Source organism: Nymphaea colorata, chromosome 11 (assembly GCF_008831285.2).
Source record: "Nymphaea colorata isolate Beijing-Zhang1983 chromosome 11, ASM883128v2, whole genome shotgun sequence".
In the NCBI taxonomy this organism is placed as follows: Eukaryota; Viridiplantae; Streptophyta; class Magnoliopsida; order Nymphaeales; family Nymphaeaceae; genus Nymphaea; species Nymphaea colorata.
The window spans coordinates 15,001,753-15,254,985 of record NC_045148.1 but is presented as its reverse complement, the minus strand read 5'-3'; the positions used below and the strand labels follow the sequence as shown (position 1 = coordinate 15,254,985).

Genomic DNA, 253,233 nt, shown 5'->3' with positions numbered 1-253,233 from the left:
TAGCTTGCGATCTAGTTTCAACCATCTTGTTGGCTTTCAAGTATTCACCTTATGACATAAGAAAATAGAGTTATTGGATGGAAATCATGACAAAATGAAGGTTCATATTGCATTACAAGTTTTAAAAGTTACATCCATAGACACTAATAAAATGACAACGACAGAAGGAATACAAAGTTGACAACATAAAACTTTATTTTAGGGAAGGATGGATGGTGGTCGGTTGGCATCCCACCACTCAGCATATTTCTTCTTCACCACTGGGCCTATGAACCAAGTGTATGATATTTGTGTCTTCCATTCTTGTCGAGCTACTGCAAACAATGCCGTCCATTGAGGAAGAACTAAGGTCAAATTCAGGAATAGCTCCAATTGGTGCATGCACAGAGACCATCTTCTGCCTTTGAGAGAACTGTCTCATACATCTATCAGCACAATAATCAACTATGAAGTAAGGGCCCAAGAGTGTGGTACGCCCATGATGATGGTGAGTGTATCGAGGTAGGCTCTGCCGACGATCACAATAATCCCAAATGATCTCTCCTTCATTCAATTGCTCGATCAAACGACGGTATTGCTCCAAGGTTGTTAATGATCCATCAGTGTTTCTGAATAGACTGGCTTGGGGTCCCGCATGCTTGAGGAACCACAATTGTAAAGCATATGTGCATCCTTCTATGAAGTCGATATCTCCAATGGTAAAGCGAGTGAGTCCTCGGTAAAGGAAGGCTAAAGCTGTCATTGCTACTGACAAGTGTCGGGTCCCTTATGCCCCCATACTCGAAAAAGTTGGGCAATACGGACATCTAAAAGGTCACTTCCATTGGTAAAAAGGGTCACTCCTACTGTGCAGAGCATCATACAATGTTTAATTCTCCCTATGGTTTTCGAGGTAGGGTAGAAGGTTCAACATAGGTTCCAAATTCTTCATACAAATTTTTCATGTTGATGCTTTGATTTTCATGGTTTTCTACTAAAGGCCAAGTTTTCCGTCCAGTAAAGTGAGCAATGAGGTCATTTGCATTGACCTTGGTTGGGTTCATAAGGAATTGTTTTTCCAATAGATCATTTGGGTCACAAGTTGGGGTAGGGAGGTCTAGTATTTCGGCAAATTCATCTAGTAATATTGTCATTTCTCCCCATGGAAACCAAAAAGAGGAGGTCCTTGGGTTCCAACGCTCGGCGATTGCATGTACCAAATTTCCATCAACTGACTGCATTCCTCCAGCTGCCACTGTCTCTAGCCCACATTCTTCAAAGTAAGAAGGAAACATCCGAGAGAAGGTGGGATGCCAAGTCCGATACCATTCGGGAGCCAAAGGTTGAGACTCAAGAGAAATGTAGGTGGACCGTTTGGGACCTTCCCCAAAGAGGATGTGATCATAAGGGAATGTGACACCACGTTGGAAAGAATACATCTTGAATGATGACTCTAAAAGATAAAGATGGAATTAATGGAAAACATTGACTATGTTGACAAAGACAATATGAGGTAGATGTGCGGAATGAGGTTGCAAATCATCACATAAGGTTTCACGCACATAAACATCTATCATGATTTTTTTTTTTTTTTTTTTTTTTTTTAGAAAATTGGGTATAGGAACCTAATTGAGATAATTTTATATCACGATAATCCGATATCAAGTTATGCTTATATACCTTACCCAAATGGCTTACTTAGTAGCATAGATTCTTCCTTAGGCAACTAAAGGTATAGCTCATCAACTTCTTCTTGATCACTCGTCGATATACCATAAATTACCACTCATGGTACTACGAGGGGGCGTTCCCGCCCAAGGTGTGGTCTAGTTGTAAGGCTTAGTCTTGTGCTACCGCCAAAGACCAAGCCCGGCAACATGATGACCGGGACAAATAGGTATGAGGAATTTTGAAATATAAGAAATCATATAAAATGAGTTGTCTCTAATGCAATGTTGCCTAAGTTTGAAGATTAAAATAGAAGAGCAAACATGGTTTTCAAACAACTCCTAAATTGAGAAGGGTGGTATGTGATCATAGATATGTGTGAACATGATTGATCCTTCTCAATTAGTTTATATGCAAGAAAACAATCACAATCACAATCACCAAACAATACAATGAAATGCCAATGGGGTCGAGGCCAAAAGAGGGGACATGCTTTATCATTGGCAATGTATGAGATGTTCAAATTATTGAAAATGATCAATTATAATCATAGCCAAACGATAACGGGTCCCATCACGGTCGCCATCTGTTTGCATCCCAAAATTTTCATTGGTTTTGGAGTGCTCCAGAAAAATAAGGTTTTTGTTTGAAAGAGAAAGAAAGGGACTCGCCCGTCGGTACGAGGATCGACCGTTCCTGGTGCCTTTACCGGGGGTAATCAACCCAAGGACTATGTTTATCATTGATGCATTTCGTTTTAACTAAACATCTTTTCGATTCTATATGCGGTGTAGAAATTTGAAAGTTTGGAGTTTCAAACTTTGAAAGGTTCTTGAAGAATTGCTTGAAAATGTGAAATGTTTTGAGGAAAATGAAACTAGTAATATCATTGAAAAACTTGTGAAAACATTTGAAATCACTTTAGTGTTCTCTTAAGACTTTAAGTAGTGAGATTTTGCTCTAATTCGGTTACCACCTAGCTAAGCTCCATCCCTTCTTGCTTAAGTTCTTTAGAGAGGGCTGTGATCATAAGTGAATAAAGTGGGTGAGAATGCATGAATGCATTTACCCTATATGATTGAAAAAAAAAGTAAAACATTTCCTACCACAACATTCATCTAATATCATTCCTACCAAACATACATCTAAGATTTCGTTGTTATAATTATATATATAAGAGGAAAGTTTTTGAAAATGGATAGAGATTGTAGACCATCAAACATGATTCCAATATGGGTCATTACTTGATTTGTGGTCTTATTGAAGTTGGTAAATAGAAAGTTCATGAGATGAGATGTTAAGAGAATACAATAGATAAAACCCTTATGAAGAAAGAGAGAGATATAGAGAAAAACATGCATACTTGTGTACATATCATCACATAAAGAGAAAAAGATGTATTGATTCGAAGAGAAAGAGAGATTTTAGAGGAAAGAAAAATATCATACGCATATATGGTATGAGAAATGTTATAAGAGAAGATTTTTGTCTGAAAAGAGAATAAATATTGAAGAGAGGAGATGGAAACATATACATACGTATTCATGCAATATGAAATTTATAAAATAGAAGTGAAGCATAGAGAGAGAAAGATGGGGTCATCATGTTGATAAATGTATATAACATGTGTATACATCCATACCTTCACAAGATTAAAAAAAAATCAAGGAACAACTTAAAATTACCAACTTCAAATTTAATGTGGGCCGGAGGGAGCTTGGACTCATGCAAGAGTCTAAGCTAAGTCCTAAGGCCATATTAGAAGGTTCTTTTTGAAATGTTTTGGGAAAATATGATTTATATAAGTAATAGAATGTTATATTTAGTTTGTTGTAAGGGATATATTTCTTCCATCGTTGGGTATGAAGAAAACAAGCAACTAACGAAGCACTCGTTAGGTTCCTAATGTGATGATTAAGAAAGAATCTAGCGCAAATGTCATGAAAATGCATATTAATGTACATTTTCGTGAGGGTTTATCCGGGTTGGACAAGTCCAACCTCAAAATTAATATGAAAATAAAGATTCCCAAACCACACTCTCATTCCCGCCATACATTCACATGTAAGTAAAGAACCAAGCAATCATGCGTGATAATTTATAGATACATTCAAGGAATGAAAAAGAAGAGAATGATGGAAAAGCAAGTCAATTAGGAGGAAGACATGATGTAACTATGAATGATATACCACTTCTCTTCTCATGTTCCGGTGCACTTGAGTATAGCCTCTTGATCTAAATAGATTGAGAGCTATCTCTTTTGGCCATGGAGAAATGAGGAAGAGAGGAAAATAAGAGGAAACAAAAAAAAAACAACAAGAATGTATTCATGAAAAGAAGAACATGATTAAAATGAAGATCATCTCATCTTTCCATGCTCCCGGTGCACTTTGAGTATAGCCTCTTGTCTCTAAAAGAGATTGAGAGCTACCTTTTTTAGCTGTGGGGAGATGAGATAAGAAAAATATAGAAAGAGATAAATGTATATTTAATAAAAGAGAAACATGATTCATATAAACGAAAGATCTTCTCATCTTTTCACACTCCCAATGCACTTGAGCATAGCCTCTTGTTCTACAAAGAGATGAGGGCTATCTCTTTGGTCATGGAAAGAGGAAGAAGAAAGAAAAAAAAAAAGAAAATAACAAGGACAAGACTATTGAAGAAATGAAATAACAATAACAAAAAATATATTCATTAAGGAAAAAATAACAACAACAAGAATATATTATTGAAGAGAAGAAGAGCAATAAGATATTAATATAGAGAAAGAACAAGAACAACAAGAATACTTGAAAGAACATGATTAATCATAAAATAAATATCACCTCATCTTTCATGCTCCCGTGCATTTGAGCATAGCGTCTTGTCTCTAAAAAGAGGTTGAGTGCTATCTCCTTTGGCCATGGGAGATGAAGATGAGAAGAAAATGAAAACAACAACATTATGTTTAAGAGAAAGAAATAACATAATAATAAGAACATTAATGAAAGAAAGAAGAAAGAAATGAGAGAGATGAAGATTACATACCTCTAATAGGAAATGACTTAAGGAAGATGAACACCTTCACTGAAGATCCCCTTTTGAATGAAGCTCCAAAAGTGCTTGCTCTAAGTTGGAGAAGAAATGAAAAGAGGAAGAGGGAGAGAGAGAGAGAGCTCAAGAGAAACTCTAAGTCTTCAAGTGAGAATACACTAGAGTTTCTCCCAATGACCAATCTTGCCCAAGAGGGGGATATGGGGGTATTTATAGAGGATTTTGGAGCCAAAACCCAAAATTGAATTTTTTTTTACCTAAAAAGACTAAAATCACCCTCCAAAAGAGATTTTTGGCCAAAAGGAAGGGCAAATGAGTCTTGTCCACCCAAAAGACTAAATCACCCTCTAAAAGAAGGTTTTTTGGTCAAAAGGAGGGCAATCGGTCTTGTTTACCAAAAGACTAAAATACCTTCTAAAGAAGGTTTTTTGTCAAAAGGAGGGCAATCGGTCTTGTTTAAAAAAAGACTAAAATCACCCTCTAAAGAAGGTTTTTTGGTCAAAAGGAGGGCAATCGGTCTTGTTAAAAAAGACTAAAATCCCTCTAAAAGAAGGTTTTTGGTCAAAAGAAGGGGCAAATCGGTCTTGTTTGAAAAAGACTAAATCACCCTCTAAAGGAGGTTTATGGTCAAAAGGAGGGCAAATCGGTCTTAAATGATTGATTTGGATCTGAACTTGGGTTTTGGATCTAAAAGTAGTATTTTGGATTTAATTTGGATCTGAGAGTTCTATTTGGATTAATTTGGATCTGAGAGTAGTATTTGGAAATCTTGTGCCTAAATTTGAATTTCGCACTTGGATAAAACATCATAGTCCTTTAGAAAAATTTGGGGTGATTACAGATGCCCTCTTTGTTAATAAGCCGTGTTAGCCGTGCTTAGTGACAAAGATAAACGCCACAAATTTTTCAAGCAAGATATTTTCATAGAGATGTTTCAGGCTTTACCCCTTACTTGAATGGTTGTTTGAGCTTAAATTGCAGGTTTAACCCCTTACCTGCATGGGTTTGCCGATTTCAAATTCAGGATTACCCCCTGAATGGGTTGCCTTGACTTGCATCACAAGTTGAACCCTTTAACTGTGTGGGTTGCTTGGCTTGTAGCACAGGTTTAACCCCTTGCCTGCATGGTTGCTTTGGCTAGCATTGCAGGTTTAACCCCTTGCCTGCATGGTTGCCCTCATATTGCGGGTTTAACCCTTTACCTGCACGGGTTGCTCTCAAGCTCTGAGCGATAAAAATAAAAATGCCCCAGTGTAATTGTCATGTTTTACAACTGGGAAGAATCTAGATTGAATAGTCGATGTGAAACACAAATGATTGACATTGATTGGAAAATGAATACAAGAGAACTAGGCATAAAATTTCTTGAGGTGAAGGGCATTAACAGGATCGACAAATTCCACCCCATCAGCATCAATTAGTCGGTATGAATTGTGGGGCAAAACTTCCTTAATGACATATGGGCCTTCCCAATTTGGTGCCCACTTGCCTCGTGGTCGTCCTCTCAGGTACACTGAAGATCGTAGGACCGAGTCATTCACTTTGAACTGTCTCTCGATAACTGACTTGGCAAATTGTCTGGCTACCCTTTGGCGATAAGCTTCAGCATGTTCAGCCGCTTTTAGCCTCTTTTCGTCTAGCAAATCGAGTTGCATTAGCCTTTTTGTTGATATTGAGTAAGAGGGAGCTCTATGAGAGAAGCGAACTTCAAAGCAGGTTTCACACATGTAATGGTAGAACCACTTCTGTTCCATAGACTAGCTCTGCTGGAGTGGCATTTGTTGGAGTTCTCATAGTGGTGCGATATGCCCATAGAGCGTTGTGCATCTTTTCATGTCAATCTCTTCCTGTTTCTACTGTCCGTTCCAAGATGCGGATCAGGATCTTGTTGGTAGCCTCTGCTTGTCCATTGCCTTGGGGTAATAAGGAGCTGAAAAATGGTGCGTGATGTGGTATTTGCTGCACAACAGTCTCATCTTTTCATTCTGAAATGAGTTCCATTGTCTGATACTATATCATGAGGGACTCCAAATCTGCAAAGAAGATTTTTGTGAATGAAGGACACTACATGACGTCCTTCCACCGTTCTAAGTGTGACGACTTCTACCCACTTGGTAAAATAATCTGTTACAGCAAGAAAATACTTATGGCCGTTAGAAGCTGCAGGGGATATCGGTCCGACTACGTCAAAGGCCCACATTGAAAACGGCCAAGGAGATGTCACAGAATGCAAGTGAGATGCTGGGGCATGAATTACTGGAGCATGCAGTTGACATTCTTTACATCTTTGACAAATTGGTGACAATCTTTTTGCATGGTAGGCCAATAATACCCTGCTCGAATTATTTGTTTGGTGAGGGTTTGGTAACCAACATGGCCTCCACAATCTCCTCGATGTGATTCTTCGATTACTTTCTTTGCCTCATCTTCATCAAGGCACCGAGAGTATTCAGTGCTAAATCCACGTCTGTATAATACCCCTGCTAGGATAAAGTACCTTGCTGACATACGTTGTATTGCTTTTTGTTCATTTTTAGACATTTCAGTCGGGAATTCTCCGCTTTCATATACCTTTTGATGTCATGGTACCAAGGCGTATCCCCCCTTGGATATGATGAACATGCGCCATCGTTTCAAAAGCAGGGTGTTCTAATCTTCCAATCTCAAAAGAGCGGATTGCTTCATTGGTTCGAAAAGTGATGGTTGATCCTAAGCTCGCGAGGCCATCCGCAATAGGGTTACCTTCTCTCTTTACGTGAGCCAATTGTACTTCTTCGAATTGACAGATTAAGGAGGTAGCAATTTCTTGATATGGCACCAACTTTTCATCTTTGACTTGCCATTCTCCATTCACTTGGTTTATAATAAGCTGAGAGTCGCCGAAGGCATGCACTCTTTTCACTTGAAAACTCAATAAAGAACGAAGTCCTTGTATGAGGGCTTCATATTCAGCCATGTTATGGGTACATGAAAATCAAGTTTCAAAGAGTACGGGATCATTTCGCATTCTGGAGTGATGAGTAAGATGCCTATGTCTGCTCCCATCACATTTCTGGACCCGTCAAAGTACATCTTCCATGTCGAAACCGTTTCCAATCTTAGTACATGTTCATCTGGAAACTCATCATTTGTTCTGATTTCTTCGTACTGAGGGAAGTCTGCTAACTGATCCGCAATTGTTTGTCCTTTGATTGACTTTTGAGACACATATTCAAGATCATATTGCATCAACAGAACTTGCCATTTTGCGATACGCCCATTAAGGAATGGTTGTTCCAAGATGTACTTGAGAGGATTTAGTTTGGAGAGTATCTTGACCTCACAAGCCAATAAGTAATGTCTCAACTTCTGACACATCCAAACCAATGCCAGACAAGTTTTCTCTATTGGAGAGTACTTCTTTTCGTACTGAACAAAAGTCTTGCTAACGTAATAGATTGCATATTCGATGCGACTTCCTTCCTCATATTGTGCCAAAAAGCCGCCATATGCTGACTCATTCACTGTGATGTAAAGCTGCAGTGGTCTTCCCAACGTTGGTGGTTTTAGAATTGGTGGATTTAGAAGGTATTTCTTGATCCTTTCGAATGACTGTTGGCATTCAAAACCCCATTCAAACTTGACACCTTTCCTCAGTAGCTGGTTGAATGGCTCGCATCTCATGGCCAGATTGGAAATGAATCGTCTGATGGATTGGATTCGTCCTTGCAAGCTTCGCAACTCCTTGATATTGGTAGGTGGTGGCATATCGATTATTGCCTTGGCTTTTGTAAGATCCATTTCAATTCCCTTCTTACTGACCATGAAACCCAACAGTTTGCCTGACTCAACCCCAAACACACATTTTTGAGGATTCAGGCGAAGCTTGTACTGTAAAAGCCTCTCGAATACTTGGGCAAGAGTTTCAATGTGATCTTCTCTTGTCTTGGATTTGATCAATATGTCATCGATATATGCATCCATGATTTTATGCATCTGGTCATGGAAGATGGCGGCCATGGCTCTTTGATAGGTTGCTCCAGCATTCTTCAACCCAAATGGCATTACCGTGTAACAAAAAGTACCCCATGGTGTAGTGAAAGCGGTCTTAGGTTGATCTTTGACTGCTAATTTGATTTGATTATATCCCGAATGTCCATCCATGAAAGAAAACATTGCATGGCCTGCAGTACTGTCTACCAATAGATCAATGTTTGGAAGAGGATAATCATCCTTCGGTGTGGCTTTGTTCAAGTCTCGAAAGTCGATGCACAACCTAACTTTGCCATTTTTCTTGGGGACCACCACGATGTTCGCCAACCATTCGGGGTAATCGATGGCACGAATGAATTTTGCCTTTAGCAAGTCCTCTAGTCCTTCTTTTACAGGGCCTTCTAGTCGAGGGTCAAGCTTGCGCAATTTTTGCTTAATCGGCTTGCAATTAGGATTTAAGGGCAAACGATGTTCAACCAATTGGGGGTCTAAGCCTGGCATATCTTCATAAGTCCAAGCAAAAGCTTCTTGGTTACTTATAAGAAAGTCCACCAATCTTTTCTTCTCATTCGCTGACAAACTGGTGCCAATTTGAAGAATTTTAGGATCTTCACTGGTTCCAATATTAATTTCTTCAATTGGATCATTCACCAAAGATGAGGGATGCTCTTGTTTCTGAATCTGAGTGAATTCTGGTAATTCTGACTCGGGTATTGCCATAGGTTCCATTTCACCGGCTGCTTGTTTGATAAATGCTTTCTGGGGGACTTTCGTGGAAAAAGAATAAACTGAGACATATTGAGTTCCGACATCCTGTAAAGAGGATGAAGGAAAGAGTTGGACGAAATTGACAACAAAAAATTACTTGCATTTGCATATATATAAAAAAAAAGTTCTTAGTTCATAGAATGGGTTCTCTCATGAGACGAGACAAAAATATGTTCAAAATTACAAAATTCATGGGAGGATTTTGAAACAAAAGTGAATACTATCAGCCCCCAAGATCTTCTTCAAATTCCTTCATGATATCCCAGTCCTCTCATGTTCATCTAAAAAGATATGCTAATTGGTTGCAAGATGCCATCTTCATTTTTCCCAAGGCCAGTGAATGGACGGTAGCCACCTCTCAGAAGCAACTGAAAACCCTTGGGGTTTTTCGTGAAATGAACATACAATAGGTGTTCTTGGTAACTTGCACAATTGCTTGAAATAGCATAAGCATTCCCGGATGGTTCATCTATCTCCATGTTCTGCATCCATTCTTCCAAAGGTCTGTCCTTTGTTGTTCTTAAGCTCGGTACATCTACCGGATCAATTGGCCTAGGGAGCATAGGTTGCATCAACCTCTTGACCGGATCCTCAGCACGGACAGTGATGACTGATGGACCAAAATTCCATTTTAGGCATTGATGAAGAGTGGATGGGATCGCTCATACTTGATGGATCCAAGGTCGTCCCAAAAACAGGTTGTATGATGGTGGTACGTCTACCACATGAAATACAATGCAATGGCTAGTATTTTCAATGATCACATTCATGTCGAGGGTACCTTTGCTGTTCATGCCTCGGCCATCGTATCCGTAGATCTTGGTATTATCAGAACGATATTCGTTTTCACGAAACCCCAATGTTTTAGCCATGAGATCAGGACAAATATTCAAACCACTTCCTCCATCAATCAAAACATGTGGCACCGTCATCCCATTGACCTGAACAACGATGTAAAGAGCATCTTCATGGAAATATCCCCATTTTGAGAGGTCTTTTTCTGAGAAGGTAATTGACTGATTTTTAGAAGCTTGAATCGAGTCTCCCTCATCCATACGCTCTTCCAAGGGGAGAACGTCCAAATAGCATGGATCTTCATCTGAGGAGTCATTTGATGATTCGTCGCCTTGTAAGATAAAAGTCTTTGGAATCATAGGAAGTTTCTTGGGCAAACTTTCTATTCTGCCTTTCATCATAGCAATGAAATCTAGAGGTTCCTTACCTTGGTCTACCACCATGATTTTGTGTGAGCTGCTCCCAATATAAGGTCGAATGTGCTCTTGTGGATGGTACGGAAGTGGAGTGACTGTAGTGATCATGGCTACTACCGCCTTTCCGTGGTCAGGGAATGGATTCCTTAGTATTTCAGGGGTACTATCATCACAAATCTTGAGATCTTTGTTGATGAAGTCTTGAATAATATTTTTGAGAACAAAACAATCCTCAGTGTCATGACCAGGGGTACGATGAAACTTGCACAGTTTTTCTTTATTTCCTCCCATCATTTTCGGAGGCTCTGACACTTTTGGCAAGACGATAGTTCCTTTGGCGAGAAGGTATTCCAGGATCTTCTCCCGAGACTGGCTCAGAGGAGTGAATTTTCGGTCGTAGCTCCAACCTGGGTGTTTGTTCTTCCTTTCATCGTCGCCTTTGAGAAACTGTGTGTTCTTCTTGAAACTGACTCCCTTGTCATGCTTGTAGTTATTATCATGGTCCTTTCTAATGCCAGCATTGGCTATAAATTGTGCAGGCAGTTGTGTCATTCCTCCTTTCTTTCCATCTTCTTTGTACTTAGGAGCAATAATTCTATCAAAATCTCCTTCATCAATCCCTTCTTCTATCGAGTTTGCTTGTTCAATTAACTCAGCAAAGGTTTTGATCGGGGCATTGCGGATGAGACTTTTCAAGGGTTGGGCAAGATTTTTCTTAATGAGTGATAAGGCTTGTGTCTCAGAAATAGGCTCCTTCATCTTATTGCATTGCATTCTCCATTTTTGGATGAATTCTCGAGCCTTTTCTCCCTGTTTCTGACGAAGACTGCAAATGGTACTAAGGGTTGGAGCCATGGGAGCATTTTGTTCAAATCTTTCAACAAACATGTTAATCAACTTGTCAAACTCCTTCAGCTCGATTGGATTGATATTTTCTTTATACCATTGTGCGGCAATGCCTTCAAGACTTCTTGGAAAATATCGGAACAAAGCTCTGTTATTTGTCCGAATTTTGTAGCAATCATTGAAAAAGGTTGAAAGATGAACGTGTGGACAGGTGGTTCCATCATATCTGATGAATTCTCTGGGCAAGCCTTTCACGTCTTCGTCTCCTTCAATGCCAAGGTAGTAGTCCTCACATGAGTATGAACGTTTCCCCTTCCCCCTAAGCTCAAGATTGTTCATTCTTTTCTCCATTTCGTAGAATCTGCGCTTAGTCGGACTTTCATCATCACTTGATTCGACCAATTTTGGCTTGGTCTTTTTCTTTTTGCCCTTGATCTCCTTTACTTTTTCTTCAGAACTCTCACTGTCTGAGCTGCTGCTAGTGATGTATTTCTTTGTCTTTTTTACTTTCTTGGTAGGTTTTCTCTTCCTTTTGGGTTTCTCTTCCGAACTTTCAGTGGTGATAGGACTGGGTGAGCTGTTTTCTATCATAACATCTTTTCCCTTTTTATTTTTCTTTGTTGTCTTTTTCTTTTTGAGAGAAGACAGTTCGGGTTTTTCTTCCTTACTAGTTGTCGAATCTGAACTCAAATGGCCTTCATCCTCAACAAAAGACTTGTTTTTCTTCTTTCTTTTCTGCTTGGCAGTCTTTTCATTATCCGTCTCTGGAGTAACCATCAAAGCCTTTTGCTCTTCTTGCTCCTTCATAAATCGCTCCATGAACAAACGGAACATATAGTAAGCTTCTGGCTCGATTGCTGGGAGGCCAAGTGTTTCTGGACGCAGTTCAGAGGATAAAGCCTCGTTTTGAGGAGTCTGCTTAGCTTGCGATCTAGTTTCAACCATCTTGTTGGCTTTCAAGTATTCACCTTATGACATAAGAAAATAGAGTTATTGGATGGAAATCATGACAAAATGAAGGTTCATATTGCATTACAAGTTTTAAAAGTTACATCCATAGACACTAATAAAATGACAACGACAGAAGGAATACAAAGTTGACAACATAAAACTTTTAGGGAAGGATGGATGGTGGTCGGTTGGCATCCCACCACTCAGCATATTTCTTCTTCACCACTGGGCCTATGAACCAAGTGTATGATATTTGTGTCTTCCATTCTTGTTGAGCTACTGCAAACAATGCCGTCCATTGAGAAGAACTAAGGTCAAATTCAGGAATAGCTCCAATTGGTGCATGCACAGAGACCATCTTCTGCCTTTGAGAGAACTGTCTCATACATCTATCAGCACAATAATCAACTATGAAGTAAGGGCCCAAGAGTGTGGTACGCCCATGATGATGGTGAGTGTATCGAGGTAGGCTCTGCCGACGATCACAATAATCCCAAATGATCTCTCCTTCATTCAATTGCTCGATCAAACGACGGTATTGCTCCAAGGTTGTTAATGATCCATCAGTGTTTCTGAATAGACTGGCTTGGGGTCCCGCATGCTTGAGGAACCACAATTGTAAAGCATATGTGCATCCTTCTATGAAGTCGATATCTCCAATGGTAAAGCGAGTGAGTCCTCGGTAAAGGAAGGCTAAAGCTGTCATTGCTACTGACAAGTGTCGGGTCCCTTTATGCCCCCATACTCGAAAAAGTTGGGCAATACGGACATCTAAAAGGTCACTTCCATTGGTAAAAAGGGTCACTCCTACTGTGCAGAGTATCATACAATGTTTAATTCTCCCTATGGCTTTTCGAGGTAGGGTAGAAGGTTCAACATAGGTTCCAAATTCTTCATACAAATTTTTCATGTTGATGCTTTGATTTTCATGGTTTTCTACTAAATGCCAAGTTTTCCGTCCAGTAAAGTGAGCAATGAGGTCATTTGCATTGACCTTGGTTGGGTTCATAAGGAATTGTTTTTCCAATAGATCATTTGGGTCACAAGTTGGGGTAGGGAGGTCTAGTATTTCGGCAAATTCATATAGTAATATTGTCATTTCTCCCCATGGAAATCAAAAAGAGGAGGTCCTTGGGTTCCAACGCTCGGCGATTGCATGTACCAAATTTCCATCAACTGACTGCATTCCTCCAGCTGCCACTGTCTCTAGCCCACATTCTTCAAAGTAAGAAGGAAACATCCGAGAGAAGGTGGGATGCCAAGTCCGATACCATTCGGAAGCCAAAGGTTGAGACTCAAGAGAAATGTAGGTGGACCGTTTGGGACCTTCCCCAAAGAGGATGTGATCATAAGGGAATGTGACACCACGTTGGAAAGAATACATCTTGAATGATGACTCTAAAAGATAAAGATGGAATTAATGGAAAACATTGACTATGTTGACAAAGACAATATGAGGTAGATGTGCGGAATGAGGTTGCAAATCATCACATAAGGTTTCACGCACATAAACATCTATCATGATTTTTTTTTTTTTTTTTTTTTTTTTTAGAAAATTGGGTATAGGAACCTAATTGAGATAATTTTATATCACGATAATCCGATATCAAGTTATGCTTATATACCTTACCCAAATGGCTTAGTACGAGCATAGATTCTTCCTTAGGCAACTAAAGGTATAGCTCATCAACTTCTTCTTGATCACTCGTTGATATACCATAAATTACCACTCATGGTACTAACGAGGGGGCATTCCCGCCCAAGGTGTGGTCTAGTTGTAAGGCTTAGTCTTGTGCTACCGCCAAAGACCAAGCCCGGCAACATGATGACCGGGACAAATAGGTATGAGGAATTTTGAAATATAAGAAATCATATAAAATGAGTTGTCTCTAATGCAATGTTGCCAAAGTTTGAAGATTAAAATAGAAGAGCAAACATGGTTTTCAAACAACTCCTAAATTGAGAAGGGTGGTATGTGATCATAGATATGTGTGAACATGATTGATCCTTCTCAATTAGTCTTATATGCAAGAAAACAATCACAATCACAATCACCAAACAATACAATGAAATGCCAATGGGGTCGAGGCCAAAAGAGGGGACATGCTTTATCATTGGCAATGTATGAGATGTTCAAATTATTGAAAATGTATCAATTATAATCATAGCCAAACGATAACGGGTCCCATCACGGTCGCCATCTGTTTGCATCCCAAAATTTTCATTGGTTTTGGAGTGCTCCAGAAAAATAAGGTTTTTGTTTTGAAAGAGGAAAGAAAGGGACTCGCCCGTCGGTACGAGGATCGACCGTTCCTGGTGCCTTTACCGGGGGTAATCAACCCAAGGACTATGTTTATCATTGATGCATTTCGTTTTAACTAAAACATCTTTTCGATTCTATATGCGGTGTAGAAAATATTGAAAGTTTGGAGTTTCAAACTTTTGAAAGGGTTCTTGAAGAATTGCTTGAAAATGTGAAATGTTTTGAGGAAAAAGTGAAACTAGTAAATATCATTTGAAAAACTTGTGAAAACATTTTGAAATCACTTTAGTGTTCTCTTAAGACTTTAAGTAGGTTTGAGATTTTGCTCTAATTCGGTTACCACCTACCTAGAGCTCCATCCCTTCTTGCTTAAGTTCCTTTAGAGAGGTGCTCGTGATCATAAGTGAAATAAAGTGGGTGAGAATGCATGAATGCATTTACCCTATATGATTGAAAAAAAAAAGTAAAACATTCCTACCACAACATTCATCTAATATCATTCCTACCACAACATACATCTAAGATTTCGTTGTTATAATTATTATATATAAGAAGGAAAAGTTTTTGAAAATGGATAGAGATTGTAGACCATCAAACATGATTCCAATATTGGGTCATTACTTGATTTGTGGTCTTATTGAAGTTGGTAAATAGAAAGTTCATGAGATGAAAATGTTAAGAAGAATACAATAGATAAAACACTCTTATGAAAGGAAAGAGAGAGATATAGAGAAAAACATGCATACTTGTGTACATATCATCACATATAAAGAGAAAAAGATGTATTGATTCGAAGAGAAAGAGAGATTTTAGAGGAAAAGAAAAATATCATACGCATATATGGGTATGAGAAATGTTATAAGAGAAGATTTTTGTCTTGAAAAGATGAATAAATATTTGAAAGAGAGGAGATGGAACACATATACATACGTATTCATGCACATATGAAAATTTATAAAATAGAAAGTGAAAGCATAGAGAGAGAAAGATGGGGGTCATCATGTTGGCATAAATGTATATAACATGTGTATACATCCATACCTTCACAAGATTAAAAAAAAAAATCAAGGAACAACTTAAAATTACCAACTTCAAATTTAATGTGGGCCGGAGGGGAGCTTGGACTCATGCAAGAGTCTAAGCTAAGTCCCTAAGGCCATATTAGAAGGTTCTTTTTGAAAATGTTTTGGAAAATATGATTTATATAAGTATAGAATGTTATTATTTAGTTTGTTGTAAGGGATATATTTCTTCCATCGTTGGGTATGAAAGAAAACAAGCAACATAACGAAGCACTCGTTAGGGTTCCTAATGTGATGATTAAGAAAGAATCTAGCGCAAAATGTCATGAAAATGCATATTAACATGTACATTTTCGTGAGGGTTTATCCCGGGTTGGACAAGTCCCAACCTCAAAAATTAATATGAAAATAAAGATTTCCCAAACCACACTCTCATTCCCGCCATACATTCACATGTAAGTAAAGAACCAAGCAATCATGCGTGCATAATTTATAGATAACATTCAAGGAATGAAAGAAAGAAAGAGAATGATGAAAAAAGCAAAGTTCAATTAGGAGAGAAGACATGATGTAACTATGAATTGATATACCACTTCATCTTCTCATGTTCCCGGTGCACTTGAGTATAGCCTCTTGAATCTAAAATAAAGATTGAGAGCTATCTCTTTTGGCCATGGAGAAATGAGGAAGAGAGGAAAATAAGAGGAAACAAAAAAAAAACAACAAGAATGTATTCATGAAAAGAAAGAACATGATTAAAATGAAAGATCATCTCATCTTTCCATGCTCCCGGTGCACTTTGAGTATAGCCTCTTGTCTCTAAAAAGAGATTGAGAGCTACCTTTTTTAGCTGTGGGGAGATGAAGATAAGAAGAAAATATAGAAAGAGATACAATGTTATATTTAATAAAAGAGAAAACATGATTCAATAATAAAACGAAAGATCTTCTCATCTTTTCACACTCCCAATGCACTTGAGCATAGCCTCTTGTCTCTACAAAGAGATTGAGGGCTATCTCCTTTGGTCATGGAAAGAGGAAGAAGAAAGAAAAAAAAAAAAAGAAAATAACAAGGACAAGACTATTGAAGAAATGAAATAACAATAACAACAAAAATATATTCATTAAGGAAAAAAATAACAACAACAAGAATATATTATTGAAGAGAAGAAAGAGCAATAAGATATTAATATAGAGAAAGAACAAGAACAACAAGAATACTTGAAAGAACATGATTTAATCATAAAATAAGATATCACCTCATCTTCTCATGCTCCCGGTGCATTTGAGCATAGCGTCTTGTCTCTAAAAAGAGGTTGAGTGCTATCTCCTTTGGCCATGGGGAGATGAAGATGAGAAGAAAAAATGAAAACAACAACAACATTATGTTTAAGAGAAAGAAATAACATAATAATAAGAACATTAATGAAAAGAAAGAAGAAAGAAATGAGAGAGATGAAGATTACATACCTCTAATAGGAAATGACTTAAGGAAGATGAACACCTTCACTTGAAGATCCCCTTTTGAATGAAGCTCCAAAAGTGCTTGCTCTAAGTTGGAGAAAGAAATGAAAAGAGGAAGAGGGAGAGAGAGAGAGAGCTCAAGAGAAACTCTAAGTCTTCAAGTGAGAATACACTAGAGTTTCTCCCAATGACCAATCTTGCCCAAGAGGGGGGATATGGGGGTATTTATAGAGGATTTTGGAGCCAAAACCCAAAATTTGAATTTTTTTTTACCTAAAAAGACTAAAATCACCCTCCAAAAAGAGATTTTTTGGCCAAAAGGAAGGGCAAATGAGTCTTGTCCACCCAAAAAGACTAAAATCACCCTCTAAAAGAAGGTTTTTTGGTCAAAAGGAGGGGCAAATCGGTCTTGTTTACCAAAAAGACTAAAATCACCTTCTAAAAGAAGGTTTTTTTGTCAAAAGGAGGGGCAAATCGGTCTTGTTTAAAAAAAAGACTAAAATCACCCTCTAAAAGAAGGTTTTTTGGTCAAAAGGAGGGGCAAATCGGTCTTGTTTAAAAAAAGACTAAAATCACCCTCTAAAAGAAGGTTTTTTGGTCAAAAGAAGGGGCAAATCGGTCTTGTTTGAAAAAGACTAAAATCACCCTCTAAAGGAGGTTTTATGGTCAAAAGGAGGGGCAAATCGGTCTTAAATGATTGATTTGGATCTGAACTTGGGTTTTGGATCTAAAAGTAGTATTTTGGATTTAATTTGGATCTGAGAGTTCTATTTTGGATTTAATTTGGATCTGAGAGTAGTATTTTGGAAATCTTGTGCCTAAATTTGAATTTCGCACTTGGATAAAACATCATAGTCCTTTAGAAAAATTTGGGGTGATTACAGATGCCCCTCTTTGTTAATAAGCCGGTGTTAGCCGTGCTTAGTGACAAAGATAAACGCCACAAATTTTTCAAGCAAGATATTTTCATAGAGATGTTTCAGGCTTTACCCCTTACTTGAATGGGTTGTTTGAGCTTAAATTGCAGGTTTAACCCCTTACCTGCATGGGTTTGCCGATTTCAAATTCAGGATTAACCCCCCTGAATGGGTTGCCTTGACTTGCATCACAAGTTGAACCCTTTAACTGTGTGGGTTGCTTTGGCTTGTAGCACAGGTTTAACCCCTTTGCCTGCATGGGTTGCTTTGGCTAGCATTGCAGGTTTAACCCCTTGCCTGCATGGGTTGCCCTCATATTGCGGGTTTAACCCTTTACCTGCACGGGTTGCTCTCAAGCTCTGAGCGATAAAAATAAAAATGCCCCAGTGTAATTGTCATGTTTTACAACTGGGAAGAATCTAGATTGAATAGTCGATGTGGAAACACAAATGATTGACATTGATTGGAAAATGAATACAAGAGAACTAGGCATAAAATTTCTTGAGGTGAAGGGCATTAACAGGATCGACAAATTCCACCCCATCAGCATCAATTAGTCGGTATGAATTGTGGGGCAAAACTTCCTTAATGACATATGGGCCTTCCCAATTTGGTGCCCACTTGCCTCGTGGTCGTCCTCTCAGGTACACTGAAGATCGTAGGACCGAGTCATTCACTTTGAACTGTCTCTCGATAACTGACTTGGCAAATTGTCTGGCTACCCTTTGGCGATAAGCTTCAGCATGTTCAGCCGCTTTTAGCCTCTTTTCGTCTAGCAAATCGAGTTGCATTAGCCTTTTTTGTTGATATTGAGTAAGAGGGAGCTCTATGAGAGAAGCGAACTTCAAAGCAGGTTTCAACACATGTAATGGTAGAACCACTTCTGTTCCATAGACTAGCTCTGCTGGAGTGGCATTTGTTGGAGTTCTCATAGTGGTGCGATATGCCCATAGAGCGTTGTGCATCTTTTCATGTCAATCTCTTCCTGTTTCTACTGTCCGTTCCAAGATGCGGATCAGGATCTTGTTGGTAGCCTCTGCTTGTCCATTGCCTTGGGGGTAATAAGGAGCTGAAAAATGGTGCGTGATGTGGTATTTGCTGCACAACAGTCTCATCTTTTCATTCTTGAAATGAGTTCCATTGTCTGATACTATATCATGAGGGACTCCAAATCTGCAAAGAAGATTTTTGTGAATGAAGGACACTACATGACGTCCTTCCACCGTTCTAAGTGTGACGACTTCTACCCACTTGGTAAAATAATCTGTTACAGCAAGAAAATACTTATGGCCGTTAGAAGCTGCAGGGGATATCGGTCCGACTACGTCAAAGGCCCACATTGAAAACGGCCAAGGAGATGTCACAGAATGCAAGTGAGATGCTGGGGCATGAATTACTGGAGCATGCAGTTGACATTCTTTACATCTTTTGACAAATTGGTGACAATCTTTTTGCATGGTAGGCCAATAATACCCTGCTCGAATTATTTGTTTGGTGAGGGTTTGGTAACCAACATGGCCTCCACAATCTCCTCGATGTGATTCTTCGATTACTTTCTTTGCCTCATCTTCATCAAGGCACCGAGAGTATTCAGTGCTAAATCCACGTCTGTATAATACCCCTGCTAGGATAAAGTACCTTGCTGACATACGTTGTATTGCTTTTTGTTCATTTTTAGACATTTCAGTCGGGAATTCTCCGCTTTCAATATACCTTTTGATGTCATGGTACCAAGGCGTATCCCCCCTTGGATATGATGAACATGCGCCATCGTTTCAAAAGCAGGGTGTTCTAATCTTCCAATCTCAAAAGAGCGGATTGCTTCATTGGTTCGAAAAGTGATGGTTGATCCTAAGCTCGCGAGGCCATCCGCAATAGGGTTACCTTCTCTCTTTACGTGAGCCAATTGTACTTCTTCGAATTGACAGATTAAGGAGGTAGCAATTTCTCATCTTCTCATCTTCTCATGCTCCCGGTGCATTTGAGCATAGCCTCTTGTCTCTAAAAAGAGGTTGAGTGCTATCTCCTTTGGCCATGGGGAGATGAAGATGAGAAGAGAAAATGAAAACAACAACAACATTATGTTTAAGAGAAAGAAATAACATAATAATAAGAACATTAATGAAAAGAAAGAAGAAAGAAATGAGAGAGATGAAGATTACATACCTCTAATAGGAAATGACTTAAGGAAGATGAACACCTTCACTTGAAGATCCCCTTTTGAATGAAGCTCCAAAAGTGCTTGCTCTAAGTTGGAGAAAGAAATGAAAAGAGGAAGAGGGAGAGAGAGAGAGAGCTCAAGAGAAACTCTAAGTCTTCAAGTGAGAATACACTAGAGTTTCTCCCAATGACCAATCTTGCCCAAGAGGGGGGATATGGGGGTATTTATAGAGGATTTTGGAGCCAAAACCCGAAATTTGAATTTTTTTGACCTAAAAAGACTAAAATCACCCTCCAAAAAGAGATTTTTTGGCCAAAAGGAAGGGCAAATGAGTCTTGTCCACCCAAAAAAGACTAAAATCACCCTCTAAAAGAAGGTTTTTTGGTCAAAAGGAGGGGCAAATCGGTCTTGTTTACCAAAAAGACTAAAATCACCTTCTAAAAGAAGGTTTTTTTGTCAAAAGGAGGGGCAAATCGGTCTTGTTTAAAAAAAAGACTAAAATCACCCTCTAAAAGAAGGTTTTTTGGTCAAAAGGAGGGGCAAATCGGTCTTGTTTAAAAAAAGACTAAAATCACCCTCTAAAAGAAGGTTTTTTGGTCAAAAGAAGGAGCAAATCGGTCTTGTTTGAAAAAGACTAAAATCACCCTCTAAAGGAGGTTTTATGGTCAAAAGGAGGGGCAAATCGGTCTTAAATGATTGATTTGGATCTGAACTTGGGTTTTGGATCTAAAAGTAGTATTTTGGATTTAATTTGGATCTGAGAGTTCTATTTTGGATTTAATTTGGATCTGAGAGTAGTATTTTGGAAATCTTGTGCCTAAATTTGAATTTCGCACTTGGATAAAACATCATAGTCCTTTAGAAAAATTTGGGGTGATTACAGAATTCATGAATAAAGATGAACCCTGGATGTTAAAATTTCCGTCCTAAAGTTTTATGTCAACCTTTTTACCGAACCAAATGCACTTACGTTGATAATTTATACATTTTAGTCTTAGTGTTCCCCTGTGTTTAGGAGTCTGTACAGTCCTTTGTTTTGTTTTGCATTGTGCTTCCTTTGCTTATGTTGAGTCATTTGCTTATGCATGTTTACTTGTAAGGGAGTACAGTCTCACCGGTCTAAGTGTCAAGTATTGGGATTTTTTATTTTGGGTGGTCGGCATGGGAATCCTGTAAGAGGCCTCGGCTGTGCTATATAAGTAAAGTCGAGATCATTCTCCTTGCTTATCTTTCTCGTGATGTACTAATTTTCCAAGCGAATACATTGCGAGATTTCTTTATTCACAAGCATTCTTTATACACTCGTTTTCTCAAACCACCTTTGCGTCCCGTTCAGCGGTTTGAAGGCTTGCGGCAATCAGGTTCTTGCCGCGCCACACGGGCCGAAGTTATCAGCCCATGACAACTGGTATCAGAGCCAGGTTCGTCTCAATCTGGGGAAGCGTTGGATAGTCAATGTAGAACTACACGCAGACGAACGTTGATTGAAAGAGACTTCCGACGATTGTGATCGAAGAGGAAGAAGCTCTGGCGACTCAATACAATCTGCGAACTGCCAAAGGCAATGGGGTAGCCCATTCTGACGAGATTGGTACATCCCAGTGTCAGGAAGACCTGACCGAGATGGTGAACAAGCTGGCTACCGACGTAACTACTCATGAAAAAGCGTTGAGTAATGCAGCTGAGTCCTTCGGAGAAATGAAGGACGAGATGAAGGTACTGCGGGAACAAGTGGCCGACCTAGTGGCCATGAATCGGGCACTGACTGACACAGTGACCGCGTTACAGGCTGAAGTCAAGAAACTTCAGGTAAAGAACCGCACACTACAGCGACAGATCTCTGTAGGTGGAGGTGACGATCGGCCAGCGAGGGTCGACGTTCAGAGACCAGTTAAATACAACGAAACTCGGGATAGTCGAGTGATCGACAACTTTTTACTCCAAGTATAGTATTACCTGGACTTGCAAGGCGTTATGGGGGACAACCTTCAAGTCAAGACTACAACTATGTTGCTAGAGGGCGATGTTGCGGCATGGTGGAGAAAGAAAAGGCTCGACATTCAGAAGGGGATCTGCACAATAGACACTTTCGATGATTTTCAGCAAGAGTTAAGAACTTACTTCATGCCTCCGAATGCGACACGCCATGCCTATCGAATGGTTGGTGAACTGAACATACCGGATCCTTGTGAGATTACGTGAGGACCTATCAGATGCTGATGTTAGATGTGTCTGATATGCAAGAACAAGATAAATTGAACTGGTTTATTTTGGGACTTCAGTCGTGAGTACAATCTGAAGTGGAAAGAAGTAATCCAGAGACCTTGATGGATGCTTATGTGGTAGCAGAACGTTTGGTTGATACTCAGCGCAAGAGCTACACTAACACCTTCAAGCCGTTGAAGAAGTCTGACCATGGAGGAAAGAAAGAGGATCGAAGGGAACGGAAAGATGAACCATCAACTCAATGCCAAGTCGAAAGAAGAACTTTCTTTTGCAAAAACGACAACTCTCATAATAGAATGTTGAAATGTTGGTTTTGCGATGGTAATCACTTAGGGAGGCAATATCCAAAGCGTGTAAACATGGACAATCAAGCAAGCTCTTTAAGGCAATCTGCTAATGCGGCACAAGGTGAAGAAGGGGAAGGACCAAAGATGGGCACACTTCAACTTCAGAACACCATAAAAAGGGAGGAAAAAGTGAAGGTGACTCGCTACCTTCTAACGAGCTCATGTACTTGGAAATCCTGGTAAATAGAAGGCCTACCCTGGCTATGGTAGACACGGGAGCCACGCATAACTTTGTCTCAATTGAGGAGGCAATGAGACTAAGCCTAACCCTTGAGAGGGGAGAGTTACGCATGAAGGCAGTGAACTCAGAGGCCAAACCCATCCACGGAGTGGCCCGTGATGCGGTTGTAAAGATTGAGAGTTGGCCAGGAAGAGTCAACTTCTCAGTGGTCCTGATGGATGATTTTCGGATGATCCTAGGCATTGAGCTCCTCAGTACAACGAAAATGGTTCCAATGCCGCACCTACGCAGTATCAGTATCATGGACGAGAAGTCCCCTTGTATGGTTCTAGTAACATCGATAAAGAGGGATAAGGGCAAAGCCGCAATGATATCTGCCCTTCAGTTGAAGAAAGGCCTCAAGCACGGCAAAGAGACGTACTTGGTGGCAATCAGGGAAGTGACTAATGACTCCCCTGGTTTGGTCCCAGAGGCGCTTGCGCCTGTCTTAGCGGAATTCGCATGAACAATGCCTACAAAGCTCCCTAGATGGCTGCCACCTCGACATGAGGTGGATCATGCCATCGAACTCCTTCCTAGTGCCAAACCCCCAGCAATGGCACCATATCGAATGGCCCCTGCAAAATCAAAAGAACTTCGGCGACAGTTGGACGAGATGCTAGCTGGAGGTATAATCAGACCCTCCAAAGCTCCTTTTGGTGCACCAGTGTTATTCCAAGCGAAGCATGACGGCTCCAAAAGGCTATGTGTAGATTTTCGGGCGTTGAACAAGGTAACGGTGAAGAACAAGTACCCCTTACCTTTGATTGCAGATCTGTTTGATCAACTGGGCGAAGCTCAAGTGTTTTTCAAGTTAGACCTCAAATCAGGATATTGGCAAGTTCGGATTGTTGACGGCGACGAGCCAAAGACCACTTGCGTCACTCGCTACGATGCCTTTGAATTCTTGGTAATGCCGTTCGGGTTGACGAATGCCACAGCCACTTTTTCGACTCTAATGAACAAGATATTCTATATGTACTTAGATAAGTTCGTGGTAGTCTATCTTGATGACATTGTAGTGTACAACAGCTCCATGAGGGACCATGTGGAACACTTGCGGACAGTGTTCAATGTATTGGAGGAAAACGAACTCTATGTGAAGCGCGAGAAGTGCCTATTCGGCCAACCGGAAATCAGTTTTCTCGGTCACATTGTGGGAAAAGGTCAGCTGCGAATGGACATAGAAAAGGTAAGGGCAATTCAAGAATGGAAACCGCCAACCAATGTACCAGAACTACGTTCTTTTCTCGGTTTGGCAAATTACTATCGACGATTCATTGAGGGGTATTCTTTGATAACTGCGCCTCTCACTGATTTGCTAAAGAAAAACCGAACTTGGGCTTGGGAAGAGCTCGAAGAAGACGCCTTTGAGAAGTACAAGAGGGCCCTGACGCAGGAGCCTGTGCTCAGGTTGCCCAACCACGCAAGGAAATTTGAAGTCCACACGGATGCATCAGATTTTGCCATTGGCAGAGTTTTGATGCAGGAAGGTCATCCAGTCGTCTATGAGAGTCGGAAGCTGAAAGACGCGGAGCGACAGTACTCCGTGCACGAAAGGGAAATGACGGCCATTATTCATTGTCTTCGCACATGGAGGCATTACTTATTGGAGTCCCAGTTTGTGGTAAAGACTGATAATGTAGCCACAAGCTACTTCCAAACTCAAAAGAAGTTGAGTCCGAAGCAGGCTCGATGGCAGGAATTCCGTGCAGAATTCGATTTCGCCTTAGAGTACAAGGCAGGGAAGACAAACGTCGTAGCCGATGCACTGAGTCGAAAGGCGGAGTTGGCAGCTACCCAGACAGCATCATCCGAAACGCAACTCGATGGTGCTCTTCTCGGGTGGATTTGAGAAGGCATGAAGCAGGATCTAGTGGCCAAGCACTTGGTCGAAACAACGGAGGCGGAAAAGATGCGACGATTCTGGCTACAAGATGGACTTTTGATGGCAAAAGGCGGACGAGTGTTCGTGCCTAGATGGGGCAATATCCGAAGAGAGTTGCTGAAGGAGTGTCATGACTCGTTGTGGGTTGGTCATCCTGGCCAGGAGCGGACACTGGCACTGCTCGAACGTGGCTACTACTTGCCACAGATGTGCGACGACGTTGAAGCCTATGTGAAAACATGTTTGATCTGTCAGCAAGACAAGGGAACAAACCAGAAGCCTGCCGGTCTCCTGGAGCCTCTTCCTATTCCAGAACGTCCGTGGGAATGCCTCTCCATGGACTTCATCATCAGCTTGCCCAAAGTTGATGGCTTCAGCTTCATCCTTATAGTTGTGGATAGATTTTCAAAGTATGCCACCTTCATCCCAGACTCTACTGCGGAGAAGACGGCAGAGTTGTTCATAAAGCATATAGTCAAGCATTGGGGCGTGCCGAAAAGCATTGTCAGTGATCGGGACGCTCGCTTCACAGGAAAATTTTGGTGCGAAGTATTTCGTTTGTTGGGTTCGGATTTATTATTCTCAACAAGTTTTCACCCTCAAACGGACGGCCAAACTGAACGAATCAACGAATTGTTGGAACAATACCTTTGACACTATGTCAGTGCGAATCAAAAGGATTGGGTGAAATTATTGGATGTAGCTCAATTTTGCTACAATTTGTAGAAGAGCGAGTCTTCTGGACATAGTCCATTCGATAGCCACTGGACAACAGCCGTTGATGCCACATACCCTTGCAGCCCAAGAAAAGGGAAGACTCACTTTTGCCTACCAGTTTGTTCGCGATTGGCAGGAACAGATGGAAATGGCTAAGGCGTTCTTACACAAGGCCGCAAAAAAGATGAAAAAGTTTGCAGATCGGAATCGAAGGCCAATGGAATTCCGAGTGGGTGATCAAGTCCTCGTGAAGCTCTATCCTGATCGCATGGACATTTTCCATGGTCGACACAGGTCATTGATCCGCAAGTATGAGGGACCCTTCACAGTGCTGAAGAGAATCGGAAAGCTAGCCTACAAGCTAGACTTGCAGCCAGACTTTAAGGTGCATTCAGTGTTCCATGTTTGTAACCTGAAGCCCTTCTATGTCGATGAGGAAGACCCCGAGAGAAGCGTTCCAGAGCGAGACTCGATCCTGCAGTGAGCCCCGTCGACCAAGCGAGCGGCGGACCGTCAGATGGAGGAGATTTTTCGGCACAAGACAAACTATTTGGGGGAGCCGAAAAAGTACCAAGTGAAGTGGATAGGCGAACACAACCCCACCTGAGAGTATGCATTCCGCATGAAGCAGCGCTACCCGCTGGAAGTCAAGGCCTATCATGAAACTGCTGGCGCCGAGGACGGCACATGACTTGAAGGGGGAGTCTGTTCTCCTATGTCTGGGAGTTTGTACAGTCCTTTGCTTTATTTTGCATTGTGCTTCCTTTGCTTATGTTGAATCATTTGCTTATGCATGTTTACTTGTAAGGGAGTACCCTCCCACCGGTCTAAGTGTCAAGTATTGGGATTTCTTGTTTTGGGTGGTCGGCATGAGAATCCTGTAAGAGGCCTCGGCCATCCTATATAAGTAAAGTCGAGATCATTCTCCTTGCTTATCTTTCTCGTGATGTACTAATTTTTCAGGCGAATACATTGCGAGATTTCTTTATTCATAAGCATTCTTTGTACACTCGTTTTCTCAAACCACCTTTGCGCCCCATTCAACGGTTTGAAGTCTTGTGGCAATCAGGTTCTTGTCGCGCCGCACGGGCCAAAGTTGTCAGCCCCTGACACTTAGCACCTCCATTTATTTTACATTATGTATTACGTACGCCTAGTTCATGTGCTTAGATATTTCGATAGGATTTTTCACGTGGTTGGTTTGGGATCCATGCAAAACCAGACATCCGGAAAAGGTGAACAATGGGTAAAACATCGCCAGCATTGCGGAAACTGGAAATTGAAACAAATCATTAGATTCAGCTGAATCGCTCATGAATTAGGCAAAAATAAATGCTATCGTGTTCACTTTTTTAAAAAATGGGAAAACACAAAAAAATAAATAAAAATAAGGAAACTTTCAAAAACATTTCAAATTAATAGAAAATAAATAGTATATAATACACGGCATTTTTCCACCCCTGATGGATCGAATCAATTTGCCACTCACTTCGTTCACATCTTCATTTCTATATCTCTGGATATTACAGAGAGGGGGAGAGAGAAGGAGAGATAGTTGAAATGATTGATAACTTAATATTGAACTGAATATTGACCTATACAAGCAATAAAGTTAACATTTCAACTAATTATTACTGTGTATAAGCGCTAAAACGCAAGTAGTAAGAGTAGTATAATGACTCCTATGTACAGAGAAAGAAAGCCTGTATGCAGAATTCTCCATGAGCTCCAAAGCTGTTCCCTCGGTAATAATGGCATCAAAACCTTACCCACTATTATTAGGCGTAGTGTAGTGGCTCGGCCATTGATCTGTAACAGATTTGGGTGAGGTAGGCTTCAGCAATGCACCAGTTTCTTTCTCTGGTGACAATGCCACCTTGTCTGATTCACACTCACCCGACTGGATCTGCCTCAATGTTTCAGCAACTTCGTCCATTGTTGGCCTTATTTCCCTCTCTTGTACCAAACACCTGAATGCCAGCTCCGCAACAGCTCTTACAGTTCGATTTACCCACTCATCAGTCTCAAACTCAAGTGAAGAATCAACAAATTCATGCAATTCATGATTGTTGATCTTATTAACGGCCAAATTGGCAAGATTTATCTCATGCCTGTGCCGTCTGATATCAACAGCAGGCAACGAAGAGATTAGTTCTGCAAGTACTACACCAAAGCTGTAAACATCACTTTTTTCTGTTAACTGGTAGCACTTGTGATAGTCAGGATCAACATAGCCCGGTGTCCCCTGAGGAGCAGTTGAGACATGCGTCACGTCAAGTGGGAACAAGCGTGACAGGCCAAAGTCGGCCACTTTAACATGGAAATCTCTGTCAAGTAGTATGTTGTTGGTCTTAACATCCCTGTGAATGATTGGTGGTTCAAGCCCGTGCAAATGGGCTAATGCCCCTGCAGTTTCAACAGCTATGTTCAATCTCACCTTCCATGTCAGATGCCCTCCACTAGAACGCATGCCATGAATATGGTCTCCAACTGTCCCATTGTTCACATACTCATATACCAAAAGCAGCTCTCTGCTATGGCGCGAAGTGCATCCATAGAGGCAAACAAGATTTGGGTGGCTGATGCCAGAGAGGATGGCAATTTCATTCATGAATTGCTCAACGCGCTTGTAGTTGTTCTCATAAAGTTTTTTCACAGCCACTTTACGACCATCATGGAGGTTTCCAAGATAGACTGCACCAAATCCTCCATCACCAAGCTCATTTGAGGGACTGAAATTGTGGGTGGCTTCTTCCAGCTCCTTGTATGTGAAGATGGTGACACGGCCAGCACACCTTTGGTGGAAGCTTCTGCTTTCCATATCAATTGTGCTTGAGGTTTTGGAGGACGAAAAGGATCGAGTTAAGAATCCCTTGGAAGAAGGTGTTCGTTTCTTACCAAGACAGCGCCAGACGAAGAAACCTATGATTGCCAGCAGAAAACTGCTAGAAGCTGAAACCACGCCTGTGCACATAAAAAAGAAGGTTAATACTCATGGCAGAAAAAAAAAACAGAAGAATTCCGTTTTTCTGTAGCGACTTTTGCAATGCATAGGGCTTTGGAGAGACCCAGCAAATCAGACTCTTTTGTGGTGGTCCATGGATGCCAAAATGCCATGGTCATGCTACCATGTCAATGTTTTAGAGTTAGCAGATTAACTCCAAGCAGGCCTGGGCTTGTATTTGAGCCTTTGAGGGGCCATTTTGATGTAGAGTAAACAGGACACACATTGTAACAAATACATGCTGCAGGTGCTTACCTATAATTATTTTGCTCTTGCTCCTATTTCCTGGATTTGGAAAAAATAAAGTATTAAGACATTGCACAACTCATTATATAGATAATCAACTGTAACAAGTATCAAAAGTAAACATCTACAAACGATAACAAACTGCTAGGAATGGAAGCAAGCATCTCGCTGCAAACCCATTTGTCAAATGCACAACAATTCAAAGTATCGTCATGTTATTGGTGAATATTGCATATTAAAGAAACAAACAAATTTTGCAGGCCTGCAGCGTAGCAAACTAGCAATGACTGATCCCCTTCTTTATGCCCCCAAAAATCCGGAAGGCTTAGCTGTAGAATGCTCACACGTACTAAAAGAGTTTACAAAGGAAAAAAAGCATTCAATCTAAATGTATAAAATGGTCCTTTTACCAGGCATTATACACCGAATACCCCAAGATTTTTCGAGATGCAAAACTCATGGGTGATGGTTCATGAAGGTAAAGATGGTCTCAACAACGTCATGCAGGATTTGTCATCAACATGTGAAACATTAAGAAACCTCAAACCAAGCAGGGTCCAAAGAGCAGTGTTAAATTTTCTCTACAGAGTAGGTCAAGTAAATTAACAAAAATAGAGGACATGTGCCAGGAGAAGATATCATGCACAAGTGAACACCTGGTACTCTCTCTCTCTCTAGAGCAGTTATGTAGAACGAAGTTAATTTTTTTTTAGACTTTCTCAGGGCTGGGAAAACAGCTTTCTAGGACAGGCTGGGTTGACCATGAAAGCACTTACATATGATCCTGTTCCATTACGGTGACAATGCTAATCTATACGAATACACCTACAAATGGGCAGAACCACCTAATAATCAGTCAGTACAGGTATCCTTCCAAATAGAAAGCAAAATTTTATTGTGCCCCACTGGTGTAATGTGTGTGATCAAGGTGGAAGCTATGATGGTAACAGAACTCGAGAAGCAGAAGTATATCAGGCTACCAGCTGATTTTGAAGGTGATCCGTCAGAACAATTTTTTTGGTGCACTAATCCATCTTTGCAGTAACAAGCAGGGGCATCATCCTCTCCAAATACACACTGGCCCCCACTGGTATTACACTTGAGGCAATCAAACCTCCAGCGAAGAAAAAATCCACCACTCAATATGGCAGAAAGGTTTGCAGACACGGACTCCTCAACACCAGCAGGGATTTCATACATAGGACAATTGATGCGATGGACATCAAGAGGCAGCTTTATCTGTTCCTGTGGACTGTAATAATAATACAGCAAAGAGCCATCAGCACAGTCTTTTCTCTTCCATGAGGACGGAGGTCGCAGAAGCCAATCATTAGCAGCATTGCACTTGAAGAAGGTAAGGTTGACACCAGAGAGCCGGAAACCACTAGTAAGGAGTCTTCCAGAGAAGGTGAAGTTTTGAGGTGATGAGCAAAGTTTTGTCTCATACGAATCAGGGTAGCGAACTTCCATGCTACGATCAAGGTATGTAATTCTTTTAACAATGAAATCGCTGTCGAATAGACGAATCTTAGTGACGTTCCCGTTGCATGATATGAGGTTGACACAGCAAGAAGAATTGAGAGAACTGAAGGGGAAGAGAATTGGAGTTGAGTTGCTGCAGTTGAAAGGAGAACTACAGAAATTCGTACTGCTGAGATTGGACACGACTGTAGCAGCCAGGAAAAGATTAATCACAAGAGCAGGGAAAAGAAAGAAACGAAAGACGCGCAAAGACATGGCTTGTCTCCTCCGGTAGCCACGAGAAGAAAGATTGAAAGATTTAAGAAGAGTCTCTTCACATCATTACTCGGCAGGTATGACCAAAGAAACGAGACGGCAGGGGAAGTCGGTCAATTCTGTCGTTGAACGTTCGTGGGGGCCCTTGGAGGAAGGAGGGCCATTTGAGTCACGGCGACTTGAGAGGGAGGGACATTTCGAATTATGTGTAACAAATACAGGAAACGGTGTTCGAAGACGCAGAAGATTTGTCGGGGGGCCAATTTGATACAATCTTTTGTCCTGTCATGCACCTTTTCAAAGTGGGAAGCCTTCCCTTTTCACATTGTTGGAGAACCATGTGACCGGTGTTACTCAATTTTATAAAATCTCAATTTTCTAAAATATTTGTGGACGCACATAAACCCCACTTTGAATTTGTAATATTGACATAAAAATTTTCATGAAAATTATTTGAGACAATTAATGATTTCTACTTTTTCTCTAATCACATCCGTTGTCAGAAACCTAGAAAAAAAGAAAGAAAAAGATTAGAAGCTTGACCCGCAATGGCCCCACTCAGAAAAAGATTAGAAGCTTGACCCGCAATGGCCCCACTCACCTATCAAGACTAAACGAGTTCAGACCCGAATATTGCATTGTCTTGGCCGAAAGGTTGAAATGGGGAGTGGTAGATTCCCCTGTGACTTCACCTTAGAAAACTTATGGATTAACCACCAGTAGTCTCGGCTTCCTCTTCTTTTCTTTCTCTCCTTTTTTGCGTACCAAAAGGGAAAATTGACTAAACCTTTTGGGTTCATACGAACACGAGCCTTGAAGAAGACTCAAGCACAGGCTCCTGCTATTTAATAGAAACAATCCTCGCCTCATCAACATCACTCCACTTCCAAAACCACAGCAACACAGACGCACCGTCTCTACTACAGACCCCAGGGGTTCGTGCTAATGGGTCGCCTCGGACCATACTTAGATAGTAAGCCGCATATTTACGATTTTGTTGATAGGCACCTCAATTTTTCTGACTGTCAAAAAGAGGCTTCACGTCCAACTATGTTTGCATTTCGAACACATAGAAGATTGGTTTCAGAAAGCTCAATTTTTCCTTTTCACCTGTACATAAAAGAATCGTTTTCTTCCCTCCACCAGCATCCTCAACTAGAGTTAAAATAATTTTTTTTTAAGCAACAACGAAGATAGAACTTTGGCCTAAAATCGTAAGGAAAAGTAAAACCGGCAACAAAAACGAAGGGCAAACGTGAAATTACAATCGGACACCTGTGGGTTCTACAGAATATTTAATATCTAAGTATGTTGATGCTACATATAAGAAATCCTACCTAACACTAGTACTAACTAATTATATAAATGTTAACCTAACCAGTGTTGGCTCCTCACCAGCTTCATACACTATTCTGCCTGCTTCATGCACTATTCTGCCTTGTATTTATTTATTTATTTACTTATTTATCAAAAGCTGCAATATTAGTTAATTTAACCTCATTTATAAATGATCACTCTACCTTCATTAATATATTTTGTGTATTCACTTGCATCTGTGCAATATTATTCCTGAAGTTTTAAAGAACTTCACTAAACAGTATTCACATCAAATGCTTTGCACGCAACATTTCCTCACACAGACCAAGAAACCACACACAAGCCTGCGTGTGCAAAGAACCTTTGAAGAGCAGACCACTTGAAATATCAGATCACCAAGAGGCCCATCCACAGCTTGTGTTACAATTTTATGGATGACTACCACTTTACCTTCCAGATTCAGCCCAACTCGAAGCAGGTAACCCTTAAATAAAAAGTCAAGTAGTACTGTAGTAGATACAAACAGCAGTGTATTTTATTATTAGCAATACCAAACCCCAAGGTAATCAAATCAAGAACCCCATGACTGAGATAAGATGTGCATCGGGAGATGATCACTTTAAACTACTAAGTTTGAAACCATAAGGTGCTCAAAACAGACTCACGTAAGGTGAGGACTGAGGGCGAAGAGAGCTTTAAATGAAAGGCTTCTAATAGCTCCACTGATCTAGTGAAGTTCAATTGTCTTGTAAACCCTGCCAAGTGGATAGGACATCACGAATTTAAAACCCGTCTGGCATGTATTCTACGAAATCGACAAATTTATAGATTTCTTTCTAGTCTCTGGCTATAGAAATGCCAACTTTTGAAGAGCAGGTGGCGGCATGGCGCCCGTTGGAGAAGCTGAAACAAGGAGTAAGGAAAAAGTTAAAGCAGTGAGGTAGGTTGTGGCTGTCAACTCACGTAGTAAGTGATGGTCCTTACGATCGTCAATTTCTTGGCAGGGCAAAGCTATAAATGCACAACCTTTGGGTCTGAGTGGTAAAACACCACAAATTTTAATACTGCTCTCAAGTCTGGGTTCCCTTCAGAGTCGTCCAAGATCAAAGATAAAACACATACAAAACTTTCAAGTGCAAATATGTAATTTTCCTTAATCCACATGACTGCGTTGACATACTTGGACACTAAGAACAAGGAAGAATTTACATCTACAGAAAATCTAGAAGCTGAGCATATCAAGGATAGAGGTTGGCATCTCCTCATAACTTATCCATGAATTTGTTCAACTAGTTGGTATAGATCAAGAAATGGTCAAGCTGGAAACAAGAGATAAGCGTGGACAAGTCAATGAAACCTTCATGATGGGGCAATAATATATTGCTAAAGAGAGCATAATTTTCATACATAATAAATAAGTAGTTGGGGACGTAGGTGAGAAACTATTTTCTAAAAAAATGACATGAGCTAGCGACCTAGTCCTAGCGGCGATGAGTTTGGTGACTCACCCTCAATAATCGCACAGCTACAAGAGACTGCGTTATTCACCACCGAGCCGGTGGGCCGAGCAGAAACTTCCACACCTTCCTTTACCCACCTTCTAATCAGTCGCTTGTGACTTGTGAGCGTCGATGTGGAGGGGGGTGCGGGGCCCATGCTATAGTTGGATATCCAACGTGGGCCGTCGATCGCAGTCACCCATGGTGAGTTCAATCTCATGTAAGCGGGACCTCCGCATTACGTTGCCCATGAAGGTAGGTTCGACGACTAAGCCGGCTCGTGATGAGTGCGAGATTCAGCCACAAAATGTAAAGTTGATTACGCTTCTGTCTTCTAGAACTGCGACGACGAGGAACGCCTTACCTTTTATCGGAAAAGCTTCTGATGGGAATTGGCCACACCGGGCATTGGATTCAAAAACCACCCTCATACTTCGAATTAAGTAACTTGATGTATCACCCAAAGCGCACAGAAACATGTATCAAGAAGAAATGTTTCTTTTTTTTTTTTTTTTGTAAAAATGAGTGCAAACATGAGGTTAAGCCACAACACGAGGTGGCCGATACTCGCGGGAGATGGGCCGCACTCAAGAGTTTGATGAAACAATGCATGTTGTCTCACGTTTTCCAAAGAAAATTTTCCCTAGCCAGAGGGAGAGAGAGAGAGAGAGACTCACCAGAGAGAGACTCAGGCGATGAGGACGGGGATGGGGCATCGGGCTGGTTGCAATTGACAGAATGTGCATCCTGTCTGCAGAAGCAAAGGAAGTGGTCGCCGGTGGTGTTGTATCCACAGCGCCCACCTGAGGCGGTGCAGCCGAGGCAGTCGCCCATACTATTGACCGTCCAAACCACGTCGAACCCCTCGGTCAAGGACGTCCACATGGTCCGGGCGTCGCGAGAAGAAGATGATATCAAGACGGGGAAGCTCAGCGTCGTTCGGCAGCTGGTCCACGAAGCTAAGGTGAAAGAGTCGTCAGAGAAGGCGTAGGAGTAGGAGGTAGCGCCAGGGTCAGAACACCCAGAGACTAGGTTAGAAGTGAAATTGTAGCTCGAGGTATCACCGCCGATATAATTGGGCACTCCACTATCAATAGGCTTGGTAGAGCATCTGAAGAAGAAGATCCCCATTGTATAATTCGTAGCGAAGCTGAGAATGGATTCACCATTGGAATTGGTGATATCGGAAACAGTGATATTCTTGGAGGGAAGCGGGCACTGGTTGTTGACAACTGGCAGGCTGCGGTCGATGGCCAGCTTGATGGTCTGAGTCGTGTAGTTGATGCTCTTGACAATTAACTTGAGACCCGTGGGCGTAATCAGGGAGAGAAGGGCATCGGCCTTGTCCCCTTGGCAGGTGAGTTTCAGACCAGGGACACTACAACTTGTCCCGGGTGTGGAGGCGGAAAGGGAGAAGGGATAGTGGACGGCGATGCCATTGCAGGACGCCGGGGCGCAGTCCCCGTATTCTGGGATGTCTGCTGCTGTAAAGGATGGGTTGAAGCAGAACAACAAGAAGGAGCAGAAGAAGAAAGCCCTCATCTGACTAGAGAGAAATGGCTCAATATCTCGACCACGAGACATCTCTCACCCAGAGAGAGGGAGAGATTACAGGGAAGGACGAAGCATGAAAGGAGTTGGAGGAGAAAGATGGCAACCGCAGCAAAGCAAATAGACAGAAAAGGAAAACACAAAAAAAGAAACTGAGAAGGTCGGCAGGCGAAGTTTACGGGCATACATGTATCTCTGCTGCCTTGTCAATAGCCCCAATAAAGGACGAAAAGAAGGTCATTGACTACGACTTTTACTAAAATACCCACGCCGCCAACAAAACGGCAGATCACCTAAAATGCAGGTCAGGCAGGAAAGAAAATGAGAGGAGCCATGGTGGGCAAATGGACATGATGAACTGGTTGAACTTGTCGCCCTGAGACAAAAAGGACCACCTAAACATCACCAGCTGGCAACCTAATCCAGAATCTCAACCAAGCCGGACCCAGACAAAGATGTGACATTTAAACGATTGCCAACTTCGGATATCGGACAAAAGAATCCCTGATCCAGTTACCCTAAGAAACGAGAGGAAAGCATAGCGATGGACCATGCGTACCCAGACCAGGAATTGGAGTTCACTCACTTGCTCGACCCAGGCCCGAGACAGCCTTGCTCTCCGCGAATGGGAACGAACCAAAAATTTGTCCAAGGCAGAAAGCTCGAAGGCCATTTCTGTAAATGAAAGCGGAAGCACGCGGTTCCGTGAAGTAGTTGGTAGGGCCATCGCCGCCGCGGTGTTTGACTCTCTCCCCGCTTGGGGCCCAAGGAACGCGCCCGCCTCGACGGGGTTTAAACCAAAACTGTTGGGGCACAATCGGCAACAAGAGAAATCTAATTCCAAGCTTCCTCCTCTTGATCAGGGGATCGATGTCCAGAAACGGTCTCAAAAATGAAGAAAAGGACGATTTTGCCCCGACACATCGTCAACGAGGGAACCAGTTCAAGCCAAGCTGAGAGGCTGGAACGTGGGGAGAGATGAGAAACCAGACAGGAGGAGAGATCTTGTCGTGGGGGCCGGCCGGTGTTCTCTGTCCCTGTAGGCGCAGCCGATTCGGCGGGATTTCCCCACGTCCGGACAGTAGCGCATTACTGCGCTACTGCGGAGTGTCCAACTTGAGTAGATTTCTCTCAACGAGACAGACCAGCTAAGCTAAGTGGGCTACAATCAGATTACGTTTACAGAGAAGCAGTCCAAGAATCGAACAGCTGTCGGCAAAACAGAAAAGAGGAACATGACTTGGCTGGTCAAGGTGGCTTTACCACCAGTGACCATGAAAGAAGGATCAAACCAGAGTGATGCTAATATACTTCCATAATGGAGAGAGAGAGAGAGGTTCACATTCAGGTGTGTCATTTGGAGATGATTACCAGGACAGCAATTTAGTCTGGTAGAAAAGGAGAGCAGAAAGAAAGCAAGCGAGAACGGAAAATGCAAATGCATCAAGAACTTCGAAAAAAAATCCCAACCTATCTAGAAGAGATAGAAGCGCTTGAAGTGCTAACCTAATATCCGGTATTTTCACTCGGAAGATATTAGACCCATGTGCAACCAAAAACTAAAGTTGCTGCTAGGTTACAATCTAAAGTCGTTCTCATAACATGTCAATTTCTCCGTGTAAGCAAGTTATTCATTTGTCCACCTGATTTTGTATATCCAAGGCATGAGGATCTGGACATCCAAGCATAAGGTATCGAACCAATGAGCAGATGCTACGATTCATTCAGAAAAACTGCCAGAAAATGGTAGCAGATGGCTGAAATCATGCCTTGCCTATCTAGTTTAAGGTTTTTTCATATGTAATATTCCATCTCACGATACTTTAATCCCAGATTGTTAGGTGCAGACTGCTGACTCTTCGGTATGTGACGCAACCACCTCAACCATCACAGTTTCTTGGCAATTAACAGGTATTGGTAGATCTGTTAGGATAGTAAAGCTGATTCAGATCCGTTGGCAGGATGCCACTAAAGAAGAATTGATTTCTAACTGTTCTGTGATCCTGCACATAAATCTTTTCTCTCCCTCTCTCTCTGTGCTGACTTTTCAGTGTGTGATGCAACCACCTTCAAATTCATGGTTTCTTGGGGTACTGCAACTGATTCAGAACCTTCGGCAGGTTGTCACTGAAGAAGAATTGATTTTTAACTACCCTATGTTCTTTGACATGAGCCATTTCTCTCCCTCTCCCACCCATGATTGAAGCAACAGTCGATGAGATGACACGTTAGGTGCTTGAAAAGAACCATGACAGCCATATGAACAGAACAGATGTCTCTGGTACCAAACTCGTGAACACAGCACTAACAACAAAGTCTCCCGTTTCAAAACAAAGAGTTATTAACCTGTACAGCACAGTACTAAACTTGGGCACCAAAGTTAAATAAATCAATGCAGATTGAAAACATGGATAGGAAAGGGTCGAAATTTCTCGCGTTCCAACTGCAACCGGAAAATGGCTTGCACGTGGCTTAACTTTTCTCAAGCATACTCATGGTTTGTCAGATAAAATGCATCAGAGAAGCACTGCATCCCTGAAGCTTGTCAACCACTAGTTTTGGGCTATGTTTGATAAGATTAACGGCCAAACAAAACCAGGAGATTGTGAAAGCGTTCATAATATGATAGATTTTGGAGGTTAAGGTACACAGGAAGGTTTGGCACCTAGGTGGCAAATCTTTTAGGATCTAATAGAAACCCCTATGACCTCTGCAAACAGATCCTCATGCGCCTGTAAAACATTCCCCCGCACCCCACCTCCCTTTCCAACCCCCACACCCCCCCCCCCCCAAAAAAAAAAAACAACCCCAAACAAAACAAATTCCCAACCCCAAACAAAACAAATTCCCCATCCAGTTAAAGTCACAGTGTATGATGCATAATTTTCTTATGGCTCGTATGTTTCCAAACTTCACAATAATTAGGTAGAAACTAAAGATTTCACATTCAAATAAACACCTAAACTAGATAGCAGTTCCATGTTACATGTGTGGAACAGGGAAGTCAATAATTAATAAACCAGCTAGAAGTAATAGGCAATTGGCATGTATAACATTAGCAATGAGTCGAAATTAGAATCAAAAGCACTAACGTCATTCATGTTGATGAAAAGGTCGGCATGTAGGAAAATTATCCCTCGCTAAAATAGCTCATAACATTCCCCTTATGTTTAACTTCTTTCATATATGTCTCCTCGACATTTTCCGAAGAAAACCAGTTTTTCAACGGTTCACGTGTTCTCGAAAATGAGATCTTTAAAACTTGTCCACGACATCCCAAATGCTTCCCGTGTCACAGGACGACCCTACCGCGATATTTCAATTTGATTAAAGGTATCATTTTCAGAATATCGTGTATATTGAAGATGTAATGTCTAATATTCACATACAGGAAAGCTACTCTGTCATTCCAGTGCTGAAATTCGTGACCCCATTGTGTTTGGCGTCGAAACAAAGAACGGAAAAAAGAAGGGAGGCCATGGGGGATAGGAATGAAATTCCGAATTCGCAGGGAATTGGCGTCCCACCAACATCCCCAATTCCAACCTCCAGACAAGAGAAAAGACCAATCAAACACGCGTCGAGTTTCAAAGGAACTATCGATTCTCGCCAACAAGGCGCGGGGGTGAAAGGAAAGCAAACAAATGAAGGAAACAAGAGGAAAAGATAAATGACGAAGAAGATCAGAAAGAAATAAACGCTTACGGTCTTTGCAGTTTTTATCGTGTAGCCCATCGTTGCAGAAGCAAACGAACTGCCCTGTGGTCGTCTTGCGCCCACAGCAACCTTGGGTTGCTTCACAGCCGGAGCAGAGCGCCGCCTGGCTCCAGTCCAGCATGAATCCACTCTTGACGGTCATCGGGAAACCGCCGTTGTCCGGGATACTAACAACGCCCGCGAAGGGAACCAGCACGGACCTGTTGCAGACCGGCAACCACTGGGCACTCACTGAGGCCTTATCTGGAGGAAGGACGTAGGACCTGTAATATTGGTTACTCAAGCAATTAATCATAGGAAGGGTGTACTCCGACGACGTTGGCGGGGGGTAGCCGTTGGAGGAAGGGGACTGGTTTTTGGTGCAATTGATGAGGAAAAAATAGTGCGTGTTAACCGGATCCCATTTGAGGGTGGAGTTGGGATCGAGGGAAACGTTGTGGCCAGGCGCCGGACAGAGGTTAAAACCGATCTCCGTGTCGACCAGGGACAGCTTCTTGGAGTTGTAGTCGATGCTCTTCACCAGGTAGACATCGCTCGGGAGGGTGAGGATGGGGTTGCCAGTGCTGCAGTTGATGCCGAATCCTTCGTATCCGCAGATCGATTGGGAAGAGGAGGGTGCCGTCGACTCGAGGTAGAAAGGGTACTTCACGATGAGGCTGCCGCATCTTGTCTGCGGGCAGTAGTCGGACAAATTTTTGGCCGATATGGCGGCGATGAAGAAGAAGAAGAAGAAGGGAAGCAACAAGAAGAGGAGAAGGTGGCGGTGGTGGAGAGGCATGGTCGACGACAATCGCTTTTCCCTTGTGAGAGAAAGGCGTCTGTTGGAGTTGGAGGACGTCAATAAATGGAGGATTTGGGAAGGAGAGGCGATGCTTTAGGTGGGGGGAAAAGGCAAGAGACAGGGCTGGATTGGTGTGCGCGCGCGCGAGAGAGAGAGGAGCGTTGAACCGGCCGATGACTTCAATTCTTCAAGCAGCGTTCGTTCGGAAGCTTCCCTCGCCCTTTCAACCCAACTTGCCGCCCTTCTTTGGCGTTAAAATACCGTGCGGCCGTTCAAATTGGGTCGGAAGCAATTGGTCAAAAAGGTGTTTTTTCTTTTTTGGTTCACTTCGATGCAAATCGGATTCCTTTCAGAATAGAGAAAAAATATAAAGAAATGGGAACGAAATACACGACAGTCGGAATAAGGGATGGGAAGTCTTAATTCCAAGCACAGAGTCGATGAACAAAGTTGCACCTTTTAGCCATGGTAAGACGCAATAAGACCCTGAGAGGAGAGAAAGGTTCATACGAACTAGTTTAATGGGTTTGAGATTTGAATATCGCCCTTATTTTTTAGTATATTATTTTTTTTTAAGATTTAAATGATGACAAGTATGACAAAAGAATGTACTGTAAGTATATGAAAGCACTAAAATAAATTATAACATTAAAATAATAAAAATGTGGCGTTAAGGTAAGTAAGGCGATTTTTCTTAATAAAGACTTAAGAGCACACGCTATCCCACCCTGCCACAAATGAAAAGGTAGTAGAAAGAGAGCACGATCGGACAAATGAGTTGAGAAAAAAAAAAAAAAAAGTGTCACATCCTCACCCTCGAATCTATCCGTCTCCCAAATCCGCTACTTTTTCCCGACCCCATCTGCATTATTTCCTGTCGGAACTGGAAGCCGCCGAAATCGGCAGCTGGCTTCCACCGGAGAAAGTTTAATAACAGCTATGTTTTCTTGCACTTCTTTCTTTCCGATCCCCTTCCCGTTTGCTATTTATTTGGTTGACAAAATATTTAAAACGGCTATGTGTACCATCGTTATTGTAAGCAATCTTACCTCTCAGTGCATCATTTAACGATCAAGTAATAAATAAAGGACTCGCCATTGATCTGCTTTGCTAATCTGCCACTACTGTATGTTATGTATTTGTATTTGTATTTTGTTATTAGATGAATGGAGAAATAGCTGCAAGCTTGCAGCGAAATGTTAAAATATTATTCGTGTGACCAAACACAGCTGAACATATTACTTATCAGCAATTTGCGAAGTCTACAGAATCTAAATTTTTGCAGCAGAAGCAACATTCTTTAATTCATCGCTGGTACAAGGCAGGAATTCCTTGCTGCCCTGGAACTGATCAATTAAATTAATTTACATCGATGGCTTTGGTTTGATTGAACTTGCCTCGATCAAGTTCCATTTAGTTTTAGTTTGACATTGGTTGTTGGTTGATCTAGTTTGAATGATTTCAAGCCGGAGCTTGATTGGTGTACGCTCAACCGCCATTGTTCCCGGCCAGGTTCGATCAAGAAGCTCCATTTCCTTAACGCTCTGAACCCAGGGAGCGTTTGGATGACACTTTCGTCTAACCCAGTTTCGAGAAAGCTTGGTTTTATGAAAACTAAATTTTTCACTGAGTGTTAAAAACCTTGTTTTTTGGTCTGAGCGACGCGCCTGAAGTTAGTTTCCGAATAAATCTATGGGGAGCAGGTTTTTGCTCTCTTTCACAAAACCAGTTTTTGTGAAAGCTAGGTTTTCCTCAAACCCATTTTTTATGACAGTCAAATACTCTAAAATTAGGGTTTTAAAGTGTCATCCAAACACCTCCTTACATTGTTTTCTGGATACCGTGGGTTTGAGAATTTACCCTTTAAAAGTCAAATTTCTAGTGTATTTTCGAATTTCTAGTGTATTTTCGAGATTCTGGACTATACGAATGTGATCCACATGGTTTAAAACATGAAAATTTGTAATAAGTTTTTTACTGCATGTACTGCAAATTAATTGATTTTATTAGTTCTGAAGCGTGATATTTAACAATCTAAACAAAGTTATATATATATATATATATATATATATATATATATATATATATATATATATATATATATATATATATAGAGAGAGAGAGAGAGAGAGAGAGAAATTTTGCAACTTCATTGCACCCAATCCAATCCCAGCATTTCGTCCATTTCCAATTCTGCAGCTAGTGATGATTTGATTGTTGACTCCTAGCCGGAGCCTTCGATGGTTTAACCCTTAAGGGATACTGCTTGATATCTGCAAGAAAGATTTCTTTGTGTACCACTGTAGTTGCATGAATCCATAAAAACTAACAACAATCCTTTTTTTTTTCCTTTTGTCTTAACTTTAAAACTGTTGCAGATCAAGTAAAATCATTTTGAATAATTCTCAACGAGAGATGAACAAATCTCACCTAAGAAAACAGTTATTTAGGCCATCAATGGGGACCAAGTTCACATCTCTCTCTCTCTCTCAGTGGACTAGGAATTTCAAATTTGAATCAGCCACTGAATCATAGCTCCATTGCGGAAACTGGCCCCCGTCAGCAATAATAATTCCATTGTAAAGCAAAGCCTGAACTTTCTTCTTCAAAGGGAATCCAGTAGACTTCTCGAGTTTTATCTTCAAGGGCCGCGTCCGACTGACGCAAGTGCATATCTCACACAATCACATTGTGGGCTAAGTCGCCATCAGTTCTCAGACGTATCTGCTGCTCCGCTGCAGTATCTTGCAACTGTGTGTGTCCTCCATTAAACCACCATGATTCCGCGTCTTCCAGCTTTCACACAGCCTGCAGTAGTAGCTGATATAGGAACACCGACTTGGTCAATTTAGAAACTCGAGGTCAAGACAATCCGCCATCTCATGATTCCAGGTTCATCGTCTATAACCATTCGTCCCCATTATTTAATTCCCACCTTACTCTCATCAGCCGTTGACTTGAATAAAATAATGTTAGTGTATGGAACTTGATTGGACACTCATATGCAATACCGCAGATCCTTATGTTGAGAGGAGGGCCGCAGTTTGTCTAAGTCTTTTTCTTTGAGAGTGTATGTGAGTAAATAGTGAAAGATCTGTGAGATCGTGGACGTAGGAAATTATTGTTTCGAACCACATAAATCTTTGTCTTCTTTCTTGTTGTTTTTAACCCCCTTTCGAAAATGAGAGAAAAGAATTTATATTGTTCCTAGCAAATAATGCCTCAAATGTGATCTAATTCCCCACAACCACCACCCTGGGAGAAAAAGAGACGGAGTAGCTGGTGAAGATAGCCAATAAAATAATCGGTCAAGTTCAGGTGTCGTAAGGATATCATCTCAAGCGTTCGGTTGCTATGCCAATATTATATGTGCTTCAAAGCAATTAATGCCAGTTAGAAAATGTTTAAGTTGAAGATTGGCGACTCTTAACTCTGTTGCGTACGGAAACTGGAGAAATATGGCATCCAGACGTGTGCATTTTACAGTAATTTTTTTTATAGGGTGTGTTTGATAGCCAAGAACTGAGATTCGAACCTGATTTAAGATCTCTTTTATCTTTAACCCATAGTGAATTTGACTTTGAAAAAAATGATTTGAGATACTCAGTTTATGGTCAAAACATTAAATTTAGGAGTCATTTGATAGCCTCTGATTTTAGTTCCTTAGGATTCAAGAACCATGGATTTAAGATCGAACTCTTCTCCTCCGATCTTTAAATCCTACTTTTTTTTTTCAATGCAAAGAAGTAAAATAAAGATTTTAAGTATGAATCTTAGATCTGATTTAAGATCCTTTGTTTGATGGACCAAAGAATTTTTTAACATATTAGTGAAAGCATGTCATGTCAATGCCACATCGGATCCATGGATGTCAAATATGAGGTAATCATAAACACCTGCTTAAGGTCAGATGGATGGGAGTCCAACATTAAATCTGTGGATCTGAGATTTTTAATGATCATAAATTATTTGGGATCTCAAATCCAAGACTATCAAACGCACCCATAAAGAAGGAGGTAGACATTGGACCAGATGGCATGAGATCAAGGCAAGTGAAGATGATAATCATGCTCAAGGATGGTGGTTGACATAAAAGGCCACCGAAAGCTATGTCAAGATAAGAGAAGAGATGAAGATGGAAACCAAAAACCATGTTACCCAAGCTATGAACATGGAAAGTAGTTGTCATTGAAGTATCAAAACAGCATTATATAATAAAACGTAACAACATAGATGAAGTTTCTGCTTGCTGCAAACCAGCAAAAGCATTTAAAATTCAATTGGTGGGACAATATTGCTTATTCTTTACACTAATTTGGGTATGAATAGATTCTTTTTCAATTTATGACACTTGAAACTCTAGATAGAAGTCGACATAATAGTTAATTGCCAAATTCCAAGGTTGGTGTCACCCTCTTGTAGCGAATAAGCTGATGACAACGTTGCAATATGTTGATGGCGACTTTTATGTGATATGAAAGCTGCACCATCCTAGTGAGAACAAGGGCCTCGACCCCCTTGACTTCAGGGTCCAAGGCTATGTTGGTGCTTGAATTAGGACCCTTTGCACATCAACTAGTGTTTCACTTCCACCCTTCCTCTCTAGCTCCCTACTGGGCTATTGGTTAGGGATGTCAAAGGAATGAGATATAATTTAAACCATATTTGTTTTTATCGATATTCATATATTCAGATTTGAATATATTTTTTGCATTTAAATCTGAATTTAAATCCAAAATTTGAATCAAATATGGCCGATTTTCAAAATGTAAGAGCACCGGATATTAAGACATTTAGTGAAAACTAAATTCAATCTATTTTTCAATCTAATATTAATTTTTTTTTCATATCCAATTTTTTCGGTACGTGCCATGGGATCCAAATCTGGCGACATCCCTTGGGGGACCAACAAATTTCTCGGCAACAAGCAGGAGGGTCCTAGCAGTAGCACGCTTCCTGGGGGGAAGGCACATCCAATCCCGACAGAGACCGGGGAACCTGAAGCCATAGCCCCGGTCTCCATGGATGCATCCTCATCAGAAGATGCGGCAGCATTACCAAGTGTTAAATTATGTCGTGCCAGCATTTTGAAATATTTCAATTCAGCTCTATTAATTTGATATGCAGTCTTACCAACAATTGATTCGCCTCGGTTTATCTCACAAACTGTGTCGTTGCCCAAGTGAAAAGATGCAGAAGGAGGTATCGGGATGTATCATTATGCTGTTACACCGCAAAAGCAGGTATCTCGATTATGGTTTTAACAATTCTCCATCGCCTGACGCCGGAAAAGATTCTGATTGCAATGATCAGGACAGCAACGAAATCCATGTGTAATACATGAAATCCTAACAATTCCAAGCAAAAAATTATCAGGAAATCGGTTTCAAACTTATTTCTGTGGAGGCCGACTAGAAGTGCCATGTCATGATGTTTAAATGTTTTCATGAGATCGATTTCCCATCTTTGACTAATTTCTATAATCATTTTTATTTTATTTTTTCTGTTTTATTTTTTTTCCCATTCATTACTATAAATAAAAGTTTCATTTTCAAGTAGGGAGGTCGATAGATCATATTGGGATTGGATATCCAAACTGCTTTTTCTGAGTTAAACATCGAACCAGTAAGGAAATCGGATATGATCCAATTTTAGGAAATAACATCCAATCATATTCAACTTTGATTTTAATTAAACGTTCAAACGGTTGGGCAACGAGCAGATGTATGTTCGCTAACCATTTGCATATATTTTATTAATAAAAATATTATTACTAATGAATTAATAAATTAGTTTAATATTTGTGCAGACGTGGCCTACATGTCCCTTCTTATCACTCCTCGTATCTTCTTATTACTAACGCATAACCCCTCCCCTTAAACTCGTATATGTCTTTATTTTTAGAGAAAGAAAGCTGCGAACTAGGAGGTGGCAATGACATATTTGACATGTTCTCACGTTGTAGTAGAGAGGTGTTTTGCTAAATTTATTGAATAAAAATTTCTACACTTTCTTCAAATACAACTCGATTTCGCCACTTCTAAATATGGTAACAAGCGAAACAAATGAAAGTAGACCAAAGAATCATATTGTTAACCAAAAAGTGATGTCTAGAGATATTATTCTTCTGTCAAAACTCCAAAGTAGTTGTATTAAACTTCAACAATTTAGTCTTATAAAGATAGCCAGCCCATATAACTTGAGAAGAATTGCAATATTAGATGATATGCAGAGTATTTTTTTTGCAATAGTCAAAATATTTCGCTCTACACAAGCAAACCTAATAAGAAGACGATTATGAAATAATAACCAAATAAAGAAAAAACATTTAGTTTCCATAACTTGAGGGAGAATATTTAGTTTCCACAGTAAACAATTTGGAAGCAGCAAAAACAAAGAAGTGGCAGTTGCCACCAGTTAAGCTTGCCAAAAATTCCTATCTTGCTCATGTTATTGAAGTTGCACAAATGAAAGTTCAACCATGATGGTTTTAAAATATATATTTTTAAAATTTTTTATTAAAAAAATAAGTCATGGCCCCTGCCTCCGCCCTTGGCATAATAATGTATAACTTGCTTCAAGAGACAATTATTTTCCAAATATCTACCTTTTTTGCTAATTCCTGCTTCATTTTCTTCACAATCATCCACACTGCTCCGCGTTGTCACTAGTTCACAATCATCTGCGAAGCCAGCCCACACCAGCCTTACAAATTTTATGCTTTTTCATGGCGCCGGTCTGCACTGTGACCCGCAACAATCAATGCCTCATAGCACCGGCACCGCCTTCGGCATTTCTATCTAACGATCCCTCCCGCTGCTTTCATTGAATTGTATCTCTTGGACTTCGACGTGTTCTAAGACGATGATTCTGGGAAAGAAATCGAAAGAAGGTTTGATGACGATCTTCTCTAAAAATTTTGATGAGCGTGCAAGGAAAAGAATTTCAATTGGAATTTGACAGTTTTTCTGAAAGTTTTCTGGACCGTGTTCGGGCAATTTTGAAATTTTATGAAGTACTACCATTCTCTGAAAATTTCTGAAACTTGCGGGCCTATGTAAAATTATTTACGAGGGAGTGTCGTTCTGGAGCTTTGATTTTGCTTTCGTTTCTCTCTTCCCTCGTGCCTTCGAGGGTTCACTGTTCCCAACCGGGTTCCAACCTGCTCCGGCGACCCGCGACTCGTCGGCGCAAATCTTGAGGACGGCGGTGTCTCTGGAGCTTCAGTGGAGAAAACCCAAAAAGCGCAAGATAAGGTGGTTGTCTGGTTTTCTTTCTTGTGATTTTGGGTGTTGTGGTTTTTCCGACATTGGGTTTGCGTTGGGCTTTCTTGCGATCTTCTGAGCTCGGATAAACCCTGTTGCCGCTGCTGTCTTTCCGGGCTCTCCGTCTTTTGCACGTTTTTATTTACTTTCTATCTGTTTCGTATACGTGTATTTGCTTTGTGGGATATTGAGGCGAATCTTGTGAATCGCCGTGATGAAGGATAAAGTGAAGCTCGATAAAAAAGGGTATCGCAAATATTTTTGTTTCAATTTCTTTAGAGGTTGTAAATCACTTTGCTTGGTATAGTTTGTGAACAGTAGTATTTATTTGAAAACTATGAACAATAAAGAGAATATCATAGCTTGTTGCTTTCCAGATGAAATGGCGCCCACTTCTTTGTTAGTGTTTCATGTCAATGGCTCAATGCCCTCATGACCAATACTTCTTATGACTATGTGTTACGCCCGTAGCTTTTAGAAAAGTTTGTAAAGGATGGGTCGATTTTATAAAACTGTGAGGAAGAGGGCTTTTGAGCCCTACCGCATCAATCTCTCCCTTTTAAGTTCGTGAGGACCGTGGGGGAGTAAAAGAGAACGTGAAAGAGAGTGCGAGGGAGAGAACAACGGATAGAGAAAGAGTGAAAGAGGGAATGCGAGAGAGAGAGAGAGAGAGAGAGAGAGAGATGGAGAGGTGGAAAGAGGAAATGAGGGAGAAGGGAAGAGACGCGAAGGAAGGGAGCTGACGAGAGAGAGATTGAGAAGAGGGGAAACTCCGGCAGGGAGGTAAGGTTCAGCCCAAATTTTTAGTTTTCCGCTTCACCTCTGATTTTCATCCTAGATTGGTGTTTGGATGACTATTTTGTCGATTTATGGTGAAGAATCTTAGCTTTAAGTAGTCCTAGTGTGAGTTTTTTTGTAGCAATGGCAGTTCTTGATCCAAAAGAGGGTTAAATGAGACGTACAACTTGGGATTTTGAAAGTTTTCTCTTGAATTCGAGTTTGGATTTATTTGGAAGAGGTTAGAACGGGGTATGAGTAAGGAAGTATGTTGTAAAGTTATTTAGAGATTTTGCATAAGTAGTCTATGCTTAACTGATTAGTTTATGCACAGTAGAGCTGTGTTATAAGAAAGCGTTGATGTTGCAAGCTAGAACATAGACATGTTTAAATGTGCTAAATCGTGTATACTATAGCTAATGTCTTGTCGAAAATAAGATGTTTATGAACGAGACTGTTGACAACAATTCAGCTTGTTAGTAATTTGCTCAGATCATTTTTTGCCTATTATGACTATGCCTAGATTAAGAAAGGGTATCTGGAGCTTTTATATGAGCAGCTTATGCTTTTTGTAATCTTGTGCATGATTGATATACTCTTAGATAGAACTGATGTTGCAAGATAGATCCTAGTTATGTTTAATATGCCAAATTATATTATACAACAGTTATCTCTTGTTGAGGCTGAAAGCATTGATGGTTCAGATAGATTACAATAATTCAGTTCAACACTGAGTTTCTATACTAGCATTGACGACAAGAAGAAAGATCTATATGAATTAATAATAAAAATTTCAAGCAAGTCTCAATCGTGACTGGTCGCGAGGGCTGCCTAAGGGCGATGGCCAAATACGAATAACCCATAAAGGTGGAGCCCGCAAGGGGTGATGAGGATCCTCTAAGCATTCCCTGATTAGTTAATTTGTTGCCAACTCTGGAAATCCATAAAAGAAAAGAATCCTTAGAAGATTGATTACAGAATGGTCGTTAGTCGCAAGATTCCACGAGGGAGCGAGCCTTTCAAGAGTGAAATCTCATTGTGAAGAGTGAGTCTTCCTTTGAATTGAGGTGATAGAGCGAACATTGGGAGAAATATGTGCAAGAAATGCAGATTTACAAGAAAGAAGCTCAAGAATAAGCTGAAATCAACTATAGTTGTATAAAAAAGAAAGTAATAAAAGAAAAAAAAAATCAACAAGAAACAAAGAGGAACAAAGTTTAGTCTAACATAGAAGTTAAAGAAATCGAATTGTGATGGTTTTGTTTAGTCTGCTCTTATTTATGTTTGATTATATGCAAATCTTGATTGAATTATGTGAATTAAGCTGTTGATCTACTCATTGAGTCATTAGGACTCATTATTTAAGTACTTCCCCTTTCAGTTGAACGAGATAGAACTCTTGAGCCAGGCGGCTAAGTAACAGGTAATTGGTTGAGCCATCCAAGTTGCCATTGTTGATAGTACAATGTAGATTTGTCTTTTGTTAATTATGTATTTGCATGGCATGTAGAAAAGCGCGGATGTATTCTCTATGTATTTTTGGTCAAAAAATGAGAAAATAGGCATTGCATTTGAGCTTTCAGTTCACGTTGCAACTTTAAAATTGAATTTTGTCTTAATGACTGTTAAATTTTGAATTCTGTGTGGTAATTACGTCTTTCTCCTCATTCCATAGGGCAGGGGTGACACTATTTCTTAGACACTGTTTGTTTTCGTTAAAAAAAAGATTGACATTTGCCCCTTTACCCGTCTAGTGACCCTCCCTTTCCCCTTTCCCTGTCTTTCAACCCCCATTTACCTGCCTTTGTCTCTCTCTCTCTGCGTCTTTCTATAGAGGGCCACCAGCCAACAATAGCTGGCCAGGTCAACATGACATTTTTTTACAATTTGGTACCCACTATCAGTCGCATGTGAATATGTGCAGTCATTTATGAGCATCTTTGCATGTTCCATTGAATATTAGTGAACATCCTAAATCAAGGTGCTGCAGGTACCCTCTCCTCAAGTTTTCTCAAGCTGTTAGCAATGGCTAAAAGCCTAAAACAATGTAAATGAACAGATATCTACCTTTTTGTGGAAAATCTTCCACCTCCATTATGGTTAAACACAAATCAGTCAAATAACGACCTCCTATTTCAACATTTAGGTACAAATTTTCTTGCTGTTGGTTTAGATCTAGGCTTTAGAAACACGAATCTTGGATGCTCTCATAATCTTATAATGACTTAAAATTAATTGTTGATTCCTTCTTTTGGCCTTTTTGCCCAAAACGTACTTGGAAGTAAAGCACATGTGCTTCAATACCTTTTCTCTTCAGTGTCTAGAGCTTCCTTGACCTTATCTATTTTCAAAGGGAGACCCAACAGACTACAACCACAACTGACTATAATGCCTTCTCGAATGGCATTCCTTGTCTTTTCTCTTTTTGTGCTCTTATGTAATTCATGTTCTGGAGTGCCTTTCGTAGTTGGTCACACATTTATACATCATTTTCATCTTTTTTCTGCTTCTTATCACAGGGCTTGCACATTGGGTGTCTCTGGTATTTAAGTTGGCATTTAATACATGGCTTCTTTCTAAAGAGATAGTTGATTTAAAGAGGGACAAGAGTGTGTAAATTGATCAGATGTAACACTGTCTGGGCTGAGAGTGTAAAGAAAACTGAACAAGTGACCATTCTTCACCAGAGACCTTCCAGCACATTAAGGGATGCCAGCCATGGCTGCTGCAGAGGTACAGAAGACACTAGTTGAAGCCCTTACTGCACTCTACCGTAGCCCTGATTCCAGTGTTCGCAACCAAGCTAATCATTGGCTGCAGGAGTTCCAACATAGCGTACTTGCGTGGGAGGTAGACTTTCTGCTCCATCTCTCTGTTTGCGCTTGTGTCATTTTTTGGCGGATTTCAGTTTCTAAAAATATTTTTTTCTAAATGGAGAACAGTAGACAAGATGGCTGTGATTGAGGATGAACACCATTGGGAACATAGGTAGCCCCTTGGCCCCCTTCGGGTTTGGGTGGGGGGGGGGGGGGGGAGGGGAGGGGGGCGCAGGGGTGGTTCCCAGGGGCATGCTGGCGCTTGATGGGCCTTTCAGACTGCTACTGTATATTGGTGCTAGGCCCATCAAGCACTTCTGATGGTGGCTCCATGTTGGATAGAATGTATGGAGCCTTTTGAGCAACCCTGTGGGAAGCAAAAATGCTGTTAAATTTTTTTCTCCTCCCTTTGGAAATTCCTTTGTTATTAACTATATGCACAGATTAAGCTTTTCTGAAAGTTACTTTTTTGAAAATAACTAATTTGGCTGAAGAAAAGCATAATTTGTTTAATTGTGGTTCCAATTTCAGGTCTCTGATAGTTTACTTCATGATGCAAATAGCAATCTAGAAACTCTCCTTTTCTGTTCTCAGACTTTGAAAACAAAGGTAAATGAGTGCCTCAAGGAAAAGAGTTCGTGCTTTATTTTGTTCTTGTCTTTATTTTTTGAACCTATATTAAGCTTCAGTGTAATCATTGTTGTTTGTTCTTTAAGGCAAAAAAATCTTTTCCATGTTGGCAGATCCAACGTGACTTTGAGGAGCTCCCTGCTGCTGCATTTTGTCCTTTACGAGACTCCTTATATGTACGTACTACAATCAAAGTGGTTACTACATGCTTGGAAGGACATAATTGCCACTGTTCATGTCAATTTACTTGCCTGGAGAGTAAAATGTATCAAATGCATGGTTCTTTAAAGTTTGACAATATGGTTCCTTATTTGCTTTATTTTTTGCATCATGGCTTGTCTCTTGGTTCTCTCTTAATTTGACAGACAATAGCGTTTGATTTTCAAACTAAGGATGTAACCGTAAACAACTGCCTTTAACATGTGTCTGTGTCTGTATCTTGACATGGTCACATTTATGTCTAACAATCAAATTTGTCTTCGTCCAGTCTGGTTTATGCCATGTGGGACCCCAATAATGGTGAAAAGATCAAAGAGAACGTGCTGCTTTAGGACATTTTTTACTTTACTTTTCTCAGGTGCTCCTTATAAAATGTGGAAAGGTCCTTACTTGAGTGGTTGCATTTCCTCCTGTGTGCATGTGACAGGAAAATTGGATCCCCTTCCCATCCTGTCATGCATATTTGTATAAGAATATTTGTTAAAGGCTTTTGTTGGCAGGCTGCTTTTAAGAGATCAGGTTGAAATGTTTCTATTGCAGAAAGCCGAAAACTAGCAGTGGTAGTATTCTGAAATAGTTTTTAGGTAGAAAGTAAGAAAATGAAAGGCATGTTTTTTTCTTTAACCGTGTGTTAGGGAACACATAAAGAATCTAAAGTTGATAAATGACAGTTAGACCACAAGCATGGTTATTGGACTGTTAATTGACAACTGGGCTTGGAAGATCATACTAGTCCAGGCAAAAGTGTGCATTCCATCATGTGTATAGTCCTGCTGACGTCCTATGGATCCACATTGGTAGGAGATATTTGGGTATCATCTTATGATATTCTTACCCTATCATTCAGGATCTTATCTGATTGAGCCAAATGGAGGCCATGTTGTTCAGTCCAAGAACAGAGGACTGTGGTAGCTCCAGGATTATGATGACCCTGCTGTGAGTTTACCACAACTGATAGCTACCAGGATGGAAGGTACATGTAAAATACAGCGAAAGATCCCAGACACAGGTTACATGATGTAACTCATATATAATAAGGTCCCTAGACTTTTGAGGAAATTTTACCTTTCCCTCCTGGGTGAACTGATTCTTGTAATTTATTCTTAAAACTGTCTGTTGCCAATGGTGGATTTTTGTTCTCACTGGCCCTCAGCCGCATGGGTACATCTGACCGTTGCAAAGGAGAAGAAATAACGACGATTATTCTCGACAGGGTCTGTCTAAACTCTAAACTGAGCTATTCCAGATATTGGCTGCAAGTTTGTGTTCACTACCAGATGCCTTTGATCTGCCATCGTCTAGCCATGGATTACGAAAATGAACAAGTGCTTTCCACTAGGATTGAGTCTATTGCACTCCCATGTGGACTTTGTCTGGGATATGTTTTGTTCTTAGAGGAGAAAAATTTGCCTTCATTTCACATACATGTTACTGGATGAGACTGAATAGATGAGGCATCCATGTGTTCGGTGCTGTCCTTAAAGATGCCTATGTTTCCATCCATATTCCAATATGCAGTTTTACCTAGATGAGGGTTAGTGGTTGCCCTACCTTAGGTTTTAAAACCAAGAAAAGCAATTTATCCTTTTGAGCAGGAAAAACCGTTGCCACTTTTTCAATCGTATGCATCCTTTTTGAAATATGACCTTGCTTTGAGATTTTTTTGGGATGTTTGTCACTCTCATGTCAATAAGAGTTATTCGTTGAGCTTTTTACAATCTGAACTTGACATTGATACAGAGGAGACTGAAGGGCATTCTAGAAATAGGCAGACAAGTTGTAAACCCTGTCATCAGGTCTTCATGATGGAACATCTGAAAACAATACTTAACTGAATTTCATAAACTAAAGTGCTGATCATGTTTGAGTAATTGAGTAGCTTTGGCATGAAATCAACTAGTCTGTGAAAGATTCTCTTTGTTTGTAAAAGAAACAGAATGGGCTTTAAGAAAAACGTCAATCGATGTACATGGTAATTGCTGTAGTACATGTGGTGCGTAGCAATATACTAAAGGCAAGAGACAGCATTACCACAGTCACAACTCACAAGGTATGCATGATGTGTACATACTACAATAGCCATCTATTTCTTGCATATTTTGAAAATTCTGCAATTTCTTGTGTCCAAAATGGGACCCTGAAATCGAAATGCTGTAATGCTTTCAATACATCCGTAGTTATGATAATGAAGCATAATTTTTAATTAGATACCTTTTTAAGCACAGAAAGGGCAGAACTCATGAGATAGAAAAAATAAAGTATCTAAAGTTCCAAAGTTAAGTGATTTGGATTATACCATTAATAAATATTATGTTGTTATTTTTTCCTACAATTTACAGCCAAAATTTTGGGTATGTACCTGCAAGTGGTGATGAAAATTAGTTTGCTATTAATGTCAATGACAGATTAGTAGCTAGTTAATAATCTTCTTCAAGATTTAGGCAGTTGAGACTTTTTGAAGTTTTCAATTCTTCGTTGTAAAGTTTTCCCTGGTATGTTCACATCCTAGCCGAAACAGATAAATCAATGGGATGCTTACGTATATTCTCATCCTTATTCTCCATCTTTTGTCCTGCTGCTCGTGGTGGAATAGTTTTTTTTTTTTCATTATGCTCTATCTTTTCTTCCCCTAATCTGAAATGAAACCATTTTCGAAAATTGCCTTACGTGTGGTATCACCAAAACTTGTTCTGGTGGCTATTGAACACATATAGAAGAAACACAATATGGAGGTATGCTCTCAAAGGTGACTCTTCAACTACAATGCCTCTTTCCAATGCCTTACATTCACTGTAATGATTATATTTACATGCAGAAGAAATAGGACTACACCAGATAAGATGAAGAGAAAAGGCAGTGTCAAATTGACATTCCAGTGAGGACCTTGTTGTGAGCAATTATGCCATGCTTCTCAAGCCACTCACAAGTGCTTGTTTAAGGTTGTACAAGGGTTTCTCCCCTCAAGGCACAGAATACAAAGACTGAGCCTTTATATCCATGACAGTTCCTAATGTAAATTCGAATGATCCACAAATTGTTCTTGAGATATGTTTATTACCAGCCTAGCCTCATATAACTCTAATAGTAATGAATGTGTACATTATAGGTAATAATCTGGGTTCTGGGTTCGATATATCTTGGTTATTGTGAGTTCCACATAAGTGCCCACGTCTTGGGAGATTTACTAAATCTTCCTCAACTTTGATCACATTCAATCGATATTGTCGCTGCCATGATGCTGGATCAGTCTTCTATATCCTAAAACAGACCAGGAAAGATTTGTCTGATTAGATGAACACTAATGTACTTCTTGATATGGCTTCTTGCTGACAGGGTATTAGATTGTTGTTGGCATAGTAGAGCTGCTGTTGCTGGAATCGGACTATTTTACCACCTGTCTCAATTATTTTTGAAAGCGACTGCATCTGAGTTCTATAACATGATAATCTTATCAATAGTCTAGCATATGAATGTATAGTTTTGTTTAGTTTGTCTTTACTGATTTCTGATGCTTATGCAGGCTTTACTTAAGCATCTCTCAAGTGGCCCTTCAAAAGTACGAACACAGGTAAATTCTTGTAGCAGTTTCTTCTATGCAATAAACAGGAACTGACCTATTTGAACTAGTAATACTGTAATATAGTGCAACTGTATTTTCCTCGACAGATTTGTATTGCATTAGCATCTTTGGCAGTTCATGTTCCGATGGAAGACTGGGGTGGTGGTGGAATTCTTAACTGGTTAAAACAGGAGATGAATTCCAGTCCAGATTACATGCCTAGTTTCTTGGAGTTACTTGCTATTTTACCACAGGTATGACTCACTGAACTATGCAGAATCCAACGATAAGCTCACTCTCGTTTTTTATTGTTTTTTTTTCTCATTAAAATCTATATCACATGATTACAGCTGTGGTTTCAACAATCATGTGTTTTATGAATGTATAAGTAGGTAGAAGCTTATATAAATCTAAAAGATGCCTATACATTAGCATTTATTGAAGTGTGTGGTAATCGAATTAGAATGTGAAGTATATTATCAAGCAATACAAATAGCTGCACTGATTGGTGAACTCATACTTGAGTAGACTTGTGCACAGTATTCTATTTGCCCCATTCAGGTTACATGAAACTGTAGGTGATCTGGTCAGCCTTCCTAATGCTGGATGTAGGTCTAAATATGAGACAGATCCTGTGGATTACTAAGAATGACATTCCAAGCTCAATTTCATCGTACCAGATTGTGGTCTACCTTCAGCATGCAGTCATGGTTACAAGAATATGGAGAAATATGTGCTACTGACCGATGTCATCTATTGAAAGTAATTGTTTGTGAGGTTTATAGATGCACTCTATGTTACACAGTTGTGGCGTGTGGCTGCGAGTCCAGGTCTGATAATTTTCAAAAATTTTAGGTGGGGGTGTGGCGAGGGGTGTGTGTTTGTGTGTGTGTGTGTGTCTCTCTCTCTCTCTCTCTATATATATATATATATATATATATAGGAAAACTGAACCGTGATGCCAGCTTCCCCATGACATTTGGGAACATCAAACCTAGGCCATCCATCAAAATTGATGGACGGCTTGTTAGAAATATTTTTTTGAATTTTCCTTTTTTTTTCCCCATCGTGCACAACAGTGGAGGAAGTGGGGAGGGGGAGGGTTCCTCCTCCCCCTTTCGTCCATCGTGAGGGACAAAAAAGGGGGGATTCATCTCGCCTGTCGCTTGACGGCGGTGCTGGTGCGGTTGGCTGGCTTCCCCCAGTGTTGCCCAGAGGGGGGAGAGAGAGAGAGAGAGAGAGAGAGAGAGAGAGAGAGAGAGAGAGTGGGCTGTCCGATTTTAGATTGGACGGCCCACATTCGATGTCCCTGGATGTCTATGTTGTCACGGCGCCTAGCGCCTATGCAGGCCTAGGCAAGAAAGATAGGCAAGAAAGATGACCATTATTTTATTTTATTTTTTTAGTTCTGTTAATATGTCAAGTTATTTTGATTAACCATTATTAATATTTGAAATATGGAGAGTACTAATATAACAAGCATAATCAACTTAAACAATCAAAATTTAATTGTTTTCAACTTTTCTTCATTGAATATGCAAAATCAGTAGACGAAGTTTAACATTACTCATTAAATGTAATCTAATACAAGAAAAAAAAAACTAGATCTAATCTCTAGTAGAAGGAATGTAAATCCACAAGAAGACTGTAATCCATTTGTACTAAAGAGAGACATAACCATCCGAATGTATAACAGACCAAGTGACTAATACTATATACATATAACAACATAATCAACGTAACAATACATAAGAATACGTAATCAATACGACATAAAGTACATAGCGATATATACTCAATTGAGAAACTTTAATTGAAAGGGAATGTGACTTTTCATTTTCCCATGGACTAGCCGTGTTGGAGCCTAAGCCAGCCTAGGCGCCAACATATATAAATGTGACTATAATAGTCACTAAAGAAGAATATGATAGAAAAAGGCACTAAGGCCACTTGAAATATATCAATCTTATTGAATGAATGTCAAATGGCTGTGTAAAACAGCATACTTTGTACAAGAGGCAGCCCAAGAATATATATAACCAATTAGAGTGAAGGAGAGAAGGAAGAGAGGGTTGTTCTAGCCGTTGGAGGTTCCAACGGCTCATAAAGGAGCCGTTGGAACTCCCAACGGCTAGAACAAAGGGGAAACAAAAAGAAAAAGAAAAGGAAAAATAAAAGAAAAGAAAAAGAAAAGAAAAGAAAAGAAAAAGAAAAGGAAAATAAAAGAAAAGAAAAGAAAAATAAAAGAAATAATAAAATACATAAAAATGAAAATAAAATGTAAAAAATGTAAAACCTAATCTAGCTATGATATCAACAAGATATCTTATTTCCTAACAACATATACCCCGTCGCCTAAGTCAACATATACCCGTCGCCTAAGTGGTGGACTTAGGCGACGGGTGTGGACTCACGCTTAGTCCAAGCCTAGGCGAGGCTTAGGCGAGGCCTTAACAACATAGCTGTATGTACCAATGTTATCCGTATCGTACGATACGGACGCGTATTGTACGATACGGACGCGTATCGTACGATACGTATCGTCTGTATCAACAAAAACGATACGACACGCCTACAATACACGATACGGAGGTGTATCGTAGACGTATCGCCCGTATCGTACGATACGGTCGATACACCCCCGTATCGTACGATACGGGGGAAAAATGGCAAAAGGGTCCGATGGCCCCTTTTTTTCATTTTATTTCAAAAGATATGCTCCTCTCTCTCTCTCTTCTTGTTTCTAAACATTGCAAGAGACGTGGGAGGAAGAGATTTTCCTCATTTGCTTTAAGTTTTGCCCGTGAGATAGCTTTCTTTCTCGTAGAGGGCACAGTGGAAAGCTTGGAGAAAGAGGGCTTTTTGGATCATGAAAGATGATAACTATGTCTATATGTTTTGACTTCTGAACTTATGAATTGTGATGTAATCGAATACTCTTCGGCTGCTTAGTATGTTATTTTGATTTTTGAATGTCTGATTTCTTATTTTGGAATGTGTTGTTCATATTCATACTTCATAGTTCATACTTCATATACATGAATGATAAATGTTCCTTTAAATACATTTTTCTTGATTTTTTCTTGTTTTTTCGAATTTATTTAAAATTTTTCTGATTTTTTTCTATTTTTTTATAATTTTTTAATATTTTTTACAAATTAAAAATTAATTTTACGATACGTTACGATACGGCGTATAGGTCGGCCCGACCGATACGCGATACGATACGCCAGTGATAACATTGGTATGTACAATTAAAAGTTAGAATCAGGATTCAAGGACTACACACACACATACACAGACACATATATGTAATGTATATAATCTGTTAAAGAGATAAGATTTGTTTGTGCAACTTTCTTCTTTGACTTCCACTATTGTAAAAAAAGTTTTATATGAAGGCCATTTTAGTCCATGATCTTAAAGGGTATTAGCCCTTTTTAAAAAAGTTGAAATGAGTGTGTCATCCTTTTAGAAGGATGACACTGTCTGTGTCATCTATCCTTTATGATGTTCATGAAGGACAACCTATGTAGTCCTTTTAAGCGGATGATGGTGGAGGTTGTCTTTTATGGAAAGACAGAGAGAGTGTGTCCTCATCTTTCTTTTAGGGGCCGTTTGATGGCCTGTAAATATATTTCTGGAAATATATTTCCGGAAATATAGGAAATGGAAAAATGGAATGGGAAAAAGTTTTCCGATTCCAATTTTGGTGTGTGTGTGATGATTTGGAAATATGTTTCCAGAAATATATTTCTATGTTTGATGAAAAAGAAATATATTTCTAGATTTTCATAAAATTAATTCTTGGTTTGATAATAAGGAAATATTTTTTTAGATTTAGAAGAGAGGAACATGAAACCACGTACACAAGGAAGAGGAACCAAGTTCAACATGATCTAACAAGAAAAACTATACAAGCACGCTGATTAAGAAATATACATGAAAGCTGTTTCCGCTAAGAAATATATAGAGCACGCTGATTAAGAAATATACAAGAAAAACCAAGTTCAACATGATATAATGCATAAGATCATTCAACATTACCCATGAAAGCTATTTCCGCTAAGACAAGTTGCAAAATCGATTCACAGCAACAAGCCTAAAAATTTTATCAACACTAATCCAACAACCAATCATTATCATTAACAACTTTATCAACACTAATCTGACCATCAATTCCACTGTTTATAGGCAGCCAGAAAGCAAGCACATAACCCAAAACAGGGCAAAGAAAAGGAAAAGTGGAGAGAAACAAACCTGCTCCGGAGACGTTGGGGGGAACATATCATTCACTAGCGTATGCAAAGAACAATATGACCTTGAATCAACGCAATTATCAATGGCCACTTCACCCTGCTCAAATTCAACATGAGAAGATCATTTAGAATTAAACAAAAATAGAAACATATTAGCAGCTGGCAAATCAGGGATCTAACCTTGGGATTTATAATAAATATTTTTCCTTTTGGTATACCAATCTTCCTGTAGCTGAGCTCATCAGTGTCTCTGTTCCCAAATCCAGCATAAAATGGGTTGTAGTCAGAAGGAAATAGAGCTCTTATTTCCTGCCAAAAAAGTGAAGCAAAATGGATTACCACACAGAAAATCTGAAAATAGTTAGATCGTACACAATCAGGAAATTGTGTGAGTTTTACAGGAAATCTTAAGACAGTTCCCAAACAAGACACAACCACAATCTTAAAGAAACAATCAAGGAACTAAGCTTGCAATCGTGGAACCCAACAATCAGGGAAGTTATCTGGATGTCATACAGGAATGCATTTGTCGCCTTGCAGAAAATGGGCTCTGTGCCCTTCCTGAGCAAATGGCTTGGTGAAGTTCCATAAGTACTCATCAAACTAAAACCTCAAGAGAAGGTGCATCTCTGATCTGACATTAGTTGGCAAGGCCTCCATCAGAAAAGAAATCACTGAATATGCCCCTGAATGGAGTGCAGATCCGGTAGCCCAGTGTTGTAGCACTCTGAGATCCTCTGCCTTCAAGCCGACCCAGATTGCTCAATCTAACATTAGACCTAGCCTATGTGGCATGTGGCAGGCACGAAATGCCACTAAACCTAAAAAACATTATACTCAGCTTGAACATGACTGGATCCTCAAATAATGATCAACAAATGATAGTAAAACGGACCAAATTATGTATTTAAACAGAAATGAAGCACAAAATTAAGAGTAGGCTAGTCCTGGATGACTGAACATCGGATTTTTTATGCAATGACCCTAAATCCAGCTTCTACAATTCTACAAAATAAGCATACAGTGCCAGACTTGTAGGCTAGTCCTTTTACTGCTGTAGAGCAGATAATGTTAAGAGATGAGACAGTTCTTCGTCCATGCTTGTGAATAAACATGACATCAGTTTCCTGTAACCCACCGTTCACTGTAATTGCCTGGACATCCAAAACTTTGGTTGAAGCAAAAAGGGGGAAATAAAACAAAAGGTATAATCTCTGCACTAAAACAAAGTACAACTATCCTTTCTTTGTTTAGTTTGAAAAAGATCCTCAGATTGAGTGAGAACAATGGTTAAGAAAGCAACTTCTTTGTTTTAAAGCATTAGAAAGCAACCCCCTTTTTCTTCTCCATACCAAAATCTGACGACCCTCAAGGTTCATCCACTGAACATCAAACCGATCTAAGAACCAAATGGAAACATCACTGGTCATATGAAAAACAGAAATGAAACAGCAGCTAATTTGGTCATTCATTAGAAATCTGGGCTGGCCAGAGAGTGAGAGCGCAGCCTGCATTTGCCGGAGAGGGAGAAAGGGGCACCCGAGACAGAGTTCCCCTCCCGTTTGCTGCTGCCTCTGACTGCCGCGCTATGTGTCCATGTCATTCACACGCAGTAGAAAAGGGCGACAGAAGTGAGAGTGAGAGGGAGAGGGGAACAAGAGAGAGAATGAGAGAGAGAGAGAGACACTACCATGCGAGAAAGAGAGGAACGGGAGGCTCGCGGCTGCACTACTCGGGTGGAGTGGAGGGAGCGGCTGTGAGACGACGCGGCTGTGGGACGACGAGAAAGAAGAGGGGCTGCGGCACAGGAAGGAAGACGCGAAAAGGGAGCGCTCGCGTTCAACGGTCAAAAATTTATTTCCGGAAAAAATTTTCCGTCTCTTCAGGTGGAAAATTTTTTCCGGAAAAAATTTTCGGGAATCAAGCTCAACGGTCGAATAAATATTTCTCCGTTTGATTAAGTGGAAAAAATTTAAATTTTTGAATTTTATTTCTCGATGAACAGTGTATTTCCTGTTCATCAAACGCCCCCTTACGGAATTGTGAGAGAAAGAGGGGAAAACATTTATTTTAGGGAGGACTGTGGCGGAGGGTTTCAGAATGTTGGGGCTGTGATTGCTGCTCCTATCCTCAGTTGTGCATTACCATCAGTGCCCACATTGTGCCATTGCTGCTCACATCGCTGGTCGCCGGAAGCAGAGAGACGATTAAGACACCAGTGATGAAGTTGAAGCAATTCTTTTTTCCCTTTCTTTGAAGTGGCAGTATAGTTGCTATGGACAGAATCTATTGGGTGTTGTCAGCGACTCAGCTGCACCCTACTTGGACAGAGGGCAGATATCCTTGTGTAGCAGTAATCACATTGCATCGACGCGTCTGTGGTACCTGTTTTGGCGCGTCTGTGTGACATAGAATGCACTTTATGTGTTTAATTTATCTGGAAAATCAACATTTGAAATTGATTCCTTTCAAGGTAATTTTTTTTATCACAAACTTTAGATATTAGAGTTGTTGACTTTCAAACCTCTTGGTAAGCCATAAGCCCGCTTCTGCATCAATAATCACCATGAAGTGTCTGTTTCTCACTAAAAGAACTATGTTGGTCATGTTTCGTGGGATTTTTTCTGTGCGGCATTCAACACAATGTTGGAAAATAGTGGGATCCTGGCTACTGGTTCATAGAGTACCACTAGTAGGGCTTATATTTCCCGTGGAGATGTAAGCATGTGATATGAAATGATACTATTGACAAGGAAAAGCTCTTAACTGTTTCAGCAGGATGGAAGTGCATCCAATGAGAGTTTGGTTCAGTTCCATAGGGTGTGTTGGCTATCTGACCTTTCTTTTCTGCAACTTGAGCCATGTCATTTTTGTGTGACCAGGAAGCTTTTAGCTACAAGGTTGCAGCTCGCCCAGAGAGACGACGCCAATTTCAAAATGAGCTTGTGATGTCCATTGGTGTTGCCCTTGATCTTTTGACATATTGTCTGAATGCTACCAAGTTTCAGGAGCAGGTATATGATCCTCGAAACTTTGTTTTGGCAGAAAAAAATGTATAGAATGGCATTTTGTTTGTTATACTGCCATTCTTAGATATTTGTGTTTGCTTGAATGTGTTTCTATGTCTTCTTCTGCTCTTTAACTTCTGCCAATTTGTTTGTGCATGCACACATGTCTGTGTGGGGTTGTGTGTGTATGTTTGGTGCCTATATAAAGTACCAACGACGTCATGTTTTTTCAGCATACTTTTGCTCTTGTCAATATACTGAATATTGAGCTTGCTTTGACTTTCCCATGCTTAGGAAAGCGGCATGTGCCTTGTCATCACTGTTTCTTCAAAGTTGCTGGCATTCTGCTTATGGATATTGAATTGGCACTATACTATAGTCTATTAATATATAAGTAGTAGCTGCCTTCGAAAAATTTGGATGTATAGGATCTCTCTTTTTTTCATTAGTTTATTGACTTTATTTTAATATGCATCATAGTTTCTTCTTGTGGTTTAGATGTTTATTTCTGAAGACTATTAATGTTTACATGTTTGGATGGCAGGTCCTAGAAGCATTTGCTTCTTGGTTAAGATTGAACCATGGGTAGGTTCTCTGGACTCAAATTCTTCCTCCTGCTTGATTTCTTTGTCTCTCTAAATATTTGTCATGCTTGCGTATTTGTTTGTACTATCAAAGTTGGTAACTTGTTTCTAGTGACTGATATGTCTGCTATGGTTTATCCTTTTCATGCCTGTAGGTTTTTCATTAGTTTCTATTTTTCCTCCCTGCTGCATTTGACTTTACTACATGCAAGACTTCACTACTCATCACTATTGTCACACCTCCGTCCTTATGCATTTTGTTCAAAACTTTTTTGTGTATTCATGTTTTAATGCATCCTTAATTTGACTTTTCTGGCATGTATCGCTTGTGTTTGCATGTATGTTGTCTTAAATTTCAAATCACACAGCATTTTTGTCATACAAATTTCTTGGGAACCACTTTGGAATTGGTTTCTGTTCAAGTGGTGCAAAACTGAGCTAGAGGCATTTTGTTTTTCTATCAGAATCTCAGCCGCTACTCTTGCTTCACACCCGCTTGTTGTTGCTGCTTTATCTAGTCTGAGGTTCAACTCCTTGCCTGATGCTGCTGTAAATGGTACGCTCTATCATCTCATGATTTGTGGACAGTACATGTGCATTACTGTTACAATTTTATGGATTACTCATTTACATGTTCCTTATTGCAGTAATTTGTGAACTGATACGCTACACAGTATCTGAGAGTCCTGGTGGTCTGTCTGCTCAAATGCCTTTGATTCAAGTACTTGTGCCTCATGTAATGGGTTTGAGAGACCAATTTAAAGATCCATCTAAGGTATTTAGTTGGAAAAGCTATTTCGATATTTCTTCTGTTTTTGTTAGTACGGATTCCAAATTAAAATGTGATGCCGCCTTCTGTCCTTGGGACTTTATTTCACGTTTGTGTAACAGTTCTCTCATTGACTAGATGGAGTTGTTCCCTTTGATGGCTCCATGGCTTTTCTAATTTTCTGACTGAAATGGTTATGTTTGTGAAGGTTCTCGATTGTGATGAAGCAAACCTAGAAGTTGCCATGATTATTTTTTACATAGGCACTTTTCACACACTTTAATAGCTGTAAGATGAATAACACCTTGATTTATGTATAAAAGCATAATTTCAATTTTAACGGAAGGAAGAATGCCAAACGGTCGATTGATTTGTTTATGTGATTGTCTATTTAGGATTTTATGGGCCTATGGCACTTTTCAAAGAAAATGCTGCACTGATTGGAAGGTCTTTCTTGTACACCAGGGACAAAAATTGGACAGATAGGTGGATATATTATTGTCATCACTCATCACTAATAATATCATAATATGGGCCCTTTCTTGTCTTCAATTATGTCTCAAACCCCAGGTGAGTTGCTTATTGTATCTCCTCCAAGGGTGTAGGTATATGAGCCTTATTAGTGAGAAAATAGTATTTTGCCTCTCCATTCTCTAAGAGCAAGCTAATTGTGAAAAAATAAAGTTCCTGTAAGGGCATGTTGGTTAGCTCCAATATGTAGAACAAAAATAAATATTAGAATTAAAAAAATCTCATTTTTAGGTCTTTTGTTTTCGGAAACCTAGAAGCACAGGCTTCTCTATCTGTCTTCTCATTTCTTCTCTCCACCCCACCCAAAAAAAAAAAAAAAAAAAGAAGAAGGAAAATTCCCTGTTACCTTCTGCTTCCATCCTTTCCTATGATAATGTGGAAGCCCTCAGCTCAGTGGTCTGCCACGATCTTTTCCAAACCCAGAAGCTCTGCCTCAGTTGCTTCTTCCCAAACCTTGAGCTCTCCCAGACCCACCTCTTCACCCACACCTTTCTTGATTTATGAGGTACCCTTGTCTTCATTGGTGTGGCGAGGTCTGGCTTCATCCTTCTCCCAGACCCTTGTCTCCCTCAGCTTCTGCTCTGGTTTCTCTGCTAGTGACACCCTTCATTCAGTTGATGGCTAGTATGGAGGGATTCAATTTGGTGGTCCTTTCCTTGCGATGAATGAGACAAAAAGGCTTTTTGGAAGGAAGCTGGGAGTCTCTTAGTGAAGGTGAAAAAATATATTAATAATTTGAAGACTGCTAACTAGTCCTTATGATGTTGGCAGAGTTTTCACTTTTGGTATAGGTTTTTCTCATTTGGACTCCTGTGCAGAGTTGGATATTGACATGTAGTTGGTCTGGTTTGAGCAATCTGAGTTACAAGGGCAAGCAACTTTGGGAAACATATCTCTAAATGGATTTTCCAGCTACTTTAAGAAAATTCACATGGTCTAAAATATGCACATGGACCTTTTCCTGAAAGCCATGTCATTTGTGTTCTCCAAAAATCATGGATTGAATAACATTGAACTGCTCAATGGATCGAGGAATGGAGCCCAGACATGCCTTTTGCAGTTTGCTAGACTCATTTCCAAGCCCTACTGAACTGTACCAAAAAATCTTGCATTAGTTGTATGTTGTAAATGGCAAAATTTCCTGAGATACCCAAGTCTACATTGCAAAGTTGGGGAACCGAATTAATGAATCATTCATCTTACTGAATAAGGCTTTTGGCAGCTTTGACGTTTTTTGGCAGCTTTGAAGTTTTGATGTTTTGATGTTTTTTTTTGAGTTATGATAGTGATTGTCTTCAGTCTAAAACAAATGTAAGACAATCCCATGCAAAAAGGCTTGATTAAGATGATTAAGATTTGCCATATTCTGCCAAGTACGTTGAATCTGATATAATCTCCAATGCTGAATCTGGACCTTGTTGAGATAGACATAGTGTACTCCTGCGTTTAGGCTGATTAAAAGACTAGGTCTTGTCAACACTCAACAGATGCACATACAATCAGATCAATGATAAGGCCTTACTGGCTGGCTCTCACTTGGGGAGCTGAGTTCTAACTTCTAATGTGTAAGTTTGACTGTTGCATTCTTTTTTGAGCCGCTCTGTAAACTTGTTGACTTTGTTCAATTTTACTTTGTAATTTGTAAAGTCCAACAAGTTGTGCTATGGTTGTTATGTTCTACTCTTTGAATTCTTTTGGCATTCCCTTGCTCAATTTAGTATGTGCAGTACATTAAGTTAGCATGGCTACGGGTGCAGTTGCCTTATTTGCAGGTTATCTAACCATTTCTGAAAAAAGAAAAAATAGTTTTGCTGCAATGTGATTCATGATTCAGTTGACCCGCGTCAGCTGATGACTTTAGGACTTCGTTTGGTGGTTTATATTGCTTCTGTTTCTTGATGTTCTGTACTCTTTACCTTGTAGTTTTGAATTTTATAATACATGCTGGATTTAAAGAGTGTTAGTGTTAAAAAATTGTATTGACATGTTACTGTCTAGCAAGAATCCAAAGGTTTATATTTTATAATATTTCATGTACTGTTGGAAGGACGAGGATGATGTGAAGGCCATGGCTCGTTTGTTTTCTGACATGGGGGATTCTTATGTGGACATGATTGCAACTGGTATTCCAGGAATTATCTTTTAAATAATTTCTGTTTTCTTAAGTGAACAGTGTCACGTTTCCTGAAAGTTGGATTTCCTTTTTATTCAGGATCTGATGAATCAATGATGATAGTACAAGCATTACTTGAAGTCGCTGCCCATCCAGATTATGACATTGCTTCAATGACATTTAATTTCTGGCACAGTCTTCAAGTTAGCTTGACTGAGTGGTGATGATTTAGCTGTTTTTGTGATTTATTACATATCTGTTGTTATTATATCTTAAAAACTTAATGTTAAAGGTTTTCTCATATGCTTGTAGGGAGTCATACTCATCATTGGGAACTGAAAATGCCATTAGAGCTGAGAGAGACCGGAGGATTGCAATGTTTAGACCAACCTTTGAGACATTAATATCTTTGGTAATTGTTCTGCTATGTGCTGTAGTTTAACTCTGAGATGACAGAATTTTCTGGTCTGAAGAATTTGGGATAGGGTGTTAACTGTTAAGGGCATGGTGTTTTTGATGTGTACAAATTACAAAATTAAAAATGCTAAATTAATTTGTGTATGTCATGAGTCTTTTGTTAAAATTTAGCTTGGGATGATGGCACAGGTTGCGTTCAGGGTTCAGTATCCACAGGATTATGAGGATCTTTCAAAAGAGGATAGAAGGGACTTTAGACAGACTAGATATGGTATGCAAAAATCATTATACAGTTTTTTCATGATTGAATTTAATTAGGGTTGTTATTCTGAACTTCTGTTGGATAGGTACTATTGTGCTGCATAGTTTGGTTATTCCTACCAAAGGCCCTTAATTGTGCTTGGTGCAAATGATGTATCCATGCTCTATTTGCAACTTTGAGTACTGGAGTCTTTTATGTAGTGATTACAGAAGTTGACGCTAGCTTATCTGCTCTTACTGCCTGTAGTTTAAATTGTTTGTATGTGTACCTCTATGGATGAATATTATATTACAAGGGAAAATGTGGTTTATTATCTGCCTGACCATCTTATGGGTTTAGTGGGCAAGACACACTTGATCAATTGTTTACCCATGAAGGCTTTAATCATCTAGTGGAGATAAAACAGTGGTGTTATCGTAACACCACAATATGGTGTTCGGAGTTCAAACCTCATAGAGAATGGTCCACCAAGATGTTGTGTTGGGGTTTAAGCCTCACAGGAAATGGTCATAGATAGATCAAAACTAAATATGCTAGTTATAGGCAGATTTGCAGCAGATAAGATAGAGTTTTTCAACTTGTTTAGAGAACTCGGAGAAAAGGAGAGAATTATCCTCTTACGTCTAACCAAAAGGACGATTATGTTATAGTCTATGTTTTTAAAAGCATCAGGGGTGTCTGAGTAGTGTCTAGGGCCTAGGCGCTTTATGCAGTATAAATAGAAGAAGAAAAAGATATAAACTAATAAATTTGTAACACTAGATGTAGATTCAAAAACCAAATTGGGCCATACTCAATAAACACAATTGGCCAGTCTGGAGGTCCATGTTCTTTCCTTCTTCCTCCTATCTCATGCATGCATGTAGGCAACACACCCTTGCTCTTTATTCTCATATGAATTATATTAGATTTTGCAAAATGTAATTCACATTGCTTCCTTTCATTTTTACAACTTAATGGTTATGTATTTTGTTTGTTATGAAAAATTAAAAAATCACAATGCCAAAGCTGCAAGTTGCCGAGGTGCACTTGGGCACATCCAGGGAGCAGTCTGGATATTGTACATAATACATATCATTATTTGCCTAGACCTTTTTATCCTAGGTGTTGACGGATCTTGTTGTATGGGTCCGAGTCTGGACTCGATCCAGTATGTCCTGGTTTGGGCATACTTATACCATTGTAAACCCTAATCTTAAGTGTTAATGAAATCTTAAGAGAGAGAGAGTCTGGTCGCTAGTGGGCGCCAGTTCCTCCTCGTCCGTGGTTTTTTTCCTCTTGCTGAGGTTTTTCCACGTTACATCGTGTTCATCTTATTCCTTTGTTCTTGATCTTCATGTTTCTACATGGTATAAGAGCCGTGAAGTTCTGGCGTGACTGATTCGAGTTTTGTTTCTGTTGTGGACGTGTGAGAGGAAGACTCGTGTCGGTATTGTTCATTGCGCATCGCCCGACGGTTCCAATCACGTGCTGTTACTGTTCGCTGCCGGATGTGGTCATCGCCCGACGCCGTTGGAGTTCCGGCGTCTCTTCTAGCGACGCTCTCGACGCCGTAGGAGTCCCTCGACGCCATCTGGAGTCCTGGCGACACACTGGACGCCATCTGGAGTTTCGGCGACTCTTTGTTTCTGCCATGCTTGCCGCCGCCACCACCAACTGCATCGCCTGAGAACGCTGTTGCCGTCGCCGCCACCAGCTGCGTCGCCCGCGATTCTCTGCGTCGCCCGATGTTACTCTGTTCGGTCCCTGTTTTTTGGCCCGATTGTTCCCGTGCGTCGTTCAATGACATTGTCTCCCGTCGTCTTTCCCCTTCTTCGTCTGCTCTGCCCAGGCCGCCCGACCCTGCCTTGCCTGCTACCGTGAGGTCTGGTGTTCTTCCGCTGCTGGATCACTGCCCTGCTCTTAGTCACCACTCGTTCTGCCGTTGCTGTCCAGAGTTCTCGCCAGCGTATGTTCCTGTCTGCCGTTGCTCGCTGCTGCTGTTTCTTTTTTGTTCTCTTTGTAGGGCTGGTCTATAATTATGGTAGCATCTTCCTCGTCCATCGTCAACACTGATCAATCTGAAATTGGGGCTTATAGAACTGAGAATGTTCCCGTTCAAGTCACTACTATTCGCCTTACCAAGGAGAACTATCTCCCGTGGTCTGCCGCTATGACTCTGGGGATTGCAGGCCGCGGTCGGATTGCCTATATCAATGGAAGGAAACCTGAACCGGTAGAGACAAGTGGTGTGTGGGACACCTGGTTTCTTGAGGATAATCGACTAAAAACTTGGATTGTCAACTCTATTTCCGCTGATATCCAACCCCTTATTCTTCGGAAGAAGACTGCTAGAGACATGTGGGTAATTTTGGAGCAAATGTATGGCCAGACGAAAACAGCTATCTGGACTTACCAACTAATGAAGACTGGCTATGGAATTCGGCAAGGGAACTTATCTGTTGTAGATTATTATGGGGCTTTGAAAGTCAAGTGGGAGGATCTTGACTATTATTCTGATATTAATTGGCATTGTCCTCAAGATCAGACACTTTATGTTGCTAAAGAGTGGGAAGATAGGGTGTTCCTCTTTTTAGCTGGTTTAAATGATGAGTTTGAAAGCTTTAGAAGCCAGATTCTGAATTCAGGAGAAGTGTTGAGTATTGAAGATGTGTATTCTCGTGTTGAAGCTGAAGAACAGAGGAGGCTGGTTACATCTGGGGGTAAGAGAGATCTCATGTCATATAATGAGAGATCTGCTCTTGTTAGTCGTGGTCCTGGAGGCACTACTAGATCTCTTCGTAGATGTATTTATTGCAAGAAGAATGGTCATACTGTGGATTTCTGTTGGGATCTTCATCCAGAGAAAAAGGGTAACAAAGGGAAGTCTTCTAATGGGAAGCCGACTGTGCCTGAGGAGACAAAATCTAGTGGAGGAAAGATCTCTATTTCTGCTGAACAACTTCGGGAACTGAGGGCTTATTTGGGTCGGATCGATGTCAATCAGGTCGAGGCATCAGATGAGACAAAGGCTAATCATGCTCTTGCCATTGTAGGGGATAGAGGTAGCTCTTGTGTAGGGGTATGGATCGTGGACAGTGGTGCTACTCACCACATGACGGGTAACCCTAAATTGTTTCATGAGTATAAGTTGTCTTCGGGAAGGGAACGAGTATCTCTTGCAGATGGTTCCTCTACCTCTGTGGCCGGAGAAGGGAGTTTGTCCTTGTTGGACAAATTTCATGTGCGAGGAGCATTACATGTCCCTCAGCTTCCCTTAAATCTCGTCAGTTAGTAAACTTACTAAAGAGCTGAATTGTGAACTCATCTTTTCTGCAACTCGTTGTATTTTGCAGGACTTGGCGACAGGGAAGAGGATTGGGATTGGTTTGGCGTTTGATGGCTTATATCGTCTTTCCATACGCGTGGCCACGACTCTTATGACAGCGATTAGCAAGACAAAAAAGCAAAGAGAAGATTGCCTCCAGTCCTTCTTATATTGGCATGAACGCCTTGGGCATTTACCTTTTGGGATTTTGAAACAGTTGTTTCCCGATTTGTGTTCCACTCTGAATTTGTCGTTGATTTCTTGTGATGTATGTCAGTTTGCCAAACATATGAGAGCTTTGTACCCTATCTCTACTAGTTGTGTTAATGAAGTTTTTTCCTTGGTTCACTCTGATGTGTGGGGGCCTTCAGGAATTCATACCCGTCAAGGTTTTCAATATTTTATAACTTTTATTGATGACTTCTCTCGAACCACCTTTGTGTACTTGTTAAAGGATCGCAGTGAGGTACCTCATATCATAGAGACCTTCATTCTACTTGTGCAAACTCAATATGGTGGAACTGTTAAAACCTTTCGATCAGATAATGCCCATGAGTATATGTGTCAGTCAGTTGAGGAGTTCCTTCGAAAAAGGGGGATTGTTCACGAGACGTCCTGTATTTATACTCCCCCACAAAACGGGGTGGCTGAGAGGAAGAATCGTCAGCTCCTTAATGTCACCAGAGATCTTTTGTTTCAGAGGAATCTTCCCAAGCACTATTGGGGTGATGCAGTTCTTACTAGTGCGTATCTCATCAACCGCATGCGGTCGTGTGTTGAATGGTCGGACCCCCCATTCTTTACTTCCGGGAAGTCGTCAACCTTTTCTCCTCCCCCTTCGTGTTTTTGGCTGTGGGTGCTTTATTCATGATCACAGTCCCAATGTTAAGAAACTTGTTCCCCGGTCTATCAAGGGTGTGTCTGTTGGGTATTCTCCTACTCAGAAAGGATATAGGTGTCTTGATCCTACCACTGGCCGTGTTTATGTTACAAGAGATGTTACCTTCTTGGAACATGCCTCTTACTTTTGTGAGAATCCTCTTCAGGGGGAGAAGACTGTGGTTAGGGAAGAGTATTCTCAGAGTCAGGAGATTCAATTTACAGATTTTTTGGACTACAAGAAAGAAGAACCTCTCAGGACCATTGATGTGCCTGAGAAGGAGGAAGGGTGTGGCACCGGAACTGAGAAGGAAGGTCATCGTTTGTTTGGATAGGTCTACTCTAGACGAGGTGCTCGGACAGAGGAGGTGACTTGTGGTGCGAGATCTACTTCCAATCCCAATGCCATTCCTTCCCTGGATGAATCAAGTCCTACCTTGAAAACTCAAGATGGGGTTGAAAAAGAAAATGAAGATCTTCCCATTGCCTTGAGAAAGGGTGTCAGGTCATGTACTCAACACCCGATTGGTAATTTTGTATCTTATTCAAGACTTAACAAGGATTACAAGTGTTTTGTATCTTCTCTTTCTTTGTTTGTGATTCCCAGGACCGTTGCTGAAGCTCAGAGTGATTCCAAGTGGGCTGATGCTATGAAAGAAGAAATGGAAGCCTTGAGAAGAAACATGACATGGGAAGTTGTGAAGATTTTTGAGGCAGCTCACTTGGTTGGATCCAAGTGGGTGTATACCATTAAGTACAAACAAGATGGAAGTGTTGAAAGATACAAAGCTCGTCTTGTGGCCAAGGGGTTTAGTCAAAAATATGGGATTGATTATTTGGAGACTTTTGCTCCAGTTGCAAAAATGAAGACAATTAGAGTTGTTATGTCCCTAGCGGTGATGAAGGAGAGGAGGATGTACCAACTCGATGTTAAGAATGTTTTTCTCAATGGTGATATCGAAGAAGAAGTATATATGCGTATGCCTCCAGGATATGAAGAACCAGAGAAATGCTGTAAGCTGAAAAAGGCCTTATATGGCCTCAAGCAATCGCCTAGAGCATGGTTCGAACGTCTCAGACGAGTGATGCAACATCATGGGTACAATCAAGGGAATGGAGACTACACTCTATTTGTGAAGAAAAAAGAAGGCAGGGTCACTCTTTTACTTGTCTATGTGGATGACATGATTGTCACCGGAGATGATGATGAAGAGATCTTCAAGTTAAAAGTGTTACTGGCTGCTGAATTTGATCTGAAGGATCTTGGCAAACTGAAGTATTTTCTTGGTATTGAGATTGCTAAATCTAGTATTGGCCTTGTGCTAAACCAAAGGAAATATACATTAGATCTGTTGGAGGAGACTGGTAAACTGAGGTGTAGACCCGCTTCTACCCCACTTGATACTGGACACAAGTTAAGCCTTAGAGATGGACAGCTGCTCTGTGAAGAAGCAAAGGGAAGATATTAACGTTTGGTTGGAAAGTTGATTTATCTTACCCTTACGAGACCAGATATCACTTTTGCGGTAAATGTGCTGAGTCAATTCATGCATGCACCTACTGATACACACCTGAAGGATGTGGACATAATATTATGCTATTTGAAGAGAAATCCTGGCAAGAGACTCTTGTATGTGAAACAAGAGACTGTAGAGATTGAGGGGTACTCCGATGCAGACTGGGCAGGTTGTGCTGATACTCGACGGTCTACCACAGAGTATTGTGTCTACTTGGGAGGAAATCTTGTTGTCTGGAGAAGCAAGAGACAAGATGTGTGTTCTCGATCTAGTGCAGAGGCAGAGTATAGAGCTATCGCTATGGGAGTGTCAGAGTTACTATGGCTGAAAATATTGCTGACTGATATCGGAATAGAGGTTGAAGGACCAATGAAGATGTACTGTGACAATAAGTCTGCAATCAACTTAGCCAACAACCCTGTACTACACGATAGAACAAAGCATGTTGAGATTGATCGTCACTTCATTCGTGAAAGGATTGATGCTAAAGGGTTAATCTTACGTTACATGAAGTCTGAAGACCAAACCGCTGATGTTTTGACGAAAGCTCTATCTTCAACTTCATTCGAGAGAAATGTATCCAAGTTCGGCATGTTTGATATGTATGCCCAACTTGAGGGGGAGTGTTGACGGATCTTGTTGTATGGGTCCGAGTCTGGACTCGATCCAGTATGTCCTGGTTTGTGCATACTTATACCATTGTAAACCCTAATCTTAAGTGTTAATGAAATCTTAAGAGAGAGAGAGTCTGGTCGCTAGTGGGCGCCAGTTCCTCCTCGTCCGTGGTTTTTTTCCTCTTGCTGAGGGTTTTTCCACGTTACATCATGTTCATCTTATTCCTTTGTTCTTAATCTTCGTGTTTCTACACTAGGAATAGGCAGCCCCTCCATGCCTTGGCACACTTTTAACAACATTGATTATGGGTGCCCATTCAGAAGGACATCCTCATAGCTGCTGATCCACATAAATGTGGGTCATATTTCAAATTCAATTACGGTTTTGTACTTTTGTGAAGAGTGTAGGTCAGAAGGGGTTGGGACAAAATGTTTTGGAACTGATTGATGTTAATCTTGCCTTTTAATCTATAAACTTGCACATCTAGTAACTCATGGATATGTTTTCCTTGTTTGTTTTAGCTGTTGGAGATATTATAATTGATGCTGCATCAGTTTTGGGTGGTGATGCTGTTGTGAAGATCCTTTTCATGAACTTTGTCAAGGTTGGATCATTCTTTCTTCATGCTTTTGTGTTGCCATGGCATTTTTTCAAACCTATGTCTAGAAACTGAAAATCCTTATTGCTATTGCTTCTTTTGAAAGTTCTATATCTAGAATCTATGCTAGCATGGGTTCAATTAGTTAATAAGTCCTAGCACTTATTGGCTATTGGAGGTAATTATTGGTGGCCTGTTTATTATGGCAATGTTGATTTCCAAACCAATGCCGACTTATGGTTGCAGTATATTGGAAACATTCAAAATGTTTAGAATGTCTTTGCTTGTTTCTTTCTGGCGTTAATAGTGATTTAGCTATTAAGTCAATAACTTGGATATATCTTTTCTCTCTTATCGATCTTCTTATGCTTTGGATTTTTTTTTTCTAAATTTTCATGAACAAAGATGTTTAGTATTTTCTTTTGTTTCTTCTCCTTGGTTGATGACTGTAATTTCTCTTAACTTTTTTTATTAAAGGTGTGAAAGAAGCAAGCATAAATGTTAGAGATCTAGTGCATTATGATGTTAACAAAAGTAACTGTGGATCGCATGGGATTTTTTGGTAGCTATAACATGTGATCTTCATTTTGACAAGGAATAGTGAGATGCATGATCCTTAATTGCATGGCACCTGGAGGTTTTGGGTGCTGATTCTTTTTTGTTTTAGTATGTCGTGCATTTTGGTTTCTTGGAAACCAGCAACGAGATGCAACAAATTTATCAATGAGAATAATTGAAAATCATCATTTTGAGTTAATGTGAAATTTTCAGTGCCAATGCAGCAGAATACTGAAAGTGGGTGATGAAGGTATGAATAACTCAATGACATAATATGCAAATGAGGTATAGGAAGGAAAACAAAGTTGTGATACTAGGTTCTACTTGGGAAAGAAAAAGGTTCAGAAGCGCGGCTCAGTCTGATCATGAAATGCATGAATTCGATGAAACAAAAAAAAAAATATTACTGTGAAACATGGAAGAAAATTAAGGTTTTGCGTTCTTGAAAACCATGGCTTTAAATATCATGTTGAAGATGTTGAAATAATCAATAAAAATATTATAACATGCTCTAAAACGTTAATTTTTCTTTTAAAAATATCTATATCAAGATTGCATTTGAGGTGTTTAAATATTCTGTGGAAATATTCGAACATTCTTTGAAACTGCTTTTCAAAATGTCTAGGTCATGGTTTCACCAGCATGCCAGAAAATAACATGCATAAAGATAAAGGTGCACACACGTATTATTTATTTTTCTATGACATGCACAAAGATAAAGACGCACACACATTATATATATTTACTTGTTAGTTGTTTATAAAGGTTGTGAATGGTGAAGATGCCAATGGGTCTTAGCTATCTTTTGATTCTTTTCAGCAATATGTTATCTCTGAATCATCTGAGGTTTTAAAGTGACAGCAGAATGTAATTATATGTTGCCATGTGGATAGTAGGTTGTTATTTTCTGCGCGTAATTGCTTGAATTTTACTTTTCCTTACTACAGTTGTTTTCCTCATGTCAGTCTGTCGGCAATTGTGAAGCTAATGACTGGAATTGGCGTAGCTCAGAGGCAGCACTATATTGTATCCGTTCTGTTGCCAATGCTGTTCCGTCCCATGAAGTTGAAGTAATGCTGCAAGTATGTCTATCCAGGGTTAAAGTTTCGTCACCCTTTCTCCCATTTTTTTAATTCATTTTGTTGACTTCTTTTGCAATTGATCTTTCATGAGTATTTTCAGATCTAAGTAACTCACCATAATTTTGAAAGTTACCAGTTTTATAAACTTGTACAATGGCAAGTCGTATCAGCCTGGAGCGATCAGAGATTTGACTTATTCAACACAGAATTAGAAAATACTTTATTTTCTCTAATTGATGTGTTATGGATCTTATGGCTTATGAGTTATTACGTAGATCATGCTATAAATTATGTTTCTTGATGTCTTAGATCTAAGCCTGGGCACCAAGCCGGGCCGCCGCCGGGTACCCGGTACCCGGCCCGACTCGGTCCCGGGCCCGGGCCTTGCTTTTATAGTAGTCGGCCCGTTAGTTACCGGGCTCGGCCCGGCCCGGTAACTAACGGGCCGGGCGCGGGCCAGCCGCTTTGATCGGCGGCGGCCCGCGAAGCCCGTTGTTTTTTTTTTTTTAAATGAACTTCGTTACTCGTTAGGGACCTAGGGTTAAATAAAAATGAACTTGAGCTTAGAGAGTTAGGGTTTACTTTTCGACCTTCCGTCGTCACCGTCGCCCGTCGAGACTCGAGAGATTGCATTTGCGGCATTGCCTCCTCTTCGCCCATCGGCTGCTCCTCCGGTCGTCGCCGTCGCCATCGGCTGCCTTCTCCGGTGACCGTGTGCCGGCTGCCGTGAAGGTCTTCAGTCTGTAAACTATCAATGTGCCTATAAAAGAACTTGATACTCCATGGTGTTTCATCATCTGAAGCTGTAAATTGTGTTGCCTCCTGCATTCGTTGTGTCTGAGTTTTTTCAATAACGGGCCGGGCCGAAGCCCATCTCAGCCCGCCCGGCCCATTATTAATCGGGCCGGGCCGGGCCTCGGGCCTTGACCGAAGCCCGAGGCCCGATATGACTTGGGCCCGGCCCAGCCCGTTTAGAAACGGGCCGGGCCTCGGGCCGGCCCGTTTAGGTTATTGGGCTACATTTTTACATTTTTATCGGGCCGGGCCGGCCCGATGCCCAGCCTTACTTAGATCATGTTGTGCTGCTGTATAATATTATGATTTATTAATGCCTGTGAAGTAACTTTAACCTGTAATAAGCATGTCATTATGTATAACGTGTTTTTTTTAATTGAAAAATATAAAATTTTATTTTTCTTGATTTTTATGATTTTTTTCTTATTTTATGAATTAATAAAGAACTTTATGATACACGTACGTTACATTATGATACTTTACGATAGAACATATCTATTGGCTGGACTGTTACGGCTTAGGATATGCTTTTTACAACATTGATGTGTAGTGTACACGCATAAAGTTAAAATCAAATGTATGTTTGAGTTGAGTTAATTTGTTTAGATTATCTACCGATGGAAATCGTTTTTCTTTTTGCACTTTTTTTTCGAGTTGCTTTAAGCTTTGTCTTTGTGCTTGACCAGTTGCATATGCTATGAAGATCTGATCAGTTATGTTTTTATCTGTAGGTTTTTGCTATTCTTCCTAAACTACCACATCAACCCCAGTTGCTTCAAACAAGTATACGTTCTCTTGCTTCTCCTTATATATTCTTGTGGAGTCCTAGATATCTTCTGTTTGGAATTGTTTAAATTTATGTTTTGAACATGCCAACAGCTTGTTTGACTATTGGAGCATATTCAACTTGGTTGAATGCTTCTTCAGCTGCATTACCTTTTCTGCCATCAATAATTGACATTCTGACTAGAGGCATGAGTGCATCTGAAGATTCTGCAGCCGCTGCATGTATGGCATTTCGCCATGTTTGTGATGGTATGCTCCTCTTAACCTAGTGCAGTGGGTACTGTTTCCTTTCTCCTGCATTTGACTGTTCATGTTTTCTTATGTGTTTAATGACGGTGACTATCTTTTATGGGTGCTCTAGTAGAAATTTCTTATGGTGTCTCTTTTTCAACTTTTAGGTTGCCTTATGAATGGTGCGTGGGTCCATTTGCAATTTTTTTATTCACAAGAAGTGCTGAAAGGATTTAATATCTGTTTACAGGCTTTAAGTTTAATAATTTAATAATTGAGTTTGTGTGATTGTGTCTGTTATGCTTTGGACTAATTTGCTTCTGAAACTTTGTGAAACATAAATAGTAAGATGCGTATCATCCGATAAGTAGTTGACCGTTTGTTTCTCACCTTGCATTAGCCACTTTCCCAAGTGTGTTATCACATGCTTGATACTGATTGCAGATAAATGATTCTTTTACTAGCTTGCAGGACAAAACTTTGTGGTTCTCTTGATGGGCTTTTTCATATCTATCACAGAGCTGTTAGTGGAGAAGGAGGCTACAGAGTATGCGCGGAGGACTCACTGCAACTGGTCGAAGCTCTAAGGTGCTATTTTTGGAAGGAATTCACATACTGATAAGGATGCATTGGAACATATTAAAATGTCATTAGTTGTTTCTATGGTTGATTCCTTTTACATATATTGACGTGTGTTGTATTCCTTTTTAATTCTTTTGTATGAAGTGTGGTTATAACTGAACTTTCATCTGATCAAGCTAAGAAGGCTCTTGAGGCGTTGTGCTTGCAGGCAGTGAATCCTTTACAGGTTTCCTCTGTTTCAGCACCAGTTCTTTTTTCTTCAACATTATGTGCTACTAATATGCATACTAATTTGCAGGAAATCATCAATCAAGGTGTTGAACCAGTCAAGCAATTGAATCCAACTAAGTTTACTGTTCACATAGATCGTTTAGCAAATATTTTCAGGTCTTGTTCTTGTCTTTTAGATAATTGAAAAATTGTTTTTCTAGTGGATATTACTTCATCTGTTTGTTCCTGATGTGATTCTTAGATATGTAAATCATCCTGAAGCTGTGGGAGATGCATTTGAGAGAATATGGCCATTATTTAAAGCTATCTTTGATTAGTAAGTGCCCGAGGGCATATATTTGTGATCAATACTTGCTGTTATCATACTTTGATTGTCACCACAAGGCATAACTTTTCTACCTTCAATAGATGTATAGCGACATTGTTTTTTCATGTGCAAAAGTTCTAAATGGGATGCTTGTGTATCATGAATTCAGACCTCCAAGTCTTTTTTTTTTAAGGTTTGACAGCATACTGATGATGTTTTGCAATACACTCTGAAGAGTGAAGTCTCTATTAAAATGTTCCTTTTTTTTCTCTTTCCAAGTGTCAATCATATTAAAGAATAATGTTCTGTTAACCATATGGCATTCATTTGAATTTTAAAAAAATATTTATGTGATCTGCAGTCGTGCATGGGATATGAGGACAATGGAAGCATTATGCCGAGCTTGCAAATATGCGGTAAGGGCTATAAGTTGTCTTAGCAGGCATTGCTTAGCAGGAAAAAAGTGGTTTCCATCTTTTGGATTTTTATTATTGTATCTTTTAAAGGTTATACAGTTGGTGCTCCTTATTTTTTTAAGAACTTAAGTAACACAGACTCTTAAAATTACTTGCCGCACTCAAGTCGACTTGATCTGGTCGGTTGTGCAGCAGCAGAGATTTCTTTTTTTATTGGATCATTAATGACATTATAGCTTGTTAATTGCTAATTTTATTCTTTGCTAACAATTTTATTGATGGAGTTTTATTGTTTTAAATTAATATAGATTTTATGCTTTTGGGATTGAGTAGCAATTGAATGTTGCCCTAAGTCACATGGACACTTCTTAGAAGGGGAAGTATGCGTGTCAAATTGTTACGATCCATGTAGGGATCGTGGGGAGCAGTAGTTGTTTATTTTTACTAGGTCTTGCTATTTGATGTTTTCAGTATGGATCTGATTTCAGTAAGAGTCGGTCCAGTCCGGACCCATTATTAATACCATAATTAAGCATGCTTGTTGATTGCCTTTCTCTCTCTCGTTCCTTTCTCCCTTCTCCTTCCTCCCTCTCGACTTCTGTTAGCCGACGGCTAACAATTGGTATCAGAGCCACACATGGCCGCGCCGCCGGCACAGCCGCCGACGTCCGATGAGCAAGACGCACCAGTCTTCCACAACGCCGCCCTGGCAGCGGTGGAAGCGCATCGTGCCTGGACGGAAGAAACGATCATCGAAGTGAACCGCAAGCTGCAGACCATGGAACGAGTGCAAGCCAAGGCTGAGGCTCGTCTCCACACCGCCATCGCAGTTGGTTTTCGCGATCTGCTCCAGCAAGCCCCCACCCTTGGCAGCGCTCCGCTCGGCGACCCACATTCCAGCAACCGCTCACCGGCCCATGCGGTCCTCACCAGCTCGCCGACACTCACAGCGCCAGGCTCCCTCCACTCACCCAATACAAGTGTGTTGGGGTAGGATCAGCGTACATCGCAGGTCAGCGCCATACCCTTTTTTCAATCGGCCATCGTGACTCTACCTCTACCTCAGCCTCCGCTCAGTGCTGGCATCGCGTTTGGGTCTTTCGGATCGACCGTGCCCACTACCAACGTGCTGCCCACCGTTATGTTGAACTCCGTTACCGGCGGCACTAATAACGTGGCACTCCTGGGCCGCAGCAACAGCCGAACGGACGCCCCTGCGGGGTTCCTTCCGACCTCATCTACTGGCTTTTATGGAGGTATTGAATCGGCGTGCTTCAAGCACGCCAAGATGGACTTTCCCTGATTCAGCGGAGAAGATTTACACAGCTGGATATTTAAAGCCAAGCAGTTCTTCGAGTGCTCTCCCTCTCCGCTCTTCGAGTGCTCTCCCTCTCCGCTCCCCCTCCCCCTCCCCCTCCCCCTCCCCCTCTCCCTCTCCCTCTCCGCTCCCGCTCTCCCTCTCCGCTCCCCCTCCCCCTCTCCCTCTCCGCTTCCCCCTCTCCCTCTCCCTCTCTTCCCGCTCCCCCTCTCCACTCCCCATCTCCCTCTCCCCCTCTCCCTCCTCCTCCGTCTCCCTTGTCGCCCCCCCTCCTCCTTCGTCTCCCTCTCCCTCCTCCTCTGTCTCCCTCGCCGCTCCCCCTCCTCCTTCGTCTCCCTCCCCCTCCTCCTCTGTCGCCGCTCCCCCTCCCTCCTCCGTCTCCCTCCCCCTCCCCCTCCTCCTCCATCGGAGCGCGACGGGAGTACGGGGGAAAGGGGGTCGGGAGGGCGGGCCGGGCCTTGCCCCGGCCGAGACCCGGGCTGTCGGGCCGGACTGAGAGGCCTGACGGGCCGGATCGGGCCAGCCCTTACCCGGCCGGGCCGGCCCGATGCCCAGGCCTAGCTGCCATTAACTTCGAAGGGAAAGTCATTTGTTGGTAGCGATGGCTGATTGATCAACACAGACAGCCAGATTGGAGGACCTTGATCTCAGCCATGGCGGCGCGTTTTGGACCTTTAGCTTATGTTGATTATAATCAGGAACTCTCCAAAATACGTCAGACGGGGTCGATTGAAGACTACCAAGAGCGTTTCAAAGAACTTAGCAATATGGTTCGGTGATGGCCAATAGAAGCTTTGATTGGTACCTTTGTTGGGGGACTCAAAGAAGAAATCCGTATTGAGGTGCAAGGCATGCGACCCCTCAATCTGCATGACTGTTTTGCGATAGCCCGTATGGTGGATGAAAAGCAGCAGCAATATCAGAGCCTCGGGCGAGGGGCAGCCAAGGTTCGTCCTCACGGGGCAGCAACTACGAATTCGGAAACACAACCCGGCCGGACGAACTTAACCAAACCAGCAAACCACCCTATTATTCGCCGTCTGACCTCGGAACAAATAAGGCAAAAACGGCATCAAAATATTTGCTTCCATTGTGATCAACTGTGGACACCGGGCCACGCTTGTAGATGCTTTCATATGTACCTAGTTGAAGAAGAAGGGGAGGACGCCCCGACGGAGACTATTGGGGAACAGAGACAAGATGAAGGAGAGTTTGCCCAGTCGCCCGAAATATCCCTCCATGCCCTATCGGGACATGAAGTGCCTCAATTGATGCGAGTGGAGGGCCGACTCCGCGGTCGAAAGGTCATTGTACTTGTGGATACTGGGTCCACGCATAACTTCATCTGTGAGAAGTCAGCTAGAGTCCTGGGGTGTGAAATTGACTAGCAATCGGCTTTTGATGTGGTCGTGGGAGATGGAAGCACTTTAAAATGTAAGGGGCGGTGCACCGACGAGAAACTGGAGATACAGCGCCATGGGTTTTCGGTACAGTTGTATACACTAGCAATGGTCGAGGCGGACCTCGTTTTGGGCATCCACTGGTTGAAAGGGCTGGGCGAGGTCGTGTGGGACTTCGTTAACATGAGAATGCACTTTACACAACCAGATGGGAAGTGCCTCACCCTGTCAGCTACTCCAAGACAGCTAGTTCAAGAGACCGCCACCTCCAAAATGTTGCAGGGAGCGGCTGCTTCGTACGTGCTTCTCATGACCAGCGTTGAGGGGAAGGAGAGGTCAGAACCCGCCCTCACCAGTGCACGACTACCGGCCCTGTTGGAAGAATTTTCAGATGTGTTCAGTGTCCCTCATGGGTTGCCTCCTTCGTGCGCCTATGACAACCATATAGAGCTACATCTCGGGGCAGATGTAGTGAAAAGGAGACCATACAGGTATAACCCGACCCAACGTGATACACTAACTCGATTGGTGCAAGAAATGTTGGAACAAGGAATTATACAGCCTAGTCGCAGCCCGTTTGCGTCTCTTGCCCTCCTGGTGCGAAAGAAGGATGGAAACTGGCGGTTTTGTGTAGACTACTGCACCTTGAATGCTCTAACAGTGAAGGATCATTATCCCCTGCCTATCGTGGAAGATCTCCTTGATGAACTCAGAGGGGCAGCCCTATTTTCGAAGCTGGATCTTCGAGCCGGGTACCACCAGATACGGATCGCGCCACAAGATGTACCGAAGACAGCATTCTTAACCCCAGATGGACATTATGAGTTTCGAGTGATGCCGTTCGGCCTCACGAACGCTCCTGCGATGTTCCAATCACTCATGAACGATATCTTTCGCCCATACCTGCACAGGTTCGTACTGGTCTTATTTGATGACATCCTTGTATTTAGTGCAGACAAAGATGCACATTTAAATCATCTACGGGTGGTGCTCTCTACGTTGCGACAACACTCCCTTCACGCCAAACTCTCTAAGTGTTCATTCGGCATGAGTGAAGTCACGTATCTTGGCCACGTGATTGGCAACGGTAGCGTGAAGATGGAAGAGGCTAAGGTACTGGCAGTGCGTAATTGGGCCATTCCTCAGTCTGTTCGGGAACTACGCGGGTTCCTAGGATTGGCAGGATACTGTCGTAAGTTTGTGCGCAACTTTGGGAGTATCGCAACGCCCTTGACCTACCTCACAATCACAAAAAGGGATCCGTTTCGGTGGACTGATTAGGCCAAGGTGGCATTCGACCAACTCAAGGAGGCCATCACCACAACACCAGTTCTACGCATGCCCGATTTCAACATGCAGTTTGAGGTGGAGACAGACGCATCCGACATAGGGGTGGGCACATTTTTGAGCCAAGACCGACATCCCATAGCATTTTTTAGTCGCACCATGGGACCCACGTTCAGTAGCAAATCAGCCTATGAGCGCGAACTCATTGCTATGGTATTGGCGGCATTATTTGTTGGGTACGAAATTTGTGGTGCTCACAGATCATCGCAGCCTGCGCTACTGCCTACAACAGAAAACATTGGTACTTACTGCCTACAACAGAAAACATTGGTATTGGTGGTGCAGCGTTGGGTGATGAAACTACTTAGCTTCGATTTTGAAATTAGGCATCACAACGGGAAAGAAAACCCAGCAGCATACCGTCTCTCTCGACAGGTGCAGGAGGGTCATGGCTTCTGGACTCTATCAGCCATTCAATGCAACATTTGGACAGACATTCAGCAGGCCCATCAGTCAGCAGCGTCAGTTCAGAGAATACGAACGAACTGACCTTCTACAGAATCCGACGAGACGATATGGTTACGAGTGGCGCCCTCCTTACATCTACTTCCGTAGCCGCGTATTTATCCCGCCCGAGACAAGCCTGTCAGGTATTTTAATCCCACATTATCATGACTCGAAGAGCGCAGGCCATGAAGGAGTGGAAGGGACTTATCGGCGTGTAAGGACAGCTTTTTTCTGGCCGGGAATGAAGCGCGCTGTGCGGGATTATGTGCGACAATGTGATGTATGTCAACGCAATAAGTATGAGACCACGTGACTTGCTGGCTTCTTACAACCACTTCCTCTTCCTGAGCAAATTTGGGAAGACATATCCATGGACTTCATAGAGGGATTACCCTGCTCTCGGGGAAAATCTGTTATATTGGTGGTAGTAGATGGGCTCTCCAAATATGCCCACTTTATAGCGCTCTCACACCCTTTTTCAACCAAAACAGTAGCGCAGACCTTTCAAGAGCACGTGGGGAAACTTCACGGTATGCCACGCTCCATTGTAAGTGATCGTGACTTGATTTTCCTTAGTGCTTTTTGGCAGGAGTATTTCAAACTGCAGGGGACTCAGCTTATGATGAGTACCGCATATCACCTGCAAACGGATGGGCAGACAGAGGTCGTAAACCGAAGTCTTGAGACTTATTTGAGATGCTTTGTGGGGGAGCGACCCAAAACCTGGGTCAACTATCTATCATGGGCAGAGTTCGCTTACAATACCAGCTGACATACATTCATGAACACCACCCTTTTTGAGGTAGTCTATGGGCGCCCTCCTCCGTATATTCGCCGATATCAATTGGGGACAGCACGCGATGAGCTGGTTGATACGGAGTTGAGGTGTCGCGATGTGATTCTTAAGGATCTTAAGGAACACTTGTCAGCAGCACAGAATCATATGGTGATCTAGTACAACCGTCGCCATCGAGCACTTCAATTTCAAGAAGGGGATTGGGTTTTCCTAAGACGACCCCCCCAACGGTTGCTAGGTATGCGAGGGACAAGCCAAAGTAAGTTGTTGTCAAGGTATGTTGGTCTTTATCATATTTTAAAGAGGATCGGGAATCTCGCCTATGAATTACAGTTACCATTGGGCAGCACCATACACCCGGTCTTTCATGTTTCCAAACTCAAAGCGTGCCTCAAGGCACCGACAAAAAGTGAAGTTGTAACTGCCCCCGCCTTGGCGATCCCCTCTGGCATCCAACCCCTACATCGAGTAGGAGTACGACGACTCAAGGTGAATGGAAAATGGACGGTACAGTGGCTGATTGAGTGGCTCTCTGAGGAGGAGTTATCCGCGTCATGGGAAGATTTGGAGGACATACAGAAGCGGTCCATCGTTCACACCTTGAGGACAAGGTGTTATTCAAAGAGGGGGAGTATTTGTTACGATCCATATAGGGATCGTGGGGAGCAGTAGTAGTTTATTTCTACTAGGTCTTGCTATTTGATGTTTTCAGTATGGATCTGATTTCAGTATGAGTCGGTCCAGTCCGGACTCGTTATTAGTTGTACTTAAGCTTGAGATTTACCCTAATTAAGCATGCTTGTTGATTGCCTTTCTCTCTCTCGTTCCTTTCTCTCTTCTCCTTCCTCCCTCTCGACTTCTGTTAGCCGACGGTTAACACAAATATATATATATATATATATATATATATATATATATATATATATATATATATATATATATATATATAGGAAAACATGTAACTACAGGACCCTCATATACCAGACTCAAGGCTCGGCCTCGGGCCGGACATGATCGCCTCACCCAGTTAACATTAAAAAAATATTTTTTAATATAAAATAATGTATAAATATAATTAATCATACTAATATATTTAAGTACATATATAAACCAATAAAATAATATTAAAATTAAGTTATTAGACCGAGTTGGGTGCAGCCTTGCCCACAACTTTATGGAGCTGGCACGGTGCCCAATTTTTGTGCCTGGGGCCGAGTCGAACCGGGTACCCAGTTTGGTGCCCATCCTTAATCAGACTTTGATGGGAGTCATCTAGGTTGTCGATTTGAAGAACAAACGGTACAGATTACATTGCAAATATAGAGATTATGTTATTTTTTCAAGAGTCCAAACCAGCGTAACGCGTATCAGTCGGGCCAACCTATGCGTTGTATTGTAATGTATCTCAAACGGAGCGTAGCGTATTGTAAAATTAATTTTTTAATTTTTTAAAAATATTAAAAAATGAAAAAATAGAGAAAACTATAAAAAATCTGAAAGAATAAGCAAAAAATCAGAAAAAATCAAGAAAAATATATTTAAAGGAACATTCAATCTGACACCATCTTTTTTTTCGAGCTCAACATCTTCACCTTCGCTTCCTTCCTTTTCATATGGGTCCCCCATATCCTACATCTGCCTCATGCATTTCCTTTTCAATCATATTTGCTTTCATGGCATTAAGAAATTCCAAACATTGGTTTTTGACATAGGGTGGCAATGGGTTCCCTTGGGAGACAGTGCATTGAGCCACATCGTTGTGTGTACCAGCTATATGGTGTTTAAAGCGAGCGATCCCTCTTGATATGATTTGCTTACAAAAATTGCACGTAACGTTTAATTTATCTTTGAGATTCACCCTTGTACACCACTGCCATGTAGGGTCCGACATTATATCATTACAAAACAAGTAAAAATCTACGATTAACTGTAGGAAATAAGAGAAATGAACGATTCAACATTTTTTTTTGAGTTACTTCTTACTTTTTTGGTGTTAGAAACCAAAAAACCCTCTTTCTCCAAGCTTTCCACCATTCCCACTATGAGAAAGCTTCTTCATCCGTTCATCGGTTAGTATTCTCTCCCAAATTAATGAATCTTTAGTGATTTTTGATGAAAATGGGCAAAATCTCTCCCTCCCACGTCTTTTGCAGTAGTTAGAAACAAGAAAGGAGAGAGAGAGAGGTGCATAGAGTCCTTAAAACATAACGCAAAAACTACTTTTTTATGTTTTTTCTTGTATCGTATCGCTCATATCGTACGATACGATGCATGTATTGTACGATACGAGTGATATGCTTACGATGCATATCGTGTATCGTAAGCATACCGTATAGGTTGTCTAAACCTATATGGTCTGTTGTATATCGTATGATACAGATAACCTATGTCACATAGGTACGGGTACGGGTGCCGGTACGGGTTCCGCTGAAGGGTACGGGTACGAACCATTTTAAAAAAATTTGGGTGCGGGGGTACGGCCGGACGCACACGCGACATATATATATATATATATATATATATATATTATATCAAAAAATTTCAAACAAAATTACACATTCACACACACACACACACACATACACATATATATATATATATATATATCAAAAAATTAAAAACACATATGGAAGTAAGTAACATACAAATATATCAGCATTCTTGATTCAATGACAATAGAAGCACAAATAAAATAGCAACGTACACTTTTACATAAGTAATATAACAAACAAAAGAGGGAACATGGAACAGAAAAAAAAAACGAACACAAAAAAAAGGGAACCGATTGCAGGCGACTAAAAATATACTGCTCAACAAAAAATGAAAAGGGAACCAACTGCAGAAATTCTCTTGTTTTAAACTAAACATGGTTTCCCTCCAAGACATTGTCTTGTTTTACACTAAACAAGACAATGGCAATCACAGTAGAAGTTCAAAAAATTACAAACAACGTGCTTAACATAAGTAACATAACAAAGAAAAGAAGGAACACAAAACAGAAAAAAAAAATGAACAAAAAAAAGGAACCGACTGCAGGCGACAAACAAAAAAGAGGATTTAGAAAAAGGTCACTGTTCGCCGCCTGAAAATGAACCAGAAAATGAGAAAATGATGAAAAAAAATCAAATACCGCTGCTGTTCGGCACTTGCCGTCGCTGGAGATAGTTTGCCGTTGTCGTTCGTCGCCTGCAGCCGCCTGTCTCTGCCCCTGCCTTCGCCGGTCACCGTTAGTGGTCATCGGTGAGAGAAGAAGAAACACATGAAATGAAACGAAACGAAAAAGGGTTTTAGGGTTTCGATTTATTTAACGTTAAATTTTTTAAAACGTGAAAATGGAAAAAAAGGTTAACATTAAAATTGGATGGAAATGGACTCGGTCTACTTTGATCGAGTCGGAAATAGGTCTAAAATGACCTTGGGTGCGTTGACCGTACCCGGTACGGTCAACACATCACCCGTGCTGCACCCACGGGCATACCGGTACCCGTACCGTGCAGGTACTCCTATTAAAGAGGAGTACCCGTGTGACATAGCAGATAACACTGGTCCAAACCACCCTTGAAAGAAGAAGTGGGAGCCAGAAAGAGGAAACAAATAAGTTTCCTCAATTGAATCCTCATCTCTTTTTGGGGGCATTTTAGACTCTTGAAAAGACTTAACTTTTATATTTGCAATTTGATCTCAATGAAATAGATGACTTTGATTATTCTCAATAAGTCTTGTGTATGAGGGTTTGGTAGCTACTTATTCCCTATATATATATATATATATAATATATATATATATAACTTATTAGAAGTCGAAGTGCATGACCAAACATGAGTACAAAACATGGGTTGGATATGACAGTTACTTTTTGTATTTTTTGGGGTTATTTTCGTAACTGTTTTGATATAATGTTTTATCACTTTATGAATATAAACAATGAATTTATGTGTTTATTTAGCTAATATATATATATATATATATATATATATATATATATATATATATATATATATATATATATTGATATTGTTGTCGTGTTTTAATGTACGGGTCTGGGTTTGGACCCGGTCCAGTGTGTGCTCCTGTCTAGGCCTGTTGAGACTCTACTTGTATCTTGGCAACCTTAATTTTTAGGTGTGAATGAAATCTAGAGAGAGTCTGGTTGCTAGTGGGCATCAGTTCCTCCTCATCCGTGGTTTTTTCCCTCTTGTTGAGGGTTTTTCTACGTTACATCGTATTCTTTTTCCTATTTTTCGTGTTTCTACATGGTATCAGAGCCAACGAGTTTGGGAATTTTCTTTGCGGTCGTGAAGTTTTGGCCCCGACCTTCCCATCACTTGCTGCTCTTGTTCCGCCGCTGACGTTGCCACCGCTGCCACCGCCGCCGCCGCCCCCCACTGCCACCGCCGCCCGGATGCATCGCCTGAGATCGTTGCCCTCTCCAGACCGACGTCGGAGATTGCTATCGCCCAAAGCTGCCCTCTGCTCCTCTACTTGGTTCTGAGTTTCTTGTTTGTGCTCGTATTGGATCACCGTTTGAGTGGTGATCGTATGCCGCCGTGAAGTTCCGGTGGACACTGTCGACTCTTGCTGGTTTGCTGTGCGAGCTCCTTCACCATTGACTTGTGGATGACCTACCAGTTGATTTGATCGAAGGAGAACCAATTTGAGGGCCGTTTGAAGACGATCGTGCCATGTTCTGTATACTTAGTTTTAACAGGTCTCACTAAGCCTGTTTCTGTCCGAGCTTCAATCGAGGGCTCAATCGGCTGTACCTTTTAGGGGTTTTGATTCTGATCGCTTCCCAACAAACCAATCTGTCGAAGGGAAGTGAAATCGTGTCAATCGGTGCAGTATTGAGTGAGATTCAAACTCAAGAAATTTGATCAGACACTGTTCTGCTTTACCGCCGACCAGTCCCTGTTTCCGGTGACTTTTCCGGCGATCGGACCGTTGGATTTTTATGATTCCGGTGCCATTCAATTCCCAACATCCAGGTTATCCTCTCCACCAAGTTTGACGTCGATCGGACTACAAATGGTGTTTCTGGAGGCGACAGATAGAATCTGGCGGAAATCGGCGCAGTCTTCCTGAAGTAGGCGACAGGCAATTCGCGACTTCAAGGCTCAACGTCCTGAGCGTAGACTGCTCGGATTCAGCCCAAATTTGGAGCGTCCACTCCTTGGCTTGTGCTCTTGCTGTGGTCCAAATTTCAAAATTTTTGGAGGTGTCTACGATTTTATACGGTTTTTCATGTGAAGCCCTCTCCGACAGGCCTGAAGCTGAGTTGGGCCTGAGGACTTTTCCCGACGGTCCCAGTGATCTCACGCCTTGGATCATCAGCTACGTCGTCTGGCTGTCGTCCCCAGCGTCGTGCAACCTCTCTCATTCTGCGCCACCAGCATCGTTCAGGAAGAAATTTGGGTGTTCTATCGATGTGATGGCGGATTCCTGTATGGGCGAGTGGATCATCGACAGTGGCGCTACTCACCACATGATTGGCGATCCTAAGGTCTTTCATGGGTATCTGCTTTCGTCAGGAAAGGAACGTGTTTCTCTTGCCGATGGTTCATCTATCTCTGTGGCTGGGAAAGGGAGTCTCTCACTTTTGAACAAGTTCTTAGTCCACAATGCTCTACATGTTTCCTATCTTCCCTTGAACCTCTTGTCGGTTTGCAAGATCACGAAAGAGTTGAATTGCGAACTTATCTTTTCTACTGATCGCTGTGTTGTGCAGGACTTGGTGACAGGGAAGAGGATTGGGATTTGTCTGGCTTCTGACGGGCTATATCGTTTACCTATGCGTGCTGCTCAGGCTCTTATGACGACAGTTAGCCAAGCAACGAAGAACAAAGAGGACTTCCTTCAGTTGATTCTCCGGTGGCATGAGCGCCTTGGACACCTGCCTTTTGGACTTCTTAAACAGTTGTTTCTTGATTTATGTTCCAGGTTAGGCATGACCATGGTGTCCTGTGATGTCTGTCACCTGGCCAAACATGTTAGAGCTTCATATCCTTTGTCTAGCCATCGGTCTAATGAGGTATTTGCCATGATTCATTCTGATGTGTGGGGGCCTTCAAGGATTCCTTCTTGTCATGGTTTTCAGTATTTTATCACCTTTATAGATGATTGTTCTCGTAACACGATTGTCTACTTGTTGAAAGACCGTAGTGAAGTTCCTACTGTCATAGAGACTTTCATTGCTTATGTGGAAACTCAATATGGAGTATCTGTTAAGACCTTTCGATCTGACAATGCTCGTGAGTATATGTGTCAGTCTGTTGATAGCTTCTTTCGAAAAAGGGGAATTGTTCACGAGACTTCCTGTAGTTATACTCCTCCTCAAAATGGAGTTGCTGAACGAAAGAATCGTAAGCTATTGAATATGACTCGGGCTCTTCTTTTTCAACGCCATGTTCCAAAAATGTATTGGGGGGATGCTGTGTTGACCAGTGCGTATCTTATAAATCGTTTGCCTAGTCGTGTGTTGAATGCGCAGACGCCTCACTTTATGTTACCGGGGAGTTGTCCAGAGTTTTTGGTTGTGTTTGCTTTATTCACAATCATAGCCCTCACATTCAAAAACTTGATCTAAGGTCTATTAAGGGCATATTTCTAGGTTATTTTCCTACTCAAAAAGGGTACAAGTGTCGGGACCCTTCCACTGGTCGCGCCTATGTTACCAAAGATGTCACTTTCCTTGAACATGCTTCCTATTTTGGTGAGAATCCTCTTCAGGGGGAGAATTCTATGTCAAAGGAAGAGTATTCTCCGAATCAGGAAGTTCAATTTTCAGATTTTTTGGACTACAGGCGTGAATGTTCTACTGGGGCAGAAGAGGAATGCAATCGTCTGTTTGGGCAAGTTTACTCTAGGCGAAGAGTCTGTACAGATGACATGACAGGTGGTGAGAATTCTACTCCCAATCCAGTTAGTCCTTCCTTGGATGACCCATGTCGTGCTCAGAAGCAACCTGTTGAAGAAGAGAGTCAGACTGTTGCTGCAAGTGAAGAGCTTCCCATCGCCCTACGAAAGGGTATCAGGTCATGTACTCAACATCCTATTGGTAACTTTGTTTCATATTCTAGACTGAACAAGGACTACAAATGTTTTGTATCTTCTCTTTCTTTGGCTATGATTTCCAGGAATGTTGCTGAGGCTCAGAGTGATCCCAAGTGGACTTATGCAATGCAAGAAGAGATGGAAGCCTTGAGAAGAAACATGACATGAGAAGTTGTAAAAATTCTTGAGGTGGCTCGCTTGGTTGGATCTAAGTGGTCTACACCATCAAGTACAGACCAGATGGAAGTGTTGAAAGATCCAAAGCTCGTCTTGTGGCCAAGGGGTTTAGTCAGAAATATGAGATTGATTACTTGGAGACATTTGCTCCTGTTGCGAAGATGAAGACTGTCAGAGTCATTATCTCCTTAGCTGTGATGAAGGAGTGGAAGATGTACCAACTTGATGTCAAGAACGCTTTTCTCAATGGAGACCTTGAAGAGGAAGTATATATGTGTATGCCTCCAGGATATGAGGAACCTGGAAAATGTTGCAAGCTAAGGAAAGCTTTATATGGGCTCAAGCAATCTCCTCGAGCATGGTTTGAACGACTTAGACTTGTCATGAGACAATGTGGATACCATCAAAGGAATGGAGATCATACACTCTTTGTGAAGAGAAATGAGCAAAATGTTACTATTTTGTTGGTATATGTTGATGGTATGATTGTTACAGGTGATGATGAAGATGAAATAATTAAGTTAAAGAAACTGTTGGCGATCGAGTTTGATCTCAAGGACCTTGGTAAGTTGAAATATTTCCTTGGCATTGAAATTGCTAGGTCTGGGACTAGCCTCGTGCTAAATCAATGGAAGTACACTATAGATTTGTTAAAGGAGACCGGGAAACTGGGGTGTAGACCAGCTTCTACTCCTCTAGATGCTGGCCGTAAGCTCAGTCTTAGAGATGGGGAGCCTCTCTGTGAGGAGGCTAAAAGAAGATATCAATGTCTTGTAGGGAAGTTGATTTATCTTACTCTCACTAGACCTGATATTACCTTTGCTGTGAATGTGATAAGTTAGTTCATGCATGCTCCCACAGATGCTCACTTGAAGGCTGTTGACAGGATCTTATGCTACTTGAAGAGGAATCCTGGCAAAGGTCTCCTGTATGTTAAGCAAGACGCTCTTGGGATTGAAGGTTATTCAGATGCAGACTGGGTAGACTGTATTGACACTAGGAGGTCCACCTCTGGCTATTGTATCTATTTGGGAGGGAATCTCATAGTGTGGAGGAGTAAGAGGCAAGACGTATGTTTTCGTTTCAGTGCTGAAGCAGAATACAGAGCTGTTGTTATGGGAGTTTGTGAGCTTTTGTGCCTGAAAGTATTGTTGACTGATATTGGTATAAAAGTTGAAGAACCAATGAAGATGTATTGTGATAACAAGTCAGCAATCAACCTGGCCAACAACCCTGTGCTTCATGACAGAACAAAACATGTTGAGATTGACCGACATTTCATTCAAGAAAGAATTGATGCTAAAGAACTTGTGCTTATATGAGATCTGAAGACCAAACTGCTGCTGTCCTGACCAAAGCCTTGTCTTCAACTTCATTTGAGAGAAATGTATCCAAGTTGGGCATGTTTGATCTGTATTGCCAACTTGAGGGGGAGTGTTGACGTGTTTTAATGTACGGGTCTGGGTCTGGATCCAGCCCAGTGTGTGCTCCTGTTGAAGCCTGTTGAGACTCTACTTGTATCTTGGCAACCCTAATTTTTGGGTGTGAATGAAATCTTAAGAGAGAGAGAGTCTGGTTGCTAGTGGGCACCAGTTCCTCCTCATCCGTGGTTTTTTCCCTCTTGTTGAGGGTTTTTCCACGTTACATCGTGTTCGTCGTATTTTTTTCCTATTTTTCGTGTTTCTACAGATATCATGATATTTTCTAAAATATCATGATATTAATGTAAACAATAATAAAATAAAGGGAAAAAATCATGATATTTTGATAGAATGGGGAAAATATGTTTATTTAGTTACTTTCACGATTTTTCCTACTTTTTGAATTGATATTATCATGGATTCAAATTTAGACTTAACTAAATTGTTTTCTTATCATTTTTATCATCATTAAAACATTCCTTTTATCACTGTTATATAGTTTTATTATGTGTTCTTATTAGTTTCTTATTTATTTCATTTAAACTTAATTTTTATTTTTAAAAATTTTCTGAGTTTTTTTCGATGATTTTTCTGTAAAAAAAACAACTTTGTTGAAGAATGCACAAGAAAAAATATCGCTGTTAAAAACCCAAGAAAAAAAAACGCGTATTATACGTTAAAAACGTCTTTACCATATAAAACGGGAATAAAACGCGTTTTTTTTCAAAAAAACGTTTAAAAATAAAAGACGCGTATAAAACGCGTTTTATACCCGTCTTCCACGTTTTTTAAGACATATGTTTTTAAAAGAAATGGCACGCGTGTAATATTTGTAAAAGAATTGGTTTTTTGTAACTTGGATGCTCCTTTTAATGGCAAAAACGTCTTTTTAAAGGATGGCATGCGTGTAATATTTGTAAACGAATTGGTTTTTTTTAACTTGGACGCTCTGGCAAAAATGTCTTTTTAAAGGATGACACGCATTTTTTTAAACTTGGATGCTCCTTTTAATGGCAAAAACGTCTTTTTTAAAAGAGAAAGGGGCTTATTAACTTCCCGCCATCCTCTCCTTTTTCCGTTTTTCCTTTTTCCGTTTTTGATTTTCTCATTTCCCGCCTCTTGGTGGAGTTCACTTGGGAGGGGAAGGGGAAGAATTTATTAACTTTAAACTTTATTTTTAATTTTTAAGTTGGCAAATTGTTTCAGACATGTACCTAAAATTTGTTGCTTATCTAGCTATTTTCCAATGTTTTTTTAATTTCTCATTTATTTTATTTTTATATAATTGTTAGGATTTTTTATTTATTTTTTAAAAATTTACCGTCTTTTTCCCGTTTTATTCCCGAGATTTTTTTCCTCGCCGTATTATACCCGTTTTTTTCCTCGCCGTATTATACCCGTTAGCGTCTTATGTGACAATGATATATATATATATATATATATATATATATATATATATATATATATGTTTCTCTGTGTGTGTATAGCAGGGTTTTTTGAAACAGGTTCTTGACAAGATGATGCTTTCAGACCTGACCTTGTACTAAGCACGAAGTTGAGTGACGTACAAACACAAGTGTCTCTGCCTGATGTGGGTGCTTATTGATTGGATTAAATGATTAATAACCTTTTGTGATAGATTAACCTGTTTGTGATTTCAAAGTAGTGTCATGTTTATATCTGTAGGTGTTAACAATACACAAGCTGTTGTGATCTGCTGAAACACGAACTCTTTTCTACTTTTTCTTGATTTCCTAGAAAGGTTCCAGTCTAATGGTGCACTGAGTTTAAAGTTTATTAGTTTTTGTTGATTATGTTTTTAATGGATGTCACAGGTAAGGACTTCTGGGCAGTTTATTGTGGTCACAATTGGAGATATGTTGAGTGTGGTTCAAGAACAGTACCAATTGCATCATCAGCCATGCTTCCTTTATCTCTCTAGTGAAGTCATTAAGGTTTGTTTACCCTCAAATGGTTTTACTTCTTCTGTCTATAGCAAATTTATCTTATTAACAACATATTTGACTATAATATGGTAAAGATATTTGGATCTGAGCCATCTTGTGCCAACTATCTTGGATGCTTAATTGAGTCCCTCTTTCGCCATACAACACATCTATTGACAAAAATTGAGGTAAAATTTGGTAACCTGGATGTAGTTACTGTTCTTATTTAGGCAACTTAAGAAGCTAATTTGCATCTTCTTCTCTTGTAGGAGTTTACTGCAAGACCTGACATAGCAGATGACTGTTTTTTATTGGCTTCAAGATGTATCCGATACTGTCCTCACATATTTGTACCATCATCAATTTTCTCATCCCTGGTTGACTGTTCAATAGTGGGGATCACTGTGCAACACAGGTATCAACTTAATCAATCCTAAATAAGGAAAGAATGGAAATACAAACTATGATTGCAAGGAACTGAATTCTAACTGCTTAAATGCTGCACCAAATCTGTATGAATATTCTCAAGGATTATTTTTATGTTAAACTCTCTTTTTTTCATTATCTTTTTCTCTTAATGTCGAACTGGTTTTCCTGAAAGAGTATAAAAATTTAAGTACATTTACTGGTCAGTATTAAAGTGTACATTTGTTTTTTTATCTTGAGTGTGAATATCTGCTAATCTGCAACAAATATATTTGGAATAGAATAAAGATTTTGCCATCTGGTTGGATTTTATAGGCTTGCACATTTCTAGGGTACTCTGGTTTATGAAACATACTCTCTTCTGACATAGACGTCATTATCCAAATAAATGTGCAACATGCACAGCATTAGTTTTTAAAGGTCTTTCTTTTTTCTTCTTGATGCTAATTGGCTTTCATGACATGAAATATTTCTGGCACTGGTCTCCAAAAAATTGATGTTAGTCTTTTTCCTTTTTCCCTTTTCTTTGCTCCCCAACTCTGGAACTTGCTTTCTTCTAAATAGGGTTCATCGAATTTTCGAGATATTGCATCAAATATTTCTGGTACTTTTCTCCGAAAGATTAATGTTAGTCTTTTTCCTTCTTCCTCTCTCTTTTTATGCTAGAATTTGCCGTCTTCTTAATTCATGTTTACTGACAGTAACAATGATCTGTATTTTCCCTTTAGGATATGCTAAATAGTCTGGTCTTAGGTGGATGTGCAGAGACTTGTCCTTCTAAAACAGTATGGACACAGACAATATACTTCATTTGTAAGCACTTAGGTATCTCTTGGATGTTGAACTTAACTGTTCATATAGTCATAGCTTTTCCAGTAGAGATCACTGGTTCACTGATTAGTCACAAAGATTGCTGATATTTCCAGCATTATTATTGACAATGCTTTCTCAATATTCTTAAAGGACCCCTTGGAAGCACAAGTTGCAACAAATCCTTTCTAAAAATGTGAATTTTATTTTTTTACAATTAACTTTTGTTATTGTTGTCACCGTTTTTGTAATTAAAAATAGTAGAAACTCAGCACAAATACCTATTAAGTTGATGGATTCAGTGGTAGTTCTTCCATAAAAATTTATTGGGTTTAATAATTCGAAGTTGAGTTTGAGTGGTGCTGATCTTTTGGACTACCAGGTTGTGATGATTCAATACATAGTTTCTTGTGTTGTGAGTCTGATGGATATACAGATTTCTTGATAATTACTACAAACCTGATCTTGTGACTTTTCTGTTGTGACAGGGAAGCCTGCAACTCGATCTTGACTTTCATGTCTGATGTGCTTGATCTTGCAAGTTCTGTAAATGGACAGGACTATCGAGCTATGATAGACAGTGTAGTTCTTCCTAGAGGGTCCATCGTTACTAGAATCCTGGTGGCCTCAATTACTGGGGCACTTCCAACGTCTCGGCTTGAAGAGGTTTGCACTATAGATGTTTTTCATGTATTTATGTGTTTCGGCATGTGCCTACATGTCTATACATGCTTGCATTCTTAACAGTGTTCTTCAGATCACAATTGGAGGACCCTTCTACTTGTCAATATCTGGTTGGGGTTAATAGAAGATCTTGCCTTACACATAGTTGTTCCAGCTTTTAACATGAAACCTTGCCTTTCCTGAAGGGCTTAAATGCAGATTTGACAGGATTTCTAAACATTTTTAGTTCCACAGACCCGATGTCACATGAATGCAGGCACAGGTGGAGGTGAGGATTTCGGTGCATTTTTAAAAAACATGGATATATGTAAGTATGGACCTATAATAAGATACTTAAACAAAATGTACGTTCGTTGTTTATATTTTTAAAATGTAGATTACTTACCACAATGTACCAAATTGTTTATATGTTATGTACGTAGGTATGGTGCTACAATAAGATCTTAAACGAAGACGTGCATTCATTGTTTATCTTTATAAAATGTAGATTACGAAACCAAAAGTACCAAAATGTAGAAAAAGGTACCATGTATCAACTTGGGTGTGTGGAAAGTTGGGAAAAACCAGGCCACTTGGGTAAGAGACAAAAACCAGGCTCATTAGAAGTAATTATTAAAGTCAATTTTCTGAAATCTAACCTTATATATATGATCTTGATAGTGTTTTAGTGACGGATATATATTAAGTTACTCATTTTTTTTGCTTTAATAATGTATTTTTAAGAATAAAAAAAAAACTGAATAGCTCTTGTATAATCAAAATTTGATAGTAGAAAAGATCTATTTTTTAACAAAAATAACTTGAACTGAAGCATGATTTATATAAAATTAGTATTTATAAGTACATTAGGAGGTTCACATTTTGTTTAAAATACTTCTTAACATAAAAGTAAGGAGATCTGTTTTTTATCCCCTTACTGAAGTGGTCTGGTATTTACAAATTATTATATATGTATGTGTAGGTATGGAGCTACAGTAAATTCTTAAACAAATAAAGAAATGCATTCACTTTTGTATTTATAAAATGTAGATTATCAAACAAAATGTACCAAAAATTTAGAAAGATCGAGTTTGCTATGTCCAAGTCATTTCCTGTGCCTGCATTTGTGTCAAGCCATGTTGGCATGGATACGGTGCCCTTCCAGGAGTATCGGTGTGACGTACCAGACCTTTTCTACATATTGAAGAGAGGTTCTCATTTTTTATTTACTGAAATCAGATTCCTAAAATACTGGCTGTAAGGACCTTTACTGCATTCGAAGATGGGGAACATGCTCTCAATATGGATGATTGGGAGGGTTTCTCTTAGATATTTCTTGTGCTATCATTGTAAAAATGTTCCTGGGTGCTGTCTTCTTTTCGAATTTGAGCAATGGTTGTTTTCTACTAGTTTTTCTTGTTAATCCAACATGTACTCTTGTGAATTCAGGTATCATATGTTCTACGCTCCCTAACAAGGGCCTATGGTCTGAGGGCGTGCGAGTGGGCAAAAGAAGCTATTTTACTCATCCCATCAACAGCCGTTACTGAGTCAGAAAGTTCCAGATTTCTTAATGCATTGTCTAAGTTGGCGTCAGAAGCCGATAGTTCTGCTCTCTTCGGCCCACTCGAAGAACTGTCTGATGTTTGTCGACGCAACAGGGCAGTGCAGGAGAGTGTGCAGGGAGCTCTGAAACCACATCAGTTGAATTTTGTTCGTGTATCATAGTGAGGGGCTTCATAGCGGTGCGTTCTCGTGATGGTGTATTCCAGAGATCGGTTTGGGCTCTCGACAGTTGTACATAGTGAAGAGTGGAGAAATTGCATTTTTTGCGTGCAATACTGCTTGAGATTTACCCTTACGATTATCGTTCAATCTGCCAAACCAGTTTACTGAAGGAATGCTGGGAAAGAAGAGATATACAAGGAAAAAAAAAACATGAACGCTTTGTGAATTTCTAGTTTTGTTTGAAAACTCGCGAGTTAAATGTCGTTTTCACCTGCAGTTGCGGTGCCATGTAAAACGTTGGATTTATTTATTTATTTGTTAAATGTATTATTTTTGTCATGTTGTTACAGTAGACGGATTGGGTTTTCGCGTCGATGGATACTTTTTAATCTTCTTTCTCTCTGCCTTTCCCTCTTTATGTTTGTAATTTTTTTTTGTTTTCTTTATTGAGGTGATTACAAGCTAACATGGTCTGATACTGAAACATTACATTTTTTACATTTCAATTAAATACAATTTCGTGTATGATCCCACGGAAAACCTTCGCTGAAGCCTCTTTGAGAGCAGCGGGAAGTTCCTTGACTGTTCCGCTCTTTTTGAGGGTATATACGAAATTTCTTATTTACTTAGGTTATCCTTATTTTGGACTTTTTTGTCCTTACTTAGGTGATACATTCGAAATTTCTTTTCAGAAAATGTAATACTAGGAAGTCACGCCACGAAACACCGTAAGGATGAAATAAATCTTGTGGTGGCCAGAACTTTTTTAACTTTTCTGAAAAAGTCGTCGTCCATGTCCTTGTATATATAACTAACATAGGATATAAGAAACAGGAGAATTTCTAGACATGGGAAACCTAATAAACGCGAAATTTAAGTATGCAACCTAGAGTCAACAAGGTGGTGCCATCTCTAATATTTTACGTAGAACCAGATTTTTGACTGATTTTTAGGCGCAAGAACTGTTACTCATAGATAAAATGAAACAGTGGGAAGAAAAATTAAAGCCCGTGATTGTGCTTTCCAGAAAAGCATGAAGTTAATCTTGCCAGCTTATTTGAAAGGCAGATTTCTGATACGTCAGGATGTTATGTTTTAAAATTTTCAGTTCATTTTTTTCTAAATAGCAATTAAAACTCAAATATTACGATTTTAGTTTTCCCCTGTGAGGTTCACCCGTCCTCAGATCACCCCTGACATAGTTTCAAATCGCGATACAAATTTTAGTATTTCGTGTTTTTCATTCGGAAAATCCTTTCCTCAAAAGGACTATACAGTAATTAGCAATCTAGTTCAGTACAACAGTTACTAACAATCCTTCAGCAAACAATAAAAGAATAAAAAGAACAAAGCAAGTAAAAAGTGGAGAAGGAAAAAGCAAAACAACTGCCGTTTTCAGTCTTTTGAATGATATTTGCGGGAAGGACATATAACGAAACATGACGAAATGCACTTTACAGAAAGGAGTTGGAACTAGAAGTTTCTGGACTTAATCCTTTCATCGCATGGCTGACGCTGTTTTATTACATGTCCGAATTCATTCTACGTTGGGAGGCATTGTCAAGTTTGTTGTGCTACCTTCCAACATCCTAACAATATCTTTCATACATGGCCTAGCATTTGGATTCCATTGTATGCACCACAAGGCTATAGTAGCCATCTTTGGAATCATTCCATCTTCTCCTTCTCCAATGCCTTGACACTTATGATTCTTAGAAAGAGTCTCATGAATCCAATAAGGAAAATATGCTTCACTAGAAGAACCTTCTGTCGGACCAAAATTTTCTTTCATCCCAACAACCGAAAGCAGTAACATCCCAAAGCTGTAAACATCTGCCTTATGGGAGGCGTGCCTGGAATTGTCATAAAATACCTCAGGAGCAATGTAACCGATTGTGCCTTTGCCTTCTGTAATAGTCACAATGCTTCGCTCTCTACCATATGATTTTGCTAGACCAAAATCAGAAATCTTTGGCGTGAAGTCCAGGTCTAAAAGAATGTTATGTGGCTTGATGTCGAAGTGGATGATTCTTCGATCACAGCCTTGGTGTAGATATTCGATTCCCCTGGCAATACCTAGTGCTATACCATGCAGCCTTTCCCTTGACAAGTGATGGTCTGCAATTGTGCTCGTGTTTATGAACTTTTCAAGTGAACCATTTGCCATGAATTCGTAGACAAGTGCTCTTCGAGACCCTTCAACACAGAAGCCAAGAAGGCGAACCACATTGACATGGTGAATCCTCCCAATGGTAGCTACTTCATTACAAAATTCTTCCCCATCATTATACGATTTTTCCATAAGCTTTACAGCCACCGGTGTGCCATTGGTCAACCATCCTTTATAGACACTCCCATACCCACCCTGTCCAATTTTATGCTTGAACTTACTTGTCATTTTCATTAGGTCATTGTATGTGTATCTAGTGGCTGTGAGAGGTCTGCAATCCATCACGAACTTCTCAACTTTTGTTGTTGTATGGAGTTGCAAGCATCCATTTAGTGCAGGAGACCTTCTTGAACTAGAAATCCAAAGGGATCGAGTGATGAAGAACAATAAACATGCTAACAGAAAGCTGCCGACTGCTGCTCCCAAAACTGTTGAAGTGAAAATGAAGATTACACTGACGGCAATTGTTGTCGAGAGCTAAGCTTGTCCTGGATACCTATTTATGATCCTAATCGTGTCTAGGAAAGAAAATTTTCACTGGCATAATGTCGAAGTTGCTCTTGCATTGTCAGCCACATGATGAAATCGGTGGAGAATGAGCGTGATAAGGTCGATGAACATTTGGAAGTTAGAACCATGGATATTTATCTCTACCTGTTTTTCTTTATAGTGATGAATGTAACATGCCTATCAAAAGTAGGAGGAAATTAAGCTCTGCCTATATGTACACATAGGTTGATGAAAGCATCTATGCATTCTGAGAGAGAGGGAAATCAGTGTGAATGATATTCTGTAGGAACCATCTGATATAAAATAGGACGATTTCAATGGTCGTGGCAGTTCAACTCCTAAATAGCCACAATCCGTTCGAAAGGAGAATGATCTGGTCATCAAATCCAACGAAGAGTAGTCTCTAGGTCAGGGTCAGGAAACTGGTGGTTGCGACACGAAGGGTGGGAATAAGAACATTAAACAAAAGATTTCCGACTAGACAGATCAGGTTAAGCAAGTATCTTACCTATTATGACGGCCAAACGGATGTGGTTCGTCTTTTTACCTGCAAGCGCAACATGAAACATTTGAGCAATAGCAAATCAGTGCCTTCCAGAGTAACAGACTGAAAAATAAATCATGTTTGGCAAGCCTATCTCCATCTTATAAAGAAGATCATCTGTAACGATGAAAGAATCGTTTGACACCTTAACCTCGCAGCAAGGAAAATATTCTTTTGCTTTCTTTCTAGACATAAGTGGGAAACGAGAATCTCCGACGGGGAAAAAAAATGTGTCTTCTTACTTCTATATGGGGATTCCGGTGTAAAAGATTAAAACACAATATCCATGGTCAGGGTGACCGATTTGCAGGGCAGGGGTCCAATACACTAGCTAATAGTTGCAATTCTGATTCAACTCAACCTGTTAAAGCTTCAACTTATTGGCTATCAATTTGAGGAACTGAACGAATAGCCGATCTATTTAGGGGCAACCACAACAGCCTGTAGAAGCTACAGCCGGAAAGAAAAGAAAGCAACAATTTTCTTGTTAAAGATTGCATCTGCATGTCCAAAAAAAACTGTAACAAATGTGTAGTTTGAATTATGAGCATGATATTGCGGCCGAGTTTGTTCCAGTTTTCCAGAGAGGTAATTACGCCTGACCTCATCAACAAGAGGAAAGCACCATCACAAAATTTTGGGATCAGTACACAACATATTAATCCGTGGTATATGAAAAGGGCGGTACCTCTGTCAGAAACGGTCGGACCACCGTTTGAAATCGGTTTACTTGTTGGATCGCTCGGAATCGCAGAGCCGTTTTTGCAGTGACAAGCAGGAAGGTTGTTGCCACCAGAATCGCACACTGACTCCCAGTGAAGACTAAATGTTCCATTTGGCAGATCAGGATGACTAGGATGATCAATTCCATAAAAAACTTTCCTCAGATTTTCCGTATCATTACATTTGATGCCGAGGATTGAGGGAGGCGAGAAACTGAAACCACAATGAAAGAATTTGTCTGCAAATTCGGGAGTTCGGCAAATATGTTCCACGAATGACATAAGATTGTAGTCTCTGTCTATGTCAATTCTGCCCTCACAGTACGAGATATTCCTAACATGAAAATTTTGGTTGAACAGAGAAACCTGTGTGATTCCTCCCCTGCATGATATGACATGGATGCCACAATTAGGAGGAGGACCGTCGTCATAGGTGAAGGGCCAATGAATAGGAAACTCTTTACTGCAGTACTCACGTGGATCGTGTTCATCTGAGAGAACGCCATAGATGTGCAGACTCAGAATGAGAAGAGGAAGAAGACGAGGAGAGAAGCATAAGATAGAACAAGCAGCGGCCATGGCTGTGTGACCGGTAAACTTAACGGGGAAATATCAGTGATTTATTAGAAGAACGCATAGAAGCAATTCGATCCATGAACCTTTCTTTCTGTTAGAAAATCACGTAAATCGACGATTCGTCAATGACGTGGAAGACCAAACAGCGAAGGCTTGGTCACTAGTGTCGGTGCCAAAAAACAGTGAGTGGTGTGACTGAAAGAAGCTTGTATTCGATTGCCCGATCGGCCATGAACGGGTGACGAACGCAGAGGTGTGTGTCGTGTGGCCAAAGGAATGCGTGAACTCCTCGGCATTGTGTCAGCATCGCATGGGAGAAAATGTAAGGCTTTGCATGAGGATAAAATAGAATCTTGTGCTAGTCTAGACTCTAAATCTTTCAATTTTTCTGGAAAAGAAACGTCGTCCATGTCCTCGTCCATATCAAGACGTCCTTCCTCCGGAAAACCAAGAGATCAGCTGGAAGATTGATTCGGCCGGTGACTTTGGTGGAAACCTAAACTTCACGGCCTTCTTCCTGTCCACCAACTTTCTTCTCTCACTCTACCTTGGATAGAATGGGACTGTTCAAGGGCATTTTTACAACAATTTCCACAAATTTGAACCACCACTCGGTCAAAATAAATTTCTTGTCATAGTAGTGCCTCGTCGTTGATTGATATATTGCCAAAAACAATGCTCACATTTCGACATTTTTTTCTTTCAAAAAGTCCGGTGATGTTTATCCATGAGGAGACAATCATCGATCTACTTACTCGATACCGTCCAAATACCCCAAGTGCACGGATCAATTAATTCATCAGCAGCTTACCTGTAATTAGAAGATAATTGAGAGGTAAAATGAAATTTGGACTATGATAATGTCTTTTTAACGCAGTTGGGCATGGTCAGCAATTCAAACCTAGTATCACTATTACATTTATTTTTTTTTTAATTTAAAAATTTATATTAGGATCACAATTCAGTGGAAAGGAAAAGGAATTTAGAAAGGTATCATAAGATAAGCTCCACAATAGAATAAATACAACTACCACCTCAAATAACAACCATATAATAGAACAGCAACAATAAACTATTTTTAAAAAAGTAAAAGAATGATTTATAAGGCTGGACAGGGCGGATTCAACGATTCAAAGTCGATTTCTGGTTGGCTTGGGTTCATGCATGCAGCCTGCGCCTATGCCTAATCATTCAGGTTTAGGTCTAGGCTTTGACCAGCTTGGCCTGACTCCGTTTTAATATATAACAAATAAAATATATATTTATAATGAAAATACATAAAAGTAACAAAAAATATTTTTTTATATATGTTGATGGTAAAATCCTCATCTTTTATGAAATAAAAATTATGTTATCAAACAAAAAAGCTTTTAGTTCCGAAATTATAGATTCATTTTTAAAATTAAAATTTTGGAACTGTGATTCTACCTTAAAGAGGTCAAATCATGATTCAAGAGTTTTAAAATTTCTTCGTATCTCTTCGGGGCAAATGTCATGATAATTTTTAATTAGTCAATGCTATAATTTTAATTTGTTTCATCAAACACGTCATTTTGGATCCTGAAATTAAAATTCCGAACTATCAAATCTAAAGGAAAACTGGAAATGGATTTTCTTTTCAATTTCAGTTTGAGGTGGAATTTTATTTCTGCAATTTTAATTCAAGACCCTCATACTAGCCCCAAGTAAACATGAATAGCCAACTTGACTGAGAAACTAAACAGACAGGCACATTTCCGGTCTGAAACTAAAAATTGAGGAAAGGCGACAAGGTAACATGAATAGCCAAACTCAGCTGATTAATGCTGCCAATTTTCTGTCAAAAAATTTCCCACTTTTTGCTGTTTCTCGAGTACCCGAATCATCATTCTGATATAGATGAAGAGTCGGTACCTCGACTCATGAACTCATGTTCAATTGCGGGGTAAAAACGATTGGGAGGCATTGTCAAGTTTGACGTGCTGCTTTCAAACATCTTAACTACTTCTTTCATACAAGGTCTATCAAGTGGATTCCATTGCATGCACCACAAGGCTATAGTGGTGACCTTTCGAATAATTTCATCTTGCCCTTCTTCAATGCCTTCAAAGTTTTGATTCTTTAAAAGAGTGTCATGAATCCATTGAGGAAAATATGGTCCAGTAGAACACCCACCAGTGGCACCAATCTTTTCTTTCATCCCAAGCATTGCTATCAGCAACATTCCAAAGCTATAAACATCGGATTTATGTGAGACATGCCTGGAATTGCCATAGAATACCTCAGGAGCAACGTAACCAACTGTGCCTTTGCCTTGTGTAATAGTTACAGTGCTTCGCTCCTTGGAATATGATTTTGCTAGACCAAAATCAGAAATCTTTGGTGTATAGTCATGGTCCAAAAGAATGTTGTGTGGTTTGATGTCAAAGTGGATGATTCTTTGATCACAACCTTGGTGTAGATACTCAATTCCCCTCGCAATGCCTAGTGCTATATCATATAACCTTTCTGGCCTGAACATGCAACGACCTGCAATTATGGTGTTGGTAATCTTCTCAAGCGAACCATTCGACATGAATTCGTACACAAGTACCCGACGAGACCCTTCAACACAGAAGCCAAGGAGGCGAACCACGTTGACATGGTGAATCATACCAACGGTAGCAACTTCGTTACAAAATTCTTCCCCATCTTTATACGATTTCTCCATTAGCTTTACTGCCACCGGTTTGCCATTGGACAACCATCCTTGAAAGACGCTCCCATAGCCACCCTGCCCAAGTTTACTTTCGAACTTGTTTGTCATCTTCATTATGTCACTGTACGTGTATCTAGTGGCTGTGAGAGTCTTGTAATCAAGCAATAACTTCTCAAGTTTTGCTGGTGCATGGAGTTGAAAACATCCGCTTTCTGCAGGAAATCTTGTTGCTCTGGAAACCCAAAGGGATCGAGCCCAGAACAACAAACATGCTAATAGAAAGCTGCCGACAGCTGCTGCCAGACCTGTTCAAGTGAAAATCAATGAAGATTATGTTCATGGTGAAAATACTCTAGAGTTAGTTTTTCTTGGATGAAAAGCACTGCAGGCATTTAAGAAGTATGCTCACCCAAAGTTGTCGTTATTTAAGAAGCTGGGAGAATGTACGTACCTATTATGATCTCCTTCCATTTGCTGGAACCGATTCCTGCATATCAAAATAAAGATTTCAAAGGTCTTCAATGGATGGTCAATATGACAGCTAATCTACGAGATTAAATACAGTATGTCCTCCCTACCAAATGCAAACATTTGGTACTACAAGATGAATGACTAACAAAAGCTACAGATCATTACAAGACGGATCACGAGCCACACAAACCGATTGTGAGAAAGATAAGAGGGAACTTAAATAAGCGCAAAGAGAGCTTGATCTCGAACCCAGGAGAAAACCCATGGCAAAACCAAGCAAGATTCTGTTTTTTTAATTTGTAACTTTTCTTTACTAAGGACTTCGTTTCGTGATTGCGGCCTGCTCCACTGATTGATTAATGCCGATGGAAAAGCTTGGCTGAAGATATAAACTCGTGTCAAACGTTACAATTTAGGAGGACCATCGAGATAGTTGAAGGGCAAAATGGTGTTTGATTTTTCCTTAGTACAGTTCTAATGTGGAGGGGAAAAATTGAAGAGAACAGAACAGAGTTGCAGACTAAGCAGAAGAAGGGGAGAAGAAGAAGAAGGGAGAACCATAAGACAAAGTAAAAAGTTCCCATGGTCTTGTGCTCGATCATGAATGCTAGCTTTTGAAATTTTGAGGATATAAAAAATTGCCAGATTTTGTTGTTCTTCTTTATTTCAGAAATATTCAGATTTGCATAGGGGCTTAGGATCATAGTGGTTGACCGTGATAACTTTTTTTTTAATCCAATAATTTTTTTTTTCTTATTCAGCAAACTGTGGATTTTATTTCACAGACTTAATTTCACGTAGAAAGTCCCGGGGAGAAATTTTATTTCTTGCAATCTATGTTGGGCAGAGAGAGAGAGAGAGAGAGGGAGAGACTCACGGTTGCAATTGCCATAGCGAGAACCCTGCCTGCAGAAGCAAAGGAAGCCGTTGCCGATGGTGCTGTATCCGCAGCGACCACCTGAGGCGGTGCAATCGGCGCAAAGGGTCATGCTTTCGACCGTCCATCCCAGATCGAACTCATCGGACAAGGATATATCGCTGAAGCCACTAGAAAAAGATGACGCCAAGATGGGGAAGCTCACCATTGCCTTGCAGAAGTTAAACCAACGAAAGCTTTTGTACAGATAGTCGTCGTTAGAGAAGGCGTAGGAATAGGAGGTAGAGGCAGGGCTAGAGCACACCGACACGATGTTATTCTGGCCCGGGATGTAATCCAAGCTTTGATTGAACCCGCCAGTAGCATTGGGCTTGGTAGAGCATCTGTAGAAGAGGATCACCGATCTGTAATTTGTAGTGAATCTGAGTGGGAGGTCATCGTTGGTGATATTGAAGAGCGTGACATTTATGGAGGGGTAGAAGCACCCGCCATGGCTGCCTAACATTAGGCTGCGGTCGATGGCCAGCTTGATGGTCTGAGCCGTGTAGTTGATGCTCTTGACAATGAACTTGAGACCCGTGGGCGTATTCAGGAAGAGGAGGGCATCGGCCTCGTCCCCTTGGCAGGTGAGGTTCAGACCAGGGAAAGCACAACTGGTGCCGGGTGTGGAGGCGTAAAGGGAGAAGGGATAGTTGACGTCGATGCCATTGCAGGACGCCGGGGCGCAGTCCCTGTATTCTGGGCTGTCTGCTGCTGTAAAGGATGGGTTGAAGCAGAAGAACAAGAAGGAGCAGAAGAAGAAAGCCTTCATCTGACTTGCGAGAAATGGTTCAATATCTCGACCAGGAGAGGAGCGAGTTGGGTATTGAAAAGGAGACTTCTGATCAGACGGAAGACAAGCGCAAGCCTTGTACTGATCCCTCTTTCTTTGGAGTTCGACTCCTTTCTTTTGGTGGATAGACACCCATAACAGGAAAGATCTTCCTCTGAATTCTTCGAAAACCAAGAGAAGAGGATTGACTCGGCCGGTGACTTTGGTGGAATCCTAAACTTCACGGCCTTCTTCCTGTCCACCAACTTTCTTCTCTCACTCTACCACATTCAATTGGATAGAATGTCACTGATCAAAGGCATTTTTACAACAATTTCCACAAATTTGAACCGCGACTCGGTCAAAATAAATTTCTTGTCATAGTAGTGCCTCGTCGTTGATTGATATATTGCCAAAAACAATGCTTACATTTCGACATTTTTTCTTTCTTTATAAAAAAGTTCAGTGATGTTTATCCATGAGGAGACGATCGTCGATCTACTCACTCGATACCGTCCAAATACCCCAAGTGCACGGATCAATTAATCCATGAGCAGCTTACCTGTAATTAGAAGACAATTGAGAGGTAAAATGAAATTTTGAGTATAATAGTGTCTTTTTAACGCAGTTGAGCATGGCCAGCAGTTCACACCTAGTATCACTGTTGCATTTAATTTTCATTTTAAATTTAAAAATTTATATTAGGATCACAATTCCGTGGAGAAGGAAAGGAAATTAGAAAGTCATAATATGATCAATCGGAAGTTGACTATTAGGCACCACCCTTGTTTGCAAAACATGAGTTTGTTCTACCAACAGGACAGATTTAACCACCAAGCTAGAGTAATCTAGACAAGAGAACTTCTTGAGAATTTTGTGTAATCGGAACCCCGTGTTCTTATGTTATGAGATCTAAAAATGACATTGTTTTTGTTACAACAAACATAATAAGATGATGAATATCATTTTTAAATTTAGTAACAAAAACATTCCACTGTTTTTGAAAATGAAAACATGATGGTTTTTAAACAAGTGTGCGGTAATAATGTAATGTTCTTTTAAAGGATGGACGTCTCATTACGAATAAGCATCAAGTTCTTCCCCAAGATGCGAATCGTGTGTTTGACAGCCCAATTACCTTGGTGAGAGATCCAGATAAGCGATTCGGATACCTGTGAAAGGCCAGTATGCCATCCATGTGCAGAGATGGGCTCAAGGCATGCATTAGGATTCGAAGTCCAAACTCGTTTGGAGATCCAAAAAGACATGGGCAGCTTAAACTTGGTTAAACCAAGCGACTTGACCGCATCGATGGCCTATTTCATATCGAAAACTACATGCTCAATCCATACCATCAATTGGGATATATAAATGTGAGTATATCGGACGGAGAAATATCTGCTCAATTGTCCGTGATAATGGCCACTTTCAAAGTAAGATATTGGCTAGGCATGACCTCAAACCAAATTTGAAAGTCTTATCCTATTTCAAAAAAAAAAAAAAAAAGGAAGTTTAAAATCATGAGTTTCAAATGATGTAGCGCAAGTGGACGGTAAGGTGATTCACATCAAATGAGTTAGTCTTTCAAATCATGAGGTCATTGTCATGCTCCAATGCGTTATTCCTCAAGACTGCAAACAACAGTAAGTGCGACACTCGAGTTGAAGTATGTACCATAGGTCTACCTAGACCCCAAAGCAAGACAAAAAACTAGAAACCCTAGAGGCCTTGAGGGTGTGTCTCATAACCTCAGATCTCATATTTGATACCGATATAATATCTCTTTATGTGCATCTCACAATGTAAACAATCACTAGGTTTTACCACTACATGGAAAAAGGGATTTAAGATCTCAATTTACGGCTAGAATCTCATATTTGAGGTTTGATTTTTTGGGGGAAGGAAGAGAGTGTGCAATCTTAAATCCACGGATATGAGATTCTCAATGATTTCAGATCACCTTGGATTTAAGATCCAATGCTATCAAATACCTTTTAAGGTTGTGTTTGTTTCACTGGGGATCTCAAATCCATGGTGATATGAGATCCGTAGCATCTCAAATCCATGGATTTAAAATCGGACCTCCCTCCCCCACCCCCTCCTTAATGCAACGTTACCAAGGATTTTAACATGCAGCATGGATCTTAAGTCCATGCTCTTGAGATCCAAACTGAGGATCTCCCAAAATGCACCTTTTTATGCAGCCTCAGATCTTAAATCCAAGGTTATCAAACACAACCTAAGTGTTTTATGTTGAAGGCCGTTTCCTCCAAGTAAACATTAAAAAATAAAAGAAAGTTTAAAATTTGAGGTGAGACGTGTAAAATATCATGAAATGGTTAGAAGACTAATTTCTAGCAAGGTGGATCATTCAACTCAGCCATTGACAATAATAGCAACTAGTTACAACTTTCACTAGATCCGAACAGCACATGGATTCTTACTAATTACCCAATGTTATACGTTTAAACTTGGAGTAATTATACAACAAGATTCTTTCATTGTAGTTCGATAATCAATAAAAATGAGAATTTTACTATTTGATAAAAGAATTTCTACTGTTTGACAAATGAATTCTGAACCTTAAAAAAGTTCAAAATATTTCTCAATGTTAAAAGGGAAGCGAAATATTTGATTGGGGTAAAGTATCACAAAATATCATGTATACCTTGGCAAAATATTGCACAAACTGGTGAAGAATTCAGAGTAAATGCTGCCAATCATTTTTCATCTTCCCAAACTTCTTAGAGTTCCAAACTAGTAACCAGAATATGTAGATGAAGAGTCAAGAGCTTCAATCATGTAGTCGGGTTGAATTGCAGGGCAAAAATGTTTGGGAGGCATTGTCAAGTTTGATGTGCTACTCTCAAACATCCTGATAACTTCCTTCATACATGGCCTATCAATCGGACTCCATTGTATGCACCACAAGCCTATGGTGGCTACCTTTCGTACCATTTCATCTTCATCTTCTCCAATGCCTTCAAACTTCTGATCATTAGAAATAGTGTCATGAATCCACTGAGGAAAATACGCTTCACTAGAAGATCCATCAGCTGGACCAATTTTTTCTTTCAACCCAACCATTGCTATCAGTAGCATTCCAAAGCTATAAACATCAGATTTATGCGACACATGCCTGGAATTGCCATAAAATAACTCGGGAGCAATGTAACCAATTGTGCCTTTGCCTTCTGTAATAGTTACACTGCTTCGGTCTTTGCAATATGATTTTGCTAGACCAAAATCAGAAATCTTTGGTGTAAAGTTGTGGTCTAAAAGAATGTTATGCGGCTTGATGTCGAAGTGGATGATTCTTTGATCACAACCTTGATGTAGATATTCAATTCCCCTTGCAATACCTAGTGCTATATCATATAACCTTTCCCTTAACACGCAATGGCCTACATCTGTTGTGTTTGTAAACTTCTCAAGTGAACCATTTGTCATGAATTCATATACAAGTGCTCTTCGAGACCCTTCAACACAAAAGCCAAAAAGGCGAACCACATTGACATGGTGGATCCTACCAATGGTGGCAACTTCATTACAAAATTCTTCCCCGTCTTTATGTGATTTTTCGATTAGCTTTACGGCCACTACTGTGCCGTTGGGCAACCATCCCTGAAAGACACTGCCATAGCCACCCTGCCCAACTTTATGCTTGAACTTCTTTGTCATCTTGATTATGTCATTGTATGTGTATCTAGTGGCTGTAAGAGTTGCGTAATCAAGCAAGAACTTCTCAACTTTTACCGGTGGATGGGGTTGGAAAAGAGAACCTGAACGAGTGAAGCAGTACAACAAACATACTAACAGAAAAATGCTGCCGAAAGCTGCTGCGCCTAGACCTGTTGAAATGAAAATGGAGATTATACTCATGGTGGTAGCCCTCGAGAGTTAAACTTTTCCTTGATGAAATGTATAGTTTACTCTTCCTTGATGAAATGTATAGTTTATCTTTCTAAGGTTTAATTCGTGGCTAAGATGCAGCAGTTAGATGTTGAGATTCGTCTGTCGAGGTGTCTCTATTTTTATATCCAAAGCTATGTTTAATTCCTTGCATATTTTCAGGTCTAACCATTCTAAGATATAAAGCAACGTTTTACCTTGACAGAGTTTGGCTGGCTGGAGATTGGGACTTGGGAGACTTAATTGGTCTGGTGCTTTAAGACAATGATCCCCATTGAACAAAAATGTGGCCGCACATAGTTAATCTATTGCATTTGAGTGTGCATGCATACATGTTATATTAGAAAAAACTGTGAGAACGTACCTATTATGGTTTTCCATTTGCTTGTGCCTCCTGCATATCAATGTAAAGATGTTAAAATTTTTTCTATGGTTGTCAATACAATCACAATTAATCTACGGGGATAACTGTAAAGAGTTCTCCCCAAATGCAAAAAACTTGTTGTATAACATGAATGACCAGGAAAGAGTACATATGAACATAAGATGGACCGAGCCAGAGATCAACTCTGGGAAAGACAATGAACATAAATAAGTGCAGAAACAGATAGCTTCATCTCGAGCTATAACAAACGTTCCCACACACGCATATATACGGAAAAGCTTAGACTCCAACTAACTTCCATGAAGATCGATGCATAGATGACGAAATTTCGGTGAAAATCAGATCCCACCCGTCCCAGGCGCAGCTAAAAGCATCAAGTTGTAAGCCATTGAATGCTATAAAAACAGAGAGAAAATTACTCATTGGCTTACCTTTGTAATCGCTCCTTTGACGGAGCAATCTTACCAGTGGCAAGCAGGGTTCATGTTCTTGCCACAATAGCTAAGATCAAACTTCCGTTGAAGACTAAATCTTCCATAGGATACAGTGAAATTTGAGAATATAGAATGTGGGACTAAAAGACTGAGAAATCTTCACCAGAAAAATTTCTATCTTTCCAGGGTCCTTTCACTATTGCATTTGAAGATGGCGATTTGGGGGAATCAAGAGAATTTGTATCCTTGGGTCCTGAATTTGGGGGGAAGGGTCGGTAGCCAAATGGTGGCCAGAGGCCCCAGGTCCCACCTATATGTTAGAAAACTCACAAGCTCCGGAGGCTTCTCTCTCCCTCTGTCTCTCTCTCTCTCTCTTCATTTTTTTTTTTTTTTGGAGAAAATAGTGACACGCCTCTCAGAAATTTTTTGATAATACCATTATGCCCCCTAAAATTTGTAAAAAAAAAATTAAAGTAGGCCATATCTAAAATGTTTTTACTGGCCTGCCACTCTTTGTGGAGCATTACACAAGTCTCTCATGGATGACAAAGAATGGTAATCTATGTTCTGCGTTCGGGATTTATACGAAGAATTGTGATGTTCCCGGGTGGAGGGCAGCCATATGGGAGAAGAGAACACTCAGAACGGAGGTGCAAACTAAGCAAAAGAAGAGAAAAAGATGCGGAGCCGGAAGACAGTAAGAAGTTGCCATGGCCGTGTTGCCCATAAACTAATTAAGGGGAAATGTTAAAAAAAAAAATTCACTAGTGTCATAAATGTTGTAATTATCTATTCCTTGTATCATGGAGCAAATTTAACTTCAATAAAGAATAAATATGGATGTCATATACCCTATTCATTGAGGGGTCACGTATTATTATCTTATGCAACACAAATCGTTCCCCAATCGATGTGCTCTACATGTAAATATTCAAAGCTTCTCAATAACATTTGACTCTTGGAAGAGAGTCATGTCAACTTTATATATTATATTCAGTTCATGCAAAATAGCTAAGAAAGTTGTGAAATAAAGACTGAAGCCGGTTAAAGAAATTGTCATTTTGGGAAAGAGAGTGGAAGAGAAGGATGGGGACATAGGCCCAAAGAGAGAGAGAGAGAGAGCTTGAAACCAACCATACGAAGCGCATGAACTAAATTAAATGCGGCAACGACTTGGCCTCCCCTTGTAATTGTCAACATGATAGATAGGGAGTTTGATGGTGTCAAGCTGTCTAAATGTTTATTATTTTTCCTTTTCATGTAAAAGGTAAGTAGGTCGTAGACTCGTAGTGATAATTCTTTCCGGAGAAAAGTGAAGGGGTGAACATGATAATAGCACTTTGTAACTTATTGGAAGTAGAAATATGAGATGGGAATATGACAAAAGGTAAAAGAAGATCGAAAGGCTCACGGTCGTTGCAGTTTTTATCGTGTAGTCCATCTCTGCAGAAGCAAACGAACTGCCCTGTGCTCGTCTTGCGCCCACAGCAACCTTGGGTTGCTTCACAGCCGGAGCAGAGCGCCGGCTGGCTCCAGTCCAGCATGAATCCACTCTTGACGGCCATCGGGAAGGTGCCGTTGTCCGGGATGCTGCCAACGCCCGAGATCAAGGGAACCTCCACGGACCTGTTGCAGACCGGCAACCACTGGGCACTCACTGAGGCCTTATCTGGAGGAAGGACGTAGGACCTCTAATATTGGTTACTCAAGCAATTAATCATAGGAAGGTTGTACGGCGACGACGTTGGCGGGGGGTAGGCGTTGGAGGAAGGAGACTGGTTGCCGGTGCAATTGATGAGGAAAAAATAGTGCGTGTTAACCGGATCCCATTTGAGGGTGGAGTTGGGATCGAGGGAGACGTTGTGGGCAGGCGCCGGACAGGGGTTAAAACCGATCTCCGTGTCGACCAGGGACAGCTTCTTGGAGTTGTACTCGATGCTCTTCACCAGGTAGACATTGCTCGGGAGGGTGAGGATGGGGTTGCCAGTGCTGCAGTTGATGCCGAATCCTTCGTATCCGCAGATCGATTGGGAAGAGGAGGGTGCCGTCGACTCGAGGTAGAAAGGGTACTTGACGATGAGGCTGCCGCATCTTGTCTGCGGGAAGTAGTCGGACAAGTTTTTGGCCGATATGGCGGCGATGAAGAAGAAGAAGAAGGGAAGCAACAAGAAGTGGCGGTGGTGGAGAGGCATGGTCGAGGACGATCGCTTTTCCATTGTAAGAGAAAGGCGTGTGTTGGAGGAGGAGGACCATAATAGTACTGGAGGATAGATAGATGATAATTTAGAAAGATAGTTAAAGGTGGTGGCAACTGGGAAAGATGCGGGGTGGCTTGCTATGCGTGGGAAAGGGGCCAATGCCTTCGCCGGCCTACACACGCGAGAGCCCATCTACACCATAATAGTTGACATGTTCTTCCTTTTCTCTACGCCCACTAGCAAACATGTGAGCCCGCAATTTCGTACTGTGGGCCTTCATGGAAGGCCGTGAAATGAACCCCCTTTGACACGCTATCTCCACGTACCTTTGGACATTGTTCGGCCATTGCTTGGCCCTACAGATTGCAGTCTAGTAATTGAACTCAAGTTTTTTACTGTCTCGCAAGGCCTGATGTAGCCTACTCAATTAATAAAGTCTGTTGGTTTTCTCAAACAACTACAAGAGAGAGAGCATTGGTCGCAGTAAAACAAATTCATGGCAGTAAAACTGTTATTATCACATGAGCCTCCTTGACATACATTCTTCCTGCTATATCAAAATCAAAACTTTTTGCTGAATTCGTGGCCCAGAACAAACTTTGAAACACTAAGCTTGAAGCCTTAAGGTGTTCAAGACAGACTCACAGAAGGTGAAGGAGTCAAACCGTTCGTTCTAATAATTGACAGAAATGCTCTTTACCAGCAGCCGGACGGGCGGTGGGTTCGACGACTAAAGCGGGCTCTGTGCTGAGTGCGAGATTCAGCCACTAAATGTAAAGTTGATTACGCTTTCAGTCTTCTTGAATTGCGACGACGAGGAACGCCTTAGCTTTTACCGGAAAAGCTTCTGATGCGAATTATTGGATTCAGAAACCACCCTCAAACTTTCAATTAACTTGAAGTGTCATCCAACGCGCACAGAAATACGTCTTAAGAAGGCATGTTTTTTTGTAAAAATGAGTGCAAACAAGAGGTTAAGCCACAACAGGAGGTGGCCGATACTCGCGGGAGATGGACCGCACTCAGAGTTTGATGAAACAAAGCATGTGGTCTCACGTTTTTCAAAGAAAATTTTCCCTAGCCAGAGAGAGAGAGACTCACGCGATGAGGACGGGGATGGGGCATCGGGCTGGTTGCAATTGACAGAATGCGCATCCTGTCTGCAGAAGCAAAGGAAGTGGTCGCCGGTGGTGTTGTATCCACAGCGCCCACCTGAGGCGGTGCAGCCGAGGCAGTCCCCCATACTATTGACCGTCCAAACCACGTCGAACCCCTCGGTCAAGGACGTCCACATGGTCCGGGCGTCGCGAGAAGAAGATGATATCAAGACGGGGAAGCCCAGCGTCGTTCGGCAGCTGGTCCACGAAGCTAAGGTGAAAGAGTCGTCAGAGAAGGCGTAGGAGTAGGAGGTAGCGCCAGGGTCAGAACACGCAGAGACTAGGTTGGAAGTGAAATTGTAGCTCGAGGAATCACCGCCGCTATAGTGGGGCACTCCACTATCAATAGGCTTGGTAGAGCATCTGAAGAAGAAGATCCCCATTGTATAATTCGTAGCGAAGCTGAGAATGGATTCACCATCGGAATTGGTGATATCGGAAACAGTGATATTCTTGGATGGAAGCGGGCACTGGTTGTTGACAACTAACAGGTTGCGGTCGATGGCCAGCTTGATGGTCTGAGTCGTGTAGTTGATGCTCTTGACAATTAACTTGAGACCCGTGGGCGTAATCAGGAAGAGAAGGGCATCGGCCTTGTCCCCTTGGCAGGTGAGTCGCAGACTTGGGATCCCACAACTTGTCCCGGGTGTGGAGGCGGAAAGGGAGAAGGGATAGTGGACGGCGATGCCATTGCAGGACGCCGGGGCGCAGTCCCTGTATTCTGGGATCTCTGCTGCTGTAAAGGATGGGTTGAAGCAGAAGAACAAGAAGGAGCAGAAGAAGAAAGCCTTCATCTGACTTGCGAGAAATGGTTCAATATCTCGACCAGGAGAGGAGCGAGTTGGGTATTGAAAAGGAGACTTCTGATCAGACGGAAGACAGCCTTGTACTGATCCCTCTTTCTTTGGAGTTCGACTCCTTTCTTTTGGTGGATAGACACCCATAACAGGAAAGATCTTCCTCTGAATTCTTAGAAAACCAAGAGAAGAGGATTGACCCGGCCGGTGACTTTGGTGGAAACCTACACTCCACGGCCTTCTTCCTGTCCGCCAACTTTCTTCTCTCACTGTACCACATTCAATTGGATAGAATGGGACTGATCAAGGGCATCTTTACAACAATTTCCACAAATTTGAATCACGACTTGGTCAAAATAAATTTTTTGTCATGATAGTGCCTCGTTGAGTGATACATTGCCAAAACAATGCTCACATTTCACCCTTTTTTTTCTCCTCCTTTCGGTCGAGGAATGTTTATTCTTGAGGAGACGATCGTCCATCTACTCGCTCGATCCATTCCGTCCAAATCCCAAGTTTACTGATAAATCCTCTTCTACTATGCAGGTAAATGTTGCAGTGCGGGACAGTTTTGGCCCTTTAAAAAAAATCGACCCACATGCCTCTCTCTCTCTCATGACATCAATTAGCTTAAGTTGGACCACATGTACTTATTCTAACATATCATTTAGTGGATTTTATTGTTGCAGGCCCGATTTTGTAAGTCCTTGCAATAATTCAAATTGCTCGACTTTGGGCAGGTCCTCCCCAAATGTGTGAGCTAATTGGCAATTAAATAAATCCATAAATAAAACATATAAATACCATTAAAAATTAAAAATGTTCATCAATCATCACCGGAGCATTTGGCAAATTAGTTTCTTAGTCGCCCGGATAATGTTCCATAGGCGTCCTTTTCATAGTAATGCATGGCCTCTAATTTCATGGCTTTATTTAATGCATGACTAGTGGAAGGCAGATATGGAATTCGGCCCTTGAGTCTATCCATTCGATTGGTTGAATATTTTTTTTAGTCGTGATTTTATTCATTTGCAAGAATTTCAAATCGCTGCCCAACTTTTGAAGTTCATCAAACAGGTGCCCAACGTTCTAAGCTCAATCTCAAACAGAAACAGCCGCCTCAAATTGATGGCTGACATGAGGTTCAAATTATTTTAACATATATTGAACGAATAGTGTATGTTACATGCCATATGCTATATATATATGTGTACATATATAAAGACTACGTAAATTAATTATGAGTTATTTAAATAGTTTAATTCATAATTTACAAGACGCTACATGTAAAACTAGCCAAACTTTTTAAGGTCAATAACATTTGTGAATAGTTGATTAAATTGACACTCATAATTGATACGCGTATTAAGCACACACGGTCTTTCAAGTTGAGACTCATAGTTGATTCCCATGGTAAGCACAAGGGAGGGAGGGGATCGAATGGCTCACGGTCATTGCAGTCTTCATCGTGCGCCCCATCGTTGCAGAAGCAAATGAACGGCTCGGTCGACGTCTTACGCCCGCATGCTCCCATGGTTACTTCACAACCGGAACATAAAGTTCTCCTGGCTCCATTCCATAATGAACACATTCTTGACGACCACTGGGAAGCTGCCGTTGTTAGGGATACCGCTGGCGCTCGAGAAGGGAACTGTTGGGATAAAAAATGCTGATAAACAAGGATTCAACAACGAAGTATAGCCCAAAACGATCATACAAGAAGTAACAAAACAACGACCAAGCAATCACAAATGCACGAGAAAATTTTTACATGGAAAACCCCTCAAAACAATGAGGGTAAAAACCACGGGGTACTACGACCCAAAACTCAATCCACTATAATCAATGATATAAGTTTTCCCACAAAGGACTACACAAAGCTAACCCTCCAACAATAATATCTCACCAAAGCTATATGAGAAAAACAAGGAAAATATCACCGATTGAATGCGGAAAACGTGGATTGAGAGGATATGCGTCTGGCTTCCTCCTTGGATCGAATCTTGCTCTAGCCAAATGCTCGCAACCTTCTCTTCCTCTCTCCTTCTCTCCTTTTCTCTTCTCCTTCTCTCCTCTCTTCTTCTCCTTCTCTCCTCTTGCTGTGCAGCCACCAAAAGAGAGCACGAGAGACCACACCTCTCCTTTTTCTTTTCCAAAAAACGGAACCCTAGAGAGAGAGAGAGAGAGAGAGAGAGAGAAAGACATACGAAAAAGATTGAGAGAGAGGGGGCACATCACGTGCCCTCTTTTGTTTTCTCTGCCCGTCACTTAAGTGACGGGCTGGATCGGGTCCCATTGAGGCTGGACCCGACCCAATAAACTCCCCCTCCAGCCTCAAGTGAGGGAACATTCATGCAAAAATGAACAAAATTAATATACTACCTTAAAGCAGTCATTCAAACTAAAGTCTCTACACATATCATGTTTCTCTTTAGGTAGAGACTTCGTCATCATATCTGCAGGATTATCATCTGTATGGATCTTATAAAGAACAAACTGCTTCGACTCTAGAACATCACGTATCCAATGATACCTTACGTCTATATGCTTTGACCTTGCATAAAAAGTAGAATTCTTTCCAAGGTGAATAGCACTCTGACTGTCACAGTAAAGCACATATTCGTCTTGACTGAACTGAAGTTCCTGCATGAACCTCTTCATCCATAGGAGCTCCTTGTTTGCCTCTGTAGCTGCAATAAACTCTGCTTCAGTAGTAGATAATGTTACACATTTTTGAAGTTTTGATTGCCAAGAAACTGCACCACCTGCATATGTCAATAAAAAACCAGATGTAGATCCCATCAATGTCTCCTGCCATGTCTGAATCTGTATAGCCAACAAGAAAAGGTTTTTCTGCTCCAAAACAAAGTGAAAAACTGCTAGTCCCACGAAGGTATCTCAAAATCCATTTAATTGCTTCCCAGTGTATCTTTCTTGGATTTGAGACAAACCGACTAACAACTCCAACTGAATGAGCAATATCAGGTATAGTACATACCATAGCATACATCAGACTACCTGTGACTGAGGCATAGAGAATCTTCTCCATATCTTCCTTTTCTGAATCTGTCCTTGGACTCTGCTTGGTGCTCAACTTGAAATGCGCTGCAAGAGGGGTGCTAACAGGCTTTGCCTTGTCCATGTGAAATCTTTGAAGTACCTTTTCAATGTACTTCTCCTGAGATAGCCATACCTTCTTCGACTTTCTATCTCGTGTGATCTTCATACCCAAAATTTGACTAGCAGGTCCCAAGTCTTTCATAGCAAAAGACTTGCTCAACTTTTTTTTCAAGCTTGAAATTCTTGAGATACTATTGCCAAAAATAACCATGTCATCAACATAAATAAACAAAATAACAAAATCATCACCTGAGAATTTCTTCACAAAGACGCAGTGATCTGAAGTAGTCTTGGTGTAGCCATACTCCCCCATAAATGACTCGAACTTCTTGTACCACTGCCCAGATCATACAAGCTTTTCTTTAATCTGCAAACATGATTTTCTTTACCTTTTTACAAGAAAACCTTCGGGCTGCATCATTTATATTTTCTCATCAAGATCACCATGAAGAAAAGCTGTCTTCACATCCATCTGCTCGATCTCCAAATCAAGACTGACTGCCAAACTAAGAACAACTCTAATAGATAACATCTTGACCACCAGTGAGAATATCTCGTCGAAGTCAACTCCTTTCCTCTGATTGAACCCCTTCACAACCAACCTGACTTTGTATCTTGGGTTTAGAGAGTTTTCATCATGCTTCACTCTAAAAACCCATTTGTTTCTCAATGCCCTCTTGTCTTGGGGCAACTCCACAAGCTCGAAGGTGTGGTTGTCGTAAAGTGACTGCATCTCATCTTTCATGGCTTCCATCCACTTTTCCTTGTGTACATCATGCATAGCTTCTTCATAGCATTCAGGCTCACCACTGTCAGTCAACAAAATATATTCATGTGCGAGATATGTAGTTAAGGGATGTCGCTCCCTCATAGATCTTTGCTGCCGATCTACATCTGAGGAGGAACCCTCCAAATTATGATCGTCACCTTCGTCATCTGAATTAGGAATATATGACATGTCTACTTGTCATTCTCTATTATGTATCTGTCCAATATCATCATCTGGCACTGCTTTTGAAGTATTCTACAAGGGAATAAACTCCACATCAACTGACAAATAGCTGTTATGAGAAGAATCCTTTCCTATTTTCTGAATATCCTCAATATTTTGATCTTCAGCAAATACCACATCCTCGCTTCTGACAAGCTTCTTCTCAACTGGATCATACAATCTGTAACCAAATTGATCATGGTCATAACCCAAAAACACGCACTACCTGCTTTTCGATTCCAACTTCGACCTCTCATCCTTTGGTATATGCATAAATGCCATGCATCCAAATACACGTAAGTGCTCATAAGATACATCTTTCCCATACCAAACTCTGTTAGGAACATCACCATCCAAAGGAACATGTGGAGACAAGTTAATCACATAAACAACAGTATGTAAAGCTTCACACAAAAAAGAATCAGATAACTTAGCTTCAGATAGGAGACATCTAACTCTCTCCATGAGTATCATGTTCATCCTTTCTGCCACGCCATTCAATGGAGGAGTCTTAGGTGGAGTCTTTTGGTGCTTGATGCCATGAGATCTGCAATACTCATCAAATGGACCAATATACTCTTCCACATTATCGTTGCGAACACACTTTAGTTTCTTTTCAGACTGCCTTTCAACCAGTGCATGAAAGTCATTGAAAACACCAAGGACTTGGTCTTTCCTTTTCAAAGAATAGACCCAAACTTTCCTGTAAAAATCATCAATAAATGTAACAAAATAAAGTGCACCACCATGTGAACTTACTTTCATAGGACCGCATACATCTGTATGAACCAACTTAAGTGCTTCTGACTTTCTGGAAGGTGGATGACTCTTGAAAGAGACCCCTTCCCTGCAAAACAATGACTGCATTTGTCAAGTTCATCACTCTTTACATCTTGTAGAAGATTCTTCTTGATCAAGAATTGCAGTCCCTTGTCACTCATATGTCCCAGCCTCCTGTGCCACAACTCAATAGATTTCTCATCCTGTGTCACATGTACCATGTCTCTGAAAATTGATGCCTGCATAGTATAAAGATTATTGTTGCATCTCTTGCCTCGAGCAATAATCAAAGAACCTCTAGTAAGCTTCCACTGACCATCATCAAAAATGTTGTGATATCCTTCTTCATCGAGCCTTCCTACAGAAATAAGGTTCAGATGCATGTCATGTGCATGTCTCACATTTGTCAGCTTCAATAGAGCTCCATTCGCATTCTTCAGAATGACGTCGCCTTTGCCTGCACCGTGAGACAAAGAACCATTACCCATTCTCAAAGTGCCAAGATCACCAGAAATATATGAAGAGAAAAAATCCTTATGGGAAGTAACAGACCTGAACCACTATCAACAAGCCAACAAGTATCGTCTCTGGCAACATTAACCATGTTAGCATCACAAACATTTCATGTTGTGCAGCAGCTGCGACATTGTCATCTCGGTCATTTTTATTCTCCTGTTTCTCCCCAATTTTATTCTCCTTCTTCAGCTGGAAGTAGTACTTCTTTATATGTCCTTTCTTTCTACAGTGGTGGCATTTCAAATTCTTATATCTCGATTTGGACTTGCTTCTGCTTTTATCTCTGCCCCGATCACTCTTGAATTTACTCCACACCCTGTTCTCTGTGAAAAGAACCTCTGTCTGAGAAGAGCAAGCCTGAGATTTTCTTCTCATCTCCTCATTGAGAATACCTGACTTAACAATCTCTAAAAAAACAATCCCATTAGCTGCAGAGTTAGTAAGCGAGACTCTAAATGTCTCCCACGAATCAGGCAAAGTAGCAAGCAATAATAATCCCAAAATCTCATCTTCAAATTTAACGCCCATACTAGATAACTGACTAATGACCCCCTGAAAATCATTTAGAAAATCTGACACTGAACTGCCGTCCCTGAATCTCAAATTCATCAAATCTTTTCAGAGGAAATAATTTACTACTTCCTGTTTTGGAGGCATAAAGATTTTCTAATTTTGCCTACAAACTACATGCATGATTTTCATCTTCGATATGATTATAAACATTTTCATCCACAAAATGTCGAATGAAACCACAAACTTGTTCGTGTTTAAATTCCAATTCCTCGTCAGACTTAGAATCAGGCTTTTCTTTGGCAAAAACTGAGAGGTGCATAGCCTTCACATATAAGAGATCTTTCATCTTATTTTTCCATAGACTATAATTAGTCCCATTTAGATTAATTATACGGCTAGCACCAAAATCAATTTTGTTATCCACCATATTGGCTCTGATACCACTTTTTTGGGATAAAAAATGCGGATAAACACGAATCTACTATACAGGACCCAACAACGAAGTATAGCCCAAAACGATCATGCAAGAAGCAACAAAACAACAACCAAACAATCACAAATGCACAAGAAGATTTTTACATGGAAAACCCCTCAAAACAATGAGGGTAAAAACCACGGGGTACTACGACCCAAAACTCAATCCACTATAATTAATAATATAAGTTTTCCCACGAGGGGCTACACAAAGCCAACCCTCCAACAATAATATCTCACCAAAGCTATATGAGAAAAACAAGGGAAATATCACCGATTGAATGCAGAAACCGTGGATTGAGAGGAAATGCGTCTGGCTTCCTCCTTGGATCAAATCTTGCTCTAGCCAAATGCTCGCAACCTTCTCTTCCTCTCTCCTTCTCTCCTTTCCTCTTCTCCTTCTCTCCTCTCTTCTTCTCCTTCTCTCCTCTTGCTGTGCAGCCGCCAAAAGAGAGCACGAGAGACCACACTTCTCCTTTTTCTTTTCCCAAAAACGGAACCCTAGAGAGAGAGAGAGAGAGAGAGAGAGAGACGTACGAAAAAGATTGAGAGAGAGGGGGCACATCGCGTGCCCTCTTTTGTTTTCTCCGCCCGTCACTTAAGTGACGGGCTGGATCGGGTCCCATTGAGGCTGGACCCGACCCAACAGGAACCACCACGGACCTGTTGCAGACCGACAACCACTGGGCGCTCAATGACGCCTGATCCGGAGGAAGGACGAACTGGGACGACGTTGGCGAGCGGAAGTTGCTCGAGGAAGATGATGTTAGGAGCAACACTAACTCTTCTCACGTACTCCCAACAAGGGGTTAGGAGCAACACTAACTCTTCTCACGCACTCTCAAGAAGGGGTTAGAAGCAACAAGGAAGAAGACAAAGATTTACGTGGTTCAGAGCAATAATCTCCTACATTCACAGCCACACAGATCTTTACTATTCACTAAGATATGAACACAGATACTTTCAGAAAAGAAAAAAAGACAAAAAAACTGAGGCCTTCCTCTCAACATAAGGATTAGGGTGAAACTCACATTTGTATAAAATGGATCTACGGTATTGCATATGAGTGTCTAGTATAGATCAAGTTCTATACAGATGACGGGCTTTTGGTGTAATCGATGAGGAAAGTGTAGTTCGTGTTAACCGGATCCAGTTCGAAGGAGACCTTATGGCGAGGCGCCGAACAGGGGTCAAAATCGATCACCATGTCGACTAGGGACAGCTTCTTGGAGTTGCAGTTGATGTCCTTTGTTGGGAGGGTGAGGATGGGCTGCAGATTGTTTGGGAAGGGAAGGAGTTCGTCGAGTAGAGGTAGAAAGGATACTTAACGGTGAGATTGCCGCATCTTCTCTCCGGCCAGTAGTGGGACAAGTTGGCCGATATGGCAGTGATGAAGAAGGAAGGAAACAAGAAGAAGATGAGAAGGATGTGGTGGTGGAGAGACATGGCAGACGACGATGGCTTTAAGAGTTACTCAACAATCTAACTAAGGTCATCCAATCCAACATGAGGTGATAAACATTTTAGTTACTTAGTATTAGTTCATGTATTTTTCTCATTGTTTTTCTCTCAACCCTCCATTTGCTTACGATGGATGATCTTAGTTACATGGCTGTGACACTCTAGAAATATTAATAGTAGAAAAGATTATTTTTTTTTTACAAAAATAATTTGAACTAAAACATGATTTATGAAATTGGTAGAAACCAGTTCACTTGTAAGTGACCAAAACCAGACCCATTAGAATTAATTATTAAAGTATTTTTTCTACAGTCTAACCTTATTAATATGATTTTAAGAGTGATATGGTGAGAAACAAATTGTTAGTTAAGTCATTTTTACTTTAATAATGTTTCTTTAATAATAAAAAAATCAAAATCTTGATAAGCGGAAAAGATCTTTTTTTTTTTACAAAAATAACTTGAACTAAAACAATAACTATTAAGAAGTTCACATTTTGTTAAAACACTATTTAACAAGGTCTGGTTTCTCTCTCTTACCCAAGCGGTAAGTTATTTACCAATTACTATATAAATAGAAGTTGGTAAAAACTAGACATGGCAGATCATTGATCAACCACTAATTGCACGGGTCAATTAATCCATCAGCAGGTTACCTGTAATTAGAAAACTATTGAGAGGTAAAATGAAATTTTGAGTATAATAATGTCTTTTTAATGCAGTTGGGCATGGTCAGCAGTTCAAACCTAGTATCACTATTACATTTAATTTTTATTTTAAATTTAAAAATTTATATTAAGAAAGTTTTGTTTTGTTTTAAACCGAGTTTTGTTTAGATAAATATCTTACATCTAATGTCCATACACGTAGAAAGTTCTTTTTTGGATTTGGTTTTAAAGTCGGACCCATATTCGGATGTCAATCAAAAAATCTAATTTGGATCAAATTCAAATTATAAATTCAGATTGCGGGTTCAAACATGGTATAAATTGACACCGTCCGGCCAGCTCCCTCGCAACATTCGCCCGTCGGCATGCAACGGAAATTTGGGGACGAACGATATGTGGTACTAAAATACAACACGGCACAATCTTCACCAGAGAAAAAAAAAAAAATCTGGCTTTCCTGGTCCCTTTCTAGGACCAGGACCAGTTAACATCATTAAGGGTGCGTTGGATGTACCCAGAAAATAAATCCATGCACTTTTTTAACATAGAAAAAATTTCAGGAATAAGGTTGGAGGAAATTTTTTCACACCCATTCAGGTTGTATTTGGTAAGTGCAAAAAAAGTCTCTACTAAATATTTCAAGTGTTTGATAAACATGAAAAATTTTATTCGATAAAATTTTAAACCAAGAATTTTTTTTTTTAGGTGGAGGGAAAGTTTTTTCCACCAATTCTAAGGATCCTACTTGCCAACTAACTTAATACCCATGCCTTAGATGGGACATACAGTTTGTGGAGGTGGCCAGACATGCTATATAAAAATTAACTGGGAAGGCCGATATGTCTTTTCTATATATACACATATATATAAATCGTACCGATTTACTTGTTCAATATGGCCGATTGTGCAGAGTACGCTGTTCATGCTGACCAAAAAGAACTGGGCAGCTTAAACTTGGTTAAACCAAGTGACTTGATCGTGTCGATGGCCTATTTCATATCGAAAACTACATGCTTAATCCATACCTTCAATCGGGATATATAAATGTGAGCATATCGGACGGAGAAATATTTGCTCAATTATATGTGATAATGGCCACTTGCAAAGTAAGAGATTGACTAGCTAAGGAGGATCATTCATCTCAGCCATTGACATTATTAGCAACCAATTACGACTTTCACTAGATCCGAACAGCACATGGATTCTTACTACTTACCCAATGTTTAAATTTTTGCACTCAGTAATATTAGTAGTTATACGTTTGAACTTGGAGTAATTAAATAACAAGATTCTTTCATTGTAGTTCAATAATGAATAAGAATGAGAATTTTACTATTTGACAAATGAATTTCTACTGTTTGACAAATGAATTCCGACACTTCAAAAAGTTCAAAATATTTCCCAATGTTCAAAGGGAAGCGAAATATTTGATTGGGTGAAAGCATCTCAAAATATCATGTATGCCTTGGCAAAATATTGCACAAACTGGTGAAGAGTTCACAATAAATGATGCCAATCATTTTTCATCTTCCCAAACTTCTTAAAGTTCCAAACTAGTAACCGGAATATGTAGATGAAGAATCAAGAGCTTCAATCATGTAGTCGGGTTGAATTGCATGGCAAAAATGTTTGGGAGGCATTGTCAAGTTTGATGTGCTACTCTCAAACATCCTGATAACTTCCTTCATACATGGCCTGTCAATCGGGCTCCATTGTATGCACCACAAAGCTATAGTGGCTACCTTTCGTACCATTTCATCTTTATCTTCTCCAATGCCTTCAAATTTCTGACCATTAGAAATAGTGTCATGAATCCACTGAGGAAAATACGCTTCACTAGAAGATCCATCAGCTGGACCAATTTTTTCTTTCAACCCAACCATTGCCATCAGTAGCATTCCAAAGCTATAAACATCAGATTTATGCGACGCATGTTTGGAATTGCCATAAAATAACTCGGGAGCAATGTAACCAATTGTGCCTTTGCCTTCTGTAATAGTTACACTGCTTCGGTCCTTGCAATATGATTTTGCTAGACCAAAATCAGAAATCTTTGGGGTAAAGTCGTGGTCTAGAAGAATGTTATGCGGCTTGATGTCGAAGTGGATGATTCTCTGATCACAGCCTTGATGTAGATATTCAATTCCCCTTGCTATACCTAGTGCTATATCATATAACCTTTTCCTTAACACCCAATGGCCTACATCTGTGATGTTTGTAAACTTCTCAAGTGAACCATTTGCCATGAATTCATATACAAGTGCTCTTCGAGACCCTTCAACGCAAAAGCCAAGAAGGCGAACCACATTGACATGGTGGATCCTACCAATGGTGGCAACTTCATTACAAAATTCTTCCCCATCGTTATGTGATTTTTCGATTAGCTTTACAGCCACTACTGTGCCGTTGGACAACCATCCCTGAAAGACGCTGCCGTACCCACCCTGCCCAACTTTATGCTTGAACTTCTTTGTCATCTTGGTTATGTCATTGTATGTGTATCTAGTGGTTGTAAGAGTTCGGTAATCAAGCAAGAACTTCTCAACTTTTACCGGTGGATGGGGTTGGAAAAGAGAACGAGTCAAGCAGAGCAATAAGCATGCCGACAGAAAAATGACACCGCAAGCTGCTGCGCCTAGACCTGTTGAAATGAAAATGAAGATTATACTCATGGTGGTAGTACTCAGTGTTTAGCTTTTCCTTGATGAAATGTATAGTTTACTTTTCCTTGATGAAATGTATAGTTTATCTTTCTAATGTTTAATTCATGGTTAAGATGCAGCAATTAGGTGTTGAGGTTCGTCTGTCCAGATGTCTTTGTTTTTATATCTAAAGCTATGTTTAATTCATTGCATATTTGCAGGGCTAACCATTCTAAGATATAAAGCAACATTTTACTTTGGCAGAGTTTGGCTCGCTGGAAATTTGGACTTGGGAGACTTAATTGGTGTGGTGCTTTGAGATAAAGATCCCCATTGAACAAAGATATGGCTGTGCATAGTTAATTTATTGCATTTGCATGTGCGTGCATATATAAGACTGAGAATGTACCTGTTATGGTTCTCCATTTGCTTCTGTCTCCTGCATATCAATGTAAAGATGTTAAATTTTTTTCTATGGATAGTCAATACAATCACAATTAATCTACTGGGATAACTGTAAAGAGTTCCCCCCAAACTCAGAAATCTTGTAGTATAACATGAATGATCAGGGAAGAGTACAGATGAACATAAGATGGATCCAGCCAGACATCAACTTTGGGAAAGACAATGAACCTAACGATCCCACACACGCCTCATGCACCGCTCCAGTTGTGAAAGGCACCCTTCACTGGACCTAACATTTGATCCGGTAGACTAAAATATATACGGAAAAGCTTAGTCTCCGACTAACTTCGATGAAGATCGATGCATAAATGATGATGTTTCGGTGAAAATCAGATCCCGCAAGAAGTCTACCCGTCCCAGGCGCAGCTAAAAGCATATTATATATGATTACCACAAGTTGTGAGCAAATTACTCATTGGCTGAAGTGGCAAGCAGGAACCATGTTCTTGCCACAATAACCAAGATCAAACTTCCGTTGAAGACTAAGTCTTCCATGGCGTAACTGGGGATATAGGATGTGGGGCTAGGAGACAATATGAGAAATATTCACCAGAAAAATTTCTTGCTTTCCTGGGTCCTTTCACTATTGGATTTGAAGATGCTGATTTGGGGGAATCAAGAGAACCAGAAGCCCCAGGTCCCACCTATACGTTAGAAAACTCACAAGCTCAGTAGCCTTTTCTCTCTCTCTCTCTTCTTTTTTTTCCTTTTTTTTTTTTTTGGAAAAAATAGTGACACCCCTCTCAGAAATTTTTTAATAATATCATTACGACCCCTCAAAATTTGTAAAAAAAAAAAAAAATTTAAAGTAGGCCATATCTAAAATGTTTTTACTGGCCTGCCACTCTTTGTGGAGCATTACACGAGTCCCTCATGGATGACAAAGCATGATAATCTATGTTCTGCGTTCGGGATATGAGATATTAAACCTAATGGGGAAAGCTTTGGTTGAAGATTAAAACTCGGGCTAAACCTTGACCGACATGGATACAAAGAATTGTGACGTTCCCAGTGATAATTCCTTGCGAAGAAAAATGAAAGGGTGAACATGAAAATAGCACTTCGTAAGATATTGGAAGTAGAAATATGAGACGGAATATGACGAAAGGTAGAAGAAGATCGAACGGCTCACGGTCTTTGCAGTTTTTATCGTGTAGCCCATCGTTGCAGAAGCAAACGAACTGCCCTGTGGTCGTCTTGCGCCCACAGCAACCTTGGGTTGCTTCACAGCCGGAGCAGAGCGCCGCCTGGCTCCAGTCCAGCATGAATCCACTCTTGACAGTCATCGGGAAACCGCCGTTGTCCGGGATACTGCCAACGCCCGAGATCAAGGGAACCTTCACGGACCTGTTGCAGACCGGCAACCACTGGGCGCTCAATGGCGCTTGATCTGGAGGAAGGACGTAGGACCTGTAATATTGGTTACTCAAGCAATTAATGATAGGAAGGGTGTACTCCGACGACGTTGGCGAGGGGTAGGCGTTGGAGGAAGGGAACTGGTTTACGGTGCAATTGATGAGAAAAAAATAGTGCGTGTTAACCGGATCCCATTTGAGGGTGGAGTTGGGATCGAGGGAGACGTTGTGGGCAGGCGCCGGACAGGGGTTAAGACCGATCTCCGTGTCGACGAGGGACAGCTTCTTGGAGTCGTAGTTGATGTTCTTCAGCAGGTAGACATCGCTCGGGAGGGTGAGGATGGGGTTGCCAGTGCTGCAGTTGATGCCGAATCCTTCGTATCCGCAGATCGATTGGGAAGAGGAGGGTGCCGTCGACTCGAGGTAGAAAGGGTACTTGACGATGAGGCTGCCGCATCTTGTCTCGGGGCAGTAGTCGGACAAGTTTTGGGCCGATATGGCGGCGATGAAGAAGAAGAACGGAAGCAACAAGAAGAGAAGAAGGTGGCGGTGGTGGAGAGGCATGGAGGATAGAAAAGCGTGTGTTGGAGGAGGAGGACCATAATAGTACTGGAAGTGGAGGATAGACGATAATTTAGAGAGATAGTTAAGGTGGTGGCAACCGGGGAAGACGCGGGGTTGGCTTGCTGCGGCGCAATGACTTGGGGTCTTTGGTTAAGGAGTCAAACTGTCCGTTCACCAAACGGGCATAATAATTGACAGAAATGCCCTTCACCAGCAGCGGGACGGGCGGTAGGTTCGACGACTAAAGCGGGCTCGTGCTGAGTGCGAGATTCAGCCACTAAATGTAAAGTTGATTCCGCTTCTGTCTTCTAGAACTGCGACGACGAGGAACGCCTTAGCTTTTACCGGGAAAGCTTCTGATGCGAATTATTGGATTCAAAACCCACCCTCAAACTTTCAATTAAGTAACTTGAAGTATCATCCAACGCGCACAGAAATACGTATTAAGAAGGCATGTTTTTTTGTAAAAATAAGTGCAAACAAGAGGTTAAGCCACAACAGGAGGTGGCCGATACTCGCGGGAGATGGACCGCACTCAGAGTTTGATGAAACAAAGCATGTGGTCTCACGTTTTCCAAAGAAAATTTTCCCTAGCCAGAGAGAGAGAGACTCACGCGATGAGGACGGGGATGGGGCATCGGGCTGGTTGCAATTGACCGAATGCGCATCCTGTCTGCAGAAGCAAAGGAAGTGGTCGCCGGTGGTGTTGTATCCACAGCGCCCACCTGAGGCGGTGCAGCCGAGGCAGTCCCCCATACTATTGACCGTCCAAACCACGTCGAACCCCTCGGTCAAGGACGTCCACATGGTCCGGGCGTCGCGAGAAGAAGATGATATCAAGACGGGGAAGCCCAGCGTCGTTCGGCAGCTGGTCCACGAAGCTAAGGTGAAAGAGTCGTCAGAGAAGGCGTAGGAGTAGGAGGTAGCGCCAGGGTCAGAACACGCAGAGACTAGGTTGGAAGTGAAATTGTAGCTCGAGGAATCACCGCCGCTAAAATCGGGCACTCCCGTGAAATTAGGCTTGGTAGAGCATCCGAAGAAGAAGATCCCCATTGTATAATTCGTAGCGAAGCTGAGAATGGATTCACCATCGGAATTGGTGATATGGGAAAAAGTGATATTCCTGGAGGGAAGCGGGCACTGGTTGTTGACAACTGGCAGGCTGCGGTCGATGGCCAGCTTGATGGTCTGAGTCGTGTAGTTGATGCTCTTGACAATTAACTTGAGACCCGTGGGCGTAATCAGGGAGAGAAGGGCATCGGCCTTGTCCCCTTGGCAGGTGAGTTTCAGACCAGGGACACTACAACTTGTCCCGGGTGTGTAGGCGGAAAGGGAGAAGGGATAGTGGACGGCGATGCCATTGCAGGACGCCGGGGCGCAGTCCCTGTATTCTGGGATCTCTGCTGCTGTAAAGGATGGGTTGAAGCAGAACAACAAGAAGGAGCAGAAGAAGAAAGCCTTCATCTGACTTGCGAAAAATGGTTCAATACCTCGACCAGGAGAGGGGCGAGTTGCCTACGGAAAAAGGAAAGCTCTTAATCAGAAGGAAGACAAGCGCAAGCCTTGTACTGATGCCTCTGGCTTTGGAGTTCGACTTCTTGAATTTCTGTCGGTGGAGTGACACTGACACCCATAACATGAAAGACCTTCCTCTGAAGCATTCTTAGAAAACCAAGAGATCGATTGGAGGATTGTCCCGGTCGGTGACCGTGGGGGCAACCTAAACCTCAAGGGCTTCTTGACCGCATTCAATTGGATAGAATGGGACTGATCAAGGGCATCTTCACAGCAATTTCCACAAATTTGAATCACGACTTGGTCAAAATAAATTTTTTGTCATGAAAGTGCCTCGTTATATATAGACAACTAGCAAAGACTACATCATATATATGCGTTCAGTATGACTCAAAGCCTGGTAAATTTTCGGCCAACCATTGATTTTCATTCCCCGACAATTAGAGTGTGGGCCACCAAGCTAGAGGGTTGGAATATTAAAGTGTTCAAGTAGCTAGCAGAAATCACTGTTGTGAAAATCCGCCTGAATAAATCGGATCGGTGGCAAATTTATCAATTCACACGCTGATCTGCAGTTACCTCACGTGATACAGTATTCATTATAAAATATTTTATGTTTTTAATCTTTTTTGGTAGATCTTTTCATTTTTGTGGTAATATATTACTTGGCAATTCTTAGCCGATTCAGCTGAATCACATGGATTCACAGCTGACGAGGTTCAAATTATTTTAACATATATTGAACGAATAGTGTATGTTACATGCCATATGCTATTCAGCTTTTGCTATTTCCAAAATATTTTAAGTTTTTTTTTTTACAATTACTTTTGTGCATTTTTTGTTTTCTTTCAAAACCTAGTAAGTTTTCTTTCAACCGTTGACTTTCTAAGAGTTATTGCCTGCCAATTAAAAGTAGGGGCCACCTTGCCAGAGGGTTGGAATATTTAAATGTTCAAGTAGTAGAAAGAAGTGTTATAAAAGTCCGCCAGAATAAGTCGGGTTGGTGGCAAGTTGATTTAGGTCACATGCTGATCTGAAGTTGCCTCACCTTATACACTATTCATTATAAAATATTTTTATGTTTTTTAATTTTATTTTTTTGAAGATCTTTTCATTTTTTTAGTAATATACATGGCAATTGTTAGCCGATTTAGCTGAATCACATTAATTCAATTCACCAGCTGACATGAGGTTTAATTTATTTGAACCTATATTCAACGAATAGTGTATGTTACATGCCATACACTATTCATCTTTTACTATTTGAAAAATATTTTTAAATTTTTTTTTTCGTTCATTTTCTCAATAGACAATATGTTTGTCAACTCATAGCCGATTCTGTTGAATCGCTGAATCCTCACAGTTCACAACTTCATTTGATGTACCTTCGATTTTTAACAATACTACACATTATAAGGTCAACAGTTCAACATCTAGTCTGTCTCCACTCTGTTGGCAGCAATAGTGAGAATCTTAATTCGATAATTCGATTGATTGGGATGCATTTTAGAGTAGAAAGCATTGATAACTAAGTGAAAGGACTAATGGTTTTAGTAATGAATTTCTTAGTTTTAACTAAAATACGCTTCACTGGAAGGGGCATCCAAGGAACCATAGTGCATGCTTAGGGATTTATGGTTCACACGTAAAACATGGTACATGTTCTCAACCCAGCCACATAAAGGCGAAGCGGTGCCCTGTTCTTCCACGTCTCAGATAAAGGTGACAGTTTTCTGAAAAAATGGCAAACATCTTGTAGAATCTAAAAGTGATGAACAGTTTTAACATGGTAATAAGGGCAGGACAAAAAATATTTGATTTGGGAAAAAAGATCTCCGACTAATATATATACACTCCCACAAAACATTCCACAAAACTGGTCAAGAATTAATGCTGCCAGTCGTTTCTCATCTTCCCCAACATCTCAAGTTTCAAACTAATAGCCCGGAACATTCAGATGTAGACGAAGAGTCAACCACTTGAAACTCCGGTGGATCAACTACAGGGTAAAAATGATTGGGTGGCATTGTCAAGCTTGATGTGCTGCTTTCCAACATCCTGACAACTTCTTTCATACAAGGCCTATCAATTGGATTCCATTGTATGCACCACAAGGCTATAGTGGCTATCTTTCTAACAATTTCAGCTTGTCCATTTGCAATGCCTTCAAATCTTTTATTATTAGAAAGAGTGGTATGAATCCATTGAGGAAAATATGCTTCACTAGAAGCTCCATCAGTGGGACCAATCTTTTCTTTCATCCCAATCATTGCTATCAGTAGCATTCCAAAGCTATAAACATCAGTTTTATGTGAGACATGCCTGGAATTGCCATAGAATATCTCAGGAGCAACGTAACCGATTGTGCCTTTGCCTTCTGTAATAGTTACAGTGCTTCTCTCCTTGGAATATGATTTTGCTAGACCAAAATCAGAAATCTTTGGTGTATAGTCATGGTCCAGAAGAATGTTGTGTGGCTTGATGTCAAAGTGGATGATTCTTTGATCACAACCTTGGTGTAGATACTCAATTCCCCTGGCAATGCCTAGTGCTATATCATGTAATCTTTCCCTCAACAAGCAATGGCCTGCAACTGTGGTGTCTGTAAACTTCTCAAGTGAACCATTTTCCATGAAGTCGTAAACAAGTGCTCTTCGAGACCCTTCAACGCAAAAGCCAAGAAGGCGAACCACATTGACATGGTGAATCCTACCAATGGTAGCAACTTCATTACAAAATTCATCCCCATCATTATATGATTTTTCCATAAGCTTTACAGCCACCGGTGTGCCATTGATCAACCATCCTTTATAGACACTCCCATACCCACCCTGTCCAAGTTTATGTTTGAACTTACTTGTCATTCTGATTATGTCATTGTATGTGTACCTTGTGGTTGTGAGAGTTTCGCAATCAATCAAGAACTTCTCAACTTTTGTTGGTGTACGGAATTGCAAGCATCCATTTTCTGCATGAGACCTTGAACAAGAAATCCAAAGGGATCGAGTTATGAAGAACAGTAAACATGGCGTCAGAAGGCTGCCGACTGCTGCTAGACAACCTGTTGAAATCAAACTGAATATTACACTCATGGTGGTAGTACTCGAGAGTGGTTAAAACTTTTCCTGGATGAAATGTACAAATCGTCAATCTAAGATATCAAATCTAGGCTAAGATGCAAAAGTAACGCGTTGAAGTTTATCACTGTTGAAATGTCTTTGTTCTAATCGATCATTTAGGGCTACCCTTGTACCAATGTATGAAGGTAACGATGCCTAAAAACCAATTCTGTCACTGGCATAAGTGCCAAATCGGCGAACACAGCATGGTTAATTTGCTAAACACCAATATTCCATGTGTGTGTGTGTGATAGGGTTGTTCTTTTGCATCTGCATGAGGTTGTAAAGGAAGTTGTGAGAACGTACCAATTATGGTTATGATATTTCTTGAGCGTCCTGCATATAAAAGTAAAGATATATTAAAAGCTTTCAATGGATAGCCAACACGACAACTAATTTACGAGGATTAGGTACATTAAATGTCAAAAAAGTAGTATTACTAAGTGAATGCCAGAATGAAGGGCCTGTTTGGTAGGAAGGGAAAGGGAGAGCAATCTCTCATTTGTTTGGTTAGCTAATTAGAAATGAGGGAAAGGGGCAAAAGGTGTTTGGCTACAAGGGGAGGAAAGGGAGGAAAAAGAAAGAAAAGGAAAGGGAGGGATTGTTTAGTGTAAATCCATTTCCTTCCAAATCAGACGGATTGAGAAGGAAAGGAAAGAAAGGTAAGTGGAAGAGTTTTTTATTCCCACACTACCCCTCTTTTTCTTTCCCTCATTTCTAAATCCATGTGCTATTTAGTCTTTTTTTTTTCATTCCATTCTTTTCCCTTCCCTTTCAATCCAAACAAACTTTTTAATCAACTCTTTCCATTCCTTTCCATTCTATTCATTTCTCTTCCCTTCCCTTTCTTTCCCTTCCCTTCCCATTCCCTCCCTTTCCATCCCTTCTTTTCCCTCCAACCAAACAAAGCTTAAGAGGAGCGTTGGGATGTACAGTTGAAGGGCAAAAGAATAGTGATCTTTACCAATTACTGTTCTGATGTCGAGTGCATCCAAATGAAATTAAGGATAGAACACATAGAATTTATGGGTTTGGCCATTGGATATGGCCGACCGTGCAGAGTGCGCTGCTGATGATGCCATCCATTTTCCCAAAGCTGGCATTATAAATGAGACGAGATTGTGCATATTTACACGCCCGAGAAATGGACGTTCAACAAGTTTATCAAACATTGATTTTGATTAATTTCTTAAGACTTGCCAATTGGCACATATACTTTCAAGCTCTTTTATAATCTGAAAGATTCGGGCAATTTGAAACCCCCGACGCCAATTTCTCAATCTAGTTGGATTTTAGGAAACCAGCGCAAAGCTGGCGGAGCTGACTAGACTGCTTGTATATATTAATTATGAGTTATTTAAGTATTTTAATTAATAATTTACAACAGCCTACATGTGAAATTAGCTAAGTTTTTAAGGTCAATGACATTGTGAATGATTAATTAAGTTGACACTCATAATTGATAGCACAGTAAGCACATGCGGCCTTTTAAGTTGGGACTCATAATTAATACCTAGAGCCCATTTGAATTGTAAATGCCCAGACCATTTCGGTAAGGGGCAAAAAATGTAACTCCTAAATTTGTGATAAAAGGTATTTTAAACAAAATGTGAAACACCCTAATGTGTCTATAAAAACTAATTTAATATAAATCATGTTTTAATTCAAGTTATTTTGATAAAAAAAAATAATGTTTCTACTATCAAAATTTTTATATGAGAAGAGTCGTTCACTTTTATATTATAAAAAACATTATTAATGTAAAAAATAATTAATTTAATATTTGTTTCTCAATAAGTTGTTCTTAGAAATCATATCTATAAGATTAGATTATAATAAGAAATGATTTACTAATTATTTAATGGGTCATGCGTGTATTCACCAAGTTTTTCTACTATGCACATACGGTCTATAGATTATCAGCATACTTGTTGATTTTCTTTTTCTTACTGGGTAACAAGTAGGTCTGACTCCTAATTCTTTACGAAGAAAAATTAAGGGTGGACATGATAGGCAATCGTTAAAATGGAAATAGAAATGTAAGGAAAGGGAGGCGATCGAATTGCTCACGGTCATCGCAGTTTTTATCGTGTAGTCCATCGTTGCAGAAGCAAACGAACTGCCCTGTGCTCGTCTTGCGCCCACAGCAACCTTGGGTTGCTTCACAGCCTGAGCAGTGCGCCGGCTGGCTCCAGTCCAGCATGAATCCACTCTTGATGGCCATCGGGAAGCCGCCGTTGTCCGGGATACTGCCAACGCCCGAGATCAAGGGAACCTTCACGGACCTGTTGCAGACCGGCAACCACTGGGCACTCACTGAGGCCTTTTCTGGAGGAAGGACGTAGGACCTGTAATATTGGTTACTCAAGCAATTAATCATAGGAAGGGTGTACTCCGACGACGTTGGCGGGGGGTAGCCGTTGGAGGAAGGGGACTGGTTTTTGGTGCAATTGATGAGGAAAAAATAGTGCGTGTTAACCGGATCCCATTTGAGGGTGGAGTTGGGATCGAGGGAGACGTTGTGGCCAGGCGCCGGACAGGGGTTAAGACCGATCTCCGTGTCAACGAGGGACAGCTTCTTGGAGTCGTAGTTGATGTTCTTCAGCAGGTAGACATCGCTCGGGAGGGTGAGGATGGGGTTGCCAGTGCTGCAGTTGATGCCGAATCCTTCGTATCCGCAGATCGATTGGGAAGGGGAGGGTGCCGTCGACTCGAGGTAGAAAGGGTACTTCACGGTGAGGTTGCCGCATCTTGTCTCCAGGCAGTAGTCGGACAAGTTTTCGGCCGATATGGCGGCGATGAAGAAGAAGAAGAAGGGAAGCAACAAGAAGAAGAGGAGAAGGTGGCGGTGGTGGAGAGGCATGGTCGACGACAATCGCTTTTCCCTTGTGAGAGAAAGGCGTGTGTTGGAGGAGACTGCCGAGGCTTAGGGTGAGGGCAAGAGACACGGTTGGTTTGCTGTGGGTGTATATTAATTAGAGGTATTTTAATTATTATACAGCCACATGCATTTTGTACAAGGTGAAGCCACATTTAAGCGAAGCGGACTATGGCCTGCTAAAATCCAATTAATTAAGGGACTCCTTAAATTACATGGACCGCCTGAGCCGGTTGAATTTCCTGCAGATACAGAAGAGAGGTGCAGGCTGACATACTGCGTAAGAAGACCGGATTTCATCGGCTGTCATCATTTCTTCTTTCTTATGGTCGTTCTAGCGTCTCTGGACTCCCAACCATTCTTTTTGCTGCTTTGATCAAAACAGTCCCTCTAGATGAGCCCTACATGTAACTCTTAAGCACAAGGTTTTTGAAGTTTATACACAGGATTCAGTTAGAGCAGAATCAGAAAGTCGGCTGCTGTGAATCAAGTTGAAGACATGATTATTTTGAGAAAGATAAAGGAGGACCATGGAGCGGCAATGGCCCAACTAAGAAACCAGAGAACTTGGAAATAGAAAAACATGATCCCAAGAAGGACAATAAGTGCACCGCGAGGGTCTTGATGTCCTTTGCCGACCCTAATTCAGTTTTCAATGATCAGTAGAAACATATTTCTCTAAATCAAGGGTCGGTAAAAAAATAGTTCTCTATCTACTCTTGATTTCACATGCATGATGAACCAGACAACACCATCAAAAGTATAACTACCAGAGCATTTCCATCTCTAGCTTTGTAAACGAAGCATCACTGCGAAAGAGATCAATGCTGCTGGTGTCAACTTACAAAAATATTGTTCCCGCTGACGTTTCCCCGGATTTGGAAATGTTATAGCATTCACACATTGCACAGTTCATTATCTAGCTAGATAAACAACTGTAACTATAGCAAAAAAAAAAATGTACGACGACAAACTGCTAGGAAATAGGAGTTGAAGAAAGCATCTGGTTAAAATCCCATTAGCCAAATGCACAAATATTTTAAGTATGGTCATGTTATTGGTGAATGATTGCTAGTAATCGAGTTTTGCAGGCCAGAAACGTAACCATGACTAATCCCATTTTTTAATACTCCCAGAAATCTTATCTTAAAGCTTAGCAATAAAATGCTAACAAGTAGTGAATATCTAAAATGCTCGGTGGCCTTTGTCCTTCGAAGGAAGAAGGCTCATGAGTGAGGGTGGGAGGACCTTTCGAACTATATACATTTTGGGTGGTCGACTCTTCCAAGCAACCCACTTCAAAAGTGGCATATGTCACTTTTTTAAATCTTTCTAGAATTATTATAAGTTTCTTATGTTCTCAATCATTTTTTACGGCTTTCATTAATTTTTTTTGAAAATGTTTTAATATTCTTTTCATAACGATTCAGCCAAAGTGTGAATCGGTCGATTTGCCGACTCGGCAGTGATTCTTACAACGGCATTGTGGTGCTGCCGGTCGACAAAAAAGGAACCTCATGTTAAATTGCATTTCTTTTCAGGTTTACGCAAACAGAAAAAAGGTTTTTGACTAGATGAGTGGCCATTGTTACTTCCGCAAGTATTTTTGTTTATGGTTAAAGACGCCTACAACAAACATACAAAATTTGCTTACAAATTGACAGAAAAAGTGACACCAATTGAAAACAATTAATCATATGTGAAATTATAAACAAAATGTGGATTGAAATAAAATAAAATTTCACCACTGTATTAAGGAAAACCTTCTTCTCACTAGCATTATCTTGAGAGACATAAAGTAACTGGTTATTACTGACCAGTGCAGATAACACTAATGTTAACCTCACACTCACCCTGAGGGCGTCCAATAAGTTTATAAAACTTTACTTTTTGATTTCTTATGAGATTTGGTCCGCATTAACTGTAAAGAGTTCTCCCCAAATGCAAAAAACTTGTAGTATAACATGAATGAACAGGAAAGAATATCGATGAACATGAGATGGCTTTAGCTAGACACCAACTTTGGGAAAGACAATGAACATAAATAAGTGCAGAAACAGCTAGCTTGATCTCGAGCTAAAAAAACAAACGATCCCACACACGCCTCATGCACCGCTCCCGTTGTGAAAGGCACCCTTCACTGGACCTAACTAAACACAACATTTGATCTGATAGACTAAAATATATACGGAATAGCTTAGAGTCCAACTAACTTCGATGAAGATCGAGGCATAGATAACGAAATTTTGGTGAAAATCAGATCCCGCAAGAAGTCTACCCGTCCCAGGCCTAGCTAAAAGCATATTATATATGATTACCACAAGTTGTAAGCCATTGAATGCTATAAAAACAGAGAGCAAATTACTCATTGGCTTACCTTTGCAATAGCTCCTTTGACGGAGCAATATTAGCAGTGGCAAGCAGGAACCATGTTCTTGCCACAATAACCAAGATCAAACTTCCGTTGAAGACTAAATCTTGCACAGCATACAATGAAATTTGGGGATATAGGATGTGGGACTAAAAGACAATATGAGAAATCTTCACCACAAAAATTTCCCGCTTTCCTGGCTCCTTTCACTATTGCATTTGAAGATGGAGAGTTGGGGGGAATCAAGAGAATTTGTAACCGTAGGTCCTGAATTTGGGGTGAAGGGACGGTAGCCAAATGGTGGCCAGAGGGCCCAGGTCCCACCTATATGTTAGAAAACTTTGCATATTAAAGAAACAATCAAAGTTTGCAGCGTAGAAATGACTGATCCCCTTCTTTATGCTCCTAAAAATGTGGAAGGCTTAGCTGTAAAATGCTAACACGTACTTGAAGAGTTTACAAAGGAAGAAAAGCATTGAATCTGGTTTACGAAGGAAAAAAAATGATCCTTTTACCAGGCATTGTACACCGAATACCCCAAGATTTGTCGAGATGGTTCATGAAGGTAAAGATGGTCTCAACAACATCATGCTGGATTCATCAACATGTGAAACATTAAGAAACCTCAAACCAAGTGGGTCGAAAGAGCAGTTTCAAATTTTCTCTACAGAGTAGCTCTAAGTAAATCAACAAGTATACTGGACAGCACCATGGAGGACAAGTGCCAGGAGAAGATATCATGCACAAGTGAACACCTGGTACTCTCTCTCTCTCTCTCCCTCGCCCACCCCCCCACCCTTCTCTCCACACACACACACGTCCAGTAATTTTGAACGAAGTCAAATTTTTTTTAGACTTTCTCGGGGCTGGGAAAACAGCTTTCTAGGACAGGCTTCGTTGACCCTGAAAGCACTTACACATGACAATGCTAATCTATGCGAATGCACCTACAAATGGGCAGAACCACCCAATAATCAGTGAGTACAGGTATCCTTCCAAATAGAAAGCAAAATTATATTGCGCCCCACTGGTGTAATTTGTGTGATCAAGATGGAAGCTATGATAGTAACAGAACTCGAGAGTCAGGAGTATATCACGCTACCAGCTGATTTTGAAGATGATCCATCAGAGCAATTTGTATGGTGCACTGATCCATCTTCGCAGTAACAAGCAGGGGCGTCATCTTCTCCAAATACACACTGGCCCCCACTGGTAGTACACTTGAGGCAATCAAACCCCCAGCGAAGAAAAAATCCACCACTCAATATGGCAGAAAGGTTTGCAGACTCGGACTCCTCAACACCGGCAGGGATTTCATACATAGGACAATTGATGCGATGGACATCAAGAGGCAGCCTTATCTGTTCCTGTGGACTGTAATAATAATACAGCAAAGAGCCATCAGCAGTCTTTTCTCTTCCATGAGGACGGAGGTTGCAGAAGCCAATCATTAGCAGAATTGCACCTGAAGAAGGTAAGGTTGGGACCAAAGAGCCGGAAACCACTAGTAAGGAGTCTTCCAGAGAAGCTGATGTTTTGAGGTGATGAGCAAACGTTTTGTCTCATACGAATCAGGGTAGCAAACTTTCAAGCCATGATCAAGGTATGTGATTCTTTTAACAATGAAATCCCTGTCGAATAGACGAATCTTAGTGACGTTCCCGTTGCATGATATGAGGTTGACACCACAAGAAGAATTGAGAGAACTGAAGGGGAAGAGAATTGGAGTTGAGTTGCAGCAGTTGAAAGGGGAACTGCAGAAATTCGTACTGTTGGGATTGGACACTACTGTGGAAGCCAGGAGAAGATCAATCACAAGAGCAGGGAAAAGAAAGAAACCCAAGCCGCGGAAAGACATGGCTTGTCCCCTCAGGTAGCCACGAGAAGAAAGATTGAAAGATTTAAGCAGAGCTGCTTCACACCATAAAACTTCATACTAGATATGGATCCATATCCAACCCATTGAAATATCAAACAGAACCCATCAATGCCAGCCCAACATCGATAAGCAAAATAAAATTTAAGAACAAGAAGATCCAACAAGATGAATACCAATCATTATACTCTTGATCATGCATATTTTCATTTTTCATATGTAACAAGATGGGAATAATGAAAAAACTGATTTTCATAAAAAACAAATGCTTACCCATGGGCATGTCATCAACTGTGTAGTCCATGAATTTTAAATAACACTAGCAAGCATGAACAAGATCTATACATGAACACATCTAGTTAGTAGAAAAGCAACTGCACATATAAATTACATAGTTGTAGGGTCTACAACTTCTAGCACCTTATCATTTTAGATTGAATCTACAACCTTGTCGTCCAATCCACAGCTTATTAAGAACTGAGATAAGTGGAACGCATAGATGTTGTCGTCAGTGTAACAGCGTCAATGACTTGCTCCTTGTGCTCTTGGTAAGAAGCAAGTATGCCAATGAGCACTTTTCCTGTCAACAACAGTCTTAATCAGTGTTACAAAAAATCTCACTATGAATCAAATTGGTTAGGGTGCCCATTTGGTGAACTGGCTGATTCAATGACTCTCAGTTGGGCTTAGAAACAAATATTATCTACTTTTGTCAAAGAGTAAACAATATATAAAATAAGAAAAATTTTAAAAGACTTGAGAAAATAACAAAAAAGTAGATGGCAAGTCTATATCCACTGAATAGAATCAGTTTGCCAGGAATTTTATCCACACCTCTGATTCATAATTTGTTTCGCTTTTGATCAAGATGAAGGCCAAACAGCTCATAATATCTGGCATCTTCCTTGCAGCATCGTTAAAGTGGTCACTGGTCATGACGACTATACCAATCAAATTCAACAGGGCCAAAGCGACAGATGCCTACAGCAGAAAGAAAATAGGAGGAAAATTGAAAGTTATGCTTATGGCAATTTTCAAAGCAGCACAGAATAGTGTCCAGGAGATGAGTCCCTTCTTCAAAGACTTTGCAGCTAAGAAAAGAGAAATGGCAATCAACTGCATGGACGAAAAACTTGAATAAGTAATTCCCTCTATGAGGCACATATCATTTGTAGGAAAGAACAAGAATTTGCTTTTATTAGTGCATTCCATATGGTCTCTTCTACTTTAAGTCACTTTGTCATGCTTCTTCAATTTCTTCCTTTTCCTTCGTAATTAGATTTTCACGTGTACAAGGAAAAAAAGAATGTTATAATACAGGTTTTCATACAAGAACTTGCCTAAAGTCCAGCTTGAACCCATATGACTGCAAACCTTCTACATCAAATCTGTGAAATATTTTGGAGGAAAAAATAATTTATAGGCACATCATAATTGTGGTAATCTCTAAAGCAATCGCCTGTTCCATAAAAAAAAAAGTCAAAAACAAAGTGAAATTAAAACATAGTAACATAATGACATTAAAATCCTACATGAAAACTAGTTGGGAGAGATTCAACAATGAATGACATCAAAAGACAGTGGACATTAATGTCAAAACAAAGAAGTACCAACAAGAAGAAACACGAGAACATCCTTTTTCAGTGACAAGGAAGCTTACATACTTCCTTTCTTTAATCGTTATTGAGAACCCAAGCTGTGGAGGTGGCACCTTCAGTTGAACTTGATACAAGCATCATATGACAATTGGTTTGGAAGAAGACAGAGCTTTACATGCTTGCATATCCGTGAGTACAATGCAAATGTCCCACCTGCAATAAAATTGAGCAACCAAAGGCAAGTCCTGCAATTAGATCTCATAACCAAGATTTAGCTACGAGCACAAAAAGAAAGCATGCTTTTAACTGTATGAATTGACATGTTAGCTCTGAAAATAAAAACACTACATATGCATGTTTGAACAGTGGACCCATAAGCCACAGTTCTAGCCTTCTAGGCTGCACTAATACACCAATCAGCCATATTCCACCTGCATTGTGATATTTTAGAAATGCCATAAGAATTCAAGCACAAGCTCCACATCAACAAATACATGTTTTTCGGTATTTGGGTGCACGTGCACGTGTCTTTCTACTTGGGTATGAGAGAGAGACACACACACACACACATGTTCATGACAAAGACCGTGAGTCACATCTTCCATATACTTTAAACCACAACAAACATGAAAAGAAAAGGCATTATTTCGGGTTCAGTACGTCAACAACACATTCCTAAGGATGCCTTTAACCAACACTACAGCAAACTCCGGTCGTATTAACTATTAAGTACTTTGGTTTTTCTAGAAAAGTTGTCGTTGAATGGTGAATGGTATCAGAGGCTCTTGGTTCACCAACCACAACTGGCTTGGCAGGCAACCAAGTTCAGGAAAACCCAAAATGTTAGGATCAAGTTCAGGAAAACCCAAAATGTTAGGATCAAGTTCACGAATTCATGCAATGCATAAAATGCTTGTCATATCAAGTGTTAGGAATTATTCTTGGGGAAAACAAAATTATCACTGTTCACCTTCTAGTTCATGATCCTGGGCCTCACCTACAGCTAGATAAGAACATCAAAAACTAAAAACAAATCTGAAAATGGTGGGGACCCTAGACCCGGCGTCGGTAAAATCTGCTGACCCGGTGTCGATCCCCTTCCCAAGATCACTCGAGGGAGCCGTAAGTCCAAACTTGGACAAGTTAATTACAAAAGTTGATCCAGCCACCCCGACTTAGTTCTGTGGGTAAAGATACAAGTGTGTTGATCCCGAACCCAAGGCTTAATTCCTACTAGAACGCTTAGGGGATCAAGGCTTGTACAATCGCGAGCGATAACTCTGATCTGAACACGAACAGAATTGAAGATGAACCTATCTAATGGACTCCAAGGGGTAAGGCCGAGCTCGGAACAAGGAGGTGAGCTCGGTGAGGGTTTAGGTAGGCTAGGTTCGGTTAGGTGAGCTCAGTAGAGATTTGAGCTCGGATGGACTAGGTCAAGGTAGGTAAGTCACTGTAGCCTAGGTGGTTCGGTAGTGGGTTGGCTTGAGTAGGGCCAAGTGAATTGGGGTTAAGGCAACAACTGGGCTAGTGATGGACTAGTCGGTTATGGTTTAGGGATAGGCTAAGGGTCATGCGATAGAAAGTGGAGAGTTAAGCTTACGAGTGATGGATAGTAATGATGGGGGTCGGTTATGCTAAGGGTTAAGCCAAGAGACATGCAAAAGAGGGTAGGCTAACTAATGATGAGAAGTGGGGATTAATGACGAGGTAGAGGAGGTTATGGCGTGAGGATAAGAGAGGTTAAGTGGAATGGGTCAGTTACAAGATGTAAAGGGCTAAGGGTGTGCGAAGAGGCTTCCTAGCAGGTGAATACGTACCTTTAATTCCTCAATTATGGCATGGAGTGGTGGGAAATGAGGTGAGTTATGACTCACGGTGGAGAGGCTTCAAGAGGGTTAATGATGAGAGGAGCTAAGTGGCCAGCTGAGAAGAATGTGACTTTTGAGTTTGTATGGGTTTAGGAACGGTTATAAGGAGGTGAAGGGGCTAACAGGTAAAGGAGGTGAAGGGTGTGAGTGAAGGGGATGAAGCGTTGTGGCTGGGTTGTAATGATGAAGAGGGCACTTGGCGTTAGGGAATTAGCTTACCTCTATGTGTGGCCAAGTGGACAGCTTCACTTGAGTGAGAAGCCTTATGTAACACTTGTATTGAAGAAGGGAAGCCGAAGGGGAAGAAGAGGAACGAGCGCCAACGAGTTGGGTCCTCCTTTTCCGCTCATTAACTCACCACCGGATCTGATTTGCCCTCCTTGACTTAGACACCAATCAATTAATTGTAAATGTTGCCAAGGGTAATTTGGGGATGAGCAAGGGGAATTGCGATAGCCGCTCGATGGTTGCCAGAAGTGAGCAACGGCCACTAGAACCACCATCTGACTTGGGAATTCCGGCCGGTAATGGAACTCAGCCGTCCATAGCTTTTTGGCCAAAACTTGTACTGGATTCCACCAAGACCAGGGCGATCCTATCTGAACCAACGAGAGAGAGAATTTCGCCCTTGGTTGCTTCAGATTTCGTCTGAACCTTCCGCCCAATCACTGATTTGCCTCAGCCAAGCCGAGTGTGCGACGTTGCTTGATTTTAGGATCGGTTGTGGAAAATTGCTCTCCTTTGTCGACAGCAACCTCACGATTTTATGCGAGAGGATTTGCTGCTGTTGGGGACAGGTTTTCCAAGAAGATCTACCGATGAATTCACAGAAATCCGATTGGCCTTCTACCAATGGATTCCGGTGAACCTTCTCAGTTTCTCACCCTGAAAACATGAAAACAGTCCTCACAAGCCGTGCACAGTTCTTCCTTTCCAGCAATGTTTCTCTGGTTTTGGCAAAGTTGCAAAAGCTTACTAGGGACGAATTCCTCAAGCCAGCTACTAAGTGGTCTTCTCGCCTGAGGGTACTAGTCCACCCTCTCGTCTAGTCTTCTCCACCGGTGGTACTAGCCGCTTTCCACTAGTTTTTCCCTAAGTCTTCCCGAGACTTCAACCGGCATCTAGTCCTCTGTGATCGAGGGGGCTGCACCATGAAGAAGGAGCAATTCCGTCGGGGGATTTATGCGTAGGATAAAAACAGCAAGCGAGGTTTTCCGGCAACCTCCAAGCTCGTCTTCACGCCTATGTTGCTTCGACTAGAGCCACGGATTGTAGCCTTTAAGATTCCGATCACCACCGGCAAGGCCGATGAGGGGAAGAGAGAAGCTCCCACACGGGGAACAGAGACAACAAACCAAACATTCTTCTTTCTATTCAATATTCCATTCCCTAATAAACACAACTTACAAACGAGCTTATATAGCTCACAAAGAACCGGTTCTAGGAATGAACCGAGACACTTATACTTAAAACAAAACGACTCAACAAAACCAAATAAACTAAAGCAAATGAGACGAGACATCTCAGAGTTCGAATTTGACTCGGGCCTTGTGAGCTCGAGAGGTAACTTGTCTAGGTTCGGGCCTAAACTTCCCCGTTTGACTTGGTTAGGACTCGACACTAGGTTTGACTTTACCTCTACCGGATCTAGGTCCATTTCTCTACGCCGTGCCCATCTTCAAGTTTGTCTGTGCCCATCTTCAAGTTTGTCTTTGCTCTGCCCGTACTTGGTCGCCTGGTGCTCCTGTAGCACCTCCAAGTACGATGTTAACCTCCTTAAGCCTGAATTCTTCTATCGTTGTGTCCTGTCTCTTCGTGCCTTGGAAGGCTGCTCACGCCCAACATCATCATTTCGGCGTGAGCTCTACATGCTCGACCCTTCTTAGCCGAGTATGCTTTCGCCTTGTCGGCCACATCGGCGCTTCTTTTCTTTGGCTGGGCCCTTCCATAGCCGCACGATGGGCCGCGTCGGCCTTGACATCTCTTGCTCGGCAGCCAACTTTCGGCCTGCCTTGCCTAGGCTTACGCCTTGGTTGCGAGCCTTTGGCGCCTTGGTTGCGAGCCTTTGGCCTGGCCTCGGCCACTCCCTCAGCCATCGTCGGCCGAGACAAATTTAGGCTCGCATCAGAACCACCCTCCTTAAAACGAGCTTGCCCCCAATCTCATGCTAGGTTGTTTCCTAAGGTGATCTGTTTCATCTTTATTCCACCTAGGCTGTTGTACCCTAGTCCATAATCTCTAGGCTAAAATTCGAGCGAGGTCTTATGCTGAAGGAACCGTTGCCCTAGTCCCTTAAAATGTACTTGTGTTATGATCCTTGCTGATCTACCTTCAGCCACTGCTTGGCTACACTGCGTCATTCTTGGTCCATAGTCACCTGGTAGCTGCTTGAGAAGTGACCTTTGTTGTTCTAAGGGCTGCTTGGTGACCTTTGGCACTCTAAATGGTTTCTTAATACCTGAGTATTTGCTCGAGCCTCATTTTAAAGCCTGATTGGGGGGCGGACTCCTCACAGAATACACAGACTAGTTGCCACTCCAGAAAATAACAAAACTTCTACTGACTGCTATGAATTCAAACTGCTGCTACTGCTAAAAACTGAAAAGGAAATCGACTGCTAGAAGCCAAATCTAAACACCACTGAAACTATTTGTTATTGTGCAATCACGAAACTTGGTTGAAAAATACTATACACCATATGGAATCCAATGGCACAAGTTCAGTTTCTAATTCATCTCCAATCAAAGTCAATCTGCTTAGAAAGTCACGCCTTGACCTCGGTTGTGTTTTCAGCTGGAACTGGGGTCCACTCAAAAAATCATAACTTTTCAACGGTAACTCCAAAAAATTTGAAATTTTAACTAGAGATACCTGAGATATAGGCGCTTTCAACAAGCCTAAACTCGACGAATTCTGATGTCAGAGGTGACAGCGCCGGCCACAGGAATCCGGCGTTGGTTTTTAGAAACAGGCTGCTGATTATGTAATTTGACCTTTACCTCGCCAAATGAACTCCGTTTCACATGAAATTTGGACTGAATCTGTCCAAAATATTTACGAACAGGTGAGTAGGGAGGGAGCTCGTTCACAGATCACCAGAAATTTACCTGATTTCCTCGTTTGATTGGGCTGAACTGTTCACATCTAGTTAGTAGAAAAGCAACTGCCCATGTAAATTACATAATTGCAAAGAAATACTAAACACTTACAAGGGGATTCCCATCATCACCTAGGATCTACAACCTTGCAACAACGGACAAATTTACCATTATTACACTCACTAGTACAAGACATTGCTATGAAAGTAGATTAAAGAAATACATGGCTATAAAAAAGACTTTTAATCCTAGTCATGCGAAGAAAAAAAGAAAACAGGAGAACATAGTCAGTCTAACGGGATTAGATGCTGAATACCACACACAAAGTCCATCAATGTAGCACATCAATGACTTGCTACTGGTGCTCTCCAAACCAGTTTTGGTAAGAATCCAGTATGCCAATGAGCACTTTTCCTATCAAGTCTTAATCAGTGTTATAAAAATCTCACTGTGAATCAAGGTGCCCATTTGGTGAATTGGCTGATTCAAAGACTCAATCAGTTGGGCTTATTCAAAGATTCAATCAATTGGGCTTAGAAACAAATATTATCTACTTTTGTCAAAGAATAAATAATATATAAATAAGAAAATCTTAAAAGACTTGAGAAAATAACAAAAAAGTGATAAATGGCAAGTCTACATCCACCGTAGTTTGCCAGCAATTTGATCCAAGTTTGCCATCCACACCTACGATTCATAATCTGTTTTTCTTTTGATCAAGATGAAGGCCAAACAGCCCCTAATATCTGGCATCTTCTGTTGCAGATGACAACTAGATCAATCACAGATGCTCACAAAGAAAATAGGAGCAAAATGGAAAGTTGTGCTTATGGCAATTTTCAAAAGCAGCCTTCAGGAGATGAGTGTTCAGGAGATGAGGAGTCCTCCTTGGAAAAGAAAAGTTGTGGCAATCAACTGCATGGACAAAAAACTTGCATAAGTAACTCGAATTTGCTTCATACATCCTATATGGAGAATATGTTCTCTTCTACTTTAATCACTTTCTCATGTTTCTTCATTTTCCTTTATAATTAGATTTTCACGTGTACAAGGAAAAAAAAAATTGTTATAATACAGGGGTTTTCATACAAGAACTTGCCAAAGTCCAGCTAGAACCCATATGACTGCAAACCATCTACATGTGTGAAATATTTTTGAGGAAAAAATAATTCATAGGCACACCATAATTGTGGTAATCTATAAAGCAATTGCCTGTTCCATAAAAAAAAGTCAAAAACGAAGTGAAATTAGAACATAGTAACATAGTAGCATTAAAATCCTATATCTAGTTGAACCCTTACTATCTCGGAGAAGTTCAACAATGACATCAAAAGACAGTGGACACTTCTGTCAAGTACCAACAAGAACAAACGAGAACATCCTTTTACAATGAAGCTTACATACCTCCTTTCTTTAATCGTTATTGACATCCCATGGAGGTGGCACCTTCAGTTGAACTTGATACGAGCATCAGATGAAGACAAAGCTTTACATGCTTGCATATCAGTGAGTACAATGCAAATGTCCCACCTGCATTAAAATTGAGCAACCAAAGGCAAGTCCTGAGATCTCATAACTAAGATTTAGCTATAAGGGCAAAAAGAAAGCATGCTTTTAACTGTATTGACATGTTAGCTCTGAAAATAAAAACACAATATACGCACATTTGAACAGTGGGCCCATAAGCCACAGTTCTAGCCTTCTACGCTGCATTAATACACCACTCAGCATGAACTTGATACGAGCATCACATGAAAATTGGTTTGGAAGAAGACAGAGCTTTACATGCTTGCATATCAGTGAGTACAATGCAAATGTCCCACCTGCAATAAAATTGAGCAACCAAAGGCAAGTCCTGAGATCTCATAACTAAGATTTAGCTATAAGGACAAAAAGAAAGCATGCTTTTAACTGTATGAATTGACATGTTAGCTTTGAAAATAAAAACACAATATACGCACATTTGAACAGTGGGCCCATAAGCCACAGTTCTAGCCTTCTAGGCTGCATTAATACACCACTCAGCATGAACTTGATACGAGCATCAGATGAAAATTGGTTTGGAAGAAGACAGAGCTTTACATGCTAGCATATCAGTTGCATATCAGTGAGTACAATGCAAATTTCCCAGCAATAAAATTGAGCAACCAAAGGCAAGTCCTGCAATTAGATCTCATAACTAAGATTTAGCTATGAGGACAAAAAGAAAGCATGCTTTTAACTGTACGAATTAACATGTTAGCTCTGAAAATAAAAACACAATATACGCACATTTGAACAGTGGGCCCATAAGCCACAGTTCTAGCCTTCAAAGCTGCACTAATACACCACTCAGCCATATCCCACCTGCATTGTGATATTTTAGAAATGCCATAAGAATTCAAGCACTAGCTGCACATCAACAAATACATTACTTGTGCATGTGCACATGTGTCTTTCTACTTGGGTATGAGAGAGAGACACACACAAACACATGTTCATGACAGAGACCCTGAGTCATATCTTCCATATGCTTTAAACCACAACAAACATTATGCACTAAACCACAACAAACATAAAAAGAAAAGGCATTATTTAAATCAACAACACATTCCAAAGGATGCCTTCGACCAACTCTGGTTGTATCAAGTACTTTGGCTTTTCTAGAAAAGTTGTCATTGAATGGTGAATGGCATCAGAGGCTCTTATTTCGCCGGTGAATAGCAACAGAGGCACTTGGTTCGCCAACCGCAACAGGCCTGCGGTCAAGTTCAGGAAAACCCAGAATGTTATGATCAAGTTCACGATCAAGTTCACGAATCCATGCAATGCATAAAATGCTTGCCATAATATCATAATTTTTCCCCAATGCTGAATACTGCCCTGATTTATGGATAAACACAAAACATATTAGTCAAAATATGATAAATATCCATAACACTCAACTAACATGACACAAGAAGAAACTGAATACTAACCTGGTCCGAAACCATAAAGGACCCAACTGTCGAAGCAAAGGCATGGGTGGGTAGTTGGTGGCGATGAAGAATAACTCCACCTCATTTTGCAAAACCATGTATTGCAAGCCAAGACAAATATTAGATGAAGCCAAGAACAAAACTCATGCAACTTCAAATGATAGAACTTTTCAAAAATGTCACAGTTCAAAATCGACCAGTTCTTCTGAAAACAGATAAGAGATCTTCCATGATAGCCTCTGGGTTATGTCATTGAACCCATTGAAAAAAAGGTTGAAGACATTTCGACATTTCGAAGACACTCGGTTAAGATGGAATTATGGGTCAGGTTCCCAAATGATGTGCCTCTCCTAAGACAAAGGAAAAGATGGACAAATTGTCACATTCAGCATAAGTGGACTAGGTTTGAAGAGTTCCACATGAATGGACTAGTAGTTTGTTAATGAAATGGCAAACACATTTCAAGACCAAAGGGGATTGGTTAGTTCCTCTTATGCCAAGAAAACCTCTAAATATAACAAGAGATGTCAAGTTTTGACTTTGAAATAGTTCAAAATTATCACTTTAACTCATAAGCTTGAGTGCTCGTGTTGTGCAAGTAATATGTCATTCACTTATCCATAGTACCATACAAGGATTAGGATTCATTTCGCATCAATGTCGTCGAACATCTAGAAGGGATATCTTTCAATTTCAAAAATGTGATCATAAAGGAATCATCCTCGACATCTTAGGTAATAAAAAAAAGGAGCAGATATTGACCCCAAATTTGCACATCCACAAAAGATCGTAACATTCAATTCCTGCGAGTTCAACCTTCATGTCTTTCATCTCTTGGCAGGCACCTTTTGTTTTTTTTTTCTTAGTTTTTTTGTTGTTCTTTCTTTTGCACTTAGCTTTTTGCTATTTTTTTTTCTTTGATTTTTTTTTCAGGCCGACCTTCACCTTTGAGGGAATACCTCACCACCTCAAAGGCTACTACGAAGCTCCACCGCTTTGGTGGTTATGTGTAGCTTTGTCATGTGTCCAACCCGCTTCACCTTACGGGTTTTCGACGAGCCAAAGGTTCGTAAGTCATTATCTTCGCGAAATAGACATAAATCAGCTTTATGCCTACCCGGTACTCTTGATTACTGACTCAGAGGAACAACTACACAAGCCTCGAGCCCATCTCTCAACACTCATTTTGCTACCTGCCAAGATCTTACAGAGCATTGTGGCTTCTCTCTCAGTATATATTCATGTTAAATCCTTGCAAATTTTTGAACACCAGAGTCAATAGCATTTCCTATTCTTAACTTTCTCAGCTTCATAGGAGTTTTCCTTACTGTTCAGATCCAGGATTTTTTCAGCTTTCCTCTTCCATTGCTTGACAACAAAAACTTGAAAGTTTCTCCTACTCGAGAAGATACTAAGAGTAAAGCAAAGACATATCTTCATGGGCGAAGACATTTTTAAAATGTTTTTAAACAAAATTAAAAAAAAATTACTTTACAAATGTTCTTGACATCAAATGGTATATCACGAGGAGGCATGAACTCTACTCCCTAAAGAGATGGGTGAATGCAAAACAAGATGGGTAGACTGAGCAAGAGGCAGACTCTTCGACTTCTGACAGGTTCACAAATCTGGGTCAAAAAGACATTATATTGTAAAGAACCGATATGAAAACTAAGGATTTTTTTACTCTACAGAAGGAGAGGATTCTAGAAAACCAAAATTCAGAATTTTTTGAACAATTTTGGTATTTTTTTATTCTTCCCAATTTCTGTACAAAGTAGAACAGAATAAAAGTTCTCAAAAACAATTTTTCCTAATTAAACTATTAAAGGTCAGTAAAAACCCACAAAATTCAGAAAACTATAATCACGTCCAAGAAGATCAAAACACAAAATGCTTGCACCAAAGATGAACATACAACACTCAAGCACACAGGGCAAGAATAATACAAATAAAAAGAAGAAATCACACTATGTTATTCTATAGAATTTATAGAAAACAGATTTCCTCTTCAAAGAACAAAGTAACTCACTTCTTGTACTGGACCATCAACCTTCATTGTATTTCCAAAGGTTACCATGACAATTAATTGGTGTTGCATTAAGGGGAAACATTTTTTGACAATAAGACCATCTTAGACAAGTGCAGTCCACCAATAAAGAAGGAAAGAAAGAAAAAAGGGAAAAAAATGCATACCGGATAACGACTGCTAAAGCCTGTCTACAACAATGTGCTGCCTCATTGAGCCTTCACTTTCGCATGACAAATTTGACCCGCCATCAGCAGATTTAGGTCACAAGTCATAACTGCAAATACAACAAAAACATAATTATAGGAAAGATCTAAGCAATATTTAGAACTAGTCAAGGATAGGAGAAGAAACCATACAATTTGAAGCAAAAACCAATAATGTCATTAATGCTAGGAAGTACAATAGACAGGCCCAAATATAACTAAACAGATGAAGGTATTTAGCAGCCAACAAAGAAAAGCGACAACGTAGGAAAGTCCGATATTCATATAACCTCCATGTTGTAAGCAGACCCTTTTCCAAAGCACGCTAGTTCATGTTGTATGAATGTATGTATGTATGTATGTATGTATGTATATATATATATATATATATATATATATATATATATATATATATATATATATATATATATATATATATATATATATAAGTGCCCTTTCGGATATGAAAATCTGCTACTGGAGCAAATGCTAGTGATTGAGCCTTTCCAGTACCTAACAACGGAGTCACAGTAGAGAAACGCTGTGAGAAGAAATCTGTGGGTCAACAGCTTTTTATATTTTAAAAAAAATTGTGATCAATTGGTGGGGTTTCAGTATTTAAAAATTAAGAGAGACAATTTAATAATCATTAAAGGGAAGAGGAGCAGAAAGAAGACAACAAGGAATCATCTTTCTATCATCAGTTGAACCATATTTACTGCTTCAATGAGGTCTCTAATAAAAGAAAGGAGCTTAAGGGGACAAAAAGAGAGATCCCCTATGTGGGGGTGACTGCTGGTTAGATGCCATCCCTCATTGATCTGTACGGTGGACAGATATCTACTGGTCTCTCGTACGGTTCCAAACAAAGAAGACATGATATAGGGCATTAACCGGCTCTGCTTCTAGATTCACATGCACAAGTTCACACGTAGATATAAACCGGTCAGATGCTTATCGGTTCTTGTCATGATACACAACGAGAGAAGAATGAAGAATGAAGATGGATAATCACTTTGGCTAACGGCTACCGTCAATGAACATGAACACAGGTGCTAAACATTGAAGGTGAGCAGGGACTGATCCTCAAAATAATTTCAACTATTGAAACCGCCCTGGCTCTTGAATGGGTGCAAAATAAAGAGGTGCATGGTGAAGAAGTTTTGGAATGAAGGGTCACAACCAGTGAAGCCTTCAGCACACGTTCTCCAACAAAATTAACAATCCTCATAATTCAGTTACCTATTAGTATATTGAACTTGTCCAACTTGGCAAATCCTATGTGGGGTTCAAAGTGAACGGAGCCAAGAGCTCTATGATATGATATGACATGTTTTAATACGGAGGAGATGGAAGTGGGCAGACTTAAAAGAGGAGAGGGTTTGGAAAGAGGAGGGCAGCCGGATGCATAGTTGGGTCTGCCTCTGCAAATCGGCGATTTGTCTGAATCTCAAGGAGAACCCATACCGTCCTGTGTGAGCAAGCTAATGAGGATGGTGATCACAATGTTCCTCAAATACAGAAAAGGCAACAAAGATCCAATAAATTTTGGATATTCAATGACTCAATCAGTTGGGCTTAGAAACAAATATCATCTACTTTTTCAAAGATAAAGCATATCTCAAACGACCCTCCCTATGTTAAAAGGGCGAAGAAGACGACTAGGGCTGCGATTTGGGGAAAGGCAGACAGGAAACACAGGCAGACGTGAGAATGAAACGCGATAGAAAGAGGCATACCTCGACAGAGATGCGGAGGAGGAGCTGATGCAGACATGCGTTACGAGAATGAGCAGCTGCATTGCGGGAGAGCTTCTGCGAGAGGATTGGCGCCTCATCCACGAGCAAAGACAAAAAGTGAAAAATAGATTATGCCCTAACGGGCAGAAATTTTGTCCGCACTGAAGACGGATAGGGCTCGATAAACCTTCCCTCTCGACAAACTTTAAAAATCGACCGAAATATTTTGGAGAAACACACTTTAGTTTAAAAATTTCATAAACTGCCTCTTTGAAAAGTTGCGGGCGTAACAGCGGGACTCACCGTCAAACTGTCCTAACAAGGGAGATGCAGCCTAGTTCAACGCCCTCTTCATGGCCGCACTCAGAGTTTGTTGAATCAATTGTTCCTTCATTTTTTGAATAGATAATATATTTGGCAATTCATAGCCTATTCTGTTGAATCGATCAATTTCACTACTTCATTTGGTATACCTTTCGATTCTTAACAATACTACAATAAGGTCAACAGCCCAACATCTACTCTCCATTGGCAGCAATAGTGAGAATCCTAATCCCATATTTCGATCGATGGGGATGCATATGAGAGTAGAAAGCATTGATAATTAAGTGAAAGGGCTGATGGGTGAAAGTAGAAGCAAAGGCCAGTAAAGATGAATTGACTGATATTAACTAAAATACGCTTTAATCCAAGGAACCATAGTTCTTTCTTGCTTACGGATTTATGCTTCACACGCAAAACTTGGTGCATGTTTCTCATCCCCACCACAAAAAGGCGAAGCAGTGCCCTGTTCTTCCACGTCTCAGATAAAGTTGACGGTCTTCCGAAAAAATGGTTTACATTTTGTAGAATCTAAAAGTGATGCTGATCGCAATCACCTGCTGGCTGCTGCCAAGCATTAGTTTTAACATGGCAAGAGGACATGACAAAAAAAAATATTTGATTCGGGAAAAAATAACTCCCAATAATATGTATACACTTCCATAAAATATTCCACAAAACTGGTCAAGAATTAATGTTGCCAGTCGTTTCCCATCTTCCCCAACATCTTAAAGTTTCAAACTAATAACCCAGAATAAGCATATATAGTAAGCACATACAATATTCTTTATGTTGTATTAATCGTTGCACATATTTCATTAAAAGGAACTCGACGGTGTCGACCTATGTACCATCTAAGTGGTTATAATTTTGCACCCCATCTGAACTCGCAACTTCATTTTTGATTGGAAGCATTTTAGAGCAGGGAGCTTTAATAATTTAATTTATTACTGTATTTCTAATTTTTAACTGGTGAATATTGCTAAAGATAACCTGTACGTGGGGCGAAGTCCTTCATCATTTCAGTGATTCAATCCCATGAAGCGCAATCCTGTTCCAGTTTTCGGTTTTCATTTTTTATCCAGACTCACAGATGAACCATACTTCGATAAGATGCTGCATAAAAGTAGGTGTCATGGACAAAATATCTTTTTAAGTGGAATTTTAGTGATATTCCCTATTAAATCCTCTTCTGCTTTCTGTTCTTACAGGCAGACCCTCAAGTGGGTATTCGATTACGTCGCATTTGAGATCCAAGATTGGTATATCATGTAAAGTCAACTACAAACCTACAATCCGATTAAAATGCAAGCATGTGTTTGACATATTTTTTTTATTTGTCGATCATTAATTTGATGGATCTGTAACAGTAAATGGCACGGGATATAGAGAGGAGTATTTCTGTTGTGTTTCAGGTGAACTGAGGTTTTTCATCCCTCGACATAAGGTGGAAGTCTTCCCCCAACCCCTCCCTTATATCTTTAGAATACAATAACCCGGAACACTCTGATGCAGAAGAAGAGTCAACTACTTCAATCCTGTCCATGGGTTCACTTGCAGGTAAAAAATGATTGGGTCTCATTTTATTCACCATAATAAGGCTAGAGTGGCTACTTTTCCAACAATTTCATCTTGTCCTTCTCCAATGCCTTCAAATTTATGATTCACAGCAAGTGTCTCATGAATCAATCCCCAGAAGAAAACAATCTTCACTAGAAGATCCATCAGGGAAGCAATTACTTCTTTCAACCCAACCATTGAAAGCAATAGCTTTCGAAAGCTACAAAACATCTGTCTTATGCGAGGCATTCCTACACCTCAGGAGAAATTTGAGCCCGTTGCCTCCTGCAGTTACCTTGCTCCGCGCCTTGCTATATGATTTTTGCCAGACCAAAATCAGAGATCTTTGGCGTAAAGTTATGGACTAGAAGAACGCTATGTGGTTTGATGTCAAAGTGGATGATTCTTCTAGTGAAGATGACCGACAAATGCTGCCAGACCTGTTGAAATGAAAATGAAGGCTAAGAGTACGCTTTTCCTGGATGAAATTAGACACATCTCTTTCTGAGTTGCTGTGTCACAGAAGAATAACCTATTTTTGAACGTACTTAGCATGATTTTCGTCCGTTTCCTTGAGTGTCCTGCGTATATTTATCAATGTGAAGATGACAAAAGTTTTTCAAGAGTAATTAATTAATCGGACAATTAATCTATATCACCAAATTCAAAAATTTTGTACTATCACATGAATAACCACCAAAGACTACAGATCAACAGAAGGCAGTGCTGAAATCGAACTTCCATTGAAGACCAGATGTTCCATCTTACAAGAATTCATGTGCGAGACTATAATATAATAAGGAACCATCTTCACCAGGATTGGGGGCCAGGGCGGAGCCAAAATGGTGGCCAGAGCAGAGAGTTCCCACATAAATTTTCCTCAGAAAATTCATATATCGAGAAAATTTTTTCCTGGCTCTGCCAATCTTGTGGTGAGCACTGCACCTGCCTTTCATGAATGACTTAGGGAGGTAATCTATGCCTTGAGATATTAAATCCTAATGGAAAAGAGTTGGTCGAAGATAAGTACTCCCCATCGGAATGTTGGAAGAGATTGAGGCACCGATGACCTTCAATTTGTGGCCTGAAGAAAATCGGACGGACTGTTGCCAGGTTGCACAACTGAGAAACGTTGGGTTTAGGGTTTCAGGTTCTGCTGGTGGAGAGGGGGAAGAGGAGAGGTCCTTCAGTTGAGGTAGAGAAAGGGTACTCTGCCGCATCTTCTCTCCAGGCAAGGTTATTCGACTTATTAGCAAAGATAAGTTTCTGTTTCACACAAAATTTTCCCATTTTCTGTTGAAACCGTGTAGTGTAAGCAAGCTCAAATGAGGGGAGAGGGTTGTAAAAGTTGTTCAAGCTTTTAGGGACAGGACATATTTTAATCGTATGCTAAGTTGCATGTGGCAGGTAGAAAAATATTTCTAGCAATGATTTGCTACATTTTCATTCATTAGGAGCAGAGATAGGTGAGGTCTTGGTGGAGCACACACCGAGTTACTTGGAAACCTTAGATTTATAATTGGATTTAGTCTAAGCCCACGAAACCCTTTGAGGATTCGTTGAAATTTACGGAGTTTGGTACATCCCATATGAATACGAAATGATCCAGCATGAATTTGGGCATGGAAAAATTTGAAAGCGATAAAGGTACTGACATTGGCCTACAAGAGTCTGATTTTGAAAATCTAGTAGACTGCCCAAGGCTTTACCAGGTTAATTAGTCGGACTCAAATGCGCAGAGAAAATTAAAGTCTAAGAGTTCTGATCCAATTCAGCACGGTTTAGAATAAAGCAAATCTTTAATGCTAACTGAGGAAGTGTTGTGCTCCAAAACTCTTGATAAGACCAATTAAGGGCAGAGTGTTGTATTATATCAGAAATGAACATATCGTTTTTACTTAACTCCCAAGTGGCTAACAATGTCAATGGCCAGTTTCACATTTAATATGGATGTACAGGACGGCCTTAGATTTGAGCTTCAATGATGTGATGTAGGTTTGACATGACATGCTTTTTTTTACGTGGAAAAAGATACATAGTAAAATGAAGTATCCGACGAAGGAAAATCAACTTCTTTTTTAACGGTTATCGTTCTTAATGATCGAACTGCCTTGTATGATGAAAAAGAACCCCAAGGACATAAATGAAAAAGGAAAAAAAAAAAAATCAGATAGACGACTAAATTCATTTCTGCTGATCACTCACGCAACTGCAGCTCATAATTAGCACATACATATGCATTAATTTCTCGTAATAGGAAAACACAACTTTTTCTTTAAAAACTTTTGTCACAATTGACAAAATAAATAGAGTGGTTTTAAGGGTATAGAGATCTGACCTGATGAGTCCACAATGAGAGACCTGATGAGTCCCCAATGGGCGCAAGACATGCATTAGGATTAGAAGTCCAAACATATTTGGAGATCCATGAAAACCTGGGCAGCTTAAACTTAGTTAAACCAAGTGACTTGACCAAGTCGATGGCCTATCTCATATAGAAAACTACAGGCTTAATCCATACCTTCAATCCGGATATATAAATGTGAGTATATCGGCCGCAGAAGTATTTGATCAACTGTCTAGATGGAGAATTTATCGCAATTGCCCGTGATAATGGCCCCTTCCAAGTAGGGATGTCAACAGATCGAATTCGGATCGAATACACCTTTTACCATATCCGACTTTTCGGATATTCATATATTCAGATTCGGATGTGGATTCAAATTCGGATGAAAAAAATTTATACCATATCCGAATCTGATTTTAAAATCTATATCCGATCCGAACCCAAATTTTAAGTTATATATGAATTCGATCCAAATCTGAATTTTAAGTTATATCCAAATCCGATCCAAATCCAAATTTTAATTCGATCCGAACCTGAATTTTAAGTTATATCAGAATTTGAATTTTAAGTTATATCTGAATCCGATCCGAACCCTAATTTAAAGTTATATCCGAATATGAACCGAATGCAACTTTTAATGTCTCAATTTGCCACATGGATATGATTTTCTGTTATATTAACATTATATTAAGATCCAGAAGATAATGCTATCAAATTTGATGAAGGCATTCAGGAAACCCTTCATCTGGTCACTTCCTTTCTTCTTACCACAAGCTTCCTCTTTGAAGAAGATCGTTTACTGTTTACTGGCAAAGGAAGAAAATGTAAGATAGTAGAATCTAAATAAGGAAGAAAAGGAAACTAAAAAAAGGCAAAACTCGTACCTTGATTCTGTATTACTAGAGCTGCTGCTAGACATAACGCTTGCTTCAGCACCAAATCCCTCAACACTTTCTCTCAAAGCATCTTTTTTTTTTTTTTCTTGCTAGCATCCCTGTCACTGATGGCGTCGGCTACTGTGAAACTGTTACTAGCTCCAACTTCCGCAACAACAGTAACACATCACTTCAGCACAATCAGGAAACCCATCGATGGCAGCCACTGAACGCTTGGCACTGCTAAGCACAGCTTCATTATATTTTTCTTCCGTTGCTAAGACTGCAAGCATGATAGAATAAATTAATCGGCTGCCAGGACAGGTTATCCCAAATGAAGATATGAACAATACAGTTTTCAGCGAAGGTATACGTATTGCCGTATTGGTGAAGCTTTGTCTAAGAAGGTGTGAAGACAGAGACAAAGACACACACAGAGAGATTCTTTGAAGAAGGACAACCAAAATTGCTTCATAAACTAGAAACTCATCAATCAAAAAATTAACTGTATTTTGATAGTGTAGATGCATATATGAAAACTTAATGAACACAGCGGCATATGTCTGCAGTTGCAACGTTACATCCCGATTATCATCAAGCCACATATTAGCTATGTGTGGGGATGAGGTTTCAAGTCCACCCTCATCTAAAACCAGCTTAAGTATAATATGAGACAGATGTAAGACTAGCAGAAGTATTTCTTTGGGTTCGTTGTTTCAACTTTGCTAGCAAATGAAAGGTAAGGTTCAAGCAGTTATTACCGACATCATCAAGAAGAAAAAACCAATGACATGAGGAAAAAGTGAAACAACATATAGATTACGAAAGGAAACTACCTGAAAAGCCACATAATCACCGGTTATATTGGCCAAATGCAAGGAACAAGAGCTCTGCTTCTTCGATTCGATTTAGGGACCAGTTCACAAGTAGCAAAAAATTAATCAGAAGATTATACAGAACGAGGAACTACCTTAGCACCCAAACTGAAAAATAAAAAAAAGTCAGATCAAAATGCTTCGTTGATGTGTAAATCGGCCCTCGAATGGTCGACCGATGGACAAGCTAACCCTGAATGGTTTCTATGTATGAAATAGCAATGATCTGATGGCACAGAAAAAAAGAAAAGAGACATGTAAGACTAGCAGAAGTAAAATCCATCATAAAAATTGACCGAGACAGATGAGAACAAACACATGGGTAGCCAGTTGAATTTTTCGACTTTTAGAGGAAGAAACACCTGGAAAACATGGAGAAAACTTACATGTAAACTTGATCTCTGAAGGTTGGATGTCAAGAAGCCCCCCGAAACTCATGTTTTTTTGCAAGTAGAAGAAGAACTTTAACACTTCGATCACTGGCCGCAGCTCCCTTTCTCACAAGCGGGCTGGGTTTTGTGGATTGGATTGGAGTTTACACTAAATTCAGATCCAAATACTATATGGATAAATTAAAAATTTTCAAGTTTTTTAATTTAATTTTTTTTTCAATTAACTGGGTTGAGGCTCACAGAAATCCCTCAGTTCCACCCCTGATTATGAATGACAAAAAAAACATTAAACCATAACAAAGCATTACCAACTAGACTATTAACAACAATGCAATGGTCACCTTTTATTTACTTGAATAATTGCTAATTTAATTAAATTAATTAACAAATTATTGCATTGATTTATTAATCAATAAAATAAATAAACTCATTGAATAAAACTTGGGTTTAATTATTAATTCGAACCTTTTGTATTATTTTCACATATTTTTATGATCAATTCTTTTTTTTTTTAAATACTTATCTAAAACCCATCTTTCAATTCAAAATATGGTTGTCTTGGAGGATAGCCATAATTTTTTTTCTTCTATAAATACTTTAAAAATAGTTGGATTACTGCTTTTTGCATGTGATACCATATAGTTTTGTATTGAAATTTTTATTAAAGAATTGAATCTTCTATGAGAGTATTAAATCTAATACTTTTGTGTCCAAATAAATTTTTTAGTTCATATTTATTTATTTTGATCTTTTTAAGAGATATTCTAATTTTACAAGTTGTAAAATATTGTCAATTTTTATTCCTAACTCATTTGGATAAATAAATTTTGTTGTGATCTTTTAAATTTTCATATTTTTTATTGAACAAATATTTATTATTCAATTTTGACGTAGTTGGTAAAGATATTTTAATTGTTAGCTTATCAATTTTTTCAATAAATTCTTCCTAGTCATAATTTGTCATATTTGATTTCCATGTCTTTAAGTCATTTAAGGATGTGTTATATTATTTTTATGTACATTTCTTGACCAATCTTTTTTTTTTAATACTTATCTTAAACAACTAGTTTATCAACTAAAGAAAATTTATATAAGATTGCCTGTTTAAGCAAATGATATGTTTGAATAGTTACACAAATAGTTTTCTTTTCATACTTTTTCCACAAGTTTTTCATATGATTCGTATAGTTTTTTTTCATAAGTTATTCATATGACTTTTAAACTTTTTTCATATTAACTGTGCATATTAAACATTAATTTGTTTATTTCTTAATAATAACATATTTTGATAAAGTAAATTATTATTTGATGATTATTATTTAATCAAACGATATTATTTATTAAAATCAAACAATTTATCCATTATCTACCCGCAAACCAATAATTTACTTGATTGATTAAATAATTACTTGATAATTTGATACATCATATAGCTATTCTTGGAACCAAACCTACATAACGGTCCATTAAATAATTTATAGCTCTAAAAATGTCTTTTTCATATTTTGAAAAATTATCATTTTGTTGAATTTCTTGATTGAAGTATTATTTATTATTTCAATTAAATAAATATATTATTTAAAATATCGTGCTTAGTTGATGTCTTAACTATAATAGTTTGCTTGATTACAAAGGAAATTAATTAAACATAGCATTAATTAATTAATTAATTAATTTTATATGATATAGTTTTAAATATTTTAAGTTACATTATGTATATGATTTCTATACGAATATTATTATATGAAACTTCATGTAAGTTAGCTGTTAATCAAATTATACTATATATAATATTTACGTTCCTTTTATATCATGATATCAAGTTAGTGTGTTTGGCTAGACCTTTTGCCCAAATGTTATAGGTTGCGTTGCAAGTTCAAAACCAGCCACCAACTCCCATCATTGGTATATCAAATCTCATCTTTCGGATTCGGCGGATTCAGATATCATGTAGTTCGGATTCGGATATACAATAGTTCGTATATCCGAATTGGATCGGATGTTATTTCTTAAATCCGAATCCGATCCGATTTCTAAATCGGATGAACCATATCCGAATTTTAAAAGCAATTTGGATTGGATATCTGAATTCGATCCATTGACATCCAAACTTCCAAAGAGTAAGATATTGATTGGGTATGATCTCAAACCAAATTTGAAAGCAATTTGGATTGGATATCTGAATCCGATCCGTTGACATCCAAACTTTCAAGGAGTAAGATATTGATTGGGTATGATCTCAAACCAAATTTGAAAGTCTTATCCTATTTCCAAAAAAAAAAAAGTTTAAAATTATAAAAAACAAAACCAAAGAAACCAAAGTGTGACACTCGAGTAGCCACCTAAACGTCAAAGCAAGACAAAAAACTTGAAACCTTAGAGGCATGAGTGTATGGCCTTGAGGGTATGTATGATAACTTGAGATCTCATATTTGATACCGATGTAAACAAACACTAGATTTTACCACTATATGGAAAAGAGGATTTAAGATCCTTAGTTTACCGCTAAAATCTCATATTTGAGGTTGGATTTTCTGTGAAAAGGGAGAGAGACTGCAATCTTAAATCCATGGATATGAGATTCTCAATGATTTCAGATCACCTTGGATTTTAGATCCAACACTATCAAACACCTTTTAAGGTTGTCTTTGTTTCATTGCGGATCTTAAATTTGTGGTGATCTGAGATCCGTAGGATCTCAATTCCATGGATTTAAAATTGGACCTCCCTCCCCCACCGTCCCCTTAATGCAACCTTAAATCCATGGTATTTAACATGTAGCATGGATTTTAAGTCCATGCTATTGAGATCCAAACTGATGATCTCCTAAAACACACCTTTTGATGCAACCTCAGATCTTAAATCCAAGATTACCAAATGCAAGTTAAGGGTTTTATGTTGAAAGCCGTTTCCTCCAAGTAAACATTAAAAAAGAAAAGAAAGTTTAAAATTTGAGGTGCGACATGTAAAGTATCTTGAAATGGTTAGAACACTAATTTCTAGCAAGGAGGATCATTCAACTCAGCCATTGACATTAATAGCAACCAATTATTACTCACTAGATCTGAACAACACATGGATTCTTACTAATTCCCTAATGTTCAATTTCTGCACTCAGTAATATTAGCAGTCAACGTTTGAACTTGGAGTAATTCTATAACAAGATTCTTTCAATGTAGTTCATTAATCAATAAGAATGAGAATTTTTTGACAAATGAATTCTACTGTTTGACAAATGAATTCTGGACCCTCAAAAAGTTCAAAATATTTCTCAATGTTAAAAGGGAAGCAAAATATTTGATTGGGGAAAGTATCACAAAATATCATGTATACCTTGGCAAAATATTACACGGTGAAGAATTAAAGAGTAAATGCTGCCAATCATTTTTTCATCTTCCCAAACTTCTTAAAGTTCCAAACTAGTAACCAGAATATGTAGATGAAGAGTCAAGAGCATCAATCATGTAGTCGGGTTGAATTGCAGGGCAAAAAGTTTGGGAGGCATTGTCAAGTTTGATGTGCTACTCTCAAACATCCTGATAACTTCCTTTCATACATGGCCTATCAATCGGACTCCATTGTATGCACCACAAGGCTATGGTGGCTACCTTTCGTGCCATTTCATCTTCATCTTCTCCACTGATCATTAGAAATAGTGCCATGAATACTGAGAAAAATCCATCAGCTAGACCAATTTTTCTTTCAACCCATCCATTGCTATCGGCAGCATTCCAAAGCTATAAACATCAGATTTATGCGACACATGCCTGGAATTGCCATAAAATAACTCGAAAGCAATGTAACCAATTGTGTCTTTGCCTTCTGTAATAGTTACACTGCTTCGGTCCTTGCAGGTTAACTGGTTGCTATCGGAGGTTTATACAAGGATATGGCCTCATAGCCTCCCCACTCACACACATGTTAAAGAAAGGGGAGTTTAAATGGTCAGACGAGGCCAAGGGAGCCTTCGTAAAGCTTAAGGCCACCATGATGAGCGCACCCATCCTTACTTTACCGGACTTCTCTAAAGAATTTGTGGTGGAGACTGATGACAGCGACATTGGTGTTCGTGCCGTACTAAGCCAGGAGGGACATCCGATTGCATTCATGTCCAAAGCTCTAACAAGCAGAGCCAAGCCGCTATCAACCTATGAGAAGGAGCTTTTGGCGATAATCCTAGCAGTAGAAAAATGGAGACCCTACTTGATAGGGAGAAGATTCATCGTGAGGACTGATCATAGCAGTTTGAGGTACATGGTGAAGCAGCGCATCTCAACCCCAACACAGCAGAGATAGTTAGCCAAGTTGCTGGGATACGACTTCACGATAGAGTATAAGAAAGGAGCGGAAAATTCAGCTGCTGACTCGTTGTCCAGGATGCCTGAGCACATCATGACCTTATCCGTGCTCGAGTCTGACATTTGGGTTCGAATTGTAGCAGAGCAGAACTCTGATGAGGAATTGAGCGCATTAAAGACCTCTCTCACCCAGAACGCAGGGTCTATTCCCAGATTTTCGATGCAAGGCGACAAGTTATGTTGCAAGGGAAGAATTGTGGTGCCTAAGGAGTCAACCTTGAAGCAAGAATTGTTAAAGCATTTTCACGATTCTTCTGAAGCAGGGCATGAAGGAGTGGCTAAGACCCTGGGGCGCATCAAGTTACAATTTTGGTGGGAATGAATGAAAGCAGATGTGAGACAGTACGTGAAATCATGCAGCATCTATCAAAGAGAGAAGTACGAGGCAATGAAGCCTCCTGGGTTACTGAACCCCCTTCCAGTTCCTGACAGACCATGGCATGATATATCGATGGATTTTATAAATGCAATGCCAAAAGCTGAAGGGAAAGAAGCAGTTATGGTGGTGGTGGATAGATTAACAAAGTATAGCCACTTCGTTCCCTTGCCAAAGCACTACCAAGGGCCAATGATAGCCACCATGTTCCAGGACTACGTTGGAAAACTCCATGGGATGCCTCGATCGATCGTCTGCGATCTGGATTCCATATTCATGAGCTCATTCTGGAAAGAGTATATGAGGATGACGGGAACAAGGATCAACTCCAGCACTGCGCACCATCCTCAAACTGATGGCCAAAGCGAGGTGGTCAACCGGACCTTAGAGACGTATCTAAGGTGTTATGCAGGGGAGAGACCCAACACTTGGGTCAGATATTTATCGTGGGCTGAGTGGTCCTACAACACCAACCTACACTCAGGAACTGGCATGACACCCTATGAAGCACTTTATGGGTCTCCACCTCCAGGAATTCCTTGCTACGAGGACAACACCGCTAATGATGGCGATGTGGACTGCAGTTTGCGCAACAAAGATGAAGTGCTATCAGAACTGAAGCGTAACATCAGGAGAGCACAAGAGAGAATGAAGAAGGCGCATGACAAGGGCAGAAAGGACAGAGAGTTTGAGGTGGAAGAATTAGTGTGGTTAAAGAGGTTGCCTTTGAGGGAGAAGTCATTACTTGGTCAACCGTATTCGAAGCTTCTACCAAGGTATTATGGCCCTTTTCGTGTGCTCCAAAGGATAGGAAAGGGGGCGTATCGCTTAGCGTTACCACCAACTGCCAAGGTTCACCCAGTCTTTCATGTTTCAAGACTGAAGCCGCATCATGGACCAACGCCAGAGCAGGAAGAACCCCTACCTGATTCGTCCCCAAGACCAGTGAGAATTTTGAATCATAGGTGGGTCACTAGAGAGGGCAGTACTCGCCATGAAGTACTGGTAGAATGGGAAGGAGCAGACAGTGGCACTTCATGGGAACTTTATGATCAGATCGTCTCTCAATTTCCTGGAATACGAGCTTGGGGGCAAGCTCAATCTAAGGAGGGTGGATCTGATACGAACCCACTTAGGACCCATTTTAGGAGAAGGCGTGAGCGAGGTGAGACTAGCGAGGTGAGAACGAAAGCCTTAGTGAATTTAGGGTCCGACGCCCCATCGAGCAAGGGTTCAAAACCTATAGCACCTAGAGCGTTAGCAGTGGGTGGTGAGGGTGGAATAGCAACGGCTCTAGGATAGGTTTTTGAGGGAAGAAGGCTGGTACAAGGAGAAACCATGGGCTAGGAAACCAAATTCCTAGGATTTGGTCCGGTATAGGCCTAAGTTTAGTTCTGCAGTCGAGTCCAAAACCCAAGTCCCTGGAGTCAGGTTTGCGCGAGTCTAGGGAGGTCATGTAGTCGAGTTGAGCCTAGCTCGAGGAGGCTAGATGGGTGTTCTGAGCAAGGGTTTCCATCTTGAGTTCACATGGCTCAAGAGGAGTTTTTATTCATGCGATACACTTAGAGTTTGGTTCTCTTTATTTGATTTGACTACATACTCATAATTCATTTCATCACTTACCATGTCGGGGTGTGACTTGGATTTATATCGCTTTCATTTTGTTTATGCATTTCTATATTGAGTTTGGAGTTGGATTCATTATTGGAATCCGGATTTGGTAACACATGTATATAATGGTTTAGATTTTGGAACTCATTATGCAATTAAAGAATTATTGAGTTATTTGCCAAATCCCTCTCTCTCTCATCACGTCTTCCCCTCTCCTCACGTTTCTCCTCTCTTCACGTCAATCCCTCTCTCCCTTGTCTTTACCCTCTGGTCTCCCTCTCCTCTCTTCTGATCCCATCAGTTCCCTCGTCATCCCCTCTTAGTCACATTATCTCCAACGCTGAAGAAGAAGGAGCGGCGATTCCTCTAGGCGAGCCACGGCCCTAGGGGGATTTTCAACACTTCGACTTCACCTCGGATCAGCGTGTCTTGGGTGCAATTCATCTGCCATAATAGAGGAGTTAGAGGCTAGACGTGCAAAGGAGGCTGCGGTTCCATCCCTTGTAGCGCAACAACCCAGTGTGAATCAAGAAAGAAAGGTTAGATCGTTTCCGTTTTGGAATTGTCTAAGTAACGTGTTGGCTAAGTTTAGTTTTGGATTTCTCGTGGGAGGAGCTGGGACTCTTGAGTCACAGCCAAGATTCCATCATCTTCCTCGCGTGGAAGGCACTCCTAAACTTGGTTTTACAAGTCTTAGAAGGATTCCAAAGGGGACATGCTTGCCAATGTTGAAAGAAAGTTCAAATTTAGTCTAGTAAGGGTCGATCTTCTTCAAGGAAAAACACGGAGACTAGATGGAGTTTTCACCGGAAAATCAGTATTTCGTCATCAAGATCCACGGTGGAATACCATCAAAACCAACCAAGATGCATAGGAGAAAAATCAGCTCGAGAAAAGAAGAAGAACGGTGGTGGTTTCGCGTAGAATGGCCAAGGCATTTGCAAAATACAAGTTGCCAATAAGTTCTGGAATTCCGATCAACTCTGCTCTGTTTCTGGCTACCTTCGGCACCTTCCGGGCAACCACGGCCAAGGTCTGATTTACCCCTCATTGCCACGAAAGGAGTTAGTCATTTGAAGGGGTAAAAGCGTCCACCATTGATCAAAAAGTGAGTACTGCATAAAGCGAAGAGAGGTTGGAGCCGATCTTTTGGGAAGCTCCATTTTTTTAGCTAGGATTGGGTTAAGGATCAATAAGGAGTTCTTACATTTGGGTCAAATAATTCTAGAGATGCCACGTCGCCACATATGATTATCTTGGAGAATCGGCTACCAAAAGAGTCCACATTTGGTGGAATCACATCCAAAGTTTTAGGAGTCCCAATTAACCGTCATCACCTAGACCTTTGCCACCTCACGTCCCAATCCCTACATTGGAGTTAGAATCCATTCTTTTAGGAATCCATCTCCATCCGTGAGAGGAGGGTCCTCATTTGGCCACTTTTCCCACGTTGCCACTTTTAGTAATTTTTTTTAGTCAATCATAAGCCCGTAAGCCTTGTCTTACCCACTAAATCCCCTCATCCTTGACTTCACTACATAATCCCAAGCTCCTAAACCTCACACCCTTAGATCCCTCCTTCACACCGTAGAGGAAACCGTCCAAGCCCTTCTTTCCCAAGCTGTCCCCAAGTCAGCCTCACATAAGGATATACTAAGGCTCTATGGCAGAGCTTCCATCACTTGACCGTAGCTAGAGTACTCCTCAGCTCTAGACCGAGCTGCGCAAGTCAGAACCAGTATTACAAAGTTCAAGAGACGTGCATCCTTGGGTTGAACTCTCATCGCCCAAGTGACTTAGGCCGACCCACTTCGGCCTCATCCGTGTGCTACCACTGCACTTAGCCAAGCGGGCTGAGATAGGAGATCTTTCCTGCCTCCTTGATATCCATTAGTAGCAATCAAGTCACAGCACCCCATCCTGCTGTATCAGCTGGTGCTTCAGCTTCAATCAGATTGCAGAGGAAGATTGAGCAGCGTTTTACCGGCGTCCCATCATTCCTTCGCATCCTCTTCATTTTGGTGCGCCATTCCTTTAGCCATTACTCAAGTGACTCCCAGATTTAGCGGCAGATCGAGGTCAGGCCGTCTTCGTGACTGAGATTAGTTTGATTTTCATCATTACTATTGTAATCATCTTGCTTAGTGCCGCTTAACTCTCCCTAGAGATGTAAGGACCCTCTACGAGGATCTTGGGGAAGTAGGATCGACTCAAGGACAGAGCTGTCGCCTATACCGGAGTTAGGTCCTACCAATTTGGTATCAGAGCCAACGTGGAGGTCTCCTATGCTTGTTTTCGTCGTTTTAAAACATATCATAGGGTCTAAGATGTTAGATCTCTGAAATTTTCAGTTTTCGGGATAATCGGGTAGCTAGAGTAGTCGCTTGTTAGAGTTAGAAATTGCATGAGTTAAATTTCTGTTTTTCTGAGAGTTTGAAGTATCTAGAATTAGATTTTAAGCTTGCGTTACATTTCTGCAATTTTCCAGAGCCTAGTATAATTAGGATTTCTTGTTTGTTGATTGATTGGTTTAGTCGAGTTGGGCATAACTTTGTTTCTTGAAGCGTTCATTAGTGACTAGTCCAACTAGGTGATAGTTTGCCTTGATTTTCTTGCATGAAGTGAATTTTGGGATTACAACCTACGTCCCAATGACAAGGAAGGGCAAGCAACCCGCAGCCCAAGAGGCGATCGAGCTAGAAGAAAGTGGCTCAAGTCATGAAGAGACGTCCGTTCTAGAAACGGAGACCCATACTATTGGGCGCATGATTCAGTTCGAAAGGGAGATGTATCAAATGCACCAAGTGATGGGCGAATACAAGGCTAAATTGAACAAACTGGATGAGATCGATGAACTCAAGAACATGATCAAGTCCATCTCTCTTAACCTTGCATCCAATCAACGTGGATCGCAAGAGTCATCCCAAGAAGCCAGTAAAGGGAAGGGACTCCTAGGCGGAACCCCCAGGGTGGAATCTAGTGCACGTCCTCAATTCAGGGGAAAGCTAGTCATGGATCCTAGATCCTATGAGGCCCAAGCTAGTAGGGTAGAGCTTGAAGAAGGGGAGCAACAACCCGCTCCCAGGGGATTCCCACAGGGATTATATCGAGGCCAACCACACTTTCAAGATGTGGCCCCTCAAACTAGAATGATCGATGAGGAATGGGAAGAATTAAGGGAGTTTCACGAAAGGAGGAATCGTCATCCCGCGGTTCCAAGAGTGTCTTCAATGAGGATAGAGTTTCCAAGATTCAATGGGAAAGAGGCTCAGGATTGGATCTTCCAAGTCAAGGAGTACTTCGCTTGTCAACTAATTCAAGAGTAGGTGTGGATCCAGACGGCATCTTTACACTTTGAAGGAGAAGTGCGAAGATGGTGGAGATGGCAGAAACATAACCAGCCCGTGTACGAGTGGGAACACTTCAAGGAAGTTCTGCAATACCGGTTTGGAGAGTCTATGTACATAGACTATGACATTGAATTGAAGAATCTGAAGCAGACTTCTACAGTTCAAGATTATCAGGGCGAATTTGAGAACTTTGCTAGTATGGTGTCTTGGACTCCAAAGTCCCTCTTCGCAGCCTTCATAGGTGGGTTAAAAGAAGAATCCAAATCAGTATGAGGACTGAGAGGTACACTAGCTTAGGTGAGTGCTTTGCTAGGGCTAGGACCATTGAAGAGAAGAAGAAGAAGAAACTATCTCTTAGGAGGATCACCAGATATCCTGAACCTGCTAGACCTCGTCCAATCCCACCTAGGAACCCTCAACAACAACCACCTTACAGAAGGGAAGAGACCAAACCCTTCAACCGTGATCATCTCTCGACTACATTCATCAGCAGAAAAGACCGTGAGGAGATGATTGCTAAGGGATTGTGCTTTTACTGCAAGGGAAAGTACGAGAGAGGACATAAGTGCAAGCAACTTCAACTTTTTGAAGTCATTGAGAATAGCTCAGACGAGGAAGTGGTACAACTAGAGGAGCACGAGGATCCAACCCCACAGGAACAAAGTGAAGACACAGAGGCAACAACCAATCTAGATAGTGTCTATCATCTTCTAGCAGACCCAGATAAGCCTAATGCGATGAGAGTGTTAGGTAGAATAGGGAATAAGAGAGTATTAGTTTTGCTGGATTCAGGAGCCACACACAACTTTGTGAGTGATCAAGTGGCTCAGGAAATCGATTGTGAGAAGGATCCAACCTCCAATCATGGTTTTAGTGGCGAATGGGGCTAGTTTATCTTGCAACAGCAAGTGTAAGAATGTTGAACTTTTATTGCAGAGAGTCCCCTTCCTAGTAGATTTGTTAGTTGTTCCCTTAGGTAGCGTTGACATAGTCTTAGGAGTTCAGTGGTGAGAAAGCTTGGGCGACATATCCTGGAACTTCACTCACATGCATATGAGCTTTCCTAAGGAGGGTGGCGAAGACAAGATCACCCTCAAGGCTGTCAAATCTACAATTGAACCTAAAGCAACCATCAGAGCACTGATTGTGCAGCAACCCGAATTATGGCTGGTGTCAGTGGCCAAGGATATCACGTCCCAGGAAGAGGAGATAGTTTCGCCTCAAGTTCAGCTCGTGCTTGAAGATTATGAGGACATATTTGAAGAGCCTAAATGACTACCACCCCAGAGGTCTTATGACCATCGAATTGTCCTTACGAATGGAACGGAACCAGTCAACGTGAGGCCCTATAGATATGGTTACACTCAAAAGGCCGAGATTGAGAAATAGGTGAAAGAAATGAAGGAATCAGAGATTATACGTTCCAGCTCAAGCCTTTTCTCTTCACCCGTTCTACTAATGAAGAAGAAAGACAACACTTGGAGGTTCTGTGTAGACTACAGAGCCTTAAATGAAGCGACTATGAAGGACAGACATCCTATCCCAGTCATTGATGAGCTGCTAGATGAATTGACTGGAGCGACAATCTTTTCGAAGCTAGATCTTAGAGAAGGATATCATCAGATTAGGATGACGGAGGGTGACATCTCCAAGACGGCATTTAGAACGCACAATGGCCATTACAAATTTCTAGTTATGTCGTTCGGATGGACCAATGCACCTGCAAAATTCCAGAGGTGCATGAATGACATTTTTAGACAGTATCTTAGGAGTTTTGTTTTAGTTTTCTTCGATGATATTTTAGTGTATAGCAAGTCAGTTTTAGATCATGTAGAGCACCTTAGGATAGTCCTACAGGTTTTCAGAGAGCACACCTTGTTCGCAAAGAGGTCGAAGTGCAGTTTTAGCCAGACATCGATAAGCTATTTGGGGCATATCGTGTCTGAAGATGGGGTGAGGGTGGATCCCGAGAAGCTAATGGCGATGGATCAGTGCCCTCAACCAAAAGACCCCCGAGGATTGCACGGATTTTTAGGGTTAACTGGTTACTATCGGAGGCTTATACAAGGATATGGCCTCATAGCCTCCCCACTCACACACATGTTAAAGAAAGGGGAGTTTAAATGGTCAGACGAGGCCAAGGGAGCCTTCGTAAAGCTTAAGGCCGCTATGATGAGTGCACCAGTCCTTACTTTACCGGACTTCTCCAAAGAATTTGTGGTGGAGACTGACGCCAGCGACATTGTTGTTGGTGCCGTACTAAGCCAGGAGGGACATCCGATTGCATTCATGTCCAAAGCTCTAACAAGCAGAGCCAAGCCACAATCAACCTATGAGAAGGAGCTTTTGGCGATAGTCCTAGCAGTAGAAAAATGGAGACCCTACCTGATAGGGAGAAGATTCATTGTGAGGACTGATCATAGCAGTTTGAGGTACATGGTGAAGCACCCGTCCTTACTTTACCGGACTTCTCCAAAGAATTTGTGGTGGAGACTGATGACAGCGACATTGGTGTTGGTGCCGTACTAAGCCAGGAGGGACATCCGATTGCATTCAGGTCCAAAGCTCTAACAAGCAGAGCCAAGCCTCTATCAACCTATGAGAAGGAGCTTTTGGCGATAGTCCTAGCAGTAGAAAAATGGAGACCCTACCTGATAGGGAGAAGATTCATCATGAGGACTGATCATAGCAGTTTGAGGTACATGGTGAAGCGGCGTATCTCAACCCCAACACAGCAGAGATAGTTAGCCAAGTTGCTGGGATACGACTTCACGATAGAGTATAAGAAAGGAGCGGAAAATTCAGCTGCTGACTCGTTGTCCAGGATGCCTGAGCACATCATGACCTTATCCATGCTCGAGTCTGACATTTGGGTTCGAATTGTAGCAGAGCAAAACTCTGATAAGGAACTGAGCACATTAAAGACCTCTTTCACCCAGAACCCAGGGTCTATTCCCAGATTTTCGATGCAAGGCGACAAGTTATGTTGCAAGGGAAGAATTGTGGTGCCTAAGGAGTCAACCTTGAAGCAAGAATTGTTAAAGCATTTTCACGATTCTTCTGAAGCAGGGCATGAAGGAGTGGCTAAGACCCTGGGGTGCATCAAGTAACAATTTTGGTGGGAAGGAATGAAAGCAGATGTGAGACAGTACGTGAAATCATGCAGCATCTATCAAAGAGAGAAGTAAGTACGAGGCAATGAAGCCTCCTGGGTTACTGAACCCCCTTCCAGTTCCTGACAGACCATGGCATGATATATCGATGGATTTTATAGATGCAATGCCAAAGGCTGAAGGGAAGGAAGTAGTTATGGTGGTGGTGGATAGATTAACAAAGTATAGCCACTTCGTTCCCTTGCAAAAGCACTACCAAGGGCCAATGATAGCCACCATGTTTCAGGACTACGTTGGAAAACTCCATGGGATGCCTCGATCGATCGTCTGCGATCGGGATTCCATATTCATGAGCTCATTCTGGAAAGAGTATATGAGGATGGCGGGAACAAGGATCAACTCCAGCACTGCGCACCATCCTCAAACTGATGGCCAAAGCGAGGTGGTCAACCGGACCTTAGAGACGTATCTAAGGTGTTATGCATGGGAGAGACCCAACACTTGGGTTAGATATTTATCATGGGCTGAGTGGTCCTACAACACCAGCCTACACTCAGGAACTGGCATGACACCCTATGAAGCACTTTATGGGTCTCCACCTCCAGGAATTCCTTGCTACGAGGACAACACCGCTAATGATGGCGATGTGGACTGCAGTTTGCGCAACAGAGATGAAGTGCTATCAGAACTGAAGCGTAACATCAGGAGAGCACAAGAGAGAATGAAGAAGGCACATGACAAGGGCAGAAAGGACAGAGAGTTTGAGGTGGAGGAATTAGTGTGGTTAAAGAGGTTGCCTTTGAGGGAGAAGTCATTACTTGGTCAACCGTATCCGAAGCTTCTACCAAGGTATTATGGCCCTTTTCGTGTGCTCCAAAGGATAGGAAAGGGGGCGTATCGCTTAGCGTTACCACCAACTGCCAAGGTTCACCCAGTCTTTCATGTTTCAAGACTGAAGCCGCATCATGGACCAACGCCAGAGCAGGAAGAACGCCTACTGGATTCGTCCCCAAGACCAGTGAGAATTTTGAATCATAGGTGGGTCACTAGAGAGGGCAGTACTCGCCATGAAGTACTGGTAGAATGGGAAGGAGCAGACAGTGGCACTTCATGGGAACTTTATGATCAGATCGTCTCTCAATTTCCTGGAATACGAGCTTGGGGGCAAGCTCAATCTAAGGAGGGTGGATTTGATACGAACCCACTTATGACCCATTTTAGGAGAAGGCGTGAGCAAGGTGAGACTAGCGAGGTGAGAGCGAAAGCCTTAGTGAATTTAGGGTCCGACGCCCCATCAAGCAAGGGTTCAAAACCTATAGCACCTAGAGCGTTAGCAGTGGGTGGTGAGGGTGGAATAGCAACGGCTCTAGGATAGGTTTTCGAGTGAAGAAGGCTGGTATAGGGAGAAACCATGGGCTAGGAAACCAAATTCCTAGGATTTGGTCCGGTATAGGCCTAAGTTTAGTTCTGGAGTCGAGTCCAAAACCCAAGTCCCTGGAGTCAGGTTTGCGCGAGTCTAGGGAGGTCATCTAGTCGAGTTGAGCCTAGCTCGAGGAGGCTAGATGGGTGTGCTAAGCAAGGGTTTCCATCTTGAGTTCACATGGCTCAAGAGGAGTTTTTATTCATGAGATACACTTAGAGTTTGGTTCTCTTTATTTGATTTGACTACATACTCATAATTCATTTCATCACTTACCATGTCGGGGTGTGACTTGGATTTATATCGCTTTCATTTTGTTTATGCATTTCTATATTGAGTTTGGAGTTGGATTCATGATTGGAATCCGGATTTGGTAACACATTTATATAATGGTTTAGATTTTGGAACTCATTATGCAATTAAAGAATTATTGAGTTATTTGCCAAATCCCTCTCTCTCTCATCATGTCTTCCCCTCTCCTCACGTTTCTCCTCTCTTCACGTCAATCCCTCTCTCCCTTGTCTTTCCCCTCTGGTCTCCCTCTCCTCTCTTCTGATCCCATCAGTTCCCTCGTCATCCCCCCTTAGTCACATTATCTCCACCGCTGAAAAAGAAGGAGCGGCGATTCCTCTTAGCGAGCCACTGGCCTAGGGGGATTTTCAACACTTCGACTTCACCTTGGATCAAAGTGTCTTGGGTGCAATTCATCTGCCATAACAGAGAAGTTAGAGGCTAGACGTCAAAGGAGGTTGTGGTTCCATCCCTTGTAGCGCAGCAACCCATCGTGAATCAAGAAAGAAAGGTTAGATCGTTTCCGTTTTGGAATTGTCTAAGTAACGTGTTGGCTAAGTTTAGTTTTGGATTTCTCATGGGAGGAGCTGGGACTCTTGAGTCACAGCCTAGATTCCATCATCTTCCTCGCGTGGAAGGCACTCATAAAAATGGTTTTACAAGTCTTAGAAGGATTCTGAAGGGGACGTGCTTGCCAACGTTGAAAGAAAATTCAAATTTAGTCTAGTAAGGGCCGATCTTCTTCAAGGAAAAACACGGAGACTTGCTGGAGTTTTCACCGGAAAATCAGTATTTCATCATGAAGATCCACGGTGGAATACCATCAAAACCAACCAAGACGCATAGGAGAAAAATCAGCTCGAGAAAAGAAGAACGGTGGTGGTTTCGCGTAGAACGGCCAAGGCATTTGCACAATACAAGTTGCCAATAAGTTCTGGAATTCCGATCAACTCTGCTCTGTTTCCGGCTACCTTCGGCACCTTCCGGGCAACCACGCCCAAGGTCTGATTTACCCCTCATTGCCACGAAAGGAGTTAGTCATTTGAAGGGGTAAAAGCATCCACCATTGATCAAAAAGTAAGTACTGCATAAAGCGAAGAGAGGTTGGAGCCGATCTTTTGGGAAGCTCCATTTTTTTAGCTAGGATTGGGTTAAGGATCAATAAGGAGTTCTTACATTTGGGTCAAATGATTCTAGAGATGCCACGTCACCACATTTGATTATCTTGGAGAAATCGGCTACCAAAAGAGTCCACATTTGGTGGAATCACATCCAAAGTTTTAGGAGTCCCAATTAACCGTCATCACCTAGACCTTTGCCACCTCACGTCCCAATCCTTACATTTGAGTTAGAATCCATTCTTTTAGGAATCCATCTCCATCCGTGAGAGGAGGGTCCTCATTTGGCCCCTTTTCCCACGTTGCCACTTTTAGTAATTTTTTTTAGTCAATCATAAGCCCGTAAGCCTTGTCTTACCCGCTAAATCCCCTCATCCTTGACTTCACTACATAATCCCAAGCTCCTAAACCTCACACCTTTAGATCCCTCCTTCACACCGTAGAGGAAACCGTCCAAGCCCTTCTTTCCCAAGCTGTTCCCAAGTCAGCCTCACATAAGGATATACCAAGGCTCTATGACCGAGCTTCCATCACTTGACCGTAGCTAGGGTACTCCTCAGCTCTAGACCGAGCTGCCCAAGTCAAAACCAGCATTACAATGTTCAAGAGGCGTGCATCCTTGGGTTGAACTCTCATCGCCCAAGTGACTTAGGCCGACCCACTTCGGCCTCATCCGTGTGCTACCACTGCACTTAGCCAGGCGGGCTGAGCTAGGAGATCTTTCATGCCTCCTTGATATCCATCAGTAGCAATCAAGTCGCAGCACCCCATCCTGCTGTATCAGCTGGTGCTTCAGCTTCAATCAGATTGCAGAGGAAGATTGAGCAGCGTTTTACCGGCGTCCCATCATTCCTTCGCGTCCTCTTCATTTTGGTGCGCCATTCCTTCAGCCATTACTCAAGTGACTCCCAGATTCAGCGGCAGATCGAGGTCAGGCCGTCTTCGTGACTGAGATTAGTTTGATTTTCATCATTACTATTGTAATCATCTTGCTTAGTGCCGCTTAACTCTCCCTAGAGACGTAAGGACCCTCTACGAGGATCTTGGGGAAGTAGGATCGACTCTAGGACCGGGCTGTCGCCTATACCGGAGTTAGGTCCTACCAGGATTACAAACTTTTACGTAAATTTGACAAATTTTAGGTGAACTTTTATTAATCTTTTCCACGTTAAACAGGTATTACAAATTTTTTGGCAAATTTAACAAATTTCAAATAAATTTTCATGAACACTTTCAAACTACAATTTATTTCAAATTCAAAAATTTTACGTATTTTATAAGCTCACAACTTTCACAAGTAAATATTGAAATTTTCAAAATTTTTACAACACTCCTGAATTTTTAAAAATCTTTGTAAGTAACATTTTGAAATCCTAAAATTCTTGAACTTGAAGGATGTTTTGACAATTGTTTCGGCTTTTCGAAGGTTATCACTTTTATATTTTTGTAAAAGTTTTGTACGATTTAAAATTTTGTAAAACTTTATAAGTGTTTTTTCTTTTAAAAACTCTTCCATTTTTTTACACGTTTGACAACCATCCGAACTTCATTTGTATCTAATTTGACATATTTCAATGTAAACATTTGTACATACTGACTTTTTTTGTTCTACAAAATTCAACATTTATATGCTTTCTAAACCTCTCAAGTTTTGCAGCAATATGTTAAAGTTTTTAAAATTTCAAAACTTTAGTACATCTTTCAATTTTTAAAAATTTTGCAAATGTTGTTTAAAGCTTGTGTTTGTATGATGGTCACAAAACGTCGTTCTTAAAAGTAAGTGAACATTCTTGTCCCTTTATATTTTTCCACAAAAAATGTTATTTTGTGTGTGTTCTTCAAAATTTGAAAATCTGGTTAAGAAACAAGTTTTGGTGAAATTTGATTTTGCAAAATGACTTTTTTGAACAACATCATCCAAATGTTACTTTATATAGATTCTTTCAAATCTAGTGTTACTTTATGTAGATTTTTCAAACCATTTCTAATTTTATGAAAATCACATATTTAACAAGTCTTACAAACTCAAAACCATTTTAACTTGAATTTTTCAAAAGCTTAAAACATTGTTCAATTTTTGAAGCATTGCACTATTTGAAAATTGAAATTTATTTGAGTTTAATAAAGTTTTTCTAATTTTACGAAACTCTTGCATTTCCATCTATTTTTAATTTACAAAAAGCAGTACTATTGTAAGTTTTGTAAAATCATGAACATTTCAAAAGCTTAACAAACTCATTAATTTTTAAAAATTTTATTAGTATGGTTTCGAATCCATAACATTTTTACAGTTTTGAAGAGTTTTGTAATTGTTTAAGCTTTTTTAAACTAATATTTTATCAAAGTTTATGTTAAAATTCTTCACACTACTTGGAAAATTGTTAAATCTAACAATTACTTTTATTTTACAATTTTTTTCTACGTGCTATACAAACACTTCAAACTTTTTGAAGAATTTATCAAATTTCTAGTAAACTTTTGTAAACATCCTTAGATTGCTTCTTATCTTAATAAACTCAAAATTTTAACAAGGTTTATGAACTTATATTTTTCACATATACACTTTTATACTATTATCATATCAATTTTTTTCTTGTGTTATAAATTTGTTGCCCTTCTTTCACTTTCGTAGGAGATGCAAACTTTTGGTCTAACATGACAAATTTTAATGTAAAATTTTTTAGCACTTTCGAACTATTTTTATTTACACGGTTCACAACTTTAGTAAGCTTTTAAAATTTGAAACATTCTTTGATATTTGAGAAAAAATCATATATTGCTTCTAACTCATATAGTTTCTGAACTTTTTAAGCGATTTTGGCAATAATTTTGGATTTTATAAATAACACATTTGTAAATGTTTTTGTGAAATTTTTGCGCTGTTTGAAAATTTTCTAAGCTTACAAGTAAAACTTTACCACTTTATTAACTTTTTGAAAATTTTGCAAATACAATTTCGAACTCATAAAATTCCATGCACTTTTGATTGATTTTGACTTTTCTAAGTTAACATTTTTCAAAAGTTTTCTAGTGAAATTCTTTAAACTATTTGAAAATTTGTTAAACATCGTAACATGTTTTTTCATATCTTAGAAGAATTACACATTTTTTTTTTGTATTTAATAAATTTTAAATAATTTTTTTGAACACTTTCAAACTGCTTTTCATTATATCTATCTCACATCTTTCATAGGTAAAATATTTAAATTTTCAAAAGTTTCAAAAGTATGGCACATTCTTCAACTTTTGAAAAGCTTTTCAAGTATTGTATACAGATCATAAATTTTCTGAACTTTGGACTGATTTTTACATTTGTTTTTGCTTCTAAAAGCTATCATCTTTTTAAGGCTTATTTGTTAATACATTGTTCTGTTATGGAAAATTTTTGGAATAACAGAAATTTAATTACATTAATAGTTCTGATGATGAGCGCCAAAGTTGTTTCTTTGCTGACTTGTCTGCTGCTCCTTACAGCCTGTTTGGCAATAGTAATTACTGTCCCCTGAATCAGTCCTAAAAATATAAACCATGACTTGCTCTATGAACATCCGTCGGGGCCTAGCTGAATGCTCATCGTCTAAGTTTAATTATTCAAAATTTTGTCATGATCACCTTCATTTTTCGTTCAAACATGAATATTTATATTTAATATCCATTAAATTTAGTGTAGGAGTGGACGCTTCAAGAAATAATATATATATATATATATATGTGTGTGTGTGTATAGATCCCTGCAAAAACTTTAGTGTGAGAATAATCATCCAACGTAATAAAGCAGCCCAAGTGCATACTGTTTGGTGAAGTTCTTTAAAACATCAGGAATAATACCAATTGTTGCACAGATGCAAGTGAATACACAAAGTATATTGTTGAAGGTGGAGTGGTAATTTACAAATGAGGTGAGATTGACTAATATTGCAGCTTTTTTGATAAATTAGTAAGTAAATAAATACAAGGCAGAATAGTGCATGAAGCTGGTGAGGAGCCAACACTAGTTAGGTTACCATTCATATAATTAGTTAGTACCTTTGTGTACAGGTGAAATGGAAAAATTGAGCTTTCTGAAAAGCAATATTATCTGTGTTCGCAATGCAATATTCGGGTCTAAACTATTTAGTCTTGGTAAGTGAATGCGGGATCAAGCTTCTAATCTTTTTCCTTCATTTTTTTTAGATTTCTGAGGACGGATGTGATTAGAGAAAAAGTAAAAATTATTGATTGTCTCAAATAATTTTCGTAATTTTTTTTTATGTCCACATTACAAAGTCAAAGTGTTTTTTATGTGCGTCCACAAATTTTAGAAAATTGAACTCTTGTGATTGATCTTCTCCCTGCTCTTGTGATTGATCTTCTCCTTTCTGTAGTTCTCCTTTCAACTGCAGCAACTCAAGACCAATTCTCTTCCCCTTCAGTTCTCTCAATTCTTCTTGCGGTGTCAACCTCATATCATGCAACGGTAAGATTCGTCTACTCGACAGCGATTTCATTGTTAAAAGAATCACATCGATTCAACAGAAATTGCCAAATATATCGAACAATTGATTCAACAAACTCTGAGTGCGGTGCATCTCCCGCGACAGGTTGATGTTCCACGAAACCATTCTGAAAGACCGAGGGCGTTGAACTAGGCTGCATCTTCCTCTGTTAAAGACAGTTTGACGGTGAGTCCCGCTGTTACGCCCGCAACTTTTCAAAAAGACAGTTTATGAAAATTTTAAAACTAAAGCGTGTGTTTCTCAAAATAAATATTTGGGTCGATTTTGAAAGTTTGTCGATAGGAAGGTTTATCGAGCCCTACCCGCGTCTTTCCTTCTTCAGTTTTAGGGCGTAATTTATTTTTTATTTTTTATTTTTTGTCTTTGCTCGTGGAGAAGGCTCCTCTTCCTCTCGCAGAAGCTCTCCCGCAGCTCCTCTTCCGCATCTCTGTCGAGGTAAGGCGCAGGCTTGCTTGCCTCTTTCTATCGCGTTTTATTCTCACGTCTGCCTGTGTTTCCTGTCTGCCTTTCCCCAGATCGCTGCCCTAGTCGTCTTCTTCACCCTTTTAACATAGGGAGGGTCGTTTGAGATATGCTTTATCTTTGAAAAAGTAGATGATATTAGTTTCTAAGCCCAACTGATTGAGTCATTGAATATCCAAAATTTATTGGATCTTTGTTGCCTTTTCTGTATTTGAGGAACATTGTGATCACCATCCTCATTAGCTTGCTCACACAGGACGGTATGGGTTCTCCTTGAGATTCAGACAAATCGCCGATTTGCAGAGGCAGACCCAACTATGCATCCGGCTGCCCTCCTCTTTCCAAACCCTCTCCTCTTTTAAGTCTGGCCACTTCCATCTCCTCCGTATTAAACCATGTCATATCATATCATAGAGTTCTTGGCTCCCTTCACTTTGAGCCCCACATAGGATTTGCCAATTTGGATAAGTTTCATATGCTAATAGGTAATTGAATTTAGAGAATTGTTAATTTTGTTGGAGAACGTGTGCTGAAGGCTTCACTGGTTGTGACCCTTCACTCCAAAAATTCTTTGCCATGCACCTCTTTATTTGGCACCCATTCAAGAGCCAGAGCGGTTTCAATAGTTGAAAAATTTTTGAGGATCAGTCTCTGCTCACCTTCAATGTGAGATTATCCATCTTCATTCTTCATTCTTCTCTAGTTGTGTATCATGACAAGAACCGGTATGCATCTTACAGGTTTATATCTACGTGTGAACTTGTGCATGTGAATCTAGATTATTTCAAATCATGTCTTATTTGTTTGGAACCGTATGAGAGACCAGTAGATATCTGTCCACCATACAGATCAACTAGGGACAGCGTCTACCGGCGGTCTCTCCCACATAGGGATCTCTCTTTTTGTCCCGTTAAGCAGTAAGTATGGTTAAACTGATGATAGAAAGATGATTCCTTGTTGTCTTCTTTCTGCTCCTCTTCCCTTTAATGATTATTAAATTGTTTCTCTTAATTTTTAAATACTGAAACCCCACCAATTGATCACAATTTTTTTTAAAATATAAAAAGCTGTTGACCCACAGATCTCTTCTCACAGCGTTTCTCTACTGTGACTCCGTTGTTAGGTACTGGAAAGGCTCAATCACTAGCATTTGCTCCAGTAGCAGATTTTCATATCCGAAAGGGCACTTATATATATATATATATACATACATACATACATACATACAAATATTTGAATATGTTAATGTGAAAATAAAGAAACATTGAATGGCTGATGTGGGCAGTTCATATGTGGCTCCGTCACTGATTTGCGTTCAGTTTCAATCAGTATGGATGGTTTTTCAGTCTTTGCTCCTGATCTCATTCTAATGCATTTGTTTTGCGGTATTACGATCCGTTGGATGCTCTTTTAAAAATTTTGAAATTTTAATTAGAAAGCCGTTTTTATATTTAAATGTTAACATAAATACAGTAAAATACTATTGGCTTGTATGATCAAAGTATCAAAATAAAAAAGGCTGCATATTGTTAAAGTCAATGCATTATAGCAGATGTGATCATCCCGCTATCAAAATTGTTGCTGTCAGCCTGTGACCTATTGGTCACAGCGACACCTTCTAGCTATGAACTAGCGTGCTTTGGAAAGGGGTCTGCTTACAACATGGAGGTTATATGAATATCGGACTTTCCTACGTTGTCGTTTTTCTTTGTTGGCTGCTAAATAGATGAATTTAGTTATATTTGGGCCTGTCTGTTGTACTTCCTAGCATTAATGACATTATTGGCTTTTGCTTCAAATTGTATGGTTTCTTCTCCTATCCTTGACTAGTTCTAAATATTGCTTATATCTTTCCTATAATTCTGCTTTTCTTGTATTTGCAGTTATGACTTGTGACCTAATTCTGCTGATGGCTGGTCAAATTTGTCGTGAGAAAGTGAAGGCTCAATGAGGCAGCGCATTGTTGTAGACAGGCTTTAGCAGTCGTTATCGGGTATGCATTTTTTTCCTTTTTTCCTTTCTTTCCTTCTTAATTGGTGGACTGCACTTGTCTAAGACAGTCTTATTGTCAAAAAATGTTTCCCCTTAATGCAGCACCAATTAATTGTCATGGTAACCTTTGGGAATATGATGAAGGTTCATGGTCCATTACAAGAAGTGAGTTACTTTGTTCTTTGAAGACGAAATCTATTTTCTATAAATTCTATAGAATAACATAGTGTGATTTCTTCTTTTTATTTGTATTATTCTTGCCCTGTGTGCTTGAGTGTTGTATGTTCATCTTTGGTGCAAGCATTTTGTGTTTTGATCTTCTTGCATGTGATTATAGTTTTCTGAATTTTGTGGGTTTTTTACTGACCTTTAATAGTTTAATTAGGAAAAATTGTTTTTGAGAACTTTTATTCTGTTCTACTTTGTACAAAAATTGGGAAGAATAAAAAAATACCAAAATTGTTCAAAAAATTCTGAATTTTGGTTTTCTAGAATCCTCTCCTTCTGTAGAGTAAAAAAATCCTTAGTTTTCATATCGGTTCTTTACAATATAATGTCTTTTTGACCCAGATTTGTGAACCTTTCAGAAGTCGAAGAGTCTGCCTCTTACTCAGTCTACCCATCTTGTTTTGCATTCACCCCTCTCTTTAGGGAGTAGAGTTCATGCCTCCTCGTGATATACCATTTGATGTCAAGAACATTTGTAAAGTAAATTTTTTTTTAATTTTGTTTAAAAACATTTTAAAAATGTTTCGCCCATGAAGATATGTCTTTGCTTTACTCTTAGTATCTTCTCGAGTAGGAGAAACTTTCAAGTTTTTGTTGTCAAGCAATGGAAGAGGAAAGCTGAAAAAATCCTGGATCTGAACAGTAAGGAAAACTCCTATGAAGCTGAGAAAGTTAAGACTAGGAAATGCTATTGACTCTGGTGTTCAAAATTTTGCAAGGATTTAACATGAATATATACTGAGAGAGAAGCCACAATGCTCTGTAAGATCTTGGCAGGTAGCAAAATGAGTGTTGAGAGATGGGCTCGAGGCTTGTGTAGTTGTTCCTCTGAGTCAGTAATCAAGAGTACCGGGTAGGCATAAAGCTGATTTATGTCTATTTCGCGAAGATAATGACTTACGAACCTTTGGCTCGTCGAAAACCCGTAAGGTGAAGCGGGTTGGACACGTGACAAAGCTACACATAACCACCAAAGCGATGGAGCTTCGTAGTAGCCTTTGAGGTGGTGAGGTATTCCCTCAAAGGTGAAGGTCGGCCTGAAAAAAAAAAAATCAAAGAAAAAAAAATAGCAAAAAGCTAAGTGCAAAAGAAAGAACAACAAAAAAACTAAGAAAAAAACAAAAAGCAAAAGGTGCCTGCCAAGAGATGAAAGACATGAAGGTTGAACTCGCAGGAATTGAATGTTACGATCTTTTGTGGATGTGCGAATTTGGGGTCAATATCTGCTCCTTTTTTTTATTACCTAAGATGTCGAGGATGATTCCTTTATGTTCACATTTTGGAAATTGAAAGATATCCCTTCTAGAGGTTCGATGACATTGATGCGAAATGAATCCTAATCCTTGTATGGTACTATGGATAAGTGAATGACATATTACTTGCACAACACCAGCACTCAAGCTTATGAGTTAAAGTAATAATTTTGAACTATTTCAAAGTAAAAACTTGACATCTTTTGTTATATTTCGAGGTTTTCTAGGCATAAGAGGAACTAACCAATCCCTTTTGGTCTTGAAAGGTGTTTGCCATTTCATTAACAAACTACTAGTCCATTTATGCAATAGATGGAACTCTTCAAACAATTTGTCCATCTTTTCCTTTGTATTTGGAGAGGCACATCATTTGGGAACCTGACCCATGATTCCATCTTAACAGAGTGTCTTCAACCCGTTGAAATGTCTTCAACCTGTTTTTCAATGACATAACCCAGACTTAGGGTTGAGGCTATCATGGAAGATCTCTTATCTGTTTTCAAAAGAACTGGTCGATTTTGAACTGTGACATTTTTGAAAAGTTCTATCCTTTGAAGTTGCATGAGTTTTGTTCTTGGCTTCATCTAATATTTGTCTTGGCTTGCAATACATGGTTTTGCAAAATGGCGTGGAGTTATTCTTCATCATCACCAACTACCCACCCATGCCTTTGCTTCGACAGTTGGGTCCTTTATGGTTTCGGACCAGGTTAGTATTCAGTTTCTTCTTGTTTCTTCTTGTGTCATGTTAGTTGAGTGTTATGAATATTTATCATATTTTGACTAGTATGTGTTTTGTTTATCCAGGACAGTATTTAGCATTGGGGAAAAATTATGATATTATATTATTATTCAATCTTTTTTCATTCATGCTATTTTCATTTAATTCTGGCTGTTCAACCTGCTCCTCTTGATTGAGTCTATTGCTTTTCATCTAGTTCTTCCCTTCCCATAACCGAGATGTTTTTCCTACATTGGAGGAGGTGGGCTGAGGTTGGTCCAAAATTATATTATAGTGCAAGGTTTTTAGGCATGAAAATGACATTGCTATGGCTTATTTTAGAATGTCATGGAAAGTTTGTTTTTAGATTTGTTATTGGTTTTTGATGTTCTTATCCAGATGTTTTGGTTGTCGCTGCAGGTAAGGCCCAGGATCATGAACTAGAAGGTGAACATTGATATCTTTTTTTCCCAATAATTTGTTTTTTATGAAAATCAGTTTTTTAATTATTCCCATCTTGTTACATATGAAAAATAAAAATTTGCATGATCAGGAGTATAATGATTGTTATTCATCTTGTTGGATCTTCTTGTTCTTAAATTTTATTTTGCTTATCGACGTTGGGCCTGGCATTGATGGGTTCTGTTTGATATTTCAATGTGCTGTGGTAAAAAAATCAGGACTGGTGTGGTGATTCTCTTGAACTTGTGGTTTTACGGGTTCAATGCATCCTTACAGACAAATCAATAAGTATCATCTCTTGGGGTTGAACTCTTGGGGTTGAACGGACAAACTGAAGTAGTTATCCATGTGAGTCCTTTAAAATCTACGATGAGTATCAGTTGGGTGGCCAATTTGTTGGAATTTTTTTTTAATATTTGAAATTTCTTTGTTCTAATTAAATTAAAGTATGTTTGAAGTTTTTAAAAACATCTTTTCCCAATTTAACTTGAAGGTTTCGGACTTATGCAATCAGCAAAGTTGAAGAGCCAAAAGTATATGGAAGCCAACAGAAAAAATGAGAGGGAGAATAGGGTGTGGTGATTACAGCAGCGTCTTAAAACAACTGATAAGTTAATATGCAAAATAAAAAAACAAATATTTAAAGAAAACAATATACATTGACTAGCGGGCGACTGTATATATATATATATATGCTTAGCCTATACGCTTATTGAACTAGACCATACTCTGCCACCTTTTAAGAGAGTAACATTTTAAAGCATTCAGACTCACATGGGTAATTACTTAGTTAGTCCGTTCAACACCAAGAGATGTTACAACCGTTTCTTACCAAGTCGATCATTCTTTCTGATCGACTTTCAATTTTCCCCTAGCAAGTTCGTAGATTGAACATTCCACTAATTGCTTAAGTTCAATCAGCAAACTTGAGAAAATAATATTGTGGTGATCACACTAATAGAACGTGATTTTAGTAATCATATTTAAACAACCAAGCTACATTTCAAAATTAAAACTAACCACCCACTCGGATGTGAGTAGTGCAATATACACTCTGATATGACAAAATAACGCATATATATTGTTGTGCACAGAAAAATTGCATGACCTAGAATTTATTCATTTCATAGAATGTGTTAGCTGTTACATTTGTTAAGTCGGAGTTGGGATTTCTTTATGATTGATTTGTCTGTAAGGATGCATTGAAACCGTAAAACCACAAGTTCAAGAGGATCACCACACCATTTTTTTACCACAGAGCCAGAGACACTAAGGTCATCGGTCACAAGCAATGGTCACAACCTTTGCCTTGTCAGCCAAGGTTTCCTTATTTAGAAAAAAAAATCAAAATCAGAAACAGAAATCAATGCAGTTGTTGTAGATCGGCATGAGCGTCTACCAAGAGAGATGCTTGTACCTCGACTGCCGTCACTGATCGCCGATGGATAATCTACTTACTGCTCTGCCTACTGGTGGTGGTCTGCTGCCGCCATCTACAGATGGGTGCCCCATCTGGATATGAGATGGTGAATGACATGTTGACATATCATCTAACCATAAACTTATCCAACCCATTGAAATATCACATCTGATGTGAGTGCTTTGATCGACACATCTTCATTTGTGTTGAAATCTGGTACTTTTGATCTCCGATATGTATGTTCTTGTTCAGATGGGAGAAACTTGGTAATAGTCCTCTATTTGGATATGACTTCTGGTATCAGCCCTGACACAAGACCATGATTAGTTCATCATGGGGAGCACCAAAAGCTTTTACAAAAGGATTCAGTCTCAACATGTAGAAGATGGTTGTTATGAAGATATCTACATATATACTGGCCCGATGGTGAACTGAAACAGACTGGACCTTGGTAACTCAGATCTCCTACCTTTGGAGGTCAGTGTCAAATATCGTTGGCCTCAAAAGTGCACCCTATGCTTGATATGATCATCTATTGTAGTGGCTATTACTTATGACTAGTTTGATACTGTCCTGCAGATTCTATACAGGTTACGTTGGGTCTGCATTAAGCAACAACATGATTAGGTTTTTCCAGACTCCAAGTGGATCGTGGAGCCATGAGGTACCATTTGCTGATGTTCAAGAAGAAATTTGTTTAGAAACATAAGGGAGGAACCAGTTCTTGACTAATTGAGCGAGTGTTAACGTATAGTAAATGTGCGAGGCCCGACATTAGTTTTATGATTTCCATTATCCCGTGCCCAATTATGAGTGGGGACTTGCCTGCATGAAGCTAGAATCGCTAGTAATCACTGGTCAGCCATAAGGCGGTGAATTCATTCCCGGGCCCTGTACACTATGTCACATGAGTGCGGGGTGCGGGGATGCAAGTGTCGGTGCGACGTATCCCAAAAAATTTGGGTGCGAGGGTGTATATTTATATAAATGCATGTATTCGTAATATATATAATTGTAGCTTGTTTCTTTGCTTAATCTGTACTTTCTTTTTACTTTTATTACTATACGAAAGGGATAGAGAGAAGAAAAAAAAGTGAAAAATATTTTGAAAAAAAGGATGTGGTTGGGGTGCGTGTTGGAGCTGCACCAACACCAACACCAGTGTCTTGTCGACACGGGTGTGGCCCCTTTTTTGAAGAGTTCGTGTGACATAGCTTGTACACACCGCCCTTCACACTAGGAGCTGGCTATGCTTGAAGTCGTTACCTTCACCGCAAGGAGGGGAAGGAGGGGAATGCCGAAGGCGGGGCTAGTGACTACCTGATAGCCTCTTTTAACTGTGACTACCTGATAGCCTCTTTTAACTATGTACATGGTTACTATTGTGTATAGGGACCAACATAATAGTGTAATATATATACACAGTCATAACCATGGTACATAGTGCCTGTATACGGGTCTAACCGAATATACTGGGAACATCTACTCCCAATATGTTACATCTTATATTGTATAGTCTATCATAAAGTATAACTAATCTGTTCACTATGTCTGGCATGAGGTTTATATACATATGATGTATATAACATGATCAGATATTACATAATACCTTATATGATGATATGGGTTTATACTGTATCAATTACTATAGCCTATATCACAGAACTCATGATCGCGTTACCTGATGGCCTAATAAGTCTTAGGAACGGTTGGAGTATCTTAGTCGTAGGGGTTAATATAATGTATACTGTATACAATAACTACTATATTTAGGCATAGTAGCTGTTATACTATTAGATGCATATTACCTTGTCAACAGTTGGGCAGATTACACTATCATAATATATGTATATAGTAGAGTAGATTACTGTACATATAATTTACTCTACTATAATGTACATACTTATCAATACCGTTAGTGTGGTAATAGCCCAATGTATGAGGTAACCATTAGCCCATACATGTTATATCATATAACCATTAGCCCATACATGAACCATATGCCAGGAACCAGATTGGCACTGGTGACACGAGGATTTTCAGTCCTCTGCTCTACCAGCTGAGCTATCCCGACCATCCTCTATACTATGTCCATTCATTGAAAGAAAGGTACTCCAATTACAAATACGTCGTGGGTCTTTGGATTTCAAAAAAAAACCTTTCTTTGTTTGTAAGGGCATTTCTCCCAACTAGTTTTCATATAGGATTTTAATGCCATTATGTTATTATGTTTTAATTTCACTTTGTCTTTGACTTTTTTTTTTTATGGAACAGGCGATTGCTTTAGAGAGTACCACAATTATGATGTGCCTATAAATTATTTTTTCCCTCAAAATATTTCACACATTTGATGTAGAAGGTTTGCAGTCATATGGGTTCAAGGTGGACTTTAGGCAAGTTATTGTATGAAAACCTGTATTATAACATTCTTTTTTTCCTTATACACGTGAAAATCTAATTATGAAGGAAAAGGAAGAAATTGAAGAAACATGACAAAGTGACTTAAAGTAGAAGAGACCATATGGAATGCTTATTTCACATGCCGACAATGTCATGGAAAACTTGTTTTCTGATGCGAGCCTAAATCTGTCTCGGCCGACGATGGCTGAGGGAGTGGCCAAGGCCAGGCCAGGCCAGGCCAAAGTTTGGTTCGTTGTCTCTGTTCCCCGTGTGGGAGTTTCTCTCTTCCCCTCATCGGCCTTGCCGGCAGTGATCGGAATCTCAAAGGCTACAACCCGTGGCTCTGGTTGAAGCAACATAGGCGTGGCTCTGGTTGAAGCAACATAGGCGTGAAGACGAGCTTGGAGGTTGCTGGAAAACCTCCCTTGTTGTCTTTATCCTACGCACAAATCCCGCGATGGAATTGCTCCTTCTTCACGGTGCAGCCCCCTTGATCACGGAGGAGGACTAGAGGTCGGTTGAAGTCTCGGGAAGACTTAGGGAAAAACTAGTGGAAAGCGGCTAGTACCACCGGTGGAGAAGACTAGTCGAGAAGCTGGACTAGTACCCTCGGCCTCGGGCGAGAAGACCACCTAGTAGCTGGCTAGTACTCGAGCATCGACTCTGGCTGCAAGAGACGAGGTAGGCACCGAAGCATCTCCTGGTCCCCGTCCTCTCGAGCAGAAAATCAAGCCTTGAGGAATTCGTCCCTAGTAAGCTTTTGGAATGCCAAAACCAAAGGAAACGTTGCTGGAAATGAAGAACTACGCGCGGCTTTTGAGGACTGTTTTCACGGTGAGAAATTGAGAAGGTTCGCCGGAATCCATTGGTAGAAGTCCAATCGGATTCATGTGAATTCATCGGTAGATCTCCTTGGAAAACCTGTCCACGACAGCAGCAAAACCTCTCGCATAGAATCGTGAGGTTGCTGTCGACAAAGGAGAGCAATTTTCCACAGCCGTTCCTAAAGTCAAGCAATGTCACACGCTCGGCTTGGCTGAGGCAAACCAGTGATTGGGCGGATCCTCCCAGTCTGCAAGTTCTAAAACCAACACGAACCAAAGTAAAAAATAACTACAATTCAAATCATGAGTCAGCCCTTTAATTGAGAGAAGGTGAGTAGGAAAATCAGGAGCAAACAACACATTATTCACAGTTAAACATTATTCACAGTTAAACATTCTGAAATTTTCACACTGCCCCAACCGACAATGGGAGAGAATCTCCCATCTGCAAGCTTCACCTGTCTAGGTTGAGGAAAATGGTGAAGCATAGTGAATAAATTTGGTTGACTGCAGAAGTGCTTGGAGGCTCCAGAATCAATAATCCATGACATACCAGAATCAATAATCCATGACATACCTGGAACTTGGTTCTGCATAGTGGTGGAAAAAGCAGAATCACCCACAACCGTAGACGCCAAGGTGGAAGAGGAGCCTTTCTGAGCAAGAAATTGTTCATACTCAGATTTGCTAATACTAACAGTGATATTTTCAGCAGCTGGTTCTGTAGTATCATCTTCAACATGTGAGGCTTTTGGAAAATGAGAAGAACCCTTGATCTGTGATGACTCAGAGCCTCGCATCATTGGTCGACCATGTTTATTCCAACATCTATCTTCTAGATGTCCAAGTCTTCCACAGAACGTGCACTGAGGATGGAGTAAGTGTCACCGCCAGACGACTAAGCCTATTATAGGCTTTAGCAAGGTCTGAAATTTCGGCCCCAGTCAACATTTGGGCTTTTGCCAATGTAAACTCAGGAGATAACCCAGCTAAAAATTTGGCTACCATGTACTGCTCAAAGTGAGTTTTGTAGCATGATTGACAAGGGGGACGTAGAGCTTTTGTCTCTCATAGGCTGATTTGACCGACGCAAAGTATTGGGCCAGATCTAAATCACCTTGTTGGAGCTTGAGAAGATCTTCTTCAACCTGTAAAATTTTGCTCATATTCTTATCATGGGAGTAAGTTTGCTTCAGAAATTCCTACATCTGTTTGGCAGAGGTATAATATGCAATTGTAGGATGTGTGCCTGCACGCTATTCATAATCCACGCCATAACATTATTGTTGTCTTCCTCCCATATAGAATATTTTTCAGACGTAGTTAGAGGTTCCTCTTCTTCAATAACATGTTTTTTTCTGTGCCCCCTTAACAGACATCATAAAGACCCGAGACCAAATTTCATAATTTGTGCCATCCAACTTCACCATCGACCCAAATGAAAGAAGACTCCCAGAACTTTTATGGTCTCTTTTCTCTGCTCCATATTTAAGATCAAAACAGAATATATATACTCACTTTATATGGACAGAAATGATATGTACGTGCAGGCAGGGAAGAAAAGATCACAGAATTTCCGTTGGTTCCCTAGACGTTATTAACATAGGCAGCAGTCACCCTTTCCACACGACTCTTAACAGACAAAAGTGATTTTGCTGAGAATGACTGCTGCAAAGAATTGACTTACAGACGACTACTGCCCCAAGACTACCGCTGCTTCTGTTGTTCCCACATCAACCTCTCAAACAGCAAGTCCACCTCTTGCTGTTCCACAATCAGTAACATCAATGGGTCATTCCCACGATCAGCAACCAGTCTCTACGAATAGCAGCCATCTCCAGCACTTGTTGTTCCACCATCAGCCGTGTCAGACAACCATCTCTAGCAGCATCAGCCTTCTCCACGAGAGAAAAAAAAGAAACTGCTGCACAGGTTCCACCAATAGAGACTGCTGTACACTTTCCACCAATGGAGTCTGATCACGCGTTCCACATGGGCGTGATCAGACTCCACCAACCAGCGAGCGGGAGAAAGAGGAAAGAAGAAGGAGAAGAGAAGAAAGAGGAAGAAGAGGAAGACGATAGAGGAGAGAAGGAGGTCTAACAGTCACTGGAAAGAGAGTCGCCGGAAGTCTGCCAGTTGCCGAAAAATAGATGGGATCACGCCACCGCCGCTGGCTCTGATACCATGTTGACGTGAGAGAAGAAAAAACGTAATTTCAATTTTCAATCTCTTACCCTAACCCTTAAGGGAGAATTAGGGTAAACAACATAATTACAATGAAAACCAGAAAGTTATCTAAAATTATTAAAGAGGGGTCAGGTTCTTTAATATTCAAAAACTTGCCTCATTGTCAACACACTTAAACTGGTTCTGAACGCCGTAACACCCTCCACCGTACGTACCGTGCGGCCACTACAACATTGCTGATACACCAGCAGCTTGCTTATATGCTGATACACCAGCAGCTTGCTTTTGCTTATATAATATGCTTACTCAAAATCAAAGACTGAGTAGGCTAGGCCAACGTCACGTCATGAGCAAAGCCCTATGCTTTGCGAGTGCTTTGTACGTCACGAGCCATTTTCAAAGTCAAGGTCAGCTCACATGTCAGCGTACATGACTTTGCTTTGCATTTCATCAAAGTGGCTCATGAATAGAGCTTTGAGCCAAAGCGAAGCATTCAAAGCTTTTGGTTGTTTGAAGAACATCAATTTGCAATTGTCATGGATTTTGGACACTAATGGCATCTTGATTGGTATGGTTAATGGCATCTCATGACATTGTCATGAATCCTGACCTTTTGTGGTATGGTTAATGACATTTTGTTGTACAGTGAGTACTAATGGCATTTTGTTGTCAAGTGAGTACTAATGGCATTTTGTTGTCAAGTGAGTACTAATGGCATTTCATTGCAATTAGTCGTGACCTTTCCATAATGAGTCCTGACCTTTCAATAAGGTCAAGTGAGTACTAATGATATTTCATCCTGACTTTTTCATAATGAGTCCCATAATGAGTCCTGACCTTTCAATAAGGTCAAGTGAGTACTAATGATATTTCATCCTGACTTTTTCATAATGAGTCCTGACCTTTCAATCAAGTCCTGACCTTTTCATCACCTTTCCATTAGCAAGAATGACATAAATTTGTTGTATAGTCAGTACTCATGGCATTGGTTGATGGTCAGCACTCATTTTGATGGACATACAATTTGTGGGAAAGTACTAATGACATTTTGTTGTACAGTGAGTACTAATGACATACAATTGCAATGAGTACTCACTTTTTTTGTATGGTGAACACTAAGAGCATTGAATTGCAATTAATCCTCACCTTTTTTGTACGGTTAGTCCTGACTTTTCCATAATAAGTCATGACCTTTACAGAAAGTCTTGTCCATCACCTTTTTGGTATGGTTAGTCCTGACTTTTCCATAATGAGTCCTGACTTTTCAATCAAGTCCTTTTCTTTCAAGAAATGCTCCATCAAACCTTGATGTCCTGAAAGTCAAAGTTGTCCCTGAAGCTTTGCTTTGCGAGTGCTTTTTGCGTGAAACTAAGAAAGAGAGATGTGCCTCAGGCGGCATGCATGCAAGCTATGCACGCTAAGAGAAGAGGATCGCCTTTACTACCACGCTCTGCGGGCCCGTCACTTCATTCGTACCTTTTTGGCTGAGGCTAGCAACAAAACAAGGAAGAGTGCAAAATTCATTATCATTCAGGCATGAACCGCTCATCTGACATTCCATTCCCAACCTCTGCCCCCTTTCCTTTTGATCTCTCTTCCTCACTCAGTGATCACTCCCAGCTGGAATTTTGATAATGTGTTCGTTCTCCCCTCTTCAATTCCCAATGAACAACATGATCTTGACCTATCACTTGTTCCAAAAGGTCTGATCGCCTTTACTACCGACGCCTCTAGGCGTTGACCCCATATTAAATTGAAGAAACATGACAAAGTGACTTAAAGTGGAAGAGACCATATGGAATGCACTAATAGAAGCAAATTCTTGTTCTTTCCTACAAATGATATGTGCCTCATAGAGGGAGTTACTTATGCAAGTTTTTTGTCCATGCAGTTGATCTATGGACGGCTGAGTTCCATTGCCGGCCGGAATTCCCAAGTCGGACGGTGGTTCTAGTGGCCGCTGCTCACTTCCGGCATCCATCGAGCGGCTATCGCAATTCCCCTTGCTCATCCCCAAATTACCCTTGGCAACATTTACAATGAATTGATTGATGTCTAAGTCAAGGAGGGCAAGTCAGACCCGGTGGTGAGTTAATGAGCGGAAAAGGAGGACGCAACTCGTTGGCGCTCATTCCTCTTCTTCCCCTTCGGCTTCCCTTCATCAATACAAGTGTTACATAAGGCTTCTCACTCAAGTGAAGCTGTCCACTTGGCCACACATAGAGGTAAGTTAATTCCCTAACGCCAAGTGTCATCTTCATCATTACACCCCAGCCACAACACTTCATCCCCTTCATTCACACTCTTCACCCCCTTTACCCTTTACCCGTTAGCCCCTTCACCTCCTTATTACCGTTCCTAAACCCATAGAAACTCAAAAGTCACATTCTTCTCAGCTGGCCACTTAGCTCCTCTCATCATTAACCCTCTTGAAGCCTCCCCACCGTGAGTCATAACTCACCTCATTTCCCACCACTCCATGCCATAATTGAGGAATTAAAGGTACGTATTCACCTCTTTTAGCTAGGAAGCCTCTTCGCACACCCTTAGCCCTTTACATCTTGTAACCAACCCATTCCACTTAACTCTAGCCTTAACCTCTCTTATCCTCATGCCATAACCTCCTCTACCTCGTCCTTAATCCCCACTTCTCATCATTAGTTAGCCTACCCTCTTGCATGTCTCTTGGCTTAACCCTTAGCATAACCGACCCCCATCATTAGTATCCATCACTCGTAAGCTTAACTCTCCACTTTCTATTGCATGACCCTTATCCTATCCCTAAACCATAACCGACTAGTCCATCACTAGACTAGTCGTTGCCTTAACCCCACTTCACTTGGCTCTACTCAAGCCAACCCCTACCGAACCACCTAGGCTACAGTGACTTACCTACCTTGATCTAGTCCATCAGAGTTCAAATCTCTATTGAGCTCACCTAACCGAACCTAGCCTACCTAAACCCTCACCGAGCTCACCTCCTTGTTCCGAGCTCGACCTTACCCCTTGGAGTCCATTAGATAGGTTCATCTCCAAGGTTGTTCGTGTTCAGATCAGAGTTATCAGCCCAACAGGTGACAACTTCCGATCAACCTGACCGGCGCCAAGGCGACCTCGGCCAGGTGGGCCGAGCGCTCTTCCTGCACTCTTGCGTGTCTCTTGGCTTAACCCTTAGCATAACCGACCCCCATCATTAGTATCCATCACTCTTAAGCTTAACTATCCACTTTCTATCGCATGACCCTTAGCCTATCCCTAAACCATAACCGACTAGTCCATCACTAGCCCAGTCGTTGCCTTAACCCCACTTCACTTGGCTCTACTCAAGCCAACCCACTACCGAACCACCTAGGCTACAGTGACTTACCTACCTTGACCTAGTCCATCCAAGCTCAAATCTCTACTGAGCTCACCTAACCGAACCTAGCCTACCTAAACCCTCACCGAGCTCACCTCCTTGTTCCGAGCTCGGCCTTACCCCTTGGAGTCCATTAGATAGGTTCATCTCCAAGGCTGTTCTTGTTCAGATCAGAGTTATCAGCCCAACAAGTGACAACTTCACACGGCCTTATTGCTGCAACTCGTAGCCTTCAGCAGCCGATCAACCTCACCGGCGCCAAGGCGACCTCGGCCAGGCGGGCCGAGCCCCTGCCTCCTACCGGCCGCTCTTCCTGCACGTTGCTGTTACACTCGGCCGACCGAGGCCAGCAGCAGCTCCCTTGCTCCAGGCGTCGTAGCCGACAACATCCCTCAATGCCACCTTCATTGCCGAGACTCTCTCGACCAGCTCATTCGAGCGTCCTCGGCCAGGCGGGCCGAGCCATCTCGTCACCACCTTGCTGAGATATCCGAGAGTGGCTTTGCCACTGGTTTTGTCTCGGATCACTTGCTGATCAAGCCGATCTCTCGTCGGCTAGGTAACTTCTAAACATCCTATAGAACATAGGGTTATGGTGCACTTTTATTTCCAAACTAGGCTTAGCCAATTGCGACCGTCGGCAGTCCCTCCAAGGCACCTTGCCAAGGACACGACTGTGGGTAGCTAGACCACCAAAGGGAAAGGGCATGGTTTGGCCGTTCTTAGGGATTGTATGAATGGTTTGTATGTGATTGTTGAGTGAGCTGTGAGATAATACTTTGTATCGCTCGTGATTGTACAAGCCTTGATCCCCTAAGCGTTGTAGTAGGAATTAAGCCTTGGGTCCGGGAAAACATACTTGTATCTTTACCCAGGGAACTATTAAGTCGGGGTTGCTGTCCGGCTGGATCAACTTTTGTAATTAACTTGTCCAAGTTTTGGGCTTACGGCTCCCTCGAGTGATCTTGAGAAGGGGATCGACACCGGGTCAGCAGATTTTACCGACGCCGGGTCTAGGGTTCCCACCATTTTCAGATTTGTTTTTGGTTTTTGATGTTCTTATCTAGCTGTAGGTAAGGCCCAGGATCATGAATTAGATGGTGAACAGTGATACCAAGAGCACAAGGAGCAAGTCATTGACGCTGTTACACTGACGACAACATCTATGCGTTCCACTTACCTCAGTTCTTAATAAGCTGTGGATTGGACGGCAAGGTTGTAGATTCAATCTAAAATGATAAGGTGCTAGAAGTTGTAGACCCTACAACTATGTAATTTATATGTGCAGTTGCTTTTCTACTAACTAGATGTGCGCATGTATAGATCTTGTTCATGCTTGCTAGTGTTATTCAAAATTCATGGACTACACAATTGATGACATGCCCATTGGTAAGCATTTGTTTTTTATGAAAATCAGTTTTTTAATTATTCCCATCTTGTTACATATGAAAAATGAAAATATGCATGATCAGGAGTATAATGATTGGTATTCATCTTGTTGGATCTTCTTGTTCTTAAATTTTATTTTGCTTATCGACGTTGGGCTGGCATTGATGGGTTCTGTTTGATATTTCAATGGGTTGGATATGGATCCATATCTAGTATGAAGTTTTATGGTGTGAAGCGGGTCTGCTTAAATCTTTCAGTCTTTCTTCTCGTGGCTACCTGAGGGGACAAGCCATGTCTTTCCGCGGCTTGGGTTTCTTTCTTTTCCCTGCTCTTGTGATTGATCTTCTCCTGGCTTCTACAGTAGTGTCCAATCCCAACAGTACGAATTTCTGCAGTTCCCCTTTCAACTGCAGCAACTCAACTCCAATTCTCTTCCCCTTCAGTTCTCTCAATTCTTCTTGTGGTATCAACCTCATATCATGCAACAGGAACGTCACTAAGATTTGTTTATTCGACAGCTATTTCATTGTTAAAAGAATCACATACCTTGATCGTGGCTTGAATGTTCGCTACCCTGATTCATATGGTCAAACTTTGCTCATCACCTCAAAACTTCAGCTTCTCTGGAAGACTCCTTACTAGTGGTTTCCGGCTCTTTGGTCCCAGCCTTACCTTCTTCAGGTGCAATTCTGCTAATGATTGGCTTCTGCAACCTCCGTCCTCATGGAAGAGAAAAGACTGAGTTGCTGGCTCTGCTGTATTATTATTACAGTCCACAGGAACAGATAAAGCTGCCTCTTGATGTCCATCGCATCAATTGTCCTATGTATGAAATCCCTGCTGGTGTTGAGGAGTCCGAGTCTGCAAACCTTTCTGCCATATTGAGTGGTGGATTTTTTCTTCGCTGGGGGTTTGATTGCCTCAAGTGTACTACCAGTGGGGGCCAGTGTGTATTTGGAGAAGATGACGCCCCTGCTTGTTACTGCGAAGATGGATCAGTGCACCATACAAATTGCTCTGATGGATCATCTTCAAAATCAGCTGGTAGCGTGATATACTCCTGACTCTCGAGTTCTGTTACTATCATAGCTTCCATCTTGATCACACAAATTACACCAGTGGAGCACAATATAATTTTCCTTTCTATTTGGAAGGATACCTGTACTCACTGATTATTGGGTGGTTCTGCCCATTTGTAGGTGCATTCGCACAGATTAGCATTGTCATGTGTAAGTGCTTTCAGGGTCAACCAAGCCTGTCCTAGAAAGCTGTTTTCCCAGCCCCGAGAAAGTCTAAAAAAAGTTTGACTTCGTTCAAAATTACTGGACGTGTGTGTGTGTGTGAAGAGAAGGGTGGGGGGGTGGGCGAGAGAGAGAGAGAGTACCAGGTGTTCACTTGTGCACAATATCTTCTCCTGGCACTTGTCCTCCATGGTGCTGTCCAGTATACTTGTTGATTTACTTAGAGCTACTCTGTAGAGAAAATTTAAAACTGCTCTTTCGACCCGCTTGGTTTGAGGTTTCTTAATGTTTCACATGTTGATGACAAATCCTGCATGATGTTGTTGAGACCATCTTTACCATCACCCTTGAGTTTTGCATCTCGACAAATCTTTGGGTATTCGGTGTACAATGCCTGGTAAAAGGATCATTTTTTTTCCTTCGTAAACCAGATTCAAAATTATACGCCCTTTTCCGTGCATAGCTTCCAATTGCCGATGGGAAAACTTGGATCCGCGCAGCATTCGTAAACCCAACCGTTAAAACGGGTGGTCCTCATCAGATTCGATTGTTGAAGTTGGAACTATGGACATGGATTTGGATCCAGTGTTATTATTTTTCTATTCAAATTCATGTCGAAGTCCAAATTACAACCGACTCTACTAAACATATAGATGCCAGTTAACTTGAAAAATCACAATTCAAGCTGCTCAGTTCCTATGCTTTATTTTGTCTGAAATTCTGGTCCTCCAGTTTGCAAATTCCCGTCGTTCATAGGCCATTTAAACCCATAAAGAAAATGAAATTGATTTAAAACATCTAAATCCAAATGTAGAACACTGACAAGCAATTGAGATCTGTATTTAGATTTAACATTTTTTTTTTCTAGATCTGAAATACGTTGTAGCACAAGTTCATGAAAAAATATTAGCATGCCTCCGGTTGGATTCTGACCCAGATGAAAGCGGGATCTGATGCAAAATATTCACCAGGATCTGATACCAATCTGAATTTATAAATCATGGTTACGTCTCTGGCCTGGATTGTTCCTGTAGTAGCAATCATTCACCAAGAACGTGTCCGTACTTTAAATATTTGTGCATTTGACAAATGGGATTGCAACCAGATGCTTTCCTCAACTTCTATTTCCTGACAGTTTGTTGTTTATCTAACTAGATAATGAATTGTGCAATGCGTGAACGCTATAACATTTCCAAACCCGAGAAACGTCAGCGGGAACAATGTTCTTGTAAGTAGACAGATGCAGCATTGATCTCTTTCTCAGTGATGCTTGGTTTACATAAGCTAGAGATGGTAATTGCTCGGATTGTTACACTTTTAATAGTGTTGTCTGGTTCATAATGCATGTGAAATCAAGAGAAGATAGAGAAATATTCTTTTACCGATCCTTGATTTCATAATGCTTCCGCAGCGCACTCTGCACGGTCGGCCATATCGAATGGCCAGACCCATGAATTCTATATATGTTCTATTCTTAATTTCATTTGGATGCCCTCGACCGACATCAGAACAGTAATTGGAAAAAATCACTATTCTTTTGCCCTTCAACTGTACATCCCAACGCTCCTCTTAATTCTGGCATTCACTTGGTAATACTACTTTTTTGACATTTAATGAAAGCCGGCCTCTATACCTAATCCTCGTAAATTGGTTGTCATGTTGGCTATCCATTGAAAACTTTTAACATATCTTTACTTTTATATGCAAGAAGCTCAAGAAATATCAAAAACCATACAACGTCATGCGTGGAAGGGTCTCGAAGAGCGCTTGTTTACGACTTCATGGAAAATGGTTCACTTGAGAAGTTTACTGACACCACAGTTGCAGGCCGTTGCTTGTTGAGGGAAAGGCTATACGATATAGCACTAGGCACTCCCAGGGGAATTGAGTATCTACACCAAGGCTGTGACCGAAGAATCATCCACTTTGACATCAAGCCACATAACATTCTTCTAGACAATGAGTTTACACCAAAGATTTCTGATTTTGGCGTAGCAAAACCATTTTGTAAAGAGAGAAACAGTGTAACTATTACAAAAGGCAAAGGCACAATCGGTTATATTATATTGCTCCCGAATTATTTTATGGGAATTCCAAGCATGTCTCACATAAAACTGATGTTTCATAGCTTTGGAATGCTACTGATGGCGATGATTGGGATGAAAGAAAAGTTTGGTCCCACTGATGGGGATTCTAGTGAAGGGTATTTTCCTCAATGGATTCATGCTACTCTTTCTAAGAATCAGAAATTTGAAGGCATTGGAGAAGGTCAAGATGAAATTGTAAGAAAGATAGCCACTATTGCGTTGTGGTGCATACAATGGAATCCAATTCATAGACCTTGTATGAAGGAAGTTGTCGGGATGTTGGAAAGCAGTGCCTCAAGCTTGACAATGCCTCCTAATCATTTTTACCATGCAGTTGAACCCGAGATTCAGGTTTTTGACTCCTCGTCTACATCAGGGTTATTAGTTTGAAGCATTAATTCTTGACCAGTTTTGTGGAATATTTTATGGAAGTGTATACATATTATTGGGAGTTATTTTTTCCCGAATCAAATATTTTTTTTTGTCCTGTCCTTTTGCCATGTTAAAACAAATGCTTGGCAGCAGCCAGCAGGTGATTGCGATCAGCATCACTTTTAGATTCTACAAAATGTAAGCCATTTTTTCGGAAGACCGTCAACTTTATCTGAGACATGGAAGAACAGGGCACTGCTTTGCCTTTTTGAGGCGGGGATGAGAAACATGCACCAAGTTTTACGTGTGAAGCATAAATCCGTAAGCAAGAAAGAACTATGGTTCCTTGGATTAAAGCGTATTTTAGTTAATATCAGTCAATTCATCTTTACTGGCCTTTGCTTCTACTTTCACCCATCAGCCCTTTCACTTAATTATCAATGCTTTCTACTCTCATATGCATCCCCATCGATCGAAATATGGGATTAGGATTCTCACTATTGCTGCCAATGGAGAGTAGATGTTGGGCTGTTGACCTTATTGTAGTATTGTTAAGAATCGAAAGGTATACCAAATGAAGTAGTGAAATTGATCGATTCAACAGAATAGGCTATGAATTGCCAAATATATTATCTATTCAAAAAATGAAGGAACAATTGATTCAACAAACTCTTGAGTGCGGCCATGAAGAGGGCGTTGAACTAGGCTGCATCTCCCTTGTTAGGACAGTTTGACGGTGAGTCCCGCTGATACGCCCGCAACTTTTCAAAGAGGCAGTTTATGAAATTTTTAAACTAAAGTGTGTTTCTCCAAAATATTTCGGTCGATTTTTAAAGTTTGTCGAGAGGGAAGGTTTATCGAGCCCTATCCGTCTTCAGTGCGGACAAAATTTCTGCCCGTTAGGGCATAATCTATTTTTCACTTTTTGTCTTTGCTCGTGGATGAGGCGCCAATCCTCTCGCAGAAGCTCTCCCGCAATGCAGCTGCTCATTCTCGTAACGCATGTCTGCATCAGCTCCTCCCCCGCATCTCTGTCGAGGTATGCCTCTTTCTATCGCGTTTCATTCTCACGTCTGCCTGTGTTTCCTGTCTGCCTTTCCCCAAATCGCAGCCCTAGTCGTCTTCTTCGCCCTTTTAACATAGGAAGGGTCGTTTGAGATATGCTTTATCTTTGAAAAAGTAGATGATATTTGTTTCTAAGCCCAACTGATTGAGTCATTGAATATCCAAAATTTATTGGATCTTTGTTGCCTTTTCTGTATTTGAGGAACATTGTGATCACCATCCTCATTAGCTTGCTCACACAGGACGGTATGGGTTCTCCTTGAGATTCAGACAAATCGCCGATTTGCAGAGGCAGACCCAACTATGCATCCGGCTGCCCTCCTCTTTCCAAACCCTCTCCTCTTTTAAGTCTGCCCACTTCCATCTCCTCCGTATTAAAACATGTCATATCATATCATAGAGCTCTTGGCTCCCTTCACTTTGAACCCCACATAGGATTTGCCAAGTTGGACAAGTTTCATATACTAATAGGTAACTGAATCATGAGGATTGTTAATTTTGTTGGAGAACGTGTGCTGAAGGCTTCACTGGTTGTGACCCTTCATTCCAAAACTTCTTCACCATGCACCTCTTTATTTTGCACCCATTCAAGAGCCAGGGCGGTTTCAATAGTTGAAAATTTTTTGAGGATCAGTCCCTGCTCACCTTCAATGTTTAGCACCTGTGTTCATGTTCATTGACGGTAGCCGTTAGCCAAAGTGATTATCCATCTTCATTCTTCATTCTTCTCTCGTTGTGTATCATGACAAGAACCGATAAGCATCTGACCGGTTTATATCTACGTGTGAACTTGTGCATGTGAATCTAGAAGCAGAGCCGGTTAATGCCCTATATCATGTCTTCTTTGTTTGGAACCGTACGAGAGACCAGTAGATATCTGTCCACCGTACAGATCAATGAGGGATGGCATCTAACCGGCAGTCACCCCCACATAGGAGATCTCTCTTTTTGTCCCCTTAAGCTCCTTTATTTTATTAGAGACCTCATTGAAGCAGTAAATATGGTTAAACTGATGAAAGAAAGATGATTCCTTGTTGTCTTCTTTCTGCTCCTCTTCCCTTTAATGATTATTAAATTGTCTCTCTTAATTTTTAAATACTGAAACCCCACCAATTGATCACAATTTTTTTTTAAAATATAAAAAGCTGTTGACCCACAGATTTCTTCTCACAGCGTTTCTCTACTGTGACTCCGTTGTTAGGTACTGGAAAGGCTCAATCACTAGCATTTGCTCCAGTAGCAGATTTTCATATCCGAAAGGGCACTTATATATATATATATATATATATATATATATATATATATACATACATACATTCATACATACAAATATTTGAAAATGATAATGTGAAAATAGAGAAACATTGAAGGGCTGATGTGGGCAGTTCATATGTGGCTCCGTCACTGATTTGCATTCAGTTTCAATCAGTATGGATGGTTTTTCACTCTTTGCTCCTGATCTCATACTAATGCATTTGTTTTGCGGTATTACGATCTGTTGGATGCTCTTTTAAAAATTTTGAAATTTTAATTAGAAAGCCGTTTTTATATTTAAATGTTAACATAAATACAGTAAAATACTATTGGCTTGTATGATCAAAGTATCAAAATAAAAAAGGCTGCATATTGTTAAAGTCAATGCATTATAGCAGATGTGATCATCCCGCTATCAAAATTGTTGCTGTCAGCCTGTGACCTATTGGTCACAGCGACACCTTCTAGCTATGAACTAGCGTGCTTTGGAAAAGGGTCTGCTTACAACATGGAGGTTATATGAATATCGGACTTTCCTACGTTGTCGCTTTTCTTTGTTGGCTGCTAAATACCTTCATCTGTTTAGTTATATTTGGGCCTGTCTATTGTACTTCCTAGCATTAATGACATTATTGGCTTTTGCTTCAAATTGTATGGTTTCTTCTCCTATCCTTGACTAGTTCTAAATATTGCTTAGATCTTTCCTATAATTCTGTTTTTGTTGTATTTGCAGTTATGACTTGTGACCTAAATCTGCTGATGGCGGGTCAAATTTGTCATGCGAAAGTGAAGGCTCAATGAGGCAGCACATTGTTGTAGACAGGCTTTAGCAGTCGTTATCCGGTATGCATTTTTTTCCCTTTTTTCTTTCTTTCCTTCTTAATTGGTGGACTGCACTTGTCTAAGACGGTCTTATTGTAAAAAAATGTTTCCCCTTAATGCAACACCAATTAATTGTCATGGTAACCTTTGGAAATACAATGAAGGTTGATGGTCCAGTACAAGAAGTGAGTTACTTTGTTCTTTGAAGAGGAAATCTGTTTTGTATAAATTCTATAGAATAACATAGTGTGATTTCTTCTTTTTATTTGTATTATTCTTGCCCTGTGTGCTTGAGTGTTGTATGTTCATCTTTGGTGCAAGCATTTTGTGTTTTGATCTTATTGCACGTGATTATAGTTTTCTGAATTTTGTGGGTTTTTTACTGACCTTTAATAGTTTAATTAGGAAAAATTGTTTTTGAGAACTTTTATTCTGTTCTACTTTGTACAGAAATTGGGAAGAATAAAAAAATACCAAAATTGTTCAAAAAATTCTGAATTTTGGTTTTCTAGAATCCTCTCCTTCTGTAGAGTAAAAAACTCCTTAGTTTTCATATCGGTTCTTTACAATATAATGTCTTTTTGACCCAGATTTGTGAACCTGTCAGAAGTCGAAGAGTCTGCCTCTTGCTCAGTCTACCCATCTTGTTTTGCATTCACCCATCTCTTTAGGGAGTAGAGTTCATGCCTCCTCGTGATATACCATTTGATGTCAAGAACATTTGTAAAGTAATTTTTTTTTTAATTTTGTTTAAAAACATTTTAAAAATGTCTTCGCCCATGATGATATGTCTTTGCTTTACTCTTAGTATCTTCTCGAGTAGGAGAAACTTTCAAGTTTTTGTTGTCAAGCAATGGAAGAGGAAAGCTGAAAAAATCCTGGATCTGAACAGTAAGGAAAACTCCTATGAAGCTGAGAAAGTTAAGAATAGGAAATGCTATTGACTCTGGTGTTCAAAAATTTGCAAGGATCTAATATGAATATATGCTGAGAGAGAAAGCCACAATGCTCTGTAAGATCTTGGCAGGTAGCAAAATGAGTGTTGAGAGATGGGCTCGAGGCTTGTGTAGTTGTTCCTCTGAGTCAGTAATCAAGAGTACCGGGTAGGCATAAAGCTGATTTATGTCTATTTCGCGAAGATAATGACTTACGAACCTTTGGCTCGTCGAAAACCCGTAAGGTGAAGCGGGTTGGACACGTGACAAAGCTACACATAACCACCAAAGCGGTGGAGCTTCGTAGTAGCCTTTGAGGTGGTGAGGTATTCCCTCAAAGGTGAAGGTCGGCCTGAAAAAAAAATCAAAGAAAAAAAAATAGCAAAAAGCTAAATGCAAAAGAAAGAACAAAAAAACTAAAAAAAAAAAAAAACAAAAGGTGCCTGCCAAGAGATGAAAGACATGAAGGTTGAACTCGCAGGATTTGAATGTAACGATCTTTTGTGGATGTGCAAATTTGGGGTCAATATCTGCTCCTTTTTTTTATTACCTAAGATGTCGAGGATGATTCCTTTATGTTCACATTTTGGAAATTGAAAGATATCCCTTCTAGATGTTCGACGACATTGATGCGAAATGAATCCTAATCCTTGTATGGTACTATGGATAAGTGAATGACATATTACTTGCACAACACGAGCACTCAAGCTTATGAGTTAAAGTGATAATTTTGAACTATTTCAAAGTCAAAACTTGACATCTCTTGTTATATTTTGAGGTTTTCTTGGCATAAGAGGAACTAACCAATCCCCTTTGGTCTTGAAAGGTGTTTGCCATTTCATTAACAAACTACTAGTCCATGGAACCCTTCAAACCTAGTCCACTTATGCTGAATGTGACAATTTGTCCATCTTTTCTTTTGTCTTAGGAGAGGCACATCATTTGGGAACTGACCCATCTTAACCGAGTGTCTTCGACCCGTTGAAATGTCTTCAACCTGTTTTTCAATGACATAACCTAGACTTAGGGTTGAGGCTATCATGGAAGATCTCTTATCTGTTTTCAAAAGAACTGGTCGATTTTGAACTGTGACATTTTTGAAAAGTTCTATCATTTGAAGTTGCATGAGTTTTGTTCTTGGCTTCATCTAATATTTGTCTTGGCTTGCAATACATGGTTTTGCAAAATGAGGTGGAGTTATTCTTCATCGCCACCAACTACCCACCCATGCCTTTGCTTCGACAGTTGGGTCCTTTATGGTTTCGGACCAGGTTAGTATTCAGTTTCTTCTTGTGTCATGTTAGTTGAGTGTTATGGATATTTATCATATTTTGACTAATATGTGTTGTGTTTATCCATAAATCAGGGCAGTATTCAGCATTGGGGAAAAATTATGATATTATAATTATTATTCAATCTTTTTTCATTCATGCTATTTTCATTTAATTCTGGTTGTTCAACCTGCTCCTCGTTGATTGAGTCTATTGCTTTTAATCCAGCTCTTCCCCTTCCCATAACCGAGATGTTTTTCCTACATTGGAGGAGAAGGTGGGCTGAGGTTGGTCCAAAATTATATTATAGTGCAAGTTTTTTAGGCATGAAAATGACACAGCTTATTTTAGAATGTCATGGAAAGCTTGTTTTTAGATTTGTTATTGGTTTTTGATGTTCTTATCTAGATGTTGGTGAACAGTGATATCTTTTTTTCCCAAGAACAATTCCTAACACTTGATATGGCAAGCATTTTATGCATTGCATGGATTCGTGAACTTGATCCTAACATTCTGGGTTTTCCTGAACTTGACCGCCTACCAGGCCTGTTGCGGTTGGCGAACCAAGAGCCTCTGTTGCTATTCACCAGCGAACCAAGAGCCTCTGATGCCATTCACCATTCAATGACAACTTTTCTAGAAAAGCCAAAGTACTTGATACAACCAGAGTTGGTGGTAGAGTTGGTCGAAGGCATCTTTAGGAATGTGTTGTTGATTTAAATAATGCCTTTTCTTTTTATGTTTGTTGTGGTTTAGTGCATAATGTTTGTTGTGGTTTAAAGCATATGGAAGATATGACTCAGGGTCTCTGTCATGAACATGTGTTTGTGTGTGTCTCTCTCTCATACCCAAGTAGAAAGACACATGTGCACATGCACAAGTAGTGAAAAACATGTATTTGTTGATGTGCAGCTAGTGCTTGAATTCTTATGGCATTTCTAAAATATCACAATGCAGGTGGGATATGGCTGAGTGGTGTATTAGTGCAGCCTAGAAGGCTAGAATTGTGGCTTATGGGCCCACTGTTCAAATGTGCGTATATTGTGTTTTTATTTTCAGAGCTAACATGTCAATTCGTATAGTTAAAAGCATGCTTTCTTTTTGTCCTCATAGCTAAATCTTAGTTATGAGATCTAATTGCAGGACTTGCCTTTGGTTGCTCAATTTTATTGCAGGTGGGACATTTGCATTGTACTCACCAACTGATATGCAAGCATGTAAAGCTCTGTCTTCTTCCAAACCAATTTTCATCTGATGCTCGTATCAAGTTCATGCTGAGTGGTGTATTAATGCAGCCTAGAAGGCTAGAACTGTGGCTTATGGGCCCACTGTTCAAATGTGCGTATATTGTGTTTTTATTTTCAGAGCTAACATGTCAATTCATACAGTTAAAAGCATGCTTTCTTTTTGTCCTTATAGCTAAATCTTAGTTATGAGATCTCAGGACTTGCCTTTGGTTGCTCAATTTTATTGCAGGTGGGACATTTGCATTGTACTCACTGATATGCAAGCATGTAAAGCTCTGTCTTCTTCCAAACCAATTTTCATCTGATGCTCGTATCAAGGTGCCACATCCACAGCTTGGGATGTCAATAACGATTAAAGAAATGAGGTATGTAAGCTTCATTGTCACTGAAAAGGATGTTCTCGTTTGTTCTTGTTGGTACTTGACAGAAGTGTCCACTGTCTTTTGATGTCATTGTTGAACTTCTCCAAGATAGTAAGGGTTCAACTAGATATAGGATTTTAATGCTACTATGTTACTATGTTCTAATTTCACTTTGTTTTTGACTTCTTTTTATGGAACAGGCAATTGCTTTATAGATTACCACAATTATGGTGTGCCTATGAATTATTTTTTCCTCCAAAATATTTCACACATTTGATGTAGAAGGTTTGCAGTCATATGGGTTCAAGCTGGACTTTGGCAAGTTCTTGTATGAAAACCCCTGTATTATAACAAAATTTTTTTCCTTGTACACGTGAAAATCTAATTATAAAGGAAATTGAAGAAACATGAGAGAAAGCGACTTAAAGTAGAAGAGACCATATTCTCCATATAGGATGTATGAAGCAAATTCGAGTTACTTATGCAAGTTTTTTGTTGCCAGATATTAGGGGCTGTTTGGCCTTCATCTTGATCAAAAGAGAAACAGATTATGAATCGTAGGTGTGGATCAAATTGCTGGCAAACTACTACGGTGGATGTAGATTTGCCGTTTATCACTTTTTTGTTATTTTCTCAAGTCTTTTAAGATTTTTCTTATTTATATATTATTTATTCTTTGACAAAAGTAGATAATATTTGTTTCTAAGCACAACTGATTGAGTCTTTGAATCAGCCAATTCACCAAAAGTAGATAATATTTGTTTCTTATAACACTGATTAAGACTTGATAGGAAAAGTGCTCATTGGCATACTGGATTCTTACCAAAACTGGTTTGGGGAGCACCAGTAGCAAGTCATTGATGTGCTACACTGACGGACTTTGTGTGTGGTATTCAGCATCTAATCCCGTTAGACTGACCATGTTCTCCTGTTTTCTTTTTTTCTTCGCATGACTAGGAATTAAAAGTCTTTTTTATAGCCATGTATTTATTTAATCTACTTTCATAGCAATGTCTTGTACTAGTGAGTGTAATAATGGTAAATTTGTCCGTTGTTGCAAGGTTGTAGATCCTAGGTGATGATGGGAATCCCCTTGTAATTACATGGGCAGTTGCTTTTCTACTAACTAGATGTGAACAGTTCAGCCCAATCAAACGAGGAAATCAGGTAAATTTCTGGTGATCTGTGAACGAGCTCCCTACTCATCTGTTCGTAAATATTTTGGACACATTCTGTCCAAATTTCGTGTGAAACGGAGTTCATTTGGCGCAGTAAAGGTCGAATTACATTAGCCTGTGTATTACAGTTTCTAAAATACCAGAAACTATGCTGGATTCCAGTGGCCGGCACTGTCACCTCCGGCGTCGGAATTGGTCGAGTTTAGGCTTGTTGGAAGCGGTCGAGTTTAGGCTTGTTGGAAGCGCCTATATCGATTTTTTGAGTGGACCCCTGTTGGTGGAAGTTTCCTGCGCAGCTGAAAACACAACCGACGTCTTAGAAACTGAACTTGTGCCATTGGATTCCATATGGTGTATAGTATTTTTCAACCAAGTTTCGTGATTTTCAGAGTTGGAAAGTTATTGAATTTACAAGCGGCGCCTATTTTCTGAAGAATTCCCTGCGAACAGCACAATAACAAATAGTTTCAGTGGTGTCAGCTGTTCTCTTTTTAGATTTGGCTTCTAGCAGTCGATTTCCTTTTCAGTTTTTAGCAGTAGCAGCAGTTTGAATTCATAGCAGTCAGTAGAAGTTTTGTTATTTTTTGGAGTGGCAACAGTCTGTGTATTCTGTGAGGAGTCCGCCCCCTCAATCAGACTTTATCTTAGCATACGGGGGGAGTTAGTACGAACCACCCACACCTGTGGATTCGTAACTAATTTTGAGGCTTACCCAATCTTTGGAAACCAGAAAAGAAGCAGTTTTCAGATCTGTCCCAGAGCGGCTAATGCTAGCCATCAAGTTTCGGTAATTAGCATAAGGGATGTCCTCTTGGTATGAAAGTGAGGAAGAGGCTAGATCCTCTTACAACTGCAGATTGAAGAAAGATCCCGTGAGGACAGGACAATACTCTGCTAGTGAGACTGACGATGAATCTAGTGGAGAATATTATGAGGATTATGGTGAAGTAAGCCCATATGATAAACCAGGCACCGGGAGTGAATCCCATGAGCAATCGGAGGAAGAGCCCTATGAGGAAGGTGCATACGATTATAGGGCGCAATTCTTGGAGGAACAGACCGATAGGAAGCACCACTCAGACTATGAACTCACTTGGGTCAAAACGAAGGTGTATCATGATAGACATAGCTACTCCTCGTTGAGAGATACAATCAGGAGTAGACAAGATAATTATCCCAATAAGGTTCGGCCAGTCATATAGAAGAACTGTCAGCCCAATGTAGTCAAGTTTCCAGAAACCCTGCATAAGGTTCATGGTGGTGGCGATCTGAAGCAAATAGCAAGAAGACCCATCAGTAGACGGCAGAAAACTGCACAAACCCTTCAAACTCAGTCCATCAAACGTGCCACAAAGGGCTGTCGTGCCACAAAGGGCTGTCGTGTTTCACAAATAGAAATCAGGAAGCCTAAAATGATGAAGAGTCAACGCCGAGAGCAAGAAGCGTAAATTCCTTACAGCCTTTGGTGAAGATATAACTCTTGACCAGAAAGAGTTCAAGGAAGCTTGGGGTACCTTTAACCAAGGCTACAAGGGGTTGGAATGGCACGAGATGACTGATCCAATGGAAGACTTGATGTCTTCAAGGACTCCCAAATAAAAACATTACCACAACCCTTCAATAGGTGCTCTAGGAGAGCAATCAATGGAAGGACGTAGAGAATCCTCTACTGACGGGCATGCCAAAGGGACACAAGTCCGTCCGAAACTCGTAAAAAGCCAAGGAACCAAAACCAGGGCATGAATTTGCAAGGGGCACCATGCAGCAAGTGGCGGAAGAGCGAGCCACACGACAGTGGGCCGACAGCAGAGGACTGCAAATGGCACGCCACCCTGGGCAACCACCAGCGCCAAAGCAGGCTATCATATTTCTAAATTCAAGATCAAAAAGCCTATGGTTTACCAGTGAATGGCGCCCTACTGAGAAGTTCATAATGGGTTGCGTCACTCAGCCATTATCCATGCTAGCTGTCCCAAACCTGGTAAACAGCCTGCACTGCACTAAGGATAAAAGGGGTCCAGCAAGTCAGCAATTTTGAGACATTGCCCAATGAAGAGCTAAGTGGGAAGGGCAATATAAGTCAGCAAGACCTCGTTAAATGGGGACCGGATCGCACCCTTCAGGATAAGGCGCATCCTAAGGAGGGTGGCTGCAGCCAATCCAAAGAGAAAACCCACCCTGAAAGCTTGAGGGTAAACTTGCAAAGACAAGCGATTGAAGAAGTTACCAATAACTCCCCCAAGATGAAAGGCATGAACTCTAAGGATGAGGAGAAACAACACGATACCCTGACCATGAGATCCAACACAGCAAGGCTGTTCCCAACACCATGGATAGGGTCCGAACTATCGCTTTGGCAGAAATGCTACCAGCATATAAGGAGTCACCATTCAGCTTGGATAATCTCATAAACAAACAGCCGGCAACTCTCAAGCCAGCCGTATGGTACCTTGCAAGAAATGAAAGGCCACCTAGAGAGACGGTAGTAGAGCTACCCCACTATGTCACCCTGGAATACAATGCAAAGCCTAAGGAGGGTGGCTATGTCAAATGTAAAAAGTCATACAAACCCCCGGTCATGAGCTCAAGGACAAATCTCCGAATCCTAACAGCTCATTTACCAATTTACTCAGTGGTATCACCCCCTGAAGCAAAAACCGTGCTCAGCCAAGAGCAAAAAGGGCAAGTTCGAAACAGCAAACATGTGGCTGTGGGGAAAGATGTGCAGCGAAAGCGTGGGCAAAAATTGAAGACAAAGAGCCCCATTGGTTACCCCTTGAGGCCCAAAATGAGGCTCGAGCAAATACTCAGGTATGGCAAGCCTCGAGGTAAAGTAAGAAACCATTTAGAGTGCCAAAGGTCACCAAGCAGCCCTTGGAACAACAAAGGTCACTTCTCAAGCAGCTACCCGGTGACTATGGACCAAGAATGACGCAGTGTAGCCAAGCAGTGGCTGAAGGTAGATCAGCAAGGATCATAACACAAGTACATTTTAAGGGACTAGGGCAACGGTTCCTTCAGCATAAGACCTCGCTCGAATTTTAGCCTAGAGATTATGGACCAGGGTACAACAGCCTAGGTGGAATAAAGATGAAACAGATCACCCTAGGAAACAACCTAGCATGAGATTGGGGGCAAGCTCGTTTTAAGGAGGGTGGTTCTGATGCGAGCCTAAATTTGTCTCAGCCGACGATGGCTGAGGGAGTGGCCGAGGCCAGGCCAAAGGCTCGCAACCAAGGCGTAAGCCTAGGCAAGGCAGGCCGAAAGTTGGTTGCCGAGCAAGAGATGTCAAGGCCGAAGGAAGACACGGCCCATCGTGCGGCTGCGGCTGTGGAAGGGTGGAAGGGCGCCAGCCGAAGAAAAGAAGCGCCGATGTGGCCGACAAGGCGAAAGCATAATCGGCTAAGAAGGGTCGCGAAAGCATAATCGGCTAAGAAGGGTCGAGCATGTAGAGCTCACGCCGAAATGATGATGTTGGGTGTGAGCAGCCTTCCAAGGCTCGAAGAGACAGCACAACGATATAGAAGAATTCGGGCTTAAGGAGGTTAACATAGTACTTGGAGGTGCTACAGTGGGCGGTGTGGGCGGAGCACCAGGCGAGAGCAAAGACAGACTTGAAGATGGGCACGACGTAGAGAAAGGGACCTAGATCCGGTAGAGGTAAAGTCAAACCTAGTGTCGAGTTCTAACCCAAGTCAAACAGGGAAGTTTAGGCCCGAACCTAGACAAGTTACCTCTCGAGCTCACAAGGCCCGAGTCAAATTCGAACTCTGAGATGTCTCGTCTCATTTTCTTTAGTTTATTTGCTTTTGTTGAGTCGTTTTGTTTTAAGTATAAGTGTCTCGGTTCATTCCTAGAACCGGCTATATAAGCTCGTTTGTAAGTTGTTTTTATTAGGGAATGGAATATTGAATAGAAAGAAGAATGTTTGGTTTGTTGTCTCTGTTCCCCGTGTGGGAGTTTCTCTCTTCCCCTCATCGGCCTTGCCGGCGGTGATCGGAATCTCAAAGGCTACAACTCGTGGCTCTAGTTGAAGCAACATAGGCTTGAAGACGAGCTTGGAGGTTGTCGGAAAACCTCCCCTGCTACGCACAAATCCCCCGATGGAATTGCTCCTTCTTTACGGTGCAGCCCCCTCGATCACGAAGGAGGACTAGATGCCGGTTGAAGTCTCGGGAAGAATTAGGGAAAAACTAGTGGAAAACGTGGAGAAGACTAGTCGAGAGGGTGGACTAGTACCCTCGGGTGAGAAGACCACCTAACCAATTGTCATATGATGCTTGTATCAAGTTCAACTGAAGCCATGTGCATATGATTCAAGAAGCATGGAAAAGCCATGTGCATATGCTAGCGGCAAATTCAACCCCCCAAAATCAACCATTGATGCTGAAATTTTTGCCGTAATGAATAGTCTTGAAGATTTACTATCTGGAACAAAAGGAGATTCTAATACGGACAAAAGGAGATTCTAATACGGACTGATTGCCAGACTATTATAAGCTTCTTCAACAAGACCAACATCAACAAACCCTCCCCTCCAGGGTCAGATGGGTAGCCTTTGTCGATTTCATCACAGGGTTAGGAATTGATGTGTCCTTCGAACACATCAATGGAAATGATAACGTTCTTGCAGACTCTGTCACGAATAGTCACCTCCTTGATCAGCTCTCCCTTGAACACACCTGAGCCCCAGCTTCTGATGGCTTTTGAACGGTGTATACAGGAATGGCAGGACCATCCGGGACCAATATCCCACCAACAAAAGTTCCATTGCGTGTGCAATCAACTGAGTCAACTACTGAGCGTTACAGAACCATTCTCAATGAACTACATCCGGCAAACATCAATGAAGACTGGGAGCTGCCCAGACCTCGCAAGAGGTACTAGAAGAGCTATCCAAAATAGAAGCCGAGATCTTCACACGCGTCCTTGAAGATCTTGAAAGGCTTCAGAAGATACAGGAACTCAAATGGACGGCAAATTTTCGATCAGCCAGCAAAACCAACTACTGGCGTATCACACGCCAACCTATATGCCATGATATGTTAGAAATCTAAGACATAATCTTCCATCTCAAGAAGATCATGCAGAGAATTCACAAGTCAACATTTAATGTTTTAGCCTCACCAGTTTGTACAAATTAGTTTTATTTTCTGCAAACATTAATCTGGGAAGGACTAGCCTTCATGCAACCAGGGCCGATGCTCATCAACAGGTACAAAATGCTAGCCAAACAGCGTCACCCAGAAGTTGCCAAACACTGGGGATACCAAGACGAAGTCGAGTCCAGTGCCGAGTCCAAGGGCATTCCTCTAGACCGCTTCAATGAACTTGGACGAGAAATGGACCGCCTTGAGAAAGCCTTATGCATCCAAGCTCAAGCCAATCTTGAAAGTCTTGAAGAATTATTAAAGATTAAGCTTACTGTCTGCACCAAATGCTCGTCCAAAGGCAATTATTGGTCCGACATTAGAGGATGCCTTCAGACCAACCTGGAACGATTCAGACACTAACTCATTATCTCGTCCTTCTCCTCAACGGCAAAAGGATCAGCATATAAACAGTGCTTCTGTCGGGTAGCGTCGGCGTCTGTGCCACGCGTACAACAACCCTGCCCGAAGGAGATACGGCATGCGAAAATCCACTACTTACAGAGGAAAACCACATCCAACACATGCCTGAATTGAGAAGAGAAAGCACATGCTTCGAAACAAAAAATGCAAGTGCTATTTGTGTGGCGAGGAAGGACATTTCACCAGAGAATGCCCCATCGATCAAAGAAATGTAAAAAGGGTAGCTATTTTTGAGGGACTTGATCTACGAGAAGATCATGACATTGTTTCTGTCCAGGAAGGCGGAGAACTCAGTGACGCAATATATTCCATCTCAGAGAACGAAGATATGGACGAATCACTGGAGCATCTCACACAGACCCTCAGTATAAAGATGCTGGGAGAAGAAGATGGAGGCTACCGTCCTCAAATCAAACTACCCCCACAACAGATGACCTGCAATCATGAATGGCAGTAGTTTCAAGGTAATTTTGCATGTTACCTTGTTTTTTGACCAATGTTTGAGGGGATCTTCTCCAATATATCCTGCTTCTTTGAGCCTATCAATGATGGGTTGGAACTTAACTTTGAAATTCTGAGGCGTTGGTCCTGCTGTGTATAGGACTGATTCTTGGAGTTGGATATATTCGAGATCATTAATTTCTTCAATAAACGAAGAAAGGATTGCCTGCTGCTGCGTATTGATGGTGGTGACATTCTTGTAGAAGGTGATAGTATCTCCTTCGATTCTTAGTCCACCTTGCATGGCTCGGATGAAGTTACAGCCAATGATCATTTGAATTTCGCCTCCTAGGCACATAGGAAAGGCGTATGTGTACATAGGAAAGGCGTATGTGTAGGGAACTCTGAACTGGTTTTCCCCTATGATCATCTGCCCGTACTTTAGCTTCTTGTTGGCGTCTTGCTTAGAGTTAACGCCGGTAAACTGGACAGTGAAAGTATTATCCTCAAGGGCCTCTTGAGGCACAAAATTTTCGTCAATGCAGCAGGTTGTTGCACCAGTATCTAGGATTGCTCTGACGGAGAAAGATTTAACTCCTGGAATTTCAATTTGTGCAGTGAGGTTGTAGAGACGATTCTTTATGAACCTTACTCCTCCTGTTGCTGCGTTGGCAGTTTCTCCATGTAGGATATTTTCTCCCTGCAGAATAAAACAGTTATCGTCGGTAAGGAGGATCCCCTTACCTTTTTGTTCTTTGTGTTTGTCTGCAAGAGTTAATTCTTCGAGATCATTGGAGAGATGTTTGATTAATAGTTGATCTCGGAGATATTGATTTTCTTTCTTCAGGCGGCTAATTTCTGCTTCGCACCAGATAATATATTCTGATTGTTGCAGGATTAGCTTGTGGAAGGAGGAGGGCTGCTCTGTTGTCTGCTGTAACTGTATGAATTGACATGTTAGCTCTGAAAATAAAAACACTACATATGCACAGTGGACCCATAAGCCACAGTTCTAGCCTTCTAGGCTGCACTAATACACCAATCAGCCATATTCCACCTGCATTGTGATATTTTTGGAAATGCCATAAGAATTCAAGCACAAGCTCCACATCAACAAATACATGTTTTTCGGTACTTGGGTGCACGTGCACGTGTCTTTCTACTTGGGTATGAGAGAGAGACACACACACATGTTCATGACAAAGACCCTGAGTCATATCTTCCATATACTTTAAACCACAACAAACATGAAAAGAAAAGGCATTATTTCGTGTTCAGTACGTCAACAACACATTCCTAAGGATGCCTTTAACCAACACTACAGCAAACTCCGGTCGTATTAACTATTAAATACTTTGGTTTGTCTAGAAAAGTTGTCGTTGAATGGTGAATGGCATCAGAGGCTCTTGGTTCACCAACCACAACAGGCTTGGCAGGCGACCAAGTTCAGGAAAACCCAAAATGTTAGGATACGAATTCATGCAATGCATAAAATGCTTGTCATATCAAGTGTTAGGAATTATTCTTGGAAAAAAAAAATTATCACTGTTCACCTACAGGTAGATAAGAACATCAAAAACGAAAAACAAATCTGAAAATGGTGGGGACCCTAGACCTGGCGTCGGTAAAATCTGCTGACCGGGTGTCGATCCCCTTCCCAAGATCACTCGAGGGAGCCGTAAGTCCAAACTTGGACAAGTTAATTACAAAAGTTGATCCAGCCGGACAGCAACCCCGACTCAATAGTTCCCTGGGTAAAGTTACAAGTGTGTTTTCCCGGACCCAAGGCTTAATTCTTACTACAACGCTTAGGGGATCAAGGCTTGTACAATCACAAGCGATACAAAGTATTCTCTCACAGCTCACTCAAGAATCACATACAAACCATTCATACAATCCCTAAGAACAGCCAAACCATGCCCTTTCCCTTTGGTGGTCTAGCTACCCGCAGTCGTGTCCTTGGCAAGGTGCCTTGGAGGGACTGCCGATGGTCACAATTGGCTAAGCCTGGTTTGGAAATAAAAGTGCACCCATAATCCCACGTTCTATAGGATGTTTAGAAGGTAGCCGACGAGAGATCGGCTTGATCAGCAAGTTATCCGAGAGAAAACCAGTGGCAAAGCCACTCTCGGATATCTCAGCAAGGTGGTGACGAGATGGCTCAGCCCGCCTGGCCGAGGACGCTCGTATGAGCTGGTCGAGAGAGTCTCGGCAATGAAGGTGGCAGAGAGGGATGCTGTCGGCTACGATGCCTGGAGCAAGGGAGGTGTTGCTGGCCTCGGTCGGCCGAGTGTAACAGCAAGGTGCAGGAAGAGCGCCCGGTAGGAGGCAGGGGCTCGGCCTGCCTGGCCGAGGTAGCCTTGGCGGCGGTGAGGTTGATCGGCTGTTGAAGGTTATGGGTTGCAGCAATAAGGCCGTGTGAAGTTGTCACCTGTTGGGCTGATAACTCTGATCTGAACACGAACATAATTGGAGATGAACCTATCTAATGGACTCCAAGGGGTAAGGCCGAGCTCGGAACAAGGAGGTGAGCTCGGTGAGGGTTTAGGTAGGCTAGGTTCGGTTAGGTGAGCTCAGTAGAGATTTGAGCTCGGATGGACTAGGTCAAGGTAGGTAAGTCGCTGTAGCCTAGGTGGTTCGGTAGTGGGTTGGCTTGAGTAGGGCCAAGTGAAGTGGGGTTAAGGCAACAACTGGGCTAGTGATGGACTAGTCGGTCATGGTTTAGGGATAGGCTAAGGGTCATGCGATAGAAAGTGGAGAGTTAAGCTTACGAGTGATGGATAGTAATGATGGGGGTCGGTTATGCTAAGGGTTAAGCCAAGAGACATGCAAAAGAGGTTGGGCTAACTAATGATGAGAAGTGGGGATTAATGACGAGGTAGAGGAGGTTATGGCATGAGGATAAGAGAGGTTAAGGCTAGAGTTAAGTGGAATGGGTCGGTTACAAGATGTAAAGGGCTAAGGGTGTGCGAAGAGGCTTCCTAGCTAAAAGAAGTGAATACGTACCTTTAATTCCTCAATTATGGCATGGAGTGGTGGGAAATGAGGTGAGTTATGACTCATGGTGGGGAGGCTTCAAGAGGGTTAATGATGAGAGGAGCTAAGTGGCCAGCTGAGAAGAAGGTGACTTTTGAGTTTGTATGGGTTTAGGAACGGTTATAAGGAGGTGAAGGGGCTAACGGGTAAAGGAGGTGAAGGGTGTGAGTGAAGGGGATGAAGCGTTGTGGCTGGGGTGTAATGATGAAGAGGACACTTGGCGTTAGGGAATTAACTTACCTCTATGTGTGGCCAAGTGGACAGCTTCACTTGAGTGAGAAGCCTTATGTAACACTTGTATTGATGAAGGGAAGCCGAAGAGGAAGAAGAGGAACGAGCGCCAACGAGTTGGGTCCTCCTTTTTCGCTTGTTAACTCACCACCGGGTCTGATTTGCCCTCCTTGACTTAGACACCAATCAATTAATTGTAAATGTTGCCAAGGGTAATTTGGGGATGAGCAAGGGGAATTGCGATAGCCGCTCGATGGTTGCCAGAAGTGAGCAGCGGCGACTAGAACCACCGTCCGACTTGGGAATTCCGGCCGGTAATGGAACTCAGCCGTCCATAGCTTTTTGGCCGAAACTTGGACTGGATTCCACCAAAACCAGGGCGATCCTATCTGAACCAACGAGAGAGAGAGAATTTCGCCTTTGGTTGCTTCAGATTTCGTCTGAACCTTCTTCCCAATCACTGATTTGCCTCAGCCAAGCCGAGCGTGCGAAGTTGCTTGATTTTAGGATCGGCTGTGGAAAATTGCTCTCCTTTGTCGACAACAACCTCACGATTCTATGCGAGAGGATTTGCTGCTGTGGACAGGTTTTCCAAGGAGATCTATCGATGAATTCACAGAAATCCGATTGGCCTTATACCAATGGATTCCGGTGAACATTCTCAATTTCTCACCGTGAAAACAGTCCTCACAAGCCGCGTGTAGTTCTTCCTTTCCAGCAATGTTTCCTCTGGTTTTGGCAGAGTACCAAAAGCTTACTAGGGACGAATTCCTCAAGGCTTGATTTTTTGCTCGAGCAGACAGGGGAGATGCTTCGGTGCCTACTTCGTCTCTTGCAGCCGGAGTCGATGCTCGAGTACTAGCCAGCTACTAGGTGGTCTTCTCACCCGAGGGTACTAGTCCACCCTCTCGACTAGTCTTCTCCACCGGTAGTACTAGCCGTTTTCCACTAGTTTTTCCCTAACTCTTCCCGAGACGAATTAGGGATATGCAAGCATGTAAAGCTCTATCTTCTTCCAAACCAATTGTCATATGATGCTTGTATCAAGTTCAACTGAAGGTGCCACCTCCACAGCTTGGGTTGTCAATAACGATTAAAGAAGGAAGTATGTAAGCTTCCTTGTCACTGAAAAAGGATGTTCTCATGTTTCTTCTTGTTGGTACTTCTATGTTTTGACATTAGTGTCCACTGTCTTTTGATGTCATTCAATGTTGAATCTCTCCCAACTAGTTTTCATATAGGATTTTATTGTCATTATGTTACTATGTTTTAATTTCACTTTGTTTTTGACTTTTTTTTTTATGGAACAGGCAATTGCTTTAGAGATTACCACAATTATGATGTCTCTATAAATTATTTTTTCCTCCAAAATATTTCACACATTTGATGAAGAAGGTTTGCAGTCATATGGGTTCAAGCTGGACTTTAGGCAAGTTCTTGTATGAAAACCTGTGTTATAACATTCTTTTTTTCCTTGTACACGTGAAAATCTAATTATGAAGGAAAAGGAAGAAATTGAAGAAACATGACAAAGTGACTTAAAGTTGAAGAGACCATATGGAATGCACTAATAGAAGCAAATTCTTGTTCTTTCCTATAAATGATATGTGCCTCATAGAGGGAGTTACTTATTCAAGTTTTTTGTCCATGCAGTTGATTGCCATTTCTCCTTTCTTAGCTGCAAAGTCTTTGCAGAAGGGACTCATCTCCTGAACACTATTCTGTAGGCTGCTTTGAAAATTGCCATAAGCATAACTTTCAATTTTCCTCCTATTTTCTTTCTGCTGTAAGCATCTGTCGCTTTGGCCCTGTTGAATTTGATTGGTATAGTCGTCATGACGAGTGACCACTTTAACGATGCTGCAACGAAGATGCCAGATATTATGAGCTGTTTGGCCTTCATCTTGATCAAAAGCGAAACAGATTATGAATCACAGGTGTGGATCAAATTGCTAGCAAACTGATTCTATTCAGTGGATATAGACTTACCATCTATCACTTTTTTGTTATTTTCTCAAGTCTTTTAAAATTTTTCTTATTTTATATATTGTTTACTCTTTGACAAAAGTAGATAATATTTGTTTCTAAGCCCAACTGAGAGTCATTGAATCAGCCAATTCACCAAATGGGCACCCTAACCAATTTCGAACTCTGAGATGTCTCGTCTCATTTGCTTTAGTTTATTTGCTTTTGTTGAGTCGTTTTGTTTTAAGTATAAGTGTCTCGGTTCATTCCTAGACGGCAAGGTTGTAGATTCAATCTAAAATGATAAGGTGCTAGAAGTTGTAGACCCTACAACTATGTAATTTATATGTGCAGTTGCTTTTCTACTAACTAGATGTGTGCATGTATAGATCTTGTTCATGCTTGCTAGTGTTATTCAAAATTCATGGACTACACAATTGATGACATGCCCATTGGTAAGCACTTGTTTTTTATGAAAATCAGTTTTTTCATTATTCCCATCTTGTTACATATGAAAAATGAAAATATGCATGATCAGGAGTGTTGATAGATTGTGTGTTGCGGGTCCGGATCCATACCCGACCCGCCTTGTAGCCCGTTTTGGGCTCTACTTAAGTCATGTAACCCTAATCCTTAAGTGTTAATGATAATCTTTAGAGAGAAAGAGTCTGGCTGCTAGTGGGCACCAACTCCTCCTCATTCGTAGTTTTTTCTCCCTCGTGTTGAGGGTTTTCCACGTTACATCGTGATCATTGTTTCTCTTCGCCTTCTTCTTTTCGTATTTCTACATGGTATCAGAGCTGTGAAGTTTCGGCGTTTCTGGTTTGTCGTTTGCCCGTGTTGGAGGAGGATTCGCCCGGCACTGTTCATTGACTCGCCCGGCACTGTTCATCGTCTCGCCTGGCACTGTTCATCGCCCGTGCTCGAGCTTCGCCCGACGCCTCATCTGTCGCCGTCTCCACCCAGCGCCGCCCTGTTCAGCGCCGCTCAGGATTCCGCCGTCTCCGCCTAGCGACGACCGGCCCAGCGACGCCCTGATCAGCGCCGTTCCTGTTCAGCCGCTTCCGCCCAGCGTCGGCCTGCCCAGCGACGCCCTGCCCAGCGGCGTTCCTCTCTGTCAACCGACGCATCGCCCACCGCCGTGCCTTTTTTCCGGCGCCGCGCCGCTCTGCCTGGTTCCGGCGGTTTATTTTCGCTCAGCGCCGCGCCGCTCTGCCTGGTTCCAGCGGTCTGCTTCCGCCGTTGTGCCACTCTGCCGGGTTCCGGCGGTCTGTTTCCGCCCAGCGTCGCGCCGCTCTGCCTCGTTTTTTCTCCGACGCTGCTTCTCTGTTGCTGTCTCTTCTGCCGGTGAGGTTTAGGCGTTCTCCGTTTTGTCCGTTGCCTGCTCTCTGCCTTTTTTGGTGTTGTATTGTGCTGTTGCTCCCTGCTGCCCTTGCTGCCTACTGGGCTTCTCCCGTAGCTAGACTGGTCTGTGATTATGGCAGCCTCTTCCTCGTCAACCGTCAACACCAATCCCACTGAAATATGGGCTTTTAGAACTGAGAATGTTCCCATGCAGGTCATCACTCTTCGCCTCACCAAGGAGAATTATTTCTCGTGGTCGCCTGCTATGACTATGGGGATTGCTGGCCGTGGTCGCATGGCCTATATTGATGGGAGCAACCCCGAACCAGCAAGAACAAGTGATGTGTGGCATAGTTGGTTTCTTGAGGACAATCAAGTGAAAACTTGATTGTCAATTCCGTTTCCGTCGATATTCAGCCCCTTATCCTTTGGAAGAAGACTGCTAGAGACATGTGGGTGGTCCTCGAGCAAATGTATGGCCAAAAGAAGACCGCAATTCGTACTTACCAAGTAATGAAGACAGTCTATGGCATTCGACAAGGGAACTCGTCTGTTGCAGAGTACTATGGAGCTTTGAAAGCCAAGTGGGAAGAGCTTGACTATCATTCTGATATTCCTTGGCATTGTCCCCATGATCAGGCGCTCTATGTTGCTCATGAATGGGAAAACAGGGTGTTCCTATTTTTAGCAGGCTTAAATGATGAGTTTGAAGGTGTTCGAAGCCAGATTCTGAATTCAGGGGAGGTGTCCAGTATTGAAGATGTGTACTCCTGTATTGAAGCGGAAGAACAGAGGAGGCTTGTTACAAAAGATGGGAAGAAGGAACTTGTGCCCTATAACGAGAGATCCGCTCTCGTGAGTCGTGGTCCTGGCGGCCCGTCTAGATTCCTTCGCCGGTGCACTCACTGCAAGAAGACAGGTCACACCGTGGATTATTGTTGGGATCTTCATCCAGAAAAGAAGGGAAACAAAGGGAGATCTTCGATTGGGAGAACGCATGTGTCTGAGGTGCAAGCATCCAGTGGAGAAAAAGTCTCCATTTCTGCTGACCAGCTTCGTGAACTAAGGGCTTATTTGGGCAGGATCGATGTCAACAAGATTGAAACCTCAGAGGGAACTACAGCTAATCATGCTCTCGCGGTTATTGGCAATCAAGGTAACTCTTCTGTGGGGGAATGGATTGTCGATAGTGGTGCTACTCATCACATGACAGGTAATCCAAAATTGTTTCATGAGTATAAGTTGTCCTCGAGAAAGGAACGTGTTTCTCTTGCAGATGGTTCCTCTACCTGTGTGGCAGGCGAAGGCACTCTGTCCTTGTTGGACAAATTTCATGTGCAGGGCGCTTTACATGTTCCCCAGTTTCCTTTAAATCTCTTATTAGTCAGTAGACTTACTAAAGAATTGAATTGTGAACTTATATTCTCTGCCGATCGTTGTGTTTTGCAGGACTTGGTGACAGGGAAGAGGATTGGGATTGGTTTAGCTTCTGATGGATTATATCGTCTTCCCATACGTGTGGCTACTGCTCTGTTGACAGCGATCCGCAAGACAGATAAGAGAAGAGAAGATTGTCTTCAGTCTTTTATGTACTGGCATGAACGTTTTGGGCATTTACCTTTTGGGATTTTGAAACATTTGTTTCCAGACTTGTGTTCCTCCTTTGATTTGTCTTCCATTTCTTGTGATGTTTGTCAGTTTGCCAAACATGTGAGGGCTTCGTACCCTCTTTCTTCTAGTTGTGCTAATGAAGCTTTTTCCCTTATTCACTCTGATGTATGGGGACCTTCGGGCATTCATACCCGTCAAGGTTTCCGGTATTTTATCACTTTCATTGATGATCTCTCTCGTGCTACATTTATATACTTGTTAAAAGACCGCAGCGAGGTTCCTCGCATCATAGAGACATTTCTTCTTCTTGTGCATACCCAGTATGGTGCGAATGTTAAAACCTTCAGGTCCGATAATGCCCGTGAGTACATGTGTCAGCCTGTTGAGGAGTTTCTTAGACAACGGGGGATTGTTCACGAGACATCCTGTAGTTACACCCCCCCCAAAATGGGGTAGCTGAAAGGAAAAATCGTCAACTTCTTAATGTCACCAGGGCTCTTTTGTTTCAGAGAAATCTTCCTAAACACTATTGGGGTGATGCAGTTCTTACTAGTGCCTATCTTATTAACCGCATGCCCAGTCGTGTTTTGAATGGTAGGACTCCCCACTCGTTGCTTCCTGGTAGTCGTCCACCATTTCCTCTTCCTCCTCGTGTTTTTGGTTGTGTATGTTTTATCCATGATCACAGTCCAAATGTCAAGAAACTTGATCCTAGGTCTATCAAATGTGTCTTTGTTGGATACTCCCCTACGCAAAAAGGATACAAATGTATTGATCCTATTACTGGTCGAGCTTATGTTACGAGGGATGTTACCTTCTTGGAACATGCCTCTTACTTTGGTGCGAATCCTCTTCAGGGGGAGCAGTCTGTGGGCAGGGAAGAGTATTCTCAGAGACAGGAACTTCAGTTTATAGATTTTTTGGACTACAAGAAAGCAGAATCACTTAATACTGTTGATGTGCCTGAGAAGGAGGAAAAGGGTGACAATAGCATTGAGAAGGAAGGCCCTCAGTTGTTTGGACAGTTCTACTCTAGACGAGGTACTCGGACAGAGGTGATGACTTGTGAAGCTAGATCTACTTCCAATCCCAATGCCACTCCTTCCCTGGATGAACCAAGTCCTACCAAGGAGACCGTGGAGACTCATGATGAGGTTGAGAAGAAGAATGACGATCTTTCCATTGCCCTGAGAAAGGGTGTCAGGTCATGTACTCAACACCCCATTGGTAATTTTGTTTCTTATTCCAGACTTGGGAAAGATTACGAGTGCTTTGTCTCTACTCTCTCTTTGGCTGTGATTCCCAGGACTGTCGTTGAAGCTCAAAGTGACTCCAAGTGGGCTGATGCAATGAAAGAAGAAATAGAGGCCCTAAGAAGAAACTTGACATGGGAAGTGGTGAAGATTCCTGAAGCCGCTCACCTAGTTGGATCCAAATGAGTGTATACCATCAAGTACAAACCAGATGGGAGTGTTGAAAGATATAAAGCTCGACTTGTGGCCAAGGGGTTTAGCGAGAAATATGGAATTGATTACTTGGAAACCTTTGCTCCTGTTGCGAAAATAAAGACTGTGAGGGTGGTTATATCCCTAGCTGTGATGAAGGAGTGGAAGATGTATCAACTGGATGTTAAGAATGCATTCCTCAATGGGGACCTCGAAGAAGAAGTATATATGCATATGCCTCCAGGATATGAAGAACCAGAAAAGTGTTGTAAGCTGAAAAAGGCCTTGTATGGCCTTAAGCAATCGCCCAGAGCGTGGTTTGAATGACTGAGAAGAGTGATGATACGTCATGGATACAAACAAGGAAATGGAGATCACACTCTGTTTGTGAAGAGGAAGGAGAGCAGGGTTACTCTCCTGCTCGTCTACGTAGATGACATGATTGTTACTGGAGATGATGAGGAGGAGATTATCAAGCTAAAAGGGTTACTGGCTACAGAATTCGACCTCAAAGATCTTGGCAAGCTAAGGTATTTTCTTGGTATGGAGGTTGCTAGGTCTAGTACTGGTCTTGTACTAAACCAAAGGAAATATACATTAGATCTGCTGGAAGAAACTGGTAAATTGGGATGTAGACCTACTCCTACCCCTTTTGACACTGGGCACAAGTTGAGTCTTAGAGATGGAGAGCCTCTCTGTGAAGAAGACAAGGGAAGATATCAACGTTTGGTTGGGAAGCTAATTTATCTTACCCTCACGAGACCTGATATCATCTTTGCGGTGAATGTTTTGAGCCAATCCATGCATGCGCCAACCGATGCACATCTGAAGGCTGTGGACAGAGTGCTATGCTACCTGAAGAAAAATCCTGGTAAGGGACTCCTGTATGTGAAACAAGAGACTGTGGAAATCGAGGGCTATTCTGATGCGGATTGGGCAGGTTGTGGTGATACCAGACGATCCACTACAGGGTACTGTGTCTACCTGGGAGGAAACCTTGTTGTATGGAGGAGCAAGAGACAGGATGTTTGCTCTAGATCCAGTGCAGAGGCAGAATACAGGGCAGTTGCTATGGGAGTGTCAGAGTTATTATGGTTGAAGATATTGTTGACTGACATTGGAATAGAGATTGAAGGACCTATGAAGATGTACTGTGATAACAAGTCTGCAATCAACTTAGCCAACAACCCTGTTCTTCACGACAGAACAAAACATGTTGAAATTGATCGTCACTTCATTCGGGAAAGGATTGATGCGAAAGAGTTGATCTTACCTTACATGAAGTCTGAAGACCAAACTGCTGATGTTCTGACGAAAGCTCTTCCTTCAGCTTCATTTGAGAGGAATGTATCCAAGTTGGGCATGTTTGATATGTATGCCCAACTTGAGGGGGAGTGTTGATAGATTGTGTGTTGCGGGTCCGGATCCATACCCGACCCGCCTTGTAGCCCGTTTTGGGCTCTACTTAAGTCATGTAACCCTAATCCTTAAGTGTTAATGATAATCTTTAGAGAGACTGCTAGTGGGCACAAACTCCTCCTCATTCGTGGTTTTTTCTCCCTCGTGTTGAGGGTTTTCCACGTTACATCGTGGTCATTGTTTCTCTTCGCCTTCTTCTTTTCGTATTTCTACAAGGAGTATAATGATTGGTATTCATCTTGTTGGATCTTCTTGCTCTTAAATTTTATTTTGCTTATCGATGTTGGGCTGGCATTGATGGGTTCTGTTTGATATTTCAATGGGTTGGATATGGATCCATATCTAGTATGAAGTTTTATGGTGTGAAGCAGCTCTGCTTAAATCTTTCAATCTTTCTTCTCGTGGCTACCTGAGGGGACAAGCCATGTCTTTCCGCGGCTTGGGTTTCTTTCCTTTCCCTGCTCTTGTGATTGATCTTCTCCTGGCTTCTACAGTAGTGTCCAATCCCAACAGTACGAATTTCTGCAGTTCCCCTTTCAACTGCAGCAACTCAACTCCAATTCTCTTCCCCTTCAGTTCTCTCAATTCTTCTTGTGGTGTCAACCTCATATCATGCAACGGGAACGTCACTAAGATTCATCTATTCAACAGCGATTTCATTGTTAAAAGAATCACATACCTTGATCGTGGCTTGAATGTTTGCTACCAAGATTCGTATGGGACAAAACGTTGCTCATCACCTCAAAACTTCAGCTTCTCTGGAAGACTCCTTACTAGTGGTTTCCGGCTCTTTGGTCCCAAACTTACCTTCTTCAGGTGCAATTCTGCTAATGATGGGCTTCTGCAACCTCCGTCCTCATGGAAGAGAAATGACTGTGCTGATGGCTCTTTGCTGTATTATTATTACAGTCCACAGGAACAGATAAAGCTGCCTCTTGATGTCCATCGCATCAATTGTCCTATGTATGAAATCCCTGCTGGTGTTGAGGAGTCCGAGTCTGCAAACTTTTCTGCCATATTGAGTGGTGGATTTTTTCTTCGCTGGAGGTTTGATTGCCTCAAGTGTACTACCAGTGGGGGCCAGTGTGTATTTGGAGAAGATGACGCCCCTGCTTGTTACTGCGAAGATGGATCAGTGCACCATACAAATTGCTCTGATGGATCATCTTCAAAATCAGCTGGTAGCGTGATATACTCCTGACTCTCGAGTTCTGTTACTATCATAGCTTCCATCTTGATCACACAAATTACACCAGTGGGGCGCAATATAATTTTGCTTTCTATTTGGAAGGATACCTGTACTCACTGATTATTGGGTGGTTCTGCCCATTTGTAGGTGCATTCGCATAGATTAGCATTGTCATGTGTAAGTGCTTTCAGGGTCAACCAAGCCTGTCCTAGAAAGCTGTTTTCCCAGCCCCGAGAAAGTCTAAAAAAAATTTGACTTCGTTCAAAATTACTGGACGTGTGTGTGTGTGCGGAGAGAAGGGTGGGGGGGTGGGCGAGGGAGAGAGAGAGAGAGAGAGAGTACCAGGTGTTCACTTGTGCATGATATCTTCTCCTGGCACTTGTCCTCCATGGTGCTGTCCAGTATACTTGTTGATTTACTTAGAGCTACGCTGTAGAGAAAATTTAAAACTGCTCTTTCGACCCGCTTGGTTTGAGGTTTCTTAATAATTCACATGTTGATGAATCCAGCATGATGTTGTTGAGACCATCTTTACCTTCATGAACCATCACCCTTGAGTTTTGCATCTCGACAAATCTTGGGGTCTCATTTTTTGTCCTTCGTAAAGCAGATTCAATGCTTTTTTTCCTTTGTAAACTCTTCAAGTTCGTGTTAGCATTTTACAGCTAAGCCTTCCAAATTTTTAGGAGCATAAAGAAGGGGATCAGTCATTTCTACGCTGCAAACCTTGATTGTTTCTTTAATATGCAAAGTTTTCTAACACATAGGTGGGACCTGGGCCCTCTGGCCACCATTTGGCTATCGTCCCTTCCCCCCAAATTCAGGACCTACGGTTACAAATTCTCTTGATTCCCCCAACTCTCCATCTTCAAATGCAATAGTGAAAGGAGCCAGGAAAGCGGGAAATTTTTGTGCTGAAGATTTCTCATATTGTCTTTTAGTCCCACATCCTATATCCCCAAATTTCATTGTATGCTGTGCAAGATTTAGTTTTCAACGGAAGTTTGATCTTGGTTATTGTGGCAAGAACATGGTTCCTGCTTGCCACTGCTAATATTGCTCCGTCAAAGGAGCTATTGCAAAGGTAAGCCAATGAGTAATTTGCTCTCTGTTTTTATAGCATTCAATGGCTTACAACTTGTGGTAATCATATATAATATGCTTTTAGCTAGGCCTGGGACGGGTAGACTTCTTGCGGGATCTGATTTTCACCAAAATTTCGTTATCTATGTCTCGTTCTTCATCGAAGTTAGTTGGACTCTAAGCTATTCCGTATATATTTTAGTCTATCAGATCAAATGTTGTGTTTAGTTAGGTCCAGTGAAGGGTGCCTTTCACAACGGGAGCGGTGCATGAGGCGTGTGTGGGATCGTTTGTTTTAGCTCGAGATCAAGCTAGCTGTTTCTGCACTTAATTATGTTCATTGTCTTTCCCAAAGTTAGTGTTTAGCTAGAGCCATCTTATGTTCATCGATACTCTTTCCTGTTCATTCATGTTATACTACAATAACAGGTACGTTCTCACAATTCTTTCTTATATAACATGTATACACGCACATGAAAATGCAATAGATGAACTATGCACAGCAGCCATATCTTTGTTCAATGGGGATCTTTGGCTTAAGGACGACACCAATTAAGTCTCCCAAGTCCCAATCTCCAGCCAGCCAAACTATACCAAAGTGAAAATGTTGCTTTATATCTTAGAATGGTTAACCCTACAAATATGCAAGGAATTAAACGTAGCTTTAGATATAAAAACAAGGACATCTCGACAGACGAACCTGAACACGTAACTGCTGCATCTTATCCACGAATTAAACATTAGAAAGATAAACTATACATTTCATCAAGGAAAAGTAAACTATACATTTCATCAAGGAAAAGCTTAACCCTCGAGTACTACCACCATGAGTACAATCTTCATTTTCATTTCAACAGGTCTAGGCACAGCAGCTTTCGGCGGCATTTTACTGTTAGTATGTTTATTGTTCTGCTTCATTCGTTCTCTTTTCCAACTCCATCCACCGGTAAAAGTCGAGAAGTTCTTGGTTGATTACCAAACTCTTACAACCACTAGATACACATACAATGACATAATCAAGATGACAAAGAAGTTCAAGTATAAAGTTGGACAGGGTGGCTATGGCAGCGTCTTTCAGGGATGGTTGTTCAATGGCACAGTAGTGGCCGTAAAGCTAATGGAAAAATCACATAACGATGGAGAAGAATTTTGTAATGAAGTTGCCACCATTGGTAGGATCCACCATGTCAATGTGGTTCGCCTTCTTGGCTTTTGCGTTGAAGGGTCTCAAAGAGCACTTGTATATGAATTTATGGCAAATGGTTCACTTGAGAAGTTTACAAATACCACAGATGTAGGCCATTGCGTGTTAAGGGAAAGGTTATATGATACAGCACTAGGTATCACTAGTGGTATCACAACGGGAATTGAATATCTACATCAAGGCTGTGATCAAAGAATCATCCACTTCGACATCAAGTCGCATAACATTCTTCTAGACCACGACTTTACACCAAAGATTTTTGATTTTGGTCTTGACTAAAAAAAATTACTAAAAGTGGCAACGTGGGAAAAGGGGCCAAATGAGGACCCCCCTCTCACGGATGGAGATGGATCTCTAAAAGAATGGATTCTAACTCAAATGTAGGGATTGGGACGTGAGGTGGCAAAGGTCTAGGTGATGACGGTTAATTGGGACTCCTAAAACTTTGGATGTGATTCCACCAAATGTGGACTCTTTTGGTAGCCGATTTCTCCAAGATAATCAAATGTGGCGACGTGGCATCTCTAGAATCATTTGACCCAAATGTAAGAACTCCTTATTGATCCTTAACCCAATCCTAGCTAAAAAAATGGAGCTTCCCAAAAGATCAGCTCCAACCTCTCTTCGCTTTATGCGGTACTTACTCCTTCAAATGACTAACTCCTTTCGTGGCAATGAGGGGTAAATCAGACCTTGGGCGTGGTTGCTCGGAAGGTGCCGAAGGTAGCCGGAAACAGAGCAGAGTTGATCGGAATTCCAGAACTTATTGGCAACTTGTATTTTGCAAATGCCTTGGCCGTTCTACGCGAAACCTCTTCTTCTTTTCTCGAGCTGATTTTTCTCCTATGCGTCTTGGTTGGTTTTTATGGTATTCCACCGTGGATCTTGATGATGAAATACTGATTTTTCGGTGAAAACTCCAGCAAGTCTCAGTGTTTTTCCTTGAAGAAGATCGACCCTTACTAGACTAAATTTGAACTTTCTTTCAACGTTGGCAAGCATGTCCCCTTTGGAATCCTTCTAAGACTTGTAAAACCAAGTTTAGAAGTGCCTTCCATGCGAGGAAGATGATGGAATCTTGGCTGTGACTCAAGAGTCCCAGCTCCTCCCACGAGAAATCCAAAACTAAACTTAGCCAACATGTTACTTGATTCACGATGGGTTGCTGCGCTACAAGGGATGGAGCCGCAGCCTCCTTTGCAAGTCTAGCCTCTAACTCCTCTGTTATGGCAGAGGAATTGCACCCAATACACGCTGATCCGAGGTGAAGTCGAAGTGTTGAAAATCCCCTAGGGCCGTTGCTCGCCTAGAGGAATCGCCGCTCCTTCTTCTTCAGCGTTAGAGATAATGTGACTAAGAGGGGATGACGAGGGAACTGATGGGATCAGAAGAGAGGAGAGGGAGACCAGAGTGGAAAGACAAGGGAGAGAGGGATTGACGTGAAGAGAGGATAAACGTGAGGAGAGGGGAAGACGTGATGAGAGAGAGAGGGATTTGGCAAATAACTCAATAATTCTTTAATTGCATAATGAGTTCGAAAATCTAAACCGTTATATACATGTGTTACCAAATCCGGATTCCAATCATGAATCCAACTCCAAACTCAATATAGAAATGCATAAACAAAATGAAAGCGATATAAATCCAAGTCACACCCCGACATGGTAAGTGATGAAATGAATTATGAGTATGTAGTCAAATCAAATAAAGAGAACCAAACTCTAAGTGTATCTCATGAATAAAAACTCCTCTTGAGCCATGTGAACTCAAGATAGAAACCCTTGCTTAGCACACCCATCTAGCCTCCTCGAGCTAGGCTCAACTCGACTAGATGACCTCCCTAGACTCGCGCAAACCTGACTCCAGGGACTTGGGTTTTGGACTCGACTCCAGAACTAAACTTAGGCCTATACCGGACCAAATCCTAGGAATTTGGTTTCCTAGCCCATGGTTTCTCCCTGTACCAGCCTTCTTCACTCAAAAACTATCCTAGAGCCGTTGCTATTCCACCCTCACCACCCACTGCTCACGCTCTAGGTGCTATAGGTTTTGAACCCTTGCTCGATGGGGCGTCGGACCCTAAATTCACTAAGGCTTTCGCTCTCACCTCGCTAGTCTCACCTCGCTCACGCCTTCTCCTAAAATGGGTCCTAAGTGGGTTCGTATCAAATCCTTATAGAACATGGAAATAATTAAGTACGGACATGACTTTTCAATTTTTTTTTAATAGTGCATAGAATTTTCTTCACTAAAAAAGTTAGCTTGCAAAACCTAAAACAATTACCTAAATCTCTCAAAAGTGCAAAAATTTTATGTATTGGACGCCATACTTGCAAAATTTTTTAAAATTAAAAAGTGTGTTAAGCTTTGGAAATTTTGAACATTTTTCTTGTAAAAGTCCAAGTCTAAAGAACTTAAGAAAGTTGTGATTTTAATATCTTAAAACAATTAGATACTGTAAAAGTTTTATAAAACTATAAAAACTTTTATAAGTTCAAGGGGCAAAGGTTTATTCAATTTTTTTTAATAAAAGTTACTTATACAAGCAAAAAAAAAAAGGTCAAAGTCACTCAAAAAGTTATATTTTATGAACTTACAACATTAATAATTTGTTTTAAATCCAAAAATTTATGAACTATTTAAAATTTCAAGACTTGTTAAAGTTGGAAGTTATGAAGCTTGTAAAGGACATGATTTTTGTAAATCAAAACAAGTTTGAAAGTATATAAAAAATTGTCCACTAAAATTCTTCTAGTAAAACAAATTGTGTCCACTGAAAAATATGTAGAAAATACATAGTTTTGTAGATACAAGAAAATTTTTTATGGTTACAAAATTTTCAAAAATTAAAGAAAATGCTAAACTTTTGAAAATTTTAAGATTTTACTTGTAAAAGATGTGTAACATATAAAAGTTGTAAGTTTATGAAGACTAAAAGTAGTATGGAAGTGTTGAAAAAAGTTTCATCGAAATTTATGAAAATGTTTTTAGTCTTAGTACATGTTAAACATTGTGTGAAATAAAAATTAATTGTTATGAAGCTCTTGAACATTTCAAACAGTTTAAAAAAATTGACCAAAAACTTTGAAAAAGTGTTAGCAAAGCAAAGTAGTAACAATTGTCAAAATCTTGTTATTAAAAGAAATTGTTTATAAGAAATTATACTTGTAAAATTTACAAAAGTTAAAGAATGTATAAAACGTATGAAGTTTTCAAGATTTTTTTGTTATATATCTGTATTTACAAAACTCGTGAAAATTGTGAGTTGTATAAATTAGAAAGAGTTTGAAAGTTTAAGAGCTTTGAAAACTAAAAAACTTTTATCATGCACAAACAAATTTCTGATAATGCAAAAGTTTTGCTAAAACTTTTAAAAATATCTTACAATATAAAAGCCAAAACAATGATCAAAACCATAAACAAATCAGAATTTTTTGTGCAATTAACAATATTTTAAAAAATTAAAAGTCAAAGAAAGTAGTAAGCTTTTGAAATTGCAAGGCATGTGAATGCTGTGAGTTTTGCAAATTAAAACTATTTAAAATTATTTAAATATTTTTTACTAAAATTTGTTAAGTTAGAGAAAAAGGTGTAAGAGTTTTATAAAGGAGAAATATTTTGAAAGGACACTTGCCAAAATTTTCAAAAATTGAAGAATGTGGTAAGCTTTTGATGAATTTAAATAGTGCAAAAACTTCACAAAACTATTTAAGAATGTGTTACCTTCTTATAAAGCTGAAACTATTGTCAAAACTGCACAAAATGTTCAAAAAATTTATGAGTTAAAAACAACATGTGAATTTTTTTTAAAAAAATAAAGAACATTTTGAGCTTTTGAAAATTTCAGAAAAGTGTAATTAAAATTTATCAAATTCTTCAAAAAGATTGTAGTCCTTGGAGAACATATAAAATAATTCATAAAATAAAAATTACTGTTATGATGTTTAGCAACTTTTCAAACAGCGCAAAGAATTTTAATAGAAACTTTTAGAATGTTATCTCAGAAAATCTGAAACAATTGCCAAATTTCTCAAAAGTGAAAAAATTTAATAAGCTCAAAAATGTAAAATTTTCAAAAACTGAAAAATGTGTTAAGCCTTTGAAATTCTCATGATTTGACTTGTAATGCCTGAGTTCACAAAACTTGAGAAAGTTGTGAATTTTGTAAATTAATCAGTTTGAATATAAGAGTTTGTAGACTAGAAATTGGGAACATGATAATCTTGAGGATCTCCTCTCCAAAATTGTTTATGTAAATGCTAGAACAAATATCAAAGAACTCATCTTGGTCTTCATAGGCATTTTCGTCAGACAACCTATGAAATGACGGTGACGGTAACATCTGAATCAAGTGGAGTTCAACCTAAAAGTTTGCTGTACCCATGAAATAAAACTTTGGGGAGGAATATATTTAAAATTAACTAAAATTGACATAATCTAGATATGAAGCAATTCAACATCTAGACGTTTGATTGCAAAATCATAAAAACAAAGCCAATTGTCCAACCACCCCCCTTATAACAGTCAAAGCCATTGCAGATACAAAGCCCAAATTCCGATTCCATGAAAGAACACATACAGATGGGTAGTAGAAAGGCTTAGGAAAGCCTGGTTTTCAGCAACAGTCAGTTAACAATCATGTCGTCCACCAAAAAACTTCCCAGCATGGTAAAATAATAATGGAGGACTATGAAAATAATAGCTGGTGAAAGTTATAAAGAAGAGGGAAAATACAAGACACAAACAAAGGGAATCGAATACAGAATCATCGATTCATGGGTACGTGGAAGAAACTTAATGGAGCAGAAAAGATCTATTGCAACTTTAGGGAATCGAGTAGAATGATGCATCCGCAATAAAATTCATGTTGTCAAGAGATGAAACAAAACGATTCAAGATTGAAAGCGACGAAGAAGGAATAAGAAATTGAATGCTAAACAACAAGAATAAAATGAAAAAATGAGAAAGAAGAAGAGAAGAGTTTATATAACGAATTTTCGGCATTAAGAAGTGAAGGTAAATGCAACTTTGGATCTTTGGGGAGGAAAAGAGTGGTAGGGTGGTGAGGAATTTTCCCCAAGAATGAAGGGTGGCTCAAAAAGAAAAACAAAATTCAAAAGCAAAAGCAAATAGGTGAAAAAAAAAAAGGACTTGCCGATGGTCTTGAGGAAGTCAAAGGCTAAGTTCTCCAAGCATCGAATGCAAAAACTTTCACAATTACAAAATTCTTCAACCAACATTAATTCCTCTACAAAGTCTCTAATGAGATAGAAGAAAATCTTCATATTTCAGGTCTATGCCTAGCATTTCCCCTCGAGTGAGGATGCTTAAACATCATTTGAAAAATGAAATTTTCAATTTCAATTTGCAAAAATTTGGTGCATAAATCTTTAATATTAAGCAAATTCTTCAACTTACTTAACAGCAAAGAGGGGCATTTGTTAACACCCCAGATTTTTCCACATCAAAATTGAAGCAATGTAAAAATTTCACAAAAGAATCATGAAAATTTACAATTTCAAAGCCAATTTCGAACTTAAACGCAATTTGAATTTGACTCGTGATACAAATCCAAATGCAAGATTACGAGTCCAAATTCAATTACAAATATCTTTTGACATCCAAATTCGATTGCAAATGTCATTCGACATCCAAATTCGATTGCGAATGTCATTTGACATCCAAATTCGATCGTAAATGTCATTTGACATCCAAATCCAATTGCAAATGTCATTTGAAATTCAAAATCCAATTACAAAGTACAAATTTTGATTTAAATCCAAGAATTGGATTTAATTCAGTCTAGAATGCTACGTGGGACCTTTGTGTGGGCCCCACCTAGCCCGTGTGGTCAAAGAGCCCCCTAGGGGTCACGCCCCTCCATTTTAAAATAAATAAATAAATAAATATTTTCTTCCAATTAAATAAAAAAGTCATTTTCAAGGAGAAATGAATGAGAAACCTAGGAAAAGAGAAACATTTATGCATCTCTCTCTTCTTTAACTAAGTCTTTTTAAAGAGTTTTCAATCTTCAAAAAGTAATAACTAGGCTCGTCAAACCCACTTAATTCAAGTAGGTTCGACCCTAGTGCACCAAAATCTCAGCTAGGCTCAGTTAACATGAGCTCAGCTTGACAACAAAAGGTAGGTCTGTCTCAGGATCCAAATAATGGACGAAAATAGACTTTGACCGAACCAAACCACTTTGACTAAACTCAGTCAAATTACAATTTAGCTCAATTAAAAGCTTTTTTGGCTCAAATTTATCAAATTACCTCAAACAAAGTCAAACTAGTCACAAATGAACTTTGACTTTGGCCAATTGGTCGAAATAGACCACTCTAGACAATTTTGCCCTTCTATGGCTAAATTGAGATTATAGAGTCCAAATTGGTTTATGAAAGACAAATAAACATATGGACTTGTTAAATGCATAAATCAAATACCAAATTAAAATTCAATTTTTCAAACAAAAGTTTGATTCAGTTTAAATCCGTCTTCAATCAAATTATAGATGAAAATACCATTTTCGAGCCAAATTTGATAGAATTTTTAAATTTTATTTAAATTTAAATTGAATTATCATAATTCAATGGAATTTAGAGCTTATTAACTAGGTTTTAACCTAACAAACTCGATTTCAAAAAAAAAAAAGTGCAAAATAAGGCAAAACCCTATGTGAGGTCATTTTGGTCCAAAATTTTGGTCAAAGTTGGTCAGCTAGATCTGAACCAAGGTTGACCACACCTAGCCCAGCCCACCTAGCTCATGAAAATGGGATAAGAATTATTAAATAGAGCAATCAAAAACTCATTTAATCAAATTTTCATCTCCCTAAGCCTTGATTAATCTTTCAAGGCAAATTAAAGGAGGTGGTTAAACCCACCTTCTCCTCTATATAAATCTCCCATTGGCCACCAAGGGGGAGGACGAAAATTTCAAGTATTCCATCAAGTTGTTGCAGTTAAGGAGCTAGGAGGGAGAAGCCAAGGAAAAGAGAAGAGATTCGTCCAAGCCCACTTCCCCCTTTTCTCTTTCTTTCTTCTTTATTTTCTTCTATTCTCTCCATTGATTTTGCAAAGTTAAGTGAACCCTTACTATTTTCGTGGTGAGAAGCATTCTTTCTTACTACAAATTCCAGCAAGCAAGCTATTCTTCTTCTAACTTTGCTAAGCTCGAATCCAAGCTTGGATTCTTGCTTAGGACTGTTCGATTTAGAAAATAAGTGAAGGTGAAGATCAAGTATCAAGACCGACCGCAAGGCAGGTGATTTAAACTCATTTTTCATCTATTTTGGCTCCTCATTAGTTCATCTTAATTCCAGCAATTCGTGAAAGGGTTTATTTTCATTTGTTTCATGGCTGGGAATGATGTCCAACTAGGAAAAACCTATGATTAAATGTACATGTTAATGCATAATGCATGCATACTTCAGTTTTTTTTTTTCTTAAAGATGAAACCATGTATCAAATTTTGAAAAGGGCCCTAAGGCCACGTCCCTTTCAAAACAACTAATGGACTCCCCACCATAAGGGAATCCCACGTTTAGAGAGTGATCTTGCTACAATATATATATGACGAAAAATAGCATATTAAGGATGGATGCATTCTCATGAATGTAATCCACCTTTGCATACTGGAACTAAGGAGGAACCAGCTTGAGCATTCATGTATCTCTTTCTATTTAAAGTTATTTGGTTTGGAAACGTGTTCCAACCTAATATTAAGAGAGAAAAGCAATTTTTAACAAGAGATTGAACACGTATGTATATATATATATATATATATATATATATATATATATATATATATATATATAACAATGTATACATATACGTACATCATTCTTCAAAATGAAATTTTATCATGAGACCGCATAACTCATGAATCATGATGATTTATGGCTGGGTGCTTTTACATAGGAGGATTGAAAACTTGTTTTAAGTATCCCCTACTACCCTTGATCAATAAAATTAAGCATTAAACAAAATAACTTTAAATAGAAAGAGATAAATGAATGCTCAAGCTAGTTCATCATTATTTTTGCCATGCAAAGGTGGATTACATTCATGACAATGCATCCATCCTTAATAGGTTTTTTTCGTCATATATATATATTGCAACAAGATCACTCTCTCACCGTGGCATTCTCTCATGGTGGAGAGTTCAAAATAGTTTTAAGCTGGTTGTTTTGAAAGGAACATGACCTTGGAGCCTTTTTCAAAAATTGATACATGGGTTCATCTTTAAGAAAAACTGACGTATGCATGCATTATGTACTAACATGTACATTTAATCGTAGGTTTCCCCTAACTGGACATCATTTCCAGCCATGAAACAAATGAAAATAAACCCTCCTACGAATTGCTGGAATTAAGATGAACTAATGAGAAGCCAAAATAGATGAGAAATAAGTTTAAAACACCTGCCTTACGGTCGGTCTTGATACTTGATCTTCGCCTTCACTTGTTTTTTAAATCGAGCAGTCCTAAGCAAGAATCCAAGGTTGGATTCAAGCTTAGCAAAGCTAGAAGAAGAATAGCTTGCTTGTTGGAATTTGTAGTAGGAAAGAAGGGTTCTCATCACTAAAATCTTAAGTAAGGGTTCACTTAAGCACCCTAACTTAGCAAAATCAATGGAGAGAATAGAAGAAAATGAAGAAGAAAGAAAGAGAAAAAGGGGAAGAGGGCTTGGACAAATCTCTCCTCCCTTCCTTAGTTTCTCCCTCCTAGCTCCTTGACTGCAACAACTTGATGGAATCCTTGAAATTTTCATCCTCCCCTTGGTGGCCAAGGGAAGGTTTATATAGAGGAGGAGATGAGTTTAACCACCTCCTTTAATTTGTCTTGAAAGATTAATCAAGACTTAGGAAGATGGAAAATGAATTAAATGAGTTTTTAATGGCTTTATTTAATAATTCTTAGCCCGTTTGCATGAGCTAGGTGGGCTGGGATAGGTGTGGTCAACCTTGGTTCAGACCTAGTTGACCAACTTTGACCAAAATTTCGGACGAAAATGCCTTCACACAGGATTTTGCCTTATTTTGTGTTATTTTGAAATTGAGGTTGTTAGGTTAAAACCTAGTTATTAAGCTCCAAATGCCATTGAATTATGATAATCCAATTTAAATTTGAATAAAATTTGAAAATTCTATCAAATTTGGCTCGAAAAGGGTATTTTCATCCATAACTTGATTAAAAATGGATTTCAACTGAATCAAACTTTTGTTTAAAAAAATTGAATTTTAATTTGGTATTTGATGTATGCATTTGACAAATCCAAATCTTTATTTACCTTTCATAAACCAATTTGGGCTCTGTAATCTCAATTTGACTATAGAAGAGCAAAATTATCCAGATTGGTCAATTTCGATCATTTGATTAAAGTTAAAGCTCATTTGCTAGTAGTTTAACTTTTTTGAGGTAATTTCATAAATTTGAGCCAAGAAAGCTCTTAATTGAGCTAAATTGTACTTTGACTGAGTTTAGTCAAAGTGAGTTTGGTTCGGTCAAAGTCTATTTTCGTCCATTATTTGGATCATGAGACAAACCTACCTTTTCTTGCCAAGCTGAGCTCATGCTGACTGAGTCTAGCTGAGATTTTGGTGCACTAGGGTCGAACCTACTTGAATTAAGTGGGTTTGACCAGCCTAGTTATTGTTTTTCGAAGATTGAAAACTTTTTAAAGAGGATCTACTTAAAGAAGAGAGAGATCCATAAATGTTTTTCTTTTCCTAGGTTTCTCATTCATTTCTTCTTGAAAATGATTTTTTTTTTCATTTAATTGAGAGAGAATATATTATTCTTTTTTTTATGGGGGTGTGACCCCTGTTGGGCTCTTTGACTACACGGGTTAGGTGGAGCCTATACGTAGGTCCCACGTAGCATTCTAGACTGAATTAGATTGAATTCTTGGAACTAAGTCAAAATTTGAATTTTGCAATTGGATTTGGATTTCAAAAGACATGTGTAATTGAATTTGGATTTCAAATGACATTTGTAATTAAATTTGGATTTCAAATGATATTTGTAATTGGATTTAGATGTCAAATCCTAATTTGGATATAGTTTGGACTCGTAATCCTGCATTGGGATTCATGTCACTGGTTAAATTCATGATTCAAATCCAAATTGCGTTTAGGTTTGAAATTGACTTTGAAATTACAAAATTTCACAATTCTTTTGTGAAATGTTCACATTATTTCAATTTTGATGTGGAAAAATTTAGGGTGCTAACACAAATGCATTTGATATGACAAAATGCTGGTCAACGTTAAGTTCTTAATAGCATGATTTCTGCACTTAAAGGAGATACTTGATAATTAGTTTAGTCCAAGCTCCAATTCTCACCATGCAGAAAAAAACCAGCAAAACCAGTATTTTTCTCATAGACAGACACTATAAAGAGAATTTCTAGTATAGGACTAGAAATGAAATATAAACTTAGAGCTATTTATGATAATATTCCCGTTCTTGAAGGTTATACATTCCTATTCCTCTCATCAACATTTGGTTAAAAGAACAAGGGCAAGAAAACCTCTATATGCAATGTGCATGGGTGGCAGGACAACAAGCTGACCAGAAACTTGGACTCCCCAGTTATACTCGCTGAAAGAGTTGGAGGCAATCCACTGGTTTTAATTTATCACCACAAAGGCAGTTTTATGACTTTATAATTGACACACTTGTTTGAATGGTAACTGGAACCAATAATGTAAATTGCGACACAATAGGAATTTAACTGAAAAAAAAAACACTTAGCAGGTAAAACTTAGATATAGAACATTTATGTCCTTTGTGATTTTTAGACTTTTTTTAAGTTTTACATAACGAGTATTTCCTATACCAGAACCCATTTTTCTCATTATTTGGATTGTAACTTTGTATTGTGCAGAACCTTTTCCAAATTTCTTCACATTTTTGTGCAACAAGTATTTGTTACTCGATACAAAGTACTACAAACTTTTATACTGAGTACCAACATTTTCCAAGAGGTTATGACATTAATCAACAAACCTTACATAATTTAGATTTTGATTTCTGAGGCTCTAAAAGGCATCATGCATGCGCACGTGCACATGCTGCAATATTCCAATAGCAATTATGCAGAATATTTATATAAATATCTCTTGATTTCCATTCTCCTGTATCCACTATCATAATGACTGACCAAACACAAGTTCAAAAGCAAAGAGGGAACATACGATCTAGCTTCTCTCCAACCCCAAGAACTTCTTGGACATTGCGAGTCATTATCTGGTGCACTTCATACAGCTCATCGTTCAACTTTGCAAGGTTCCTCTGAGTACGGGTGCCCAAGTACAGTTTCCTTGTCTTTTGAATCAATGCATCTTATAAATAAAGGAAGAAACAATGTTAAGCCGGGAGCATGAACAGAGAATGCTTAAACCTGAAGCAGCAGTGTATATGACATACCAAATTTAATAAAAGCATATGGTCTGGCAGCAGTTTCTATCTGACTGCCATTAACTTTCTCAACTTCATTTTTGAGGTCTTCAAGGTATTGAAAAGCAAGCTTCTTTGGATAAGAACGATCACACATTGTCAGATAGCAAACCCGACCCTCAATTATATAGCTGCAGAATATGGTCAAGTTAAACAGCCAATATTGATGATGAAATAAGATCTCTCCCCTACTGTAGCAACTGAACGGAGGAACAAACACACAAAATTGGTCAAAAAACTGAAGAGTTTTGACATAATCATATCCAGAGCATCTACACTAGCTTTTGGCACAAACTATAAAAGTATAACTATACCGAATAAAGTTCACAATAAATTGGAATCTGACAATCAGAGATGCCAAAGGGTCAAACCAGTAGATCTGTTTCAAGACCCAACAGATGGTAACGGAGGGCCTGAAAAGTTAACAAGGTCAGACCTGGCCAAGATATAAAAGAAATATAAGCGGAACAAGGATTCAACTGAACCATGACAATTCAAAGCTTGAGATGTCATAGCAGCATTGTAAGTATCATATGATATGAAGCCATATCATAAGATATGTATCTATCTCCTAAGAAATATAATATCATACACCACTAGGCACCAGTATCTGAAAAGGTGGTGTATAATAGTATGATACATAACCTGTATAACACAACTTTTGATCATCTTTGAGGTACATGAAGTTCTTAAGGGGAAAGCTTGTAGCAAACAAGCTCAATTTCCCCACCACAACTTGTTGGTCACACATATTCGTAAAATTATTTATGTTATGACAACGAAAGGACATGGCAGAATTGAATGGTTGAAAAACATGAATCACAGACGACACCTTAAACAGAAGAGGCGCGCACACTCTCCCCTGTCAATCTTTTATTCTAGCGTAAAAGCCAAAAAGTAGAAATGAAAGACATGCACGGCTTGTGCATTGGGAGCTCTCTTCACTTCTTGCAGACAATGCCGCGACCATTCAAGCTGCTCTTGCACTCAAGTTCCTCGTGATGGTCAACACCACCTTCCAGCATGATTATTGAATAACTGGTGGATCTTGGCACTAAGTGGCGACTCTTCCGTCCCAGTGGCAGCGCTTGTGGCCACCAAGCTCCTCGCCGGTGGGGAAGAGCTTTAAGCAGACGAAACACTGGTGGATCTTGGCAACCTTGGCGCGCTCAGCCGATTGGTCGCCTGAGTCGGTGGTCTTCTTGTGGCTGGCCTTGTGACCACCGAGCGCTTGATAGGAGGGGAAGGCCTTGTCGCAGACAGAGCAGCGGTAAGTGAGGGCGGGTGGTGCCTCCACCGCTACCGGTACTGGAGTCGGTCCGTCATGGCCGCTGTTGGCGAGCATGACGAGGCAGTGTGCCAGGTATTCCTCCTCGGATCTGGGGCGCTTGGAGTGTTTCCCTTTCTTCTTCCACGAGTCCACTTCTTCTTCAAGGCTGGGCATTGGGTTAGGCATTACAGTCGCATCTCAAAACGTAAGGCATGCATGGTCTGGCTGTCCAGAACCCGAGTTTGGCCTAACCCAATGCCCAGCCTTGAAGAATAAGTGGTCTAAGAAGGGGAAATGATCCAAGCGCCCCAGATCCGAGGAGGAATACCTGGCACAATGCCTCGTCATGCTCATCAACATTGGCTGCGCCGGACTGACGCCAGTACCAGTAGCGGTGGAGGCCCCACGCTCCCTCACTTACCGCTGCTCTGTCTGCGACAAGGCCTTCGCTTCCTCTCAAACGCTCGGCGGTCACAAGGCCAGCCACAAGAAGACAAACGCCTCTTCCACTGACTCTGGCGACCAATCGGCTGAGCGCGCCAAGGTTGCCAAGATCCACCAGTGTTTCGTCTGCTTCAAGCTCTTCCCCACCGGCCAGGCGCTCGGTGGCCACAAGCGCTGCCACTGGGACGGAAGAGTCGCCTCCACCACCACACCAACAACTACTCCAACTTCTACCACCTTGTTGGCAAAACTTAGTGCCAAGATCCACCAGTTATTCAATAATCATGCTGGAAGGTGGTGTTGACCATCACGAGGAACTTGAGTGCAAGAGCAGCTTGAATGGTCGCGGCATTGTCTGCAAGAAGTGAAGAGAGCTCCCAATGCACAAGCCGTGCATGTCTTTCATTTCTACTTTTTGGCTTTTATGCTAGAATAAAAAATTGGCAGGGGAGAGTGTGCGCGCCTCTTCTGTTAATGTGTCGTCTGTGATTCATGTTTTTCAACCATTCAATTCCACCATGTCATTTCGTTGTCATAACATAAATAACTTTATGAATATGTGTGACCAACAAGTTGTGGTGGGAAAATTGAGCTTGTTTGCTACAAGCTTTCCCCTCAAGAACATCATGTACCTCAAAGATGATAAAAAGTTGTGTTATTCTGTAAATTTGAAGCACAAAAGCTAAAAAGCATAGCAACGATAGGAATCTTCTAACAGAACACGTAAGGCATGCACGGTCTGGCTGTCTAGAACCCGAGTTTGGCCTAACCCAATGCCCAGCCTTGAAGAATAAGTGGTCTAAGAAGGGGAAACACTTCAAGCGCCCCAAGTCCGAGGAGGAATACCTGGCACACTGCCTCGTCATGCTCGTCAACAGCGGCTGCGCAGGACCGATGCCAGTACCAGTAGCGGTGGAGCCCCACGCGCCCTCACTTACCGCTGATCTGTCTGCGACAAGGCCTTCCCTTCCTCTCAATCGCTCGGCGGTCACAAGGCCAGCCACAATAAGACCACCGGCTCTTCCACCGACTTTGGCGACCAATCGGCTGAGCGCGCCAAGGTTGCCAAGATCCACCAGTGTTTCGTCTGCTTCAAGCTCTTCCCCACCGGCTAGGCGCTCGGTGGCCACAAGCGCTGCCACTGGGATGGAAGAGTCGCCGCCACCACCACCACCAACAACAACTCCAACTTCTACCACCTTGTTGGCAAAACTTAGTGCCAAGATCCACCAGTTATTCAATAATCATGCTGGAAGGTGGTGTTGACCATCACGAGGAACTTGAGTGCAAGAGCAGCTTGAATGGTCACGGTATTGTCTGCAAGAAGTGAAGAGAGCTCCCAATGCACAAGCCGTGCATGTCTTTCATTTCTACTTTTTGGCTTTTACGCTAGAATAAAAGATTGGCAGGGGAGAGTGTGCGCGCCTCTTCTGTTTAAGGTGTCGTCTGTGATTCATGTTTTTCAACCATTCAATTCCACCATGTCATTTCGTTGTCATAACATAAATAATTTTACGAATATGTGTGACCAACAAGTTGTGGTGGGGAAATTCAGCTTGTTTGCTATAATCTTTCCCCTAAAGAACTTCATGTACCTCAAAGATGATCAAAAGTTGTGTTATTCTGTAAATTTGAAGCACAAAAGCTGAACAGCATAGCATCGATAGGAATCATCTAACAGTTAACGTAAGGCATGCACGGTCTGGCTGTCTAGAACCCGAGTTTGGCCTAACCCAATGCCCAGCCTTGAAGAAGGGGAAACGCTCCAAGCGCCCCATGTCCGAGGAGGAATACCTGGCACATTGCCTCATCATGCTCGTCAAGAGCGGCTGCGCCAGACCGATGCCAGTACCAGTAGCGGTGGAGGCCCCACGCTCCCTCACTTACCGCTGCTCTGTCTGCGACAAGGCCTTCCCTTCCTCTCAATCGCTCGGCGGTCACAAGGCCAGCCACAAGAAGACCACCGCCTCTTCCACCGACTTTGGCGACCAATCGACTAAGCGCGCCAAGGTTGCCAAGATCCACCAGTGTTTCGTCTGCTTCAAGCTCTTCCCCACCGGCCAGGCGCTCGGTGGCCACAAGCGCTGCCACTGGGACGGAAGAGTCGCCGCCACCACCACCACCAACAACAACTCCAACTTCTACCACCTTGTTGGCAAAACTTAGTGCCAAGATCCACCAGTTATTCAATAATCATGCTGGAAGGTGGTGTGGACCATCACGAGGAACTTGAGTGCAAGAGCAGCTTGAATGGTCGCAGCATTGTCTGCAAGAAGTGAAGAGAGCTCCCAATGCACAAGCCGTGCATGTCCTTCATTTCTACTTTTTGGCTTTTACGCTAGAATAAAAGATTGGCAGGGGAGAGTGTGCGCACCTCTTCTGTTTAAGGTGTCGTCTGTGATTCATGTTTTTCAACCATTCAATTCCACCAGGTCATTTCGTTGTCATAACATAAATAATTTTACGAATATGTGTGGCCAACAAGTTGTGGTGGGGAAATTGAGCTTGTTTGCTACAAGCTTTCCCCTCAAGAACTTCATGTACCTCAAAGATGATCAGAAGTTGTGTTATTCTGTAAATTTGAAGCACAAAAGCTGAACAACATAGCAAGGATAGGAATCTTCTAACAGTTAACGTAAGGCATGCATGGTCTGACTGTCTAGAACCCGAGTTTTGCCTAACCCAATGCCCAGCCTTGAAGAATAAGTGGTCTAAGAAGGGGAAATGCTCCAAGCGCCCCAGGTCCGAGGAGGAATACCTGGCACACTGCCTCGTCATGCTCGTCAACAGTAGCTGCGCAGGACCGATGCCAGTACCAGTAGCGGTGGAGGCCCCACGCGCCCTCACTTACCGCTGATCTGTCTGCGACAAGGCCTTCCCTTCCTCTCAATCGCTCGGTGGTCACAAGGCCAGCCACAAGAAGACCACCGCCTCTTCCACCGACTTTGGCGACCAATCGGCTGAGCGCGCCAAGGTTGCCAAGATCCACCAGTGTTTCATCTGCTTCAAGCTCTTCCCCACCGGCCAGGCGCTCGGTGGCCACAAGCGCTGCCACTGGGACGGAAGAGTCGCCGCCACCACCACCAACAACAACAACTCCAACTTCTACCACCTTGTTGGCAAAACTTAGTGCCAAGATCCACCAGTTATTCAATAATCATGCTGGAAGGTGGTGTTGACCATCACGAGGAACTTGAGTGCAAGAGCAGCTTGAATGGTCGCGGCATTGTTTGCAAGAAGTGAAGAGAGCTCCCAATGCACAAGCCGTGCATGTCTTTCATTTATACTTTTTGGCTTTTACGCTAGAATAAAAGATTGGCAGGGGAGAGTGTGCGCGCCTCTTCTGTTTAAGGTGTTGTCTGTGATTCATGTTTTTCAACCATTCAATTCCACCATGTCATTTCGTTGTCGTAACATAAATAATTTTATGAATATGTGTGACCAACAAGTTGTGGTGGGGAAATTGAGCTTGTTTGCTACAAGCTTTCCCCTCAAGAACTTCATGTACCTCAAAAATGATCAAAAGTTGTGTTATTCTATAAATTTGAAAAGCATAGCAACGATAGGAATCTTCTAACAGTTAACGTAAGGCATGCACGGTCTGGCTGTCTAGAACCCGAGTTTGGCCTAACCCAATGCCCAGCCTTGAAGAATAAGTGGTCTAAGAAGGGGAAACGCTTCAAGCGCCCCAGGTCCGAGGAGGAATACCTGGCACACTGCCTCTTCATGCTCGTCAACAGCGGCTGCGCCGGACCGATGCCAGTACCAGTAGCGGTGGAGGCCCCACGTGCCCTCACTTACCGCTGCTCTGTCTGCGACAAGGCCTTCCCTTCCTCTCAATCGCTCGGCGGTCACAAGGCCAGCCACAAGAAGACCACCGCCTCTTCCACCGACTATGGCGACCAATCGGCTGAGCGTGCCAAGGTTGCCAAGATCCACCAGTGTTTCGTCTGCTTCAAGCTCTTCCCCACCGGCCAGGCGCTTGGTGGCCACAAGCGCTGCCACTGGGACGGAAGAGTCGCCGCCGCCACCACCACCAACAACAACTCCAACTTCTACCACCTTGTTGGCAAAACTTAGTGCCAAGATCCACCAGTTATTCAATAATCATGCTGGAAGGTGGTGTTGACCATCACGAGGAACTTGAGTGCAAGAGCAGCTTGAATGGTCGCGGCATTGTCTGCAAGTAGTGAAGAGAGCTCCCAATGCACAAGCCGTGCATGTCATTCATTTCTACTTTTTGGCTTTTACGCTAGAATAAAAGATTGGTAGGGGAGAGTGTGTGCGCCTCTTCTGTTTAAGGTGTCGTCTGTGATTCATGTTTTTCAACCATTCAATTCCACCATGTCATTTCGTTGTCATAAAATAAATAATTTTACGAATATGTGTGACCAACAAGTTGTGGTGGGGAAATTGAGCTTTTTTGCTACAAGCTTTCCCCTCAAGAACTTCATGTACCTCAAAGATGATCAGAAGTGTTATTCTGTTAATTTGAAGCTCAAAAGCTGAACAACATAGCAAGGATAGGAATCTTCTAACAGTTAACGTAAGGCATGCATGGTCTGACTGTCTAGAACCCGAGTTTTGCCTAACCCAATGCCCAGCCTTGAAGAATAAGTGGTCTAAGAAGGGGAAATGCTCCAAGCGCCCCAGGTCCGAGGAGGAATACCTGGCACACTGCCTCGTCATGCTCGTCAACAGCAGCTGCGCCGTACCGATGCCAGTACCAGTAGCGGTGGAGGCCCCACGCGCCCTCACTTACCGCTGCTCTGTCTGCGACAAGGCCTTCCCTTCCTCTCAATCGCTCGGCGGTCACAAGGCCGGCCACAAGAAGACCACCGCCTCTTCCACCGACTTTGGCGACCAATCGGCTGAGCGCGCCAAGGTTGCCAAGATCCACCAGTGTTTCGTCTGCTTCAAGCTCTTCCCCACCGGCCAGGCGCTTGGTGGCCACAAGCGCTGCCACTGGGACGGAAGAGTCGCCGCCGCCACCACCACCAACAACAACTCCAACTTCTACCACCTTGTTGGCAAAACTTAGTGCCAAGATCCACCAGTTATTCAATAATCATGCTGGAAGGTGGTGTTGACCATCACGAGGAACTTGAGTGCAAGAGCAGCTTGAATGGTCGCGGCATTGTCTGCAAGTAGTGAAGAGAGCTCCCAATGCAAAAGCCGTGCATGTCATTCATTTCTACTTTTTGGCTTTTACGCTAGAATAAAAGATTGGTAGGGGAGAGTGTGTGCGCCTCTTCTGTTTAAGGTGTCGTCTGTGATTCATGTTTTTCAACCATTCAATTCCACCATGTCATTTCGTTGTCATAACATAAATAATTTTACGAATATGTGTGACCAACAAGTTGTGGTGGGGAAATTGAGCTTTTTTGCTACAAGCTTTCCCCTCAAGAACTTCATGTACCTCAAAGATGATCAGAAGTGTTATTCTGTTAATTTGAAGCTCAAAAGCTGAACAACATAGCAAGGATAGGAATCTTCTAACAGTTAACGTAAGGCATGCATGGTCTGACTGTCTAGAACCCGAGTTTTGCCTAACCCAATGCCCAGCCCTGAAGAATAAGTGGTCTAAGAAGGGGAAATGCTCCAAGCGCCCCAGGTCCGAGGAGGAATACCTGGCACACTGCCTCGTCATGCTCGTCAACAGCAGCTGCGCCGTACCGATGCCAGTACCAGTAGCGGTGGAGGCCCCACGCGCCCTCACTTACCGCTGCTCTGTCTGCGACAAGGCCTTCCCTTCCTCTCAATCGCTCGGCGGTCACAAGGCCGGCCACAAGAAGACCACCGCCTCTTCCACCGACTTTGGCGACCAATCGGCTGAGCGCGCCAAGGTTGCCAAGATCCACCAGTGTTTCGTCTGCTTCAAGCTCTTCCCCACCGGCCAGGCGCTTGGTGGCCACAAGCGCTGCCACTGGGACGGAAGAGTCGCCGCCGCCACCACCACCAACAACAACTCCAACTTCTACCACCTTGTTGGCAAAACTTAGTGCCAAGATCCACCAGTTATTCAATAATCATGCTGGAAGGTGGTGTTGACCATCACGAGGAACTTGAGTGCAAGAGCAGCTTGAATGGTCGCGGCATTGTCTGCAAGTAGTGAAGAGAGCTCCCAATGCACAAGCCGTGCATGTCATTCATTTCTACTTTTTGGCTTTTACGCTAGAATAAAAGATTGGTAGGGGAGAGTGTGTGCGCCTCTTCTGTTTAAGGTGTCGTCTGTGATTCATGTTTTTCAACCATTCAATTCCACCATGTCATTTCGTTGTCATAACATAAATAATTTTACGAATATGTGTGACCAACAAGTTGTGGTGGGGAAATTGAGCTTTTTTGCAACAAGCTTTCCCCTCAAGAACTTCATGTACCTCAAAGATGATCAGAAGTGTTATTCTGTTAATTTGAAGCTCAAAAGCTGAACAACATAGCAAGGATAGGAATCTTCTAACAGTTAACGTAAGGCATGCATGGTCTGACTGTCTAGAACCCGAGTTTTGCCTAACCCAATGCCCAGCCTTGAAGAATAAGTGGTCTAAGAAGGGGAAATGCTCCAAGCGCCCCAGGTCCGAGGAGGAATACCTGGCACACTGCCTCGTCATGCTCGTCAACAGCAGCTGCGCCGTACCGATGCCAGTACCAGTAGCGGTGGAGGCCCCACGCGCCCTCACTTACCGCTGCTCTGTCTGCGACAAGGCCTTCCCTTCCTCTCAATCGCTCGGCGGTCACAAGGCCGGCCACAAGAAGACCACCGCCTCTTCCACCGACTTTGGCGACCAATCGGCTGAGCGCGCCAAGGTTGCCAAGATCCACCAGTGTTTCGTCTGCTTCAAGCTCTTCCCCACCGGCCAGGCGCTTGGTGGCCACAAGCGCTGCCACTGGGACGGAAGAGTCGCCGCCGCCACCACCACCAACAACAACTCCAACTTCTACCACCTTGTTGGCAAAACTTAGTGCCAAGATCCACCAGTTATTCAATAATCATGCTGGAAGGTGGTGTTGACCATCACGAGGAACTTGAGTGCAAGAGCAGCTTGAATGGTCGCGGCATTGTCTGCAAGTAGTGAAGAGAGCTCCCAATGCACAAGCCGTGCATGTCATTCATTTCTACTTTTTGGCTTTTACGCTAGAATAAAAGATTGGTAGGGGAGAGTGTGTGCGCCTCTTCTGTTTAAGGTGTCGTCTGTGATTCATGTTTTTCAACCATTCAATTCCACCATGTCATTTCGTTGTCATAACATAAATAATTTTACGAATATGTGTGACCAACAAGTTGTGGTGGGGAAATTGAGCTTTTTTGCAACAAGCTTTCCCCTCAAGAACTTCATGTACCTCAAAGATGATCAGAAGTGTTATTCTGTTAATTTGAAGCTCAAAAGCTGAACAACATAGCAAGGATAGGAATCTTCTAACAGTTAACGTAAGGCATGCATGGTCTGACTGTCTAGAACCCGAGTTTTGCCTAACCCAATGCCCAGCCTTGAAGAATAAGTGGTCTAAGAAGGGGAAATGCTCCAAGCGCCCCAGGTCCGAGGAGGAATACCTGGCACACTGCCTCGTCATGCTCGTCAACAGCAGCTGCGCCGTACCGATGCCAGTACCAGTAGCGGTGGAGGCCCCACGCGCCCTCACTTACCGCTGCTCTGTCTACGACAAGGCCTTCCCTTCCTCTCAATCGCTCGGCGGTCACAAGGCCGGCCACAAGAAGACCACCGCCTCTTCCACCGACTTTGGCGACCAATCGGCTGAGCGCGCCAAGGTTGCCAAGATCCACCAGTGTTTCGTCTGCTTCAAGCTCTTCCCCACCGGCCAGGCGCTTGGTGGCCACAAGCGCTGCCACTGGGACGGAAGAGTCGCCGCCGCCACCACCACCAACAACAACTCCAACTTCTACCACCTTGTTGGCAAAACTTAGTGCCAAGATCCACCAGTTATTCAATAATCATGCTGGAAGGTGGTGTTGACCATCACGAGGAACTTGAGTGCAAGAGCAGCTTGAATGGTCGCGGCATTGTCTGCAAGTAGTGAAGAGAGCTCCCAATGCACAAGCCGTGCATGTCATTCATTTCTACTTTTTGGCTTTTACGCTAGAATAAAAGATTGGTAGGGGAGAGTGTGTGCGCCTCTTCTGTTTAAGGTGTCGTCTGTGATTCATGTTTTTCAACCATTCAATTCCACCATGTCATTTCGTTGTCATAACATAAATAATTTTACGAATATGTGTGACCAACAAGTTGTGGTGGGGAAATTGAGCTTTTTTGCTACAAGCTTTCCCCTCAAGAACTTCATGTACCTCAAAGATGATCAGAAGTGTTATTCTGTTAATTTGAAGCTCAAAAGCTGAACAACATAGCAAGGATAGGAATCTTCTAACAGTTAACGTAAGGCATGCATGGTCTGACTGTCTAGAACCCGAGTTTTGCCTAACCCAATGCCCAGCCTTGAAGAATAAGTGGTCTAAGAAGGGGAAATGCTCCAAGCGCCCCAGGTCCGAGGAGGAATACCTGGCACACTGCCTCGTCATGCTCGTCAACAGCAGCTGCGCCGTACCGATGCCAGTACCAGTAGCGGTGGAGGCCCCACGCGCCCTCACTTACCGCTGCTCTGTCTGCGACAAGGCCTTCCCTTCCTCTCAATCGCTCGGCGGTCACAAGGCCGGCCACAAGAAGACCACCGCCTCTTCCACCGACTTTGGCGACCAATCGGCTGAGCGCGCCAAGGTTGCCAAGATCCACCAGTGTTTCGTCTGCTTCAAGCTCTTCCCCACCGGCCAGGCGCTCGGTGGCCACAAGCTACTGTTTTACAAATGTGTTATTTATAAAAGCCACAATCATTGCCAAAATTGCTTAAAAAGTTCAGAAACTATATGAGTTAGAAGCAATATATGATTATTTTTCAAATATTAAAGAATGTCAAATTTTAAAAGCTTACTAAAGTTGTGAACCATGTAAATTAAAATAGTTTGAAAATGCTAAAAAAAATTAACATTAAAATTTGTCACGTTAGTCCAAAAGTTTGCATCTCCCATGAAAGTGTAAGAACGGCAACAAGTTCATAAAACAAGAAAAAAATTGAAATGACAATAGTATGAAAGCTTATATGTGAAAAATATAAGTTTGTAAACCTTATGAAAGTTTTGAGTTTATTAAAATACAATCTAAAAGTGTTTACAAAAGTTTAGTAGGAATTTGTCAAATTCTTCAAAAAGTTTGAAGTGTTTGTATAACATGAAAAAAAAAATCGTAAAACAAAAGTAATTGTTAGATTTAACATT

At 40.9% G+C, this 253,233-nt stretch overlaps 9 protein-coding genes and 5 long non-coding RNA genes across 39 annotated transcripts; 7 read left to right on the top strand and 7 right to left on the bottom strand.

Annotated features, from left to right (window-relative positions):
- Positions 1–27,210: 27,210 nt before the first annotated feature.
- Positions 27,211–39,746, bottom strand: LOC116264079 (LEAF RUST 10 DISEASE-RESISTANCE LOCUS RECEPTOR-LIKE PROTEIN KINASE-like 1.2). 3 transcript variants are annotated; one of them, XM_031644037.2, is made up of 3 exons: positions 38,715–39,746; positions 28,915–28,944; positions 27,211–28,619 (listed from the first exon to the last, which is right to left on the bottom strand). In XM_031644037.2, exons 1-3 carry the CDS (start codon positions 39,502–39,504, stop codon positions 27,421–27,423), a joined length of 2,019 nt encoding a protein of 672 aa, XP_031499897.1. In that variant the 5' UTR covers positions 39,505–39,746; the 3' UTR covers positions 27,211–27,420. The 3 variants fall into 3 exon arrangements, with proteins under 3 accessions (XP_031499897.1, XP_031499896.1, XP_031499898.1); XM_031644036.2 differs by lacking the exon at positions 38,715–39,746 and adding an exon at positions 34,136–37,740; XM_031644038.2 differs by lacking the exon at positions 38,715–39,746 and adding an exon at positions 29,886–34,122.
- Positions 39,747–46,575: 6,829 nt separating this feature from the next.
- Positions 46,576–98,547, top strand: LOC116264078 (transportin MOS14). Of its 8 annotated transcripts, XM_031644029.2 has the most exons (29): positions 46,578–46,763; positions 48,931–48,972; positions 50,069–50,091; positions 50,237–50,399; positions 50,897–50,974; positions 51,109–51,171; positions 54,735–54,782; positions 54,881–55,027; positions 61,915–62,046; positions 62,585–62,625; positions 63,089–63,180; positions 63,272–63,399; positions 65,972–66,047; positions 66,137–66,257; positions 66,350–66,449; positions 66,644–66,725; positions 73,556–73,638; positions 75,156–75,272; positions 76,799–76,850; positions 76,947–77,102; positions 77,549–77,672; positions 77,811–78,053; positions 78,139–78,213; positions 78,566–78,620; positions 94,412–94,531; positions 94,618–94,710; positions 94,792–94,937; positions 96,247–96,424; positions 97,871–98,547. In XM_031644029.2, exons 4-29 carry the CDS (start codon positions 50,259–50,261, stop codon positions 98,147–98,149), a joined length of 2,970 nt encoding a protein of 989 aa, XP_031499889.1. In that variant the 5' UTR covers positions 46,578–46,763; positions 48,931–48,972; positions 50,069–50,091; positions 50,237–50,258; the 3' UTR covers positions 98,150–98,547. The 8 variants fall into 8 exon arrangements, with proteins under 8 accessions (XP_031499895.1, XP_031499889.1, XP_031499891.1 ...); XM_031644035.2 differs by lacking the exons at positions 48,931–48,972; positions 97,871–98,547 and adding an exon at positions 96,628–97,271 and having other exon boundaries at positions 46,576–46,763; positions 50,069–50,399; positions 77,811–77,892; positions 77,965–78,053; XM_031644031.2 differs by lacking the exon at positions 50,069–50,091.
- On the bottom strand, positions 55,035–61,907 carry LOC126410532 (uncharacterized). The gene is made up of 3 exons (XR_007574711.1): positions 59,549–61,907; positions 59,213–59,341; positions 55,035–59,129 (listed from the first exon to the last, which is right to left on the bottom strand). It is a non-coding gene; the product is annotated as an uncharacterized LOC126410532 (long non-coding RNA).
- A 1,031-nt stretch (positions 98,548–99,578) lies between the features above and the next one.
- On the bottom strand, positions 99,579–102,460 carry LOC116264083 (rust resistance kinase Lr10-like). The gene is made up of 3 exons (XM_031644042.2): positions 102,062–102,460; positions 101,338–101,376; positions 99,579–100,747 (listed from the first exon to the last, which is right to left on the bottom strand). The coding sequence occupies exons 1-3, from the start codon at positions 102,375–102,377 to the stop codon at positions 99,687–99,689; spliced, it is 1,416 nt and encodes a 471-aa protein (XP_031499902.2). The 5' UTR covers positions 102,378–102,460; the 3' UTR covers positions 99,579–99,686.
- A 1,836-nt stretch (positions 102,461–104,296) lies between these two features.
- Positions 104,297–107,840, bottom strand: LOC116264082 (rust resistance kinase Lr10-like). The gene is made up of 3 exons (XM_031644040.2): positions 106,697–107,840; positions 105,800–105,835; positions 104,297–105,653 (listed from the first exon to the last, which is right to left on the bottom strand). The coding sequence occupies exons 1-3, from the start codon at positions 107,505–107,507 to the stop codon at positions 104,536–104,538; spliced, it is 1,965 nt and encodes a 654-aa protein (XP_031499900.1). The 5' UTR covers positions 107,508–107,840; the 3' UTR covers positions 104,297–104,535.
- A 2,367-nt stretch (positions 107,841–110,207) lies between these two features.
- Positions 110,208–137,894, bottom strand: LOC116263508 (rust resistance kinase Lr10-like). Of its 9 annotated transcripts, none has more exons than XM_050080544.1 (4): positions 136,921–137,894; positions 113,650–113,927; positions 111,784–111,813; positions 110,208–111,358 (listed from the first exon to the last, which is right to left on the bottom strand). In XM_050080544.1, exons 1-4 carry the CDS (start codon positions 137,433–137,435, stop codon positions 110,265–110,267), a joined length of 1,917 nt encoding a protein of 638 aa, XP_049936501.1. In that variant the 5' UTR covers positions 137,436–137,894; the 3' UTR covers positions 110,208–110,264. The 9 variants fall into 9 exon arrangements, with proteins under 9 accessions (XP_049936501.1, XP_049936502.1, XP_049936500.1 ...); XM_050080545.1 differs by lacking the exon at positions 136,921–137,894 and adding an exon at positions 129,357–130,243 and having other exon boundaries at positions 113,650–113,854; XM_031643242.2 differs by lacking the exons at positions 110,208–111,358; positions 111,784–111,813; positions 113,650–113,927; positions 136,921–137,894 and adding exons at positions 126,226–127,553; positions 127,964–127,993; positions 129,152–129,429; positions 130,553–130,676.
- A 4,056-nt stretch (positions 137,895–141,950) lies between these two features.
- Positions 141,951–155,417, bottom strand: LOC116265035 (uncharacterized). 9 transcript variants are annotated; one of them, XR_007574807.1, is made up of 11 exons: positions 155,196–155,417; positions 153,418–153,527; positions 150,536–151,301; positions 150,347–150,454; positions 150,226–150,268; positions 149,929–150,087; positions 149,669–149,794; positions 148,038–149,179; positions 143,362–143,508; positions 142,532–142,678; positions 141,953–142,277 (listed from the first exon to the last, which is right to left on the bottom strand). It is a non-coding gene; the product is annotated as an uncharacterized LOC116265035 (long non-coding RNA). The 9 variants fall into 9 exon arrangements; XR_007574804.1 differs by having other exon boundaries at positions 141,954–142,277; positions 150,226–150,454; positions 150,536–150,610; positions 150,897–151,301; XR_007574803.1 differs by having other exon boundaries at positions 141,955–142,277; positions 150,226–150,424; positions 150,536–151,002; positions 151,222–151,301.
- A 26,649-nt stretch (positions 155,418–182,066) lies between these two features.
- LOC116263916 (uncharacterized) lies at positions 182,067–184,319 on the top strand. The gene is made up of 3 exons (XR_004174743.2): positions 182,067–182,133; positions 184,044–184,153; positions 184,255–184,319. It is a non-coding gene; the product is annotated as an uncharacterized LOC116263916 (long non-coding RNA).
- A 641-nt stretch (positions 184,320–184,960) lies between these two features.
- Positions 184,961–198,424, top strand: LOC126410508 (uncharacterized). Its single transcript, XR_007574585.1, has 3 exons — positions 184,961–186,341; positions 186,774–186,800; positions 195,541–198,424. It is a non-coding gene; the product is annotated as an uncharacterized LOC126410508 (long non-coding RNA).
- A 2,994-nt stretch (positions 198,425–201,418) lies between these two features.
- LOC116263584 (rust resistance kinase Lr10-like) lies at positions 201,419–202,114 on the top strand. The gene has a single exon (XM_031643320.1). It carries the CDS (start codon positions 201,419–201,421, stop codon positions 202,112–202,114), a length of 696 nt encoding a protein of 231 aa, XP_031499180.1.
- An 873-nt stretch (positions 202,115–202,987) lies between these two features.
- LOC116263915 (uncharacterized) lies at positions 202,988–209,058 on the top strand. The gene is made up of 5 exons (XR_007574584.1): positions 202,988–203,135; positions 205,149–207,443; positions 208,401–208,475; positions 208,619–208,781; positions 208,920–209,058. It is a non-coding gene; the product is annotated as an uncharacterized LOC116263915 (long non-coding RNA).
- An 18,661-nt stretch (positions 209,059–227,719) lies between these two features.
- LOC116263583 (uncharacterized) lies at positions 227,720–228,496 on the top strand. Its single transcript, XM_031643319.1, has one exon. The coding sequence runs from the start codon at positions 227,720–227,722 to the stop codon at positions 228,494–228,496; it is 777 nt and encodes a 258-aa protein (XP_031499179.1).
- A 2,092-nt stretch (positions 228,497–230,588) lies between these two features.
- On the top strand, positions 230,589–231,050 carry LOC116263582 (rust resistance kinase Lr10-like). The gene has a single exon (XM_031643318.1). It carries the CDS (start codon positions 230,589–230,591, stop codon positions 231,048–231,050), a length of 462 nt encoding a protein of 153 aa, XP_031499178.1.
- Positions 231,051–243,290: 12,240 nt separating this feature from the next.
- LOC116263580 (zinc finger protein ZAT10-like) lies at positions 243,291–243,692 on the bottom strand. The gene has a single exon (XM_031643317.1). It carries the CDS (start codon positions 243,690–243,692, stop codon positions 243,291–243,293), a length of 402 nt encoding a protein of 133 aa, XP_031499177.1.
- Between the last annotated feature and the right edge of the window lie 9,541 nt (positions 243,693–253,233).

What these genes read in the sequence shown, in the direction of transcription:
- LOC116264079 (XM_031644036.2), bottom strand. Translation starts at nt 35,042, where the DNA reads ATGTCTCGTGGTCGAGATATTGAGCCATTTCTCTCTAGTCAGATGAGG. An exon ending in ATCGCCTGAGTCTCTCTCTG is followed by an intron (nt 28,945 to 34,135) that starts GTGAGTCTCTCT and finishes TTCCAAATCCAG; the next exon opens with GAAATAGGAGCAAGAGCAAA. An exon ending in CAAGAGCAAAATAATTATAG is followed by an intron (nt 28,620 to 28,914) that starts GTAAGCACCTGC and finishes TTATGTGCACAG; the next exon opens with GCGTGGTTTCAGCTTCTAGC.
- LOC116264078 (XM_031644030.2), top strand. Translation starts at nt 50,259, where the DNA reads ATGCCAGCCATGGCTGCTGCAGAGGTACAGAAGACACTAGTTGAAGCC. An exon ending in AATTTAAAGATCCATCTAAG is followed by an intron (nt 63,400 to 65,971) that starts GTATTTAGTTGG and finishes TACTGTTGGAAG; the next exon opens with GACGAGGATGATGTGAAGGC. An exon ending in ATCTATTGACAAAAATTGAG is followed by an intron (nt 94,711 to 94,791) that starts GTAAAATTTGGT and finishes CTTCTCTTGTAG; the next exon opens with GAGTTTACTGCAAGACCTGA.
- LOC116264083 (XM_031644042.2), bottom strand. Translation starts at nt 102,377, where the DNA reads ATGTCATTCGTGGAACATATTTGCCGAACTCCCGAATTTGCAGACAAA. An exon ending in TCCGACCGTTTCTGACAGAG is followed by an intron (nt 101,377 to 102,061) that starts GTACCGCCCTTT and finishes TTGCGCTTGCAG; the next exon opens with GTAAAAAGACGAACCACATC. An exon ending in CCGTTTGGCCGTCATAATAG is followed by an intron (nt 100,748 to 101,337) that starts GTAAGATACTTG and finishes TCACTTCAACAG; the next exon opens with TTTTGGGAGCAGCAGTCGGC.
- LOC116264082 (XM_031644040.2), bottom strand. Translation starts at nt 107,507, where the DNA reads ATGAAGGCTTTCTTCTTCTGCTCCTTCTTGTTCTTCTGCTTCAACCCA. An exon ending in TCGCTATGGCAATTGCAACC is followed by an intron (nt 105,836 to 106,696) that starts GTGAGTCTCTCC and finishes TTTGATATGCAG; the next exon opens with GAATCGGTTCCAGCAAATGG. An exon ending in ATGGAAGGAGATCATAATAG is followed by an intron (nt 105,654 to 105,799) that starts GTACGTACATTC and finishes TCACTTGAACAG; the next exon opens with GTCTGGCAGCAGCTGTCGGC.
- LOC116263508 (XM_031644039.2), bottom strand. Translation starts at nt 116,537, where the DNA reads ATGGGTGTCTATCCACCAAAAGAAAGGAGTCGAACTCCAAAGAAAGAG. An exon ending in CCCATCCCCGTCCTCATCGC is followed by an intron (nt 111,814 to 115,537) that starts GTGAGTCTCTCT and finishes ATTGATATGCAG; the next exon opens with GAGGCACAAGCAAATGGAAA. An exon ending in CAAATGGAAAACCATAATAG is followed by an intron (nt 111,359 to 111,783) that starts GTACGTTCTCAC and finishes TCATTTCAACAG; the next exon opens with GTCTAGGCGCAGCAGCTTTC.
- LOC116263584 (XM_031643320.1), top strand. Translation starts at nt 201,419, where the DNA reads ATGGAAAATGGTTCACTTGAGAAGTTTACTGACACCACAGTTGCAGGC.
- LOC116263583 (XM_031643319.1), top strand. Translation starts at nt 227,720, where the DNA reads ATGTCTTTCCGCGGCTTGGGTTTCTTTCCTTTCCCTGCTCTTGTGATT.
- LOC116263582 (XM_031643318.1), top strand. Translation starts at nt 230,589, where the DNA reads ATGACAAAGAAGTTCAAGTATAAAGTTGGACAGGGTGGCTATGGCAGC.
- LOC116263580 (XM_031643317.1), bottom strand. Translation starts at nt 243,692, where the DNA reads ATGCCTAACCCAATGCCCAGCCTTGAAGAAGAAGTGGACTCGTGGAAG.